Here is a 269,246-nt window from a genome sequence, read left to right as displayed (position 1 = left end):
CACAGAAGATTTCCCCTCTGAAACCCCCCAGACCAGAACTCTCCTGTCCATATTTCTCTCACCATTCTCATCCTCCACATTTTCATTTCATTTATAGTTCCAGAGGGAGAGAGCCTGTCATGGCAGAGAAGGCAAAGCAGCAGTTAGGGAAAGCCCTGCCACAGGAGCAGAGAGCTGGCTGGCCACACTCCCATCCACACACAGGCTGAGAGAGAGCAGGAAGTGGGGCCAGGCTAACAGTGATAATCTTACTCCATCAAGGCTCCATCTTCTGAAGGCTCCACATCAGTGCCAACTCATGCCAGCAACGAAGAACAAAGCGTTCGGATAGATGAACATGTGGAAGATATTTCTCATTTGAGTACCACAGGTATGGTTTCAGTCTTACCCAAACATGGTGTGTAAAACTCCAATCCCTGTTGAGAAGTGTTAAGAAGGTAGAAATTTAAACCTGACTGTGGTGTTTCAAAATGGGGCTTCTAGGAAAAGACTGTGATTAAGTGCATTAAGTGGAGATAGAATCCTGTCGGCTTTATAAGCAGAAGAAAAAAACAGCCTTGTGGAGCTGCACTGTCTTGGGATACTGGAAACGAGAAGCCACCCCCCAATGTCACCTCCATATCTTGTACTTCAGAACTATGTGCGGCCAAATAAATTTTGTTCTCTACTGTTACTCACCCTGAGATATTTCCTTACATCACTATTTTCTGTATATAATACCAAGAAGTATCACATTTTCATCTATTTTTATAATTTAAATTTATGAACCTTTCTTATGCCACGCCACTACAGGGATGAGGGAGGGTAGATGAGGGAGCCAACCTGAGGAGATTGCATTCCTGTCAGCCATCTTGTACTCAAGACCTTTCAAAAGTTTCTGGTGTTTTTCTGTCATCCCCAGAAAGAAACCAATGACTCGCGATATTAGCCACGCCCTTCTTTCCCATGCTCTCATCTTGTTGCGATCCACTCAAGTTTGCGTTTGGTGTAACATTCCTCTCATAATAAACTCTGTGCTGTGTTTTAGCTCCCCCATCCTCTGTCCAACGTGAATTCTTTTACGGTGACCATCTGAACCGCTTGTCACTATGTTCCTTCTGCAAAATGCTTTGGAGCAGCTTTGGTGACAAAGCAAAGAAGATGGGAAAATGAGGTCTTTGGTGCCACAATTCATGGGGGAACCAACCACATCGAGAGCACAGGCCAAAAAGTAGCAATCATTTTAAAAGGCTTTGAATTTTAAGAGTTACTCCTAAGAAAAGGGAACACGTATACACTGGCAGAAAAGTATATATCTAATAAGGGGCTGGGTTTCCATACCATATGAAGAACTCTTAGCTCAACAATAAGAAAAATAATCTAATCAAAAAGTGGTCAACAGATCTAAATAAATATTTCACTAAATAAGATGCAAGAATTTCAAATAATCTTAAGAACATATACATTGGGAACATTCAAGTTCAAGGCATGATTTCTCTTTAAAAACACTTATTTTGGTTTGGGAGTGCATGAGTGTTTCGCCTGCTTGTAGATGTGTGCATTACCTGCCAGCCTCATGCCTGTGGAGGTCAAAAGAGGACATCTGACCCCCGGAGCTGGAGTTACAGGTGGTTGTGAAGCACCATGTGGGGGCTGGGAACTGAACCTGGTCCTCTGCGAGAGCAACAGGGCTCCTAACCACTGAGCCACCTTTCCAGCCTCACTAATTACGTTTTTCATTCCCGCTAGCATGGCTAAAGCCAAAGCCAAAGCGCCCCCCACCCCCAAAAAAAGGCAATAACAAGTGTTGAACCAGAATTGGAAAAATGACCACTTTCAGACCTCATTGGTGGGGATGAAATGGTCAGGTGCTTGGGACACAGCTTGGTAGCTTAAAAACAGAGTAATACACACCCCAGCCCTTCTGAGGCAAGTGGTGGTGGGGTAATGCTAAGCTGCTATGCAAGGACTGGTCTGCCGTGCTCACTGTGGTTCCACTAAGAGCCACCCATGATGCTGACTGAAAGAAGCCAGGTCACATAGAAGGCTTTGAATTCTATTCTATTTACACGTGTGAAGATAGATACTAGAATAGGGATTGCCTGGAGCTAAGGGTCAAATGGAAATTTACTGTCAAAGAAGGGAGGTAATCTTCAGAGATAATGAAAAGTCCTAAAACCAGGCTATGCTGCCTGTTTCATAACCCTGCTATTTATCGAAAGTAATTGAGGTAGCTAGCTGGACTTGGTGTTGCACACCTTTAATCCTAGACCTTGGGAGGCAGAGGCTCGTTTTGTGAGTTCAAGGGTGGCCTAGTCAACATAGGGAGTTCCAAGGTACTCGGCGCTATGTAGTAAGACCCTGTCTTGAAAAATAAAATAAGATAATTGAGGGGCTGGAGAGATGGGTCAGTAGTTAAAGCTGCTTGCTGCTCTTCTAGAGGGCCTGACTTGAGCCCTCAGCACTCACAACTGATCAGTCACAACTGCCTATAACTCCACTTTCAAGGATCTAACACCCTTGTCTAGCATCATCAAGTACCTGCACACACATGTGCATATACACACAGGTACATGTGCATATACATACAAGCACATTTGCATATACACACAGTTACAGATGCATATACACACAGGCACATGTGCATATACACAAGGCACATGTGCATATACACAAAGACACATGTGCATATACACAAGGCACATGTGCATATACACAAAGACACATGTGTATATACACACAGGCACATATTCATATGCACATAGTCACATGTGCATATACACAAGGCACATATGCATATACACATAGACACGTGCATATATACACAGGTACATGTGCATATACACACAGGCACAAGTGCACATACACACAGGTACATGTGCACATACACACAGTCCCATGTGCATATACACACAAGTACATGTGCACATACACACAGGCACCTGTGCATATACACACAAGCACACTTGAATACATATAAGCAAAAATAAATAAACAAATACATATAAACAAAAATAAAAAGATAACTGGACATTTGCATTGGACATATTTTATAGTGTTTAAACATGTTCAAGAACTTTGAAGTCTCACCTGTGCAGAGTATCTGTCTTTACTTATTAACTGATGTTTGAACCTGTGAGCAGACCTTAGTTCACAATGCATCTATTCATTGTGAGCAATCATGGAGGTTGGTGCAGAAACTCGGTCACTGCTGTGTGCCTGACATATTTACCCTCGCTTAACAATGGAGCAACTGAAGCTATGAATAGACTTTGAAGTATATCTTACGTCAGGGCCCAGCTCTAATCTGTCAGCGTTAGGCAATGTCTTCAGGCTCTAATATTTCACAGGCAGATCTGTTTGAAATACTAACTCTTAAACTCAAAAGAATGGCTCCACTTTGTTCGTTCAATTAAAAGATTAAAAGCTAAGTGCTAAGAAGAGGCCACTTAATTTTATTGGGGTCAACCTTTGTCACCAAAGTCTGGGTCTTCTTATATACCTGTCAGAATGGCCTTCTTCCGAGGAAGAGGGCTTTAGCTGACTCTGGTTTCATGTTGGTAGCAGGTCAGGAATGTTTGTCAGATGCCCTAGTGCCATCCAGACATCATGTGGCCTGCTGAGAACTGGGCTATTTTGATAATGAGAATTATCCACCTAGAAAAAGAGCTGGAGTAGACAGAAAGCAAACAAACAACAACAACAACAAAATGAAATCCAAACAATACAAAAGAATACAAAACAAAACAAAAAACCCAAAATAAAGAATAACAACAACACCAAAAAAAAAAAAAAAAAAAAAAAAAACTCAAACCACCACCACCAACAACAAACACAAGTAGTGTCAAACGGATAGTATCTTCTTGCTTGGATTTCAATACTTGGAATGAACTACATCTCATTATCAGCCTATTTACATAATTGTCTTTTCTACACAGGCCTTCCCTGGGCTCTGCACGGCTTACAGGTATGATGAATTTGCCCTAAGTATCAATTCCAGTCTCTCCTTTTCTAAAAAATTGAAGACAGTTATTTTCAGATTCCTTTGACATGGGATTCCAGTTGCAAATTAGATTCTCCCAGCTGACGACAACTGCCTAAGATCTGGAAGTAGAATGCACTTGGGGTCTCTAAGTCTCTAAGTCTAAGTCTATGAAAAACCAGCCCAGCACGCTCCTTCACAACACACATTTTCATTCTGATCTGAGTCTTGTCATTTTTGAGTCCATTACCAGGATGTTGTCACCGTTTGCAATGTCCTTCCTACTTAAAAACTTTCTGGCTTGGCCTTTAAATTTTATTTTGGCAACAAACTACCCTTGAGGGGGAAAATGGACTCCAGGAACTCATGCCTTCCTTAAAACTCTGAGTGCCCCACGTCCCTGCTGCTTCCTCCAATGGAGAGAGGAGTCTCCTGTTGAACGCTCCACTCCCTCATTCTTGCCTCTTCCTCTGTGGGTTGCCACTTTCCTGCCTCTTATCCTTCCATTATTTTCTCCACAGCAAGCTTCTTCCTCCTCTCATGTCCTTTCCTTCCCCAGGGGACCACGGCACTCACTGGATCATGAGGGAAGACACCAGGCTGAGAAGCCGAAAGACAGACAGACAGACTGACAGACAGACAGACAGACGGACGGACAGATAGACAGACAGAGAAGCAAGTCAGATGACTTCTTCATGCCTCATGCCCCTTTCTCTACAAACCTAGTGTTCATCATTCTTTTTAAAGGACTCAGACAATAACCTACAATAGCAAATCCCGTTACATAGACACTGTGTATTTAAAGTAATGTTCTCTGTGTTAACCAACAGGATCACAAATGATAAAGTAAATAACTCTAAAGCTACAATGGTTTCATTTAAAAGCATGAAGTAGTTTCTTAATTACTGAGCCAGAGCAGTGGCCGTGCAATGCAGCCATTTGTAGAACAATATGGCCACAGTAATCCATATTTTTTTTAAAAAAATTAAATGCTATTTGACTGTTACTGGAAAAGAATTTGAAATAATTTAAGTGGCACAGAGAAGTCTTGGATGAGAGACAAGGTCAGATGAATAGGGAAGGAAATTAACTTTTTGTTTGTATACTTCTAAATTGTTTGAATGTCTTAAATCATTTATTTAATAACTTAAACACGACACCCATTTTTGCTACCTTTTAGAAAGAATCTTTTATATACTGGGGTAGTCATTTATTAATAAATTTTAACTACTAAGTAAGTTTTCTTACCTAATAGGCATTATTTCAGTCTCTCTTGAAAATATATCCTTAAATCAGATAGATAGATAGACAGACAGACAGACAGACAGATGGGTAGACAGAATTGTCTTGTTCTTTAAAAAAAAGTGCAAAATAATCTCAGCTTTATATTTTGCTTTCAAAAAACAAGCCTTTCTCCAACTAGCTTCTTCCCATTTCAAACATCTTAATCTCCTAACCATAATTAACATCTTGTCCCATGTCCTAGCAAGTTACAGATTCCAGGGACTTGAGAAGCAATAGAAGTAAACTTTGAGAAGAGGGGATGTAAAGGTGGCTTGGTGGTTAAGAGTATTTGCTGTTCTTTCAAAGGACTCAGGTTCGATTCCTATTAACCACAGGAAACGTTCAACACCTCCTTGGGCACCAGGCATGCATGTGGTGCAAAACACTCTCACATACAATAGTAATAAAATAAATCTGAATAAATAAAATAAAAAGTTAATATTTTTGAGAAGGGAAGGTTTTTTTTTTAAGAGATCTTTTGAGATTCCTTTTCCCTTATTAGATTTAAATCAGAACTGTATATAATTAACTCACTATCTAATGTTCTCAAGTAATGTAACTCAAGTTCTGCTTCATAGACTCTAGCTAGTATAGACTGATTTTAAAAGTCATTTCAACCCTGTTAAATTTGCTGCCAAGAACTTTCAATACACCACCACGAAGGGCCTACTGTGGTGAGGTTTTGTATTCATGTCACCAAATAAAGCCATTTTTGTAAGCATTTTCTCTAAGAGACTTTTATCATTTGGCTTTGTTTGTAGCAAGCTATGTTGTTAGATGGTCCACTTCAGCAGCAGCTGCTATAACATTAAGGGCACACCCATATTAGCTTCACTCACTGCACCCTGCCCACACAACCTGACACAACTTTACGAGGGAACCTTTCCCCTGCCTCCAATGCCCAAGGAGGAAGTTAGTAAAGAAAAAAAAAACAAAAACCTGAGAGTGTTAATTTCCTTCCACTTCCTGCTGCTGTGCAGCCCACTTGAAGACAGCTATCCACAAACCTATTGCCATGTGACTGAGACTCTGCTAATTTTCCTGACAGGACAATGGCTCAGTGCCTCCAAGTTCCTATGTTTGGGGTTAGGGTAGGCATTCTCTTCTGCCCAGATGTGGTGAGTCAATGGAAAAGACATTTCCCATCTGCACATCCCTGGGAGAGGGAGCCATTATTTATCCTACAGGAAGTGTGTTTCCTGGAAACAGCATGGACCTGGAAATGCCCACTTCTCATCGTTTAGAAAGTGATGGTCTACCTACAAGACGTTTTATTTATGTATCTCTAGATTCAGCCCATCTTTCCTCCCGAGAACTCTGCTGCCGCCAGCTCCGTGAAGGTGAAGCCACCTCCGTCTTCTCTTTCTCTGGCCTGCTACATTGTTTCCAGATTGTCTGCTTCTTTCCTTTGGTCCCACGATATCTGAGTTCTCCACATAAATTTAAGGATGTAAATCAGACCCAATCCTAAACTCCCCACTGAGCCTGTTATCTGCCCGCTTTGGACTTCCTCCCCTGCCGCCTAACACCCACACCCTGGCACGGTCATTATACTTCAGCTGCTCCGCCCAAGCTATACTTTTGAGACCACCCATTGCTCGTCCTGTCTTGGCACGTCGCCATGCTGTCTCTCCACCCCCCTGCCTGAGACTTAATTTCTAGGGCTCTTCGCTGGACTCACTTCCTCTGTTTCCTCAAGTTCTCCTTAGAGACGCCTCCTCACCACCCTATGGGGAGGCTCTCTCTGTCATCCTCCAGAGCCTCTTCCTCTTCTCTTCCTTCATAGTTATCAACCCCCCCCCCCATGGTTGCTTACTGCCTGCCTTTCCCAGCATCTCAAAGCTTCCTGTGGAGGCAGGCTTAAGGCTGTCAAGCACCAGCTTAGAAAGCACCCCTATCTCCAGGGCAAGTTATCACACGCCAGCTTTCAATATAAACAGTATTTATTCTGTATTCTAACATACAGAAAGCAGTGGACATTGAGAAAAGAGGAGTGCAGTGAACTGTCCACCAATGTGAGGGGTAGGTGGCCAATTTTTGTGATGGGGAAAGATGCAGATATAGTTTTAGGACAGGATATAGAAAGCTCACTCCTTTCTCCTAAACCACACTGTGAATCACATGTTGATCTTACTACGTTATTTCAGACAGTGAGAATTCCGGGATCACCCAGAAATGAAAAGGCGAGCACTTTCATCGTCATCCATCTACCAGGGAAACAGACATGTTATCTTCTCCTGTGATCACCAGGGTGACCACCCACGCTGGTCCATGTGGCTCTGTCCTCAAGTACATACCGTCTTTATTCCAGAAAAGCCTTCCATCCAAAACCAACCAGGTTGGCTAATCCCTAGTGCTGGGAGAAGAGGAGTTAGCTTCCGCGAAGAACCAGAGGTTGTGTGACAAGACAAGAACAACTGGAAAGCCCAGATAGGCACCTTTCTCTATAATAAAGATGGCGCACAGTGTAAGGCTTTGACCTATAGCAGGTGAGGAAGAAGAAGACACTGACCATGAGGGAAGTCTGACTTTGGGATTCAGGAAAAAAGTCTCACTTTCTGCCAGTAGACCGGCCTAAAATAAAGACAGGATCCGGCCACCGCACATACTTTAATACTGTTCACATTTATCAAAGGAAAGCCAGTCTATCTTCCTGAAGGGAGAAACATGGGAATGATTGTGAGACAAAGAGTGGGCACGAAGGAAAAACCAGGTCAGTGCACCCATGGCTCCTCCCTCACTGAGAAGGACACAGCACGCAGGACGGGGTTGGCCGCAAGGCATTTTATCAGCACATAGTAATTTCTTCTAAATTAAAAAGGTGTTATTATGGCATTTCCATGTGTATACAGGATATTAAGGACAGATGTCAAAGGCCATTAAACTCATGGACTGAGAGGTGTACAGAGGTCTTAAAATAATCACAAAACTTGTAATGGAAATGTCCTTGTGACAAGAAGAAATCAAACTCTCCTTGTCTCATGAGTTAATCCCATAGGCAAATGAACTGCTGTGCCTGCCAGCCAGCTGCTGTGGCAGGGCTCCAACCCAAGGTTCCTGACTGGACCACAGCCTTTCTCTTTCTAGGTGCCTTCTTTTCTAATCTAATTGGAAGAATTTTTCTTAGAAGTTTGTTTGTTTGTTTGTTTTCCCAGAAGTGACTTTAGTGATTGTCTATCATTATACTAGTCAAATTCCCTATAATAAAACACCCAAAGCTGAATACTTAATATAGGAATGAGGTTTCTTGCTGGGCAGTGGTGGCACACGCCTTTAATCACAGCACTTGGGAGGCAGAGGCGGGCGGATTTCTGAGTTCGAGGCCAGCCTGATCTACAGAGTGAGTTCCAGGACAGCTAGGGCTATACAGAGAAACTCTTTCTTGAAAGAAAGAAAGAAAGAAAGAAAGAAAGAAAGAAAGAAAGAAAGAAAGAAAGAAAGAAAGAAAGAGAGAGAGAGAGAGAGAGAGAGAGAGAGAGAGAGAGAGAAGAGAAGAGAAGAGAAGAGAAGAGAAGAGAAGAGAAGAGAAGAGAAGAGAAGAGAAGAGAAGAGAAGAGAAGAGAAGAGAAGAGAAGAGAAGAGAAGAGAAAAGAAAAGAGGTTTGGTTTCAGAATTTGGAAAGTCCGAACAGCTAGCTCTGGTGAGGGCTCCCTTATAGTAGATGGTCTCACATGGATGGGAGAAAAGATGAGAGGAACTATATGGTGAGAACAGAGAGCAAGAAGGACATATAGTTTCTAGAACCAATTTGGGGTATCCGGAGAACTACCATAATCACCCCGATGACGTACATGAGGACCTTCCCTAGACCCTTCTTTTAAAAGTAGGTTCCTAACTTCACCACACTGAGAACCAAGCTTCTGACCCGCAAATGCTTAAATCACAGCCATCTCGAAAGCCAAACTGATTTTTTTTCTAAATTCTTTGTTTATATTCCAAATGCTTTCCCCTTTCCCGGTTCCCCCCTCCTCATATGTCCTATAAGCCCTCTTCTCTCCACCCATTCTCCAATCACCCCCTCCTTTTTCTCTGTCCTGGTACTTCCCTACAATGCTGGATCAAGCCTTTCCAGGATCAGAGCCCTCTCCTTACTTCTTCATGGGAGTCATTTGATATGCTAATTGTGCCTTGGGTATTCAGAGCTTCTAGGCTAATTAATATCCTCTTATCAGTGATTACATTCCATGTGTATTCTTTTGTGATTGGGTTACCTCACTTAGGATGATATTTTTCCAGTTCCAACCATTTTCTTAAAAATTTCATGAATTTGTTGTTTTTAATTGCTGAGTAGTATTCCATTGTGTAAATATACCACATTTTCTGTATCCATTCCTCCATTGAGAGACATCTGGGTTCTTTCCAGCTTCTGGCTATTATAAATAAGGCTGCTATGAACATAGTGGAGCATGTGTCCTTATTGCATGCTGGGGAATCCTCTGAGTATATGCCCAGGAGTGGTATAACAGGGTCCTCCGGAAGTGTCATGTCCAGTTTTCTGAGGAAACTCCAGACTGATTTCCATAGTGGTTGTACCATCTTGCAACCCCATCAGCAGTGGAGGAGTGTTCCTCTTTCTCCACATCCTTGCCAGCACCTGCTGTCTCCTGAGTTTTTTTTTTTTTATGTCAACTTTTTTTTTAAATTTTTTTGATTCGATATAATTTATTTACATTTCAAATGATTTCCCCTTTTCTAGCCCCCCCATTCCCTGAAAGTCCCGTAAGCCCCCTTCTCTTCCCCTGTCCTCCCACCCACCCCTTCCCACTTCCCCATTCTGGTTTTGTCGAATACTGCTTCACTGAGTCTTTCCAGAACCAGGGGCCACTCCTCCTTTCTTCTTGTACCTCATTTGATGTGTGGATTATGTTTTGGGTATTCCAGTTTTCTAGATTAATATCCACTTATTAGTGAGTGCATACCATGATTCACCTTTTGAGTCTGGGTTACCTCACTTAGTATGATGTTCTCTAGCTCCATCCATTTGCCTAAGAATTTCATGAATTCATTGTTTCTAATGGCTGAATAGTACTCCATTGTGTAGATATACCACATTTTTTGCATCCACTCTTCTGTTGAGGGATACCTGGGTTCTTTCCAGCATCTGGCAATTATAAATAGGGCTGCTATGAACATAGTAGAGCATGTATCCTTATTACATGGTGGGGAATCCTCTGGGTATATGCCCAGGAGTGGTATAGCAGGATCTTCTGGAAGTGAGGTGCCCAGTTTTCGGAGGAACCGCCAGACTGATTTCCAGAGTGGTTGTACCAATTTGCAACCCCACCAGCAGTGGAGGAGAGTTCCTCTTTCTCCACACCCTCTCCAACATCTGCTGTCTCCTGAATTTTTAATCTTAGCCATTCTGACTGGTGTCATTCTGACTGGTGTGAGGTGAAATCTCAGGGTTGTTTTGATTTGCATTTCCCTAATGACTAATGATGTTGAGCATTTCTTAAGGTGCTTCTCAGCCATCCGAATTTCTTCAGGTGAAAATTCTTTGTTTAGGTCTGTACCCCATTTTTTAATAGGGTTATTTGGTTCCCTGGGGTCTAATTTCTTTAGTTCTTTGTATATATTGGATATTAGCCCTCTGTCAGATGTAGGGTTTGTGAAGATCTTTTCCCAATTTGTTGGTTGCCGTTTTGTCCTTTTGACAGTGTCCTTTGCCTTACAGAAACTTTGTAATTTTATGAGGTCCCATTTGTCAATTCTTGCTCTTAAAGCATAAACTATTGGTGTTCTGTTCAGGAACTTTTCTCCTGTGCCCATGTCCTCAAGGGTCTTCCCCAGTTCCTTTTCTATTAGTTTCAGTGTGTCTGGTTTTACGTGGAGGTCCTTGATCCACTTGGAGTTGAGCTTAGTACAAGGAGATAAGAATGGATCGATTCACATTCTTTTGCACGCTGACCTCCAATTGAACCAGCACCATTTGTTGAAAAGGCTATCTTTTTTCCACTGGATGTTTTCCACTCCTTTGTCAAAGATCAAGTGACCATAGGTGTGTGAATTCATTTCTGGGTCTTCAATTCTATTCCATTGGTCCACTTACCTGTCACTGTGCCAATACCATGCAGTTTTTCACACTATTGCTCTGTAGTATTGCTTGAGGTCTGGGATACTGATTCCCCCAGAAATTCTTTTACTTTTGAGAATAGTTTTAGCTATCCTGGGTTTTTTGTTATTCCAGATGAATTTGAGAATTGCCTTTTCTAGCTCTATGAAGAACTGAATTGGGATTTTGATGGGGATTGTGTTGAATCTGTATATTGCTTTTGGCAAGATGATCATTTTAACTATATTAATCCTGTCAATCCATGAGCATGAAAGATTTTTCCATTTTCTGAGGTCTTCTTCGATTTCCTTCTTCAGAGACCTGAAGTTCTTGTCATATAGATCTTTCACTTGTTTGGTTAGAGTCACACCAATATACTTTATATTGTTTGTGGCTATTGTGAAGGGTGTCATTTCCCTAACTTCTTTCTCAGCCTGCTTATCCTTTGAGTATAGGAAGGCAACTGATTTGCTTGAGTTGATTTTATAACCAGCCACTTTGCTGAAGTTATCAGCTGTAGGAGTTCTTTGGTGGAGTTTTTGGGTCACTTAAGTAGACTATCATGTCATCTGCAAATAGTGATAATTTGACTTCTTCCTTTCCAATTTGTATCCCTTTGACCTCCTTATGTTGTCTAATTGCTCTAGCTAGAACTTCAAGTACTATATTGAAAAGATACGGAGAGAGAGGGCAGTCTTGTCTAGTCAATGATTTTAGTGGGATTGCTTCAAGTTTCTCTCCATTTAGTTTGATAAAAAAATAGAATGCTTCACGAATTTGTGTGTCATCCTTGCACAGGGGCCATGCTAATCTTCTCTGTATCGTTCCAATTTTAGTATATGTGCTGCCAAAGTGAGCACAGCCCAACTGATTCTTGAGGAAACTAAATCATTTGCTTGGGGCACGGGGAAAAAAGGAACACTCCAATCACAGGACTCATTGCCAAGGCTGGCTCTTTCTTGCTCTCTTGGAATTCCACCACCAGGGATTGTTGGAAACATCTTCAAGTGTCCATGGACACTCTGAGCAGAAGTTCATCTGATTCCGTCATGGAGTCCTCCGAGCACATAGAGGCATTTCTAAGTGGCATTGTGGTGTCTGTCCTCAGAGGCGAAACAATAAGAGGCTCCCTGATCCCTGAACCCCAAGAAAGTATTAGTTTGACCTTTAAGGTAGTGTGTCACCTGAGTTACTAAAAAGGTGACCCTTTGGTGCCAGAGGGCTGGTGAGTTCTGTGATCTTATAGAATATTTTCCAAGTATTTGCATTGTATTTTCCTAGCACTAAAGCATCTCAGTGCTTCTCCACTGTTGTCATTTCCGTGGGGTTAGGGAGGCCACTGATGTAATTTTGATGGAGACAGGGGCTTTTGCCTTAGGAACTGAGACAGTTCCTGAGCTTAAGGAACTGGTCAAATACTGGACTCACTCCCCGTCTCTTTCTCATGGTTTCTTGTTTCCCCTGCTGCTTCTCTGCAATTTCCTCTCTCTACTACCTGGTTGAGGCTGCCTGTTAGAGGTTTCTAAACTTCCTGGATTATGGCTTTGCATAGGTTTCGTTTGTCTTGTGCCCAGCTGTATGTCTCTAAGGATACAGGACAAACCAGACTTTCTCCTACCGTGCTTCCTCGACACAGACCTCTGCTCTAATCAGATGTGTAAGGGCATGGGATGCTGCTATGCAGGCAACCAAGCAATCAGCACTGAGGCAGGCACCAGCTCAGTCCAGACACTGTCTACTGGAACACTCCATCAGACCTTTCACCTGGGGGGCGAAAGCTCAGTCCCATGAGACAGTCCCCATTTTAGATGCCAGTTTTAAACTCTCATGTTGTCAGGACTGTGCTTCCGATTGGCTGTAAGTCAGCATCAGAACTGACTAATGTGCTGTAGGAGCTTAAAGAACCCAGAGTAACATTGACATTCGCCGTTTGAATCATAAAAAGGTACCATGGAGGATGAAGATATGGAGATGCATAGGACAAGGTAGCTGGAAGGAACACTGGGTCCCCAGCCCTCTCTTGGTAACCAGCCTTCAGGAATCTCCACATGTCAGGCTATCTAGAAACTCTAAAATTCAGTCCTTTTTGGTTGGGGTTTTAAGGGAAGCCTTATTATATAGCTTGGCCATTGGTGATCAACTTAGCTGTCAGCTCTCCCTACCCCTCACCCACTAAGTTTGGGCCATGGGGAATGGGAGCTGAGCATCCTGAAGCACCAATCCTATCTTGGTATGATCTATAACTGACTAACCTCCATCTTGAAGCTTGCTAGCAGCTGCTAGCCTATCAGTCATCTCACTACCATACATAAGGCAGCACTTTGAAGATTGCAGGATCGTAGGAGTTGTATACTAGGAAGCAAGGCTGGAGAACAAATGCATATTTCACAATTGTCTTGGGCCCATTCCTTTTTGTTTCCTATTCCAGTCTTTGAAAGACAGGAATCTGATTGGCCTCACTCATTGTTTCCAATAGTTTGTATGTCACAAATACTCTTTGGCTGTCTGTTGGTCAAGTGCACACCAGTCAAAGACGGTTCCCATTACACATTAAGGGTAATGATGAATTACCCTTAGTAGAAATTAAGGGTCTACTGATGAGGTGATTTCTTTAAAAGGAGAGGAGACATTTTACGGCCAAAGCATTTGATTGGTTTGTTTATTTTGTTTAAATCTTCTGGAACTGAATTTCTTAATTGACATTTTTGGGAAAACTTCTCCTGATTTATACAAATATGTTATTCAGAAACTCTTTATTTAACTGTGAGTTCCAGTGACGCTGTTCCCATCTGTGAGGCTGCTGGCACTTTTCCAAGAATCTATATTGGATTCCACCCCCTCCTGCTGAAATTTCAGCATGATTCTAGAAGGAATGGATCCATGTATCCTAGCCTCTGAACTTTGTCCAAGGTCTGGTGACTTCCTACCTGGGCCATCCCTTGATGACATCTTTCCCAGAGGTCTATCAATACTATACAGAACTTCATTCTCACACACAAACCCCATCCTAAGGCCCCCCGAGAGAGGCTCGTTGGCTTAGGATCTCAGAAGGTACAAGGAAGTCGTCATCGAGAAACAGAAGAGGGGTTAGTGCTTGGGAAACGTCTGGTGTGAGAGTCTCCTTGCACAGATGTGGAAGACGATTAGGCTGCAACCTGCAAAGGGTGGGGAGAAAATTGTCTGTCCAACTCCCAACCCTATTCTGTGCATTGACTCTTGAGACTGGGCAGCTGAGAAGAAAGAAAATATTCCAGCCCCGCCCCCTAAATGGCGAGCCTGTCAGGCCAGGATGTAGAGATAGATGAGCGAATTGTGGCTCCCAGTGGGCCAGATTCTCCGTGAGGGCACAGAGAGATCACACACCTGTGGTAGCCAGATTCTTGCACCGTAGAAAGGACAGGCTAAAGTGTCACTGACATGTTTAGAGTCCATCCGGTAGTCACAGAAGGCAAGGCACGAATGACGTCACTGAGGCAGCTGTTTGGATTAAAAGATTAGTCTGCAGACAGGTGTCACATGGGATAGAGTAGGAAACTAAAGATGTTTTAAACATGCAACTCGAGATGACCTTTTTTGGTTAATTTATTTATTTACTTTTAAGCCCAATTGAAGCCCCTACCTCCTCCTCGTCCCCCCTCACCCAGTTCCTCCCCCAGGGCAGGACCCCTGGGTATCACTCCACCCTTGCACATTAAGGCCTAGGTGTGTCTACACACACCGATGCCAGCCAAGGCTGCTCAGCTAGAGGAGTGGGATCAACAGGCAGGCAACAGATTGGGGACAACCCCCACTCCAGCTGAAGACCAAGCTGCACATCTGCTACAGATGTCTGGAGGGCGTGGTCCAGCCCGTGTATATTCTTTAGTTGGTGGTTCAGTCTCTGGGAGCCCTCAAGGGTCCAGGCCAGTTGACTCTGGTGGTCTTGCTGTGGAGTTCCTAACTCTGCCAGGTCCCTCAATCCTCCCCCCAACTCTTCCACAAGACTCCTGAGCTCTGTCCAGTGTTTGGCTTTGGGTCTCTGCATGTTTCAGTGAGCTGATGGGTGCAACCTTCTAGAGGTTCTTTGAATCTCAGAGAACACCTCACACTTGGCTTCATACTCCTGAGCCTGTTCTAAGTCTTTTCAAGTTTCTTCTTCTCTGTAACACTCATGAGCTTGGATTCGTCAATTCTCTGTGTTCAAAACAGAGTTCTGCTGCATAGTACCATCGCCTTGGATCAAGAGAAATGCTGGTAGTCAGAAGCAGCAGTAATGCTTGGCCTCGATCCCAGCACTCGGGAGGTAGAGAGAGGTGCATCTCTGAGTTCAAGGCCAGCTTGGCCTAACAGAGGCGAGTTCCAGGACAGCTAGGGCTACACAGTGAACCCCTGTCTTGAGAGGAAAACAAAACAAAACAAAAACCAACCAGAAATGATGCTTAATTTCTTGTAATAAATCCTGCCAGAAGCTTCTAAAATTGTGATTTGGAACATTTGGTGTGTGTGTGTGTGTGTGTGTGTGTGTGTGTGTACTGGTGAATGTATACATGTGTCCATGGAGACCAGAGGTCATCTAGGGCTCTATATTCCTTAGAATAGGATCCACCTTGTTTTTCTGATGGTCTCTCACCTGGCAATGAAGTTACCAAGCAGGCTGAGTTGACGGCTAGTGAGCCTGTTTCTGTCTCCCCACACCGGGATTACGAGCAAGAGTCCCGACTCTCAGTTTTCTTACATAGGATCTGGGGGATCAAACTCCAGTCCTCCTAGTGCTTGCACGCAAGCACTTTACCTACTGAGTCATTTCCCCAGCCCCCCGAAATTGAGTTTTGATTTTTAAAAACAGAACTACTCTGAAGGGTAGCGAGTACTGAGAAGCCAAGGCTGTGGTCTAAATTTCCCCTGAAAGTCTTAACCGCCAATGCGATCTTGTATCTCTATCAATCACACTATTCCCATCTCGGCTCTCTGTTCCTGTCACTCAAGTGTGAGAAGAGAGATGATTAAGATAAAGAAGAAGTTCTTCCTCGGACTTTACCTTTTACTTCTCCTTTTGCTTTCCAGAGTAAAATGACCAAGGAATTTTTCGATGCTGCAGACATCAGCTATACAACTTGTGGATTTGTGTAGGGATGAACCAGAAAAGCAAATTCAATGTTTCTCCAGTGTATTTCGCAGCTACTGAGGCTGCTCCTGTGGTTTGGGTATGGTACACCAAGAACACAAACAGAACTGGCTTGGAAGCATATATTTCTGTCACTAGAGATTAAGTATGAAGTTTGGAGGGGAGTCCGTCAGCTTTCTTGGTGAGAAGATGAAGGATTTTTAATCTTGAGACCCCCGAGGAGGTCAGTAATTACATAGCTGCAAAGCTAGTAAATCAAAATGGTGACAGACTCCCGCGCCTTTTTGTCATGGGCAAAATTTGGAGCCTTTCTTCCTTGACATATTTAATAAACCCAACTTATAACTTTGACGAAGCCACAGGGGTGGGGTGGGGGTGGAGGGTCTTTTGTGCACAAGTTAACCTCCATCCAATGAAGCAGTAGTAGCACCAAGAGAGAAATGTGAATCAGCTCGTCTTGGTGTGCACGCCACTGTGCTAGAACCCTTTCTTCTTCTTTTCTTCTTCTTCTTCTTCTTCTTCTTCTTCTTCTTCTTCTTCTTCTTCTTCTTCTTCTTCTTCTTCTTCTTCTTCTTCTTCTTCTTCTTCTCCTTCTCCTTCTCCTTCTCCTTCTCCTTCTCCTTCTCCTTCTCCTTCTCCTTCTCCTTCTCCTTCTCCTTCTCCTTCTCCTTCTCCTTCTCCTTCTCCTTCTCCTTCTCCTTCTCCTCCTCCTCCTCCTCCTCCTCCTCCTCCTCCTCCTCCTCCTCCTCCTCCTCCTTCTCCTTCTCCTTCTCCTTCTCCTTCTTCTTCTTCTTCTTCTTCAGTTTGGTTTTGGTTTTTTGGATTTGGTTTTTCGAGACAGGGTTTCTCTGTGTAGCCCTTGCTGTCCTGGAACTCACTCTGTAGACCAGGCTGGCCTCGAACTCAGAAATCCGCCTGCCTCTGCCTCCCAGAGTGCTGGGATTACAGGCATGCACCACCATAGCCCGGTGCTAGAACCCTTTCAAACAAGTTTACTGGCAGTGATACCAAAACCCCAAGTGGAGCAGAGGTGAGTGGTTAAAATATCCAATTCCATTTACAGATTCCGAGGATATATGTTACCCAGAACTTCCTCAGCCCTGCTTTAAAATCAGCTTCTAGCATCCCCAGCGCTCAAAGCCTGAGCCATTAGACTCTATATCCATGGATTTATATAAAGGACATGTGCCCAGGAACTGTGAGGACCTAAATGCTTGACTAGCAAGTCAGAGTGATCTAGTGTTGCATGTGCCTGAGGACCTATTGTTAGTGCCTTAATCCTGATGACTGGAACAACCTGATGATTAAGGTCACCATGTCTTCCTCTTGGCCCTGACATAGCTGGACTTGGTGGAGTGTCGGGTAGGAGTTGTAGGAAATAGTAACAGAGAACAGAACTGTCTTGATCAGAGTAAACTCTGCATTGTGCTAGTGGTGACTGATTCAAACCCAGGGAGGTTCAGGTAGGATCTTGTATATGCATTAGCATGTCTTAGAACTTTAAATCCAGGGCAGACCAGCCATCGAAGAACTAAAGGTTCTTGGTGTTTAAACTCCTTGGGGGGGAAAGTAAGCAGTAGGAAGTTTGAGATTCTTGAGCCAGGAGAGGAGATCTGTGCCAATCTCACAGAAGGAGAAGCCCCCGGGAGCTTGGAATTCTCTCACTAAGGTAATGAAGAGACACCATTTATAGTACCCATACTGACACACTCATTTTCTTTTCATAACAAAGGGTTATCTTTGAGCACAACAAAGAGCTACATCTCTTCCTGGGGAACTTGTAAATTCCTATGTGGTGACTCTGTCAAGGGACTGTAAAATCTCTGGTTACTTGGGGGCTCAGAGAATTCAAGGTTATCTGCAAAAACTGAAATTGTTTGGGATGGGTCCAAGGTCCAAACTTTCTAGTTCTGACAGGGACAAGGCATGCCAGGGATGGAAGGACAATTGGGGACAGCCGTCGTGAATGAAAGCAATTGTTGAGGACTAGAACACTCTAGAAGCAGTAGCAGACAGAGGTGGGCGGGTAGGGCTGGGAGTAGGAGATAGCAAAGGTGATGGAGGAAAGGAAGAGACATGGTTTTCATTACAGAAACAATCCTGTGTAGACTCAGAGCCCAAACGCTTTGTGCCCATCCGCCAAGTTTTGAATATCACTACAGGCTGTGGAGTGCCCCCACACAAGGCTTCCTCTGAATTGACGCTCAAATGTTGGCTCCTATGAAAACACCACCATTTCCACTGGTTTGGGGATGTGAAAGGTTTAGGATAGTGAACTCAAGCACATTAGTCTGGGAACTTTGACAGCTGTTGTGTGTGGTCAGGGGACACGGGCACTGCAAAATGAGCTGTAGAGATCAGAATTGCCCTACCATATAGAGAAATTACCTACATGCCTGCCACAATTACATAACTACAAGAAATATGATTCAATGCTTTCTGATTGTCCCAGAAAATTTGATTGCTGTGGCACATACACTAAGACGGTCTTCTCATCATCCTGTGGTCAGGTAAGGAACCAGAGGGTCCTGTGGTTGCAAATATCTACTTTAGTTACTGCTACACATCTGAGAATAATAAAGTCCTAATTTGGTCAACCAGCTCTCTCATCCCATAGCTTTTGTGCCCTAAGGCCAGTTAAAAGCCAGAACTTAGACAAGGCGCGTCTCTTTCCTGAGAGCCATCTAGTCATTAACAATAACATACTCATCTAGCTTTGGAACAACTTTCCTTTAAAATGATCAAGTTAAGACAACAAGAAACATGTATCTTGTACAGTTTTGTAGGTCAGAAGTTGAGGGGCTTGTGAGTCAAGTTTGCAAACTAAATCAGAACTGGAGAATCTGCTTCCAATATGAGTACTCATGTGCTGTTCAGTATAGTAACTTCATGCTGGCTGTGGCAAGGAGGCCTAGCCACAGGGAATCCTCTACGGGTCAGCAGAAGCATCATGATATCTGGCTACCCCATATCATGGAATACCAAGAGAGAGTAAGGCAGAAGCTTAGATGATTTTTAGTTTCTTATCTCAGAAGCACACGCTGGAATTCCTCGTATAGGTCACAGAGTCAGCACTGTCTGGGGTTAAGGTGGAACTGCCCATAAAAGTGAATGCCAGGAGATGAACGTCATCGCTGAGCATTCTGAAAGGCATCTTCCACAAAGAACTACAATCTGCTGGGAGGTGCGAGGTAAGTTTTCTGTCAATCACTGTACATGTTACAGTGACTGTGGTTTTACCATTTTAGCTTAAGTGAAGAATAAACTCATGGGCTGGATGGTTGGTCCTTAGCTGTTTTGGGAAGTTCTGGAAATTTCAAAGAATGGGACCCAACTGCAGGAAGTAGGTGCTGGGATGGGGTCCTTTGTCCCGCATCTCTTCCAGTCTCTTTCTCTGTAGTAAAGAAAATTCTTTGTCGTGCCCTTCTGTCACCAAATGCTTGGGGCCAAGCAAATATGAAGTGATCCCTTAGAAACCATGAGCCAAAACAATCCTTCATCCCTTATCTGCATCACAAACAGGCCAGGGCAGGAGCAGGGAGTTCTACCAGATTCACCAAGCACACAGAAATCACCCATCTGCATCTCTTAGCTCTCAGTCCGTTTGGTGAAGCCAACTGGTATTTTACCACAACTGGCTAAATGGAAGTGTGGGCACTGTGATCAGAAGGGTCTGGTTTTCTTCCACTCCGTACACATACTATGGCCATGGCTTTTGTACTGAGGATGAAACAATCTTCCCTGCTGTTGTGGGATGCAGGGGGGAGGCTGGTTATGAGTATCAAACCAGGCAGAACATGCAGGTAAGTACCACTGAGTTCAGAGCTTTCCTTCTGAGAAGAGCTGTAGACACAGGATGAGGTTTTTCCTCCTCATCTTGAAGTGTACACTCAGAAAACAAGGGGATAACCAGGCAGTGATGGCGCATGCCTTTCATCCCAGCACTTGGGAGTCAGAGGCAGGCAGATTTCTGAGTTTGAGGCCAGCCTGGTCTACAGAGTGAGTTCCAGGACAGCCAGGGCTATACAGAGAAACCCTGTCTTGAAAAACCCAAACCAAACCAAGCCAAACCAAACAAACAAAAAAATGAGGGGATGTACTAACAGCTCCCGAGGTACCAATGTACCTCTGAGAGGTTCAGAGTTGCCTCAGCTGTCCCTCCGAAATCATGCTACTGAAAATGTTGCATGACGTGAGAAGAGAGAAAAAAGCACATCATTTGCAATTGTGACATGGCTTGTGCTTTGTGTAGCTCTTCCAGGACAGCAATAGGGGTGGGCAACACATCACATGGCTGTGTCTTGTCCATCATCCCTGCAAAGACCACGTGGGGAGCGCTCATTGTGCCATTCATTCACTTTGTTCTCCGAGAAGCTAGGCTCATTCTTTTTCGGAGTTGATAAGGCTGAGATTTGTTACAGCTATTTCATAAGCAAATGAATGATGGATGTTTTCTATAAACAGTGCTTTTATGTATGTACGCAGGGGAAAGAGGGGAGTTGTGTTAGTGTAAAGTGATGTATATGTGTAAATGCCAGGTAGAGGTGATTGCTCCTCCTGTGCAGCCCCCACTGGTGCTCCCACTGCCTTAGAGCAGGTAACAGACCAGAAGAGTAGGCAAGACACAAAGCCCCAGGTATAGGGATCACTGCACTTGCAAATCTGATGCCAGGGTCCATCTAACAATGCACACAGGATGCTGCTCTCCTTCAGAGTCAATCCGCCATCATCCCGTTATGCTGTTCTCCTCGTCTGACTGGAGCAGAAAGGCAGCACTGCACGCTCCAACAGGTTCTTCTTCATCACATCTGCAAGCACCTTCCACCTCCACAGAGCATCTGATGAGATGCAGAGACTTTGGACACCTCCCCCCGCCCCAAGGGACATTAGCCAAACTGTCCCAAGGACCTCCAAGTTCTGGAAATATTTTCTCTTTCTGGGCAAGGAGGCCAAGATGATTCTAGGGTGAAACTTAGTAAGCGTGGATTGAGAAGTGAATGATCACCTTGTTCTACAGAAAGCAGAAGAGGAATTGAAGCAAGGAAACCAAGACTCTTTGTTAGTCCCAGAAGCCCAGCTCTCTTCTTCCTTTTCCATGGCTGCTGCAGTTACAGCCCACGGCTTTACATGGTTTCCTGTGTCTAGTAGAAGACACTCAATTACTCAATGCTCATCCTCTTCAAAGACTACATGGGGAGGTGTTCATTAATTAAAATATAGTACAATTAATTTCTGGCATACCACTTTGCATTTTACATTTGTATGGACTCATGCAACTAAAAACACACTCAGGATGCCTGGCAGTTCTGACCACAAGACAAGGTCATGCTATCCCCATGCTATCTCTCCCAGCCTCTATAATCCAACCTCAGATTGGTCTTGTCTTTTCTGGGAAGTTCCTGGAACAGAATCAAAGAGTGTGCATCTTCTAAGACTGTCTTTCTTTCCCCACTATCATGCCTCTGAGAGGCATACATGAGTTTGTGTTTAACAATAGCTAGCTCCTTTTAACTGTGCAGTAGCGTTCTATGGTCTAATATGTATTTATGATAGCATATCTCAGTATAACACAGACCCCCCATCATGAGTCCTAAGAAGAAATGGTGCGTGAGGTCTCCAAGTGAAGTAGTTGAAGTTTGTTCTTCAAATTCATTGGCTGTTTGTCACAGTAGTGTTGGATGCTCATGTGGGGACGGAAGGGAACGAGCTGGTTTTGTTCAAGAGCAAAAGGTGGACATGAAAGTAGAAAGCCCTGTACTTCAGGCTCCCCACCTCCCCTCTAGTCAGCATCATATAATAACAGCTCCACCTGCAGTGTCTGTGCTTGGATGGTACTCTATAGTAATGGCTCCCTGCTCAGGGTGATATTGGTCTCTTGTTGATTTACGACAATATCTGGAGACACTATTGGCCTCGATTAAGGGATGATATTAACATCCAATCAGTAGAGACCAAGGATGTCTCCACATGACCAACATGCAACATGGTCACTCACAACAAATATTTTTGTAGGCCCAAGTGATAATCCTATCAAAGGACACTTGATAAAGTATTTTGTGTTGAACCTGAAACTCTGCAGAAAATTAAATAAATAAATAAATAAATAAATAAATAGTAGTCTTTCAGTGAAAATCTATTAGCTTTAAATTTTTAAATGACAGCAAGGGGAGGAGAGACAGAAAGATGAATACCTTGATTATTCAAATCTCATGAACTAGCCAAGCCCCTTTCGAACGACTCGCATGTCCCTGATGCTCTCAGGGTTGTGAGAGCCTTTGACTGCTTGCTCAGGGTAAGGACTCATTCCACTTCACCTGCTGGAGCTGAAACAAACCCTTTCTTTCCCAATTTGTTTTAGGTCATGGTACTTTATCACATCAATAGAAACCCTAACTAAGACATTCTCTATCAAGCAAGACAGGACAGGATACAGTAGTTCATACCCCTGCGGTCTACATAGTGGGTTTGGGTGACTAAGAAGACTGCATTTTCTTTTAGGCACAGCCTTGCCTCTCAGCCTCCCCATCTCCTCTCTGCCAATGCCCTTGGTTGGGAGACTCACTGCGCAGCTGTGTACCATTGTCTGTGGTCTTCAGGGCTGACATGGTTACTTAAACTGAATGGGAATCCTGACACACTCTAGGGCTTTGCTGGATGTGGTATGGAAACTGTTGTTCTATAATGAGACTTCAGGGGTTCCAAATTAGTATCTGAGGAAAGATGGGAAGAGATTTGATCTTATGGGTGCCCTGTCCCCCAACCCCAAGAAAGTGTCAGTTGATTCCTGAGACTTTCAGCTGCTAGAAACAGAGGTGTCTCTCCCACGTATAGAAACCAATGAAAAGGAACCTTACAGTGGTAACAGTGGTTTTCATTTTTATTCTTTGTGAAACTACTGGTTGCCAGGAACGCACTTCCACACATTTGCAGGCATGGTGAGCTTCAAGAGCTCTGAGGCCAGGAGCAGGGCAGCCATATGTGGCCACATGCTGCTGCTGCTACCGCCATAGCAGCCGCTGGAACTGAAGGGAGTGAGTCAGGCCAGGAGCTATCTCACTGGCTGGTCTGGCCTTTATTGTTTTAGATGTGTAGTATAATTAAGAGGAAAGGATGAAAGGGATCTTTGTCATTATCATTAAATCACAATATTTGGTCGTGATGATGCTTCTGAAACCATTCTGGACAAGTGTACTGTGGCCCCATGTGTTGTGGGCTTTTCCTTGGGGAGATATGGGCAAAGGTCTACTCATCCCAGATGTAGCGAAGGATTACATGAGCAAGGGTAGGGAGGCACCTACAGGAACATGGCCAGCGTACGGTTGGGCACCACCAAAGACGTACATATGTCAGACACGCAGGGAGAGGCGGGGCCTCTTCAACAGTCTTCTATGCCTCTCGTGGGCCTCTTGGAGGTTTGTCAGCCTACTTTCTCTGTCAGGGGATGTTAGCATGCCTGATTTTGTGTGAAATCACAGGGCTCTAATTTTGAGACAACGATGGGCATGACCAGAGGTCAGCATTCCACGGCACCCACGGCTTGTCATTTTCCAAAGTGCGGTGGGAGATTGTGATCCACCGAGTCGTAGTCAGTGTGGGGCTTCATTTTTCCCATTATCTACCCTCTTCATTAGCTCTGGAGTCACCCTAACTGCGGGTGTACACACTTCACTTCCTGTACGCACTTCATTTCCTGCCAGAGTGTGATTGAATATCCTCAACTCTAAGAACAAGTTGGGTCAGTTTAAAAATGAAAATGCCTCACCATAAAATATAGTACCATTAATCAGGTAGAATATTAATAATGGCAAAAAGCAATCAGATAGTATGAGCTTGGGTGTGCTGAGCATCACGGGAGCTGAGATGACAGGCGTACCCCAGAGAGGGGCACTGAGCCAAGGTCTAAGATTGTTTCAAGGGACCCAAGCATTGGCCGTGGAAATGTCAAACAAGCAGACACATTTTACTGTTTTCCATCTGCCTTTGATGTGACTGCCAGGTAAAAGAAATGCTTGCTAAATATTCTTTGTTGAACAAACTGGGAAAACAAAAATGTACCACAGGTTGTAATAAAAATAGAGGTTAGTGATTCTTGCCTATGTCCCCTTCTGAGAGGTGTAACTCACTTTAAAGGCTGCACAAGATGCTGGGCCCATGAGACTGTTGTTGAGAATAACTTGTCAGCTCCGGGTGGCCTTGATACCTATGTAGACCTGGGACAGCGGAGAGGAAGACGTTTTTCCGGATGTCACTTTTCTCATCTTGACCTTTCCAGTTCTTCTTTTTAATAGGGCTAGGTGAGGGGAAACACAGGACTGAAGCAGACCCTGCATTTCTACTAATTACCTCGGTGACATGGCCTCTTTGTGATGAGTCAGGAGATGAGAACACAGGAAGGCAAAAACCATCACAACACAACCCCAAAGCAAGAGACATTATCAGAATGACGGGAAGACAGAGAGAGGGGAAAGAGGAAATAGAATTCAGGGACAGAAGAACTCAAAGACCTCATTCAACTGACACGGAACAAAAAGCTGGTCTACCTGATCTGCTTCAGACTGCCTTGTTGCAACGAACCCTACGTCTCAAAGACAAGGGAGCTCGCATCACCTGCTGATTTAGAGTCGCCATCATGGAGGGCATTGGCACTGGCAAGATAACAGCATCTCCTCTGGATCCTACCCGCCACAGCTCTACAAAGCTTGCACACAAGAAGATTTCAGTGGAATTAGAAAACTGATAACTTGAAGGTTGTGTCCATAGGTAGACACTGAAACGTTTGGTGAAAACAGATCTTTAAAAGGCTGAGGCAGGAGGATCATGAATGAATGAATCATAGCCACTATGGTCTACACAGCAAGACCCTGACTCAAAATAAATGAAAGACAAATAAATGCATACCGGAGTACTCTCTATATCTGTATATAAGTTTTGCCTCTCTGGGCTACATCTATGGCTCACTGAGTTCACTGCGGTTTCTAGGCAGGTGGCAAAGCCAGGCTGTGGGACATGTGGGGACAGAGTTGTGTCTCTTCTGTTCCTCTGGTAAAATGTCTGGCAGAAGCAGCTTCAGGAAGGAATGGTTTACTCTGGCTCATGGCTTCAGGGGGATTTAAGTCCATCTCAGTGGGGAAGGCACAGTGGGGGGGGGGGCTCTAATCTTCACTCCAGAGAACAGGGAGAGAATAGTTGGGAGCCAGGAACAAGTTAACCTTCAAGGGCCTGGCTCTATGGACCTATGTCTGCCAGACAGGCCACACCTCCTACAGGCTCTACAGCCTTCAAAATTGTGCTACAAGGGGAGGACTGAGCATCCATAGTATGCCTCAGGTCATGCCAGGGGCACTGTAGCTTAGGGCTGCTATCGACCCTGTGAGATACTGATGTCAACTTGTCCCTTTGTCAAGAAAGAATGCAAATCAACCATTCATATCTCCTTGAACAAAGCTCAAGTCCAAGTGGATCAAAGATCTACATATAAAATCAGACACACTGAAGCTTATAGAGGAGAAAGTAGGGACAAACCTTGAACACATGTGCACAGGGGGAAAGTTTCTGAACAGAACACCAATGGCTTATGCTCTAAGAACAAGAATCAACAAATGGGACCTCCTAAAACTGCAAAGCTTCTGTAAGGCAAAGGACATTGCCAATAGGTCAAAATGGCAACGGACAAATTGGGAAAAGATCTTTACTAACCCTACATCCGAAAGAGGGCTAATATCCAACATATACAAAGAACTCAAAAAGTTAGTCTCCAAAGAATCAAATAACTCTATTAAAAAATGGGGTACAGAGCTAAACAGGGGATTCTCAACTGAGGAAACTCAAATGGCTCTAAAGCACCTAAAGAAATGTTCAGCATCCTTAGTTATCAGGGAAATGCAAATCAAAACAACACTGAGATTCCACCTTACACCAGTCAGAATGGCTAAGATGAAAAACTCAGGGGACAGCAGATGCTGGAGAGGATGTGGGGAAAGAGGAACACTTCTCCATTGTTGGTGGGATTACAAGCTGGTAAAACCACTCTGGAAATCAATTTGGCGATTCCTCAGAAAATTAGACATAGTACTACCTGAGGACCCAGCTATACCACTCCTGGGCATATACCCAGAAAGTGCTCCTACATGTAGTAAGGACACATGCTCCACTATGTTCATAGCTGCCTTATTTATAATAGCCAGAAGCTGGAAAGAACCCAGATGTCCCTCAACAGAGGAATGGATACAGAAACTGTGGTATATATACATAATGGAGGATTATTCAGCTATTAAAAAACAATGAATTCATGAAATTCTTAGGCAAATGGATGGAACTAGAAAGTGTCATCCTGGGCGAGGTAACCCAGTCACAAAAGAACGCACATGGTATGCACTCACTAATTAGCGGATGTTAGTTCAAAAGCTCAAAATAAACAATTTACAATTCACCCAGCACAGGAAGCTCAAGAAGAAGGAGGACTTAAGTGAGGGTGCTATGGTTCCTCTGATAAAGGGAACATAATACTCACAGGAGCAATAAGAGAGGCAATGTGTGGAGCAGAGTCTGAAGTAAAGGCCACTCAGAGACTGCCCTACCTGGGGATTCATCCTATAAACAGTCACCAAACAAGAAGCTTGTACCAAAAGGAGCCAGAGGGGCCCTGCCAGAGCCCTACAAATACAGAGGCAGAAACTAGCAATCAACTATTGGACTGGGCTTGGGGTCCCCAATGAAGGAGCTGGAGGGTGGTCCAGAGGAGCTGAAGGGGTTTATAGCCCCATGGGAAGAACAATGACTTTGGACACCCAGACACCCCAAGACTCCCAGGGACTGAACCATCAACCAAGGGGTACACATGGTTCCAGCTAAAAATATGGCAGAGGAAGGCCTTGTTGGGCATCAGTGGGAGGAGACGTCTTTGGTCAGGTAAAGGCTCAATAGAGGCCCCAACAAAGGGAAACGGATGGGGTGGGGGGTGGGGAGATGGGAGTGTGTTGCGTAGAGGGGCATATACAAGGAGGCAGAGGGTGGGAGGAGAGGTTGGGAATCTTTGGGGAGGGGGGCTTTTTGGAGGGGGAAATTGGGATTTTACCAAATTAAGTAAAGTTATAATTTTTAATAATAATAATAATAAAAGAGCTTGGTCAAGCATTGTGACACACACCTATAATCCCTAGCACTGGGCAGGCTAAAGCAGGACCTTCAGTTCAGACTGAGTTATAAAGGAAGACCACCCTACACCCTGAAATGATAGATCTTGTAGAAGTAAGCTTTATTGTATTAAGAGGTCATGAGCCCAAGAAGTCACCTTCTCTTTATAAACAGTGCAGTGGACTTTATATTCTCTCTCTCTCTCTCTCTCTCTCTCTCTCTCTCTCTCTCTCTCTCTCTCTCTCTCTCTCTCTCTCTCTCTCTCTTTCTCTCTCTCTCTCTCATTTAACTCCTAAATACAAAAGCCTACAAAAGGCCTACTTAACATCATACACAAACAAAAATAATTATGGCCTTCAGATTTAACTTCAGATTTCTATTGGATTTGGGGCAGGTAGCCATCAAACATGAGATAGATAGATAGATAGATAGATAGATAGATAGATAGATAGATAGATAGATAGATAGACAGATAGATAGCTATAGATATATAGATAGAGATAGATATATAGATATAGATGGATAGATATAGATATAGATATATAGAGATATAGATATAGAGACTGTGGAGAACGGGGAAAGTCCTGAGGGAGTAAAGTCCCAAGTAGGTGTGTATTGTTTGACATGAACATAGCCATGTCAAAGATCCAAGCCTCACACCCATGGGAAAATGCCAAAGCCTTCCAGGGCCAGGCTAAGTGAATGGCAAAACCTTCCCTCCGGATCTGAGTGCCAGTACTGATAGTGTGTGCAGAAAATGTCCCCCATAGCTGTCCCCAAGACGTGGGAAGCTCGAAGACTGCTCTCCCACAGAGACTGCTCCTTCGGAGATCCGCCTCCCTGTTCAGCTTTAGTTTCCTTTCCGTGTACTGGAGGATTTTGAGAATCCTTATGGCTTTCTCAGGAAGTCCTCTTGAGCAAGTCTTTGTCCCTCTGCTCCTCCCTGGTGTTCTGGTCTCTGGCAGGGATGTGTTTTATTGGAATCCCAACATCCTTAGAATCAGTACTCTGTGAAGACCCAGTATATAACTTTCATGGAATTGAAACGTGACCTCTGAACAATTCTTCGAGTTGGGTCGACCTAAATACACTTAATGCTCTAGTGAGTCATCTAGTGTTTTTGCGTGATAAAGATATTTTCTGCATCTGTAATGTGTGTGGGCACTTTACCCATGCAATCTCAGTATGAATCTGCTCTCTCTGAGCTCCAGAAATGGAAGACATTTTTGAAAACTGGTACCCTAAAACAAAAAGAGACTCTGGGCGCCCTCTGCTGTCTCAGTTAAGTTCTGCTGCTGTAGGCTGGAAAAGAACACAGCATGAATAAAGGTACACACACACACACACACACACACCCCACAGACAGACAGACACACAGGCAATACAGATGTGATTAGAAACATGTTTACCAAAGGTGCTTTCCAACAGCCTGTTTTAAATACCATTGTCTTCCACTCCGTGGTATCCAATCTATGAACTTCAGTTTTTCCTCTGCTATCTCGGCGGTTTTCCTGAAGATTCAATGAGATATATATCCAACTGCTCTGCTGGAGCCTGAGAAACAGTAACCCTTGCTGTGTGTTGGGTCATTTCCTTCTTTTAATCAACTCTGGCATAAGAGGCCCTGCTTCTGCTGAACACCCTGTCTGTCACCTAAGTACCCACAGGTCAGTGGTTCTCAGCTTTCCTAAGGCCTCAACCCTCATGTTGCTGTGACCCCCCAACTATAAAATTATTTTCATTGCTACATCATAACCATACTTTTGCTTGTTATGAATCTTAATGTAAATAACATTGCAACCCGTAACCCACAAGTTGAGAACCAGTGCTATAGATCAAAGAAGTATTCTGTTTTGTTTTGTTTTTTTTAAAAGTAATTAATGGGACTGGAGAGATGTCTCAGTGGTTAAGAGCACTGGCTTCTCTTCCAGAGGACCCAGGTTCAATTCCTAGCACCCACATGGCAGCTCCTGTCTATAACGCCTGTTCCAGGGGATCTGACTCCCTCACACATGCAGTCAAAACACCAATGTACATAAAAAAATAATAACTAATACATTTTAAGGAAGTGCCCACCTCTAGCAGTGTGCATTAGCTACCTTGCTTCTGAGGCTTTAGGACAGGATGGTTCCTGGTTTCCATCAGACCAGCGCTCTCTCTCTCAGGGAAGCAGGGGTAGGAGGGTTGATATTTATTATTCATAAAGTTGTGTTTCTCCCAGTTTTGGTTTTGTTAATGAGTGGTTTGTGGCCTAACAGTGAGCACCACATTTCTTTAACACATTACAGTCATTTACACAAGGTAAGTTGGGGGCAGGAAGCATGGTCTATTCTCTAAGGCTTTGCAGGTAGAGGAACTAACTTTTGCCATTGTTTACAAAACACCAGACATACACAGACACCATTATTTTCTATGAAGACAAGAACTGTTTGTTGTTGTTGCATTGTTTTGTTTTTTAAGGAGGCTGCCTAATGCTTTACAGAACAGAGGCAAACTCCTTCTGGCATCTGAGATGGGCTCCTATGCCTGACCAGAGCAGGAAGAAGGCTTCATGTATTTATGCGATTCCTTGACTAGGAGGGAATACTTGAAGTGCCACCAACTAGATGGCCACAAAGTTAAGGTTTCGTAGCATGAGGCACAGCCCTTACTGAGTGCCAGGAACACTGCCTGCCTGACTGTGAGCTCACTCACTGTCAGCCTGCACTGGCTGTCAGACCCATTTACCAAAAGAGCAAACAGAACCTGCAGCTACCCAGTAAACCTCAGGAGTCCTTAGCATTCTGGAAATATTTTAGGAGGTACTATTTTAGCCTCAGAAGAGGTATCTCTATATCTACCTCTATAATACATATATAGTTTATAAATATTATATATAATACTATATACTGTCTGCCTGTATTATATAAAATACATATTTATACATTAAAATCATTTTATAAAATATAAATATATTATACATAATATTTCACAGTGGGAACGATACCAGAACAGGAATCTTGTGTCCTATTCCAAATTAATTATGCTAGTTTAAGTCATTTCCTCAAACCTAAAGACGAAGGAGTTAAGAGCCTTAGGAAGTTTCTCTAACTCTAAAACTTCTGATTCTATGGACAGTTCTTGTCTGAGAAAACAATAAAGTGAGCAGACTCTGGATACGGCCTCAAGTGCAAGTGTGCCGCACACGTGTCTGCTGCTGAGGGCTTCAACACTGCCTGGGCTCCACGGAACAAGAACACGTAAGATGTAAATGTAAATGATCACACATGCACAATTCATCCAAGGCTGTGTCTCAAACGGTCACAGAAACTGGACGTGCTGTCGAGGAAGTTTTACAATAATTGGTAATAAGGGAACAATAATTGATAATAAAGGAACAATAAAGCACGCCAAGGAGAAGCGCACAGCAGACACGATGACACGGCAGGCACAGTGACACGGCAGACACAGTGACACAGCAGACAAGGTGACACAGCAGACATGATGACACGCAGGTCCAAGCATTCATGACATTAAGTCGAAAACTAGCTGTTCCATGGTTTGTAATTGGCATTTTTGGCTTGCCAATGATAATTGGCAATGTAATAACCATTTTAAACTTAGCATACTCACCAGTTCTGAAGGCTCTAGTTTTGTTTACATGCTGAGAAAAGAAACACACCCCAGGTCTGCGCAGGTACCTTTTATTTCTTATTCTGGAGAAAGTTTAACTTTCAGACCCTTGAATGGAAATGTGAAATCATCCACACACACACAGGCAGCATTATTTCACAGATGGAATCAGAATGGTGGACATGAGGAAGGCCTTGGCCACTTCCAAAGATGGCAGACAAGGTTTCAGACCTCCCGAGCTCATGGTCCTCTCTGCTGTGAAAGGCCAGTCACGGCTGAACAGACCACGAGGCAGTCCTTCTGCAGGTCCGTACTGAGCTCCACTCCACTGGGTTGCATTAGCAGCTACGATTCCTCCTCCGGAGCTTCTGATGCGGGGGCAGCTGCCTTTCTGTGGTGCTCCCTGGCTTGAGCTAGCTCCTCACGTCTCTGGTCAGCACGTCACCACTCAGGGGACTTAGGGAGACCAAGTGTCAGCATAGTGCCACTCAGGCAAGATGCCTGGCTCGGAGAAGCCTGTAACTCACTTGAAGCAGCAGTTCCTCCCGACCAGGGGGATGGAAAACCGTCACTCAGTCAGCAGGGACCAGCTGAGAGGCTGTAAGGTCCGATGGCTGACTGTCCTCTTCTTCAACAGCAGCGTGTTGGATCTCCTGTCCCGCGGGACATGACAGAGCAGAGCATCCAAAGTGTAGGTGGTGACCTGACCGTTGACGTGCAGCTTCCCGTACACCTCATCGAATCTGGCTGTGAGTGTCGGGCTGCCCTTCAGCCTGTTCCTCACCTTGGCCAGCTGGAAAGGAGCAATCGTTACATCACAATGGGGTCTTCCTATGCTCTTAGAAGCAGAGACAGACATGTAGAAATGTACAGCATACACATGAAGATAAACACCAGAGCACACTAACTCTAAGAGCCTGTCCTCAGTAAGCCACACAGCCATATTGGTTTACCTTCTAGATGTAACTCAGATAGCATGTGTTTTACAATGAGACCCACCTGGAGAGGTCAGATGCCAACAGACTCCAGAATACAATAAGAGTGGAGGGCGGGGCAGACAGACTCCAGAGTACAGTAAGAGTGGAGGGCGGGGCAGACAGACTCCAGAGTACACTAAGAGCGGAGGGTGGGGCAGACTACACAGGGCTTCACACATAGCCCGTGGGAAGATGCTTGGACTCTACCCTAAGAGCCAATGGGATGGACGGCAAGGGCTACTGTCTGACGGAGACTCAGGAACAAATGGTGACCGGGACTCGGAAAAGTGCAGGAGAGATGCAGAGGTGACTGCACGTGGGGCACACTGTGGGGTGACAGAGGACTCACTCTAAGGAGCTAAAGGAAGCGGTCAATGTCACCCTCCTAACTTGGGTCTCAGAATTGTGACAATGGACAGAGATTCACTGCCCTGGGGAGGAGAGGGAGATCCAAATCGGGTGGACAATCTGGAGTTCTGATCTGGAGGTGACACATCGGGGTAGACGTGCCAAGGACACCATTGGCAGGTCTACGATGTGGACCAGAGCTCTGTCAGGAGCCTCAGCTCCATCACTAACCCTGCAAAAATGGGTCAGCTCGAAATCAGAAAGCCGACAGGTACGAGTCGCTTTCTTCAGTTTGCATCTATTTCCTCCTGTCAACAGAAGCAAGGGTTGACTGAGAGCAAGGGAGAGGCACAGGATACTTGAGAGAAAACTGAGAAGGCATCAAGTCGATCTTCAGAGGCCAGAAGGGGCCTACAGAATAGCACAGGGGGAAAGCGGCACAGAAGGACTCTGGGCATTCCAGACGCCATGCTATCCCAGGAGGAGAAAGCCATTGCATTAACGCACCCAAGTCTTGAAAGCACAGGAGAGCCTGCTGTGTCTGCCCTCTTGCTGGCCTCGGGTGGTCTGGGGACATGACACCAGGGGAGCACCTGAGCCTGCACCCGGTGCCACCTGCAGCACTGGCACACTTACCACTTCCTCTGAGAATGTATGTCTTCTTACAAACTTTGATAAATTTGTATCAAGAGCGTCCTCTAAGATCTTTATCAGGCTTTCCAACATATTTGACTGGACGTGGATTAAGATCTGAATAAAAAACAGACAAGACTGCGCTGGCATTCACTGTTGAGGGAAGCCCGAGCTGGCAGGCACTCCTTTGATGTGATTCCCTGAGTCATTAGCGTATATATGTCTTCAAGTGCTTGGCACGTGCACTCACCAGCCAAAGCATATTTCCTATAGGTAACGACATGGCTGTAGTGGGGGCCGCTGAGGTGGCTCACACAAGCAGAGGTGCTTGATGCACCAGCCTGAGTTTGATTCCTGAATTACACACACACACACACACACACACACACACACACACACAAAACAGAATAAACACCCCAACTTTAAAACCTGGCTGAAGTCTCAGTGAAGCCTGTTTACACATCGTACCTGTTAAAGACCCTTCAAAGCTAGGTGCCAAACATGTTTTCAAGATGGCACCACTAACAGTTTCCCACAGCCCGGCACACAGCACCTGGAGAAGCAAGGCTCGTTTCCCCTCTAATGATCAGTGCTCACTAGGGCAATGGGACACAGAGAAAAGGTTTAAAAATGAGAGTAGCTGAGAATTCAACAACCAATGTTAATCACTGTTTATAATTTGATATGTTATCTTCAAAATGTATTTTTGGTAAAATTGGATCTTTCCTTTGCCAGCTACTAAATAATGTGTAACGCAAGAAATAATTGGAAAAAACATCATATTGAATGAATGCATAGCAATTAATCATGGAAATACACCATGTTGTATTATATGATTGGTGTGTACACATTAAAATAAAAACCTGGCAAGTTCTTGGACTTGATGGAATTATTAAACCAAAAGGAGTCCACTGCTTTTGAAGCTCTGGTCCCTGCAAGAGACAGTGTTTCTCCTCCACCCTAAACTAGCTACTTTGTTTCACCCACTTCTTTTGTCAAGTCTGTTGGCTGGGATATTTGCATTTTTATGTCATAACAAAACTGATACTTAGGAAAGGAAGAAGCTCATTAATTCACAGTTCTGGAGGCATGGAGCTAGCCTGAGCTCAGCTCAGGAAAGTGCTTGAACCCAGGTGGTACTGGGGCAGATGGTAATGAGAAATCACATGTGGATGCAGGGATCATATCTTAAAGAGGAAAGCAGAGAGCAGACAGCGGGGCCTGGCCAGGCCTCCTCCCTCCTGAGAGCACACCCGTGACCGCAGTGCCACCCTCTAAACAAGCTCACACAACTACATAACGAATCTCGGCCATACCCAGCCTTCCATTCCCTTCTCTTATTCCTGTACCACTCCCTCTGGAACCCTTCTTCTTCCCAACACACCCCTCCTATTTTCTCATCCTTTTAAAAAATATCCTTCCCGAGTTCATTTAGGTGTGCAATGCATGGGTTATTGACTATGTCGCAAGTAGCTTACATCGCTACATTTCCCCAAGCAAACTTCCTCTGTCTCCTCCAAACGTTAACTGCCAACGGCTCCTCCCCTAAGGAGCGAGCCTCATGCAGGCTTAACCTCTTCAAGGTCTCCTAACTCACTCCCACCACAGTAAGGGTCAAGCCTCCAATAAACAGACTCCTGAGAGACAGAAACAAATCTCAAGCCAAGCAGCTCATCAGGATGAGGGGTTATTTTGGTCCCCAAGAACTTCACTGCATTAAGAGCCTGCCCTATCTTAGCACACACGAGGGCAGAGGGCAAGCCAGCCCCTTGTCAGCACCTAGGCAAGGTAAACTGTCTTCCAAATGAGTCTCTAAGGTCATGCTAGCTCTCTGGAGAAATGAGAGGAATCCAAACGCAGTCACAACATGCCCCGCCCTGGCTTCCGCTGCTTTCCACGTATCTGCAGTGGGAACTCATCCTGTGACGTCAAATGGCAGTGTTGGGAAGGCCCGCGGTTCTCTAGAGACTGACAGGGTCGTCAGCATGCGTGTGTCTTGATGAGATCACAGGCTAAGTGAATGCAGCATGTGGCAAGTACCAGCTGGGAAAACAAGGAACCAGGTCCTCTGGGTCACAGACCGAGCAGAAGCAAGTCAGATAGAAAGAAAATTACGTTGGCAGTGGGTGGCTTATGTAAGTCCAAATTCTAATTCACTGCAGCAACAGACTTTAATGTAACACACTGATTTTTAAAATAGACCAAACAAAAGAAAACCCCTGCCTATTTTTGCTGATATTGACTCAGTGTGCTCTCTCGACAACCTTTTGTCAAGCTAACAAACTGTTCACAGATTCTAAGGTGACCTACCACCATGGGAAAGCTAAGGCCCGTATGTCATTCAAGAAAGCATGCTGGAACAAAAGACCCAGGATCTGAAAGCCTCTTCAGGGAATGCCGACTGTCTCTTTCTCATTAGCCCAGAACAAGGAGGCAGGTTTATAATTCAACATGAGGAATTCAGATGGGAAGTTTCCCAAGTGGGATTTCTTAAAGAATAGGAGCATTTTAATCAAGTTTCCTGATAGTAGGTAGTTCCCTGACTGTATTCACACAGAGGATGGAGTTCTATATCAATTCAAGATTCCTCATGTGTGGCTCTTACCACAACAAGCTGATGCTACTCAGGGGTGTGCTGGCTTTCCTCCACATCAGAGGACAGATGCTGTGTTGCATGTGCACAAACTCCTATCCAAGGCTTGACTTTCGTGATGGTTTGTATATGCTCAGCCCAGGCAGTGGCACTATTAGGAGGTATGGCCTTGTTGGAGTAGGTGTGTCACTGTGGGGATGAGCTTTAAGACCCTCATCCTAGATGCCTGGAAGCCAGTATTCTGCTAGCAGCCTTCAGGTGAGGATGTAGACCTCTCAGCTCCTCCTGCTCCATGCCTGCCTGGATGCTACCATGCTCCTGCCTTGATGATACTGGACTGATACTTTGAACCTGTAAGCCAGCCCCAAATATATGTTGTCCTCTGTAAGAGTTGCCTTGGTCATGGTGTCTGTTCACAGCGGTAAAACCCTAAGACAGCATTTCTTCCCCATCTCAGCAGGCTTAAGGTACATTCTTACCAAAACACTGTCTCCTTGTGAAAATGTAATGACTATATTTTTGTCAACAAAACAAGAACAGCGATTGAGAGCCGCAGAATGGGCCACCTGTCGTAGATCATGCTAGCTAGCTTGTGATCTTTTCATGGCTGTCAGGAGGAGTGGGTGAGGTCCAGGTCTGGATCACAGACACAGACTTCCTAGTTTCATAGTCTCACCTTTCTGGAGAGGCAGAAGAATGCTGGGCTTTAGTCTGCCGTCTGTATTAATCCCCTGACTCTGCTGCCTGCTTAACTGTGAGAACCTGGCAACAGGTCAGAAGAGGACAGCAGATTCCCTAGAACTGGAACTGCCCTGTGAGAACTAGGAGTCAACTGTGGGCCCATGACAGAGCTACAAGTGTTTTTCATCGATGAGCCACCTCCATCTCCTCAAGTTCCCAACTCTCACGACCTGTGGTCTTCTAAAACAATCCAGGGGCTAGGCTGAAGAATACACTGGAACAGAAATACGTAAGCACCAGTGTGATATGTGCTAGGTACAACCATGCAGTGGGTGCCTGGAGACGGGCGAGTGCAGAAAGGACACAGGTGGCCTGCAGAGCAAACGATGAGACCCAGGCGCTAAAGAGAGTCAAGGAGACCTGCTGGGGTCAGACAGGCACTGGACATGCACATGACGCACATAGAGATATGTAGGCCAAACTCACACAGAAATAAACAAACAAGAAAAAGCTGGGAGCTTGTCTTGGACTCAAATGGGCTGGCTGTGTGGAGGATGCGCTCTCTTTAATGGCAAAGCAGTCCTTGTTTGCACTGGTTCAAAACGCCTGAGGTGACTGCCTGCTCTAAAAGCAGCGGTAGTGACAGGATTTGCTCTTTCATTTTCAGCTCAAAAGTTTCATGTCTTTGCTGAATGAGTACATCCCCTTACAGACCCACACAGGGCCCCACACAGGTAGCACAGAAACCCAGATAAGCCACGGGCAGATGTCCCTCAGCAGACTGACAGTGTGACAGGAATTAAATAGATAACGTCTCCTCAGTGCCTACTGACTGCACAGCAAGGTCACAGGTTCGCCATGAGTTAGCTACCACAGGTGGGATGCAATTAGCACACAAGCTTCGCCCAAGGCCTGGCAAAGAACCTTGTAGGGCCATGCCTTCTTAATCTACAGCCTTCTCACGTGTGTCTCACATGTTCAACACACACACACACACACACACACACACACACACACCCTTATAAACTCCTGGAAGCCCTGTGGTGAAGTTTGGTAAAGGACTATTCTTCTGACCTGAATGACCACACTGGGCAGTCAGGTCACTGCACACAGACAAACCAGTAAGCATTTTAGCACATTTCAACTTACTTTAAACTATAAGGAAATCACTTACATTTAAGTTAGTACAAGCTATGCTTTCTGGATTCATGATTTGAGAAAAAATGGACATAGCTTTTTCCAACTGGTTCTGGAAAGAAAAACAAAAGTCACTCCAAAGCAAGCACCATCATCCCGTTCTCCTGCGGGTCACTTAGAGAAAGTGGATGCTCCTAAACATGGGGCCTCATGGTTTTAAACTAACAGTGGAATTTTGTGGTAACCAAAATTAAACAAACACTATCTGAAGAACTTTACCCAGCACCATGGCACCCTATATTTTATCAGTTTCTCTGAGCCTTGGTTTTAAGACAGACACATTAAGCTGGCATCCTCCCGTCTCCTACTGGAGCCAGCTCTGAAGAAATGACCCACAATAAGAAACAAAGCAAACCTCATCGCTGGCGTAGTGAGAACAGTGAAGCTTCAGATCCCTGAAGAAGCGGTACACTGTCAGAAGCCTTGGAGATGGCACCCAGCAAGGTTGAGGAAGAAGCAGGCAGGGGCCCTACACAGTACAGAAAGGGACTCCGCACTCTAGTTCCTGCACAACCTAAACTCCATGACTTAAGTGCCTACTCACAGTGACTGGAACTCTGGGACTTGTAAGGGGCAAATCTGGTCCCTAAGGAGGCACAGAAGGGAGGCGGGGCAGACTCGTGGCTAAGCCGTATCTGCAGGAGGCAGCAGAGATGTGGTTGGAGTGTGGGCAGATATCAGCAGAACCACAGGTTACAGTGCGGAGTTGTTATACACAGGAAAGCCTGCCCATCTACACGAGGATTCTGGAGTTTCTGTCCCTCTGACATAAACTTCCTGCCAATGGTTTCTAAAAGAAATTCCTATTTTTGAGTGATGAATAACCAAGAGAGAACCAGTGTAAGAACTGCGTAAAAAAAGAGTTATAAAAGTAAAAGAGGAAAAAGACACAACAAAACAAACAGAGAATAATTAGTGGGGGAGACTCCAGGGTGAGGCTGTGCGCACGGAGACACACAGGGCAAAATGAGGAATAAGAACAAGTTCACGTCTGTCAGCTGGAAAAAAGAAATCAGGCAGACTTCTCCACAGCAGCGGGTGAGATGCATAACAGAAGACCAGGGCTCAAAAACAAACAAAAATCTCAAGAAAAGCAAGGGCCATCTTGAAATGTTAAGCCTGGTAAAACTGCAATAAAACAACTTAAGCCGCCAAGAACTCAGGTACTGTAGTTTGAAGATCTCAGCAGAAGGCAAAGCAGAGAGCACTGGGAGAACAGCATGCCGTGGTAACTAGCACGAGCCAGAAAGGCCCTCAGCTGTCCTATGGCCGGGACCGCAGACCGGTGAGAGCAGAACTACTCACCTGCAAAGGAAGGAATCCCTACAAAAGGAACACAAGGGCACGATTTCAACGCACAGGGTCCGTCTCCTCACCTCCAATTTCTCCTTAAAGCCAATACATGGGGCATATTTACAAGAAAAGCAAACACCACTAAAGGTAGTGTAGCCACTACAGTTCCATGAAGGAGATGAAGAAGGGGAAAACACGCCAACTCCACTATCAGTAGCCGCTGTCACAGGGATTAGATTGAGAAAACTAAGTAACAGTGCTTCCACACAACTGGTCAAAACTCAGGAGAAAGGGGACATTCCCCCAACACAAGGTTTCTCAGGGCCTTAGAGTTAATGAGGCAGAGGAGCGAGTAAGGAAACACGGGGACACGGAGAGCCTGCCCACCAAGTCGCCTCCTGGCTGGCACGCAGTTCTCTACAATCCGAGCGAAGCACCTACAGAAAAGCACTGCCCTCCCCTCCAGAGAAACAGCACAAGGCCCTGTACTTCCTCAAGCACTGTCCATCTGCTGCATTCAGAATTTCCACTTCATTCTACGAGTAACTAGTAGGGTAGTCATAGTACAAAACAATGAAAACCTCATGCCAGAAAACATTTAAGTTATAAAAATATGTGGCATCAAATAAAATTCCACTAAGATCGTGCATGTCATATGAATATAAGCATATTAGGAAAGACTAGTGACTTATTATAAAGCCAAGCTGAAGTTCTGCAACACATAAGAGACACACACCTAACCAAAACGATTCAGAAAGACTTCATATGAAATGACTGAAAGGAATTAGCACACTAGCGCAAATGTGATCAAAATGAACAGAAACGAAAGCAAAGCCAGAGATGCTACCAGAGAAGGCTGAGGTCAGGGTAAAGCGACGACTATGACCTGGAAAGCCCTACACAGCGCTCAACTCAGTCGTGAGGACAGGAGGCTCTCTGAGTTCCCCCTGGGGTGGCTTCTGCTCCCGAAGAGAAAAGAGCTATGAAAGAGAACGTGTGTGTCACACAAGACTTCAATCCCTGTCCCCCAGCCCCCAGGAGAGTAGGAAGACATGAAACAACTTCCCTGGACAGACAGGGATGCTGGTAAGCCAGAAGTAATCACGTCCAGATGGTGCCCCGTAGGAGTGTATCCTCGTAAGCCTTCCCCAGCATTAAGGAAACAATCACCTTTGAGGCCCTAAGTAGCTATTCTAATTAGTCTTAAGTAAGAGCTCCCCCGCCTTACTGGTTAGGGAATAACCTAGCTTGGTTAAAATCTTCTATCATAAGCCTTTCATTTTCCACATAGCAAATGTGCTACTCAGAGGTGGCCTCTTTAAGACAGCAGGTGTCCCAGCGTCCTCCACTGACTGAGATCAATCTCTGGGTTCACTGCCTTTCTGGGCCATGGTTGCTTCGTCTGTCAATGAGGGGATGACCATCTAAGGGAATGAATGTGAAGGCTTCAACTCCATGATAGCAGATGGAGCGGTCTAACTAACAAGGCCTGGCCAGGAGCCCGCGCTCATCTGCTCTTTGGAGAGAACTAACTTAAAATGCTCTCTAAGAACGCTACACAGGAAGCGCTATGTCTTTACTGTAACAAAGATAGTCCTCTTAGACTGCAGCTTCCTTCTTCGATTCTTCTAAGATGCCGGCCCACCCACTCTAAACAGAAATGCATGCTGGGCTTCCGATACAAGTGTAAGCATGATTTACAGACATAGGCTTAGCTGCAGATTGCTGTGGCAAAGAAGGCACTGCTTTCATTATGGGACTTCCTTACAACACAGTTAGGAGGGAAAAAATAAATGAAAAACAAGAACAAAAGAAAGCGATAATGCCCTGCCCACCGCCAATCCACTATGTCTCTTCTGCCCCAGGCCTTACCTGATTCAGAGCTAAAGCCACTGCAAAACAGGATGCTCTCCTGGAGATAATGTCTCCCTTAATTAGGGCTTCTTCTCTTAATGTAGTACAGATTTTAAGCGACTCCGGGGTGTTCTGTGGGAAGATGAGACCTCAGTCAGTACCACGAACCTTCAGGTGCACTGGTGACGGACAGCATTCAGAATCTCAGCTCTCCTGCAGTGACTTCCCAGAGCCTACCTGGAGGCACTTGAAAAATCATGCTCAGAAGACATGACAGTGTGGACTGGGCAAGACTGCAGGCCTCAACCCTACACAAAGAACTACAGCCAATAAGGGATAGACACTCAGAGTGGGAGAAATCGGCTTCCCCAGGGTGGAGCACACCAACTGGTTATCCAATACCAAATAGTCAGCCCTGAAAACAAGCATACAAGTGAGAGACCCCAACTCGAGATTTTAAGACCCCTAGCAATTAGCCTAAACACAGAGCAACTTGTTTTTTCTGCCTCAGCCTGAAAAACTGTTAACCTTAAGATAGAGCTTCCTCCCTGCTCCAAGAACTCCTGTCGCTCCCTCCCTGCTCCAAGGACTAGCAGCTCCAAGGACTAGCTCGAATTCCTGAGACATCTGGCACCTTGCTCAAAGTAACTGTGTTTGCCCAAGATAACCTGTAACCTTCCGCTGAGCCATGAATTACTGCTTGATCTCGCCATTCCTTACGACATAGATCACAGCCTAAACCTCCCCTTTTCTTTGTAGTTTTCTTCTTTAAAGCCCCCCATGGCAGATGCACGGGGTTGAACTCTGCCCTGCGTGGGACAACAAGCTCGGCCCCAGTGCACTGGATAAATAAACCTCGTGTGTTTACATCAAGAACGGTCTCTGGTGAATTTTTTGGGGGTGTTGTGCTATCCTGAGACTTGAGAGTTTCTCAGGATTCGGGAATCTTTCACAAGTAATGCTACACAGACTGAGCAAGTTGTATGGAGGAATATACACGTATACACATACACATATATGAATGTAACAACTGGTGAAAAAAACTACGAATTTGAAAGAGCAAAAAGGGATATATCAGAGAGCTTAATAGGAGGAAAAGGAAGAAGAAATGATATAATTATATTATCCATTTTTAAAGGATGTGTTTATTTTATGTATAGGAATACACAGTAGCTGTCTTCAGACACCAGAAGACGAGGGCATCAGACCCCATTACAGACGGTTGTGAGGCACCATGTGGGTGCTGGGAATGGAACTCAGGACCTCTGGAAGAACAGTTAGTGCTCTTGACCTCGCAGCCATCTCTCCATTATAATTTCAAAAAAGAAAAGAAAAAAGCCATACAGAGGCTGTTTGCAAATAAACGAAGCTGTCTCACGGCAGTCGCTCAACTCTAGTTTCTATCCTTCAGCTTGTCCATTTCCACTGCAGAGCAGTTTCCTCTCATAAACATCCACATCTCTTTGTTTAGCAGTGGGCTAGTTTCTAGGCATAAGCTCCACAATGCAGTCAGTCGACTATTAATTAACTAGCACTATAATGCTCTATAATGTAGGGGACTTTCCTTTGGGGGATTTCCTACTAAAATCTCCAGATAAGCCAAATATTTGAAAGTATTAATACTAATCTAACATAGGTTATAAAGGAATCCCATAAAAATAGAAACTAAAATAAATAAATAAATAAATGAAAGGAGGGAAGAAAGATTGACTGATTGATTGATTGATTGATTCAAGGGGGTTGAAGAGATGGCTCAGCAGTTAGGAACACTTGTTGCTCTTGCAGAGGACCTGGGTTTAGTTCCCAGCATACATATGGTGGCTCACAACTGTCTGTACCTTCAGTTCCAGGGAATCTGATGCCCTCTTCCAACCTCTGCACATAAATGGTGCACATATTACATGCAGGTGAAACACCCACACACATAAAATAGATGCATCCAAAAAAGGAAACCTTATTTTTAAATCAGAGAAAGTGATGTACCATCCATCCTCTCAGTGATGTACAGTCAGTGATGCAAGCCTAGCCCCACCCTCTCAGTAAGGCACCAATCAGGGGACAGTATGTAAATTTAGCCCTACCCTCTCAGTAAGGCACCAATCAGGGGACAGTATGTAAATTTAGCCCTACCCTCTCAGTAAGGCACCAATCAGGGGACAGTATGTAAATTTAGCCCCACCCCTCAGTGGTGCCCCAATCAGCAGGTCAGTGATGCAAACCTAGGCCCAGCCCCTGGGGTACCACACCGGAGATTTTACAATGGCAGCACCAGTCTGTGAGACTCAAGACTCAATCCTCCAAAGTCTGAATTTTATGTGGGGCAGTTGCCAGGGGTGATTGGAAATCTCAGTAGCTCTGTTTCCTAACTTGTCTCCATTTAATGAAATGAGTTCCTCTTGGATGCAACACAGGAAAAACATCCTCTGGCCCCTCTTAAGAAGCAGAACTAAATTCTCTATACTTCACACACCCAGGGAAGCATGCCTGAGCAGGAGCTTACCCGGGACTCACCATTTGGAATGACCCATGCTCTAGTGCGTATGACTAGGAAGGATTACCTCATCCTGGGGTCAGTAAACTGCAGCCTTTGGACCAAGTCTAACCTATAGCTAAGGATGGTTTAAAGGCTTATAAAGGCTTATAAAAACAAATCAAGACTACGTGGGAGCAGGGCTTAGGAGATAGCTAAGTGGCCACACTGACTTGAGGAGGACCGGGGTTCAACTCCCAGCACTCACATGCTGGTTCATACTACCTGCAAGTCTAGTTCCAGGACGTCAGGTAGCCTCTTCTGACTGCCACAGGCACCACAGACATGCACACAGGTGAAACACCCATACATAGACAGCAATGGTAATAACAAAAAGAATACATGACAGCAATCACATGGAGAGGTCACCCCAGAAGGATGGGATGGTCTCCAGAGGGCAGGAGACTGATCTAGTATAGTCTAACCTACCAAGGACTCTGGGGCTCGGCAGGAACTTGTCTCTTGTTTTCAAGATCTCCATGCTTGCCAAGGAAATGCAAAAGATGATTGCTTTTCCCATTTTCCCATGATAAAAATATCTGACAAGGCTAACTTGAATTTTCTAAAAATGGATATTTAAAATTAAAATATTTATGCCAGATGGAAAGTAGACTTTAAAGGAATCAGAAAAAGGAAGGAGAAAGAGAAAGAGAAAGAGCGAGGGAGGGACAGAGAGACAGGAGAGAGAGAGAGAGAGAATAAATCCACTCTCAGATACTCCTCGATGCCCAGTGCCCTGAGGGTTAGGGGAACAGTCTCACCAGTTTGTAGCAGACTGCAAAAGCGAGGACATAGGTGTCTTTGCTGAACCTCACATCTTGGTTTTTCATTTCGATCAACACTTGCAGCGCACCTGCATGAAGAAAAGAGCGGCCAGCAGTTAAAGGCACCCACTGGCCCCAAACTTCTACTCAGTTCAGCACCACCTACCAAAAAGCAGATTTTAGGGTGATGAAAGTCCTTCCTCAGTCAAATAGCACTTACCCAAATGTTAATTCAGATCCCGTAGGAAGAGTGCACAGAAACCTGCTAAGGTTCCAGATAATCTGGGGTGGCTCACTTCAGCCTCCATGTACAACCAGATGTTTTCAAACTTAAAGAGCGAGGTCACAGTGGGGCTCCTCAATAGGAATCTAAGGTCACTTCAACGGCCCTTCCCACCCCAGCAGTTTTTCCACAACATCAGACTGTATGTAATACTTACTTTCATATTTGCCTTTGGTAAATAACATATCCATCAAAATATTGAAGGACGTTGAATCTAGGAAGAAACCTTGTAGATTCTAGAGAAGAGAAACAATGCAGTTTGGTCAAAAGTTAAAACTATTAAGGGGATGCCATTTTTTGAGACCAGGTCTCGGTGGGTAGCACTGGTTGCCTGTAACTTATTATGTAAATCACTGGATAGCCTCAAACTCTGAGATCCACCTACCTCTGCTTCCCTCACACTGGAGTGAAGGCCTGAGCTACTTACTATGCAGGGCCTAGATCCTCTTCCCACATGGTTTATTTTGTAGCTTCCTGAATCCTCTGATATACAAAGCAGTTTTTAAAGCTCAACTGCTGAGCACTGTTATACTTTGGGAATGGATACACGAGACAAGAGGCACGAAAACTCGGTTTCACGAGCAGTGAAGATTCGGGAAGGCGACCGTGATCCTGTACCAACTAGTAGTGTCAAATTGGAGAAGCTTTTATTTTATTTTATTTTGGATTTGTTTTTTTTCGAGACAGAGTTTCTCTGTGTTGCCCTGGCTGTCCTAGAACTCACTCTGTAGACCAGGCTGGCCTCGAACTCAGAAATCTGCCTGCCTCTGCCTCCCAGAGTGCTGAGATTACAGGCATGCACCACCACTGTCCAGCTCAGAGCAGCTTTTAGATTGAAGACAAGGATGTCTCACAGAGCTGCAGTGATCACAAGCGGCTAACACAGTCCCTTTTGAAAATAGTCCACTAAAATGGTGTTCACATCTGTACTGGCTGGTTTTGTGTGTCAAAACAAGCTGGAGTTATCACAGAGAAAGGAGCTTCAGTTGGAGAAGTGCCTCCATGAGATCCAGCTGTAAGATATTTTCTCAACTAGTGATCAGGGGAGGAGGGCCCCTTGTGGGTGGTACCATCTCTGGCTGGTAGTCTTGGGTTCTATAAGAGAGCAGGCTGAGAAAGCCAGGGGAAGCAAGCCAGTAAGGAACATCCCTCCATGGCCTCTGCATCAGCTCCTGCTTCCTGACCTGCTTGAGTTCTAGTCCTGACTTCCTTTGGTGATGAACAGCAACGTGGAAGTGTAAGCTCAATAAACCCTTTCCTCCCCAACTTGCTTCTTGGTCATGATATTTGTACAGGAATAGAAACCCTAAGACAACACATTGTTTTTAACTTTTATTTATCTTAATAACAAAACCACCTCTGTACTTACATTTGGTTTTTAAAAAACACATATCAGAATAGCTAAATCTGGTAACATTTATCTCTTAAGATTTACTTAAGAAACTTAAAATTTGGCCGGGCGGTGGTGGCGCACGCCTGTAATCCCAGCACTCTGGGAGGCAGAGGCAGGCGGATTTCTGAGTTCAGGGCCAGCCTGGTCTACAGAGTGAGTTCCAGGGCAGCCAGGGCTACACAGAGAAACCCTGTCTCAAAAAAACCAAATCTAAAAAAAAAAAAAAAAGAAACTTAAGATTTACTCTCATCATAAGTTTTAATGAATAAATTATGATACTATTACCATTGTGTTTTATAACAGTTCAATTCTCTTATATCACAGCGTTTGCCACAATATTCAAATGTTGTTTCCTTTATTCTTTTGAGAGTCTGCCTTGTAGATCCTTGATGCTGAGACTAAGGAGCATTGAACAAGATAACAAAGTCCGCCCTCTGCTGGCTGGGTTTGGACTAGGAGAGTCTAGGTATGAGCCAGGAGACTGTGAACACTGAGTCAGAGGAGTGAGAAAAATAAAGTCAGAGTCTCAGTCACCATTGGGGCGATGGCAAACAGTGACCAGAACAGGAAACAGGAGAAAGCACTGTCACAGAGGCAGGGTTAGGTGAGGCCTCACTTACCCAGTTCACTCTTTGCTACAGCAGGCCTCTTACACACGGGGTGTCCGTGTTTGAGGCTTAAAAGTTACTTGCATTTTGATTTTACTGTCATTAGCAAACCTTTGACTCAAAACAGTGAAAATTTAAATTTTCTTTTAGTTGTAGCATTAAAATATTTATTTAAAATATTAAAACAATACTAATGAAGTGGAAAGCGTGATCTTAATAATTCTAAGCCTAAAGATATAGTTTACTTTCCAGGTTTTTTGTTTTGTTTTGTTTTTTTTGTTTTGTTTTGTTTTTTTGAGACAGGGTTTCTCTGTGTAGCCCTGGCTGTCCTCGAACTCAGAAATCCACCCACCTCTGCCTCCCAAGTGCTGAGATTAAAGGTGTGTGCCACCACTCCCGGTTACTTTCCAGGTTTTAACACACACATTCTAGCATGTAATCATGTGTATGTGTGGGCATGGGTGCATGCGTGGGCATGGGTGCATGTGTATGCCAGTGTATGTACAGGTCATACATACACTATGGCTATCACTGTTTAGTTAATATTCACAAACTAGCATGTAATCATACGTGTGGGCATGGGTGCACATGTATGCCAGTATATGTACAGGCCAGGGAACAGCCTTGGCTCTCACTGGTCAGTTGCCGTTACTGCTTTTGCCACTCACTGGCTTGGGACACACAAGCAGGCCAGGCTGGTTGGCCAGTGAACCCCGAGAATCCAGGTCTCCTCTTCCCTGGTAAGTACATCCCACCATGCTGGACTTTTCTAAAATGTAGGTTTGGGGAGCAAACCCAAGCACTTTTCCTCTGAATATTTCCCCAGTCCTTGTATGTGTTTTACTCCCTCTCTCTCTCTCTCTCTCTCTGTAGAAAATAGCAAGAGTAAAAATTGAAACTTGCCTTAAACTACCTTTTCTCTTCTTGCTAACACATTATGTCCACCCTCCTAATAGACTGTGTTCTTAAAGAAGGACAACTCTGATGCTAGGTGTGGAGGCACGTTATCTGAGTCACCCCATTCAGGAGGCTGAGGCAGGAGGATTACAAATTAGGGAGCAGCCTGGGTTACCTGTGTCACATAAAAAGCCCAGGGTTCATTCTAACAGTACAGAATACAGTAAGTGAAAAAGAGGAGTGCGTATCGCCAAAGTTCACCCCGGAGTCCCTAAACACGCTAAACTGGACACGGTGCGCACTAGCCCAAGTCAGCAGTGTCTCTGGCCATGGATGTTTCCAATTCAGTCTCACCTTCTGTAAGATCCAAATAATAATCATATCCAATGAGTGGCTGTTCTACAACTACTACTACTACGACTACTACTACTAATAATAATAATAATAATTTTATTATTATATTATCATCATCATCATCATCATCATCATCATCATCATCATCATCATCATTTTTGTGGGAAAGGGCTGATGGTAACCAAAAATGTTAATAACATGTATTTATTACTATTGTGTGCATGTGTGCAAATGGAGGTGCATGGTGCATGCATGGAGGCCAGAGGACAACTGTGGGGACTAGATTCTCCCCTCCGCATTTAATGGGTTTCACAGCTTGAACTCAAGTCCTCAGGCCTACATGGAAAATACCCTTATCCACTGTGCAAAATTTTGTTTTGATTTAGAAAACTGAAAACAATATATAAAAGTATTTGAAAACATGGCCACTTATAAATACAACCCCCCCTTAGTAAAAGAAAATAAAATGAAAAATAAAAAGCCATGAAAACAAGAAAGTGTGCAGCTGCAGGATAGGAAAGCAATGGTTCATCCAACTCCTGAGCCAGGATGCATGTCCTAGGTACCTACAGACCAGGCGATCAGCTTCTGGACCGTGCTATGCCTCTGAAGATACCTGTAAGTCTCCTTGTGAGCTAAATCTAAGGAAGCATTTGAAAAGCAGAGAGCTTATTTATTCAGCCTGAAAGTCTTAGGAAAAAAATATGTAATGAAAAGATGTCTTTTCTAACAACCATGAACATCAGATCACATCAGCAGGGGAAGGAACCGAAAAACAATAACCTTGTCTCTGATGAGCTCCACTGCAGAGTCCTCAAGGTCCAACTCGTAGCACAGCCTCATGAAAACTGGTCCGAACTTATACTCCCCCAAAGTGAAGTTTCTGTTTTCTGCATGGTACCTGGTAATTAAGATTAGTCTATGAGCAAAAAGAGGGGGCACAGCAAAAACTTGGGTTGGGGACACAGGGATGGGCAGATCTCAACTAGCAAGCAGAAACAGCCAAGTCTGGACCTCCAGCACCCACGTAAAAGCTAGGTTCATGCATCTGGAGCTCCAATGTCTGGAATGCACTCAAAACTTACAGGATAGCCAGTGTAGCCAATCACTGGGCTACAGGTTCAGTGAAACCTAGTCGCAAAAGACAAGGTTTAGGGCAACTGAGGAAGATAGGGGATTGTGATCTCTAGGCATGTGTGTACACCCTCACATGAATACATGAACACACACACGATATACATCACACATACCACACACCCCCACAAGGACGGGCACAGACCATAGTGTGCACTCTACTAGATGCTGGGCGCACAGTAAAGAATATGGAATTCCCAATTTGGGAGAAACAGGATTTGAATCAAATCAGGAATTGCAGAGTTTAATATACTGGCCATTGAAACACAGTTTTGTTAGAGGCCAACTCTAAGATACTCTGCGAATTCAAGAAGTAAGATAGACACTGCAATCATCCCCTAGAATACGCAACTCCCTGCTGGTCCAGGAGTGTGGGCAGCAGGGGCTCCTTAGAAAGCACCCCACTACAGAACAAAGCGGGGAGAGCGGGAGCTGTTCTGCTCTCTCAGAGGTCACACAACCAACAGGCACCTGTAACTTACATCACCTCTGCTTATCTAAGTTCAGAGACATGCCTATGTAAGCTATGGCTATTAGGTAAAAAAAAAAACTGACTGCATTTCTGAAAATGTAAATCCTGGGAAGAGGCTAATTTTAAGAGGCAGAGTCATTTTACTGTGTGGCGTAAGTTCTACAGGTGGCCAGTCAGCCGCCGGAGACGGACCAGCACAATCTACTTTCAGTTAGCAGCCACTGCTGCTGTGGGCACCTAAGAGGACAATCTGGTGACCAAGGGAGCACCTCGTGATTACATGCAGGACAGATTTTCAGGATGTAAATGACTTTAACTGACTTGACAAGAAAGCATTTGTCCTTCTGCTGAAACAACAGAGGGAAGCTGGGGCAGCATTGGGGCTGGGTGTTGTAGGCACACACTGCCAAACACAGGCGGCGAATGTGGACCCTGCTTCCCTATTCTGCTTGAGAACTGAGTTCTTAAAGACAGGGGAGGGCAGTGACTAAGGACTTTTGACTCCTTCTGTGTGATGGTTCAAATCCAGCTCTTCTGTTTATAGACTAAGTGACTGTAAGGAAGTCAAATAACCATTTGGAGCTTCAGTTCCTCATCTGTGGAGATAGGAACTCTGAGTAGTTTTGTGAGAACTGGATAAGGTTTGCTCAGCACATGACAACTGCTTCATGTTAGCTATTTGAGGCATCTTCAAAGTCTAGACATATTTCAGTAAATGAGGAACTTGTGCCAGATTAAAAACAGAAAGCAAAAGTTTCCCTGATTTGATGTCCACATTCAAACTGAAGTTAACACCAATATAAGGGAGGCTTTAAAATCTCCCCATAAACTGAGCAGCACTGACACAGGTTATGAGCAGATGAAGTTATGACCCCCCCTGTGGCTCAATACAGATGAGCTTCTGTTTTTAGCTCACGCCCTCCCTTCCCAGCAGCCGTCTGTGTGTCTCAGGAGGACAGTGAACAGTTGGTTAGACCCCCAACCTGCCCAGCTGCTCGCAAAAGAGACAAAGAAAAGCAACTAGGCTGTGTCGTGAGCTCAGAGAAAGATGAAGTCATCTCTGATATGCTGGTGACTATAAAAACAGAACGAATGCTCAGTTTTATCCTGTTTACCCCTTTGTGTTATTCTTACAGGTATCTGCTGGCTTTAGGGTCATAACAAGGAAAATAAGAGAAAAAATAACCAGAGGCTCTCGAATGACAAAGAAAACGAATGTTGCTGACACAATCTGCAGGCTTACTGGTCGTCTGTGTTAGAGTTTGAATTTGGTTTGTTTCCCAGAGGTCTGTGTATTGCAAGTTTGTTGTCCAATGTGGGATTTGTTGTCCAAGTTTAATGGGATATCCTCAGACCAAATAAGAATATTGGTCTCAAAGTGGGTGGGGTATTCTTCATGTGCCCCCCATGTCCTAGAGGAGTTATACAGAAGCCCAAGTCTGTCCCACACAGCTTTATGGTCCCCTATATTGAGATATGGTTTCTTTTTACCAGCACTGACCAGCACAGCGTAAGACAGCCAAGAAACTTCAGGAGAGACAAGCTGATGCCAGTGTCATGCCCTAGACTGTCCAAAACTGTGACTCAAAGATAATCTCCTTTTTCCATATGCAGATTATCTCTGGTGTTTTGTTATAGTAGTGAAAAACTAACCAATATATACTCTTTGGACCAAAACAAAATCGAAAGTACCTAAGTTTTCTAGAGTTATTCACCATGATATTAGTTATGCTGATCTAACAACATGGACCAGTTGATTAAAATATCTAATGTGGTGGAATAATCTAGTGCCACTAAATTATGATTCCTTAACATATAAATAATAAATAAGACTAGCGTATGTTGTATTGATGTAGAGGACACTATCTTTTATACAAAAATAACCAGAGCTAAAAGGAGCTCGGTGTGGTGACCCATGCTTGTGATTTCAGCACTCAGGAAGCCAAGGCAAGAAAACTGTGCATTCAAGGCCAGCCTGGGCTGCAGAGCAAAGCCCTGTTTCAAAAGCCAACAAAATAAAAAAACACTTGAGCTATATAAATGAAAACTCACCAAAATCATAAAGTATTTGCATAAAAATCTGTGAAAATCTGTAACTATTCAGATGAGCTTTGAGGAGATTTTCTGTCATCCCTAGCCCTCTCCACATGTGCCTGCTGTCCCAACCCTCCAGCAGCGCGTCCCGAAATTCCCTACCTCCAACTGTGGTGTGGCCAGACAGATCACCTTAGCCAGGAGATGCTGAGCTGTTGGTGTCGCTGCCCCCAGGCTTGGTGTGGCCTTGTGCTGCTTACACCGTGCTAACAGTGGGGTACTAGAGGGAGAAAGGCGGAGACCACATGGAGAAGCTCAGAAGCAGAGAAATCTAAGGGAAATCTTCCTGGACTGCCTAGTGCTTCCCTCTGAAAAAGGAATCTCTAGTAATACCTAAAAAAAGATGTCATAGGCAGAAGGCAGGAGGAAGGAGGGCGAGGAGGCCACTGGCTGTATCCTATTCAAGTAAAGAGGCTCCAAAAATACCTGTCTGTGTGGCCAGGAGCTGCCAGGGGACACTGGTGTATGCTGAGGAACTAGGGGTGGGTAACTGGAGGGACTGGGCACGGCGCTGGTGGCTTAGGAGGTGCCGTTCTATGCTTGGCCCCTGAGTGTGAGTTCAAACCCTGAGGTGTGAGTTCAACACCCACAGATGAAGGCAGGCGTTAGGGTCGGATCTCTGGAGCCGTGAAGCGCCTCACCTGTAGATGACGGCTTTCGCCAGTTGCACGTCTTCCGAGGACTGGCACAGATGCAGCAGCGTTTTCAACTCTTCCTTCAAGATGAGTTTGTTCTGGGTCAACTTCTCTTCCAAGTTCCTGAAGTAGATTTCTGGAAGAAAATACAGGGAGGTGGCAATCAGGATGGGTGGGATTGTAAGGAGGCTGACCTCAGGGAGAGGAAGCCATAGCTCATTGCAAAGTGGTACCGAGGGCATTTCCTGTCATGGCTTCCCTCTAGAGCAGTGCGTGCTGATGGTGGTCTGTAAGGCACACCATGTCATAGGAAATTCTTGGCCACGCTCCACCCCAGTCTCTGGAAAACACAAACTAAGGGGTAGCAATGCCTCTGGTACTACTTGGGTGATCCTCAGGCAGACTCAACTTTGAACAAGTACTATCTCAGCCCTAATAAATCAAACTATAGATGACTCATGAGAAGATAAAGTGTGGTCAGGGAAATGCAATTTCTCGATGGATTAGCCAGCAGTTAGACCATGTGACTAGGATGTTTCCTGTTCCTGCACTTGATTCAGCTTCTCCCCTTCAACCCTCAGGGCCTGTCTTTACTATACTACAAGAAAGCAACCAGGCAGTCTATACAATGAGCAAGAAAAATTTAAAAAAAAGAAAGAAAGAAAACAAAAACAAAGACAAAATCCATCACAAACAACAACAATAACAACAACCACAACAACGGTTCTGTAAACACCAGCACTCTTTAGCAACAGAATCAATCATTCTCAGGTCACCACTGTCTATGTCATCTTTGCACTGATGGGAATCTCTAAGGTGATGGTTCTATGGGAACACACAGCAAAGGGCACACTGCTTCTGGGGATTACTTTCCTCAGTACTGTTGTGAGACACAGTGCAAGAAGCCAAAAGCAGGGCTACTCTCAGTTCAGGAGTTGCCTAGGATTTGTTACAAGGCCCAGAGCTTTGAAGGGATGTGTTGATGTACACTGACAACATAAGAACAGGAGCGAAGTCACTCCATTCTCGGTGTCTGAGGAAATTCCTATATGGTTAGTGACTGAGGTGGTTAGTGACTGAGGTGGTTAGTGACTGAGGTGGTTAGGGACTGAGGTGGTTAGGGACTGAGGTGGTTAGTGACTGAGGTGGTTAGTGACTGAGGTGGTCAGTGACTGAGGTGGTCAGTGACTGAGGTGGTTAGTGACTGAGGTGGTTAGTGACTGAGGTGGTTAGTGACTGAGGTGGTTAGTGACTGAGGTGGTTAGTGACTGAGGTGGTTAGTGACTGAGGTGGTTAGTGACTGAGGTGGTTAGTGACTGAGGTGGTTAGTGACTGAGGTGGTTAGGGACTGAGGTGGTTAGTGACTGAGGTGGTTAGTGACTGAGGCACTGCATCTTTCAATCTTCTTAGAAGCAGGTGATGGTTTTACAGAGCAAGAACCTGGGCAGACCTAGGTCCTGCCACTTACATGCTCTGGGAAGGTCCTTTTCTGTGAGACACCGTTCCTCACGCATAGAGCCTACACCTCACAGGATTACGTGAGGTATGGACAGAGCATCTGGCAAGAGGCCTAGGCTGAAAAGTCACTGCCAGTAAGTAAAGGCGCTGGCAACCTCATTTCTATCTTGTCCCTGTTTGAACTAAGCAATTCAATTTTAGAGATTTCTAAGCAATTTCTCATCTAGAAGATTCTAAAGCAATGATTTTGCTTGCCTCCTCCACCTCTTAATTGTTAACCCAGTGTATCTAAAAACATTTTTAAAACTTTAAATTAGGGCCTTCAATAATCTGACTTTCAAGTATTTACCACAGGATCACAATCAAGAGCAATGGATGTATCTCTCACACAAAGCTAGGTAAGGTTTCTCACTAAGAGTTTAAAGTTTGCCCAGGAAGTCAGGTTGCTTTGTACAAACAGCACGTGAACAAAACCAATGCAGTAATAAGAGTCACATTTTGGCATCTGTTGTGACTGTGAGCGGGACAGATAATGTCTCTTGGAGTGGAAGAGTATTAGGGAATATGGTGATGGAAAAGTCTGTACAAAGTGTGGTATGTGACTGTAGGTTCCTAGAATGACGGAACAGTCGCAGGATTGTGTAAGTATTCGTCTGACTATTTGTCTGACAGCGCAGGAGACCGGGCTGAAGACCTTGGCAATTAGACGTAACAGACAACAGCAGGGAGTCCATCCTATGCAAACCTCAGAGAGCCCCAAAATACCTAAGACAAAAAGACAAGCCTGGGGGCTGGAGATGGCCGAGCAGTTGAGAGCACTGGCTACTGCTGCAGAGGCTTAAGGGTCAGTGCCCAGGATCTACTCGGCAGCTAACAACTATCTGAGCTCCAGAGGGCTCAGTGCACTCTTCCAGCCTCAGCCCTGCACGCACATAGTACAAACATGGAAGCAAAACACCCACCTACATAAAATAAAAACAAATAAATCTTTAACGAGGCAAGCTGAATAGCCAAGAACGTGAGAGAAAGGTTTGGAAGGGGGAGGTAGGGAGGTGGATGGTCAGAGTGGTCAGTGTGTCATGTCACGTATGGATGTGAAACTGTCTTAGGTCAACAGTGACAAATGAGGTCTTTTAAAAACGAATTAACAAAAGCCAGAGGAAGTCTTAGATCTGCTTATCAGGGAGTCTGGTCTTCTACCTGCAGGGCAGAGGGAATGAATGCAGCAAGACAGCTAAGATGCAACAGGGACTAAGGCCGAAGAGCAGGTGTCCTTATGTTTTTAGTGCTTTTTACATTTTTTAAATATTTTAATTTTATGCAGGCATGCACGTCAGGACACATTTCTGCCTGCAAAGACCAGAAGAGGGCATCAGATGAGTGGAGCATTCTAGGCAGTCGTGAGCGCACCCCCGCCCCCATGGGAGTGCTAGGATCCAAACTCCGGTTCTCTGGAGCAGCAGCAAGCACTTTTAACTCCTGAAGTATCTCTCAAAAGTAAGGGGGGGGGAGGGAGTCTTAACAAGGGCCATGTTTGCTAATTTTGATTCTTCTATGCACCCTAAACACAGTGGGCTTTTCAAAGTAAATCCCTGATTCCAAAGTTTGAAAAATGCCAAATGTACTCTCACACCATGGTCTCACTGACATAAAAGCATATCACAGTCTATGATATACTTAATCAATGCCTGAAAAGCCGGTCACCTGGATTCTTGAACTATATGGTCTTCTATTCAAATCTGCTGCCTTTCCAAGTCTGTCTCTACCGATCTCCCAATTGATGCTGATGCTGGTTCTCAACTCATATTCTGAGTGGCACAGGTCTAGATGACTGGCCACAGGGTTAATGTCACCATTTCCCTGGGGTTCCTGGGGGGGAGGGCTAAAAGAACTGTAGACTTTAAGTATCAGAGTATGAAAGGAAGGGTGGACTAGGAAACTAAGCAAATGGTCACTCTTTTTTTCTCTCTCCGAGATAGGTCTTGAAAGAATGAATAGAGACAAAGAAGAAATATGAATGACAGATGATGAATTAATAAAACAGATAATACCTTTGGTGCCGGAAAGGTTATATGCAATAGCCATCTTCTTATGTTGAAATTCCTTTAATTTCACAACGCTATCTGTGAGTAGGTATCTTTTAGCTAAAAATTAGAAAAAGAAAATAAAGTCATTTTGATGACTTTTTCCCCTTAGCAAACAAGAGCTTGGTTGGCTCTAAATGAGCCAACCAGATAGGGACAAGTATTATAGCATCCCTGGTGGAGAAACAAACATCTCCAGTCAAGTACTGAATGTGAGTCTTGACAAGTCTTACATTTGAAAGGAGATAGGGATTGATGGGAGTGTGAAGACTGGTTGATGAGATATGAAGAACAAATGGGAGTTTGCCATCTAGCTGGGGCTAGCAATGCACAGATAACACACACACACACACACACACACACACACACACACACACACTTCGCTTTGGGAGAAGCATGAAATATTGGGAAAAGCTACATCGTGACTTCCAGTTTTGAAACTTCTGCACTGAAGATAGCCTTTCAGATTTGGACTCAGTAGCCTTAAATCAGAAACCACTGACCACAACTTAGGAAGTCCGCAATGTATCCTTCTTCTACATCGTTGCCTGTGCATGAAGTAAAGACTGATGAACCGAGATCTGATACGATAAACTAGTAACAAAAGCAGTTGTTTATGAAAAGGCAGTACTGTGAAGCTGTCAGACCCCAGTCTTTAGTTCAAATACTGCATCTACCAGCTCCCTGTGACCTTGGGCAAGTGACAACCTTGCTTATTTCCTATTCTGTAGATGAAGAAGGGTACGTCTGTCACTGGATGCTGACTGATATATATATATATACACACATACATATACATACGTATACGTACATATGTATATATGTATGTTTATATATACATACATACACGTGTGTGTACGTTTGCATATATACGTATATATCACACTAGAACGTTAAATAATTTTATTGTTAATAGTAGTCACACGTTTAATATTTTCAGAAAGTCAGTAAGGAATAATCTGGGGAATGAGGACGGCTGCCTCGAGTCTTTTAGAATATAAGGAGCACGCACGGTTTGGGTTCCCATCTTTTAAACTCCGTACCAACACCTGGCAGAAAAGGAAACCCGACGAGTGAGGAATGTTCTCAAAGAGCAACTTGGACCTTGGCGAGCCCAGACCCTTTGCTTTCCAGGCAGCGAGCGGAGGGGTTCACAGCCCCAAGCAAGCCGGGCTGCTCCCGCGTGCAGCTAAAGGGAAAGGGCGCCCCAGCCTTCTCCAAAGAGAGGCCGCTGCGGTCTCACGCCCCTTCTCTCCACCCTCCCTCCTTCCAGGCGTGCGGCCGCGGGTACCTCCGAGAGTGCAGCGGCAGCAGGCGGAGCCTGAGCCTGTCACCCCGGGAAGCAGCGAAGGACGCGGCGCCCGCAGGCGTCCCAGTGGCCGAAACACCGTAGCCATGTTGTTCCCGGCCGGGACGCACCATCTGCGGGACCCGGGCAGGGGGCACCGCCCAACGGGGTCCGTCCACTTCCGGCGGAGGCGGGCTCTGTGCCTGCCCCCCCCCCCGGCCGGCGTTCCACTTGGTACGCTCCAAGATGGCGGCCCCCATGGTGCGGTGTGGGACGCTCCTGGCTCGGAGAATTTCCGCGTCTCGCCTTGCCCCGGCAGGTTGGTGGCTGCTGCCGTGGAGCTGCAGCTCCATTAGGCCTCTCAGCACGCTATTTACTGAATGAAGGGAGCGATGGGCTTCCAGGAAGAGCATAAATGCTTCTGGGATCCGGTTGCTAGTGAAGCCGTTTAGGGTATTGATAGCACGGAAAGGAAAAAATAACTCCTCTCTTTAAAGGCTAGTACCCGCCAATTCAATCTTTTGAAAAGTAGAGGAAGGCTGTGGCATGAGGTTCTTCGTACGTCTTGCAAGTTTAATATGCTAAACGAGTAGACCTTTTGGTGATCATGAAAAACTCGAATATGTTCACTCCGTGGGCTAGAACAGTTTTCTTCCCCCCGAGATTTCTTTGGAAGGTCAGCAGGCAAAGGTGCCTCACTGCCTCGTGCATAATGACCCGAGCCCTTGGTCTTCATCTCCTGAAAGAAGTTTTCAATACTAGCCTCACTTTACATGGTGACCTTGGTCACAACTTCTGCCTGACATTTCTTTTTTGTTACAATTTTGTATGCAAGCAGAGCACTTTGATGTCTTGACTTGAATCTCACAGCACGCAGAGCCTTTTTAATGGACCTAATGGTGAAAAATACGTTTTAAAGTATTTGCAAAAGCCAAGTTTGTAGTGGTTACAACCTCATAATCCTTGAAGATGTGCCAGATTACAGGAGTAAAACGAACTAACCATACTGAGATATTTCCAATGCTGCTTATTTTCAATCAGACTCTTAACACCAATTACAAAAAGAACAGCACTATACACTTGCTCACACTACTAAGTGCACAACCATTTAAAAACTTCATAGTTGGTCTCAAGAGTTTTCTAAAGATAAAGCGTTTGAACTACCTGGCAAGAATGCTACATATCACGCATTTGACGTTTTGATGTGAACAATATTTGGCACTAAAATAACAAGACTCTTGTAGAGCTACTTAGCATATTTCATTTCGATTGATAGTAAACTCGTTGAAGTCTAATAAGCCCCACTCTAGTAGATAAAGGAGAGGAAGTTGGTTGCTTATAATGGCTGGGACAACCATTCTGACAAAGGAATAGAAATTATGTAGAGCCACTTGAGAGAACCTTTACTTTGGCAGTTTGGTTTCAGTTGAAACTGGTAAACTTGCCGTAAGCTATTACAACATGGTAGTTGCTAGTACTCGTAACTATTTAAATATAAGATGAAGATAAATAAGATTAAAAACTAAGTTTCTTAGTGGCAGTTAATGTTTTATGTGCTCAGTGTGATCTGTGTAGCTGGTGGCTTTTGTCCTGGACAACTTACGAATGTAACATTTTCATTTCTAAAGAAAGTGTTTTGGACACTGCATTAGACTGTAGGTGGAGGCTATAGGAAGGTAATATAAGTACATGGGATAGATTTGGGTATGTGTATAAATACCCTGATTCAAGTACTCAGTTTGTACAAATTTATGACAGATCAGACAGTCTATGCAACACTTCGAGACTTCTAAATAGTCTACTGAAAATAGGATGAAAGAGTACAGCTAAAATGATCAAAAAGATGGAAGAAAAATGAACTGAAATAGAGCAACAACAAAAAGACAGGTGTATGGAAAAGAGAGGGGAAGGAAATCTTGCTGGGTCCCATGATTAGTAGACGATGAGACATTAGTGAGCCTTGACTACCATGCTGATAGGTGGTATTCCCTCATTTTGTATATGATGAGATTCAGAGATGTTGTATGATTTGCCCAATTTTCATAGCATTTATTATTGGCAACACAAGGGCTAAAAATTAAGTTGTGCCACTAAAGCTTGTCTGTTTCCACAATCACATTATTTTCTTACTTTAAAAACAAGACATACAGACAAATTGCTTGGAGACATTTGATTAAAGGCCTGAATAGAGCCAGACTTGGTGGTACACACCTTTAATTCCAACACTCAAGAGGCAGAGGTAGGTGGATCTGAGTTCAAGGCCACCCTGGTCTCCAAGGGAATTACAGAATAACAGCCAGAGCTACCCAGAGAAACCCTGTTTCCAGAAAACAAAACAAACAAAAAGGCTGAAGTAATAAAATGTGTAAGGCTATAGAAACAAATGTGTTTTTCACCAAATGTGTGAAGTTGTAGTCCTTCAAAGTAGTACAGAATTCCATGGAGAAACATTTCTTTTTATTTTAGAGAATATTGTTGCTCCAAGGCATATTGTTGCTGGTTGGCTAGAAACTGAATAGAGCAGGTTGGCTTTGAACTTACAGACACTCCAGCCTGGCTAAGCAAATGTTTTGAGTGGCATGTGCAGAGAGGGATTGGAGAGGCTGAGACCTAAGCCTGTGAGTCTGAAGTCTGTCCCTTACTCATTCAGACATGGTTTGAGCACTTTGAATGTTGTTGTCGGGTTACTTGTCAGATAAGCCAGGATCTCTGCACTCAAGGCCTACAGAGAGACTGTCTGCATTTTAATGAGATTCACACCAAAGTTTGGGAGTCTGAGCTAGATCTTCCACTTTGTTTCTGGTCTATCCCCTTTTATCTTTTGCCCCTGGCCATAGAAATTCTTTGGTAGTACCATTATTACACAGAACCTCAGTGTGTGTGTAGTGATAGAAAAACCTCTGATCTTTATGACATGCACAAAGATGAGTGTGATATTTTGTTTTACTTAAAAGAGTTGTGTGTGTGTGTGTGTATGTATCGAGTATGTGTGTTTGTATGCTTGCATGCACATGTTTGTATGAATTCATGTATGTAGAAGCTAGAACAGTCATCTTCACTGATGTAAAACTCAGGTTGTAATCCCTAGGTGGTCTGTTGTGATCACTGGGTATCTGCCTGGTATTTTAGAGTTCCTTCCCTTCTTTTGATCGAGAATTCACATGCTGTGTAACTCACTCACTGAAAGTACACAGTTGTGTGACTTTCAGTGTGTGTAAGCATCTTTCCAACACCTCAGGATATGTGTTATCACACTCTATATCTCTTGTTGCCAGTCACTTTTACTCCCTCAGGCCCCATTCCCAGTTGTAGGTGGGTGACATGTGGCCTACTTCCTCTCTTTAGATTTCCCTGTTCTGATGCGTCATTTAATTGGGACATGATTTGAGGCTGGTATCTTTCACTTAACATAATATTTTCAGGATTCTTATTTTTAAATTACTAAATAGTATTTCATTACAATGATATACCAAGTCTTGGTATATACTTCTCTTTGCCTTATGCAAAATATTGATAAATATGCCAATCTGAGCCAAATGGAAATGTTTTCAGGACTGATAACTGTAACTCATGCAGTTAACGACTTAGCATAGTTTGACAGGCTATTTGGGGTCTAAGAAGGACTTTAGGACTCGGAAGAGCTGGGCTCTGACTTAATAGTATAAATGACATTCAGTTTTAACATTAAAAGATGAGGATGACCTGCGTGTTCTCTTGTAAAGCTGTTGTGGAGCTTCCCAGACCTTTCTGTGTTTTGCTGTGAACTGTGCCATAGTTGTTATAGTATCACATTTGAATTTTAAAAATACATAAGCTGGTAGTTGCAAATACAACAGAAGTAGTGCTCAGTAAAGATCTGTGAAACATTCCTGTTGAACTTGTTGTCTTTCCCTCAGGTAAAAGATGCCTACTTTCCGCAGCGTATGTGGACAGCCACCAGTGGGAAGCGAGAGAGAAGGAGCAATACCATCTGGGTAGGTGTTGCCATATCATGACCTTCGTGGTCAGTCCACATTCCTCACATCATATGCTCACATGATACATATCATATGATTCTTCTATGATGACCTGGCTCACAGAAGTACATTTAAGTCCTTTTTTTTTTTTTTTTTTTTTGAGACAGGGTTTCTCTGTGTAGCCCTGGCTGTCCTGGAACTCACTCTGTAGACCAGGCTGGCCTCAACTCAGAAATCCACCTGCTTCTGCCTCTGCTTTCCAGAGTGCTGGGATTACAGGCATGCGCCACCACAGCCCGGCTCATTTAAGTCTTAAAAAGAGTTACAACCATACACCTTTGCTGCCCTCTGCATTCCTAGAACTGTCTTTGTTGTCCACCTTGATAATGCACTACTGAGGCTGCGCAAACAGTTCCTTCTTGCTTTTTGTTCACTGCACAGTAGTTTGGATGCAGCTTGCCTCTGTTTTACGGTATTGTTGCCAGGCGACAGATTTGGAAGCAAATTTGCAGTCTCACGGAAGCCACAGGAAGAGAGTGAGGAAAGATGGTGAGCATCTTCCCAGCAGCAAGCTCAGAGAACCCTGTTTCCCTTGTTCCTTGTTTCATCACAGATAGCAAGCAGCCTTCCTATATGAATGACCAGGGCCTAAAGGAAGTCCCTGACCCCACAAGCACATTTTCCAAATGTGCAAGCCTGTCCCGACACTGGGGAGTGAATAGATGGGCGAGGGCTGTGAGACTCCAGCGCAGTGCACGTGGATCCCTGTGCTGACCCAACACATCCCACCCCCCACCTCCGTGTGCTCACTCTTCACAGTTCCTCTGTGCTTGTGTTAGATAAGAACAAAGTCTTATCTGTGATGGATTCTCTAGAAGAGCAGGAACGCACCTGATAGTTGTGGCTACCTTTAGGATGCTTCAGAAAGATCATGGTCTCCTTTGAGAATGCGAGTGGCAAAGCTCAGCAGCTCTGGAATGCATGTGTGTACAGCAGCTCTGGAATGCATGTGTGTACAGCAGCTCTGGAATGCATGTGTGTACAGCAGCTCTGGAATGCATGTGTGTACAGCAGCTCTGGAATGCATGTGTGTACAGCAGCTCTGGAATGCATGTGTGTACAGCAGCTCTGGAAAGTGTGTATGTACAGCATCCCTGGAATGTGTGTGTGGCCAGGGCTGGCCAGAGCAGAGCTGGGCAGGTTCTGAAGGTGAGTGGTCAATTCTTCCACAGGGAAGACTGACTCACTTTTAAGGGTTGGCAGCCTTTAAATCCAATACTTTATAGTATCTGGAGATTAAATTCAAAGCTAATATACTTTTCTAAACATAATACTTTAAAACTTATATAGTTACCATGCTATTAAAAAAGAAACAAAAATGAAGTAATGTGGTGTATAGTAGTATTTTGAGATGTAATGAAGTATTCAGGCATCACTGAGGGTTTGGATGTCACTATACGCTTTCATTTTCTGTGTATAGCCACTGACCCACAGGACAATGGCCATGGGCACAGAGATACTATACTGGCAAAATCAGACATCGCAGGTATACCTGAGTGACATTTTTATTGTAAAAAATCACAAGTTTTGGTAAAGGTCTGAGTAACTCAAAGGTCTGTTTTCAGTCAATTTTTATTGAAGAATGCATTAATGAAAAAAATCCAGCTTATTTTTAAGTATGCAAGAACTACTTTGTATTTGTGTGTTAAAATGAAATTAGTTGCATTAATTAGGAACAGGTTTGAAAGCAGTAAAAATGTCTCTCACTAAACTTGGAGATGAGTTGACCACCTACAACCCAAGCAAGCTTCCCACCTGGACTGCAGGGATGGGGTGGCAGGCCTGCACACAGCCATTCTGGGCTGCGGTGTGGGTGCGGGGGGGGGGGGGGGGGGGGGGGGCGCGGGGGGGGGGCTCACACTCAGGCTTTCATGCCTGGGCAGCGGGCGTTCTTACTCGCTGACCCACACGCCAGCCCCGGAAGTAATTTTCAGTTTACAAAAAATTACTGAGTTCCTCTCTACCCTTTTCCCGTATTCATTTTTTGCTTTCATTTTGACATTTTTGTTTTCTCATTCTGCAGTTTGTGTGTGTGTGTGTATGAGAGAGAGAGAGAGAGAGAGAGAGAGAGAGAGAGAGAGAGAGAGAGAGAGAGAGATCTATTGTGTGTGTATGAGAGAGAGAGAGAGAGAGAGAGAGAGAGAGAGAGAGAGATCTATTGTCCTTATCAGAGAGGTACGCACATGCTGTTTGGTTTTTGGTTTCTTTTTTTAATATAGAATAGTTTATTCAGGGCATGGGGAGGGGAGGGGAGGAGAGGAGGTGGGGAGTGGGGAGAGAGGAAAGAGGGCAAGAGGAGAGAGCAAGAGAAAAGCACACGTGTTATTTTTAACTGTCTTAAATTCATCAGTGTGCACACATGTCGTCTATCACAGCACGTTTATTGAGTTCACTCGTTAACACTTTTTTCATATGTTTTTTTGTTACTTGACTTCAAAGAGTCCCTTATCAACTTTTGTCCTCCCCTGATACAGGATGCATTCCAGGTTCACGTTGCCTTTAAATCAGGTCTTCTTACTTTGAAATTATCCCGTATCCTTTTTCATTTCTTATGACTTTCTTACCTTTCGTTATGTCTCAGGGTTTTACTGCTATGAACAGACACCGTGACCAAAGCATGTTGTCTTATAAAGATGACATATAACTGGGGCTGGCTTACAGGTTCACAGGTTCAGCCCATTATCATCAGGACAGGAACATGGCAGCATCTAGGCAGGCATGGTGCAGGAGGAGCTGAGAGTTCTACATCTTCATCAGAAGACTGCTAGTGGAAGACTTCCTTCTAGTCTTAAAAGTCTTAAAGCCCACACCCGCAGTGACGTACCTACTGCAACTCTAATAGTGCCACTCCCTGGGCCAAGCACATACAAACCATCACACTTGGCCATTTGATTGCAGTTGTGCCTCCCCATGCAGACTACTCTGTGATGACGTGACCCTGTCGGTGCATCTGATGCCACAGTTGGTGTCTCTGTGCCTCCACCGTCAGCTCTGATCTCCTAGTCACATGCATCTGACTTCTCAGTTGCAACATTGGCCGGTTTTCTTGACTAGGAGGGAGACCTTTAACATAGCCATGATTTCCTGCTGCTTCTCAAGTTGTTTCCCTCTGTGCTTCTGGCCTGAGTCAGTGTACACTGTAAAGGTCGGAGTGATGCTTCTCCACCTCCCTCAAGCCCTGCTCATTTGCTAGTTGGCACCAGCAGTCCCCTTAGGCAGCAGACCTGGCTTCCTCTTGTGTTTCTTTGTCTTTTGTCTGTGGTCATACATCATGCTGACATTTGGTGATTGGTGGGATTTTCCCCACTGGTTCACTGCTGTCAGTATTTGGAGCCCAGTGTCCCATGCTGCCCGGCTAACATAAGTGCTTCCCAGTTATATTCTGTCTTCTCTTTCTCACCACTTGCTTACTGTCCCACTTAGCAGTGTGTTCTAGGGTTAGTACCTTTCCTCCCAAGCCTGGACTCAGCCCTTCCTTGGGAACTCTCGTTCCTTTTAGTGGGCAGTGAGTGGTATTGGAAACAGGAGCTGGGTGTGGCTATGTTGGTTCTCACCCAGTGCCTCCGATCCCCACTCCTGCACGGGGCTTTCCAGGCCTTGCCGTGCTGTGCTCTCCATTCTATGGGTAGAGCGTGGTTCCCAGCAGAGGCAGGGCTGTGTGGGGAGTCACACCATTGCATGTATACGACTTCTCTGTCTTCTCTCTAGAACATGCCAGCGATCCAGTCATCGTGAAAGTCACAGATAATCTACACATACGTAAAGATGCCTCCGAATTCAGTTATTCTCCCCTTAGAAGCCACATGCTAGGATAATTTCAATGTAGCTTCAAATAGTTATAGAGCAAAGATCACTCATGTGCACATGTGAATTATCCACAGTGCTCTGAAAATATAAAGGAAAGTTTATTATTAAACATTTTCCTAGGTGTGGAGAAAAGATGAGAAAGTGGAGCCAGCCACTGTTGGGTCTTGTTTTAGGTATAGTTAGATCATTTCTACGGACACAAATCTAGCGGTCTTCGTCCTCGTTACATGGATAAACAAGTTGTTTGCCAAAGAAGACGATGACAATCTGTGACACATAAATATCACCGGGGCCAATTGTCTCTTCTCTGTTAAGACCAGTACTTGAGTAAATTATCATTTACTGAACACTTTCAGTCATTGCTGCCCTCTGCCTCCAGTCAACTGTTTTCCTACTCTGTATCTAGCCTGTGCCTTCCCTTGGTAGCATCATGCGGATTCTGTGTCTGGGTTTGTGTCCCAATGCTACCACTTCCAGCTGTCACTGTTCATTTCTATAGCTATAAATCAGAGATGGGTGATGTCTGCCCTAGTTCCTAAACATTCATCCTAGAAAGATGCAGAATGGATGAGTCCCTGGATCCCTTGTGTATGTACATCCCTGTGTATATTTGATGTGAAGTACACTTTGGAATTCAGACTTCCCGGAAGAAAAAGAAGCCTTTGGCAGCTGTACTTTCCCATTGTGTAACAGGAAGTAACTGTTCCCCCCCCTCTGGGTCATAGATGCACATTTTTCTGTATAGCATGACTGATTCTGAGCAGGGAGACTTCTGACTGCTCCAGGTGCTCCTGTGGCTGCATTTCCGAGAATCGGGCAGTAGATGGCAGTGTGATCCTTGCAAGAACCGCCCTTCCAGGAGCGCTGGGGCGTGGGCCTATCCGGGAACGTGCGCTCATGTGGAGCGTCGTGATTGGATATCACGCTGGGAGGGCCGTGAGGTGCTCGGGTCGGGTTCGCTGATTGGAGGAGGAAGGAGGGCCGATATGAGGCTTTTGCTCCTGTGGCCCTCATTGGCGCCGCTGCGGGTGTGGCATCCTTGGCTCTTCCCGCCCTCCCTGGGAAGGCTGCTTCAGGGGTGCCCAGGGTCCTTGAACATTAAAGGTACTTGTTGCATTGCCTTGTGCATTCAAAACGATGCACAGATCTTATGCAGCGAATTACTACAATGTGAGCACACCTGCATAGGAGCTGGAGTCTTCACATTTGGAGGCCCGGTTGTGCCTCGCTGTCTTCAGAGACACCCGAACTCTGATTTGCATCACCAGAGGCTGCTTTGTAAAAGCACGTAGGCACTTTACATGAGAAAGTGTAAAACGGGAAAGTAGACAGAATGCTGCAAAGAAGCCCCAGCGCCCACCATCTGCTCTCAGCTGCTATCAGCTTAGGCTGCTCCTCTTCCTAATCCTTTGTACTGTTTAAACCAGTCCGTGTGTGTGTGTGTGTGTGTGTGTGTGTGTGTGTGTGTGTGTGTTGTATATTTCAAAAAGATAATATGTTTTTAAAGTCATTGTTAGCTATAAAGGAGTCACATAAATATATGAAATAACCAACTTCTGCTCTTTGAGACAAGGTCTCACCTTGTAACCCTGGCTAGTCAGGCGGGCGTTGAGCTCAGAGATCCACCTTCCTCTGCCTCCCAAGTGCCAGGACTGAGTGTGAGCACCGCCATGCCTGACTGGTTTCTGGCATTCTTATAAACATATTTTTAATGCTCTAATTGAACAAGGACCTAACTGAAGCACACAAACAGTTGTACTCTCTCTTGACTCTTTAATTTTTTTTTTTTTTGAATCGTGAGGGTAAACCAGACTCAACAGTTATCACTTCGATTTCATCTATAGCTTGTACTCTTCCTGCTTTTTAAGTAAATCTGTCACCTGGTCATTTTATATGTATTTTGGTATGTATCTCCAAAAGATGGCAATTCTTAAAGACAACTGTAATGCCATCCTTAAACATTGCATGTTCACATTTTGTCATGTCTTAAACATGTTTTCTTCACTTACAGAGGACTTACATGTCACACTTTCTCAGACTCACCTTTTGTAGAACACCTCATACTCTTGATTTGCAGGTTTCATCTTTCTGCTGGTGTTGGATATGTCTGGTTTTCCATCTGTCCCAGTTGTAAAAAAAAAAAATATAAGGTTCAAAGTTTGTTTTGTTTGTTGTTATTGTTTTCTTTTTTCCATGGTTGATGGTCCAGCAGAACTTATTTTTGGTCATTTTGTTTGTGGTTAGTCTTACCCTTTTTTTTCTTTTTCTGTTGCTAATGTTGTTGCTGTTGCTTTTTTTATTTTTGTTGTCATGGGTTGGAAGAGTCAATATTGTTAGGAGGTCCACACACCCCAACTCTGGAGTCAAAACAACCCAGAATCTCATAGTTTTTCCTACAGATCTAAGAAGCCTAAGATGTCACTCGTCCCATGGGCCGACTCTTGTCCTTTTCCATAGTTACTGCAGATTTAGTCCTTGACGAAAGAGCCAACTAGTGGTTTTTGGGCTTGATTTGCTGCTCGTTACCTATGGTGTGGAGCTGAGTGGAGGAGAAGGCCGTAGGGACAAACTCAAGGTCAAGTCTCAGAAAACACGTCCTGCTGTTGAAGGAGGGGTGGAGAGCTCAAGGCCTGGATTCCCTCCCTCCATCCCTGCCTCAGCCTTCTGCCTGTCAGCAACCACAGAAGAAAATTTATAGTGTAGCCATCTCTACCTAAGTGGTCTCTCTGGGCCCTGGGGTGGTAGGACACTGGAGAGTCCATCCAGAAGGCAAACGGACCTTTCCACTCTTAATTCAAAGTGGAATATCACAGGGTGCATTTTTTTCTGGCCTACCTGAGCAAACATTTTTCACAAAACAGCAGCAGGTGGTGATGGGCTGCAGTCTGCAGGCCTCTCTAGGAGTGCTACTTGGAGAGCTAAGTTCCTTTAGATACGGCGAGATCCTTTCTTGAGCAGCGTGTTTCTGTGGTGAGCGCACACTTCTTGCCTAAACAGCGCTGAGTTTACCTAAATCCTCTGCCCGGTGAGTGATTTTGTTGAGTCCCTGCTCCAGCCGCCTATAGGCCCCAGGACGTCCATCTTCTTCCACAGGGAAGGTGTGTTTCTGCAACTGTGGTGAAGCAGTTGATGGTGACGGAAACCTGCGGTGGGGGAAACCTGCTCACTGACATGACACGCAGGAGACTCTCCCACTCCCTTCTCCGCTTCGGCTAGAAGTGGGTGGGGTTATGCACCCCCAACCCCATTCCACTGGTCTGAAAGTTAGAGCCTCTAGTTCCATCTTTTTAAAGATTGTCATCCTACATCCTCTAAGGTAATTATTTAACTTAAATTCTAATGCTCACCACTTTATCCTTTCGGGTAGTGTACACACACACACAGGTAATTCTTACACAGCATATATCCTTGACTGGCTGTGCCATCAGCTGCTGGAATTATTGCTAATAGAGCTGGATGCCCTTGTTTACTGCAGAGCTATAGACCATGACCCTTACTCTGGGCGGCAGGCCTGGAAATTCAAAGTCTTAAACCCCTGGGAGTTTACTCATCATTATAAAAAGTCCTCAGTAAGGCCCTCTTTTGTCCTTAGATCCTCAGTGCTGCTGCTGTCTTCAAACAAGAACGCTTTAATACTATCCTGTGTTTCATCTTCTAATCCCATTTCCACATTGCATAGTTGAAAATTCTGCTAAATGAAGAGTTTGTGGTTCAGATCCATTTCCCCACAGCCTTTGTTGTCCACAGCCGTCAGCTTCAGTGAGTGTGCTTGGGGACCTGAGAGCCCAGCAAAACGACCTCCTTGGCACAGCCCACTGAACAGAACCTGGGCATCTGTTGGCCCTCAGTAAAGCACGAAGTGTGCCTTTGGCTGTGGAGGCCACCATCCAGGAGCCTGTGGTGCTGGCCCTCCGTATGCTGCAGCGGGCCTGCCTTCCCGGCCCTCCCGCCCCTCCCTGGTTTCTGCCTCATTCATCACAGCAGCTCTGGGCTGCAAGGTGATTGGTCACGTAGTGTGTTTGCAGCAAACCTTTCCTATGCACAGTATGTAAATGTTATTCATAAGATGGCGGTTCTGCAGCTGTTGCCTTTTTAGAAGCCCTGGCCAATTCCACTTCACTGAAGACACCTTGGTGTGAAGTCTTCAGATAGAATCTGTTACCATGCTTGGAGGCAATCAGTGAGCTGTCTCAGTCCTGTGATGGGTGAGACACTGTGCATACTCACAAAAAGGACAGGCCAAGGACCCTGCAGGCCATTTTAATTAGGCCAGTAGCTCCTGATCCTGGCTTTTTAAATTTTTAAATTTTTTAAATTATAAATTTTGAATAAAGGGAGGTGATTCTTCATATTGATCATTAACATAAGAGTGGTTATATTATAGACGTGGTAGTAAGAGTGTCTAATTATGAGCAAACGCACTTGTCAGTATTATCGGTCCCTGATAGGAAGGGGTTTTAAGGATCTGTTTGTAGGTTTTACAGATGCTGTAATCACCTGTTTCAATCGGTACTTTTAAAATAGTCATTTTGAAAAGGCTAATTGTATCAAGTCAGGTTTTAGGAATTCTACCAAGCTGTTTTTCCCCAGTTGCTATAAATCATAGGGCCCATTTCCCTGAGGCAAGAAGAGAAAATAGTTAACTGCACAGTAAGAAGTCAGCGGTGAACAGGTGGCACTTGAGTGTGTCCGAAGGTCTCAAGATTTGCTGCTCACTTCTTGAGAAAGCCTGAGCAGTGTTCCGTTTATTCCTTATCCACTCTTCCTTTGCTTCCTGCCTTAGATATCTCCTGAATGCTTTTCACAGAACTGTCCTGTAACTGAGCGTAGGTAGGTCGGTGAATTCAGTTCTTCCCTGGCACTTTGACTGGAAGGGCAGGGGGACCATCTTATATGGGTATTTGTAGTTAGTAGAAAATATTTTGGTTCAGAAAGAGAATAACAGAATCTGAACTGTCTTTAAATGCCTCCCTCAACCTGCTTGCGTGTGAGCATCAGTTATAAGGGCAAGATGAGGACGCATGTGTTTGTGTGCAAGATGCTGTCTGCATGTGCACACCTGTGCATGTGGGGTGTGAGGTGAGGACGTGTGTGTGTGTGTGTGTGCATGATGCTGGCTGCCTGTGCACACCTGTGCATGTGTGGGTGTAGGCCAGAGGCTAACCTCAGGTTTTTTTCACTTTGTGTTTTGAGACAAGGTTGCTCACTGGTCTGGCACTCAGCACGGTAGCTGACTGGCTGGTCAGATAGCCCCAGGGGCCGGCTCAGTTGTGGAATCATAAGCTCATGCCGCCAGGACTGGCTTTTTAAATTTGTGCTGATGATCAGACTTCATGCTTGCTTGGCAAACATTTTAGCAACTGAACTATCCCTTAGACCCTCTAATAGTCATTAAAGCGTGGTCAGGAAGTTAGAGATTAGAAGCCTAGCCATGGAGGTGATGAAATAAATCTGTATATATTCAAATCTGGAGCCTGTAGGTGTTGCTGACCAGTTACTTAGTATGAAAAACAGTGGGATCAAGGATAGCGCCTACTTTGTCAGCCATCCAGCCATCTCTTTACTGAGATGGGGATGCATGTTTAGAGTGAACAGTTGAGAACTTAGGGATGTGCAATTGAAAGGCCTGTTGAACACACAGATGGAGGCATCCCTATACACCTGGAAAGCTGGTCTGGAATTGAAGGCCAGAATTGGGGGTAGATGTCTACATGCAGAGCCAACTGTGAGATTAGAGCGGTGGGAGAGACTGCCATCACATAGCGCCTGAACCCAGGCATGAAGCCACAGCATACTCTACTCCTGAGAGTTGGACATTACAGCATCGAGAGACTGAAAGAAAGACAATCCTCCTGGAGCCGAGAAACAGTGGGGTGGGGACGAGCAGATACGTATTTACTTAAGGCCCTCTCTAGGTAGAGAGCTAGTGCTGGCCTGGCAGATTGGACACATGGATAATGCTCCCTCGATTATCTTGCCATCGGGAAGGGATGGTTATGAGTGACAGTGAAGGGACCTAGAAAGTACTGTCAACTTGAGGAACAGTGACAAGATGTGACATAAACTATTTGCAGTGTGTGTTGCCTGGATCAAGGTGGTTTTAGGGTCTGAGATGAGTGTGAAGTCCCCCATTCCAGGTGCCCTAAGGATGGTCTGTGAGAGGAGCCAACACCTGGGCGGGGGAGGCTACTGATCGGAAGGGGAGGCGGGGCCTTCTCCTTTGTTTAGCAACTATGTGAACCTTTGGAGTGGCTGCCAGTCTGTCACTGGGGTACACGTCTGTGACTGGGGTACACGTCTGTGACTCGGGTACACCTCTGGGGAATGAGAGGGAGTGGCGGCTCTCGGCTTGCCTCTCTCCTGCTTCCTTTTCCCACAGACTGACAAACCTCATGCTTTATGTTTCAGTCCATCTTTAAGAGCTAGATTATTATTTTATATTCTCTAATTCAACAAATTATTTAAAACTGTGACTAAATAGTTGTCCTCAATTTCTGACGAAGAGCAAGAATGAGTATCTGTTCAGACACTGACTTTGGAACGTTCTCGGCCATCTGGCAGGAGTCAGATCTGTCAGATTTTTCTGGAGAAATGTATGTATTTAACAGGGTTCTTTCTCTGTCTTCACAGCTGATCTTGCATCCTTAATGGACAAAGCGTATGAAAGAAAATTGCCTGTTAGTTCTTTAGCAGTATCACGGGTAAGACCATTTTAAACCTACTTTCAAACCTATAGACAGGACTGTGCTGTAGAAATAGTAGTCACATGGGAAATAACTTTCCACAGTGTAGTATGTTTTTATAATTGCCAATAGATATTTTGTGATGTAGTGGCTGAAATGTAAGGAAATAAATATACCAGACTCAAGATAGCAATCACTGATTTATTTATTTTCCTCGGGTTATGTTATTCTGTGTTTTTAAAGTTAACATATCCTTCAGTGTGATAGCAGTGAGCGTATTTTCAGTAGCTAGTAACATCTGAGGAAGGATGGATACTAATGGTGAACAGACTGCTGCTGGGTGGTGGGTAGGAGTCCTGTCAGAGCAGCAGCGGGGAGGAGTGGGAGGAGCCGCCACAGGGCACCTCCGTGGCAGCCACTCTTCTGGTTTCTTGCCTTACATCGTGTGTGCTCATTTCCACGGGAGCCGTGAGATGTGTGTGGTATTTCTAAGGCACAAACGATGAGGTAGCTTTGCAGATGCACACAGCTTGTAGGCAGAAAAGCTGTGTCTTAGTCAGGGTTTCTATTCCTGCACAACATCATGACCAAGAAGCAAGTTGGGGAGGAAAGGGTTTATTCAGCTTACACTTCTGTATTGCTGTTCATCACTAAAGGAAATCAGGACTGGAACTCAAGCAGGTTAGGAAGCAGGAGCTGATGCAGAGGCCATGGAGAGATGTTCCTTACTGGCTTGCTTCCCCTGGCTTGCTTGGCCTGCTCTCTTATAGAACCCAAGAACACCAGCCCAAAGGTAGTGCCACCCACAAGGGGCCCTCCCCACTTGATCACTAATTGAGAAAATGCCCCACAACTGGATCTCATGGAGGCATTTCCCCAACTAAAGCTCCTTTCTCTGTGATAACTCCAGCCTGTGTCAAGTTGACACACCAAACCAGCCAGTACAGGCTGCAACAGCAAAGGCCACCTGAAATCACCATCAAGACAAGACCAGGTTCAGATACTGGGCAGCGGTGGTCTCCAGTTTCCCCATTCCTGGTTTGAGGGTGGTTATATCTCCCTCAGAGGTGATGAGATATTGGAAACTCCTTTTGTAGAAGTGAGCAGGATCCTTCAGTCAGGAGCTGCTAAATCTAGATGAGGGGAAAGAAAGACTCTCTCCTTCCCTCCCTGACCCTTTCTCTGTGCCCTTTTTCCTCTTAGTAGAGAAGCAGTTCAACTGTCACTCCTTAGACTTGGGGACTCATATCCAACAGTGGAGAACATTGGGAGGCCATTGTTTTCAGGGTGACCACGCCTCTGTGGGCTGATTTTCATTTAGACCACACTTGGAACTTTAAAGAGCTTTTGTGTGCGTGTTCCAACCTGCACCTCATGCTCCTCAGGACGGAAGCCCGTAGCAGTTGATGCAGACGGAGCAGCGCAGTCCCAGAGGGCCCGCGCCATCTGTTTGAGCCAGGGCGTGTCCTCAGGAGAGCTGCTTCCAGGCTCGGGCTGGTGTTTGCACCTCATGTTATCTGCCCTTTAATGGATTTCTAAATCAAACCCAAAGGGCCTGGTTATTTTTAGAAAGTCTCCCATTTCTTTCCCTTCTCTCTCTTCAGGAGGCTTTAGGTACACTCCCAGCACACCTAGTCTCTTACTCTGTCTTCCTTCTTGAGTTCTCCTCCCTGCGAGCAGAATCCACCCCTTGGGGAGCGTTTCCTGCTCATTTAGGTCGTAGTTAAGGAACAGACTCAGAGGGTTTCCTTCCACAGGTTGTTTTTCAGGTGTGCACCTGGAGCCTCCTGTGTGTTGGTCGAGCACTCTCTACCAAAAAGCTGCGTCCCCAGCTCCAGTGCTCCGGAGATTTTATAGCTTGAAGGAGCCTCAGTCCTAAAACAGTTGCTTCTTATCAACACTAAAATCATAGTGAAAACAGCTACAAACAGAATCCCTACACTTAGATTTTAATGTTCTGAACACTGTTGTTCCAGAGTTAAAGAACCTCCACCATTTGGGGACTGAAGAGGTGGCTCGGTGGTGAAGATCACTGGCTGCCCTTGCAGGGGGCCTGAGTTCAATTCCCAGTATCTACATGGTGGCTCACACCTATCCGCGACTCCAGTTCCAGGGCTTCTGACACCGTTACACATGCAGTCAAAACATTAATGAACAGAAAATAAAATGAATTCTATTTATTTTAAAAATGAATCTCCGCCATTTCCATCCTGTGTTTCATGTATTTGGAGCATAGGATGGAGAGAAAGACAAAGATAAAGGTGACAATGTCTGTAAACAGGTCCGTGAGAAGCTCTGTCTGTATGAGCGAGGTTTGGGTGTGGCTTTTAGTGGTGCTTTGGTGCTGTTCATTTTGTTTTGGAGCAAATGTAGAAATGCGTAGAAGAGAAGCCAGGGTGTATCTTTTGTTTTTCCCAGTGTGAAGGGTTTTCAGATGGAGCCCTGGCACAGAAGCCTCATTCCAATAAAGAGAGCGCGTGCCTTTTAAAGATCAGGGTGTGGTCTAGACCAAACATGGAGCTTAATTTGTATTCAACCAAGAATTTTTTTCTTCTTTAGTTTGTGGACAACATTTCATCTCGAGAAGATATCGACTCTGCAGAGTACTATCTTTACAAGTAAGCTCTTCACTCACTTCCGGTTCCACACTCACCTTCAACACTTGGGGGGTTGTTTTCTCTTCTTCTTTTGTGGTACTGAGACGTTTGTGTATATGCACACATACAAATGTGTGTGTGTGTGTGTGTGTGTGTGTGTATGTGTGTGTGTGTGTGTGGAGAAGGGGGAGGGGGAACCCAGTTGCATGCAATCCAGAACATAAACAAAAGACTCATGTCTTTGCTGTCTTCTGTTTCCATGTAGACCATGGATAAGACTCTAAATCCAAGCCACTGTGATTAGCTGTAGTTAGAACAAATGCTCTTAAGAGAGCTTTTTAAAAATTCTCTTTTTCACTATCAGAATTAGCTTTTTTGAACCATTTTTATGACATTGTGGGTACCCTTGTGTTTTAGAGTCTGGGTAAGCCATGCAAGGATAGTGATAATGATGTTCTCTCATTGTCTAAATGACTCCCGCCTCCCAGCCTGAGAGGAGACACAAAACATACTACTACCTCAGCAAAGGTCTGTGAAAATGAAAAGCTTCAAGCTTTACTCTTGGAGTTTCTTTTGAGTGACTGAAATGAGGGTTCAGCTGGGACACCAGAGACCTGATCCTCTGGGAAACTTCTGCTAGTTAGGCCTTCTGTGGTTATTGTGGCTGACATCCTTACAGAGTGACTTTTGACCTCAGAGTGACCTTAGAAACACAGGCCTACCATCAAGGAATATCAAGTAACTTCTTCATCTTAGGGAGCCGACAGCTTCTGGCTGTCCTGCCTGGTACTCCCTGAGCAATTCCATCTTCAACCTTTTGGGGGTCATACGACCCTTTCACGGGGGTCGCCTAAGTCTATTTTTAAACACAGATATTTATATTACGATTCATAACAGCAGAATTAAAGTTATGACATAACAATGAAAAGAATTTTATAGTTGGGAGTAACCACAACATGAGGAACTGTATTCGGAAGGTGACCAGTGACTCAGGTAACACTGATTGCTTCTGTGGTCTAGGCGTCCCTCCTTCCCTGTCACAGCCTGTAGCTGCCCCCGTATTTTAACTGGCCAGGAGAAAGCTGATGGACTCTGTGCTGTGGATGTGGCATGGGTAGCAATGCCAAGCTCCAGCAGCTCCTAGGACTTGTGCCACATAGCACCCTCTCATCTCCTCCCAGGAGTGCATGTGAAGTCTCTAGACATCACAGACCGGGATGCATGGGCACGCCAGTATCTCAGGGATCCTTATAGGAAGGCTGCTGTTAAGGCAGCTGAAGGGACAGATATGACGGACATGAACGGAAGGGGGCGAGGGGCTATGCACTGCTCTCTGCAAGCTGGCCACACTGGGGTCCACTCTTTGTGATAGAAAAGGAAACATGAAGGAAAAGAAAAGGTCTAGTTACCACAGTAAACTGCAGCTGTTTAAGGCACTCAGTCCGTGGACAAAAATCTGAAAACTGTGATTCTCTGCATCTGAAGGGAAAACTCAAAAAGTAAGGATAAAGGTGACTCAGTCAGTGGGAAAGTTAAAACAGACTGGGAGTCAGTCAGCAAGCACTTGGAAAACAGGACTTGCTCAGAGCACTGGCTGTGGTTCTTGTAACCGAAGCCTCTGCTGAAGTAAGGCTTTTACCGGAAAAGCTGACCCAGTGGGAGGGACCGAGACCGGCCTTATGCGGTGGGCGTGGCTTGGCTTGGTCTTCAAGGGTAGGATACTGCTCTCTCTGGGAGTGGTGTTCAGGCCCTGAGAAGCCTGGGGCAAGGCTGGAGGGAAAGGTAGACCTGAGAGGAAGAGGTCCAACTGTGCTGCCACAGGCCCTTGGCTTCTGCCACAGAAGCCATGCACCCATCTGCTTTCTGTGTTGGAGTCTGCAGAGAATATTTTCTAGAGATGCAAGTCAGGAAAGCCTAAAAGTCACATTTTAGCATCTCAGCAATGCTTAGCATTTTCTCCTGTTATAACTATAGATGATAGATGCCTGCACTATCTGCAGCATTTGTAGTTTACACCAATTAAAATCATTGATTCTTTTTGTTCACAGCAGCCCCCTTACAGCTGCACTCAGTGGTTAGAGTGCTTCTGCTCTGGTCTGCTGCACTGAGGACTCAGTCCATGCGGCCTCATCCAGGGTCTCATCCTTGTCTTTCGGTGTGACTGGTTTCAGTTGTGAAAAACCAGTTTGGAGACGGGGTGGGTCCACAGGCCCACCTCCAGGGAGCTTAGGGTGTAGAAGGCAGAGCTCCAGGGCCTCCCATGAGCCTGTGAGCAGTAGGCTCTTTGCCTGGGCTTCCTGCTTTCCTTCCATGGCCCTTCCCCCCAAACATTCTGTCTTTGATTTCTTTAATGCAAACACTTTGTTTCCTTATTCTAGCTTGCCCTATGAAGGAGGATGAGTATAGATATTCTGCCTTCTGAATGAAAGGCTAGGTACAGTGAGTCTCCTGGAGCTGAGGTGACTGAAGATTTCTTCAGGCCCCAAGCCACTGTCTGGAGAATAGGGCTGGGGAGGTAGCTGGGGACATTTCTGCTGTATTTTGGCATCATCAGCACCCGGTGTGTGGTGAGGTGAGGCAAGGCAGCTGCAGGTGAAGACTGTGACGTGGGGACAGTCAGCCAACAGCAGCTGACACAAAAGCCGGCCAGCTGTCAGTGTAGAGGGAGGACGTTTGTTTATTGTTTATAAGAACTTTTATACCCTCTGCTAGTTTTTAAAATAACTAAGCTACAAACATTTTCTTTTATTTCTGGGCAGAGGGTTTTTGCTGCCGACGTACTGTTTTGCTACCTTTTGAGAGGGAAGAGGCTTCCTGCTTTACTGTCACCTAGAGGGTTCATAAATAAGGATTAGCTTTGCAGCTCTGTTTGACTGACACAGAGTGGAAGACAGAGATTGCCTAAGCCACCAATGAGCAAGGTGTGTGTGGGCAGGGTGCGCCTGTCCTGAGTGAGCCTCAAGCTCAGGCGGAAGCGGAAGCTGGCCCAGGGGTCGCTGGGGACTGTTGTGAAGGCTTGGGCTGGGTGTGGCTTCTAAGGCAGCTGTGGGAGAGGGATTCAAGAGAGGGTGTGATAAGGGGACCAGAGTGATGGGGAGATTGGGATTACAGATCAGAGGAAGTGCCTGAGTGGGAGGCTGTGGACTACCCTACTGTTTACTGTCCTGTTCTTTGTCTCCTTTGGAGCACTGCCTGCTGGGGTCAGCATTCCGTATGATGACTGTCCGTAAAGTTTCATACAGTGAACCTGCCTTCTCCATTTTGGAGACCACCTTTCCTGGGCCTGCTAGTCAGGTTCCGAGCTGGACGCCCCCGCCCCCATGCTTACCGTTCACACTTAGACAAGTGACCATGGAGGCCCAGTCTGTCTCCATTTCTAGGAGACAGAACTACGTGCCGTAGGAAAGGGCGCCGTCAGTAGAAGCCGCCATCTCAGTGATGATAGTGAGCTTTAACGACGCCTCTGCTAGCGGTTGATGGCTACGCTGACGGCACGCAGCTCTGCCCTCCCTTTAGGTGACCTCTTTCATCAGGATATCTGCCAACTACAGTTTTAAAAGCTTACTTAGGCTTCTGCATCATCTGGGAGACTGTGGTGGTGAAATTCATCTTGTTCCCATTACTCTCGGAGCATTAGTAGTCAGAAGGGGTTATTAATCTGCCCCATGGCCGGCATTCCCAAAGGGTGACAGCAATCTCCAGTTATACAACATATTCCCTACTGAGAATGTACAGTTCTAAAGTGGCCTGTGGTTTCTAGAAAACCAGCATGTCGAATGTTGACTATGTTGTCACCCTGTGGAAAGGCTGCAGAGCTCCAGGAAAGGATCTTTTGCTCAGCCTCGGACCCCCGTGTTGTCACGGAGAGCAGTGTGCCACTCAGTAATGAGAAGAAGGCTGCTGTATCGGGGCCTCAAGCGTCCTTCAGCAGTTGCTTGGCTGACCTGGCAGATAACAGGAGTCCCCTGGTGGAGACGGATGACAGGTCAGGAGCAGCTGGGAAGGGACAGATGGCAGCCTGCATGTCTCCAGGTCCCAGGTTGGCAGCCCGCCGAAGAACCAAAATAGCTTCATTTTTCAGTGAGCGTAAGCACTGTGAAGGCCCCTTGGAAGGTGGTGTGGTGGGGTGTTTGTGCTGCGGGGAGGGGGGAGGGAGAGGGGAGGACTAAGTCAGTTTGCGCAGGAAGAGCCTTTGAGGTCTTAGAGGTTGAGTTCTACAGCTATCTTAAATTGTTCTGATAACATATCGCTTGGACTCTAGGAAACTCCAACTTTTTTGTTTAAGTCTATAGGTCAAGGGGCAGCCAACAGTTCCTAGAGTGTTTTTAGGGACAGTTGGGTCCTCACCGCTCTCAGGATCAGCAGCAGCTGCACACGGCTGCTGTGCGTGTCATGATTTGCTAATCTTCCCCGCAAGCTGGGAGGACACGGACTGTCATCAGTGCTCTGTGCTAGACAAGAGCCAATGGGCCACTTGGTCCGTGCCTCCTCCCCAGAGACCCACAAGGGCTCAGCCATGAGAACGAGAGCATTGGCCTCTCCTGCTCTGGAGTCTGCCCTTCTTCCCGCTGACCTCTTAGCCTGGAGCTAGTAATAAGAATGAAGCTCATACACTTTCCTAGCTATGCCTTACCATTCCCAGAGTGGTCTGAGGTGGTGGCCATTTTTATTACACTGGGAAGATGACTCAGCACACGTAGGGGCTGCTGTTCTAGCAGCCGCAGCAGTCCAGCTAAGAATAGCTGTGTGTCCATCTTGGTATAGTGTCCTTTGTTTCTCTGGGGTAAATTTGTTGTAGAGTGGCTGGAGCATATAGTAGATACATGTTTAACTTTTTTTCAAAAGACTTATTTTAGGTATATGAGTACACAGTCGCTGTCTTCAGACACAGCAGAAGAAGGCATCGGATCCTGTTACAGATGGTTGTGAGCCACCATGTGGTTGCTGGGAATTGAACTCAGGACCTCTGGGAGAGCAGTCAGTGCTCTTACCCACTGAGTCACCTCTCCAGCCCTGATACATGTTTAACTTTTAAAGAACTTGATAGTTGTTTTACAAAGTACTCAGCCCATTTTATAATCGTAGTGGAATCTCATTCCTCTGCACTTCAGCTGACAGATTAAGTTGAACTGATGCATATTGATTTGCAATTGCCTGATGATTCCTCCTTTGACAAAAACGTTTGAATTTTCTGCCCTGTCTTGGTGGTTGTTTTCTTTTTACTAAATTTGAAAACTCTTTTTCTGAGTCTTGTGTTTTCATTAATTCACTGTATTTTTCAAAGTAAGGCTTTACCCTTGATGGAAATCCAGTTCTTCTTAGATTTGTTGTTTTTGGTGTCTTCTAAGACATCTCTGCCAACTAAATACCATAGATAATTTTCCCTAATATTTTACTTGAGAATTTTGTAATTTTAGGTTCTATAATTATATCTATAAGTAATTGAGGGTTTTTGTTTGTTTGCTTGCTTGCTTTATTTTTTAAGGTTTTGTTGTTTTTGCCCAGGATGGAAAGATAAGGCTCAAAGGCTTAGGTTTTTTTAATTTTTGGGTTTTTTTTTGTTTTGTTTTGTTTTTTTTTTCATTAAAACACCTAATTTTATCCAAGCCATTTATTGTAAGCATAACAGCCTTTTCACATTGCCCTGAACCTCTTAGTAATAATTTTCACGTGACTTTTTGTTCTCTTGATCTCCATTTTGCTTTATTTGGTATGCAAATATATTGCTTTGGTGGCTATAGTTTTTAATGTCTTTTAATTAGATAATATGGATATTCTTACCTGGCTCTGCTTTATCTAAGTTCTTTTGTCTAATTAGGTCCTTTTCATTCTATATTTAGCTACATGCATGCACACATTTATATCTCCATGTGGTTTAAGATGTGCTTTGTGTACGAGGGCTTTGCCTGCATGTATGTATGTGCGCCACATGTGTGCCTGGTGCCCACAGAGGCCACAGCAGGGCATCAGATCCCCTTTGTTAGTGTTAGAGGGAACGGTCCCTACACAGTCTGGAGTTACTGATGGTTACGAGCTGCCGCGCTGGGCACTGGGATCCAAACCTTCATCTTCTGCAGGAGTGGCCCACGCTCTAACTGCTGAGCATCCCTCCAGCTCACACATGCATTCTTCCGTTTTGTTTGGTTGCTTTGTTTGTTGAGAGGGCCTTGGCTGGCCTGAAGTGCTGTGTAGTCCAAGCTGGCATCAGAGATCCACCCTCCTGTGCCTCCCTAGTGTGTAATTAAAAGGGTGTGCCAGTGGGTCTGGTATGCCTTCTTACTGTGGAGGAGCTAGGAGCAAGACATCAACAATGTGTACTGAATGTCTAGTGTATATTTAGATAAAGGCAAGGGGTGAGTATAGGGGACATGGAGAGAAAGATTAATTTAGCTGTTCTTGTTCTGTTGAAACAACTGCTCTGACAAGGTTTAAAATGAGAATATGTGAGGACAAATACCAACTACTGTTTCCATAAGACGAATGTGTTCTTTATAAGGGAAATTCTAAAGCCAATAGGAGATAGAAGATCAGTTTTTTAATTCACTAAAGTTGTGGTGTATTCAAAGGAAGGATATGGTATAATCACTACAAATCAAAGATTGTAGTTCTCTTTTTTCTTTTCTTTCTTCTTCTTCTTCTTCTTTTTTTTTTTTTTTTTTTTTTTTTGGTGGTTGTGGTGGTGGTGGTGGTGGTGGTAGTGGTTTTTTCGAGACAAGGTTTCTCTGTATAGCCCTGGCTGTCCTGGAACTCACTCTGTAGACCAGGCTGGCCTTGAACTCAGAAATCCACCTGCCTCTGCCTCCCAGAGTGCTGGGATTACAGGTGTGCGCCACCACCGCCCGGCAAAGATTGTAGTTCTTAAGGATGAGTTTGTATGTGGAGCTGTTCAGAGTCCAGGCAAGTCCCACATATAATAAGTAAGTTCGCTGACCTTATATAACAAGGTTTATATTTTAAAATATGTTTGCGGTAAAAGGAAAGAGGGACTAATGCTGTCATCTACAAAGATGCACTAAAAAGGTAGAGCCTGAGTAGTAAGGCTGAGGTTAGAACTGGCTTTGCGGAGCCTGCTATCAGGGGGGGGGGAGCCTGTGGGGACCACTGAGAGGTAGGGCTGTTAGAGAGAGAGAGAGGAGGGATTGCAGAAATGGGATGAGGAATGACGGCTTAGTGTGTATTTATATCCTGTGTGGTAAGTGACAGAATCATTAGGTAAAGGTCATGGTTTGTGTGGCACGTGTGCATGTTCTGTGACACGTGTGTATATGTACTCTGAGTACATAGGATGTCTTCGAGTGCTAAGCACTGGCAACAGTGGAAGCTGGCAACAGTGCTTTCTTTCAGAAAATACTCCTGAGTAATTTTTCATTGAACTCTGCCTTGGACCTTTTGAATTTTATGTTACAAGTGTGTATTTCTTCGTCAAGAACAACTTTTTTAATGACCCACAAGGTAATTATCATCAGTAGACTCTTGAGAAATGTACTATAACAAAGGTATTCCATGAAGATTGGTAACATTATTTAAATGGTTAAAGATAAGAGGGAAATTAATTTTCCCTGCTTGCAGTGATAAAGATCTGGTGTGTGGTAATCAGGAGTGGAAATGGAGAGAGAAATGGACTAACACGGGAGGGGAAGATAAATCAACAGAGTTAATGAGAAGTTGAAAGCAAAGAGGGTTGGGAAGGAAGCCCTGGCGAATGGGGAAAGGACTGGAACATCGCTCAAGTGCTGCCTCAGAAGTCAGTGAAGAGGCAGGGAGAGGCTGGGCATTTCACCTTTCTGTGGACACATCCGTGCTTCCAAGCTGCTGCTCTCTGCCTACTGATCATACGTCGTCCGTTAGAGGAGCGCTGGCCGCAGAGCTTTGGAGGAAGCACAATTGCCAAAGCATGCCATTAGGTCTTCCTGGCACTGTGGAGCCGCTGGGAGCCTGGGGTCCAGGTGGCCTCTGGCTTGTCAACTTTAGCATCTGAGTTGAAACTGAAATGACATCTATAAAGTCTGTTGTGAGCGAGTCAGGTTCTAGAAGCCATCGATGGAGACCTGACTCAAACCTGGGATCTAGGAAGCAGGTCAGCGTATCTGCCTGTGCCTCGTCTCTTCAGACAGTCTCAGTGGTAACTGGGACAGAGACAGAATGAGTCCTTAAATTATGACAGAGAGACAGTCAGACCTAGAGAAGTCCAACCCTAACCCTAACCCTGACCCTAACCCTAACATAAAGGTATAAAGATCAACAGCGACAGTAGCGTGTTTATTGCAGAGGGTAAGGGCTTACAAGCCTTGATACCAGAATGGTAGAGCCAGTTTAAGCTCGGGGTTGATGTGTGACTTGGAGCCTGTTAAGCTGACTGTAGATTCCAGCTACCCGGAGGGACACCTGGCCTTCCCATTAAGCTCAAAGCCTCAGACCTTGTGAGTCTGAGGGTCTGGTCTGTTCAACCTCAGAAACACTGCTCACTTTAATGGTGCCATCAACTTTTCAGTTAGTTCTGTAAGGATTAACAAAGCAGTAGCTGTGAGACTAGATCACAGAATGGGGCTTCTGATCTGCCGTGGGTTTTGGTCATCAATAGCCGTGGTGATCCCTGCGTACTTTCTAGATAATTTTGGTGTACTATCTTTACATCTCCTATCTCTGAAAGGCTCACGAAGCATATATTCTCTGAGTTGTTTCCTGCAGTACAGTCCTTTGTCGGCAGCTCTGTCTGATGGCTGTTTTCATGACTGTAACACAGTCAGGATCCCTGAAACAAGCCTTCTGCCTGTGGGCCTTTGCTCCTAGGAGCCGATGAGCAGAGGCTTGGGGGAGTTTGTGGGAGGGAGCAGGAGTTGCCGTTGGTTGCATCATGAGTTTTGAGGCCAAGAGCAAATAAATTGTTAAGTATTTCCAGATGTTCTGTGTCTAGGGAAGTGGACACTTAGGACCTTTGTGAATCCTCTTCATTGATCATGACTGCTGTGATTTTCATGACAGAGTTCCCTTTATGTTTGTTTTAACTAGGCAGGGTTTTTTGAGGCCTGTTCTGTTCCTTTAAATATCAACACTTGGTTTTAAGACAGCATCCCCATTTCCTAGGTGAGCTCAGAACTTAAAACTTCATTTTTCAATGCTGAACTAAGCAGCCTGTGAGAGAAATATTCACCACTTCATGGTCCATGCTTGGGGGCAGGAGAAAGGGGGCAGGGTGCCGCCCAGAGGTGATACTCCTCTTCATTGCTAAAGCCTTGGCTGGTTGATAGGACAGGCTTGGGAAGCTTGTTACAATGAGGCTCTGGGGGCTCATAGGTACAGATCACCCCAGGTCTCAACTTGCTGAGTTAATGATATCATATCTGTCATATGTATACAGTGTTCTCAGAGCGCAGCCACAGTGGCCTCCCGTCCCCAGAGCGCCCTGTGCTTTCTGTCTCTGCCTGTTTCCTGTCCTGTGTTTTGCCTCATCCATACTTGCCCTGACTTTTAATGTAATTTCTGACCCTTCCTTAAAATTATATTTCAGCTACTTATTGACTTGTCAGAAATTGATTTTCCTTTACTTGAGAAGCAGTTTTAAAGGTAGGTTCAATCGTGGTCTCTGAGGTCAGTATGCCAGACCTTGAGAGTTGGGTGTGGCATATGCTAACATGGTTAACATATAAATAACATATGTAACACTGTTGCACCCTCCACCCCTCCTTCTTCACTAATAAAATTGGTATTAAAATAGTACTCCTGTCTCAGTAGGTAGGAGGCTTGGAGGAATTGTTTAAAAGCTGCTGCAGGGGTCTTCGAGCAGAGACGATGAATAGTTACTCAGATTTAGCTTAAATATTAGCCAGGCTTTGTCCCTGAAAGATCAAGAACTATTTTTTTCTTCACTTTTCTTTAGGGGAAATTGTGTTTTAAATTCAGATTTGGGTTTTTAAACCCATTATTTCCCAGTCATCTTTGCCAGATTTCACTAAGGGGTATCAACAGTTCAGGCCTCATCAGGATTTAGAAATGGGGAGAGGCAGGTAGGTAGGTGCTTATGAAGAGTGCTAGCCCAGTACCCAGAGGAAAAGGATGTCAGATTTGGGGGGAAGCATCCTGATCCTAAAAAACATCAAGTTGCCCCATAAATAGCTACCAGTTGCAAAGCTTTATGGCAGCCATATCAGGACAAAAGGGGGCAGCAGAGAGTCATCTGCATTCTGTCTGCAGGGAAGGGGTGTGTGAAGTGATTCCCAAGTTAAAAAAAAGCCTGCCCCAAACCCAGCCTTAGCCCTGTGGTGCTGAGTGGGTTATCAAAGCACAGCAGAGATCGACTAGGGGCTCTGGCTGCAGACATCCACGCACACAGCTGAGAGGACCTGTGTGTGTCGTCTGATGACAGAGCAAGCATCAGCTGGGTGGCTGAAGCTGTCAGCTCTTCCCAGCACTCCCCTTCCCTAAGGGAGAAGTTGAGTAACCTGCTTGTGTAGCCCATTGTTACATGGGAGGTTGGTTGATCTGCGGTGGCCTTCAAGAGTAGACATTTTCCATATTTCAAAAATGGAAAAAGATGATTAATGCTTTTAACTTTATAAAGGAAAAAAAATCTGTATTTTACGTTTCCTGGCAATCTTTTTATTATATTTCCATTTGTCTGTTTTAAGTGAATTTATTTAAGTTAATTCAGATTTCACCTATAAAGTTAAAGTAATTTTTGCAGAATTATTTGAGAACCTAAGAAGATAATCCTAAAGTCAAGTGAAAGAATAAATGGCCAAGAATGACTACAACTTAGAAAACTGGTGGAATGACCTGCCAGATGGGCGACAGGGCTTGTTAGGAGGTTAGGATGCTGTGCTGGATGAAACACGAGGTCCTGGCACACAGTCTGATGAAGGCACGGACAGAGCGGAGGGGAACCAGATGTGCATCTACACATAGCAACATGTGCTTTATATGTCCAGGGGAGGGACCAGGTGAGGTCATGAGTGCTGCTTGGATGGTGGGTTATATGAAGAAATGTCCACAGAGGAACGGTTTTCTTTTTAAGGTAGAGCAGTAGTTTAAACGAGAAAAGCACACTATACTTTTATCTGGAAATACAGGAAAGTACTGGAGATATGACCATGTGTTTCGAACATGATGCAAGAAAAGAAAAATGTAACTGATTGAAGGTTGGTAACGTCAATGTGTGACATCTTAAACACTCTACAAAAGAGAATAGTAACACCTGAAAGAGAAGCCAGATCTGCAGTGCACCCTATGTTGCTGACGTGAGATGGCCATGCTTGCGTGGGCAGCACATACACTGAACTTGGACAATGCAGAGATACAACAACCAAATACAAGAGTCCGCAGTGATGCACTTGCACAGGGTTTATTATTCTGTGTGTTGTCAAAGTTAGGCTTGTGCTTTGGGAAGGTAAAGTTGTATCTATTTAATAATCGTATCTGTGATTATATTTGTTTATTTTGCTCATATCTGTTGGTTTTGACAGTCAAGGGTATATAATATTACAAAATATATCAGAGATATTCCCTTCTTTGTTTTCTCGAAGTTTATATAAAACGTATCATTCATTCAGTATTTGGTAGCATTCACCAGTGAAGTCATCTGGACTTGGATTTTTATTTTAAATTACAATTTAGTATTTTTAATAGGTCCATGGCTTATCAATATCTTATTTTGTCTTGCTCAGTGTTAGTGAGATTGGCTTATATTTAGTAATCAATTTTCCTTAATATTCCATTAGTATTCCTATGAACTTTCTTTTACCTTTTCAGAATTTTGCTGGGTTATTGAGGGGGGGTTATTGTTAGTTTTCTAGCTTATTGGGCCCCTTTTAATGATTATGGAATAGCTTTGAATTAAGTGACATTTTCTCATTTCTTTTTGTTTTTATACAAGACTGATATTTTTCAACCCAGTAAACTAACCCCCAATTAATGTATGCTTTTGCTTTTAACATATATGTGTGATTTTTTAAGATGTATATGTGATTCATGTGGAATTACATTAATTACAAGATATAGATTTATACTTACACATAATCTTACATACATAAAGCGTGTGCTCCCAGTCATTCTTAATCTATTTACTGAATAATTTGATCTATGCTGTGCTTTGACATAGAAAACATTTGTCTTAGTCAGGGTTTCTATTCCTACACAAACATCATGACCAAGAAACAAGTTGGGGAGGAAAGGGTTTATTGAGCTTACACTTCCACGTTGCAGTTCATCAGTAAAGGAAGTCAGGACTGGAACTCAAGCAGGTCAGGAAACAGGAGCTGATGCAGAGGCCATGGAGGGATGTTTCTTACTGGCTTGCTTCCCCTGGCTTGCTCAGCCTGCTCTCTTATAGAACCCAAGAGCACCAGCCCAAAGGTGCTACCACCCACAAGGGGCCCTCCCCACTTGATCACTAATTGAGAAAATGCCCCACAGCTGGATCTCATGGGGACACTTCCCCAACTGAAGCTCCTTTCTCTGTGATAACTCCAGCCTGTGTCAAGTTGACACACAAAACCAGCCAGTACAACATTCTACATTCTACCTGTATCACTGTTCAACTTGTATTATGAAGCACATTTACCAGCCTCATTAATTCTCACATGTATTTTCCAAATGCTGCATTTGACTGTGTAGTCCCTGCATCCTTCTCCCAGTGGAGACACTTAGATGGTAGCTGAGCTCCTGAGAGATGTGGCCTGTAGGGCTTTGTGCTGGTGATAATCATAAGCAAATGTCTGTATCCTCATTTCCATCCTCTCACAGAAGAGCCTGCAGATTCCAAGGGGAGGCAGCTTATATCCCCCTCTTTTGTGGATGAAGGATCTAAACAAAGAAACCTTCCCAAGGCCAAACAGCTAGAGACTGACCAAAGACCTTACCCTGATTTTTTTTTTTTTTTTTTTGTTCTTCCTCTAAGCCTGAAGGAACATTTGTTTCCATATCACCCAGTCTCTCATAAACATTGCTTGCGAGCTCCACAAATGTCTGATCAGGTTAGCTTTCCGTCATCTCGGCAGTGTGCTGCTCCTGGAAGCACACTCTGGTATTTCTGGCATGTTTGTGTCACCTTCTGCAGCGGTGTCAAAACACTCCTTCCTATCCGGGAACTCCCGTGGTACAAAGAGAATAGTATCTTTTTAAAGAGAGGCAGAAATAGCCTGGGTTTGTTTTCACATGTCTGTAGAGGTCTGTGAACCTCTGGACTTTTAGAAGATGTTTTGATAGCGGGTGATTTTTTTTCAAGCTAAGATTGTATGCTGATAATAGTGCTGTAAGTTTATCGTATTTATGACTCCTAGATTTTATTTGAAGGAGTTGACTGAAAGACTTCAGAGATGGGCTCTTTCCCTGCTACAATGTAAAGTTAGCTTTCACCTCTGGACAATTGTAGATTTGAAGCCAAGGCTGGCATCTTAGGGCTGGCCTCAATGTCCGTGTTTATTGAGGTGGGAGTGGCTGAGGACGTTCCAATGCCATGTCCTTCACCTCGCCGTCCACCCCCCTTCTCTTGGCTTTCATTTGTTAGTATTACCTTTCTTTGTAGATAATAATCATTTGGGCTCCATGCTCAGATCCTTCTAGCCAAGTATTTTGTGATAGTTCTGAGTTCCCTAGATACTTATTTGGAAAGCGACATTGGAGCACTTTACTTCTCAGAATCTTGATATCATCTTATGGTAAGATAGTACAGAGTCTCTTTTATTTGTTTTGATATCTTCGTTTTTTTGTTTTGAGATCTTTGGCAGCAATCAATCTGACCTTCCCCCGTGGACAGAATGTATTCTACCTCTGGAGAACGGCCAGCTATGGTTCTTGCGTTGAGGATGATTCATCTATCGTAGTGACTTTGTGATCTCTGCACCAGAACATAGCTGATCTTTAGTAAATGTTTATTTGACTGAATGACCAAATGAGATGTATAAGCCAATTAATATTTAAAATTCTGATTGTGTACATGTTTCCCTCTGCTCATACATCGTTTGAACTCGTTTAATGAGCAAATGAGGATAATTTGGGGGTACATTTTCAAATAAATTACATAGTGAAGTATAGAATATCAATCTAGGGCGATGGTGTGGTTAGCAGAAGGCACTGGGCTGGAACCCAAAGATCTGTGTGGTTCCACCAGCATAAACAGTCTGAGTCTTGTCAAGTGCTTTAGCTTTGCTGATCTCAGCTTCTTCATCTTTAAAGTAACTAGAGAAGACTGTAGAATCTACTGTCCCCTGCGTGTGGAAATGCTCCGGGAAGGGGACAGTCTGGTGCAGGTACAGAGGACCTGTGCTCTCTGTGAGGCTGTCTCTAGGGCTCTGAGCTCCACTTGGGGAGACATGGAGACTCCTCAGCCACGAAGCCAGCATGTTTGCTAAGGTGAGAGAAGACTCATGAACCCAACGGGAGCACATTTCTGGTCCTGAGCGTCCGCTCCCTCCCCCAGCTCAGTACAGTTTTCCTTGTCATTTCTGCCTACAGTTATTTATGCAGCTGTAGCTTCATAGCACGGGGGACACACAGGACTATTGGGGATCTGCTTTTCCACTCAGCACGAGCTCAGGGAGTGTCCTCTCACGTCCCTTTTCTCAGTTAGTGCAGTGCAGCCGTGTGCACACCTCATCTTGAGAACTGTAGAAAACACCTGTGCTGGTCCCTCTTCCTCCTGGGCTTAGAGCAGAGCAGATGGAGCGGGTGGGCGTTGGAGGAGGACATAGAGGCAATGGGCACATCTGGCTTTTCCCTGTCTGTTGTCTCTGCCCATGGTGACATATTATCTTAGACCAAACTCCAAACAATTTTCTGATTTTGTTTCTACCCTCTATATTTGTTTTATTTTTAGCACCTTCAAAGATAATAAAAATAAGATCATTAAGCAGCGTCTCAGGGCTGGATGTAGTAATGTACAGTTTTAATCCCAGTGTTCAGAAGACAGAGGAAGGCATCCAAGGACAGTGTGGTCCACAGAGAGCACTGCTGTCCGGTGCTGCAGAGGAAGACCCTGATCGTGTCTCATTAAACAAGGAAGGAGATCTGTTCCAAGTCATAATCTTGATTTTCATAACAGAACCACCCTTCCGTCTCACTTAGGACACAGATATTACAAGTAATACTAATAATTTTCTGGATTTGCAATTCTCAATTGTAGACGGACAGATGGATATCACTGCCCAGCTATTTTACAGCTTTGAGACATCTGTCGACGCCGACTTTGCTTACTGAGGTGACAAACGCGTTCCCTTGTGACTCCTGTGCTCTGTGATCAGCCATCAGCAGGCCCACTGCCACTCAGTGCCCGTCCTCAGGTCCCCAGGCTGGCCTGGTCTTTCTGGAAGAGCATAAACTACCCAACGGTGTCCCAGCCAACTCTTCCAGCAGGTATCTCTGTAATAGAATCCCCACACGTAGGGAATCCTCTCTCCTGGCTCCTCCGTTATCACCCGGCAAGTATTATACTTTCTTTATAAACCGAGCAGTGCTCTGGGAACCGGGATTTGATCCTTTTAAAGTCTGCCAAGTCTTAAATGACCGCCAGGCTGTGGTGCCTTTCCACGTCACTCCAGCCAGCAGTGACCTCCTGGTGGGCATGGCTGCCCCCTTTCACTTCTCCCAGGTACACTGATCACATGGGCCTGGCTGTGTGACAGTATCAAGCTTTGAGGACAGTACTGTTTGGAGAAAACTTCATTGAATTAAACCTCAGAATTTGCAAGTCTTCTATCTTCAAATGCTGGCAGGAAGTAATAAGCATTTGGTGACTGACTGAGTGAGTGACTGACTGACTGACTGATTTAGTATGTGAGTGAGTGAGTGACTGACTGACTGACTGACTGATTGACTGATTTAGTATGTGAGTGACTGACTGACTGACTGACTGACTGACTGACTGACTGACTGACTGACTTAGTATGTGAGTGAGTGACTGGCTGGCTGGCAGGCTGGCTGGCTGGCTGAATTAGAACTGACCACTCTTCTTTTGTGAATTCTGGCTGTTACTGTAAGCTTCAGGTTAGAATAATTGTCTCCGGTTCTTCTCAGGGAAGTGCTCTGACTTTGGTGTCTGTGCTCTCCTTAGACTAGTAGCTTTATGTGCTTCTCACACTTGCCTCTGTGAAGCCTCCTGCCAGTCTTGTGTTTCCATTGTGCATTGCCTAGGGCTGCTAATACAAAGTACCACAGACTGTGTAGCTCAAAACCCAAAGAAATTTATTTTCTTACAGTTTGGACCAAAAGTGTGAACTCAGAGTGTCATGGAGCGGGACTCTGTGTCCACAGTTCCTTCTGGCTTCCTTGGCACTGCGTGAGTTGTAGACACCATTCTGTCTCTGTCACAACCCGACACTCTCCTGTGTGTGTGTATGACTCACTTTTAAGGACACCAGTTGTATTAAATTAGGACACACACTTCTGTAAGCTCATCTAATTTGATTGCCATAGTTCCTAATAAATTCATATTCTTAGGAACTGGAGATTAATATGTCTTTTTAGGGGAGGTATTCAGCCTGTCATTCTGATGAAATATACATAACAGAAAATTCACCGCTTTGAAGTATATCACAATTTTGTGCAATTACTACCTGGACCTAAAATATTTTCATTACTCCAAAGGAAACATTTCATCACTGCTTTGCCCGTGAAGCAGCTAATCCTAGTCACGTCTCAGCCATTTGGCAGACACCATGTGAAGCTGGTGCTTCTCACCACCTCTCCCCTGGCCCTTGGCTGCCTTGACTCTACCTTCTGTTTCTGTGGATTTATCTATTCTATTATTATCTGTTATTACATGTGTCATTTATATCAATATTTTGTTTTCGTTGTTGATCTATAAAAATTATTTTTATATTCTGTATACTAGACCCTTACCAAATACAAAATTTGCAGATGTTATCAACTAAGATTTACTGTATAGGTTTTTCCCCATTTATAATGTCTTTTAATATACAAAAGTTTTAAATTTGGGTAAATTCTAATTAATCTGTTTTTCTTTCATTATCATGTCTAACACTCTATTGCTAAACCACATGCTGAGAAGACTTAATCTGTCTTTTCTTCTGAGGGCTTTATGTTTTGAGACTTGTGATTAGGTCACTGCTGCATTTTGAATTTTTGGTAGTACTGTGCATATTACTAAATGCTGTGTCCTAGTACTGAGAAATACGACCTCCCCCCCGCCCTGCCCCAGTAATCTGCTCTGTTAAAATTTACTTTGTAAATGTAACAGGAAGCCATAGGAGACAGTCAGAAGATGCTTTCTAGAGGAGGCTGCCTTTAGTGCATGAAAGGGTTCATCCAAACACAGCCTTCCTGTAGCTCAGTGTCCTCTGGAGTTCAAGGACAGAAAGTAGGCCAGCAGTTGTACTTCCATCTTAGAGCACTGCTCTGTACTGTACAAGTACTGAGTACTCAGTACTGCAGCCAGAACTAGCGGCGGCCTGGAGTACAGTTCGCTCTCCTTGTCTGCAGGCTGTCGCAGGAAGTGGGTTAGTGGGCAGCTGACCCGGACAGGAAGGAAACGAGGGAAGACGGTACCCAGTTCTTGCCTGCCTTCATGGTATGGACATGGCTTACGGTATTTTGCGTTACATCACCACTTATGAAACTCAAACACTAGACTCTCAACCCTCAACTGCTCATTAGCTCAGTTTTTAGGAACTCCTGTTCTTGAACCAACAGGCTCAGTGGGTAAAAGTGCTTGCCCTAAACCTAAGGACTTGAGTTCAGAGGGGGAGAAAACTGACTTCATGGGTTCCTCATGTTATGGTATGTCTGCATACGTGGCTGCACACGCATATAAATAAATACATGCAGTAAACATGTTTTAAAATACAGTTCTTACCATAATGTCGTACAAACGCAGGCCACCTCCTGGAGCACTCACTTGGTGGTAGGTTTGTTTTAGTGTTTCGGTCCATCTTTGATCAGCCTGATTATCACACCAGTGAAGTGGTTCTCAGGAACATATGCAAGATGCCACTTAAGTGTAGATTATTTAGTTAATTATAGCAGAAAGTAGTGTGAAACTTGGCATTTTGTTGTCCTGGAAACAGCCCAGCATTTCGTGCATATTTGAGTGATGACCTAATTACTTAGAACATTCTGGATGACTGCTTCACCCTCAGTTCAAATGCTTTTACCTGGTAAATTTGTTATTATGTGATGATTTTTACTCTCTTTTTCAAACAGTACTTATTTTATTCAGTGCAGTTTTTAGCACAAAAATAAAAATGGATAAAATAAAATGTCTGGTAGGTGTATCACAGGGGTGGAGCCTCTGCTCTGGTTACAAGCGACGAGCTTTTCTCCTGTTCTGTGTTGTCACCCAGCCTACAGCAGCTAAAAAGTAAATGTGATAATCCTAAAGTTCTGTGTCTGTAATGGGAAGGAAAAAATAAAGCATCAAGGAACCTGGAGGCCGGTGCCTGAAGGGCAGGAAGTGTGGTTCAGGAGGTGGACAGTGGGTTCGGGACTCTGAAGGCAGGCTTGGGTCCTCCACATGGGTTATACATGGACCAAATACTTAGATGTAACAGTGAGATTATCCAGGGTGTGGAAATGCAGCAAGGACACAGTTTCTAGAATCTAGAATCTTGGTCTTTTTTAACATAATGTGAATGTCAAAAATAACCTTACTAAGAACTAGGTCTGTCTTAGGAATTATAAATTCTGGGCAGCAGAGATGGCTCAGCGGTTAAGAGCACTCACTGACTGCTCTTTGGAAGGTCCTGAGTTCAAATCCCAGCAAACACATCGTAATGAGAGCTGACGCCCTCTTCTTGGAGTGTCTGAAGACAGCTACAGTGTACTTCCATATAATAAATAAATAAAAGGAATTATAAATTCAAATGTAACAAAATGACTTACAGCTAGGTCAAATAATAAGAAAAAATGAGAAACTGCTTAATTATAGTATTGGTTTTCCATTAATAATCTTAAGAAATAGTTCTAAACTGTTGATCATAGGAATATAAACATTGCAATGAGGGAAAATAGAAGAGAAAAGGCAATTCTAAAGAAAAGCCAGCAGCTAATAAGTATATGAAGTAGATTCAGCCTTGTCCATGAATATTTAAATAAAGAACATAATGGTAAAGACTTAGCAATTAATAGTTCAGTTCTCATGGAAGTAAATATTCCTCTACCCCAAATACACCCACTGGCTAAAAACTTAAATTGGTAATTTTTAGAAGGAATTTGTCTTATAAAGAAATAGATGCATAACTCAAGAAAATTAACAGTAGTTTTGTCTACATAATAAAAAGTAGGAACCCCATAAATCATTAAATAACTGGTTAAGTGAGCAGTGTACAGCAGCTTTGAACCCACTTAGTTTTTACATCTTTTTTTCCTATAATGATTACATTTACATAAAATTATTAGATTTATGTCAGAAAAGTCTTGCTCCTTGCAGGGCCTGAGCAGAAGGCCACTCCTCACTGTCTCACGGTGCTGTTACTGTTAGTTCGTTGGTGAGGCCCTGCCCTCCTGCCCTGAGCCTCCCGTTAGACCCTGTGACCCTGAAACACTGGGGCATTAAGAGTTGAATTCTACACCAGGCATTGGGAGCTGGATCTCTGAGTTTGAGGCCAGCTGGATCTGCAAATTGAGTTCCAGATTAGCCAGGGCTACAGAGAAACCTATCTCAAACAGACAGACAGATAGACAAGGGGAAAAAAAGAAGAAAAAAAAAAGTACTGAGTTCCAGTTTGAGACTTAGAAGAGAGGAAACCTTTAAACATCCCACCTCAACCAAGACAGTCATTTTTAAAAACTGTTTTCTTCATTTCTGCCTTGCCAGTCCACCCTGGACAAGGAAGCAAAGGCGTACAAATTTAGCTAATTCGTTATTCCCACCTCAGCTTGAAATATGAAATGTTCTGAAGCAGAATTTCCATAAAACCTATGTCTGTGAATCCCTGTGGGAGTAGCAGAGCTATTGTTAGGCAATTAGAGGCCACAGAGGCCACCTACTCAGTGCGAAGAGACAGGTGTGCCACTGTGGACTGAGGGTGGTCCCGGTATTGTAGAGAGAGACTAATCTGTGCATTGGTGGACCTCACAAGGCAGGGCTTTTGTAGAGTCCTAGTCTCCTCGAGGTCAAATAATTTAACCTCATTTCACAGAGCTCAAGCTGTAATGGAGAAGAAAGAAAAGATTTTGTCAAGGATACAAATCTATTTGTAATAAGGCTGATGTATGCAGAGTTATGATTATTCCACTAAAAAACAGTAAAATAATACTAAAAGGTGGAGGTATGCCTCTGAGGCAGAGCACTTGACCCCTGTGCTGGCCCTAGATTTAAGTCTCAGCACTGAAAACAAAATGTGTGCCGGCATCAAAGCCAAGGTGTCTGGCATCTCTGGCACCTGAGTGGCTCATGGCTGTGCATCAGTGCACTTGTTCTGGTATTACCTCCGAAGAAAAGGAACTCTTGCTCTGCATCCTTGCAGAACAATCAAAAGCCATTCTTTATTTCTTTATTCATGCTCATTTATTGGTGCTTGACAATTCCCTGCATGTATCTAATATATGACAGAAAGAGAGTGAAATCGTGTGCTCCATCCCCAAGCCCTGCCTCCATCAAGGTGCCCTCCCTGTTTGAGGTCTTTTCTCCTTACTAGATAACCTGATAACCCGCTAACTTTAATTGCGATGTTTGCTTGCATGTGCATGAGTGGATGTGGCCACACCCCTACCAGCAGCCTGAGTGCCAATAGCTCCGGGCTAAGGGCGGGGCTTCAGGTGCTCCTCACTTACCTTATTTACTCTCCCTTTCCTTTTATTTAGAAAGTCATCCCAGGGACTTTCTTAAATCCCAGCCTTACGAAGAGCAGTGTGTGGCTCATTCTGTTGAGACTGTGGTAAGGATCAAAGAAGAGGTGCACTAGGCTGTGAGAGCCGTGGGCTCTGTTCATCTTATTCTGAAAATCTGATCACAGTCAGCAGAGAGGCTCCAATAAAATGAGAGACTAGCAGGCCCTTTGTCGCAGGCTCACTTGGGCAAATGACTGAAGTCAGATCCCAGTGTCACTTCCTGGCTTTGATGAGTCATCCTGCTGCTTCTGGTCTGGCCCATGTACTTCTGCAGCAAGCTCTCAGTGGCTAATGTGAGGAGTATTTCCCAGGCCTCCTGTTTTCAACCACAGGACGTTGCAGTGAGTCGCCTACAATCTTCCCCTGTCATCCCTTCCTTGGATTTTACTTATCTTTTATTAATACCTATTAGGATTTAAGTTGTGGACTAGCCTCACCTGCTCTTAGTTACATGGTGCTGTTACTCCACTTAATAGCAGTTTCTTTTGTATGACTATATATACAAACCTGTCAGGAAACACAGTACAGTCCTGTAATACACGCAATGCGTTGGGCATGTCCAGTAAGCACATCATGGCATCCTTAGGATGGAGATTCATTATGATATTTGATTGTTACGATGAGTCATCTATATTGTTAAAATGATAATACTATATTCTAGAACTAGAACAAAATAATGCCTTCATTTGTTATCATTCAATCTACTTGATGTTATTTTCAACCTTGGAAATGACAAACATATTCTATAGAAACGTCCCTTTCTAAAGAAAGAATTTAATTAGATATAACCTTAGGATTAACAGGTGACCTGGCTGGGGCATGGAGAAGCCGCAGGTATTAGAACGCTGATGGAAGCGTTCACCATCCTCACCCCACTCCAGTCTCCTGACTTGATTTAGCACCAGGCAAATTCAGGCAAATAAACCAGGATGTGAGCTCCAGACCCTACTCTCTGTGTCTGAACTCTGCCAGTTTTCACACTGACTATATAACCTTGGGAAAGTTTTAGTTTTGATGTTCCTCGTCTGTAAAATGGGCTTATTTATAAAAGGTTGTTTGATAAGTAAATAGTCCTTTAAGAAGAGGTAATTACAGCAATGCGCAAGTTAAAGAACGGTGACTGTTGGTTGTTACTGAACGTAGTGTCTGTGAGTTATTGGTTTGAATGCCTATAAAAAACAGGTTCTTTGTGGCCTGGGCATGAGGCAGTGAGCAGGTGTTATGAGCACCTCATTACAGCAGGTTAACACTGTGTTAAAGGAGTCTCTTAGTTCAGCTGACTGCCTCTTTGTGTTGTGTGTGATGAGCACCCCATTCCAGGAGGTTAACACTGTGTTAAAGGAGTCTCTTAATTCAGCTGACTGCCTCTTTGTGTTGTGCGTTACCCGGCCTGGCCTCAGACTCCTGGGCGCAGGTGACTGCTGTGTCACCCTCCCTCCTCAGCACTGCGACCATAGGCGTGCTCCACTGCCCCTGCGACCATAGGCGTGTTCCACTGCCCCAGTCGTGCTTCAGCCCTTGGTCCATTTCTGCTGTTCTCTCAGAGGCATTTTCTGCTCATTGAATGAATGCCAAAAATGTCACACTTTAGATGTGGCAGGTAAGCACTGAGTAACTAAATCTCGCATTTCACTTCAGTTCAGTGAAGGAAAACGACCTTCATTTGTCTTTCTTGGCAGCAGGCACTTTTCTAAAGAAAAGCACAGTGGTACCCAGAAAGCAAGGGCCACGCTGTCTAACAGCGGACCTTATTCAAATTTGAGAGACCTGAATTCACTAAAGAGGAATTTTTAGTTGAATTGTTACAAAGTAAAAGTACCTAACGTGTACTGTCACATCCCGTGTGGCTTCCCGAGGAAGGAACAATTTAAACAGATTCCTAGAGGAAGCAGGTGCCATTATGTGCCATGCCTTCATGGGAATAAGGACTGTGATTCTTGCTCTCGGTTCTGGTTGCTTCTGAATTCACTGAGCTCTCGAGGTCTGCCCAGTGTCTGCTCTCATCACTCCGGGCTCGGAAGGAATCTCTTCCCGTCAGCCTTGAGGATACTACGTAAGGACAGTTTTACTTCCCTTCCTCTGGCTCCCGTCTGCTTTTTCTCTTTCCCCTCCTGGTCCTTTCTCTCCCACCTGTGAACACCAGGCGCGCGTGTGCACATGCGCGTTTTGTTGGCCCTGTGAAGCCGCGGCATCCCTGATCAGCTTATGCAGCCATGGGGAGAAGGCGCCCACGTGTGTTCTGGGCTTCGGTGTAAGCAGACGGTCCTGCTGTGCTGTTTTCTTAGACTTGTAGGTGTCATTACCCTAGCTTCTTGGACCTTCCAATATAGATAAAACACTTAATATAAATATGGATGTATATATGTACGTATGGGAACAAGTCCTATGAATTTTTCTGAAATTTCACCATTTTAAATTAAGAAATTGTGCTAGGCATTTTAGCTTAAACCTAAAATCTCAGAACGTGGGCTGCTGAACTCGAGGCTACATAGTGAGCATGGAGTCAGCCTGTTACATAGCAACGCTTTAAAAAAGCAAATGGATGAATACATGGTTACAGTATCACATAGTTCTCTATATATCTTAATTATATCTCTGGAAGAGATATATTTTGGAAATAAGTCCAGAGAAAAAGAAAACTCCCTATTGGGTCTCCCCAGCCTGACTCCTCTCTCCTCTTTCACTATTCTGTCATAAATAAACCAGAAACCCAGTGATCGGCCTAAATGGCACACACCTGCGCTGGTTGAGCGAGCCTTTGTGACTGACTAGCTTCTGCCCTGCTCCACCCTCTGGCTCTTCCTTTAAGAGTGCCTTTGAAGGAATGAGGGAGTGCTGATCCTGTCCTCAGTACCCCATGCCATCACGTTGGCTAGTGGCAGACAGGTGCTTTTTGCACATGCGCACTGAGCATGTGCAGATGCGGCTTCAAAGATTCCTAAGACCTCACATTTTATTCGGTGAACAGTTGAATATGGCTATGATGTATGCTCTGCTTGTCTGGGTGTCTGGAAGTGCTTGCAGCAGGTGTCTGGAAGTGCTTGCAGCAGGTGTCTGGAAGTGCTTGCAGCAGGTGTCTGAAAGTGCTTGCAGCAGGCATTATGCCCAGTTTATGTGGGTTGTCTTCATAGTCTTCATTATGAACCCAGAGTTCTACTGTATTAAGTATGTATGGCTTACACCCTCACTTCATAGATTAAGGGCCTGGGTCAGTCTCCTGAACTAGTACGAGCAAACTATATAACGCCATGTCTTATATCTTAACTTCTCTACAACCAAGAGCAGTGTCTTAGTCAGGGTTTCTATTCCTGCACAAACATCATGACCAAGAAGCAAGTTGGGGAGGAAAGGGTTTATTGAGCTTACACTTCCACGTTGCTGCTCATCACTAAAGGAAGTCAGGACTGGAACTCAAGCAGGTCAGGAAGCAGGAGCTGATGCAGAGGCCATGGAGAGATGTTCCTTACTGGCTTGCTTCCCCTGGCTTGCTCAGCCTGCTCTCTTATAGAACCCAAGAATACCAGCCCAGGGATGGCACCACCCACAAGGGGCCCTCCCCACTTGATCACTAATTGAGAAAATGCCCCACAGCTGGATCTCATGGAGGCATTTCTTTAAGGGAGGCTCCTTTCTCTGTGACAACTCCAGCCTGCTTCCAGTTGACATACAAAACCGGCCAGTACAAGCAATTATGGCACACAGTCCTCAGTGCTGTGGTTTGAATGAATGTCTTGCAAGGTTCGTATGTAAAAGTTTGGCCCTCAGGTAGTCTTGGAAGATGCTATGTACCTTTAACAGGTGGGGTCTACCTAACAACAGGTCCTGACACTGGGATGTGCCATCGAAGGGATTGGGAGCTGGAGTGCTAGATCGCATTTGTGAGCCTAGGTTTAAGACTGAGCACCAGTGTAAAAGAAAGCAGTGTAGATGTCCAGGACTCTGTCGTCCCTGCCTTCCTGACTTGGGTGTGAGTGCTGTGCCTGCTCTTTCAAAGCCCCCAGGAGGGAAGGAGCTCATTCTCACAGCTATAGTCAGTGAGGCACATTGCTTCCAAGGTCAAGAAGCTAAGAGTAGGGCCGGAGAGATTGCTCAGCAGTTAAAAGCACTTGCTGAGACCTGCATTTAGTTCCCAGACCTTAAATGGCAGCTTACAATTGTCCGTAATTCCATTTCCAGGGAATTCAGCTCCTCCTCCTGGCCTCCCTAGGCACTAGGCAGGCATAAAGTACTTATTTGCACATGCAATCAAAATAATACACAGAAAATCAAACGAAAATCTAAAACAGGGAGGGGGGTATTGCGACTATACTGCTGCTCAGTCCCTTTTCCCCATAGGTAGTCCTGGATTCCAGCCAGGGAAAGGTGGCACCCACAGTGGATGCGTCTTCCCATCTCAGCACAGTGGAGAGAGTCACTCACAGGTGTGCCCAGAGGCCCGTCTCCCAGGTGATTCCAGATCCTGTTGTCAGGAAACACTAACCATCACACATGTATTCCCACCATAATGGCTGCCTCATCAGAGACTCAAAGCACAGTATGAACTGGATCCTCCAGAGCCATGAACAAAACTAAACCTTCCCTCATTAACAGACTGTGCTGGGTGCACCACTACGGGGACAGGGGCTAGCTGACTGTGCCGGGTGCACCACTGCGGGGACAGGGGCTAGCTGACTGTGCCGGGTGCACCACTGCGGGGACAGGGGCTAGCTGACTGTGCCAGGTGCACCACTGCAGGGACAGGGGCTAGCTGACTGTGCAAGGTGCACCACTGCAGGGACAGGTTGCTAGCTGACTGTGCTGGGTGCACCACTGCAGGGACAGGTTGCTAGCTGACTGTGCTGGGTGCACCACTGCAGGGACAGGTTGCTAGCTGACTGTGCTGGGTGCACCACTGCAGAGACAGGTTGCTAGCTACTGTGCCGGGTGCACCACTGCAGGGACAGGGGCTAGCTGACTGTGCCGGGTGCATCACTGCAGGGACAGGGGCTAGCTGACTGTGCTGGGTGCATCACTGCAGACACAGGTTGCTAGCTGACTGTGCCGGGTGTACTGCAGGGACAGGGGCTAGCTGACTGATGGACTTGGCATTACTAAGGATTTTGATCAGCAGTACCAGACATAAACCATCAGGTACCTGGTCAAGTAGTCGTAAGGCTAGATGTGTACATATTTGTTCTCCTTACACTGGTTCCAGCTGTCAGACACATGCCTAATTCATTTTTTGATTTTCGTAGTAACCCAGTGATGATAGCATTATCACTTTTGCTTTATGAGTGACAAACTAATTCTCAGGAGGAACGACTTAAGCCAGCCAGTAAGTCGGCCTGTTCTCCTCGGACACAGCCGCATCTTGTCAGCAAGCTCCCGGTGGCCATGCCGTGTGCTTATCCCTGAGAGAGGCTGGATCCTCCCACGTGTCTAAGCCAGTGTCAGTGGGGTCTCTTCCCTCTCCTGCCCTCGTCTGGTCTGCTTCTCTATCTAACGGATTTAACTGCAGAGGACACAGTCCAAGGCTTGTAAAGAGTGAAAACTTGCCTGAGGAAGGAGGACCCTGTTTCATTCACATCTCTAATGCCTTAGGAAATAAAAAAAAAAAAGATTCTCAGGAAAAGGAGAGAATAGTTGGGGTTTTATTTCCTTCAGAGGGCTCTGGGCACTAATATATATGTCTACAATATACATGCATATAACTTACATGTCTACAATGTACATGCATATAACTTGCTTTTGATAATCCAGAGGGGAACCTCTACTCAGGCAGGGGCTATGCTTCTTCATCTTTATCAGGCAGTTCCCAGTGAAGCGCTGTGACTGGTGAGCGGTCAAGTCCACAGAGAGAAGACTTGCCCTCACCAAATGCTCCAGTAAACCGCACCAAGTAATTCCAAGTAGGTCCAGAAACTGAATTCTCTCTCGTTTTCCACTCAGGTTTTCCTTAATTAAAATAAAAAATTGTAAAAGGACAGCCCCACCCCACCCCGCTTGGTGCCAGTTCTCACAGCACTTCATTCGTTGTGGCAGACACATACACGTGGCCAACTTTCCTACTGTCCAGCTTGAGCTGCTACTTCACACACACTCCTGCGGACAAGCTCCACCCCTTCCTGCTCAGGGACTTGTCTAGTGTGTGAGCTCCCGTTCTCAGCCCTCACCCGCTCAGTGTGGCTGGCCATGGTCAATAGGCTCTGCATCCTAGGATGTAAGAGATACCCCAGGGTCTGCAGCCCACGGGGCCAAACAACAGACTCTCCTGCAATGGCATTCTGTCCCCAAGTTGCTCTGCTTAAGCTTTGCTGGGATCTATTTAACTATTACCCATCAAAACCATAAGATACAGTAAGAGAGGGGCGGGCACAGAACCAGAGAGGGAAGACTCTTTGCCGAACTGTTCTCCATCCCTGATGACTCATTTCCCACAGCACAGGCCTTGGAAGGCCGCCTGCAGCCTGCAGTGAAGTCACAGGGAAGCAGCGCCCCTGGCACTTTCAGGCACTGTTTGCATTTTCCCAGGCAGTAAAAGATGTTTTTCAGATTGTTCATCCCCTCTTTCTGGGCCAGCTAAGAGCTTTTATTTTGCTCTTGGTGTTTTATGGGAGATTAGCCAAACAGTGAACCCAGGCTTTTGTATTTGGTTTCTCACTAAAGAAACCACTCAGAATTTGCAGTCGGCCTTTCTGGTGGTTGTCAGAAGGAGTTGTATGTTCCCTTCACCCTTCCCATGAGGTTAAGTTTACATTTGTTCTTTCTTTAAAGATTTATTTATTTTATGTATGGGAGTACACTGTATGTGTGTCTTCAGACACAGCAGAAGAGGGCGTCAGATCCCATTACAAATGGTTGTAAGCCACCATGTGACTGCTGGGAATTGAACTTTAGACCTCTGGAAGAGCAGCTAGTGTTCTTAACTACTGAGCCATCTCTCCAGCCCATTTACATTCATTCTTAAGACTGTTCTTAGCATTGTTTGTTTATATTTTTTTAGCTATTTTGTGGTTTAAATGTTTGATTTTGATGTAGAGTTAAACAGAAGACTTGCCTATTAAATGGCCTCATCTAGATCCTGACCATTTGGCAGAGCCAAAGCATTTGGTGAGCTTTCCACTATCATAAAGGATAGACTTGCAAGGAGAAAGGCTACTTTTGGCTTACAGTTATAGAGCTTCAGTCTTCAGTGCGTGTGTGGACCTTTTCATTTAAGCCTCTGGCAGGATTGCTGGTGGTAACATCGGCGAACATGTAGCAGAGAGAAGCCACTCACCCTGTGCCTGGGGTTTAAAAAGAGAGCAAGGAGCTGGGCCGGATCTCACACCACCTTCAGTGGCACCCCTCCTTAAAGTGCCTCCCCGGAAGTGCCTGCAACAGATGTGCCTATGGAGACATGTAAGACCCAGGGTGGGGCTGGAGAGGTAAGTCAGTGGTTAAGAACAGCCGCTGCTTTTCTGGGGACCTAAGTTTGATTCCTAACATACACAGCAGACAGTTCACAGTGGCTGGTGATTCCAGCTCTGGGGGATCTGACAGCCTGTGGGGGGCCTTTGTGGTCACCTATACATACACATGTAGTATATACTTACACAGACATATCAGAATTAAACTGAAAACTTTAAGCTATAAGTTAGCTTTATTTTCCCTGCTTTTATATATAAGCAACAAAGGAATCCTTTTTTTTTAAGTGGCAAATTAAAACTTTTTGAAAACTAATTAGACTGACACGAAAATCTTAGTATGCTAACTAGATTCTTTTTTAAACCAAAGACAGTTGTTACATCCTTTTTGTGGTTCCAGAAATTAGCTGTCAAGTAAGTTCTAGTGTCTTTATGCCCATCTTGAGACCATTTTTAGAGAGCATTGATGCTGTAGGAATTGCCAGATAACAGGAATTTCATACTAAAATAAGTGAAGATGGATGACTGTGACCACCTATCAGCAGGACCTTACAGACAGAGTAAAAACAGTAACAGACCTGAGGCCTGACTCCAACCAGAAAAGGCTATTCTCAGTCTAAAAACTGCCCTCCTTGCAGTGAATGGAGATAAACGCAAAAACCCATGTCTGTACACGATGCTAAAAATAAAGGACAGTTGAAGGCTAGACCTTAGACAGGACGTTTCTGTGGCCCCTTCATGGCTCAGGGAACACTGCAGAAGAGGGCATAGAGAGAGTGTGAGAGCCTCAAGATGGGGAGCGGGGTTGTGAAATTCCGTTTCCTAATCAAGACATGGATATGGGAACCACACACTCAGCACTGTGCATACTGGCAGTGAGTGCACAGCAGTTGGGGAATCCTGACAGTCAGCTGCAGAGGGCGGAGGGCCCCAGGGCCATACCACATACTGCTGTGGGCGCTCTATCTGAGAGGGGGGACACGGGAGTGGACTCCACAGTTGCTATGCACCCACTGAGTTCTGATAGTTCTTAACTCAGGATCAAACAGAGGCTCCTCATGAAACTCTGTGGGACATGGACTAACGCATGGGGGAAAGAAATGTAAAGGGCTATGGAGGGAGCTCGTGTGGGTAGGAGAGAAATGGGAAACAATGGGAAGAGCTACCAAAATACACAGAATATAATTAAAAAATTGGAAAAGTACAAGATTTATTAATAGCTTTGCTAACAGAATAGTCAATTGTTGAAACATTTTATTTCCTACAAACCCTGAGCTTAAATTAAAATGTACTTAGGGGAACTTGGGTTTAACTTTCATGATTGTATGATTTCATTTTAAAGTTTGAGATGCCAGCTTGTAGGCTCTGATGTCCCCGCCATCTCTGCCCGTGGATTAAGGGTGTTCCTGGGGTCAAGCATCTGCCTGGCCGTGCACAGGCTCTCCAGCACCAGCAGTTTTGTCTTGTTGCTGATTTTAGTGGAATAGCTTTGATTTCCTCTCTAGTTAGGTTGATGTTGGCTATGGACTTGCTGTAAATTTCCTTTTTATGTTGAGTTATGTCCCTGTGTCTCTAGTTTCTCCAGGAATTTTATTATGAAGGAGTATTAGATTTTGTCAAAGGCATTTATTTCTTTATCCAATGAGTTGATCCTGTGGTTTTTGTCTTTCAGTTTGTTTATATGGTGGATTACATTTATCAGTTTACATATGTTGAACCATCACTGAGTCTCTGGGATGAAGCCTACTTGATCATGATAGATAGTCTTTCTGATGTGTTCTTGGATTCAATTTGCAAGAATTTATTGACAATTTTTGCTTCTATGTTCATAAGGGAAATTTTTAGTCTTTGTTGAATCTTTGGTGGTTTGAGTATCAGGGTAACTGTAGCTTCATAGAATGAGCTGGGTAATGTTCCGTTGGTTTCTATTTTGTGAAATAATTGGAAGAGTATTGGCGTTAACTCTTCTTTGAAAGTCTTTTGAATTCTGCAGTAACCCTTCTGACCCTAGGCTTTTTACTTAATTACTTATTTGTTTAATTACCACTTTGATTCACGAGGGGTCGTAGGTCTGTCTAAATTACTTATATGATCTTGATTTAATTTTGGCAGGTAGTATATATTGAGAAAATTGTGCATTCCTATTACATCTATCAGTTTGGTAGAGTACAGGTTTTTAATGTGCACCCTGATGATTCTCTGGATTTCTTTCTTGTATCTGTTGTTATGTTCCCTTTTCATTCCTTTCTTCCTTCCTTCCTTTCGTTTTCTTCCTTCCTTTCATTTTCTTCCTTCCTTTTGTTTTCTTTCTTTCTTTCTTTCTTTCTTTCTTTCTTTCTTTCTTTCTTTCTTTCTTTCTTTCTTTCTTGGAATTTGGATATTCTCTCTCCTCTTATTAGTTAATTTGAATAAGAGTTGTCAATTTTATTGATTTTTCTAAAAAAAAAACAAAACCCTCTTTATTTCATTGATTCTTTGTGGTTTTGTTTTGTTTGTTTTTGCTTTATTGATTTCAGCCCTGAGTGTGATTATTTCTCTCCATCTCCTTCTTTTGGGTGTGATTTCTTCTTTTTGTTCCAGAGCTTTCCCTTTTAAAGCATTGTTCAGTGGGAGAGTCTGAGTGGTTTTGATTAAAAGTGTAAACAGGTTCTTTGCGCCCTGTCTTCTGCCAGCATTCCGTTTGGTTCATCCCTGTCGGCACCTCTGTTCCCTAAGGCAGAATCCTGCCACCCTTCCTTCTGTGGACTGCAGAGGAAGCAGTGGGGGAGGAGGTACATAAGGGCGACTTTCCTGTCAGCGTGCTTCCTCTGCCGGGAGGTGGATCTCCCCCTGCTCTGGAGGGAAAGGCAGTGTTTCCTCCTGGCTTCAGCTGTCTATAGGCAGGATGGTACTCAAACCTGCTGTACCAAAAATAGTGGGTGGCCGTTTCCATATACACTGTGCTCACAGATGTCAGCGTGTGTGTGTGTATATATATATATATTTGCATTGGTGAACCCTAGTGGGCCTAGCCACTGTCACTACATCCTCAAGTACCTAACAGTTTGCAGTAAGGTACATGATATGTCTCCTGCTTGCGAGAGAGCCTGAGAACTTAGTGACGGGAATATGGGGGGAAGAGCCTGGGAACTTAGTGTCAGTGAGTGTGAGTGTGTGTGTGTGTGTGTGTGTGTGTGTGTGTGAGAGAGAGAGAGAGAGAGAGAGAGAGAGAGAGAACACGAACCTAAGAGCTCAGTGTGTTGGGGGATCCTAATAGCTCAGTGGAGGGGGTATAGAGGAAGAGCCTAAGAGGTTAGTTGGGGATAGCCTTGGAGCTTAGTGTGTGGGGGGGAACTAAGAGGTTAGTGGGGGAGGGAGCCTAAGAGCTTAGTGGGGGGGGGGGCTAAGAGTTTAGTGGGGGAGGTTGGTAGTTACTGACATAGTCTGACTCTGACTGGATTGTGAGGCCGAAAATGAACCCAGTAGTCTTCCTTTCGAGATAAAGGAAAATCCTCAGGGATTTGGCTCTGTTACACCCTGGGAGAGTCAGTTTGCTGAGAGCTCTGAGAGATGCTTTCCTTCTTTATTTGAGAGGAAAAAGCAGTCTGATTCTTAGGAAATTCAGATTAGTGCTGAGCTTCTCTCCCCTCAGAAATGGCCGAAGACATCTGTAATCCTCAGGTCTGCTCGTGTGGGCGTCTGTGCCTCACCTCCTCCGCGTGGCAGACAGACCCTGTCTGCTTGAGTAAACCGAGTCTCTGGAAGCTCCGACTTCTATCCAGTTGGACTGCTGTCCTATTGACTGTCTCTCCCTGTCTCCTTTCCCCGTCCTCAGAGTTGTTCCAGTGTAGCCATGACTAATCAGTGTGTGGGTTTCCTGCCTCAGTCACAGCTTTCATGACTTTGTAGTGTTGTCTGGAGCCCTTGGCTTTATAAATCTTGTCAGGAAATGTTTGTATCTTTTTAGACCCACTTGCTTCTTGGCTGTAGGATTCATGCTCAAAACTGAAAAACATTCTTTTAGCTTTGCCCAAACCAAGCCAGTTCCCATAACTTGTATGTTTTTATAAAGATTAGTTCCAGGATCCAGTTTTCCTCAGCTTCCTACTTCACCTAATCAGAAACCCTCCCCTTTTAGCACCCCTCAGGCTTCCAGGGTTCTTACAGCTAACCTGTGAGCCTGTGTAACAGCAGTGTGCCAGTGACGGAACAGTCTCCATAGCTGCTCCTTCGTGCAGCGTCAGTTGGCAGCCAAAGAGACAGAAGTGTTTTTTCTTTGGGGACTACCATCAGTAATCACCATATACATTTTTTTTCTCTCCCCATTATACCCCTGGTCTGGGCATGCATGCTGCCTTTTGGAAGCAGATAAACTCAGTATCAAAGAACAATAGCCTTTGTTCTGATTGGCTCTCCCATGAAAGAAGGAGCCAACGTAGCACACAGTCTGTCCACAGTTCATATTTTTCTGTATCAGGGAAAAAGAAAGAGGAAGGTTTCATGTCCAGACTAGAGTTAGAGGGATCATTAGACCCCCAGGGGTGGAATTTGGGTCATTGTAGCTCACACAGGGTGCTATTGATGGAGTCATGCCATGGGTGTGTTATCTGTCTCCTGGATTTAGAAATATAGATCTGGCAATGCAGCAGCCAGCTCTAACAAAAGGGAAACAGAGCAATATAGGCTATAGTGACCCAGGTCCTACGTGCCATCGGAGTCTTCCTTGTGCAGTCGCTTCTGGTCTACCTCACTCAGCCATTGTACTCCCCGAGGAATGCAAGGCTCTGTTAACCATGGGTCTGATAGATTCTGATCGATTTGAGAGCTAAGAAGCCCTTGGTCATGCATGAACTTGACACTGCATATTTTAAGCGTCTGTAACTTTGGTTAGGCTCCTTTCAGGCTGGCCAGCAGGGAGCCGGGAGGGCTAATGGTTAGAGCACACAGAAAGAAAGCCGCCTCCAAGCTGCACTGTCGTTTTCAAGTTCTTTCTGGAAACTGGCAGAATAAAAATGATAGCCAGCCAGCAGATACAAATTGTGGCTTTTGTTTGATTGTTTGTGGCATGGTCTTTCCGTGTAGCTCTGGCTGTCCTGGAACTCTCTGTAGACCAGGCTGGCCTCAGTCTCACAGAGATCCTCCTGCCTCTGCCTCTCCAGTGCTAGGATTAGAAGTGTTTGCCACCGTGCCAGCTGCTGCAGTTTTTATAAATACCTCTGGTTCTGGAAGAGGACCCAAGGACATGACCTATGTAAAAGTCTTAGGATGACCAGAAAGTCCTGCGAGATTTACTGCAAAGGGACCGTCTGGAGTCCTGGGATTCGCTGTGTCTTCATGTGGTGGTAGTCCAGCTGTCATCTGTCAGGCGTGCAGTGGTGATGAAAGACTGGAACTTCAGGCTCTGAGTGTCACAGCTCTGTCAACCCAACTCAGAAAACTACCTAGATATCTAATCCAGGGCAGCTAGTAAATTGTAGGTGTCCAAACCCAGGCTTCGTATTAGCCTTTGGTAATGGAATAGGGGAGCATCTTTTAAAACATGGTGCATTTATTTAATAGAGGTTCAGCATATGTTTATTGAAAGTTAAAAATTAACTGAAACTTCTTTAAGGATAAAATATGGGATCTAGAGCAACAAAGAAATTTTAATCTGTAGTAGTAATATTTTCATTTTGTATTTGTGATCATTGAAAGAATCAAAGATTGTGAATTCTGAAACTAACAATTCTGAAAGCAGAATTTCCTACAGGATGGAAAAGAAAGTAATTCTCTTTCTAATTACCTTTTTAGGATGAGAAGGGGGCAGTGACAATGGCAGCAGCGGGCCAGTCACACAGCACTTTTAGGGGAGGAAGCACTTGACCCTTAGATAATTGCAGACTTGGCTTCATGCGCCAATTCACAGTCCACAGCACAGCCATGGAGCTGGCTGAGTCTTCTCCTTGGCAGCCTTCTCTGCTGCTCCTCCTCCACGGCTGCCTCGCTTAGTGGCCGAGGCTCCCATCTGGAAAGCCTGTTGCCACAGGATACAGAACCTGCCGGGACAGGGAAAGTGTGTATGCTCCGCTCGGCTGGTGGCTCATGGAATCGGGGAAACCATGTGGAAAGCTTGCTCATGCGTGTGCAGAGCCTGTGTGGTAGCTGAGTGCGAGAGCTGCTTCTGTAGGCCTGCCTGCGGCATTTGTACTTGTGAACCTAAAGACCGCAGAGTGGCCACTTGGTCATTCTCCTAGGGAAGGACAGCCGAAGCCCGCTGCTCTGCTGGTTTTGATTACATGATTCAGTTGGTCACAAATAACTGTGAAGCCACTCTCTGGTCGTTTTCCTTTTCCTTTTGTTCTCTTTTACGTGACTTCCCTTACCTTTTAAGAAGTCAGAGGTGACTTAGGCTCTGGATCCATGTCTGTCCGACAAACCATGACTCCACTCTCCGGCCTCCTGGGGCTGCAGCTTGGGTGAGCAGTAAAACAAGTGAACATCTGAGCAGTTCCATTCTCAGCCTGCCTAGGGGAGAGAGGACGCTTCTCAGCTCCTGCTATTGACTTACCGGAGGTTTGGACTTCTAGAAAGCTCTGGCAGCCCCAGTTAGCACTGGGAATAGAGCCGTCTTCTGCCATGGGCGCTAACCTGGGCGCTAACTGTAGAATCAGAGTGAAAGCTGGACCTCACGCTCCTTCCATCCCCTCCTCCAAGAAGTACACCGCCACGGGGCTGAGCTGCAGCCTGAGCACAGCAGTGCCGGCCGGGGCTATTTGAGCTGCATTGTTCATCTTTTCTATACTCATGCAGTTTGCCGGTCCTGGCAGCCTGCTGCTTCATCGGTAATGACGCATCTGATAAGATGTGGCCTCGGCTGATGGCATCAGGTGCAGAGGGGCATCCTGTAGTGGCTGGCTGTAGCCTGCCAGTCTGCTGGGTGGAGCAGAGAACAAAGGCCAGCGTGTTTGCAGCCAGGTTGGAGGTCAGCGTTTGTGTTCTCTCCCTGCCTTCCCTGACTGCCGTGCTGGCCAACCATCCACACAATCATCTAGGCTCTGCCTACTCAGAGGCTAACACACCCCTTCCTGCAGTTCTAGATGATCCACAGCAACCTGCTTGGGACCGTGGCTGAGAACTTTCTCTCGTATCGTTCAAACTTGGTTCCTTTTCTGGTATATTGTGGTGATGCCTTCATGTTCTAGAAGTTGTGCACTAATGGGAAAGACTAGAATTCCACTTTGAGCAGCATACAATATATAAACACACACACACACACATATACACACACACATATATACATACATACATACGTATATATGTATGTATATACACATTATACTACTATTCCTAAAGTGATGTGATGGTGGCTGTTAGTTAAAGTGCCCTAGGCATCTGTGATGCATATGGACTGTGAGACCTGACAGGCCTGAGGTCACTGACCTGACCTAAGAACTGGGTAGCTGCAGTTAAATGAGATATGAGAGGTAGTCATGATTGATGCTTCCCTTAGGTTTCTAAAAGCAGAGTGAAAAAGAAAGACTTTGAGAAAAGACTTCCTTTTTCTTCCAGGTAACCTTAGAATACTAGCAAAGTGCTTGAAATGCAATTTTAATTTAAGCCCTGAAAGTCTGTAGCATGGGTTCCACTGTCAGTTTTCAGGGTCTTACAGTTGCTTGCTGATCCGAAGAGAAAGGGTGCTTGCTTGGCTGTGGTGGTATAAGCACAGAGTGCATCAGAGCCTGTCAGCATCAGCCAGGAAGCTGCCGTCCGTCCAAGACGTGTAAGGCAGGAGATTAGGTTTAAAGAGCTCTTAGGTGAAAGGGAGAGTCAACGTCTTAAATCTGTTTTAAAATGAGAAATAGGGCTGGAGAGATGGCTCAGTGGTTAAGAGCACCGACTGCTCTTCTGAAGGTCCTGAGTTCAAATCCCAGCAACCACATGGTGGCTCACAACCATCTGTAACAAGATCTGACACCCTCTTCTGGTGTGTGTAAAGACAGCTACAGTGTAGTTACATATAATAAATAAATAAATCTTTTTTAAAAAAAAATGAGAAATAAACTACAGCACCAAAGCCACAAACCCTATCTAGCAGTTCCTGTGGGCCATGCCCTCCTTACGTTGTTATAAAAGATTGTGCCCCAGGCAAAGCGGTGCCATTCTTCATATATACATACGTGTTAACCGCACAGTCATGCACAGAAGTATGGAGCAGTTAGTAAATGTCTTGATGGAAGCTCTGCTTTTATGTGCTCAAAGCCTACATGGGCCGGAAGTGCCACACCCTGAGGAATCATGTAGAATAAGTAGGTCCCCATTTCTGAGTAGGATTATGAAGCTCTGCCCTAATGAAAACAGACAAACATTCAGACATTCCCCTGGTATCCGGCCTCCTGCATGCTGTTGATGACAGAGCAGAGCCTTCCCGCCCAGGCCCTGGCCAGTCAGTGTGCGAGCATGGGCCAGAGCAGCATCTCAGGAGCCTTCTTCCCAGTGACTGCTCACTCCAGGGCAGGCCTGTGTACAGACCATGAGGGTTGCCATAGGAACTAGAGGGGACAGGCTGGGGGCTACTGTGGAGCCTCTGCTTGTTTTCGTGACTCAGGACTGCCCCAGGTTCCTGAATATCCAGGAGATACTGCTTCACTTAAAGCTGATTCTCCGCAGAGCTCTGTGCTGGTCTGCTTTTCTTGTGGTTTTCTTTTTGTGTGTGTTTTACTTCATTTCCAGAGTATCAACTTAGCTTCACATATCCCTTCTGATGAGATATATATTTACATGTCATGAATAATAGTTCCATATAAATCACAGCACTTAAAAGGTAGAAGCAGACAGATCTGTGAGTTCTAGGCCAGTCAGGACTACATAGAGAGGCCCTATCTTAAAACAAATAAATAATTATTTTTTATTATTATTATTTTGCTTTTTTCTCTTTCCATTTCAAACTTACAGTTAATAGTTTCAACTTCAAGTTTCTAATTAATTGTCGGCTCTTATGACTTTTGGTCATGTTGACTACATCCAGTAACTATTACAAGAAAAGGACCCGCTAATGGAAGGTGTTTGGGTTTTAACATTTAAGAGATTTAACATTTAAGAGATTAAATATTATCTCATCTTGTGTTTTATTTAGATTTCGACACAGTCCCAACTGCTGGTACCTAAGGGACTGGACCATCCACACCTGGATCAGGCAGTGTCTGAAATATGGAGCCCAGGACAAAGCCTTGTATACTCTTGTTAATAAGGTGAGGGTCCCTGGCAAAGCCTTGCACACCTTTGCTCCTGAGGAGAGTGTTTCCCGTGTGCTTCCCGAGTGGGTGTGATCTGCTGTTTGTACCTGTGACAACGCCACCAGAGCTGCTTTCTTATTAAGTTGTCCCCTCAGATTCCTTCTCCTGCTGTTTTGTGGGCCAGAGCTGGTTATAAACCAACCAACACATAAAAACCTAAAATCTTCTGTAGCCACTTCCTTTTCCAAACATAGAGATCAAGAGAGGACATGAGAGCGTGGAGCATGGTGGGATGCTGCACTGCGGTCACTTCGTCTTCATCCGTAAGCCCTGCCTCCCTGTCTGTTTCCATTGGGTGTGTAGTGGCCATTTTTTGATGGAATATAATCTCCAAGTCATTCAGACTGTCTTACATTTTTTTTTTAGGAAATGTTTTTCCTAAATAATAATTCATCCTTTCTCCTAAGCTCAAGTCTTTCTCCCCAAGCCCCAGAGCCCTAGGATTAAGGTCCTTCCTGGTTATACTCTACCCAGCACTCTGTCTTCCTTGACTTCATGACACAAAAGTATATTCAAATAAGTATGCAAGTTGTAGAGAGTTATTACTATCATCAGAGTCAACTTAAATACTGTTACAAGCCATTAAAGAAGCTTAACAATATTTTTATGAAAATATATGCTGTTCATAGTATCTTCAGACCTTGAAAATTAAAGAGTTCTGACAGAATACTGACTTATCTTTGATTCTTCTCTGTGAAGAATGATTTTCATCCATAACTTAGTCTCACATCAAATCAGCATATGTTGTACACACTCCTAGTGTGAGGTGACGGATCAATCATCAAAGTCAGAACAGAAAGGAGTAGTATCTCAGCCTTACCTTGCAGAGATAAAAGCACTATCCCTTCTCACTGGTAAACCTCACATTAGAGGATTCCAAGTGCCGTACCAGAGGAACTAAAATGGCGGAATCCAGCAGGAAGGAAGGAAGCAGAGCATATGAGTGCTGGTTAAGCTCCAAAAGATATGCATGAAATCTTGCTCTCTTCACTCCAGAAACTACATGCAGAGATGAAGATCTCTGTGGAAACAGATTTAGAAGGGTCTAGAAAAGCAGAGCAAAGGATTTCTTTTCTGTCACTTCCAGGCCTTTAAAAGGAGATGTGACCAGATGAGGGGTCAGACAATGCAGCCTGTAACCACTTAGGTTCTGTCAGTTGCCTGGAATGTCGAGCAAAAACTTCTCTCTGATTCTGTCCTGGTTTTCTCAATTCCAACTTGAGTGGGTGTCAGTGATTTACAACCTGAGCTGCCTACTAGAGTTAACCAAGATTTCTTAAACTTACAGATGCTTAGGGCTAGAGAGATAGCCGAGTTGGTATGCTTACCACATGAGCATGTTTGGGGTCTGGATTCCTAGTACCCATGTAAACAGTTGAGCAGGACAACCCATCCTTGTATGTACACACACACACACACACACACACACACTACTTGTCTTAACCCCTACTGTTCTAATTCAATATGTCTTTTCTGGGCCTAAGCATTTGATATTCAAAGCATCGCTGAGTGGAAAGTGTAGATTCTCACACGCTCCTGTCCCAGCACACACAGCCTTACCTGAGCAGCGTCCCACTCCTGGGATGGGGCATCTGTGGCTGACACAGCATTAGCACCCAGAACCCACAGCGTATGACCATCAGGGTTCAGTCTTGATGTTGTGCATCCTGGGGATTTGGATGGAATGCTAATGACTTATGGTCTAGTAGAAATATTCTCAGTGCTTCTTCACCCGTCCTAGAGTCCTATTAGACTTCACTTGACCCATTATCAAGGTTGGAAATCCATGACTGGCTCATTTCTTTTTCTTTGTTTTGCCAGCTTTACCCTGTACCCCAGATTGAATCTTCCTGTGTAGCCCAAATTACCCTAGAACCCACCTCAGTCCAGCCTCAGCCTTCTGAAGGCTTGAGGGATCACACTTGGCTTGGACCAGTTCATTTCAAAGTTCCTTCCTAGCTCTAATGAATTACTGTTCTAAAGTGTTTTGGCTTTAGCCTGCCTTGGATTCAAGCTGACGGGGCTGAGTTCTCTGAGAATCACAGGCCCCATCCTGAGCCAATGCTCCCTTCTCCTGAGCCTGTGCTCCCTTAGTCAGTTCTGGGATTCACAGTAGAGGCTTAGGAACCTCCCAAGGGAGTAGGTGGGGCAAAAGCAAAGTTCCCCCGTTGTTTTTGGTAGTTGGTGACACTGTGGACCAGAGAGGTTAATCCTAATGAAGTAAGGATTTCGGGTAGAACAGTAACCATGATCTAGGCTCTACAGAATCAGGCTCAAGTGTATATGAAAATCACAGAAGACACTAAAACTTCAAGGTTCCATCCCATTTCTGATGCTGTGGGCTGAGACTCAAATCCGAGTCATGAAAATGCTCCTGCCAAGCCCTGAAGCAGACACTGAAAGCATCCTTGTTTATTCCTAAAATATTCTTAAATTCTTACATCTTAAATATGAAGACGAACAGAATCTTAGGAACTTGGTTTATAGTAAAGCATTACCATATTTCTTGGGCATTTAGAAGTCAGACCACATGCTGTATAATTCACGCTTTTTTCTTACATTTCCTTACATTTCAAATTTCATTCAGACCTTGCAAAAGAGTCACTGGACTCGCTGTTTGTGGAGGAGGGTCTTGGGTTGCTTTCTGTTGTTGTTTTCGCGGGTGTTACAGTTTTCACCTGTCTGTCAGTTGTCTTCTGTCAGTTGTCTTCTTCCAGACACCTGCTCAACTTTCTCCCCCGACTGACCGACATTCCAGTTTCCAAACCTCATGAGTCACAGCTTCAGGCTCGCTGCCACCCATGCTGCAGAGTTGTGTAGTTTAACTCAATGAATGAGAGTTGTGTAGTTTAACTCAGTGTGGCCAAACGCTGTCCTGACTAGTCCAAACGGTTATATGACAGACGGAATTAGAGAAGGTTTCTTTCTGTTTTCACTTTTATTACAGGTTCAGTATGGAATTTTTCCAGATAACTTTACATTCAACTTACTGATGGATTATTTCATAAAGAAAGAAAATTACAAAGGTAAGAAACCAGATCACGATTCAGTTAATACGGGGCTTTCAGCTCCCAAATGGAAGTCTGTGAATGCAGACGGCTTCCTCCTTCCTCGGTTCTTAATTACACCTCTTTATGTTACTCTGTTAGTCAGAAAAGTTTACATGAAGATGATTATCACCTATGATAAAAATTTTAAGTATCACCTTTCTATTGCTGGGATGGGATATGTCAACATACATAAGTAACTGTAGGGAGGTTAATTAGAGGCCAGTCTGATCCCACTTCTCAAGCTGATGAAAACGCAGGGTATAAGGAACGAAGTAAAAGCTGATGCAGTTCTCATGCGCAGCTCTTCTGTAATTGTGAGTGTGTGCAGCGAGCTTCTAGCACATGCGCTTGGTTGAAAGCCTTTGCGTGTGGCACATGAAGGCATTATGTACCTGCAGCCACATTAGCATTTGCTACCTTTACCTCAGAGTCCTGAGGGGAAAAGTTCTTTGAACTTGATGTCTCAGCTTTTGTCTGTGTTGTAGAATATCAAGGAGACGTAGGGGTAATTGGGGCCTGTTTTTTTTTTTTTTATGACCAGCTCATGTAGAAATAAATAACATGTGCTATGTGTTATATTCAGTGGTTTATAATTTATGAAGGGCCTTTCCTTTCCCTTTTCTCAATTCTTCTAAACTGCCCTTTATTATCCCTGTATCCATCTTTGAAATAATACCTAGGCTTTGGGAGTTCTTCTAGCCTTGTCTGATTTTGCCTCAACAGTAAGAAAGCATCCAAATGGAGAGAGAGGCAGGTAGCTACCTCTGCTTGCTTGTCAGGGTGACCTTACAGTGAGGCTCCTCTTCTCCCAGTGCCTAGCTCTCATAGCTGAGGGACAGTAGGGGGCATTTCCACAAGCATTATCTGAAGTAAATCGAGCAAACAGTGCTTGGCCATTATGAAGATGCTACTGACTGTGAGTCAAAGACATGCAGGGTTGGGTCCATGTTTGAAGTCCCTGATGCAGAAGCCCCTGACTCAGTGTGCATGCAGTAGGCATGACTGGCTTGCCAGGGGCCTGCTTCGTAGAAAAACAAGGCCCAGAGCCCATGCTTCCTACAGCTTGATTCTGCTTGGTTTCCAGTGCACGGCACTGTGAACAAGTGTTTACATTTGGTGATTTGATGTTCCCTACATCTGATTTCCCCTCCTTCTCACCTTCATCTCCTTGCCAGATGCTTTATCTGTGGTTTTTGAGATCATGATGCAAGAAGCCTTTGAAGTGCCGTCCACCCAGCTTCTCTCCCTCTATGTTTTATACCGTTGCCTAGCAGAGAAGACGGACCTCACAGTAAGTGAGCTCCCTACCCAGGCCGGGAGCTGGAGGAGACCGAGCAGTGACTGCCGAGGAAGCAGTGGCTGCCCGGTTAAGAAGCCGAGGGCTGGCCGGCCGGGCCCGTGGGGAGCCTTGCTCTTTGAACCTGCAGAGACCCATGTGCTGCAACCAGAAATGAACGCCATTCGTGTGTTGTGTTTTCTGGTCACTAACGGTGGTACTGGGCACTTGCCAAGTGAAAGCCCTAAGGGGCATTTGTCAGGGTGGGAGGGCATTATTGTTTTGTTGTTGGGGGTCAAACTCAGGTCCTCTTGCATGTTGGGACAGCATTTTATCACTGAGCTGCAACCCTAGCCCCGTTTGCACAATGTGAAACTTGACCCAGGTCAGGTGACCTCGGGCAATTCAGAAATGAGTCATGAATAATCACTGAGAGTCAGACATGGCATGCTAAAGGAGCAGGTGGGCGCCAGTTGTGACTGAGCAGGCGTGTGTCAGGGCTCTCCTGCAGTTGCTCCACACCAGTTGTGTGCTAGCATGTATGTGCAGCATATATGTGCTAGCATGTATGTGCAGCATATATGTGCTAGCATGTATGTACAGCATATATGTGCTAGCATGTATGTGCTAACATGTATGTGCAGCATGTATGTACAGCATGACAAGCTTTGGCTGATGGTTGGCTGCTGTCCTGGGAAAACAGTGGTGAGAGCAGCAGTAGCTGATACTCACACAGCACTTCAGCACTTGCTGTCCACCACAGTTCCCGGGCCGGAGACAGACTAATGCCTTTACTCTTCACAGTAACTCTACAGAGACAGGGAGACAGAGGCAGAGCGGTATTACAGAAGAACCATGGCACTAATAGATGATGCCGGTGATTGTGGCCCTGTGATCTGCCCTTAATTCAGTTCCAGGTCTGAAAAACTCAGTTTGGATATGAGCTGAAATGTCATCTAGTCCAGCCTACATCCTGAAAACCTGAGATGATGTGTGACACGGCTTAAGATGCAGCCAGTATATATAGTCACTTAACTGTGATATATTGCGGTTAAGCTACTAATGTATATTGACCCTACTTACTCATTCTGTTGCCAAGTACTACATATTTAGCAGTAATCACATTGTCTACTTACTGTCTAGCACTTTAAAACAGAACAAGATGGCTTCGTGCTTAAAATCACCGGTTGCCCTTGCAGAGGACCTGGGTTAAGAGCCCTGCACCCACGTGGTGGCTCACAACAGTCTAAAGCTCTAGTGTCGGAGGACCAGGCGCCTGCTTTGACCTCCACAGACCCCGGGCATGCACATGGTCCACATGCACACATGTAGGCAAAACAGGCATGCTGCTATGACACATGAAAAGCCTTTAAAGAGTTTTATTTGTATTTTAAACTTAAAATGACTGCAAAGGGGAAATCCCTAAAGAGGTATTTACAAGGTTAATATTTGAAAGGAAAATGTCGTTAGCTAGTTAAAAAGGAAATGCATGTGCAGAAAAGAACATGGTGAGCGAGAAGGTGCTGAAGGAAACTGGGCACATTTCTATAATGCCTGCTCATGGAGACGCTGAGACAGGAGGATTGCTTGAGTTCCCAGCACTGGAGACTTATTACCAGGGCAGCACAGTGAGACCCAGGTAAGTGGGGAGAATAGGCTGGAGGAAGGAAGATGGACCGAGTCACACATACTTGACCTACAGAGGAGATGACCATGATCGTGATGGCCGACGCCCCTACAACGTAGAGAGGGGCTGTGGGGTGTGAGGTAAGATTGAAGCGCATAGGCCATTCGCTGTCATCCTAAAAGTAGTGAGGAATTACCTGAAAGTTTAAATTGGGGGGCACGACTTAAATCCAATTTGTGTCTTGCAGCCATCCTCAGCTGTAAGGTGGGACAGAGATCAGGGTAGGTTAGCTGTGGTCAGAGCAGCTTAGAGATTGCCGTGGAGTGTGAGGGGAGCTGATGATAGTCTAACCGCCTTGGTGAGGTGGAGCTAGAGTCTCCACTGGATATGTGGGAAAGTAGACATCTGCTAAGAAGGGCTAGATAGTCAGAGGGGCGGGGCTCAGCTACCAGATCCTCCATTTCCAGCTCACCTGGACAGAAAGAGCGTTGCATGTTTGCAAAAGGAACTCTGGGGAAAAGAGGGTTTGGTGAGGAAGTGAATGGCTAACATGGCTCTGACCATGTTGTACATATGAATACTCTGAGGCACTCCAAAGATTTCTTAAGCAGGGTAGTTTTGGAGCTGATGTATCCATATGTAATGTGTACAAATGAACCAGAGAGAAAAGCGAGTAGAAAAGTCAGTATTATATACATGTGTCAGCGTACTAGGTCAAATACATCCACACAAATTCATGTCAATCGATAATGAAGGAAAATTAGAATGTATTAGAAGGAAAATTTGGAATGTATTAGACCACACAAACCATGAAAACATGGCCTAGGAAAGAGGGTAAGACAGGGAATAAGGTGGGATCATTAAACTTCAGGACTTCAGAGCATTTTATAGCTGTAGAAAAACAGCTGGAAATCCAGAATAGAATGAATTAATGAGGGATTTAGACGTATACAGAAGAGACTGCAAGTATAGGTGACTCAGGGTGTTGGTATGAGAAGAAGTGGCAGGTAGGGGCAGGGGGACAGAAGATGAAGGCTTGATTTGTGTTGATAGGCAAAGGCATAGTGTAAAATGGGCAAACCTTGGTAAAGTGGCATCTGACCTAGCCCACACTACCAGTACAGTCTCCTTTGAAGTACTTAGGACCAAAAGTGTTTTGGAGCTCAGATTTTTTTAAATTGTGAAATATTTGCACAGTGAGATATGTTGGAGACAGAATCAAATGTAAACACAATGTGGTCCATGTTTTATGTGTACTTCAGACATACCCTAAAGGTGATTGTCATGTATTGTGCTTAATTTGTACATGAAATGTCTCATGTAATGTTGCATTTTCTGCTAGCAGTGTCATGTCAAACAGTTTTAGAACTTGGGACATTTTGGGTTTTCAGATTAGGGTTGTTCACCTGTGTCATCTCAGACCCTGTGAACAATGACTGCTCCTAGCACGCCACAGAGAGCAGTTGCTTGTATATTTGCAGTTCATTCAGATTTTAGGCCCCATGCATCCTGGCACTGTAGCTCAGGTTTTCTCTGAGATGGCTCAGTGGATAGGGTGCTTGCCCTCAAACCTGATGGCCTGAGTTGGAACTCATTGCCTCTCTCTCTCTCTCTCTCTCTCTCTCTCTCTCTCACACACACACACACACACACACACACACACACACACACGTGTACTCACACATATTCTCAGACATACTAAATATATATTTGAAGCCAGCCTGATCTACATGCCAAGTTGCAAGCTAGCCAGAACTGCATAATAAAATTTTTCTTAAAAACGAAATCAAATTGAAAAATAAGTGTAAGAAAAATAAGTCAGATTTCTTATTCATTCTGCACCAGATCCACGTTTCAGGCTGTTGGTGGGAGACGTGGCTGTCCTTAGATTGGAATGCTGGCTTATTCAGATAATAGTTTACTGGTCGGCACATGGACAGGCATAAAGCCAGGGTTTGCTTTCCAGCACATGGATAAAGGCTAGAATGGCTTCTGTCTGAAAAGCAACCAGGTCCTTAATTAGAAGCTCTTCCTCATCCGTGCCGTGGAAGCCCGCATGGAGTTTCCTTTTCCAGCTATCCACTATTTTCCAAGAAGTAGGAAAATCCCAAGTACTGGGACCTGTGCTGCTCTGAGCATGCCCAGGAGATCTGTGCCTTTAATGCTCACTCCCTGGAGCAGCTGCCATTGCAGACCATCCCTAGTTCTTAGGGCCCAGACCGTGGGGAGAGGACTGCAGCTCTTTCCTCTGTATGGATGGCATTAGAGGATTACAGCTCCTGTTGTCTGGGGCCTTTTCAGACCTCCTCTGGGCTCGGTGTTCCAGGCACTGCCCGGCACATTTTACCGGTGTGGCAGACCCAGCAAGGCTTGTGGCTTTGCCCTTTTTTGTTTCTTTTCCTCTCTCCTCAAAAGGCTTCAGTTTTATTGACATACAATTTTACACCCTAGGTTGAAGGACATGGTGACTAAGTGTTTCTGATTACCTGGTTCGTCTTTAAGAGGCACAAATCTATCTAAAAGCAGCTTAATGGCGGTGCTTACTTTAACACTGCGGGGAAGCCTTAACCCTGCCTGCGGTGTGTTAGCGCTCTCTCCCCTGGAGCAGTATAAATGGGACACTGACAGCCCATGGCCTCTGGAGACCGTGCGCGTCCAGAGTACTCTCTTTTCTGACTGTAAAAGGTCTGGCTCGTTACCAAAACATAGAAAATCATGAGAAGCACAAAGGAGAAAACCAAAAGCACTTTATAATTTCACTGCCCAGGAGTCCTTAGTTATATGGAGGGCATTTCTGTTCTGGTGGGTTTTTTTTTTTAATATGAATAGCTTTCATTTGTAGAATCGGAATAACATCTACACAATTTATTATTTTCATAAGCTTGCTTATTACATGCTGTTTGATGCTATTTAAAAGAAATCACATTTTGCATGACGTACCCATAGTTTGAATAGACAGTGACCTGCTGTATTCTGTTGCAGTGGGAAGAAGAAAGAGACTTTGGTGCGTCCCTGTTGCTCCCTGGCCTGAAACAAAGGAACACAGTGGGCTTGAGTTCCCAGCTGTATGGCTGCGCACTTCTCGGTAAGCTCACCGAGCCTTGTTCATACTGTTCTTTGTGGGAAATGTGCCACAGCCTTTAGTCTCAAAAACTCAAAACTTCATTTAAATTCACTAGTGGACTTCCAGTTATAACTGCCATGTATAGACAGCACTCTTAGGGACAGTCACCTGAGGTCCCATGTGATTGTGCAGTCCAGGTGGAATGTTGGCTTTAGTGCCCCACTGCTTTGGAAATGATGCGGTGCAGAGGGTCAGCCTGAGACCCTGGATTGTATGGGACCTGGGCAGAGCACCCGCCTGACTGCAGTGATCTATCAGCTGTGAGTTCCTGGGTTGATGGGACCCGGGCAGAGCACCCGCCTGACTGCAGTGATCTGTCAGCTGTGAGTTCCTGGGTTGATGGGACCCGGGCAGAGCACCTGCCTGACTGCAGTGGTCTGTCAGCTGTGAGTTCTTGAGTTGATGGGACCCGGGCAGAGCACCTGCCTGACTGCAGTGGTCTGTCAGCTGTGAGTTATTTTACTGCTCTCCCTGTTCTCTCAGAAGCCAGACCTCCAGGAAAGTGCCTTTCCCTTGCTCCCTGCTCCTGCCCATCTTTCTGAGGGGTAGCTCTTTGCTATTGAAGCTGATCTTTGCCAACAAAATATGGTTTAGATTCTTGGATGCTGATTCTAATGAGAGTCCTCAGTTTATCTTAGTGTGACAGTTTGTCAGACTGGCTGGCAAACTCACACAGCGCTGTTCAGTCTTCTTGTTGTTTAGTTTGATTTGATGGTTCTGTTCTCATTTTTTTAATTGAGATTTTTGGGATTTTTGGCTGGTTGGTCTGTTGGTTGGTTGAGACAAAGTTTCAGGCATCCCCAACTGGCCTTGAGTTCACTATGTAGTCATGGGAAACTTCTGATCCTCCAGCCTCTGCTTCTTAAGTGCTAGAATTATAGGCATTCCTGTTTTATGTGATGCTGTGAACTGAACCCAGGATCCAGACAAGACACCTGAGCTATATCCCCGGCCTTGGTTTTGGCCTTTGGAGACAAGTGCTGGCTATAGCCCAGGCTAGCCTCTTCCCATCTCTGTTCCCTGGGTACTTTGCTTACAGGTGTATGACACCCCACCTGTGGCTCTTATTTAAAATCACATTTTGCTTATTTGCTCCCTGCATTAGATACTGATTTGCATTTTCCTCCTTTTGTGTTCAGATTAATGTTCAGGACTTCGTATTACACAGATCATTTAGAAAGTTGGTGAGGCCAAGAAAATGTACTTGACTGTTGTTTATGAGTAGAGGCCCTGGTCCCCTATGATAGACAATCATGCCATCAGACACCCCACCTCTGCCCCTGCTCTCACTTTGTCCTGCTCTGCAGCCCCACCCACCTCAGGCTGGCCGCCCAGCATGACCCCTGTCCAGCCCAAGCACCTTACAGATCTAAAATTAGCCATGTCCTGATAAGCTTTGTCTGCTGGCCTCCTTCACAGCCTCCCAATCCTCCTTTCCAGGAAAGATGAGTGGGGGCAGACTTAGAGCGAGCCACTCAAGGTGACTTCCTCATCAGTGCAGAGAGGGCATGCCCTCATGCAGGTGGCCCTGTCCTCCCCATGGCCCTGCTGGCAACCCAGCCCTGTGACCTCGAAGGTAGCTAGGACTCTGATGTAAGAATAGATAACACCCAAGAAAGTGGGGGGGGGGGGTGTCTTTTTTTTTTTTCATAAAGAAAATAGATTAAATGTTTGACACTTCAAAACAAGTCAGACATTTCCTGGCAGGGAAAGTCATCACATAGTCACAGGGTCTCAGAGTCCGAAAGCCATGACATTGCTGTTACTGGCCAAGGTTTTAGCCTTGAAACATTAGTAGTATTATCATTTTTCTCTTGTCTTAAGGGTGGCCTTCTGTAGTAACAACTCTGTCAGACTCTCAAAATTCCTCAGCCCAACTGTTCATGAGCCCTGGTGACTCTACAGCCAGTTGAAATGCATAAAACAAATTCACAAAGCTTCCATCTCAAGTGTTCAGGCGAGAGTCCCTGTCTAGGCTGCTGCCTCCTGGAGCCTTCCAGGCCTCTGGCTGCAGACACAGTGTGGAGACGTGGCTGAGGAGTCTTTGTTGCTCTTTTGGCCACAGGGAAGGTGGAACTGCAGCGTGGGCTGCAGGCTGTGTACCGCGGCATGCCTCTCATGTGGACACCAGGCTACCTTGACAGAGCCCTTCAAGTGATGGAGAGGGTCGCCTCCTCAGCTGAAGATCTCAAGCTGTGTAGAGAAGCGGTATGTTTCCCACCCCTCACGCACTCAAATGGAGGCATGCTGGTTTTGAGTTTGTTTCCTTTGTCTTCTCCTTCCCCTGCTTTCTGTATTTGTACAGACTTGGTATTCATTCAGTAAAAGGATGAAAAGGAACCACAAACGTTTTCAGTGTTGCTGTCAAAAAGGCAATGGAAAATAAGATTATTGTTGATTCATACCTCATTATGTAAGAGGAAAACTTTCCACTCCCTTGTAATTCAAGCTCAGATCAATAAATACCACCCTCTTCACCACCTCCCCCATCCAAAAGGAATTTACGGCAGTGTATTAGAAAGATTGAATAATTTTGGTGGGTTTATCCTCGTGTAGTATGGAGAGACTACATAGCAATTTTCTTTGTTATCCTTGGCTGTTGGGAAAGTGTTTGCCTCACAAGCTTAAGTACCTGTGTTCAGATCCCCAGAACCACTTAAAAAGCCAGGCGCACGAGTGCAGTTACGGTCCAGTAATGGCAGGGTGGGAAGCCGAGAGCCGGGAACCGCGGGAAGCTCACTAGCCAGCTAGCCTAGGCCGTAAAGGGAGTCCACATGCAGACACACACGAACACCTCTCTCTCTCCATCTTGCCACACAGGATCTGGGTACCAGACAAGACACCAGCCTACTCTCTTCCCATTGGACTGTCCTGTAGAACATGGTCTTGCTGAGTCTATGTCACATGGTTCTTCAACATTTAAAGGGTCTTGTTTGCCTGTCTCAAACGTTGTCCTCCCACCTGTGCCAAAGTTCCTTTGTCACCTGAGCCCCTGGGCTGAGCTTAGACTAGACTAGGAAACCCCTCAGGCCTTCCACCCAACACCTAGTCAGAGTTCCCTCTCATGCCGGCCGTTCTGTCCAGAGACAGGCCCAGACATGGTTTCATCAAAATGAGAGGGTGCCTTGGAGCGGCTCTTTTGTGTGGCCTTGTCCCTGAAACACCAAGCCCCCCCCTCAGCTCATTTCTTCATGAGATACTCAGTCCAGAGCCTACCATGGCACATCATGCCAACATCCTCTGATGTCATTAATGCTCTGTCCCTGTCATGACAACCAAGGAACACACACTCCGAAGCTGGCTGTATCCAGTGCTGGTGACTGAAAGACACAAAATGATACATAAATCCTTCGCTAGAAATGCATTCCTTCTTCTTCTTCTTTTTCTTCTTCTTCTTTTTTTGTTTTGTTTTGTTTTTCGAGACAGGGTTTCTCTGTGTAGCCCTGGCTGTCCTGGAACTCACTCTGTAGACCAGGCTGGCCTCAAACTCAGAAATCCGCCTGCCTCTGCCTCCCAAGTGCTGGGATTAAAGGCATGAGCCACCACCGCCCGGCCATTCCTTCTTATTTTAGCCAACTTACATTCTCTCTGTTGTAATGTACAGGAACATGGTTGGCATGTCAGTTAGATTGTACCATATGCCCAGACCGAGTACCGCTCAGAAGCAGTTGGGCCCTGGGCGCTGTAGGTGCTGCATTTACTCTGCTGTGACTCATACTCAGGCAGGTGCTCATGCAGGCCATGCCCCTGTTCCCTTCCCCCTCTGGGGACCAAGCCTGCATGGGTTTAGAGAGCTGTACCACACAGTAGAGGTGGGCAAGTTAGAGACACAAACAAAAAGAACACCCCTATTGGCAGTTGCTTACTATTTAAGTCACACGGACCACCTCATTAAAATGAACTTCCTGTGAGCATCTCCGGCCAGCAGCCTACGGATTAGGCTGCTCCTAGTTCATAGCTGCTCTGGGAGCTGGACTCTCTGGGGGAGGCCTTGCCTCTATGTAGCAGCTTTAGTGTGCCTTCAGAGTAGCCTTTTGTTGTGTGGGCTGTGGTGGTCTTTCTTTGCCTTTGTCCCATTTCCAGACTGACTCCAAAGAAAGACATGAAAGTGGGGGAGGTCCCTCAGTGCCCATCAGATGGAATTCCTGGGGTCCTACCTGGTTACTTAAAAACAAGCTTAGTTTACCATTGTGCTGATTCACTCACCAGGATCCTTGGCTCAGGTTTGCAGCTTCTGTGTTATACTGAAGCTCGTGCTGTCTGAGGGCATTGCTAATGTATAAAAATGTAACCATTACGTTTCCTTCTTTTTCCTTGTGTGCAGCATGAGGACTTGAAGCTAGCACCTCATGCATGAACTGCCATTCCAGTAACCCTAGTCATTACCTCAGTGTCTTCCTCAGCCTTGGGGGCGGGGGCCCCCTTGTTTCTTTGTCTCTGGCCTGCACAAAGTCAAGTCTGTAACAGATGATGTCATCCTGACACTTTTGCGCCCTATAGCTCGATGTGCTGGATGGAGTCCTGAAGGTGGTGACGGCTCCAGATGGCCAGGCTTCAGAGACACAGCCCCAGGAAGGCGAAGACAGCTTGGGCTCCGCAAACCTAGTGGAGCAGCTAGACACGGAGGAACCAGAGCAGTCCAAGCTGCCCCAGTACCTAGAGCGCTTTCAGGTGAGCGGAGTAGAAACTGACCCTTTTCCAGCATCAGTCACACACAAAGGCATTAAAAACTCATATCAACTATTGCAGTTGTAGCTGGGCAGTGGTGGCACACGCCTTTAATCCCAGCACTTGGGAGGCAGAGGCAGGCAGATTTCTGAGTTCAAGGCCAGCCTGGTCTACAGAGTAACAGGATAGCCAGGGCTACACAGAGAAACCCTGCCTTGGGAAAAAAAAAAAAGAATTGCAGTTGTATTGCTTCCAGCAGGCCATGGCCTTTCTAGAAACTGGTGGAATTTTTATGATTTCATGCTTGAGGTGATCAGTGATGGTTCTGTTCACTGGGGCAGCACGGCATCCCCAGTGGTCGCTCATTGGTGCCTGATGGGTAGATAAAGCCTTCTCTTAACAACTGCCTGATTCCCACTCGGTGTGGAAAGGGCCAGTTTCTCTACGGTATGCCAGTTGTGCTGGATCGGAAACCCAGTTAGACAGTAGTCACCCTTTCAGCAGAGTGAGATTTAGGCAGCCCTGTGGCTCTTGCCTGGCAGCTCTGTGGGGCCTTTAGAGCCTCTGCCTGGGGACAGGTTTCCAGAACAGCGCTGAGCACTCAAACGGGCCTTGAGCTCTGTGTCCCAAATGCTCCGCTGTCTTTGTCCGGGAGGAAAACCCAGGAGTCTGCCCTCTGCTGTGTTTCTTGTCTCTTTAATACAAAAAGAAGGAAGTACTTTCAGGTTATGATGTCATTGTAGGAGCAGGAGAATTTCCCACCCACACCAGCTTTTCACAGCAGGTAGGAGAGCTGGGTTTCTCCCCACTACTTCTGTAAGGGAAGTCGTTGCTTAGCTTCTCTCTTGTAATTTGAAACTAAGAATAAAAAGATTAATGTTCCTATCATACCCCAAGAACAAAGCAGAGTAGAGAATTTGTACACAGTCCTTTCTCTTAACTTTGCCTGTCAGTATATAAAACTTAAAGAAAAAACTCACCATGCTCACGCTGCCTGAGGCGGCTGAGCCACTGTCAGCTGTCAGGTTTTGTGTGTGTGTGTGTGTGTGTGTGTGTGTGTGTGTGTACATTTTTGTAGTTTGTACAGTTCTGATTGTTTTTTGACTTTTGGCTGTTTTTTGTCCATCACATCTCAGAAGATGGAAACCTGTGCCTTCACTAACTTCCAGCCCTCAAACTTCCACAGGACACCTTCTGAGCATTCAAGAATGTTTGTAGCCTGCGATCGATCTGTGACCTTAGCTGTGTTAGCAGCTGCAAGCCCCCTCCCCCACTTCCTCATCCTCACTAGGAGGCCAGGGTGGAGAGTTGGGCTTACAGGACAGCACTGAAGTGGGGATGAGGACTCACAGTTGAGATTCCTGACTCTCTCTGTCCTCAGACTACCTGGGGAACTATGTCCGCAAGAAATCGTTTTCAGTTTACCTTTTCTTCCTGATGCCTGGTTGTCCTTAGTCTGAGGTAACCGGTTTGGGCCTGCTCCTTGGTCTCATTGGTCTGGCCCCATTTGCCTCTCTGCCAGCTCCTACCCTGGACACTGAGTCACCTCGGGGTAGGAACACAGTGACTCTCAGCTGCAGCTGGGCCTTGAGTGTTGCTCCCTGGTGATCTGCATCTTGAAGCACTTAAGTCGATTAATGCTTTTAGTACTTATTCCGGAATACTACACCGACCCTGCCGGGCTGCCTTCTCAGATGGAGCTGTAGGCCGGCAGGAGGTAAGGGCTGACCTGCGGGGGTGGGGGAGCACAGCAGGTGGAGGCCTGCCAGGCTCAAGCCCTCCTCAAAGCTGTTTAGCATTAGTGAGAAATCCCTGAAATGATTTCCATCTGGTGAAAGAAACCAGGGAAGTCACTTAAATGAAAAGACAGGGTTTCTAAGTCCCTGCCCGCCATCTTGCTTGCCTCTTCACTCACTGCTCTGTTAGGAGCGGGCATGAGTGGAGACCTTGAGGCTCAAAGAAGAACTGAACAACTGAAGCCGCGTGGAGGGGAGGGCAGCTGCACTCTGGGTGTCAAGCTGGGGTGATCTCGCGTGCTGGGCTGCACTGCTCGCATCTTGGTTTAGCAGCTGAGCCTGGAGGCGAGGCGTGGCCACCTTTTCCTGCAGGCAGCAGATGGCGTGGCTGCTTGCGGAGGACTCAGTTGTGTCTCACCGTCCTCTTTTCTCCTGCCTGCCCCTTACCTTCTCTTCCTCTCAACCTCTGCTTCCGACAGGCCGCTCGGTCTAAACTGGAGGAGCTGAACAGAGTTGAGTCCGAAAGTCTTCTGACTCTGACCACCCAGCTTGTAAGAGAAAAACTCCCCGCCTGTGAGGCCGAGGACCTGGCCACCTACGAGCAGAAACTCCGTGAGTGGCACCTGGAGCAGATGCAGTTGATCCAGAGGGAGCAGGAACAGAGGGAGAAGGCGAAGCAAGAGTACCAGGCGCTGAGTGCGGCCGAGAATGCAGCCTAAAGTGCCCCGGCCACCCCAGCGTCCACCAGGACAGGATGGGCTCGCTCGGCCTCTGCTGCCCAGTTCTTCTCTTACAGGACGCTGTGCATAGCCACGATGAGCTGTATGCCGGCACACTGTCTGCCCATCTAGACGTCAAGGACAAGGAGCTAAGGGAGTGGCCGGGTGGGCTGAAGTCCCCAGCTCAATCTCTCACAGCAGCTGTCAAGGCTGGAGTCCTGGGCCCAGACTGGAAATATGGGGTGCGCATGATGAGAAGCTACGGCTGAAGACTCGGGTCTGCAGCACGGGCGTTTAAATGATTTCCTGTCCCTGCCCGTGGACATGGGTCTGCGGGCTTCATGCCCTGATGTTGGTAAACCGAGATCCACCCACATTCCAGAACCGGGTGCTCCTTTACCCACTTCCAGTGACTCAGCAAGAATGGCCACCATGCTAGCAGCAGTCAGCTGTGACACATCTCCACTGTGAACACTGGCCTCGTTCTCCCTGGGCGTGTGTGCCATATATAAAGAGGCACCTTTGTGGCCTGCCCCTTCCCATCTTGCTCAGAAGTACCCTTGTGCATTCCTGCCTCCCAGTAAACCTTACCCATGTGACCTGTTGTGTGGCGTGATGTGGCACTCCGGTCCTCTCAGGAACCCTTACTCCTGAGACCGTGTGTCCCTAGTCCCCCTCACGAGTGCAAAACAAATATCCTGGTGGCCTGGCCCTGCACGCTCATAGTGCCACCACTTCTTTCCCATCATGCCCTGCCCTCCTCTTTCCCCTGTGGGAGAAGTCCAGCACAGGTCTCCAGACCACATGCTCGCTAGATTCCCGACTACAGGAATCCACAGTGACACGTACAGAATGTAAAGGCTTTGGGGGAGAATCTTGGCCCTGGGTGTGAAACCCTTCTGCCCCGACTTCAGCAAATCAAGATAACTTTCCACACACTGTCAGCTATGTAAATAAGCCTTTGGTATGCGTGTGTGCACACATAGATAACCTTAGAGCAGACATTTCTGTTAAAGAGAAAATGAAGAGGGAATGGTACTAAACCTGAGGATTTCAAGAGAAATACCAGTTCCACAAATTTTGAGCCAAATTTGAAGTAATCTTTAATACTAGCCAAGAGGATGGGCTCTGCCAGAACCATTCCAGATTTCCTAGTCACATTTTGCTGAGGCATATAAAGGCATACCCATAGGGCCACTGCATTTCCCATCAGGTCCAATCAGGGACAAGCATACATCCTGACATACTTCCTGCCCATGTATATTCTGCCCACATGTGATCAAGTACATCCGGTGCACATGGGACAGACAAACATAGAACAAACAGAAACTTCTTAATTGTGACAGAACCATTAACCTGCAAGGTCTATTTTTCTTGTCTTGGTCTCCCATTAACTTGTAAGGTTTGTTGTTCTTATTTCTGTTTTTGGAACAAGTGTGTAGGTGATAGGATTCAATGCAAACTGTCAGAAGATGGGACATTCCTGGAAATCTCTCTGGGAGAGGGTCAGGGGACTCTGGCCTGCCTTGTACTGTTGCCTTTAAGTACCATGGTACATCTTTATTCAAGATTGCATCCTTTTATCAGAACCTGTGGAAAGAAATAATTCCAGAACATTTCTCTTAGGGGAAAAGGAGGGAGAGGGTCTTTCCCTCATTATTTTTACTGTTAGGGGCAGCACACGTTTAGCCCTCTTCTATCAGACTAGGACAAGTAGTAGTGACAATCTTTACTCACGGTCCTCACAGACATGCGGTATGCCAGCATCTTGAGGGAGTGCCATCATCCCATGCTGTAAGAAAGGAGATAAAGCTAGGAACCGCCCCTGAGCTCAGCCACTGCTGCCCCAGCCTGCACCATGCCCGCTGGTATAGTCTCAGCCAGGGTCTTCCAAGCTGGCAGCTTTGATGGGTAGAGGTCATCCCCACAAGTCAGGACTGGCATGCGGATTTATCAAAGGCGGTGTTTTCTCTGTTGGAGATCCGGGATCAATCCAATGACAACCGAGTATCGTTGGAGCATCTTGTTTCTTCTTTGGCTCTTATTTTGCCTTTGTTGTTCTTCCCTTGATACCCTTATCACAGTTCTAATCCTTGCTCAAAGGGACAACATTCCTATCCTGGCAGGAGTTTGTAAACTCCCCCTTCCTAGATTCTTGTGTGACAGCGTCCCCCCTCCCCTTCCTGGGAGCTCTCAACCTTCCGGTCTTATTATCCTGTACCCATGCACCAGTCTCCTAAACCAAGGTGCCACCCTCTTATCTGACAACTGAGGCTTCTGGCTGTAGCTGGCCGCTGACCCTTCCACTGATGTCTCAGCCTGTGAGAATCCGGGGCAGACTATCTGAGGACTTCGAACTGAAATGCCTCTCTGTTTTTATCTCATACCATGACCCCTGTTGAGGCAGCTTATCCCCTGCTCCAACGGGCTACAAGCCCCTCATCTGTACCCTGTCACCCAGACTTGAGCTTCAGATCTGGACCCTTACCTGCTTCCCTACAACCTAGACCCCACGGTCAGCCCAGGAGAACCCCAATGTTCGTACTAGCTTCTAGCTTCTTTTCTTTCTTCCCACTTTATTTGGGCCTATTTAGTTAGCATCCACAGGCCTACATTTGGAACAGTCTTAATCATATCACCTAAAAATGGTCTACTGAGCCATTAGAATCTGGCCTTAGTTGGGAATAAGGTTTTTTTTTTTTTTTTTTTTTAAGATTTATTTATTGTTATATGTAAGTAGCTGTCTTCAGACACTCCAGAAGAGGGAGTCAGATCTTGTTAAGATGGTTGTGAGCCACCATGTGGTTGCTGGGATTTGAACTCGGGACCTTCGAAAGAGCAGTCACTGCTCTTAACCCTGAGCCATCTCACCAACCCGGGAATAAGGTATCAAATTAAAATGGGATTACTAATCCACTAAGACTAGTGCTCTTAAAAAAAAAAAGGTTTATTTATTATTATATGTAAGTGCACTGTAGCTGTCTTCAGACACCCCAGAAGAGGGTGTCATCTCATCATTATGGATGGTTGTGAGCCACCATGTGGTTGCTGGGATTGAACTTAGGACCTTCGGAAGAGCAGTCAAGTGCTCTTAACCGCTGAGCCATCTCTCCAGCCCTAAGACTTATGCTCTTTAGAGAGAGCACTGAGAATGCAGAGACAAAAATCACAGGAGAAAGGAACAGGGTGACTATGGTAAATGGGGCAGCCACAGGCTATGGGAGGCCCGCCCACCTCAGAGGATGGAAGAAGCAACAGAGGAGTTTCTCCTGGAGGCTTCAGACAACTCAGCCCTGCAGTGACTAGACTGCAGACATCAAGCCTCAGAATAGTCTGTCAACTTTTAAGCCCCTCTGTGTTGAGTTCTTTTAACAGTAGCCTTGGGGGTGACTGATGTATTATAATTGGTTTTCTTTTTGTTTGCTTCGGAGTGTGAGTGGTGTCAATGTGCGGAGTAATAATTTGACGCTAACTGAGTCCCTCTTCACAGTTATGGCTGTCTTCTGAACTCATTGGCCACTGTGGTTAGCTACAGACTCATTTGGACCTTAACAGCCTCGCCACTCTAGTGTGAGCCCAAGACCCCTTCACCCTGAGAACTGAGGAGATGCCTCCTGCTTTGTTAGGAAAATGGGGTCACATCACATAGCCAAGCCCTCCCTTCCAGACCCGTCACAGTGTCCTACCTACCCCCTGTGATTGCCGCCATCTCCCCTCTCTCAACTGATAACTTTTTTATCCTTGTCCTCCTTGACAAGGAGGACTCATTTGTGATCTCCATCCACACTTACTGATGATTCTGGGATCACTGAGAATTCAATTTCTCATTTCCTTCTTTCCTTTCTTCCTTCCTTCCTTCCTTCCTTCCTTCCTTCCTTCCTTCCTTCCTTCCTTTCTTGTGTGTGTGTGTGTGTATGTGTGTGTGTATGTGTGTGTGTGTGTGTGTGTGTTTTCCTCCAAAGGAATGCTTTATTGCCAAGTCGCCTGCTAATATTTGTAGGAAGATACATCACTGACCTGCACTCCTGGGCTTCCTCACACAGCTATTGTTTTTTAACCCTGGAAAAGAAGACACCAATAACGTGTTCTTCTTCAGCTCCCCAATTACTTGCTGTACCTTGCTTTGTATGGTACAGTATTCTAAGGGTGTTCAAAGAAACCAGGGGCACTTGATAATCACGATACCTCACACTGTATCAAACCAGAAGCTAAAATGGACATATCCCACCTGACCCTGGGAGTGCAGAGATGTGTACACACAGAAAAAGTCTTTGCCCTGCTAAGAGCCATTGAGGTGCAGTGCTGTCCTCTCTTCAGATCATGACTCTCAACACACAGGGCCCTGGTGGTGAAAGGCTGCCGAAGGAGGCAACTGGAGGCAGCAGGAAGGAACTTAGAAAGAAATCTTTGTAGCTCCTGAGTAAAGATGACAGCAGAGTTCTGGCTGAACCAAAACCTCATCCCCTACCTGACCTGCGAGTTGGTTCTGCTTTTCCTTTATTCTCCATGTAATGAACAGACAGGCAGACTATGGACCAGAGCCCCGCCCCCTGTCAGTAAAGGGACACTGTGCAGGCCACATCCCATTCAGGTGCTAAAGATAAGGCTTTTTTCTTCTCTCAACTCTCCTGACACAATAGCCCTGTGTCAAAGTGGAAAGCTATTCGAAAATGCCACTCCTTAAGAGAATCAAGTTTTGCACACCAGGAAAAAATATTAGAGCAATAAAATGTAATAACCGGTACTGGCAGAGAATGAGATGGGCCAGAATAAAAGTCTACATCATGTCATAACCCATTAAAGAACCTTCATTTATATAGATATATAAAAAGACTATAATCAATGCATAAGGCAATTTAAGGTTTGAGTTTCAACTTGAATTCAAAGATAATGTTCAACAATGACGCTAAGGCTGTCTTGCCTCACTTTTTTTTTTCTATTTAATTTTTGAAAAGTTCATCACATTTAAAAAATAGTAAATCTGCTTCTGCCAAAGCCAGGTTGTTAGTGTAAGAGTGACGTGGTTGCTTTTGTTTCCTTTCTAGGGTCTCAGAAAATAGAGAACTCTCTCAGCCCTCAATCTGTACGCACTCTGACCATGCAGTGTGACCTGGGTGGGTGTATTCCTTCTGAGCTAGGGGAGGAGATCAGGAAGGAGATACTGTTCACTTAATACCCAACACTTCTTCCCTCAAGATTCTGGTGAGACCTTCAAAGGGAGCGTGGGCTCCTGTTCAGTTCTCCTCGGGCCCCTCTACCCCGTCCACCTCCTGTGGCCCTGGAAAGGATAGCACAGTGATCCGCTCATCTGTGAACTTCAGTGTGAGACGTTTATGTACAGACCGTTCTCTAATCCATGCCACGGCAGCCACATCTGCATGAGCGTCCAGCCAGCTCTTCACTGCCCCTGGATGGTCGCTCTGTCATGCAGACTTGCAGCTGCAATGAAGAAGGTGAGCTGCCTCTGTATTCTGTGGCTGGCAAGCGACAGGCTTAGGAAGGCGCATGATCCGGCAATGTCTGGTCACCACTTCCAAGTGAAGAAGGGAGGTTATCACTGCCATTCTGTCTGCCACCCACAACCTTAGACCTTATGGTTCCCACTCGGTCTTCAAATGACTTGAAGGCGGCAGAGTTCCTCATGTCTCCGAGCGTCCTGCTGGTGGCAGAGCCCCTGGTAGACAGGGAAGCTGATGTTTTCTGTCCAGCCTGTGAAAGAATTTCTCAGGTCTTCTTGTAGAGGTCAGACTGTGACACTTTCTCAGTCCACTCTTCAAGTTTCTCAGACGTTTTCACATTGGCAGTAGAGACCTGCGGACCATGCCAGCTCCTGGACAGGTTCCGCTTCAGCTCCCCTAACGTGGAGAGGCCCAGCCTCCTTTTCAGCGCCCCACCGTGCCTCTCTTTGGCTGCCATCACCCAACGCAGAGTGACAATTTCTTCTTCCACCTTAGCAGGCTCAGCCGAAGCTCTTCTTCCTTCACCTCTGTCAGGCCTTCTACAGCTGGAGTCCGGTGGACCACACCCGGGTCAACAGGAGCATCAGTCGTAAAATCAGGCAACACACCTTTGTTAGGAGGATTCAGGTTGATATCTTGGCTAGCGGAGTCGATGTTCAGGTGTCAGCTGAGTGTAGCTGGCGTGGTGCTGGGATTGCAGGTACTCCAAGAGCCCAGTCCCCAGCTGGTAGCTTCATACGCATGCACGAACCAGTCCATTTCCCTCCTCCTCTTCTTCTTCTTCTTCTTCTTCTTCTTCTTCTTCTTCTTCTTCTTCTTCTTCTTCTTCTTCTTCTTCTTCTTCTTCTTCTTCCTCTTCTTCCTCTTCTTCCTCTTCTTCCTCTTCTTCTTCTTCCTCCTCCTCCTCCTCTTCCTGCTCCTCTTCTTCTTCTTCTTCTTCTCCTTCCTTCTCCTTCTCCTTCTCCTTCTCCTTCTCCTTCTCCTTCTCCTTCTCCTTCTCCTTCTCCTTCTCCTTCTCCTTCTCCTTCTCCTTCTCCTTCTCCTTCTCCTTCTCCTTCTCCTTCTCCTTCTCCTTCTCCTTCTCCTTCTTCTTCTTCTTCTTCTTCTTCTTCTTCTTCTTCTTCTTCTTCTTCTTCTTCTTCTTCTTCTTCTTCTTCTTCTTCTTCCTTCTTCTCCTTCTTTTCTCCTCCTTCTCCTTCTTCTCCTTCTCCTTCTTCTCCTTCTCCTCGTCCTCCTCCTTCTCCTTATTCTCCTCCTCCTCTTCCTCCTCCTCTGCCTCCTCTTCCTCCTCCTTCTTCTTTTTCTTCTTCCTTTTTTGTTTTTTTGAGACAGGGTTTCTCTGTGTAACCCTGGCTGTCCTGGAACTCACTCTGTAGATCAGGCTGGCCTCGAACTCAGAAATCTGTCTGCCTCTGCCTCCCAAGTGCTGGATTAAAGGCATGCCCAGCCATTTCCCACTTCTATGTGTCATCATCCCTACTGACTTCATCCGTCTAGCTACACAGTCAGACTCAAATTCCCCTCCATGCCACCATTAACCTAGCTCATCCTTGTGTGAGCAGACAGCTTGAACTTGCTGGTGTCTCATTGACCAGCCCTAGGGAATCTGCCTCTTGGCCTTGTCAGCCCATGACACAACATGGTGTTTCTTCAACTCCAGAAAATTACTCCTTGGTGAGCTGCTCCACTTGGCCCCATCTTCCACCGTCTGATGAACGTGTGGTCTGCCTCACACATACTCTGTACAGTTATTTGTTGAGCATGCCCTGTATTCAGTGCACTATGCTAAATGCTGTGTCACAGGCAGAGGTAAGTAACACGGATGCTACCTTCAAATAACGTAGGTTGGGGCTGGGGGGCTGGAGAGGTGGCTCAGTGCTTAAGAGCACAGGCTGTTCTTCCAGAGAACCATTGTCCAGTTCCCAGCACCTGCATGGTGGTTCACAACCTTCTCTAACTCCCGTTCTAGGGGATTTGGTGCCCTCGTCTGGCCTCTGCGTAATCAGGCACACATGTGGTATACAAACATACATGCAGACAAACACACATTAAGTCAAAATAAACCAAAATTAACAACATACACACACACACACACCCTGCTGGGGTTATAGATGTGGATCTTGTTGAGTGACTTAGATTGTGACTCAGGTCCCCATGCTTGCGCAGCAGGTGCTCTACCCACTGCGCCATCAGGCCAACCCAAGGTCGTAGACTTTATGAGAAATCGCAGCGGCCTTGAAAAATAAATAGATTTTAGCTCCTACTCACCTTGTCTGAAAACCTCCAGCTCTGACTGCCTCCTGGTTTTGCTTTCAATACTGATAACCCAGCGTGCTATTTTTTTTTCAATGCAGCTGTATGCTGCCCTTTGAGGAATCTTTAACTACTGGGTGTAAGGACCATTTTTAGAAGCCTATCCTTTGGGTCACCGAGATGTAGATGTGGTCACAGGTTTAGGTGTAAGCAGGTCTGCCTGAGAAAGAACAAAGGACGTGGAAGAGAACCTGGCCGAGACACACCCTGCCTGCTGCTGTTGTCTGGAGATGCTCAAGTCTTCTTCATCACCGATGATGGTGAGCTGAGGCTGGGACTATCTCCTTAGCCACCACTCAAGTGCCCTCTCCCCGCTTCATTCTGATGACTGTGGGTGCTGTGCTTCCCCTGCCTCTGTGGAGGCCTACGCTCTGCTGGGTCTCCCTGCCTCTCTGGAGGCCTACCCTCTGCTGGGTCTCCCGGCGGCTTCCTGCGACATGTACCGTACTCTAGCAGGCCCATTTTCCTGAGACCGAATCTGCCGTTCCTGACAGACCAGACAGAGCGAGTTAGGCGTTTCAGTTTCACTCTGCATGGCTCTTCCCTGTCTTGGGCTCTTCTGTCTGTTTTGGTTGGTAAGGCAGAGTCTGGCCATGTAGCACAGGCTAGCCTCATGCTTAGCATCATCCACCCTCTGCCCCCTAAATACTGAGATAGCACACATGGGCTCCAGAGAAATGGGTGCCATCAAATGGAGCCACTGAGAAAGAGAGAATATTCATTTTGATTTCCTCCTTACCTGCTCCCCACTGCCGTGGGGCTGCACCCAGGGCACCACCCTTGCTCCTTTAGGTTCTTAGGAAACATCCTCAGGGCGAGTTTGCCACACCCCTTAGAGTGTTAACCCCTCCCCATTTCATTATGAATGAAGTCCCTGAACTCATCACTGGAGGGCTCTTATCTTCTGACGGCTGTACCCAGGGAATAGTCATCACTGAGAGGAGAGCGCTTACAGGTATTTACTGAGGAACATTTCCTCTAAGATTTGAAGGCTGGGGACCTGGCTGTGTCATTCTCCCAAGAAAGCTCCCCACAAGGAAACCTCTGTGGGTGATCCAGACCAAGTGAAATTTGTCAGAGAGGTGTTTTACGGACAGGGAGAGCATATCAGAGTTATCACTGACTCACTTGTGTCCTTATCCGTCTCCAAGCAGACGAGGCAAAGAGGCTAGAAGCCCACACCGCCGTGCCCAGTAAACCTTGTATTTATCGATTGTCCATAGCCAAGTGGCAGATTAAACCCTTTACAAGCATTGCTGTCTGCAGTCCCCAAGATGGTGGCAAAAACTCTTGCAGCTGTGCTTCACATACACAAGAAAAGGAGAGCTTAGAGAAGTGCTGAGGAAGCGCTGATGCCACCTCAGTGGGCTGGAGTCAAGTCGGATCAGATCTGGCAGGACAGGCTTGCACAGACACACGCACGCGTGCACATATTCACACACACACACACACACACACACACACACACACGATAGAAGACAAGGACTCCGCTGAAGCAACCCCAAGAAGGCAGGTGAAGGGAGGAAAGTTCAACAGGGAACTAGGGAAAACCAACTGGGAATGCTCAACTAAGTGGGGGCAGGGCAGGCTCAGTCCCTGAGTCCATGGAAACTGAGGCACACCTCAGCTTTCACCAAGGGGCGTGGCAGTCAAGAACAAGCGTGTGAACCCCATTCCTTCACTGGCTGGTGACAAAGCTGACCTCCTCCTGGCATACTACACAACCAACAAACAGCCCTGGGTGTGAAGCAGGGCCAGTCCATCACCGGTGGCAGCTGTCTACAGGGTAAACCTGCGGCTGTGCATATCCACCGGGGGCACTTTTAATACTGTTTGTCGGTATTTTTGACACTCAGCTGAGGGGCTGCTACTGGGAATCTCCTGAATAGAGGCCAGGAGTGCTGTTAAACATCTCAGAGGGCACAGGAGAGCACGCTGCCACACACCCCAAGAACCTCCTAGTCCAAAATATTAATAGTTCAAAACCCCTGGCTAAGACCTATGACCAGGGTACCCAAGGGAATTCCTGGATCAATAGAGATTAAAAGGGGAGAGCAATATGGGTTCTCTTTGCTGACTGGATATGCATATGAAATACACAACGGCAGGAACGTCATTATTCTTTCTGAGCACGGTTCCTCAGGGAAATGGGCAAACGGTGACTTGTACGAATGTTCCGCCTGAGTATAACTGGGCTAGAAGTCTGGAGTTCTCCAGAGAAGACGCTGTTGCATGACCACAGGAGTGAGGGACGGGATTCTGTGGCACCCGATACCATGCTGGGTGTGGTGAGAGGAGGTAACTCTGGTCTGAAGAGGACTCCGTGAACCACAGCAGCAGAAAGTGTAATGTGACTGTGAACTGAGAATGATAGACCTTGTAAAATCCTACTTCACAAGCGAGGGCCATGGGGAGGGCTTTCCAACAGGGTATTATCTAGAAGCTTGCCTTTGTAGTCTAGCAACTTCTGGGTTCAAAAATAACCTTTCCCCACTCTGATTTGGCCTTCGCTTACAGCCCCAAGATGCTTTTGCCTGTGCAATATTGAGGAACTTAAAAAAAAAAGTAGTGGCACTGCTCCTCAGATCATGCCAATAAAATATGTTTAAATATTTATTTAAAGTAAAGTCACTACTTATGCCTTGTGCTTATTGAGAGTGGGGTACACACATCAGATTCCAGATCTGTCCTTGGCATGTTCAGAAAACAGGGAGTTTATTCTTATCAAACCTATCCGGAAATAAATTTCATTATAAGTTTTAAATGATGAATCAAGGGCTAAGGAGAAAATTCATATATGAATTATAAAAAGAAACTGTCTTTTGTTTACCTAATGTAGAAAGCATTTGCTTCCCCTGGCCCCCTTCATCTCCAGAGTTCAAAATATTAATCCTTAAGACACCCTCAGAGGCCGTCTACCACTTGAAGGTTCTTTCAGTGTGTGGGGTCACTGCTGTGGAGGAGGGTGCCTCCCATGGTGTGCTACACCAGCCATCAAATGTCCACATGATTAGAAAAATTGTTCAGAAGTCCCCTTCTAGTGGGCACAAAGTCCCTCCCCTGAGGAGCTATTGGCATGACTATAAAAGACACCGAAAATAGGTTGCAAAAATCATCTGGGGCCCTCTTGGCTGATCACCCACAGCCAGGGAGCCCACGGTGAACCGCCTGATCCTGAAGCCAAAGATGTCTCAACACGAGTGAACTTTTGCCACTTTGTATTTTATTGTGGAACCGAGTTTGTTTTTTTTTTTTTTTTCCTTTACATCAAATATCCTCGATAGAAGAGGGGATATTGCACACAAATATCATAAAAGCACTACATATTACTTTCACTGGAAACTAATTTCTCTACATTAGATATGACTGGATAGGATGGAAGTGATGCAGGATTATAAGACATAATACCATACACAGCTGCAGACCGACACAAACACCATTCAGAACAAGAGAGAGAGTGAGCTTCTCCACAGCCCGGATTAGGACTTTAGGACTGCACGCTGCCTGCAGGGCGCATGCGGGAAAGCAAGGACCGTCGAGGCGGGCGCGGGCGCAGGCGCGGGCGGCTGAGCAGAGCCTCTTCTCCAGGGCTCCTGTTTCCGGAGCTCCACACGTGTGGAGAAGCCGATTATTAGCTGTTGTCGTTCTCCTTCCTTTGCAGTTTTTGATGCTGCCTTTGAAATGAATTCATAAAGTCTCGGGTTTTTTTGTTTTTGTTTTTGAAATAGTGAATAGTTTTAATACCAGGTGAATCAAACCTAATAGCTACCGAAGCGGTGCTCATCCCTAGGCTGCTTTCGGTGTGTTGTTCAGCTGGTTAAATGATAAAAGCTTACAGTTCCTCTCACATGGAAACAGGATCTTTTTCTCCTAAATCTGAAGTACGAAAGGAAAAAAAGAAGAGAAGGAAAGTCATGATCCTAACTCACAAATGTCATTGCCAAGTAGGAACACCCTGTGACAAATGACAGAGGAGGTGAGAAAAACAGCTCCGGAATTGTAGCGCCACCACTCCAGGAGCTAAGCTTGGTAACAGAAATGGGAGGTGGGAAATTTTCCATTAGCAAATGATTAAATTTATAAAAACGAGTATTAGAAAGCTCCTAAATTTCATAAGCTATTGGAAACACTTAAAACATTCATATACACTGGGGAAACCATTCACTATGATATGTAACGTTAAGAAAAAGAATTTTTTTTCTTTTGAATTCCATGGAAAATGGTGTTTGGGGCTAGGGGTCGGTCACTGTGTCCAGTCCCATCACAAGACTGAGAAAGCATGCAGGGGGCTCGGGGTTTTGGAAAAAACAGGGCAGAATCAGTTAAAATTGAAATGGAGGATTATCTCTAAGATTTAGTCTCTGTAGAATTTTGTTTACAAACACTACCAAAAAGGTCATGATCGGGAGTGCTAGCTCAATAGAAGAATTCCATTATTTAAACAGGGCGGAAACGCCTTCCACTCAAATAGTCAATCTATACAATTGGATTAAGAATTGTATGCACAAATCTTTCTAGAAGTCTGTGTCTGTTTTTAGCTCTCACCACAAGTGTACACAGTCCATTGTGGCGGCTACCTCTAAACCAATTGTGTATACATGGAACTTGCAAGATCAGATCAGCCACACAGGTAGGAGAGGTGCCTGGGAGGCCAGGAGCCACCTGTAAAGCAAATGTACGTCACCCTGGTGTCCTCAGCTCCGTGGCCATCGCTGAGGACAGGGGGTGCAGGAGGGTGCTGCCAGATTGCGTAGGAATCAGAGTCAGTGGATCAGTGACAGGTTTGAAAAGCATTTTCCCCATTAGATTCTGTAGAAATAATAAGAAGTATGGGGTCAAGTGGTTATAACTGAGGGCTGGCTATGGCTCTTTTTAGGTATTTATATAATTTTTAAAACAAAATAATATAAAGGCTAAATAAATTTAAGTTGGAAAACTGGAAAATAACTCCATCTTCTATGAAAGAAATGTCAACCAGAGGTCTGGATTTGGCAAGAAGGCTAGAAACGGTTTCTCTTTGCATGCATTACGTGGGCCAGCCTGACAGCTGCCACGCAATCACTATCTTGTGTGTATTCAGCTTGTCTGAAGGGAAGAGTAAATGAGCTACAGCCAGTGAACTAACTCCGTTTTCATCACAATGACTGTCCCATCAGATAGGACGGTTTTGTACCTTTAATGTGTCACTGTTACGGGTTTGAAAGAAATAGGATAATAAATAAAAGCTGCATTCCTAGAGACGCCTAACAAAAATAGAATATTAATTTTCTTTAAAAAATTAAACATTTGGAAAATGTGATTCACAGCATTAAGTAGACTGCACGGGTCCTCAGTGCGGGAACCCTGGAGAAATATTGTTTAAACCCTCAGAGTAAATAGCAGTGCGAAACATACACTTCACGGACGAAAGTAAACTAAAATGTAAATCTTGAAATAAATAACTAACATAGAAAATAAAATGAGGTCATTGTTCACTACTCCGTAGATCTTAGGAGTCTGCACAGCTGTCACTGAGAAGTCTGCCGCCTCTGAACCCTGGTAAGTGGATCTGCCACTTGAAACTTGGAGAAAGTTGTCCTCGTGATCTGGCGTCCCAAGTCTGTGGTTTGGTGATGACGGCGGTGGACATTATGTCTGAACTCTCTACATGGTGAACATAGAAGCTGAGAATTCATTTGTTTTCAATCTATTATTTCTTCCACTGAATGTTTTCCAGAAGAGAAAACCACGAAGCAAACTGGTGCTAGGTTGCTTCTCAACTTGGAGGAGGGGATAGCACTGGGTGATTCCTGGAACAGGAACCTACCCGCCACCTACCCGCTCTCACACAGCGCGACTCACACTTTCACGCATGCGAGTCAAAGGGCGGGAGGTACCGCCATTTCCGGTAGCGACAGGGAGTATTTAAATAAATATTACGACTTCAATATCAGACTTCACATCTTGCCAGAACCTCAAAAAACTTCAATTTTTTCTTACAAAACACTTAAAATGATAATTAAAAAAAAAGACCATCGCTTCAAATTTTTCTTTGCATTTTTCTGTAAATGAAAACATTGATTAAAAAGTTCATCTATGAAAAAGTTCTCACATAGCTAAAAAAAAAATCTTCTGTACATGTATGTGTTCCCGTGTGTTGAAATTAATGGAAAATTAAAATAGCCAATGCAAGACAAAGGAAGGCAGATACTGTACACTTGCTGAGAACCTCTTCCATCACAAGATTTGCTGTCTTCCTGGTTCTGATCAAAGAAGCCGTTTCAGTCTTGAACTTGAAGCAATAAAGAAGCTACAAAAGGTGCAGTGTATTTGGCTGAGCGGCCCCGGGTACATCAGCAGTGGTGACATTCACCAAGTATGACTCTGCACTACACCGTTGGGCCAATCAGACGAGCTTCCCTCCCAACACGCTCCCTTACCTGGAGTATCTACAGTCCTACGTGGATGTTTTAAAAACTTGCTGTCTCACATTAAAAAATAAGTGCATCGGGTAACTTTGTACATTCAAGTCACTTCCTAAGGCAAAATGTCTCCCTTGTGTACTCCCAACTGCTTTGGTATTTGCTTCAGTTAACTGGGGTGGACTCGGGTGTTGTTGCATGCAGGTTGATTTGGTGTGGACTTGGGTAGACAAATGCTGGGAGCATGCCTTAGATCAACCTACTGATGTGTTTGAAAAGTCTGAGAGTTCTGAATGGGGCTCAAACCACTCGCTCGTCCAGTCTACACTCGCTACATCATGCCGTGAGCAGCCTTTACCACAGCAAAGGCATTGAATTAAGGCGTGAAAAATCTCATGCCCTCCTAACAGGCTTCATTCTGTTCTTAAGAACCATGCTTTAGGAGATTAAGACTCTTTCCGATGACTCTGATGAAAATGGAAAACTCCACCTGTGTAGACCACAGACTAGCTGTGGTCTAAGAAAATGCAGACCTAGTTGCTGGTGTGTCTCTATACCCCATCCTGCCCACTCTTCCTCCCTGGGCATCTCATCAGAACTCTCCGCCTTTGTCTCTTGCTTTCTTTTTTCTTTCTGATTCTTTCTCTCTCACTCTCTCTCTCTCTCCTGCAGTTTCTTTGTCCCTCTCTCCTGCCTCTCTCCCTCCCCTCCCACTGACTCTCTTTCCCTCTCTCTTTCTCTCTCTAAGATAAATGCCAATACCTAGCAGAAGTCAGTTGGGTGCGCGAGTGCATGGCTTCCAAATGTTCAGCAGAGATGAACGGGGGGTAGGTAATTTTGCAATAACTCGAAATCTATTGTGGGAATGTGGTTACTTCCCTTAGCGGTCGGCGAACATTGAGAAATGTCAGTGACTTTCATCACCATGACATAGTAGAACATCTGGCAGGTAATATAGTTCAGTGACTTAATTAGATGAATGGACGCTTTAGAAAAGGTAGTTTCAAATTCAAGAATTTCCGGAAACACAGTTCAAATCCTGTGGTGCGGCCGGCTGCGGTTTCTACAGTTCTATCTTGCATGCGGGGAAGGACTCGTCTTGCATGACCACTGTACTACTGCTTGCTAAGACCATGATGTTGAGGTCCTGCTGCTTCTCGTGGGTCTCCTGGTACCACTCCCTCATCACCTCGGAGTCGTGTGTTGGGATGAGAGTCACCTACAGAAGGGGAGAAAGGGGGGATATTTAAAGAGCAGTAGGGATAAACACCAGGAGTAAAAAAATGAAACAAGGTGTCTGTTGGATCACTAGCAGAAAGGGATAAAAGAAAAAAAAAGTCCTTTTCCCCAAAAATGCAAATGAAGCTCTCAACTAATGTTTTCCAGGAACCACAACCAAGCTGTAAAAATTAGAAGTTTATTTTTAATTCTTATTTATTTATTTTTTGGGGGGGGCGGTCATTGAGGGGAGGAATTAGAGCCTAGAATCTGAATCCCCTAGGAACTTGTAGTTCATCCATGTAAATCTCACTGTTGGTTTTTCAAGGCCGTAGGGATGAGAGCTGTTGGGTTAGGTATCGTCTCTCATGTTTCCATTAGCAGCGGGCAAATGTTGAACAGACTGTACTCCATACTTGATGCAAGAAGTTTTAGATCGAGCAGGGCGGTGGTGGCACACGCCTTTAATTCCAGCACTCGAGAAGCAGAGGCAGGCAGATTTCTGAGTTCGAGGCCAGCCTGCTCTACAGAGTGAGTTCCAGGACAGTCAGGGTTACACAGAGAAACCCTGTCTCGGAAAAACAAAAACAAAAACAAAAGGGAAGTTTTATATTGTAGCTCAAACCCTCAGAAGCCCACCCGTTGCCTGAAAACAGAGACTGTGTGCTATAGGAGTGGAGTACCGATCGGTACTTGTTATGTGAATCAGATAACCAGTGATCAGAGCCCAATAGGAACCTGCAGGCTGGATGGTTCACAGCCAGCCCTAGGGGGCCGGAACTGAACAAGGCCCTGAGAGACAGTGGCACTACTCTGGAATTTCACCTGGAGACTCGATCCCCACGTACCTGGCCCAGTGACCCTGTTCCTAGCTTTAGTCTCCTAGTGAGACACAAATGAGTAGAGACAATTCCTTAGCAGCAGTTCCACAGGCTCAGGACAACTTCACTTCACACATACAACAGCATGCAGGGACAAAGGGACAGCAATTCATTTCAGGTCATTTTACCAGTGCATGGACTCTGCCTTAGGTAAGGTGGTTCTCTGCTACTGCCACTGACAGTGGCAAGTGTCAAGGATGCCACCTTGAGCTATCTTCTGTATGCCAAACTGACCTTTTATTTGACCTTTTGCATGAACTGCAAGTACCTAGCTGATTTCGATTCTAGGCTCCCCTCAATGAAAAACAAAGCCTTTTAATTTTTATAGTTTGGTTGTGGTTCCTGAAAAACATTTGTTGAAAACTTTATTGGCATATTTCACATGCAATACTCAGGAGGTAGGACATGTGGATCTGCAATGACAAAGATGCTAATTTCAAAATGGTTCCTTCTCTTTGCCTCTAGCTCTAGCTCAGAGGCAGCTCAGACGTAGGCCTCATGCTCTTACCTGCATGTTGCTTCCCCACTGAGCCTTCCCTTCCAACAAGGCATCCAGGACAGCCCGGCTGGGCTCCTCGGCGGCAGGGTCGTTCCCACTCACCACGTAGTAAGATGACCTCACTCTCTTGAAAAACTCGACATCAACGTTCTTACTGTTGCTGTGGTTGGGAATATAGCACAGGTCTAAATACACAGGGAGGCCTGGAGGCACGGTGGACGACTTGGCTGTCTTCGTGGTTCCTGATCCTTTGGTAACAAAGACAAAGCAAGGGTCATGGCAGTGTGAAGACACAGACACATCCACGGATCCCCAGCTGGGGTCTCTGGGACATGAGAAGGATGGTAGGAGTCGCAGCTCCCTGGCACCTCGTATAGGACCTCAAACACTAGGGTTCGGAGGAATTATACCATGCCTGTTTGTCATCTCAATAGGAGAAATTGAAAATAAGAGTTTTCTGGACTTTTTTTTTAAAAAAAGAATTAGTGCCAGGTAGTGGTGGCACATGCCTTTAATGCCAGCACTCGGGATGCAGAGGCACATGGATCTCTGTGAGTTCGAGGACAGCCAGGTCTGTTATATAAAGAAACCCTGTTTTGAGAAAACCAAAAATAAAATAAAATTAAATTAAATTAAATTAAATAATTAAATTAAATTAAATAAGAGTGCTCTCCATCCAAAGGATCCACTAGTACTAATGTGTATTTTAGTTTGAAAATCTTTATAAAACAGAGGCTCAACCTATGGATCCTGACATCATATGGAATTGAACAACGAAACATGAATGGACAAATATGGTTTTCAGCAGTAAGAAATTTCTGATTGCCCATTGAAATTAATTTAAATTCAGACGTAATTATGCATGGGTTTCTGGTCGCGTGTGCAGTGTGGCCCACACAGCTGCATGGCAGCCCTGGTTCTAGCCCCACAGTGTGTCCGCGGCAACTGCTGTCCTACTGTGCAATGCGATGGACGGTGTCTGAAACACACTGCTCTTGTAGAAACAGAAGAGTTGAATTATGGGAAGCAAAGATTTCTCCTAGTTTTCTACCACTGCATCATCATGGAAGTATCAAACTAGAGTTTATCTTTGAATTGGCTCATGCTAGAATGATTTAAAAATAAAACGCTGATATTTGAGTAAATAACTTGAGCTTCAGGGGAAAAATGGTTGAGAAATTTGGGGTTGGAACTTGGAAATAATGTCCAATAATTTCCAGAATGGCAAGAGCCTATCTCACAAAACAGAAGGCAAGCCTTAAGCCATCGACAAGGAATGGAGACCGCTGGGTATCAGTGGCAAATGGGGAATCTTCAGACATTTCTTTTTTTGTTTGTTTGTTTGGGGTTTTTTTTGTTTTTTGTTTTTTGTTTATTTTTGGATTTGATTTTTTTCGAGACAGGGTTTCTCTGTATAACCCTGGCTGTCCTGGAACTCACTCTGTAGACCAGGCTGGCCTCGAACTCAGAAATCCACCTGCCTCTGCCTCTCAGAGTGCTGGGATTACGGGCGTGCGCCACCACCGCCTGGCTCGTCAGGCATTTTTACTTAGCTTCTGCTGAGTAGACTTCCTGTCTGAGAAATCACTGTGCTAGCAAGGCGAAGGGTAGGAAGGAGACACCTACCCTTGAAAGTTTTCCTCTTTTTCTACTCGATAGTTATGGGTCAACTGGAATTGCATTGTTCACTAGCAGGTAAGAAAACACAGCACATGTTTCAACGGGCACATATTGCCTAAATGATAGGTTTTTTTTTTTCCCAAATGTGTCAATTTTTATAATTTTACATTTTAAATTTTATAGAACTAAATATCGGGCCTAGCAAAATTGCAGGTCTGCCAGGGAACCTTTGGTCTACCATACACCTTTGGGAGTTCCTGACCTATCACCCTGATGTGATTTTTTAAGGTCAGCCCGCCTGAAGCCTCCCAGAGCAGCCTGAGACACACATCCTTACTTCTGACCGGTTTGTAACAGGCCTGAGGCTGCGTCCAGAATGATATCAACCCAGCAATTCCAGCCCACGGATCCCACCAGCCATATACACTGCTATCTCTAAGCCACACCAGGCCAGGAGGTGAACCTTTAAGCGGAAAAGGAAGGCGGAAGAAAGGTGAAGCATCCGTCTGTGTGCCAGCAAAAAGACAGAGTAGACAGGCTTTCAAGTAACCCCGCCTACCTGCCGCTGCCGTCTTCGCTGACTTGGATGCAGACGCGTTGGCTGCGTTCTTAGTCTCCTTGTCCTTCTCTTCGCCGCGTGTGGCTTTGACCTCAGGAGTGGTGGTGGTCTTCGTAACTTTTTCCATGGACTCTTTCTTCTTGGGAGAAGCCACTCTGGACACCTTGTCAGAGGATTCCTTCAAAGCTCCCGGTTTAGGGGACGCTGCTAAAGGCTTGGACTTCCCATCACCCTTTTTGACAGGTGAAGAGGACTTGGTCTTCGTGCCTGGCTTCTTGGTCTTGGTCTTCTCCTTCAGGTCCTTCTTCAGAGCCTTGCCTAGGTTCTGATCAATAGCCAAGGCCTCTGGGTCCACCATGGACACATCAGGGTGACGAGGAGAAGGGCTTCGGTCTTGCATGGGGGCAGGAGGTGGGTCCATGTGTTTGTATGTGACGGTTTTGTCTGTGGGGATGGTTTCTGACTCGTCTTCGGAGTCAATATTGGCGTCGGCTGTGATGGAGGGACACTCCTCCGTCTCTGGGGGAACATCAGAGTCCGTCTGGGATGGAGCTGACTCACTGACCGAGGTGGGTGGGGTTTCATCGCATTGCCTTCCCTGTGGTTTTCCTCCTGAAGGTGGGGGGGCGCCTCCAGACTGAGTGAGTGGCTTCTCGGATTCTTCAGTGGGCTCTTCACCAGCAAACCACTCGAGAGGATTTGGATTAATGAAGGAAGGCGAGAGCTCAGTCTTGGGATGTTTGAATTCACAGGAGGACACCAGACATAAATCAACATCCTGGCGTGCCTCTGAGGGGGACTTCTTTTCTGTAGTGTAGCATCGGTCTGAGGTCTCATAGGAGTATGTGGATGCCTGTGGGGTCTTGGTGATCTTCTCCATGGTCTCGTAACAGTATGCAGAGGTGTCTGGGCTCCGTGTTGTTTTTGTGGTTGTCTCATAGGAATAGCTTTCAGACTCAGGAAAGCTGGTAATTTTCTCAGTGGTTTCGTAGGAGTAGCTACAGTCGCCAAGTGTGTGGCCGCCATCCTCAGTGTCATCGTAGCCATTGCTAATGTCATCCAGGAGCCTTCTGGACCTCTCAGTCTTTTCGTAGGTGTAGCCACTTACGTCAGGGGTCCGTGTCGTCTTCTCGCTGATCTCATATGAATACCCACCCTCTTCAGGGGTCCGAGTGGTTTTCTCAGTAATTTCACAGGTGTAGCCACCATCTTCTGGGGTCTTGGTGGTCTTCTCAATGGTCTCATAGGAGTATCCACTGTCACATGGGGATTTTATGCTTCTCTCTGTCTTCTCATAGTAGTAACCACCCACATCGTGGGTCCGGATGGTTTTCTCGTGCGAGTCATAGTCGTAATCTTCTTCATCTGGAGATCCGGTGGCATTCTCGGGCTTTTGATAGGCATAGGCGAAGTCACCGGGTGTCTTCCCTCCGCTGTCCTTCTCCACACTAGGTGTAGTCAAATCTTGGTTCAAGGCCAGATGATGTTGCATCGTATCAAATAACGCTGAGGAGCGGAAGCCATAGGGCTCCGCGGTTGCTGCATCTAACGGTGGGGAAGAGGAGGCTTGGCGAGCTCCTGCAGCCTCTTTAGCTGCAGAGGTAGAATCTGAAAAGCCAGGTGAATATAAAGGTGAGGACTCTCGTGGGGTGAGTGGAGAAATATCAGATTTCGGAGAGAGTTTCTCTCCTTCCAGGCTCTGCACTTTTTCGGACGCAAGAGAGGCATATAAGGACATCTCCCTGGGAGGAATGACATCAGAGAGAGTGTCTTCCTGAAGAGGAGAGGCTATCTGAGAAGGGGTGTGAGCAGAAGAGGTGGATGGTGAAGCCTCTACCTGAGACACAGAGAGAAGCTCAGACAGATCGTTATCCTGGGTGTAGGACGGCTCTTCCATTGGCGGGATCTTATGTGACAAACTAGAGTCCTGGATATCAGAGGGACTGTAGTCCACCTCAGTCGGCCCATTTTCAGTGATGTGAAGCACACCAGCACCCATAGTAGGGTGATCCGGAGACTGCCGACTGAAGTCCATAGCAAGAGAATGCTCAGGGGATTCCTGGCCAAACTCAATAGACATCGAAGACTGTTCGGATCGGTGATCTTGAACTGGTGTCCTGGATTTGGCTGTCTTAGGGGAGAAGTCTGGAGGAGAAATTGACATTGGTCTTGGGCACTCTTCTTTCGACGGGGACATTTCTGTTTCCTGGAAAGTGGTAGGTGTTTGCACCACAGAAACTGACAGGGAGTCATCAACCTCTGTGGAATGTGGAGAACCCACTTCAGCATGCAGAGAAGGAGACACGTCATCTGTGGTTGGCTCTGGAAACGAGCTTGTAGCCACAGAGGCAGTGGAGACTGAGGCCACACCCTCCATGTGAGAGTAGGTGTCTTCTGCCACACCCTCATCCACAGGTGTGGCTGACTTGTCTGAGACTGTGCCTTCTGAAATGGACATCTTGGTGTCTTCTTTGAAGGAGCCAAACTGACTGACATCTATTTGTGTTGGAGATACATCTCCTCCCAATTTCCTTTCATCCAAAGCCAGAGCTGATTGAGAACTCATGATTTCGACATCACTGGTTTTCTTTTCTGGACCAAAGTCTTCCTTTATGGGTATGAAGCCTGTGCCTTTCTCTTCTTGTTTGTCTTGGTAAAGACCAGCAGAACTCAGGTCAGAAACTGGGCTTTCTCTGTCTGGGAAGCCTGGCTTTCCATTCTTTCCTTCAAAGGGGCTTTCAGAGCGTCTGCCAAGGGCCTTGCTATCAGCACTCAGGAAGTCTTCATATGCGGACTCAGACCCGATGAGGGGAGGGCTGCGTAAAGGAGACAGAACTTTCTCCACAGGAGACTCCGAGTCAGGCACGGGTTCATCCATGGGGCTTATGGAGGATCTCTCATTCTCATCTTTGGCCTCACTGAATTCAAAGCTCACCGGAACTGCCTGTGGCTTTTCAGTGACTTCTGTAGGTAGGTGACTGGACTTTTCATCGGTAGGAGATTGGTAGTAAGGTGTGTGGCCAGCACTGCCTGTCACGGACTGAGATGGTGACACTACTTCCAGAGTCTTCTCCTCAGGACTGGCACAATGTTCTTCAACTACTGCTTGGGTCACTCCAGGGGACACTGATGTTGCTTCTCCCTCTGCCGACACTTTAATCTCATTGGGTGTCAGAGAGAAATTCACGCAACGTTCACCCAGGGGAGTCTTCTCTATGGGTGATGGTGGAGACGGACTCAAGGATGGACTCTTGGCTGGGCTAAGTCTCTCATCTGAAACATCTCTGATGCCCAACTCGGTACCAGCTTTCACTTCTTTCTCTTCTGAGCAGTAAGCATCTCGAAGAGCAGACTTGCTGAATTTGTCCTCTTCCATGGACGAAGGTGGTGATATGGTGGAGGCGGAGGCGTTGTAATCCTTACCATCCGTGGCATCTGTTTTTGACCCGTCTGACAATCCGTTGAATGAGGCAACGGCCGGTTTGGAGTACTCCTGAGAATACAGTGAAGATTCGTATTTGGTGATGTTTACGAACTCCTGAGACGGGGACTCTGTCTCTTCATTATTGGTCTCGTCACTCATCACGTCACGAGGAGTAGACATCTCATCCATTGGAGTAGGCTCGCTAGATATCTCAATGGTAGACTGAGTGTATCCAGAGGTGGCAGTGAATTCCTCAGGCTGGTCTTCCCGATTCTCCTCATCTGAAGCAGTGGCCTCGCTCTCAGAGCCTCCAGGCAGGGTCTCATCATGAATTGAAGATGCAGGTTCTCGGCTAGGAGACTGGCCTCCGAGTTGCTTGGCTGATGTGCCCAGGAAGCCATACTGCTCCTCGGTGACTCCAGCCTCAGCGGCCTTGTCAGCGACAGCCATCACATAATCTTCAGCCTCCATTTTGTCAGGCTCGTAGTCTTCCTCTCTGGCATCCTCTGTTTTGTCCTCTTCACCCTCCTCCTCAGATTGTTCAGCTTCTCCTTTCTCAAGTACTTCATCCATGTCTTCTTCTGCCCGGTCGTCGCCACTGGCCACAGACTCCCTCTTCTCCTTGATGTGCACGTCCGCCTCAGCCTTGGCACTTTCGTCATCTTCTGTGGGGCTGTGCTTAGAGGCACTCCCGCTCACATTGTCTTCTCCGTCATCTTCCGGCTCCTCGGCCTCCTCAGTTTCTGCCTTCTCTTCATAGTCTCCAGCCTCTGAGGATTCCTCAAAACCAGCTCCTTCATCTTCAAACTTCTCAATGTCATCCACGCCCTGCTTCTCAACTGGCTCCAGCTCCTCAGGGGTCTGCTCACACTCCCCCTCCCCCTCGGTGGTGGTGATCCCCTCATCAGGTGACTCAGCAGAACCTTTGCTGACTTCCGTCTCTTTCTGGATGACGTAGGCTTCTTCCGGCTCTGTTTCCTTTAGTTTCTCTTCATCTTCAATGAGCTCCAGCTGAGGCTTGATGTCCTTGGCCACATCAATCTCCTCAGCCTTCAGCTCCTCAAAGTCCTTGGTCAGATCCTCAGGGGATGACATAAGGGACCTCTCAGCTTCAAGTTCTTTGGCAGGACCACTGGCCGCTATTCCAGCTGCAGCCACTGCGGCAGCTGTGGTGGCAGCGGTGCCAACAGCTGTGGCAGCTGCTTCTGCGGTCTTGCCTTCCTTTTTAATGACTTTGACCTTCCCCTTGTCCTTGAGTTTCCCAGCAGCAATAGGCTCCTTCTTGGTGGACTCTTCTTTCTTTGCTACTTTTGGTTTCAATGCAGCTGGTTTCTTTGTGTCTGACAGAGGAGTCGATTTCTTTATGTCCTTGGAGATCTTCTTGATTTCCTTTTTGGGTTCCTTCTCTTCCTTTTTAACTTCTTTCTTTTCCTCTTTCTTCACCTCCTTCTTGGCATCCTTCAGGGGTGTTTCCTTCTTCACATCTTTCTTCAGTTCTTTTTTCTCTTCTTTTTTGATTTCTTTCTTGATCTCCTTCTTCACCTCTTCCTTTTTTGGCTTCTCGTCTTTCTTGAGGGGCGTTTTGTCTTCCTTTTTAGCCACCTCTTTCTTGGGCTTCTCCTCTTTCTTTTCCTCGGGCTTTGTCTTTATTTCCTTTTTGACCACTTTCTCTTTGGTGACTTTGGGTTTGCTCTCGGGGGTTTGCTTCTCAGCTACCTCAGCTTTCGCGGGGGACTGCTCCTCTTTGCTGGTCACCTCCTTTTCTGTCACCGAAGGTTTACTTTCTGTCTTTACCGGCTTGTCTTTTTTCACTATCACTTTCTCTTTGCTTTCAACTTTGGGTGTTTTCTCCGCTTGACTAGCTTTTGTGACTTCGGGGGTTTCCTCCTTGGACTCCTTCCTCACTGATTTACTAGGGAGTGGTTTTGTGGCTGGCTTCAGACTCTCTCGGCTGTCAGCCCGCTGTTTCAGTTTGACCTGTTTCACTGGGGGGGTGGACACCTGGCCAGTGAGATCTTTCTGCGTGGCCAGTGGCTGCTTTAGGAAGTCTAGATGTTTGAGTTTTTCCAGTCCTTCTAGGATGTTGTACTGGGTGCTGTTTCCAGGAAACAGAACCCGAATGATTTTCTCAGCAGGGTTGGCTGGATGCCACACAATCAGAGATGAGACTGATGTTAAGTAGGAAATCGGGATGTCGACTTCTTGACCATTGGGCAGGATTAGTTCGGCCTTGTCTTTGTTGGTGCCAGTCCACTGTTGCATAAAATACTGCATTTCCTTGCTGCTTTTGACTGGGTTAAGCACGTACATCTCAAGTTTACCCACTCCCATTTTTTGGAACAGGATGACAGGCTCAATGGTATTGCCTACACTTCTAAATAAGGGCTCTGGTTTCATGGACAGTTTGTTTAGATACTGGAGCGTGAAGCAAGCTTCTTCTATGCTTCTCTTCATCTTGATGTTGGGTTCTGGGTTTTTCAGATTTTCAGGTACGTTGAGAAACACAACCCCCAAGTCAGGAGAGATGAGGTTTTTCATCCAGTCACTGTTGCTGGTGGACCCCTGGGAACGCTCCTCTTCCAGCTCTGCAATTTTGCGCTGAAGCATGCTATTGATCCCAGGCAAATTGTCGTCCCCAATGTGGGTGAGCAGGATGGAGTCCACGCGGTCCAAGTGCCGAATGAGCTTCCAGAAGCAAGACTTCCTCTCGGATCCTCCGTTAATGAGCATATTGAATCCGTTCACTGCGAACAGGGCAGAGTCCCCACGGCCCCCTGGGAAAATGTAACAGCAGGGCTTGGAGAGCTTCAGAAATCCGCCCGAGGTCGGGGGCTCCAGGATGTCAAAGGGAGAGGGCACTTCTACAGACTCTGAGAGATACTCGGTGAACTCAGAAAGTCCCTCCATTTCTGGCAAGATAGAAGCCGAGTTGAGCTTAATGTTGATGAAGTCTTGAAGATTGTGTCTGTCAAGGTTGGAGTTCTTCCAGTCTCCCTCCTCGGGGCAGAAGAGGGTGAGGCTGGCTTTGTTGGCAGGGTGGGTGGTGCTCAGGAGCTCCCCAATCTGGGTTTGAAAACAGAAAGAAAGGGAAAAAAAGGGTAAGTGATCTCATTGACTTACCATCATCCTCTCCATTACTGCTAGTTATTATAGGATCTCTGACTTTACATAGGACTTGGGCCCAGCACTCGGGAGGCAAATGCAAGTGGTCCCCTCTGTGAGTTCGAGGCCACCCTGGTCTACAAAGCATGTTCCAGGACAGCCAGGGCTACACAGAGAAACTCAGTCTCGGGAACAAACAAACAAACACAAAATAAAGACAAACAAAAACCTGACCATTACTTGGCCAGGGTCCTGACTAAATTATTGATAAACTTGAAGGTAGACAGCCTCTCTTCTGAGAGGCTCACATGTACCCTGTACTACCTCAAGGCCTCTACTCTAGGACCCTCTCACTGTGTGTCCTTGCCCAGAACCCTGTTCCAGTTCTAAAACTAGGGACCATCCAGGTGACTGGTGATTATGTCACAAGCTATAACATAACTTAAATATTGCCTCTGGGTGTTGGCCATGCAAAGATGCCCTTTAACAAATACTAGACAATCACAGAAGAAAAGCTATCCATCATTTTACCATGGGCTAGAACACTTTCCTTTAGCCCAAGTCAGACAAACAGCCAGCACAGAGAAGAAGTCTCACCACTAGCTAAAGCACTATTGGCAATTGACAGCTGCTAGAAAAGGGATAGTTAGTTCTAAAGGGTGTGGCCCCTTACTAGATAGACCACACCCAGTGGGAGGCCACACATCCAAGAAAATATGGGCAGCACAAACTGGAGAATGTGGGTGTGTTTGTTTGTTTGTTTGTTTGTTTAAATGAAAAAGAGGACACAAGGTTAATTGGTAGGGAAAGGGGACAGATCTGGGAGGAATTATGGGAGGGGGTGAATGTGGTCAAAATACAATGTACAAAATTCTCAAAGAACTAATAAAAAATAAATAAAGCCTTTGCTTCTCTTAATCCATTAATAAATAGTATATGTCTTACTATACTATTCATAGTATAGTAATAGTATATGTCTTGTTTCTTCTTTCAGAACTCAGTAGACACAGGAGAAAAAAGTGTGGTGGTTGGTTTTGTTTTGTTTTTCCCTCTGGTGGGCAGGAAATTATTGATTGCCCCCTACTACTACAAATTACTAGATTCTGGCACCTACACTCACTATACGACTGGCCTAGCAGATCCTCTGCCAAATGCTCCTGATGAAGCCCTGATGACAAAGTGGTTAGGCAGTTGTACAAGCCAGCGGTCACATCATTCCTCCGTGTAAGTTTAACTCTAAGGTGAAAAAAATAAAAATAAATAATTCCAAGGTGAGCCGCTCAGCTTGCGTTCAATGGACTGGGGACAAACTGGCTGTGACTGAATCAGATCTCACTTGTCATAAACATGTTTTTCAATATGCCATTCAGTACTTCCCAAGAAAGTAAATATGGAAAACTGAATCAGGACCAAAACAAGTATGGTTCCTGGGAATAGTTTTCAATATCAAGGCCATGGGTTTTGTATGGGTCTTGACTTAGCAAAGGTAAATCATCAGAAGCCCCAAACTTGTCTCAGCAAATCTCACACATCTGCTCAGAGGTTCAAGTGACAAAGGGTATCCTGATGCAAATGATTCAGGGTCAAAACAAAGGCAATTCCTGAGTCACCTGCTCTGAACTCTTCCTCTTGGCTCCTAGTCTCAGTGAATTCCAGAATACTTCATTCCAGGGCTATGGCTGTGAGGGTATGCATGCAAAGACAACGTGTAGAACCCATACTTTCCTATAGTAGATTGCAAGGGAACAGCCATTTTTGTTTTCCATCGTAAATTGATGTCATACAATACCAAAATAACAATGCTGTGTGCTATTTTCCTCTGACTTCATCACGTTCCATAAACCAGTTAAATGTCAACTCTTGTTTTGAGAACTAGGGAAACTAAAACAGCAAATGGCAAGCATCCTTGGAAGAAAAGGAAATCAATGAAAAAAGTATTTCTTATAACCGCCAGTCATCCTTGGGGAAACTTTCTTCAAATTATTTGCCAAAGCAAAGATGAATAAGGTTTTATTTTTATTGCACTTACTTACTTACCTATTTATTTATTTGTTGGACATGTATATGTCTTGGTGTGTGTGTGGAGAGGTCAGAGAGTAACTTGCTGGAGTTGGTTCTTTATAATGTGTGGGTACTGGGAGGGGAATGAGGTCAAACGCAGGTTGACAAGATTTGGTAGTATCTTTACCCGTCTCATTGAACCTTCAAATGATTTCCTACTACATCTTATTTATTATTTTAAAATATTGTTTCTTGTCCAATAATTGACACAGACCCTCCTCACCACAATTTCAACGTGGGAAGGGCTCTCTCATTTCTAACTTTCACACAGAGCACATGAGAACTATTTATGCTGTGCATTTTAGGGGGCAAACCAAGGATAATCCAAACTGCCAAATCTTTCACAGCAAAAACTAAAAACTAAGTTTGGTTCATTTTAATCTCTGAGATCCAGTCTAGCTGAGCTGAAATAAACTGAAGGTCTAGTCTAGCTGTGTATGTCTGGGGTTATTTAGTCACTAACTTAAAATGGCATTTTTAGATATATTTATTTAGTTTTATGTGTATTAGTGTTTTGCCTGTATGTGCAATTCACATATGCCTGGTGCTTATGAAAGGCAGAAAAGGTGTCAGGGTGGTCATGGACCATCAAGTGGATGCTGGGAACAGAACCCTACTTCTCTGGAAGAGCATACAGTTCTTTTAACTGTCTAGTCAATTCTTCAGCTCCTAACCATTAGCTTTTTAATATGAAATATATCGTCACCTAATTCAAGGAGAAAATAAGAAGACTTGAGAAATATTACCCTACTTTCTACCTCTTAACTCTCTTGAGAGAGTTCCTATGAAATGCAGAAAATGACTCAAAAAATCTGAGTAAGTCAGGAAGCATGGAAGACAACCAGGAGCCATTACTGCATAGAAAACTACAATGTAGGGAGACCAGAAAAAGCACACCTCTGGTACTGCTCAACAAGTCTCTATCCAGACAGGGAAAATCTAATCACGCTGGAAAAACATCAGTTCACTGTACATAATGAGACAGAAGCACCAAGTCAAGAGAGAGCCAGTTAAGGGCACAGATGGGACAGGGCAGGAGACAGGAGGGATATGACAGCATCCGAGGGGCTACCCAACAGAACTAATGCCCTTATGTTTTCCCATAGTGCAGCTCCAGGCCTGTGAGTGACAAGTATCAGGATGAGGACAGGAGTCAAGGGCAACAGGTATCTTAAGATACCCAGACCATGGAGACGCTCAAGCCACACCTCTGCAGTGAATGGTGAGATCAGGAAGGCTTGACAGTGCTGGCAGTAGTAAGGGCATGCCTAGTTCTTTGAGACTGGGGCTGCTTCCAAATGAACTAGGAAGCCATGTTCATAGTAACAGCAGCCACACAGCAAACCCTATTACAGCGAAAGTTTCTATCTTTGTTTCCTCAATGTATAACCAGATGCAGTATACTAGGTTATTCTGCACTAAATTTGATCGATTCAATACATGCTGACTTCCTGCAGCTGTGGCAAGTGCCTGCCGATCGATGCTTATTAAACAGAAGCTGTTACCATGGTTCTTACAAAGATGGATTATGGACATGAGTGGGAGCAATACTGCTTTGGGATAAGATTGTCTCTTGTTAATTACCTTTCCTGATTAAATGCAGGCACACTGAAAGAAGAAGGAAAATACAGGAATAAATGGCTTTACTGGAGATATTAACAAAACAAATTATAATCTCTAAACCACGGAGTTCTAACTACGGTTTCTTTTGTGATTGAAGGACCTGCTTAGCTAAAGAGGAAATACTGTAGACAGTGTGTCTCTGGGCTTTGGCAATACATGTAACAGGGTCTTGGAACTGTGTGATAGCAGAATTACGTGGAATTACAGGCAGAGGTGCTTCTTAGTGTCAACCAGGAGGAAGCTCTGCGGTAGGCTGCTCCAAGTTCACTCCTCTGCTGTTGAGTGTTGACTGACTGAGATGAAAATGGAACAGACTGCTCGTCAAAGCTGTGCATGGCTTCAACACGAGAGGAGAAAGGGGGTGTGGGACGGTAGAGCTAAGGTGTTTAAGGAAGCCTTGGACTTAGGACATAAAGGCAAGGCAACTGTCAACAGGGTGGCATTCTGAAGAGATGGATGTAAGGTTCAACAGCCAGCCAATAAGGACAGGCTTGGAAGACACAGCTTATCAAGAATATCCATGGAAACCTTGGGGATTTTAGTTGACAATGAAATGGATTTGTACGGAGTCCAAGAAGCTTAAACTTCACGGTGCCTTCCTGGCTCTGTCCTCTACCGACGTGCCATACTTAAAGGGTTTATTCATCATGGGTTTTCTTTTTCTCCATATTATGTTAATTTGGAGAATGCTTCAAGGCCTGTATTTCTTCTCCGCTGACACCTAATCATGCTCGGAGAAAATTAGAAGCTTTTAGACTTATTTATTAACTGGACTGAGCACTGCTCAAGTTGCTGATTCTGGTGACACTAATCTTGTCCTATGATTTCTGGAAAATGGGGTCTAGGTTAGGACAGGACATCTAACAAGTTATATTTATTTATTTGTTTGTATTTACTTCTCTCTCTCTCTCTCTCTCTCTCTCTCTCTCTCTCTCTCTCTTTCTGTATATGTTTATGGTGGTTGTCAAAGTCAAGGTCTTGAGAATGCCAGGCAAGTATTCTACCATTGAGCTATATCGTCTCCTACCCTAATTTTGACATTTTAGAGAAACCTGATTAAACAAACAAATATCCAGAAACAAGTCCTGCTTGCTGGGCCATCCTCTTTGACTTCCACCTCCAGAGTTTTTCTTAATACTTTCTCTTGAGAGTAAAGCATTTGTCTTCTGGGCTTTAAATACCCAAACTATGTAAATGGATTACAAATGGGTATCTCTCACCCACTCAAAGTTTCTTAGCTCTAGGTTCAAATATCCACCTGTTTGATAACTCCAAGCTGTCAAAGAATGACAAGTTATGAAAGCTTGGATATCCCCCATACCTACTGTGACAGGGAACACACGGGGCCTTTTTGCATTTTATATATAGCTAAGAAGAAAACGGAAGATACTCACTCTAGGGGATGGGTGGAAAGGATGCTGTATATGCACTTGGGGTTAAAGTCCCTTCTTGAAGATACAATGAAACAGAAAGGAAAGCCTCTTCCGTGGAAAGGCTGAAAAATGTTCTCAGAAATGTTTGTTTTTCTAACATTATGTTTTCTGATTGCTTTTTAGTTGACTAGTATGTTTCAAGGGTTGGACAAATGGAGCAAGATTGAACAGCAAGTGACCTCAAATGAGTCATTCTGCAAGAATGTTGCCTTCCTTCTAAGACAACAACAGGTAATAGTAGGCCCAATCATGAATATCCATCGGTTTACTCTAGTGATTTGTAAACCTTTTTTTTTTTCTTAATTAATTTTGACTGCATATCTGTCTGTCTCTGTAGTAAATGCATCCAGTGCCTTTGGAGTGTAGAGAGACTTATTGAGGTGCCAAGCCACCTGGCGGGAACTTGACATGACCAATGTGAAGTTCCTCTCCAGTCTTTGAGTGGGGCCTCCTGTGTTAGCCATAATCCCCTCCACCTAGGGTGGAGTGCTCAGACCAAGGTGAAGCCTCTTGTTCAAGGACCTGCAGTCTCCTGAGAAACACCAGCCACCTGTGGAGCAACTGAACTGATTCTGCTGAGAAGCTTCCAGCCCTTTGCCCCTGCCAATATATATTGGGAATTCTTCATTAAACTTTGAGACCTTGAATAGTAGGTGTTATCTTGGTCTCTGTCTCTTTTTTGCTGCCTTCCCATACATCTCCAGCTTCCCTTCCAGGTAACCTGTTCCATGTAACTGCGGGCAGTTACATTGGAGGTGAGAAGAAACTGTTGGGTCCCCTGACACTGGAATCACAGAAAGTTATGAGCTACCATGTTGGTGCTAGGAATCAAACCTGGGTCTCTGGAAGAGTAGCTGGTGCTCTTAACCACTGAACCATCTCTCCAGCCCCTTGGTCTAGTAAGTTTCAATCCACTTTAGCGATATTAGCTGTAGTAGCCTTTCTTCAATGTTTAGGTAAAAGAAACACAGGCTGAGGTCCTCTGGTTTGGCAGGGGGGAAAGCATGAATTCCACACTCCGTGCCCCCCCCCACCCTGATACCAATGATCTAGTCTACTGGAGGGAATGGTGGAGAGTCTTTCGCATGCACGAAGCATGCTAGTATGTTTCAAGGGTTGGACAAATGGAGCAAGATTGAACAGCAAGTGACCTCAAAAGGTCACTGGAAAAGGTGGGGTAGGAGAGGAGAGTATGACCGTCCTAGCTTCAGTGGTGGCTGCTGGAGGTAATGGCTAGCAAGCCACTCAGAACCCACATTTACCATTACAGACCCCGGAGAAGCTGCCCCTTCTGCAGAACACGAACTCTTCAGATATGGCTTTCTTTTCCTTCATAAGGAAGGAAGGTAAGTAGTGAAGCTGGCTCACTGTACAAAACCTCCATTGCCAAGACTTTTAAAAGTGATGTAAGTGGCAACTTCATAAAACCATTCCTCGTTCTCAAAGAGGGGATTACTTGGGGCCCAGATGAATGGCATATGATACCTCCTTATATAAAGTCTTGGCGCTGATAAAAATGCTTTCCCTTACACATTTCCCTTGTTTGGTTTCATGGCAAAAAACACAACCTATGATGTAACCAGAAAGAAAACTGCACAGGACTGCAGAAAGGCATCATTGTGCATGCAAACGAACCACAGCTGAGGGCTGAGCTGATTGTACCAGTCATGCCACCGGACCACCCAACATGACATTGGCCACTACAACCCCTCCCGGGGGACAAGACACTGACATGTGAAATGCTAGACAGAAGCCCAAGTACCTGTTATAGCACACGACCTACGAACAGATCTTGAAAAAGAGCTGGTATTATAGTGACTATTCAACAATTTCCCAGCAGTCCCAACAGGGAAAATCATCTCTCTTTCTCTGGCATTTCAGGGTAATTGAGCAATATGACTGTGAAAGAGCAGGGCATTTGGCTCAGCCCTGAGGGAGGAGGAGCACAGCCTGAGAGAAAGATGCAGGCAAAGCTTCTACCTCAAAGTGGGAAGCCAGGCCAGCTGTGAGAGAGCCCAGAGGCCTCCTAGCAAGAAGCCACTTGCCAGCCAGGGATCTTTCTCCCACTCTGGTGAGCTGGTGCCTCCAGGTACAGATGACCTCACACCCACTGAAAGAACTGGAGCTCCACACACTGAATAAAAATATCCCTTTTCACAATGACTTCTGCGCTGTCTCCCTGACCTAGGTGTGGAGAGGGAAAACTGTCGTGTTATCTCTCCAGGGTTTTCCTGAGGCCTCTAGGTGAAACCAAAAGAAGCTGGACACTTTACTCAGAGGCCAAGCCCCAGAGGCCTGTCTGTGAAGTGTGGGGCTGAGGAAGCCTGAATCCTGGGAGCATATGGCCTTTCACAGCACCTGAGACACCAAGGCTACCGCCTCAGGGAGGCAGATCTAAATGGCTGCAGTAACTCCCGAAGGGCATCCGTCAGTTCACTCCAGACCCCACCCCAGCTTCTCATACTGCTTCTGTCTAAACACAGGGTCTGGTCATTAGAAGTAAGAGAAATCAGAAATAATCAGGCCAGGGAAAGTGGCCCAAGGCCTGACAGAGACAGGGCAGAGACATCTTGCTGAAGATCTGTGAAGAGATCTCTGAGAAGACAGGAAAGCTGAGTTTCTCCTGGAGTTTGGTAGGTTCTAGTGTCCCTAGCACTTCTGCCATCTGTAAATGATGATCATTCCAAATGCGTTCTCACGGCCCAGCTCTGCCTCCTCCAGCACAATGGCTGAGTTTCTAATCACCCATCGATTGTAATAGTGATCTAGCCCAGTCCTAAGCAATTTTGGATCATAGTTTTGCTTATTTCAAGGGGGTCCCTCCTACTACTTTCCCCACACATCCAGACGCGCTGCGCGAAACCCACCTCTTGATCGGTGAAAATCTCAATGAAGTTCTGGAAGGAGAACGAGCCAGACTGGAGGATGAGCTCGCCTGTGTTCTCGAAGCACTGTCCAGTAAGCACCAGCAGTTTATGGCGGGCGGCGTCCGTGATCATCAAACGCACCTGAAATACAGCGCAGGCACAGAGTGAGTGAGGGTGTGGAGCCCCACCCCCCGGACCCCAGTCCCAGGCACTACGACCATGCCTGAAGCTTACTACCATCCAAATGAGTTCATCTAAGTGTCTAATGACTTCAGCTGAGAGTGGGGGCAGGGCGTGCTGGACAGAGCCCTGGCTGTAGGAGTTATTCATAAAATTAATCATTGCGGTTATTAGTGTGCCGATGAATACCGTGTTAGAGTTTTGCTTCAACCCCAAACAGCAGTGGTTGCTGACTTTCTCTTCTGACTTTTCTCCTCTCTTCCAAGTGGACTTCACAGCTGGCAAGTGTTTGTTCCACAGTTGTTGTAAAGAATCTGCTAGCAGCCTGCAGCCTGCAGCCTATGGCGCCAATAGAGACTCAAGGATCCACCACCCCCAGGTTCCCCAGCAAGCCTCAGAAAAGATGTTTTCAAGTAGGCTTCGAGCTCGTACTCAGGATTCCTTCCTTCCAATCCTTACTGAGCAAGCACGCTAAGACAAATACAGACTCCAGCGCTTTGCAGCAAGGTGCTTGACACTGAACAAAAGAAGAGGCGGCCCCTGAACGGCAATCCAATTGGGGAAACTGAATTGAAAAAACTCACACTAAAGAACCTTTGCTGAGTTTTCAGTGATCGGGGACAGTTGTCCTACGCAGGAGTACCACCCCTTGAGCCAAGGTTGTGAATCCAGTTCATCAATGTTTAGCACACACTGAAAATTCAAAACTAAACAGGCCATGACCCCTGCCCAAGAACCCCACAGGCCACTCATAGAAAAGCATGCATTCCTAAGTAGTTGTCGCAGGCTCCTGAGGTCCACAGACTAGCTTGGTAATCCCCCTCAAAAAAGTCCCCCCTCCATCCTGTTTCACACCTAGGCAGTCTACTTGGGTACCTGCCATCCAGCTTCTGGGTGACAGAAAGTACCATCCAGGTGTTTTCTGTGACTTCATGCCTAATTGGATTGTCAGAGCTTTCGAATGCAGCCGGTCTGATTGTGATAGCCCCAGACCGAGTGGCAGCAACCAAGAAATGAATAATCAGATGTGGAGAACGTACTAAAAAGGATGCCACATCCTTTTGTGGGTACGGAACCAACGTGCTACAACACGACTAGATCGTGAAGCCACTGAGCCAAGAGCCACCAACGTGGCCACGTGTCGTATGATGCCATTCATATGGAATGTCTAAAACAGAAAAATCCGGAGAGAGAAGAGAGGGGTTGTCAGAAGCTAAGGGGCTGTGGAGTAACTGCTAACGGGTTTAGGAAATTTGGGGGAGTGACAGGCATGTTTTGGAGTTAAACTGCTCAATTTTATAATAATTCCTTCATAAAAACCACCCACAAAATTACATACTTTCAGTGGATGGATATAGTTTATGAATTATATCCAAATTTGAAAACCAGTATGGTCAGAGTCGCGAAAACATGGACAGAAGACACCCAGGCAAGGATGTCGCCAGAGCTTTTGACTACTTTACTGTTCAGGAAGCAATTCTTTATCTCCAAGGAGGTGGGGAGAAGCTCTATCAACACTTGGCCTGAGGGACTAGGAGTTCTCTTGGCTTCCTCCAAATTCTTATGTCAGGGTGGGTCCTGAAATTCCCAATTACTTTCTCTAGTAGTATTCTCACGGGATGCTAATGATAAAGCAGCAAGGGCCAACGTGTACATCTTAGCCACTATGCACCACACTCTGTTCTAAGCCCTGAGCACTTCAGAGAGGGGAAGTAGGAGCATTAAATTGAAGGACTATTATGATCTCCTTTGCATGGAGGGCCAAACAGAAGCAGTAAGATAACTTATCTGAAGCCAGCAGCTTTTAAGTAGCAGACCTTAGAGGATAAAGCCAGGTGATTTGATTTGGGCTAGAGACCATGTTTCTGCTGCTTGTACTGGCCTGCCTTCCAAGGGTAGCTAGTGGTGGCCTGGATCTCTCTGAACAGGGATGCGACTGGAATGCTCGTCTTCTGTGAGTTCCATCCCTGTACGTGCCAGCCTGGGCCGTCTATTTCCTCTGCTACATTCCTGCACCACACCCTGGCAACAACATACCCAGTGCATACCCCCATTGTACACCCCTCTACACACATGCTTCCAGCTGGCACTGTCCACTGTGGCCTTATTTGAAAGAGGCTTCTGGTGAGCTGGTGCTATGATACTAAATGCAGAGAAGCAGGCTCTGGGCATCGAGGAAGCCCAAGACCTGGGACTTCTCCCTGGTACATCTCTCTCCAGCTCGCCCACCCATCTATGCCCCTTTGATCAGGCAAGTCTCCATCCTTCAAGGCTCTAAGACCTCCCAGAACTGAATACTCACCTCGGTGCTGACTGCTTCATCTGAAGGGTTGATCAGAACTACTGTTTCTAAGACGTCACTTCGGTGATGAAGAATCTTTTGTCCTGAAGGCACAAAAAATACACAAAGAAGAGACCTTTAGCTTCCCCAGACGAAAGCGGCTCGCCTACTTCTGGGACAGCAGAGAAATTTCTAAGTCAGATGTGGCCCTGGAAACAGGGGAACACAGAGGATGCTACTGAGCGCAAGGACGTGCACACAGCAGGCTGAAGGAACGGGAGCTGGGGTAGCCTGGGGCCCCCAGGCTCTTACACTGGGTCTTTCATGGTCAATGGCTAGGCAGCCTCCTGACCCAATGGCCGGGTTTTCATCAGAGACCGGGGAGGGCTGCCAGGAAAACTCAACGGGGCTCTTGACATTTCCTTTCTCATGGTAATTGGGGATGTTTCTCCCCAACGTCCTTTCTTCTGGTGAGAACTGCGCGGAGATTAATTAGGAGCCTCATTGTGAAGTGAATGACGGCCAGAAACCGGGCTAACAATTAACCCAGCAGCCAGAATGGCTGTCTGAGGCAGGCTTACGGTCTGTTGGGGTATTCACTAATTAATTCACTTGCTTGTAGGAAAGTGAAGAAACCGTGGGCAAAAGAGAAGTGGAGGGCAACCCTCCCACAGGTTGGGGTGGCCAAACTGCCCTGCAAGACAAAACTGAGGGAGAACTGAAAAAGTCAGGTGTGGTTTGGGATGAGGGAGCCTGCTTAGGGATGCTCTGCAGGGTCCTTGATATCTCCTACTCCTTATAGGACCATTGGCTGGTCAGCCTCAGGCTTAAGTCAGCAGAGACTTAGAGATTGCCTTCTGCAAACATTACCCTGCCTTGACAAGGAGGTGAAAGCCATCTAGTGAATGTGGCCGGAGTCGCTGATGAATGCTTTACCAGCAAACAAGGGACAGAGAGGGGCGTTCCCTCGGAAAAGTGGGAGGAAGTCACGTGGTTGCTAGGGAGGGAGAGCACGCCTGCTGTTTGGAAGTACAATGAAGCTCGCAAGAAACAGAGGCGCCTCTGAGGGAGACACCAACAGAGAAAAACAGAAGGAAAATAGATCTTCGAAACGCAGAATCCTGCATGACGCTGCAATGCAATGGGTTGGTGCAAATTGAAAGCAGAAACTTGAACAAATACTCTTGTGCTCATGTTAATTACAGCATTATTTTAACAGTCAAAAGATGAAATAAACCCAAGTGTCTGGGTTAGATGTGGTCCACCCACAATGGAATACTAGTCAAAATTAGAGAAAAAAAAATTCAAGCTCTGCTAATGTTACAAAGATGAACTAGAACATAGTACATTAAGATTTTAAAAAAAAGCAAGCTGGACACAAATGGATAAATAAAATAGGATTTCATGCCTATGGAATACCCAGAATAGGTAAATTTAAAATAGTAATTACCAGAGGCTAAAGGAGGGGGAATTGGGGAGCTATTGCTTAATGGGTACTATTCCATGTCTGGGATAATGAAAACATTTTGAAAATGTAAGTGATGGTATGTATATACAACCTTGTAGATGTAATGATCACTCCTGAGTTGTAGATTTTATAAAAAAAAGTTAAAATGGTTAAGTTTTCTTTATATGTATTTTATCACAAGAGGAAGAATCAATGTGACAGACAAGTAATCCCTGAAGAAAATACTTCACGTGTGTGCGTGGCATACGTAGACACACTGTTTCAGTAAAGCCATTAGGAAGGAGGCAGTTCCAGTCATGACTCTGCTAAAGATTTCCCCTTTGTATTATCAAGGATCAGAGAAAAGAGAAACAGCTGCGTCGAAACATTCTTGTCACCAGTATCGGATCATTCTCGCTTTTCCTTACAGGGATATTTACCAGTAAACTTGAGGGAGTCAGAGGAGTGGCCCAAACTAAACAATCGTGGTGCCAAGCCCTGTCCTGAGACCTATACAATTTCACTGAATCCCCCAGAGCTCTCCCCGTGGTGCCCTCAGCACGACTACTGAAGACAAAGAGTTGACAGAAGACAGTGAGTACCTCAGGACCCCACAACAAATAAGCGGTCAGGCCAGGGTCTGGTTCCGGGCTGCCCAGCTGTGATGCGTCTGGATTTACCACTTCTGATGATGTTGGTTCTCAGAACTTGGCTTTGGCAAAACAGATCAAACGGATGCTGAAGAAGAGTTAGGGAAAGACTGACAGACTGAAACAGGAGATGGGCTTAAAGAAGTGAGAGGTCAGCAGAAAGCCCCGGGTGGTCAGGCGAGGCACAGCACCTACACACAGCCAAGTAAAATTAAAGAGAGACACGAAAGGTCCCACTGCAAATGATCAGTCAAGAGAAATTCCAGATATGAACAGGGTTGACTGCTTGAGCAGGCAAAGACCTGAGGCTTAGGAAAAACATGCCAAAGCACGGAAAACAGTTCTTTTGCCACGAATGCTATACTTTGTAATTAATTAAAAATTTGCCTTTTGGCTTTTGGTTGTTTTTTCCCCTTTGACAACCATACACCCTTGAAGCTAAAGCAAACCCAAATCCATCCTCGATCGAGTCGTCCTTCTGTCTCTGGCCTCCTTGGAACAAGGACTTTGAGATCTTTGAAGACACGAACGTGAGGCACCACGAAGCTGACATTAGCCAATGCAGGAATGGCTGTTTCTTCCTGATGTATTTGCTGTGAGCACCCGGAGCACCAGATAGCACCAGGCTGGGTGTGATTGTTGTCATTAACTGTGTTCTATAGGAGTGACAAGCAAACCGAAGCAAGGTCCACAGAAGCAGTCCCCTCCCCAAGAGTCCCAAAGGAGTCAGAGTCCTTTCTCTGCAGCTCACAATGCTGTGGACCGCACCCTTCAAAAGCGACAACAGCCATCACAGCCACCACAGCCACCACAGCCACCACAGCCACCAGAGTCACACTGTTGCCTGCACACTCCAGCCCTCCCCAGAGAGGTCTCCAGCTGCTCCCCGCCAGGGGCTTCTTACCAAGTCCACCAGATGCTCTCTTCCCCTTGGCTTCCTCTGTTGCAAAACAGAACAACCGCCAAGTAGCAGCTGATGGTCACCTCCACACTTCCTAAGTCACGTTTCAGAGCAGTCTGCCCAGGGATTCAGCTAATGGTCCCTTGTCCGTCTTTGTAAGGACTCAGCGCGTGGACACAGACAACGCGTGCGCACCAAGATGCCTTTTTGTAGGGTTGATTTGAATGAAGGAGGGGATGTAAAGACAGAGAAAGCTTCCAGCTCTAGTCTTGGCTGGAATGGTGTCCAGATTTAACCACAAGACCTGTAACTGACGGCTGGGCCTCTCCAGCATCTGCCAAGGCGAGTGCCGTGGCTGAGGGACCTGCCAGTTCCCCACACCCAGCATCCCTGGGTGCCTGCTCGCTCTCTGGCAGCAGGCGACTGTCTGCTCAGGCAGCTGGGACACTCACAATGCTGCATATTTGGGGAATGTTTCACACTGGGAAGAGGGCCAGGCATTCTCAGAGAGAAGCCACCACCCTTGTCTGTAAAGGTCCCCATTCAGCTGCTTCAGGAAAGAAGTTCCCAGCCTCTCTCCTCACCCTCTAGTCTGCCCTCGCTTAGATACCTCATAAAGAAACCAAAGGGCACCCTATGAATAGCTAACCCTCCTCAGCCTTGTGGAGGCTGGACACGGAGCGATGGAGTTGTGTCAGTCTGTTTCCATATGTAAAAAAGTCTTTGAAGTCTTCCTCAAAAAATTCCACATGGCTGGGAGGCTCGCCCTGGCGAGGTAGGGGCAACGGAGAAGGCCGCTGTGTGACAAAGGGTCTGCTCCACTTCAGAATCAAAAGAGAATGAGGACCCCTTGACGCAGCAGGGCCGTCAGACAATGGGGCTTTTGTCTTGTGGTCTCCTAGAGCTGTATTTGAAATTCAAACAGTCTATACTTTGCAATTATTGCTGGGATTTTTTTTTCCTTACTATTTTTAAAATCTTATTTAATTGGCTCTACAAGTCTTTTGAAGTTGTGTTGTTTTGCTGGTTTATGTTCACATTATATCTAGGTGATTTCTGAAATCTTTTAAGGTAAAAAAAAATAAAAGGGTGTTTTCATGTTTTCGGGATAGTTATGGTTCTCCTCAGAGAGTTTTAAGATTTTCCTCTCAGCGTGGGCTTGATGCACAAAACATAAGGCACCCTCCTGGGTTTCAGAGGTCGGCTGTGGCTAAATTCAGGCACACTCATCACCGAGGCCACCAGCACAGAAGCTGGGCTAGGGTCTAGCTCAGTAGGTAGAGCGCTTGTCTGGCATACACTAAGGCCTAGGTTTGATCTCCAGCACTGTATACATCGGTCATGGAGGTGCGTGCCTGGAATCTCACCACTTCGGAATTGGATGCTTGAGAATCCGAAGTTCAAGATCATCGAGTTCAAAGCCAGTCTGGACTACACAAGACCCTATCTCGAGAAAAACACAATCTAGACTCTCTTTCTACACGTGGGTAAGACTTCTCTCCACCATGCAGAGCCTATAGTGAGTAACCGGGAGACTGAAGCATCCTCGCTGAGGCCAAAGCAACTCCACAGCATCCTTGGTCCAGACCAAAGCATCAAGGTAGCTGAACAACCTCCTGATGAACACAGACCTGCTCAAAAGCTTCTACGTTGTTCTTATGAGCACGGTGCCCATCTTGAACTCCCTTTCAATGATTACAAGCCTGACCTTTAAACAACTCAGTTCATTAAATTGTATGACAGAGAGAAGGTGAAGCAGGACCTGAATCACAGACAGCCAAAATGGCGGTCAGGGGGATTCCACAAGTCCGTGCTACCCTATCCCTACCCCTTCTCCTGCCAGTTTCCACTGCTGTCACGCCTTTACCTATCCCCTCAATCCAGTCTTTGCTGGATGAACACTAGAGCGACTTTTTGATAAGGCACCTGGTCTTGTGAACCAGCACTAGAATCTAGACTCCATTGTAAAGATTAAAGAACATCCTAGGGTTGGGCTGGGAAGTGCTTGGGTAAAGACACTTAATTAAGAGACTGCTTAATTAAACATAAGGTCTGATCAATCAAGGACTATGACCATCCTGGATGTTAAAGCAGGGAGGAAGGCAGGGAGAATGGGGACAGACCTTTACCCCAACCCCTCCATCACAGTGGGGCTGTGGGAAACCCTCTCCCCTCAAATATTTGTGCTAAAAAAAACCAAAACCAAAACAAAACAAAACAAAAAAACTCTGCCAGTGAAGTTTAGTCAAGTGGATAAGAGGAAGAATCAAGAGCCGTGCTGCACAGCCATGGAAATCACAGCCCCGTGGTTGGTAATTACCTACAGGTCTCTAGGCAGTTTTTAATAACATCTTTTTATTTAAAACCACAACCAGGCCTCCTCACTCTAGGAAGCCACATAATATGCAGGGCAGATGTGTGGTCAGTGTGAAGAGAACCAGAGCTGGCATGGAAGGAATTAACGCTGGGAAGAGAGCAAGTGTTGTCTTAGCAGGAACTGTGGCCAAACTCCCCTCACAGGGGAGAGAGAGGTGATACCAGCAAGAAAGGAATATGTGAAGGGCCCAGGGTGATTGGTCCCCTGTGAGCCTCTGCCCCACCTGTGTTTCTAAACAGGAAAAACAAGTGAGTATGGGTGGATATAGGTTGTCAGGAACAGAGCTTCAGAGGCCACAATCAGCAGATCCCCTCCCCCACCTACCTATCCACCCTCCCACCCACCCCCAATTGAACTCAGGGTTAGAAATGGGAAGAAGCATCTAGAAGAGAGGCTGAAGAAACCTGGGAGCAAATAAAGTCACCTTCATGTTCCCTAGAGCAAAACAAAAACAAAAACAAAAATCACCTCAGCCTAGAGAGACAGGACCACAAGGCAGCAGAGACACGACCAGAAGGCAGCGAAGACACGAAACCCTTCAAGGCTGCTTCTGAGAAGCTTGAGAAAACAAGGGCGCTGGGGGACTGGGTATCTCCTGATTGCTAGGATCCCCACAGACCAGCCTTGGCGTCAGCACAGAAAACAGAAAGCCAACTGTTTATCCAGGAAATGATATGGCTTGCCTCTGGGGAGACAAAGCCTCTCGCCTGTGGGAGTTTGAGTTCTCTAAGGCCCTCTCTCAGCAAGCCAACTTGTTCGTCTCTTCTGACTTACCTGTTTAACCTGAGGCCTGGGAAAGGAACTTCTAGTCTGGTATCTGAGGCAACGGACTACAGATAAAAGTCAGCCCGAGCATAATCCAATGGAAATGCTGACTTCATGGGCATGGTGAGTGAGAGAACCTTCTGTGTGGGAGGCGTCAATTTACTTAGATCTCAAACTAACTCCTGAGAGCCTATCCCAGGAGCACAGCAATCAAATCTTAAGTGTGGAGAGTGACTTAGGATAGCTAAGCATTCGGTCTTGCTGGGGGAGGCTATGTTTAAGTCTTCAACACTCCTAGGGCAGTCCGAGTACAAATATTCTCTCCTCTTCATGGACCACAAACCTGAGGTCTAATGACTTGCTGAGCTTCTCGTGACCAAGGGCCAGGAAGTGATAGTACCCCTTTCACTCCCTCTCCTGGGCCACTCACCCAAAATAAAGGTTGCCCAATTGTAATGCCAACACTTCCCTTTGTGAGAGGTTAATACGTAGTGTGGGCCAGCTGACAGTCATCCAAAGTCTACTGGACGGCGCCATCAACCCCCCCCCCCCCACAGGGTTGTTTCTGCTGAATGGTCAGCCAAGTTCTCCCCCACCGTCCTGCCCACCCCCCCCCCAGTCCCCAGAATTGAGATTTCTTCTCTGTTGAAAATAAATTTTTGTATTAGCTCATTTTTGTATAAATTGATGTTTCAGCTCTGGTGTATGTCCTTGACAGCCACGTTGTTCTTCAAATTCTGACCATTTAGTTTACAAGAGAATTAAAACATCGAATCCCATTGTACACAAATCTGGGGCACATTCTAAATAATCCTTTTCTATGTAAGTGAGCTGATCTGGGCTTGGGAGTAATGTGGCTTGTTTTCATCCCCTTGGTTTTAGAGTTGCAGAAAATTCCATGATTTGAGTCTGTATCTCATTTCCCTACACTCCCATTGTGTTAACTGTTTTTCTTTTTCCCTGTCATTGGCCGTGGTCTCGTTTTCCATGTCTGCTGGGCCTTCTACCCATCCTTTCCTTCCATCCATCCTTCCCTAGGGTGCCCTGCCCTCCTGGACTTCATGAGTTCCCAACCTAGAAACAAATAACTAAAGACCTAACTCCCAAGACTTTCTCTGTCCCAAGCTCGTCCAGGTACGTAGAGACCTTCACCCAGTCTTCAGCTACAGCAGTCTGGCTTTGCCCTGTGGGCCAGAGAGCCCTTGTTTTGTGTTCGGTATTCCCTCGTGTCTCAGCTGAGCACCAGTGGCAGGACTTGCAGGGGTGGGGTGAGAGGTAGTGGCTTCTGTTCTCTTTGCAGAGTTCTTACTCACTTTCTAAATCATCTGCCATGTTTGTCCCCTCCTTAGCCCTTCCTTAGCCTCTTAATTTGCTTTTTAGTGTCATTCTCCCATCATCTCCCCTCCTTCCTTCCTTCCTTCCTTCCTTCCTTCCTTCCTTCCTTCCTTCCTTCCTTCCTATTCTGTGTAATTACATGTCCTCACATATTTAGCACAGGTATGTGGAGGCCTGAAGAGGGCCCTGGCTCCCCTGGAACTAGAGCCATAGGTGGTTGTGAGCTGCCCTGCTTGGGTGCTGGGAACTGAACTCTAGTCCTTTACAAGAAAAGCAAGTGCTCTTTCCCCGCTCAGCCATTTCTCTAGTCCTCTGGTTTCTAGCCCTCAGAGTTTCGCTATCGTAGCTCAAGCTAGCCTCCAACTCATGATCCCGCATCTCATCCTCTTGAATAAAAAAGAGTATTTGCCACCACAGCGAGACCCTCTTCCTTAGGTCGTCAAAGTCTCGAGACAAAATGTCAAGGGTTAGAAGTGGACAGTGGCAGAAGAAAGAAAGAAACCTCAACAAAGCAGATAAAATCGGGCTCCCTGGAGGTCACCTAAAGAACAAACAACACCCACTGTGGGCTTGAGCCTGATAGGATGGTCTGAGGTCCCATCACCAACAACACGTGGACATCACGAGACACATCGGGTACAGATATGTCTGCTCTGCTTGGGTTCATTAGAACCACATTAGACTCATTAAAGCGATCAGCACTGAGGACGCACTGCACCACTCCCAATGTGCTCCTCTGTGTTGGTTCTGTTTAGCCTGGTCCAAGCTCTGAATCTACTTCCCTGGGCTCGGATAAAGTGGGATCTATGAGCTCTCTTTCTTTCTTAAAAAGCCCCCCAAAGCCTCCCAAACCAACCAACCAACCAACCAACCAACCAACCAACCAACCAACCAAGCAATAACAACAAAACCCTCCTAACACAAACGAAAATGGCCTTGCTCCTTATATAGCAGCATGGAGCTCCTTCCTTTGCCCTGAAGATGTAAGGCCCCTTCCCCATGAGTCTCCTGAGGACTGGTCACTCTCATGCTGGGTGGAATCTGAACTTACCTCTCTCACATGGGACACCTGAAGGAACCCTGGTGACAGTGTTTTTCCCTCTCTCCTCATATTGCAGAGAAGGAAACTTCAGAGAAGGTCAGAACTGCATGGCTTTATAGATAGGCCCTAGTTTATACACGCCAAAGGATTTCCTATGGGATGCTGGGGACATTTCTGCTGGGGTTGGGTACCAAACACTAGCACTGCTTTGCATTTGTGATGCACTAGACGGTCATTTTGATGTTTATTTCCATGTTGTCTTTTCTACATACGTATCATAAAAATGTACCATTGTAATCCCTCCTATTTTACAGGCAGAGAAGTTGACGCTGAGGGGCTATCTGTTTAAGAGCTGGCTATCTTAATCACACAGACACAGTGAGCTGTTCACCCAGGAGTTCAATCCAGCCCATCTAGTTCCCCATCCTTACTCCTTTCACCAGCCCATCTGCTTCTCAGAATAATTAAATTAATTTTTTTCTTGTTGTGCTGAGGAATGAACCCAGGGTTCTACTGCTGAGCCACATGCCCACCCTGCAAGGCTTTACTTTAAAAAAAATAGATTTATAGCTGGGTGTACTGCACGCCTTTACTCTTAGCACTTGGGAGGCAGAGGCAGGTAGATCTCTGAGTTCCAGGCCAGCCTGGTCTATAGAGTTAGTTCCAGGACAGTCAGGGCTATACAGAGAAACTCTACCTAGAAAAAGAAATGATACACATAATTAATATATACATATATATTTAGTGAGACAGACAGACAGAGAGAGAGAGAGAGAAAGAGAGAGAGAGAGAAATTGATGTGAGATATGTTTTCTTAGATTGAAGAATAATTCCAATCTCTGATAAATAATATCGGGGTTTTTTATTTGAAAAGTACCAGCTATGTGTCTTTATGATGAGGTAGGTAGAGCCAGAAGATTACCAGTAAAGGCACTTTCATCTTAAAATTACACTTTCTTAGGTTTTTGCAATTAGATGTAACTGTCTCTGCTTTTGTGGTTGTTGATTCTGGGAGCTTTGTTTGTTTGTTTGGTGATGATTAGTACTGAATGAACTAGTGCCTTAAACATGCTAAGCAAGAGCTCTAGCACTGAGCTACACCCCTGGCCCCGTTCAAATTTGTTATTTTGAGAGAAGTTCTCATTAGGGTGACCAAGCAAGCCTTGAGCTCATGGTTCTCTTGTGCCTCAGCCTTTTGAGTAGCTGGGCTTTGAGGCTAAACCTAAACCCAGCTAGACTTTCTTGAGAATAAAGTTTCAGAGAGTTTTTTTTTTTTTTTTTTAAGTCTTTGGGGCCCTACTATCATTGTAAAAAGAAGCATTTCCTATTTGTGGAGATGTCAACTGCCTACAGAGGACAGATTTTCTGGAACTTAATTAGGGAGGATCAGCGGTATCGTCATAAATGAAGCTCTGGGGTTAAAATATGAGTGGACACTGTCACTGTCCTGAAGAAGACAGAAACATCTAACTCTGGAACACTGTCTTATACACAGTAGGAGCTCAATCAATAGCTGATAAAAGGATAAATAATAATGGCTATGATGTATTGAATATCTGCCCTAGGTTGAGATTGACCTACGTTCTTTAGGTCCATCATCTCTATTAATGTGCACTTGAGATCTGCTGGGAAGACATTTTACAGATAAGGATGGGGAACTTGAAGTCCAGGACTGCGACTGTCCCTTGGGGTGAGAGCCAGAGTCAGTGGTCAGTCTATAGAGTCCGGTCAGGTATAGGGACACCATCTTATTTCGTTATTTCAATTGATTTGTTTTTCAAGACTGGTTCTCACTATATATAGCTCAGGCTAGCCTCGAGCTTCTTATTTAAGCCAGTTCATCCACGAACCCTCAATCTTCCTACATGATCAGTCTCCTGAGTGCTTGAGATTATAGCAGAGCCACCAAGCTCAACAACGAGGCACCATAATTAAGGTATTAGATTGGGGAGGAATAAGGAGAGAGTGGGGGGGGGGCAGATAGCAGAGACAGACTGATAACAGTGAGTTCACACAGGTTGTACTGCATTTAACATCTTCACGGACTGCCCAGGTAGCTATGTCCACTAGTAGATAGAAACACGGATTGGAAGCTTGGGTCATGGATTGAGCCAGATCAGGGTCTATTTTTAGTTGATGCTGTTGGAGAATCATGCTTCTCTCTGATTACAGTCTAGAGAACTGCCCATAATTAAAGGGCAAGCAAAGGCAGGAAAAGGCTGATGGAGATGCTGGAGAAAACAAAGGGGACATGAACTCCCAATCCGTTCATTCTGTGTAGTTTCACCCCGCACAAGGTAACCTGTAACTACAGCCTATTCTATCGCTGAATTCTAACCACCTCTGCATAGAATTGAGGCAGAATATTCCAGACACCAAATAACCCAATAAGAACTGATGTTCAAATTCAATCCCGAACTCTATTGGTTTGATCTTCACACACACTATGATATGTTAATAAATAGGCTTGCCAAAATGGGTCAGGCACCAACAGGCTTCATAAAATTCTCTTATCCATAGACAGTGCACCCTTGGACATTCTGATTCAGGAGGTCTGGAGGGCCTGGGGCTCTGTGCTTCTGCAGTCGCCTAGGTGATTCAGATGGCTCTGAGTTTTCTTTAAGAAATAAGACAGTGTGACAATGACTGCTTCGATGATCAGTAAGAACACAGTAAGTGGCCTCACTGACACCATTTCTATATTGTTCTCCTGTGTCACTTACCCAGTGTCTCTACATAATGCTAGAATTATTTCTCTTGGGACAAAAGGCTCAACTAACGTCTCCTACAACCTATTGATTCTCGGAATCCATTAACATGTTTATTGGACATTTAATTTGGCACCCAAAACTCCAACCATTGATTAAATCCAAGGAAAGAGCTGACCTTTTAAAAAATCCTCTTCTGCTCCTCTCAGAACCAAATTAACATGCTATTACTCATCCCCAAAGCTATCTTGCCTACAAAACAAAAACTGTGTTAGTTCTTTTTAGTGTCTGGCTATTGAAGAGGAAAATGGAAAAATACCAATAGCGGACAGAACACACATTAAACATAGAATCAATTAAAACAATTATCCCATCCTTGACCAGTCTTTGGTTCTAAACCAAGGAGAAATAGCATGATCTGGATTTGGTTTTCTTGTTTTTGTTTTGTTTGAGGACAGGATCTAAAGTATGCCATGATAACTTCAAAGTCACTGTGCAGCTGAGTTTTAACTCTTGACCTTCCTGCCTCTACCTTCCGAGTGCTAGGACTACAAGTACGTGCCCTGGAACACTTGTAAATGATTTATACAGTGCTGTAGACCAAACCCTGGGCTCTGTGCATATCAGGCAAGCACTCTACCAAATGACCCATATCACTAGCTTCATGGGCCAGATTTTTTCCTAGGAAAAGTCAAGTGGATAAAACTACCTGCAATGGCAGTGACTGATTCTAATGTCCCATCAGGAAGGGACTTCTTAAGTTCAAGATCTTAACCTAAGAGGATGAGACTCAAAAGATTAGAGACCTTTTCCCAACTGACATAAGGTCCTAGTTGCTAACATCCATAGCAAGTGACATACAGGTGGCTCCTCAGGTCCACCGTGGTTCTCAATCTGTGTGTGGGTCAGGACCCCTTTGGAAGTGTCAAATGACTCTCTCAGAGGGTTGGCTAAGACCACTGAGAAACACAACTGTTTACATTATGCTTCATAACCGTAAGAAAAGGAAAGTTGCAGTTATGAAGTAGCAATAAAAATAATTTTATGGTGATAGGGTCACTACAGGGTCACTAAGGGTTGCAACATTGGGAAGGTTGAGAACTCATGAAATCTGGCCATCTCTACAGACACTTCATACATAGTCTCAGCCTATCTCTAGGGAATTGTAGTTTTAGTTGTTTGGAGGTGGGATGGTTAACTTATCCATGTAGACAAGACCAGCACCTGCTTTTCCACCCAAGTGGTGCCTGCATTCTTAGGTCATGACTGAATGCTTGGCTACCCAGATGAGTACATTCATTCTCCACGACCGTGGCCTTCCCTCTCCTGGAGCTGCTATAACAGTCCCACACCACTGTGCTCTCCAGTTCTTTACACTAAGTTGTCCTTTCTGCCTGGGGAACCAAATGCTAGGCATTGATTACCTTTAGCTTGATTATCAACTTAGCTGAGGTGGGTAAGTGAATCCCAGGTGTTCCTTCCATTTTTTAAATATATGCTCTTTAAATCCAAGGCTGGGAGACAGACGTTCAAGGTCTCCTACTACATCGCATCGGCAGGCTCCACCTTTTCCTGGGCTAAGCTCACATATAAAATGAAAACGCACATTTGCTCACATGTTTTCTTCCTTACCTTTGTCCTCTTCTTTATTCTGAGGAAGTAATGAGTTTTCCTGCTTATACAGTTTATCTTTCTACACGATACATTGTCACAGACAACTGAGAGAAAAGGGGGTACCATTTTTAATAAGACCTGATGAGTTCTATGACCAGGAAGCCTTGGGTGGGTATGGTAGCCATTATCCCTTCATTTGCTTGTTTGTATCATTAAGCACAGTCCTTTTATATAGCCATATTGGTCTGTCCTAAAACTCACTATGAAGAAAGACCAACTTTGTCAAACTCACAGAGACCTGTCTGCCTCTGCCTCCCACATCCTGGCCTAGTGTAGCCCCCTATTAAACAGTGAAGAAGACCACACAACAAACTCACAACTGTTCTTATTGGGTCCTCAAAAAATTCGGACACGGGAAATGCTCAGCCCTGTGTATGAAATCTTTCTTAATGGACACAGAGAGTGTAATCCAATACAACGATTTCTCCAACTAAATCCACCAGCTCCCTTTGCTCAGCTAAATCCAACCTGGTATTTAATAGCCAAATATCTCTGGGTTTTTACCCTAACTTTGCTCATTCTAGGCTTTTAAGTTTTTGCTTTTTAGCTTTTAAATGACTTCGATTCACAAATCTCAAAGGCTGGACCCACTGTCATGAAAGCAACAGCATACAGAGAGGCTGGCGGCCAGGGCTGCACGGAGCTGAGCAGAACAGTGGACGCCATCTTGCAAACTCCTGATCCCCTCTTTCCCTTTGTTCCTCCTCTCTGTGTTCTACACTCTACATTTTGGCATTTCTGCTTTGCTTCTGGTTTTGGAGCTTTCATCCTGAGCTTTTCTTGTGGAAAAAGAAAAAAGGGAAATCTAGCAATTAGCATACATTATGCGGCCGCATCAGTTTGGCAGACTCGCAGGCGTGTCTGCATGGCAGAGCAGAGGCCCTGTTTTGTCTTGTTTCCGGGCCTGCCCCGCCCAGCTCACAGCCTGGCATTTGCCAACTGGAGATGCCCACCCCTTCTCTTCCTCTGCTTTTCAGTGTCTCTGCCAGCCACTACAAGGCCTTCCTTGCTAAGTACTTAATGAGGTTTTAATTCGGTTTTGGGTCTGGAACAGGGCCAGTTACTGCCACCGGGAGCTCAAATTTCCCTTTACACATTATCTGAGAATAGTCATAAAGACAAGCTGGGCCATCGTTGGCTTCCTGGATGGGGGTTGTGTGTGGTGGGGGAGGTAGTTTCTGGGGAAGGACTCTCTCTCTGGGCCTTATGTTATCGCCAGGCCTTGTTGCCTTTAGAGGCTAAAGGCTGAAGGAGGAGGACCCGAGGGAAAGGATGTTTTGTGTTTAGTGAGGCAACTGCTTCAACCTTTCTAAGGTGCACACAGCTCTGGGCATCAGCAGACCCAGAATTGTGAAATGCCTCCTCCTTCTCTTCTTGTCTCCAGGTAGCCAAGCCAGTCTATACACTCCACCCAAAGGATCATTACATATATGAATTAACTTGGGGTCAAGAGGTCAACTTTGCAGCCAGACCTCACAAGTTCAAATTCAAGCTCTAGGTATGGTTGGAAGAGAGAGAAGCACAGTACCTGAAATAAACTTTGGGCCCAAAATCATATGCAGTTTTATAGACACATGCCCGTCATATACCAGGGTTCTGGAATATTCTTCTTGCCCACAACTATCAGAGCTATAGAGGAGTCTGGGTGCTTTTCTTATCTCCCTAGACTGATATAGATGATGAAAAGTTCAGTGAGGTTTAATGTGCTGAGATATAACTTTACATGGTATAGCTTTTCTTATACATGCTCAGCCACGGTTAGGGTGTTATAGTCTAGCTTTTCAGAGCCTGGGATTGCAGCCAGAAAAACCTAAGCTTAAGCTCCCTTTGCCAGCTTCGTGAACTTTGAACCTGGGCCAGCTGTGTGAACTTTGATCCTGAGTCAAATGAAGTAGTGACCATAATAGTGCCTGTTTCGAAGAGCTGGTAGAGAACATCAGAGCTCTGGAAAAGAGTCTCGAAATCTTGGTTTCTTCTGCCCAGGTGCACTGGTGCCCAGTTGAAAAGACAACTAACTCCCTTTATGGCACTTCTCGGCGTGCTCTGACACCTCTTCTTCCTACAGGCTCTGTTGGCAGCATACATCATACATGTGAGTGCAAGGGTTCTTGGAAGACAGAGCGATTGGATCACCCTGAAGCTAGCATTACAGGTGATTGTGAACAATCAAACTCAGGTGCTCTGTAAGAGCAGCATGTGATCCTAACCCCTGAGCCATCACTCCAGCCCCCAGAGATCTCCGTTCTCCATCATTTTCTGTTCGTTTCTTGTCAGGAATAAGGTCTGACTTGGACAAGAGAGTTGCTACTCACATGGCAGTAGCACCAAGAAAATGATCCCCACCCAGCTCATGACCTTTCCAACTGCAGGAAGAGACCCAGAGCGACAAGAAAATTAGTATCATTCAAGATGTCCCAGAGACTCTAATTCACAAGACTCATCCCCGACAGGCACTCTGAATTTGATGATGTCGCTCTTGTCATGACCCCTCCTTTGTTTATCACTGCCTTTCACGTGAATTATGAAATGCCTCCTATGTCTCTTCTTGTCTCCAGGTAGCCAAACCAGTCTATACATTCCACCAAAAGGTTCTTTCTATATGAATTAACTTGGGGTCAAGAGTTCAACTTTGCAACCAGACCATGTAAGTTCAAACTCAAGCTCTAGTGACCTGAAAATGACTCTGTGTAAGAGCACAGAGTGTGCGAGCATGGGGAGCTGAGTTCAGGTACGTAAGTAAAAAGCTAGATGTGCTTGCACATGCCTCCAACTCCAGCTCTCAAGCAGGGTGGGGACAGAAGGACTTCTGGGGACTGCTGACCACCAGTCTAGCTCCAAGTCCAGTGAGAGACCTTGTGTCAAGAAAAATAGGACAGGGGCAGAGGAGATGGCTCGGTGCTTAACGGCATTGGTTGTTCTTCTAGAAGACTAGAGTTCAATTCCCAGCACCGACATGGTGGCTTACAAGCCGATGTAAATCTAGTTCCAGATGTCTTCTTCTGGTGTCAGGCATGCATGTGGTGCACAGAAATGCAGAAAAACACATACACACATAATTTTTTAATTGAAAAAAGGGGAAAATAAAGTAGAGAGTAATAGAACAGGATGTCCCTCTTCTGGCTTCTGCACACTTATGATCACACCCACCCATTCACCTACACACACACACACACACACACACACACACACACACACACATTCCAGCTTAGCTCTAGTTTAACTGAGTTTGTCGACTCCAAGAAAGTTACTTCTTAGTAATTCCATCTCTATGTCCACAAAGTGCTAAGGCTGATAGTACCTACCTTGCACGGTCCTGTACAGAGTAAATGCCTTCTTAGGCAATGCGCAAATAGAATAGAGGAAAAATAGTAGTGTTAGCACAATGTGGGTAGTCAATACAACCTTGACATTTCCTAATGGATTTGTGGTAATTTGAGAGAAAATGGTCCCATAGCCTCATAGAGAGTGGTACTATTAGGACATGCGGCTTTATGGAAGGAAGTGTGTCACTAGAGGCGGGCCTTGAGGTCTCAGATGCTCAAGCCAGGCCCAGAGTGGCGCTCTTTTGCTGATGTCTGCCATCCAGCTACCTCTCCAGCACCATTTTGGCCTGCATCCTGCCATGCTTCCCACCATGAAGATAATGGATGAAACTGCTTAAGTGTAAGCCAGCCCAAATGACATGCTTTCCCTTATAGGAGTTGTCATGGTCACGGTATCTCTTAACAGCAATAAAACCCTAAGACAGACTTCAACATGGTCCTGTGGTTCCTAGACATGCAAGTATTTCTAGTGCCTTCAAGATGCAGCTAAAGTCTTTAATGCTCATGATCTAGCTATGAAACAATCACCCGAAGGAGGAAACAATTGACAGCCCTGAAGTTCCTCTGTCTTTACATGCATTAAATCTAGTGAACTCATGTCTTCCTGTGCACTTGATTGCTTCTTACATGGCCTGCAGATCTTGCAGAGAGCACCTTTCTGGGAGGTTGTTCTTGGAGTACTTGGTGCTTACTCGTAAGTCCACAGATGCCACACTCAGTTCTTCTGCTCTGGGGCTGGAGATCTGATTGCAAGACACTGTCTGGTGCTTCTTTCAAACACAGATGCTTGGTACTTATTTGTTATTCACCAGTGGGGACAGCACTGAGGAAAAGGCTTCCCAGACAAGAATCTGGGTTGAGTTTTCTGAAAGATTACAGCAAACACATGGTAGAGTAGAGTATAAAAAGAGGAAGGGTAGAAAAGAAGCTTTGCAAAGAGGTGCCTAGATAGGACTGATAGTCTAGATAGTCAATAGTGTCTACGTTTTTATTTTATTTTTAACTGTGTGTGTGTGTGTCTGTGTGTGTGCGTGCAGACATGTGAATGGTGGAGCCCACAGAAGCACTAGATCTCCTGGAGCTTGAGTTCCAAGCATCCAAGCGGTTGTGAGTTGTCTGACACAAGCGCTGGGTTCTAAACTCTGGTCCTCTGCAAAAATATTAAACACTCTTAGCCAGTGAGTCATTCCTCCAGCTCCTATCGTCTATGTTGTTAAATAACCACATAAATACATCGCACACAAACGATGGTTTATATGAGCTTCCTGTTTATAAATACCTAGGGATGTTTTTAAACATAGATATCTGGTTTAATTTAGATAGCAAATAAACTGCTAGGTTTTACCTCAATTTTTTTGTTGTTTTTTTGAGACAAGATCTCTCTATGAAGTTTCAGCTGTCCTGGAACTTGCTATGTAGATGAGGCTGACCTCAAACTCACAGGGATCTGCCTACCTCTGCCTCCCGAGGGCTGGGATTAAAGACACATGACATCATACCCAGCAATCTCTAGCGTTTTTAAACTTGACTGGCTGACAGTATTTTATAGTCTAAATGCACTGGCAGACAGATGAAATGGGTTAGACATCTTATGAGGGTGTGAAGTTCCCCTTGTCCAGATGGATATGAAACCCAGACTCAGCAATCCCAGGAAATGTAGCCTGGGTCCCTGCCCTGGACACGGGACTGCCTCTTAATGGCATATTGCTGGATCAGACCTCAACCTTCCCAGTGGGAGTATCTTAGGTATGAGGGGTCTTGGCAAAATGGAGCCTGTGATGTAAAGATTGCCAACGGCCAGCTGGAGAGACGGTGGCCATGAAAACCTGCTGGAGGTTCTTCCAAATCTAAGCTTCAACTTTGTCTAAGTGGACAAAAGATGTAATCTATCAATGTGCTTCTTCAGATGTGTAGCTTGAGACCATTGTAAGACAAAAGTAAAAAGGAAATAGCTCTCCAAAGTGAGAGAAGAAAAGACCTCAGGTCAAGAGAAAACCAGGGAAGATGGGGGGCCAAAATTATATATATAATAAAAAACACAGGGGAAGGAGCACAGGTTAATGTGAGAGGAAATGGATACTTCCCTGTACTTCCTGTCGGGTGTGACACTCAACCCACCAAATTCTGAAAGAGCTGTCCTTCATCTCTAGGGAGTAGGGGCCAGCAGAAAACACAAGAGGGCCACTACCTTCCGGCACATGCACACTCTGGAGGGGACGTGAGGCTTTTAAGGACAGAAGAGAACCACCATGGGAGGAGACTTGGGAAACCTTTCTGAGTAAGATAGCGGTTAGGAAGGGCTTAAGAGATAGAGGATGGTGGGTAAAGGTAAACAAGAGGCAAGTGATGATAAAGCTCAGGGTCCTGGGAAGCATCCTTTGGGTTCAAACAGAATTCCTACATCCTATCACCAAAGAGGTGGGATCTAGATGGACAGATTCTATCTTACAGACTGTAGGCATAATGATTTTGTGCACTGTGTAAAGGTTATCCTTACTCAACCTCTGATCTCTCTGTCTTCACATCTTGTTTCAATCTGGACGTGGCATTGGAATGCTTATACCAAGAATCTCCTGTCTTAAGTTTGTGTAAACAGTTCTCACCATTTATTCTCTACCTTGTCTATAAATATATAATCACCACATGGCTGAGCAGAAGAGAGAATAGGGCCAGGTTTGGGAAAGAGTGGTGGCAGAGTTTCAGATCACCAAAAGGAGAGAGTCTGAGAAGACACCAAGAGAAAAAAATCTGAAACCCAAAGAGTCAGATCAATAAGAATATTGCAAGTATTGTGGGTTTGTGGCTGGGAAGTGGCCAGATTAGCATATGGGGTTATTATAGATCATTTAACTTCCCAGTATGGAGGTACAGCTTGAAATCAATTTTGGTTTTTCTGTGTGATTATTGGGGACTAGCAAAAGTAACAGAATACAACTGCTGGATTAATCTACTCCTTATATTAAAAATAATTCAGTTTACAACAAAGACACTAAGGTTCAGAAAGGCTTGCCCTCCGGTGGCGTACTGTAAGGTAATGGCAGACTGAAGTCAGGCATGTGTATCCAGATCCCCACGGTGTCCAACACAGCCACTGCAGAGGCTAAGGTCACTTCTACATGACCTGGAAACTTTTACCTTCTGTGATGAACACCCCTGCCTTCTGTCACACGGTAATGGGATCATTCGATTAGTGACAGCACCTCCAGCAGCATGAAAGATGTCTTTGATTCTTAATCTAGATAGTTCTCCAATTCCTCCCTGGAAGCCACAGCCGGGCTGCCAGAGAAGTTCAAATTCAACTCTTAGGTTACTGGTTTGGGTCGGGACAGCAGAAACATGGGCTCTTATCCACTTGGCTAAAGCCGCTGGCTTAGAGCTGGTTACTTATCCTTTTGGCAAAGGAACAGCTAGAAAACATAATTGCCTACTTGATAAACTATTGCAAGGAGCTGAAGAGATGGCTCAGCAGCTAAGAGCTCTAACTGCTCTTGCAGGGGAGCAGAACTGGATTCCCAGCAACCACGTCAGGCAGCTCACAACTGTCTGTAACCCCGGTGCCTGCAATCCAACACCCTCTCCTGGCCTCCGAGGGTCCCAAACATGCTTGCGGTGGGTGCACAGACATAGACACAGGCACAACACTGTTTTATACATATAAAATGAAAGTAAATCTTTAAAGGGAGATCGTACTAAGCAACTTTTAGTATCTTCCTGTGACGCTCCATTCTTTGGTTCTAGTTTTCAGAGACTCCTTGTGCTTCAGATGGATGAAAAAAAATCTCACACACCTCACAAGACGGTTTCAAGCTAGGTGATAATTTCCCCTCAGCAATACCTGCTGGGCCATAATTAATATCCTACCCATGCACATTCATAACATGTAAAGGGCCCTAAGTGGAAAGGGAGGGGATTTTTAACGGTGACGAGTTCGTATTTTTACCCAAGTTAGATCACTCACCCTGCAAGGCAGCAGGAAATACTCGAGGCTTGCAGAGGTGAGAGATCCGACGTGATGAAGCAAAAATTCTATCAACAAAATTATATTTCCTTAGATACCCTAGAGTGATGGAGTGATGTGTGTAGCTGTGGGGGACAGGCAGCAAGGTATTTAGAAAGAGCTTTTTTGGTTTGGGTTTGGGGTTAACTTTGGTTTCCAGCATGTCTTTCTCTTAAGTTCATTTTACATTTATCTCTCCTCTGAAAAGTCAGAGAAAGGGGGAGAAAAAAGGGCCATCCACCTGTCTCAGAGTCTTTATTTCAGAGGTTGTTTTCAAGTTAGTTCTTTTAAAAGTAGCTCTGAGGGGATTTTTTTTTTAATGTCTTTAAATTGTTACATTAATTTTCTGCAGGGAAAAATTGCTGCCACTAACTTGGTTGTCCTCCCTCTCCACAGAGCAGTGGGGCTAGGTGGCTTTCAGCATTCCTGATCACAGGCTATGAGCTCTCCAGTGCCACTTGGGGCCTCAGAGGGCGTGGCAAGCCCCCCCCCCCCCAGTGCCTCAGTCCAGAGTCCTCGGCTTGGGAGCGCCAGCCGGTCTCAAGGCTCTGAGCTCCATCTCAACTCTGATTTTTCCAACACCCTTCCTCCATCTTCTCTTACACCGTTAACAGGAACAATTCGAACGGAGGACGTCACATGCCCCCTCCCTGTTCCCTTTCCTGTTCTGTCTGCTGTAGGTAGGTAATATTTCTAAGGGCCATGCCAGCTGCCATTTCCTGACAGTTTATTATTCTCTGTGTATTGTAACGTCAGTTCCACTGGAGTTTCATTGTATCGATGGAGAGAGTGAGGTACCGGGAAATGGAGTGATCGGTAAACCTGCCATTAAAGTGTGGCTTTCCTTGTGGCACACCGAGTACTACTGGGCCAAATGCTTTGGCTGACAAAAGGTTGCCTCTTCTCTTCCCCTGACCTGCGATTCTTAAGTATGGAGTCTCAACACTTTAGGGAAAGCTACAGGTTCCCATACAGGGCCACGGTGTTGCCCAGACCCAAGGGCATCCCTCAACAGTCGTATGATAGAAATAGTGTTTAGTAGGAAACCCAATGGGAACTGTTCTTCCAGTTTTTCTGACTTCAAAAGAAAAACCTCCCATCTCTCTCTGGGCCAAGGCTAGATCCACTTCCCCATTTAGGTGACACTGTGAAGCCCAGGACAAGTGAGCCTTCACTGATTTTCACAGTCAGTCTTTTTTTCTCTTTAAAATGAGAGACGGAGTCTCCCAGGTCATAGCCAGGAGCCCTGACCTTGCAGTAGAAAGGGCGGAGTCCCTCTGCTTGCTCTATTCTCTGCTTTTAGAGGGCTAAGAGTTTTCACAGGTCATTCTGTGGATAAGAAGTACTGACAGGGTCCTGCTGTGGCCTCCACAGACCCTGAATTCACAGCAACCACCCTCCCTTAGCCTTCAGTGCTGGGACTGCAGAAACATCACCACACCCAGCTTCCCAGGTCTTTAAGACTCTATTTATCTCAAGCACTAGGACTGGCCCTATTCACTCTACTAAAGGCTTACAATGATACAGAATAAAATGATTACATCTTTAGACAACTACACTGATACAACGGAGCAATCACAGGGACATTTGCGAACTCTTCCCACCTCAACAGAGTGCACATAAAAATAAAGGTTTATTTCTAAAGAGTGTAATCAGGGAGTCTATTCCCAGCCTACACTCGTTGTTTAGATAATAGTCGTGATTGTCTAAATAACTTCAGCTATTTCTAGCTGGGCAAATAAGTATAGGCTCACGGAAAAATATAACATGCAGTAAAAGATCTAATGCTACCACTGCTCTTGATTAAAGATGTTATTTGCTTTTATGTCTTTTCAAAAATAGCCAGGAAGTGGCTACAGGAAGTGTTTGGGCTAGGGAGGGTTGATTTAGTTCCAACACACGCTGAGAAACTCCCCTTGTGCTCCAAGCCTAATCCACAATAAGAAAATCTTTTCAATCGTTTGAAGATTCCCATTTATGCTGGGACTGGGAATGGAAACAGAGAAGGAGGAATAAAGAAATGACTAAAATGCCTCCCCTTAATCAGTTCAAAGACACATTTTGCTGCCACCTATAAAAATACCCAAACTCGGGGCTGGAGAGGTGGCTCAGAGGTTAAGAGCACTCACCTCTGTTTCTAGAGGTCCTGAGTTCAATTCCCAGCAACCACATGGTGGTTCATGACCATCTATAACGTGATCTGATGCACTCTTCTGTCATGTAGTTATGCATGCAGATAGAGTATTCACATACATAAAATAAATAACTAAGTATTTTTTTAAATCCCCAAACTCTTACTGTTATATTATAAAACACAGGTGAAGGCTAAAGCACCAGTTGGGTTTAATTCTGAAGGAGCCCCACCCCTCCCAGGTGAAACAGTTTCTGGTGGACAGAGGCTCTGTGTGACAGACTCCTTTGCACATCTCAAGTTAAAATCACGAGTAAGTCCCAGATCTCATCTTCCTTAGTGCTGGCAAAGTGATCCCCTTATAATTAGACACCAATGTGAATTTAATACGAAATATTTTAACTCCTGAGGCCCCAAAGTTCCTGTTGAATTTTTACAAAGGTTCCCTTTTTTTTATTCTTATCATCTGATGTGTTGGAAGCTTACTCTAAAATCCACCAATGGCAACTTTTCCTGGCCATTAAGAGAAGGAGAAGGCACTTTTCTCCAGGGCACAAATTAAATCACTGGTGTAATGGAGTTTACAAGCAATATAACACCAGATGGTCAGTGCCAACAGATAATTATACACACACAACCCAGAAAGAAAGATGGCCCGATCCAATGATGTGCTAGTTCACTGGATCCTGAATGGTTTTGTTCTTCTTAGAGTCCAAAAGGGCTTCAAAGAACTCCAAAGAAAAAAGCAGGCATAAATGATCAGCAAACTCTGTTCTGACTAATTCCTAAACTCTCTTGAAAGAAAGTTCACTTTGCTGTGGCCTTTTACTAAGAGCTGATTTACTTTTTTCAGTTCTGATTGTAGAAGGTTCCTAACAGGAGCGAAATCATCTTTGGAGACTGGCTGCTCTCTGCTCATATCTCAGTGATACAGCTTGCTAGCTATGACCTTGGATTATTTCATCATTCTGGCCCTCGGGTTCCGGCATATGGGGGTCTCAGTACAATGGGTTAGCTCCAAAAGCTGTGTAACTAGACCTGTGTGTAATACCCCAATCTCTTTCTCCAGAAATGAGCCCTTCAAATCCCAAATATACATCTTTCTATGACTTCATTGATTAGGGCTGGCAAGATGGCTCAGCAGGTAAAGGTATCTCCTACTAAGTCTGATGACCTGAGTTTGACCACCAAGGCCCACTCAGTAGAAAGAGAAAACTGAATCCCAAAAGTCATCCTCTGGCCTCTTGTACAAGTGTATGCTCATGTATATATACATATACATATACATATACATATACATATATATACATATATATACCCACAATAAATGAGTGGAGATAGATAGATAGATAGATAGATAGATAGATAGATAGATAGATGTTTAAGAAGAACTTCCTTGGACCCCACTCCTGTCTCCTCCTTCAGCAAGGCTCCATCATCACCAGCACACTACACACTAGTTTCCCACCCATGAGCATTTACTTCTAAGCTGGTGCACCAGCCAGAGTGATGGACCAAAATCATCAGCAGCTTCCTGCCTGGGTTGTACCTGCTGTTCATTTCCATCGAGCACCAGTTCATTTGCATCTCCCTTGGCAATCACCAAAATTGTGAGCTGCTCTTATTTTTCTAGTCCACACAGCAGCAGTCCTTTCTGAGCTCATCACCCTCCAAGTCACCATTGAAAACCTTGCTCAATTAGCTATATAGCAGCTTCCATATATATATATATCTGCTGCTGTTGGTTAGGGGATCCAGGCACAATGTCCAAACACTCCTGCTGTACTACAGCGGTTTTAATTGTCTGGATAGTTGGGTATAGCAAGGACTGAAGGCTAAAGCTGATTTCGGTTTGCATCCTTGGGAGACTCTCACCACCCCTTACTAATCCATCCATTACAGGACTGTAACGGCTATGGGCGGAGGAGTGAGGAAGAGCTACTAACTGTTTCCAGTGACCAAGGTAGCGTTAAAGGTGTTTTGCACACGCTATTTCCTTCACTACCGTTCATTCCCCGCTCACCTAGAAGTAGTCACAGGAAGGTGGGAATCACTTTTACAGAACTTATTAGGGGATGGCTATGAATCTTAAAGTGAGGGTGGCTAGTCACCATTCTCCATTCTCAAGGGACCAGGATCAATAATCTCTCTGAGCTCTGCTGCCACCTGCCAGCGAGAGAGCCACTCCCTTGCCTGCTGTGGAAGGCATCCCCACCCTCAGCTGGCTGTCCCCAGCATTCCATTTCCATCTTGTCTCTTGGCTCCCACGCTGCACCCACAGCTACAGCTGCTGACCTGTGTCTTGCTGCTATTTTGCATTCCAAATAAGTGTATTACAAACAACGAGAGCACGATAATAAAATTGGAGATTTGTGTTCACAGCAGCAACAAAGCCTTTGATTAGTCCACAATACGACAGGAAAGCAGCTCAAGGCACCGGGGCTGCAGACTCGGGAAAAGCTGTGGGCGACTGTCTAATCTGGGATTCCCAAACTGAATGAAAACATCTTTGGGTAGGAAAGTGGGTCAAGACAATGAAAAGGAAATGTGTTTATTTGCCTACAGTTTCAGTTAAAGTCAGGCATTCATCCATCCATCCATCTGTTTAATACACATTTTACTAAGTATTGGCTAAGTGCTGGTCCCAACCCATTGGGTTATTTGGGGCGGTGGGGGGCAGTGGAATGGTAGTGAAAAGCCTGAGATCTGACCCACAACATGCCAACTCTGTCTTGTGACTTATGAGGTCTCTCTCATAGATTTTGCTCATAGCTGAAAAAGGGGTGAAGACGATGAGACAGAAGTTTGGGCTGGATGCTCTGAGAGTCCCTCTCATGCCTCAGCAGAAGCTGTGGGGGGTCCTCTGGTCTTGCTCTGTGCTCCTGTGTATGTTAGACAAAGTGCTGCTGCACCTTTACCATGCAATGGAATTCACGGAGTTCAGAACCACACAAGTCCCGCCCTGGTTTCTTTGTATTCAAATGGAGATTGGGTCAGTTCTCATCTAAGTAGATGAGTGAGACAACCTACAAAGTCCCCACTGCATCATACAGATGTGAGCTATCACTAACACCCTGAGCGTTAACAGCCTCTTTGAGATTAACAGTTCGTCTTTCCACTGTCCACAAGCCCCTCTACCAGATTTATGCTTTGTAAGAGAGAAAAAAAGAATGTGTCTTATGTTATGTGGGTTTTTTTTTCTGCATGTATACATGTGTACTACATGTGTGCCTGGTACTCTAGAAATCAGAAGAAGTCTCAAACAGAGTTTGAAATGAAGTTGCAGATGTTATGAGTCACCATGTGGGTGCTGGGAACTAAACCAGGTCCTCGGTAAGGGGGGCCTCCAGTCTTGCTCTGTGCTCGTGTGTGTGTGTGTGTGTGTGTGTGTGTGTATGTGTGTGTGTAAAATACTGCAGACAACATGTGAGGCTCAGATAGCCTTATTTGGGCCTCTCCATATCACAAATCACAAAAACATCAAGTGTTCTTAACCACTGAGTCCTTAACCACTCTGGTTCCCAGGTTTCCCACTAACTGGTTTAAGTGCCATTTAGTGTCCAATGACTCTACTATGAGCCATGCCAATCCATTCACAAGTTACTGTTTTAGAAGACTTCTGTTTGACTTTTGGTTTTGTTTTTTTCCTTTGAGATGATAAGACTTAGAAATGGCCTAACTTCTTCAACTGAGACCTTTTGGAACACAAGCAATGCATCATTGAATAATAATAATAATAATAATAATAATAATAATAATAAAATAATAATAATAATAAATCTGTTCTTTTTCTTTTTCAAGGGAAGGTTGAAAAATGCTTGCACAGGAGCTGAGGCTAAAGAGCAGGTCAGTGTGTGTCACAGGCTAGTGCTGGCGGGCTTCGTGGGACCCTCCTGCTACTGTTAGCATTGTTCAAAGGATGAAGAAACATCAGTGTTTCGGAAACGGAGGAAGGGGAAAGCGAGGGACGAAAATGCTGGGGCCAGAGCCTGATCGAGCCAGATGTGTTGAAGATGAGAACCGTCAACAGCCCCTTGAACACTGCCCATAAACTGCTACTGAAGGCGACGCAAAGGATGTAGGCAAAGCAACTGAAATGCTTTAGAAAATATTTCTAAGCGAGCATTGGATTGTGGGTACATCTGAGCATCACAGCCATTCTAAATGCTGATGTTGGGAATGTGGTGTAGAGAGGTCACATGATATCTGCAGGACACACACACACATAACCTCTATACATATAGAGGAATACTCTGCCCTATTTACAAAGAGATATTTCATCACACACCTGTGTTTTTAGAGTAACTACCATGTACTTTCCCAGGACAGGGAAGCACCAAAGTCACATTCCTTAAGCCAACCCGTTCTCACCACGTCACACTGTCAGTCGCTGCGGTTAAGTCGCACCACATTAGGTGCCTCCAATGGCATTCTAGCTCCCTGGAGGAAATCCAAGCTCCTCAGCATAAACTCTTTCCCGTCTTGGAAGCTCCCAGAAGCAAAATGTAAAAACAAATGAACAAACATGGGGTCGTGACTCTTGAGGAGTTTACCAAGGAAGTCTATGAGGTCAGATGAGATGCATAAACTGTTTAGAAAATAGTATATGCCACTACGCAGCCAAGCACCGAGCCAGTGAAGGGACATACTACAAGGGGGACACAGTGGGGTTACACCTCCAGTCACCAGATGCTCAGGCTTCCTTGTCTTCATGAAAATCTCCAACCCACCTGTTCTACCTACACTGCAGAATGATCTGCTCTCTGCAGTGCACTACACAATGCCCCTGTGTGACGGTCAATGTGAAGTGTGAAGTTGGCAGGGTTAAGGACTAATGGGGGAAACAGGTGTAACCAAGAGTATCCTAAAGAGGATGGCATGTGTGTCACTGAACTGAGCGGGCGGCACCATCCTGTTAGCTGGGGGCCTCCACAGAACTAACCAAAGAAAAGGTGAACTTTTCCTGGTTTGGGATATTCTTCTCCTGCCCTGGTTTTCTAGCTTTTTATTAAAAAAAAATACTTTATTTTATTTTATTTTATTTCATTTTATATGTGTTTTGCCTGAATACATGTCTATACACCAGATGTTTTCCTGGTGCCCACAGAAGGTAGATGGTTTCCAATTTGTGGGTCACAACCCCTTTGGGGGGGTCAAACAACCCTTTCACAGGGGTCATCTAAGACCATCAGAAAACACAGATGTTTACATAATGACTCAGCAGTAGCTAAATTACCGTTATGCAGTAGCATTGAAATAATTTTATGGCTGGGCGTCACCACAACATGAGGAACTGTATTAAAGGGTTACAACATTTAGGAAAGCTAAGAACCCCTGAGGTAGAGGGTGTCAGATCCCCTGACAGTGAAATTCTAGAGGGCTGTGAGATGCTACGCAGAGGCTGGGAATCAAACTCAGATCCTCTAGGAGAACAGCCAGTAATCTTAACCACTGAGCTCTAGGACACCACCAATGAATGACTCCCAGATGATAGACTTTCTGCCTTGGAGTGAGAACTTTATTGATAGATTCTCTAGTTCCGAGGTTAGCCCATAGCCATCCCAGTGTCCCCCAGCTTGCTGTGTAACTACCTACCTATCTTCCACCATCTTGCAAGCCAATTTCCCCAAGTAAATCCCCTCTCAGAGCTCGAGAGTGTGTCCACAAATATATAATCATGTATATCTTCATGTCCCTCCTGATGGGTTCTGTCTTTCTGGGGATACCTGACAAATTCAACTTGGATTTCCCTGACAAAAACTTCCCAAACGAAGGGCACCTGTCAGAAGTGCAGCCTTTGGTGGGAAATTGGTGGCTTGTGAAAGCATAGGGAAGGTTGCACACATTTGAATGAATGAGCCGGCTCAGTTCTAGTGAAGTCCCCAGAGCTAGCAGATCTGGAGACGGAGAGGCCCTGGTGAACATGCAAGAGCGTCATAGCCCAGGCTCGTAGAGTAGCACTGACCACTGAGATCAAGGGTCTCATCCCACTAGCTCTTCACTGTCTGGCTGGAGACCTGCTTGTGTCCTCGGAGAAGACCCAGTTGACAAAGTTCTTGAGCTTAGCTGGGCAGGACGCTGGTGAGCAGAGCGATAGACTCCACTCCTCCAGCACTGTGCGCTCCAACTCTCCCCTGCTCCTGACCATCTGCACTGACCAAATTAACTACAACTTGTGAAATGCCCCTTCTCTTTGTGGAGACACTACCTCTGTGTCTGTTTATAAATAGATGAAGTTGTTAACAGCACACTGGAAAAGGACCAAAACTGAAACACTCAACTGGTCCAAAAACATGTCAGGCTAACATCTCTTGGAGAAATGCCTCTTAGTATTATACGTGGGCCCTGGGACCCATCCCAATTCCCTGGACCTAACTCGTGTTCCCTTTGCTCCTGAGAACACTTCGCATACATAGTTTCAGAAATTTGATGGTGTGTGTTGTACTTGCATGTGACAGCAGGGTGAGGTGAGAGGGGGCTGGGAACAGGAGACAGAAATGCAGTAAATGAATTCCCCAGAGCTAGAAGCAAAATGAAAAGGTAACAAATATTTACACAAACAGGATTTTGTTTTTGCTTTTGTTCAATATTCTAGTGGGTTTTAAGCACATTCATGAACCATATACAAGTTCTAACCTGCAGATTGTGGTTAGAAATGTTTTCATTTTTTAAGTTTTTTTTTTTATTAAGGCGTTATGGGGCATTCATTAGTTATTAAGACAGATCTCACGCTGTAACCCAGGATGAGCCCCGAGGACTGAGCCACCAGACGGTGTTATTTATTACTATTGAAAAAGCACACATTGAAGGTCATCTTGTCAGGGTATGTGGGAGAGGTATTATTATTTCTTTCTGTTGTTTGATTGGGCATCCTAGAGACTAAATAGTGTGAGCAAAGTGTCTCTGGGAAGTGCTGGGATTGAGGACCCAGCTCAGAGTGGTACCATTTCTCTCATTTCTGCCCTTTGCTGCTATTCAGAGCCCAGCAGTCCCCAAACAGAGGGGAAGGGACTCCCTTTATCTCCTTGACCAAAGGCCTACAGAAGTGACCCAGGGAACACAAAGTGGGAAGGAACTCCCTCTGTCACAGCTGCAGCCATCAGCCAGGGAACACTGCTGTGTGTGGTCCCCCCCCCCCCCAGCTCCTTTCCATTGTGTCCTTATAAATAGCCCCTCGTGACTCTGGTCACTTGTGGCTGATTTGCTTTGGGTAAGATTATCACAAAGATTGGTATCCACAGATCCTGAAAAAAAAAAGGCAGTCTCTAATAAACTAGCTGTAAACTTTAGCTAGAGAAAGGACTCACATCTGGGCATGAGTCAGTAAACGATTCTAATCAAATTCAATGTAGTCCCTGAAGATCTGTGACACAGTTTCCTGCAGGGAGGATGACAAGGGCTTGGCAAATCCGTACCCTCACTGCCAAGCTCTCCTGTGAGAACTTTGGTCAGGCAAGCAACACAGCCTGTTGCTAGGTAACAGCACAGCTAGCATGTTACCTCATGTTTGTAAATGGCAAGGGAAAGAAAGACAAATCTGTGTAAAAAAGACCTCAGCAAACACAGAGGGAGAGCAAACAGGAGGCAGCTCGGCGAATCTTTGGCTAGAGTCTGGTCAAACTTCACAGAACCAGACAACAGGCATATGCACAGTGCATATTTCCTGACTAGGTTTTGCTTTCTTACATCCACTCCTGGGGCCTTAGACAAGCTTTCCTCTCAGACTTTAGACGGCCATGGTTTCCTTGTGGTTCCCTTGATGGAACCGTGTTTCCTGCTTCCTGTCCCAGCAAGATCAGAACGTGAGTAACTGGGAGTCACAGTGGAACACTGAGCCCACCCCACCTCCAAGGGCACAGCTGTATGGTGGATGCTGCCTTCACTCAAGATGTTATTTCTTTTTCTTTTCTTTTTCTTTTCTTTCTTTCTTTCTTTCTTTCTTTCTTTCTTTCTTTCTTTCTTTCTTTCTTTCTTTTTATTTATTTTTTTGGTTTTTTTGGATTTTGCTTTTTTCACGACAGGGTTTCTCTGTATAGCCCTGGCTGTCCTGAAACTCACTCTGTAGACCAGGCTGGCCTCGAACTCAGAAATCCACCTGCCTCTGCCTCCCAGAGTGCTGGGATTACAGGCGTGCGCCACCACTGCCCGGCTCAAAATGTTATTTCTACACTAAGGTTAGAAACTCATCCCTCCCAAACCTACTACTGGCCAACATAAGGCTCAAGGGTACGGAAGGAAAGAAACAAGGTCTTGGGTCTGTAGAAGGAAATGGCGTTTCTAGATTCAAGAGAACGCTTGCCTCATTCAGGAGTGGCTCCACTACCAGAGGAAACCACATATTCTTTATGTAGACACACTATGTCTTGATTTTCGTGAACCTTCAAGAGCCATAATCCAAATGCCACGTGGGCCTCTGCAGCGGCCTAAGACAACTTCATGGGCAAAGCTGGAGAAATCCGTACTTTAATAACAGCCTATGAAGGCTGGGTTCTTTAACAAACAGCAGCATGGCGGAGCCAAAAGCAGAGGAGACCGTTGAGAACACTGTCACTACAACTGTTTTTAGGTTTAAAATTACTCAAAAACAAGACTTTAAAATAAAGAGTCCATCTGAAGTGTCAAAGGTGATCAGTTACACAAGCATATTGGTAGGTACTTATTATCTAAATAGCAGCAGCAGCAATAATAATAATAATAATAATACAAAGCAGGAGGGACTTATAAAAACCATGGAGACAGAAGTTGGATCCTGGGCCTACCCACTCAGCACTGCCAGCTTGATATATCATATTTATTTCAGCCTCAGAGCTAAGAAGTTCCCTTTAAACGTTTTCAAACTTCATGTGTGCCCACCGTGGACATTTAAGGTGTCACGGATGAAGCGACAGCTGTAGGGAGTGTGTCCACTTACCCAGGGGCAGTCTTCACGCAGCTTTGAGCAGGCCCGTCACTTCTCCACAAGGGCAGTTTTCACACAGCAGACGTCCACATCTTCCGGGCCTTATTTCTTCTCTTAATTTCTCTGGTAGTGACGTCCCTGCATCAACTCTGCACCTTCTCCACAGTTGCCTCTCTGCTCTACCAGTTCCATTCTGCCACACCTGACCTAACCCAGTGCCAACTGTAACATGGTGAAGACACACAGAGTTATGACGCCACATTCTTGCCACAGAGATAGCTAAAGGGATAAAGCTGACCTGTGACTACTTTCCTCTGGGCTTAAGTTACCTCTCACTGGTAGACAGGCCGGGCACGCCATCCCACGAGGTTTGTGGCCATGTCAGCTGATAGCCAGTTGGTGACACTTAACGTCAAATAGGCATCATCACCAGAGAAGAGGTTAGACCACAGGAAAACAAACTGAAAGTTGTTTTCGGCAATACCGATGTGAAAATATTAAATGATTCTTGCATCAGTAACTAATATATAATGACAACAAAGAGAGGCATGGAGTCTTAGGCAGCCATGATGTTGTCCTACACAAGACAGTCTGTTGACATTGGCATCAAGTCAGCACGCATGCTCAAAACTAAGTGGGAGTATGTCTCAGCTCAAAGTCAGGAGAATAATTGAGAAGCTAATATGCAAAAGATGCAAATGGCCTAGACCCAGTTCTTACTGTGGAAAGAGAGACATGAGACACTGACAGACAGACAGACAGACAGACAGACAGATAGGCAAGCAGACAGACACAGACACACACACCACACCACACACACACATACATCTCACACACACACGGCCAACTCCTGAAGTTCATGAAGTTCCCTTCATGAACTTAATATTTAGAAGGATTAAGTGGTTGCATCAATATTTAGAAAGAAAAGCTAAACTGGAAGAAGAGGTAAGCCTCCAGGGATAAATTTCAGTTTGTGCTTGAAGAAGTTAGACCATAGGAAACCTCGTCGCACTTCTGCTTGGTCTACAGCGTGTACCCATACCTTGCCCCTCCCCCACTCCACATTCTAAGAAGTCCAAACAGTCCCGCAGTCTCCACGGTTCTAAGCAAAGCCCTTAGGAGGTCCCATGTAGCCCCACTGACTCACAGGACCCTACTGTCCGCTCCCTGGAGACATAAGAGCAATCTAGCTGGAAAACCAAGTTCTCCAATCTTAGAGCCCTACACCCGAGTCTCCCTGAAGAGATAACAATCTTGCCAACTAACCACCCACCACTTCCTGTAAAACTCAGGGCTCTCCAGACAGTCATGGAGAGTATGACACAAAAACAAATGATTATTTTGGAAAAGGGTAAAAAGAGATCCGAGATTTTCACATGCTATTCCCCCAAGCTCTCCACAAGCTTAACTCACATCTATTTTTTTTCCAAGAGGGGATAAATTGGTTGGTTAAAAACAAAACATTTCTTTCCAAGTTATTTTTGAAGAAACAGTGATTCTCAGGACTTCAGCCGCTCTCCACACTCCTGACCTTGTAGCTCTGTGAAATCTAGAGAGGACAAAAACAATGCTGGGATTTCCAGAGAATTCAACCAAAAGGTAAAGTGCCACGCACTGTGGCAGACACTGGTACCGAACTAGACACAGCCTCCGCCCCGTCAAGGGTGATGTGACAATCAGATAATCACGTGCAGTATGTAGGAACCTTTAAAAATGCCTGGCAAAAATATCAAGGAAGGTGCACTCCTGGAGATAGAGTTCTTAGGTATGTTAGACTCAGGATAACACCCTCAGGTACCATTTCTAAATGGTCCCATTTGGAGATTGTCAGACGGGTGGACCGGGAGTCCTCTACCTCCTGACTCTGCCTGGGCACACCACACTTTATGTACTGCTTGTCAGAACCTTTTTCTCCATCACCCCACACACACCCTCCTACTTGCTGCCCTTTGGTTTTATTCCTGTGTCATCATCTCACAGGGACATCCCCAGCATCCAAGGTAGCTTGAAGCCACAGTGATGGTTAAGACTTAAGCCAGAAAAGTCAGCTGGCTGTGAATCTGTTACAAATGCAGATTGCTGGCCCCCATGCTGACACAGAAACTCTGTATCCTTACATGCTAACCGCCCCTCTGCCCTGGCAGGAGGCGCTGATACACGCTTGAGCTATCCTAGAAAATTCAAAACTACTGGGGTAACAATGCCTTAGACATCATTAACAAAGCCCTCCCTCCCCATGCAAGCACTCTGTGGGTCCCAGGAGCTTCAAGGCTTGAGGGGCTGTTGCCTAAGCTCTCGGAAGACAGGGAGGAGCAGGAATGCTGTGTAGCCTCAGAGTGAGATGGGAAACTCGATGGGATAAAGTGTGAAGAGTCTTCAGTGAACTAGGTAGCTTTATGAAATATGTATTTGAATGGTTCCCATTGTAAAACCTTCACTTTACTTTAAAGTTCATAGTTAGTTAATGTGGAATCTTTGCTATAAATGGTGTTAACACCTTTTTAGCCAACTGGCCTTGCATTTAGGAAACCTATGGGTCTTTGAATTTGGGTGATTTTTCTCTCCTCTATTGGAAAGAGAGTTTTGGAGACCAAAACTGAACTCTGCTCTGCAGACACCAGTGGAATCTCATACTAACATTTTTTTCCCCTTTCACTCCAGCCCTGCTCACTCCAGCCCCAAACCGCGTCTTCCAGTGCAGCTTTCTCACCAAAAGAAGTACTGGCAGCTTTGGTATGAGCTAGGACACGGGGGGGGGGGGGGGGGATGCTGAGACAGGGACGCAAACTGTGTACAGCCTAGGCTGGCCTTGAACTTATAGCAATCCTCAGAACTGCCTTGGTCTCCCAAAGTTGGGACTGGGATTACAGATGTGAACCACCACATAGAACAGACATCCCCCTATTAAAGACCTTCCCAGAGGGATCTGAGGAGTTTTGGAATTGAGATCTTCAGAGTCTAAACTTCATCTTTGCTACTTCTTAATTGTGGGACCTTGGACCTGCTACTAAAACACTCTGTGCCTTAGGTTCCTCAGGCAAACACGCCCACACCTTCTGAGCACTTGGTGACAGTCATAGAAGTTTTGTTCTCGTTCCTGGCAATCAAAGCCAAGGACACAGTTCAGTCAGAGTACTTGATTAACACAGCCTGGATTTGATACTCAGCCAATCAATTTGATATAGTGGCTCACATCTGTAATCAAGAAATAGAGGTGGTGGTAGGAGGAGGAGGAGGACGAGAAGGAAGAGGAGGAGCAAGAGGAGGAGGAAGAAGAAGAGGAAAAGGAGGAGCAAGAGAAGGAGGAGGAGGAAGAAGAGGAAGAGGAGGAGGAAGAGGAGGAAGAAGAGGAGGAGGAGGAAGAGGAGGAGGAGGATCAGGGAGGAGTTCAAGCCACACACTAAGCTCCAGGCCAGCCTGGGCTACGGGCTGAGGTAGGAAGGAGCACTGGAAGTTACAGGCTACTCTGGGCTGCACATGGAGACAAAGCACACAGAAGACACAGATCTCCAAAGCCTTTCTGAAGGCTGGCAGCTTCACAGAGCAAAGGGAAGACTAAAACTTCACAGCACCAGCACTACCTGAGAAAAGACACACCCTCTCCCCCAGAATGTGATCCTCTCCCAGAAACCCCTAGAAAGATGGCCTGCCTGAAATTATTTTTAGATTTAATGAAAAAGGCAATCTATTTCAAATTAGGTGAACTGGGTAACTGTGTGCTCCAGCCCTGGGGCACTATTCTGATGGATTCCTCACTTGGTTATCATGCTGGGCTGAAAGAAATTGATTTAAATGAGCTAACGAAAAATTCAGTCTCCCTCCTCACAGTTGGCACCCCAAAGCTCCAGTAGCTCAAATGAACATGACTTTCTTGTAAGAGAAAGAAGAGTGTAGACTTAGTGCAGGCAGCAGCTCCTCCCAAGCGCCTCCCTGTGAGGTCCTTGTTTGGAGAGCTCTATTCAAATTTAGGTATCCTCTCCTACACCTCACTTTCAAGGGCTCCCTAGACTCCTGAATGTAGATTAACGGATGTGTTTTGTGGGTCAGTACTGGATCCAGGAGGAACAGGACAATTCCTGTGTAAGAAATTGATGACACTTCTGAAACAACAGGAATGGCTATAACCCAAGATCTAGAACAGGACCCTCTGCAGAGACCCTAGGCATCTCCTAATTAGCAAATGATTCAGGATCAAGCAATTTCCCACAGACACTGCTTACAGCCAGCGCTGGTACTGCCCTGCTCCTCAGAGAGGAGATGCCTGGAGTCGGAATGGAATCCTGTCAGGTGACATGGGGCCACTTCTAAGTTGTGCAACATTTCCCTTCAAAATCTTGCTGATTGTGCAAACACGGAATAATTACACTGATTCCTGTATTATCCTCGGCATTATGCAGAATGACAGCCCATTAGCATTGCCACGTCACTAATGACACCAGCAAGCTCTTAGGGCCACCATCTGTCAAAAGAGAAAAAGATCTCATTCAGCTTCAAGGCAGGTGCATTGACAATGGAAGCAGGGCATTTTGGGGGGGGGGGGGTACGTGGGTGGATGCTGAAGATTAGCTTCATTCTGGATTTAGTACCATGGTCCTTGTGCTCCTCCAACACTTAGTATTTTCTTTCAGCAAAGAAATACAGAAGTTGATACTAGACAGCCCACTCCCTGAGACCTTTCTATAATTGTATATGATTTTAATAAACACTTCCCACTGGGTTTCTATGACTTTCCTTAGAGGCCAGTGTCACCCCTGCAACAGACTGAGAGCTTAGCTTGCACAAAAGTGATTTCTCAAAAAACACTAATAAATTGAACTGAGAAGGGAATTTGTGACAAACAGTGCCCCCCACACCCTACCCACCCCCAGCTGTACCAAGAATGACTTTCACCCAAACAGAATAGAATTCACAGGGAGCACCAGAGATAGGCAGGGACAGACCCTTCAGCACCACGCACAAACATCAACAGTCTCCGGCAGCTCCAATAGCAAGAGAAAAGAGGGATCTGTGTCCTACCCAGAAGAAGGGGTCCATTCTAGCACCTCTCCTACGCAGCCCAGTCAGGGCCCAGAGCTGCCCTCAGAGCATCACAAGGCTCAGATTCTCCCTAGCACCCACAAGCCCTCGATGTGAAAGAACCAAGTCTAATGCCCAGGGTACCAGAAACTCTTTTATCTAGCTGCCTCAGATGCAAGAAACTCAGCTTAAAATTGAGTTATTAAGTGACAGGGTGAAGGCTTGGAGCCGGCCAGTGTAGAACCCATCCAGTCAAAGTATGTCCGCTCAAGGTCTTCATGGCAGGGAGAGCCCTGGTGGCTCAACATTGAGCTCAAGTCAGCATCTTTTCTGTTTTGTCAGTCAGGAGTTCTTAGAAGTTGTTGGATTGGGGGTCTACTGCAGACTCAAGAGAAGGTCATAGAAGGAAAGTGCACTGCATTGACTGGCCTTTCCGCTAAGTCACATCTACCTGGATCTTCAACATGTGACCTCTGCTGAAAGTAGAAGATCGTACAAGACTAGGGGGAGGAGCCTCAAGGCAATGGCCCGGGTGCTAATGTGAAGGAAAGATACAGGACTTGATTAAGTGATTAAGAGAGCTTCTTGCACTTTTCGAGGATCTGAGTTCAGTTCCCAGAACCCACAGAGGGTAGCTTACACCTGCCAATTCCAGCTCTAGGAGTTCTGACATCCTCTTGCAGGCTCCACAGGTGCCCCCATACACATATATAAAATAATAATAACAAGTCTTTAAAAAATAAGAGAGAACTGGCACACACAGGGTGAAGACGGCAGATGGCGTCATAGGCAGACACTAGAGCAGTGTTTCTCAACCTGTGGGTTGTGACCCACGAAAGAGCATCAGAAGACACAGATATTTATGTTATGATTCATAACAGTAGCAAAATTACAGTTATGAAGTAGCAATGAAAATAATTGATGGTTGGGGGTCACCACAAGACCAGGTACTGTATTAAAGGGTCGCAGCATTAGGAAGGCTGACAACAACTTGCACTAGAGGGGACTGTTGTACAACCAAAGAGACGAGACCACCCATCAGATGAGGTCAGGAGCAGTCTCTCTTTGAGCCCTAGAAGGAGTCAGCCTCGCCAACACCTTGTCTTGGACTTTCAGCCTCAAGAACCCAAGACATGAACATCTTGTCCTTGTAAGCCACCTGGTTTGTGACATTCTGTTATGGCAGCTTGAGGACACGTGGAGAAAGTTCAGAAAGAAACTTCTGCAGTGTGGTTCCCAGGGGGAGGCAGGAAGGAGATGTTTTCAGGAGACACATGAATTAAAGAACCAGAGCTGGGATCAATTGGTCTGGTGGCAAGCCAACAAGTCCCTTGGTGATGTAATGACATCACCCGGTGGCCCTAGTAATCATAAAGACAACGAGAGGCTGGCTTCAGTGCAGAGTGGTCCAGCAAGTTCTCCTAAAAAGGAAGTGTGCTTGTTTTTGTCTCACACTTCACTGAACACTCTCATACTTGGCATCTCAACAGGGCAGTGAATTCCATTATTACTAAACTCTTGAGACTAAACTTTCACCTTTTCTTTTTGGAGGGAGGAATCCCAAGTGGGTCATACTGATTATCTATGAAAGATTTCTCTACACTTTACCAATATTAGTATCTTCTTATAGCTACTCAACATACACCCCAAGAACATCACCAAGAATCATCGAAGTCAGACTTAGAATGCTATAAGATGTCCTCAAATCACTTATAACCCCTATACCTCAGTCTCCTTCCCATCTAGTAAGAAAGAAAGGTTGCGGGCTACAGTGGTGCATACTTATAATCCCAGCCCTTCAGGAAGCTGAGGCCAAGTAACGGCCATGAGTTTGAGGCCAGCCTAGGCTACATAAGGGGTCTATGGACAATCTGGATACGCATCTCCACCCAGTCTCAAAACAAAATGAAACAAAACACCCGACCAACCAAACAACCAAACAAAACCACAGCAGAAAAGAGTTTCATGAGCTGTAATCCATATAAGATGGTGAATACCAGTTCTGCATTGGTCTTTGATTCTTCCTCTCCATAGCTTGTACCAAACTCAGTTTACTTTTTATTATAATATTTTTAATTGCATTTAAAATTTTGGGTACTTTTTAAAATATGTATGAGTGCTTTGCCTGGATGTATCTCTGTGTACCACATGCAAGCCTGGTGTCTATGGAGACCAGAAGTGGGCATCAAATCCCCTGGAACTGGCATTATAGGCAGTTATGAGGCACCATGTGGATGCCAGGAATCTAACCCAGGTCCTTTGGAAGATAAGACAGAGCTCCTAACTGCTGGACCTTCACTACAGCCCCCTAGAATAACACTAACACACACACACACACACACACACACACACACACACACACTTGCTAGGAAGGAGTATGACATGTCACATGTGTGGGGGTCAGGTGACAACCCTACATGGGTCCTGGGATTGAACTTAGATCATCAGGCTTTCCCTGTTAAGTCATCTCAATGGCCCCAGTTAATCTTTTTTGTGTTTAAATGCAAACTTCTGTTTGCTGTGTCTTAGAAGGTGGAAGGGTCATGGGGTCATGGAGGCAGAACAGCCCCCTCGTGAGCCCATCACTGCTGCCACCACTCAGCCCCTCCAGACAGTTGCACTGGGCATAGAGCCAAGGCAGGGAGGACCACCAACCAGTCTGTCGCTGGGTAGGGTCTCCTTTGCTTTGCCTTGTCAGCATTTTAGGATTTAGGGCTGGGGGCTGAGCTCCAGAAATAACAAAAGGCAGCCATTACAGAAGTGTGTGGCATGGCAAGGCATCCCGGCCTTGCACGCTCTGTGCAAGGCTGTGCTGGGACACAGTCTGCAGGGCTGTGCTGGTTGGGACACAGTCTGCAGGGCTGTGCTGGTTGGGACACAGTCTGCAGGGCTGTGCTGGGACACAGTCTGCAGGGCTGTGCTGGTTGGGACACAGTCTGCAGGGCTGTGCTGGGACACAGTCTGCAGGGCTGTGCTGGGACACAGTCTGCAGGGCTGTGCTGGTTGGGACACAGTCTGCAGGGTTGTGCTGGGATACAGTCTGCAGGGCTGTGCTGGGACACAGTCTGCAGGGCTGTGCTGGGACACAGTCTGCAGGGCTGTGCTGGTTGGGACACAGTCTGCAGGGCTGTGCTGGTTGGGACACAGTCTGCAGGGCTGTGCTGGGACACAGGCAGGTCTTCACTGAGGGTTCTTGATCCAAAGACACAAGGCACAGAGGAGGGTCGGTCCAAGCAGCAGCAGACAGATGGAAAGCTGCCACCTTGATGCAGAATCAGGGTGGGAGGGACTGGACAGAGTGTGTTCTTCTTTATCTAAGGCTCTTAGTAACAAGGTACCCACTGCCCCCGGCTTTTCTTTCTTCTCTCTCTGTTTAAAGAACGTAATCTTCTGACAAACCAAACATAAAAACAGTCTCAGAACCTCTCCTTATAAGGCATTTCCAAACAGATGGATTCTGAACATTTCTTGGGTTCAGTGGAGGAAGTCCTGGGGCTTGGTCGGACTTGCTGACTGTGACATGGGAATAGATCTGCTGGCGCTCGCAGGACTGTGTCTGGTCTTTCAGAGCCACAACAGGTCAGCAGCAGGAAAGGTTATGCTCTGCTTGTCTCTAGGTAATGATCATGATTTCCAAAGAACTCCTGAGCCCAGAGGCCAGGTGCGACTATTAGAACAGACCCTGCCTGGTGGCTCTGAAGCCTTCTTCTTCTTCTTCTTCTTCTTCTTCTTCTTCTTCTTCTTCTTCTTCTTCTTCTTCTTCTTCTTCTTCTTCTTCTTCCTCCTCCTCCTCCTCCTCCTCCTCCTCCTCCTCCTCCTCCTCCTCCTCCTCCTCCTCCTCCTCCTTCTCCTTGTGGTTTTTTTGAGACAGGGCTTCTCTGTGTAGCCCTGGCTGTCCTGGAACTCACTCTGTAGACCAGGCTGGCCTCGAACTCAGAGATCTGCCTGCCTCTGCCTCCCAAGTGCTGGGATTAAAGGTGTGCACCACTGCCCGGCTGAAGCCTGCTTCTTACTGACCAACAGAAGCCATCACATTCTTGCTGAGGAGTTAAAGAACTCCCAAGTCCTGCTCAAGGACCAATAGCCGCTTCCCGTCTGGAGCCCCAGTGAGTATTGCTTAGCTCCACCAGCCATGCTTAGAGGTGACCAAGGTGTCACCTCAATGAACAGACAGAAGAGAAAGAAAATTGCATCTTTTTTCTATTGAAGTAAGTCAAAATGTGGTGTCACAAAAGACAACTTGTGTAAACCAAACAAAACAAAACCACACAAACAACCACAAGCAGAAAGGAAAGCAAAAAATAACCTAAAAGGACTTGTGTTGAGAGAGCAGACATGAAGGATTGGGGGTAGAGCACTTGCTTAGCATTCATGAAGCCTGGGCTCAAATGCTCAACACCACAAAAAAAAAGATATTTTTATTTTATTTTCAAATAAAAATAATGCTGATATCTCTGAGAGAAGGTGAAATTGTGCTTCTGGAAGCAACCATATACCACCGCCACCACCACCACCGCCACCACCACCACCACCACCACCACCACCACCACAAAGAGGAAGGAAATTGCCATCAACTTTGGCCACCTGGAAAAATAAGATAAAATAAAAGCGAAGATTTGAGAACTTGTGGTTTTGTTCTGAGTGTCTATCTTGGACATTCCTTTTCCACATTGATCCCAGTCCCAGCTTTGGAGTCACTGTGAACACAGGGCGCTGAGTGAGGAGTTTAGCCCCAGGCCTATAGCCTTGGGTGGAGGTGGGGATGCAGCCATTCACTGTTAGGACCTGTGTGGCTGCTCTCAGGAAGCCACTGGGTGAGTGCAGTTGCCCAGCAGCCTACCAAATCCAGAGCCTTTCTGTGACTTCCAGAGCATGGTGCAGGGCGCATAGGGTGCAGGATCTTGTACCCCAGACTCCACTCCTGCTGTGGCCCGTTCTACCCCCATCATGATCTCATCTCACATGTTCATCTGCCAAAGCCGCTTCTTCCCTCCCCCTTTTTTGATTCTCTGCAAAGAAATCTGTAAGTACTATTTAAAGGTTGTCCTCATAGATAGGCTTTGCGGGGTGGGGGTGGTATGGGGGGATGGGATAGGTTGGGGCGGATCTCTCCATCCTCCATCTTTTCCAAAGGATCAATGCCAGTGGTTTTTTAAAAATAAGTACGGCAATACTTTAGCATAGCAGGAACAGAACCAATGGGTCAAAAACTGCAATACGTCTTAACAGGCTAAAATAACATTGACTGCAAATAGCATAATGTATTACAGGTGGCAGAAATAGATGCCGCCAATGTTTAGTTAAACTTTCGCCTCCATTGATGTAAGTATGAGTCATCATGTGATTTGAATATTGGGGCCAAGGGAAAAAGAAGTTTGTAAGACAGTCCTATATAATGTATTTCTGAATGTTGTCATTTTGTTTTGCTTTGCTTTGCTTTGTTTGTTTGTTTTGAGACAGAGTTTCTCTGGGTGTCCTGGAACTTGTTCTATAGACCAGGGTGGGCTTGAAATCAGAGGTCTGCCTGCCTCTGCCTCCAGAGTGCCAGGATTAAAGGCATGTACCACCATGCCTGGCCCATGAATGTTTGTCTTTAAGGTAAAAATAAAAAATCCCCTGGACAGAGCCCTTCTAATGGACCAGCTACAATGGATGAAGATCTGCTATCTATGAAGTCTCAATGTTAAAAACACCTCCACCAGAGATGAGATGCAAATTAGCCTGAGCTCTATAAACCAAGATTCTGTGACTCTGTCTTCATGTTGTGATCAATCCCTAAGAGAGAATTAAATGTCCCTTCCTGCTGTTAACTATGGTCTTTTCAAGGATTGTGTCCCGGTGTCTTATTAATCAAAAATGCCTGGGCATTGAAGGCGTGGTGTCACTAACCTTCAGCCACGGTGGCACTCTGGAGGCAGCACCAGGTGGAGCTCTGTGCATCTGAGGGCAGCCTGATCTACACATCCAGTTCTAGATCTGCCAGAACTACATAGGCTTAAGAGGTGTTGTGTGGGGGGAGGGTGCGGGGGGGGGGGGGAGAAGAGGCACAGAGACAGAGAAAAAGAGATAGAGAGACAGAAAGAGACAGAGACAGAAAGAGAGACACAGAGAGAGGCTGGACTGTATGACCTCAGACACACTGGATCGGAGAGTGCAATAGGGAAGGAAGTTCCCTCTGCCGCCACACTGTCCAGTCATCTTCAGAATCACACCTCACTGTGCAGGGGTAGAAACAGTCCCAGAATGCCAAATTCCAAACAAAAATAATCATCCACTCCTGGGAGTACAGTGTGGTGACACGCCCAACGTCAAGTACAGAACGCCTACACACAGCCAGAGCAGGAACCTGGGCTCCTGGTGCCCGGCCCAGCACCATCTACTTTGATTCAGAGTCAGTAAGGAGGCTGCCCAGCCCCAAGATCTGGGAGCCCGTTTTGTCTCTCATAGCTGTTTTACGAACCTCCTTAACTCAGGCTGACATGGCGGCTTTTGGCGCTATATCATTACATAAGGCTGAGGTTTCTGAGGTTAGGGTCTGAAGAGCTTTCCAAACCTCTGACTCAAATGTGTTCCACTTTCCCCTAGACTCAGAGCTCACACTACTGAATCTCACTTCTATGAGACAAACAAGGTGGGGAGTGACTCACGTCTCAAAAGCTGGGCTTATCATTTTTAGAAATGCTTACAGCCTCTCCTGATTGTAAACTGACACCTGCCTACTGTGCAAAATATACAAAGTACAGAGAAAATAAGGTGCAAATACCTGGATGATAACCCACACTAAAGTCTGGTGTACTTTGCAAAAACAAACGTTGTTTTAATTACTAAGCTGAGACCAAACTGTAAACGACCGTCAGGACCTTTGCCCTTTTCCTCACAGTCACCACGTGTCCAGTGACACATGATTTGTAATGTGGGCGGAGCACTGCATCCTCTTGCTTAGTCATCATAGTAATTCAAAATTTGGATTCTGTAACAAGATAAATGAATAAAGGTGCCTTCAGTATTTATTTTTAATAGAAACATCTCCAAACGAGATTAAAGCCAAATGCTTGCAGGTTCTTAAAGAGAAGCTGGGGGCAAATTCTGGTGAAGATGGGTCTTGCTTCTGAAGATCATAAGAGTTTCGTGGAATTCAGCCAGAAAGTGCAACCTAACTCAGGGCTCACGTAAAACAGTAGCTGTGGCTCATGTTTGCTGTCTCCAGTCTCCTTTGGGAGCAGATCTAGGTGAAGCAGTGTGTTCAAAGATAATGCAGAAACATCAGCTGAATACAGTAACTGGACCAATGGTCACTGATCCGTACTCCGATACACGCAGGTCCATAGCCAAGCACCAGAGCCATCACTGACCTGTCCGGACAGACAGCAATTGAGTAACCACTGTCTTTATAGGAAGCAGCACTTGGAGGGTGTGGTGAGCTGATCTTTGGGGGCTGTGAATTCTTACTCAGGCCCCTGGGAGTTCTGATGTAAACCAGACGCAAGCTATTGCAAGAAGCTGGTCAACTTAGCGCCATGAGCTTAGTGGCGGGGAGGTGGCTCGATCCTCAGGTGGCAGATGCGCACATCTGAACCTTTCTACAACCAGAAATGAGCAAATGCAAATACTCTGAACCAGGTATATAGATTTTATACAACAAAATTAATGCAGGTGCTTGAGAGGGTAGCTCTGGCTCCTGTATGCACAGAGCCCTCAACACTGAAAATAGCTGATTTTGTTTGGTTGGGTTTAGGGGTGTGGAATAACAACTTCCAGACAAGATTTTCCCTGTTGGGATTATTAGCTTGACCTAAATGAGAAAAAAAAAATATTAAGGTCATAGTTTACTTTTTAAAAATGAGCGGGGTCTGGGGATATGTGAGGAACTTTATGTGGTGATGCTCACCTATAGTCCCAGCCCTCAGAAGGTAGAAGCACACCTAGGGAGAGCAAGGCTATCCGGGCAACATGTTATCCCAAAGGCAAAAAAGTAACACCAGAAAAAGAGGCTGAAAACCACGCCTGGCCACACCCTGGCCACACCCTGGCCACACCCTGATCCAGAAGCGCCTGGCCAGCACTGAGCAAATGGAATGGAACTTCAGCCAGGTTGGCTCAGAGCAGGGTCTGGCAGATGGTAACGGTGCAATGATTGTGAAAATAACCAAGTAACCTCTCCCCAGCATCCGGGCAAGGAGGGCCTAGGAGGCAGATTCAACCTGATCCCAGAACCCCAAACCAAGGATGAGTCATGACGGCCGTGCTGAGAGCCCAGAGGGGCCACAAGTGGGGCAATGGGGAAGATGACCCTGATGTCCCTACAGCAACCTGGGAGAAGAGGATGTGGCCGTCTCTAGACAGTAATTTCAGCTCTCTAGAACAAGTAATGACAACCCTTCTGTAACAGCCTTACCATGATGACAAGGTAGGAGAACTATCTGTATTCCAAGTGACCCAAGGAGTACTGGCAGTCCACTGGAGTGGGGCAACATCCTACCAATCAAGAAGAAAGTTTGGAGAAACTGAGAAGAGAGCCCAGGCCCCAAGCCAGATTTGGAGAAGCCCCTGAGTCTACATGGAGCAGAGTCCAGAGTCCAGAGCCAGGACATGGCCGTAGTGTCCCTCTTCTTCCCACTCTACACAGGGGCAATGTGACAGGTGACCTTAACAGTATAGTATTCCTAGAACCCTCAAACGTATCCCAGTGTCCTTCCAGCCACATAGCCACCCCAGAACTGCAATTGAAGACTGTTGGTCAAAACAATAGCGTTCAGAATCTTACCCCTAAGACATCACTCACACAAACAAGGCCCAGCTAGGGAAAAACCCTGAAGAGCAAACAAAATGCTGGGTGTGCTGGTGCACGCCTCTGACCCCAGCACTAGGGAGGCAGACGTATCTCCTTGAGTTCGAGGCCAGCTTGGTCTACAAAGGGAGTTCCAGGACTCCCAGGGCTACACACAGAAACCCTGTTCTGAAAGCCCCACTCCCACCCCCCAGAAAAAAAAAAACAACAAGGGAGGAAAGAGAAGCAGTTCACCAGCCACCTTCCCAGACAGAGCGAGAATAGGATGGAAAGATGAGGCACATGTATGCAGAGTCACTCCTGACAAGAAAATACGCTCTGGACCCAAAGAAACTAAATGCTAAGGAGGGTCTCAGAGGCACAAGTGCACTGCAAAGTGCTTTAAACACTTCAATTTCCATACAAACCAACACACCACACCACACACACACACACACACACACACACACACACACACCACAACCCCCAGCAATTTCAAAGGCCCTCTAATGCAGGTGGCCCTGGATCTCACAGTCCCCGTGTCTTCTCCACAAGGTAAGGGGCTAGACAGGTTGGAATTAGTTTCCTCATCTGATTCTGTAAAAACCTTACAGAAAGGCTTTGTCCTTTAGGGTGGTGTCTTACTCTCAGAACCCTGACCTGTTGTTATCTGAACTGATTTTAGGGAGTGAAAGCGACCTCTGATACTTGCCAGACTTGGCCTGTGAGGTCTAGCTTCAGAGGCTAGTCAGTCAGTGCTATCGCACAGGTGAGCTCTGGGCCCTTGATGAGGTGTCCCGAGTCCACAGCTCAGCCAGGCGGTACTTGGGCCTATGCTTCCAACTCAGAACTCAGATTGCTTCACACATGAAAACAACTCCCCCTGCCCATACAGAAAAGGATTTTCTTATTTTTTAAAGTATTGATTTTATTTCTTTATATCCAAGTCTATGTTTGCATTTGTTGGAAGAAGTGAAAAGGTTGATAAACTCCAATCTGGGCTCAGAAACTCTATGACACCCGGCTTCTGCCTTGGGCCCTGACTTATTTTTCCGTCTGGGATGACAAGAACTCTATCCTGAAACATAACACATCGGACTTGAACATCCTCCATCCACGCCATCATGGAAAAACAAACATTTCAGAGATGGATAGGACCAGCTGCCTGCATCCCCTGGAAACCCAGCAGCCGCCTCGCCTCCGGTTTTTTTTTCCCCCAGAGCCATTTTCTGCAGTAGGGCCCAGGGCCATTGTAGGCTCTGAGAAGAATGAGACGCCTCCGCTTTTGTAAGGCAGGAGGCGATTTCCCAGGCAAGCTTTGTGTCCCTGTGCCTTCGTTAATTGATAGACAGAGCTGCAGCCCCTATCTCTGTTCGTGAGGCCTGTGTGTGTGTGTGTGTGTGTGTGTGTGTGTTCTGTGCTTTTAAGGTTTTTTCCTCCCTTTTTAAAAGCTTCTCCTATGAAGTAAGACAGCAGTTATTGGCAGCAAAATTTATCAGAACCAAATTCTTCTTAGTGGAAAAAAAAAGCCGGTAGAATTTCTCTCCTCATGCTAATCCCCTGTTTGACATGCAATGACATCATCCTATGGGAGGAGGGTGGGTGTGGACAGGAGACAATGTACTGTCTGCTATAATTAAAGGGCTTAAAATGCAGGATCAGGGAGGTGGATGTGAGGCACAGGCAAGCCCTTCTCACCGGGCCTTGTGGGGGTGGGGGAGGGGAATACAATGGCCACAGTAATTCAGTGTGGGGTCTTTTTGTGGCAAAACCAAAAGGAGCAGAAATCAAAGGACGGCACTGGCCAGCCTTCATTTTTCTGATGCAAAAACATCTCCTAGAGACCAATGAAGTAAAACTGCACTTTCCCCTATTGAGCCCCACTGAACTGCAGTGTCTCAAAAGACAACAGACACATAGACAAAAACTCACAAACAAGCACAAACAGAAAAGAGCATTTTTAAAAGCATGGCTACACCATGCACTCACAACACAAAATATCCACACAGTGCCTGGTATACAGATGATGCGTTGATTTATATGAAGGCAACTGATCTCATCAGCATTGTGAATGAATGTTAAATAGCATACATATGTCTCTCCTAAAAATACAGGTTTTAAGGTGCATCAAAAAACGACAAGACAGTGGCTAGCACATTCTCTAACCACGGCATTTACAGAATGCCACCATTAGACATGATTAAGAAAGCCAGTGGGCCGCCACGGAGGCAGACTCTAGCAGTCTAATGTGCCTTGTCCAAATGCATGTATTTTCAAGCAATTCACAAATAGCACCTCCTGGAGTGACACGCAGAGTTGATGAGAGGCTTTGGTAAGTGTCAAGGCTACAGGAAGGGATTGGTTTTTGAACTGAACCATTAGGAAGACAGATGTCAATCATTTTCAAAATGGGAAAGGCCTTGATTAGACAAAGAGAAGTAAAAAACAACAAAGAATAACCAACCAACTAAACAAATAAACAAAACAACAGCAGCAACAACAACAACACAAACCTTGGCTCCAGGGAACTTGGATCTAATACTGTAAGAAAATTAGAAGCTCAGCGGGGCAGTGGTGGCGCATGCCTTTAGTCCCAGCTCTAGGGAGGCAGAGGCAGGTGGATTTCTGAGTTTGAAGCCAGTCTGGTCTACAGAGTGAGTTCCAGGACAGTCAGGACTACACAGAGAAACCCTGTCTTGAAACCCCTCCACCCCCAAAAAAGAAAATTAGAAACTCAACGTAACCCCTTATATGAGTGACAAGACATATCACTGCACAGAGTGGCCAAGGGTACGATCAGTTTCCTAATACTTCTTAGCACTTCCTAATACTCCTCATCACTACAGGTATTTTTCTTAAGAACATGTGTCCAAAAATCTGAAAAACAGAAGATAACATTCTTGGTGAAATATTGATTTATGGTTCAAAATATCTGCATATTACTTAGGGAAAGGACACGATGCCTGAGTACAGTGCGATGTCACAGCACTGGAGAGGTTAAGGGGAGACGATTCCTATGAGCTAAAGTAAGAGTTGCCTCAGAAGAACAAGACAAACAATAAGAAGATGTTCTGCTAATGACCATGGAGCAATCAACCTTACTGGAGTACTTTTAAATACACAAAAATTAATTAAATGAATGAAAATAAGTGCACAACTCCCTCTTGAAAATACGGCCTTTGAATCATCTCAAAGACTGTAACATGGTGACAGCTTTGAATGGCAGATTTCTACAAACAGAGGTTCTATCAGACAATGACTGCTTCAACTTGGGCTGAGTTAAAGAAGTGGGTTGACATGGAGACAGACAAGAATCGGCTCTTTTCCAAATTCATGAGTCTTTGAGGAACTCATGAAAGACATAGAACCATCACTACTAATGACAACAAACATGACCATGGTGATTTAAAGTAAACCAATGCCATGTGAAAAGGCCATACGGTGAGGGGGAGGCCTGACAGGAGAAGACACGCATATGAAGCAGTCGAAGTATACATTTTAACATGTTTCACCCAAGGAGGAAAGCAGCAAACATCATTTAATATGGCCTCACTATTCCTATCCTTCACATAGCTTATAGCCCCTGAATACTCATAAAGCCACCGTGTGTAGAACAGGGTCTTTGGTAAGGAAACTGAGGCACAGAGAACTAGCATATGACACGGAGCTTGTATGTGAACCTGTGTGCTCTGGCCTTAACTGTTCTGTCAGACTCAGGAAGGCTGGAGAGGCTCAAACTCAGCCCTTCACACCTGTCCATAATTCTAGGCTGCAAGATGTACTTCAGGGGAAACTGGTCTCATTTCTTGAGGCTTCCTCTTCTTAAGAACCAAAGAATGCTGAGTATAGAGGAGGCCTCTGCGGGCCACAACCTGGGCTGGATCATAGTTCAGGAAAAGACCCTGTAAGGGGAGGCAGCATTGGGTGAAAAACAAAACAAAACAAAAAACAAACAAACAAAAAACACGCCAGGACTCAGGAATGATCGTGAGATTCCCTAAGGACACTGGCTATGCAACCTTGCCTGTTGACACATGTTGAGCCCGGAAGGACATTTCCAGGTCCAGGGAGAAAACAAACAGAACTCAAAATAGGACCTGAGAGTTGGTGGAAAATTATATCTTTTTTAAAAAAGGCTTTCTTAAAGGAACAAATCGGAGTTCTGGAAAACAATGGTATCCCCAAAAGTAGTTTAGACATATTCCGTATGAAATGACAGTGGGCCATGCAAAGTCAAGCGAGCCACCATGCAAGAAAGCGGCCCCACGGAAAGCAAGCAAGCAAGCGGTGGAGCTAACCAGCCTGGCGGACACTGGAGCATATCTGTTCCTACAAATCCTGTAAGCAAAGGCAGGCAAGAAGATGCTGGGAAGGAAACCCAGGGGGCCTCTCAGAGCACTGTGGTCCATTACAGCAGAACCCCAGGAACAGGTACAACCTAAACCTTCTCGTTCTGATGCCCCTATGTTTGCACTGGTTTCTTTCTCTGGTCCCTGGAGTTTTTGCTGCCACCAACCACTTGTCACTCACTAATCACGTGTCTCTAGGTAGTCAGTGAAAACTCGTGTCAGCCTCTAGTGTTTTTTCTTATATCTCAGCAGAACAGTGGAAAGCCTTATGGGAAATAGTAACATGTTTACAGAGAGATCTTAAATAGTTTCCATTTCCTTATTCTTCTTTCCTAAGCAATAGAGGACTGCAAGCTTTCATTGATCCACACAAAGTCTATAACAAAATCGAACAACAACCCTGCAAACTCTACAACTTAAAGCTAGGCACTGCAAACTGCTAACTCAGGAAATAGAAATAGCAGCCATCATCCATCCTAAGCACAAAAGACTTTTGCTGGATTTCACCCGTGCAGTCCCTTCCTTTGTTATCCTTGGAGGGTCTGTTCCTTTGCCATATGCTAGATGCACGACGCTCTCCTCCTTAGCAGTTTGAGATCCGTACTTGTGTGGCTGATAAGCGCCTCTGCATTGTGATGGACAGTTAGTTCCAACCACAGGAGGTTGTGTGGGAACAGACTATCTATCTATCTATCTATCTATCTATCTATCTATCTATCTATTTATTTTTTATTTATTTATCACATTGTTATTAGTCCTCATATGTGACAGAGCTCCAGACATCCCAGACAAGCAATATGCATCAGGGACAGTGAACAGTTGAGCATACATAGTTACATTTTTTGATTTGTCCCAGCAAGTTCTTCTGTTCTATTCTGAAAGCCAAAGAACTTCATAAAACACATCTTGGCTTGACCCATCGGCTATGTTCATAGTTAACAGTTATGGCTATCTTTGCAAAGCATTTAACCAAATATAGGAGTGACTTATACACACACACACACACACACACACACACAGACACACACACACATATCACTATGGGTTGGTGTTATCAAAAAATAGCATACCATTAAGTGTAAAAGTATCTTAGAGATAAAGTTTAGGGAACACTGAAGTCCAGGAATTCATCCATAAGAGCACACATCTACTTAGCAGAGGTGAGTAAAGCCAAGGTCTCCACCCCAGGCCCACTGGGGAGGGCTCTGCCCATAGAGGGCCCTTGTTTTTGTCAAGTCTCTGAAAGTTGATAGTTTGTACATAAATACCCAACACCTTCATGATCAAAGGAAATCTGTGACAAAGAATCTGTTGACAATCTAAGTAATGACTGCACCTTTTCATTTTCCTAGCATGGCTTATTTTCTACTCTGTAAAGTGTTTCTAGTTTTTTGAGCAGGTGGCTCCTCGAGACTGTCATCTTGACCTTGTCGGCCTAGGTCCTGGCATTACCCTCTAAGGCTCTTTAACTTAGAGCCTCGTTGTCTCTGTGCTTAGGAGATAACCGCATTCTTTCTTTCTCACAAGTTTGTTATTTCTGGGAAAAGAGCAGGATTTGAAAATTAGAATCCTGAAAGGTTTCACTCTGAAATCTGCTCTGAGATTAATTTAAGGTCTTGCTTTTACTTACTCAAAGTATGGTTTTGTTTATTTCCCTTATTGTGTTTTTTTCTTTCTGAATTGTAAATTGGAACTTCTGTTGTTTTTGTTGCTAACTAGTTTCAAATTTGCCAGGAGGCTGTTCACCAGGCATAGGAAATCCATTTGCTGGGTAAAGTTTGCTAGGTTGCCAGCCGCAGAGGGTCTAAGGATAGAATCCTATTTCTAGATGACCCCACGGAGTGAGTTAACTTGATACACCATTTCATTTGTATCTATACACCAGAAAGGTATTCCAAAGGCACAAAATTATCCCTGTTCTATGTATTAAACAAAAAGCAGACTGGACATAATAGCATAACCAACGGTGATGTAAGACTTATTTAAAAAACAAAACACTGACCTCATGCCTAAAAATAGCCCAAACCAACATGATTTGTAGAAAACAAGGTCTGTGATTGGGAGTAGGGAGACATGCTATTTTTAAAAATGAAATAAAAATATAAAAGCAAGAGAGAAGCAGACGACATGGGGGGGGGTTCATGTGAATGAATGATATGAAGGAAGGCCCAATGCACGAACAAGTGACAATCAGAGGAGGGGCTCTGTCACTGTTTACACATAGAACATATTTTTCTCCTAAGTAGGTGGATATTCTAAATCACAATAAGACGTATATTTTAGCAAACACATGGATCGTCAATAGCTGGCTATCATTGTCAACCACGATGTACTGTGCCACATGCTACAAAAGTAACAGTGAAGAGGGGTTTTCATCAACATGGCCGGAAACACGGATGCTACAGAATCCCTTATAAAAAAAGTGTTTGCCAGATCCATTAGGAGCTTATACAACCTTGGTTGCTTATGCTCCTATGATACACAACTATAAAGTGATACACCCTCACACACTTGCACACACACACACACACACTATGAATATAAATGGGAATATAAGTGGCTCCAAAATGTACCCTTAAAAAAATTCATAAAATTTAAAGATATTCTGGGCAACAAGCTTTTAAAAACAATTTCACCTTTTATTCCTTTTAGATCTGAGGTTCTCAACCTGTGGGTCACAATCCCTTTCAGGTCAAACAACCTTCTCACAGGAGTTGCTACCAGATATCCTGCACGTCAGATATTTACACTATGATTTATTTATAACAGTAGCAAAATCACAGTTATGAAGTAGCAATGAAAATAATTTTACAGTTGGGGGTCAGCACAGCAGGAGGAAATGTCTTAAAGGCTCTCAGCATTAGGAAGGCTGAGAGCCACTGCTCTAAATCTTGCCTGGATTTTGTGTTTAGTGGCTTCTTAAAGGATTGTGTGGTGGAGACATCAGCTACACTTTACATTACACCTCCATAGAGAAGACATCCAGGAAGAAGGAGGGTGTGGCTGGGTCTCTATGGTCCCTTCAATGATGCTGCCCACAGGCCCATGCTGCTAATAAATGACAATACTTGCTTAAAGGGTAAACTAAAAAAGAGAAAGCAAAAGACATCTCTCCTCTCTGTTATCTCTAAAGACATCACTCTTGAAAGGGGGAAGAAAGAATATATTTTCAATCCATATTTACTACAAATAGTTTAACTATATCTATATCTTAGGTTGATGCTTAAAACTGATTAAGAGCTGGGCAGTGGTAGTGCACACCTTTAATCCCAGCACTTAGAAGGCAGAGGCAGGTGGATTTCTGAGTTCTAGGACAGCATGGTCTACAGAGTGAGTTCCAGAACAGCCAGGGTTATACAGAGAAACCCTGTTTCAAAAAACCAAGTTGGGGGGGGGGGGACTGATTTAGAGATTCTAAGTGAATTCTGAGATCCCTTAAAAAATGACTATATCACTGAACTGTAAAACTTGGAGAAGAATAACCCCACAAAGAGTTATCAACAGGACCTTTGAGTTACTGACCACCATACTGTCGTCAACACACATTATCACCAATGGTGCGATTATATACATAAATCATTCTTTCACATTTGAGCATGCTCTGTATGGTTTTCTATGAACACACAATAATGTCGTATAGGGCTGAATATGTAAATTAAAATAAGCTTTTTAGAAAAAACAATAATCAGAGTTGGGACAAACTGAGCTATTGCCTTAAAGGCCTCATATGTAAGCCAGGCAACGTGGCACACACAGAGGCAGAGGCAGGCAAATCTCAGAGTTTCAGGCCAACCTGGTCTACAGGGGGAGTTCTAAGACAGTTGGGACAAAACAGGGAAACCCTGTCTCAAAAAAACCAAAATGAATAGATAAGTGAATAGATAGATACATAGATAAATAGCTAGATTTAGATAGATGATAGATAGATATAGATAGATAGATGATAGATTGATAGATAGATAGATAGATAGATAGATAATGAATATGGTCTTGGATGGCAATAGTCAATCTCAAGCTTTTACATTACCATAAAAATCACTTTTCCATCTGGATAACCCTGACTTTCTGGTAATGATCACCTGCATGCACATGGTTGGTAATAATCTGATTTGATCATAGCTCCCCAAGGGTATTTATATCTGCATGTACTGACTTGTTAAATTATTCCATGCTAATTGATGGTTCACATGACAAGATATGCATAACTGATCATGCTCATTAAAATGCAGGCCATTCTCAATTATGTGCAACAAACGATGTGCCTGGGACCTTTAACACACTCAAACTACACTCAATCCCTGAATTCACAGGCTGCAGTCCTTCAGCCTTCTTGCAAACACTTGTGCATAACTACTGAGTCTGAATCAGCACCTAACGCCAACGTGCACGTTCTTGTTTGAATGGGAAAAGACAATAGCATTATTTCCTATTTGGCATTGTGTAGATAAAAACACCCACAGATCTGACTTTTGAATACTTTCCGCACAGGTGTCTGCTGTTGTGCAAATACAATTAAGTTTTGTCTGCCTCACACTTTCTACGGGGGTGAGAGGGGGAATAGGAAGAGGCAAGGGATAAGAGTCCCTACTCTGGGAAGTCAACACTCTGAGCCTCCCAAGGCTGTGTGTGGCTCTGTGCTGATTGGCAGTCCTAGTAGATGGGACAGGCAGGTTCTCTAAATAAAGTTTCTTTCATAGATTTTTTTTAAACCTGATTTTAAAATGTATGAAGGGGCTGAAAAGATGGCTCAGAAGTTAAGGGCATTGGTTGCTCTTCCAAAGGACCCAGGTTCAGTTCCCAGCACTCACATGACAGCTCATAATTGTCTATGTAATGTTCCAGGGAATCTCTCTGTCTCTCTCTCTTTCTCTCTCTCTCTCTCTCTCTCTCTCTCTCTCTCTCTTTCTCTCTCTCTCTCATACACACACACACCCAGGCAAAACACTAATACATATAATAAGTAAATAAAATATTCTTTAAAAAGAAAGAACTGGGCATGATTGCACATACCTTTGATCCCAGCACTTGCGAGGCAGGAGCAGGTGGATCTCTGTGAGTTCAAGGCCAGCCTAGTGTACAAAGTGAGTTCCAGGATAGCCCAGGCTACATGGAGACTTCTGCTCTCAGAAAAACCAAAAATAAAAATATATAAACTAATTAATTAATTTAAAAAATGTATTAAGCTGGGTCAGGCATATGCCTTTAATCCCAGCACTCGGGAGGCAGAGGCAGGTGGATCTCTGTGCATTGGCTTCCAGCCTGGTCTACAGAGCAAGTTCCAGGACAGCCTGGGCTACACAGAGAAACCCTGTCTCGAAAAAACAAAAAGCAACCAAACAACCAAACAAATAAACAAAACAACAACAATAACAAAACATATTAAGCCGAAGGTAGGGCAAGCCTGTCTGCATTTCCCTGAGGGGACTGTGGTGGCACTCACGGTGTTCTGGGTTACAGAACCCGGAAGTGGGCTCAGCAATCGGCTCCACCCTTTTGCAAACTGTGTTCTGCAGAAGCCCGATCCACAGTGGAAGGGACTGGCCAAAATTTATAATCCATCAGTAAAACTGAAGCAGTTTGTGCAGAGTGGCTTATGCTACTACAAAAGTAAGACAGGTGAAGCTCTGGTGGACGTCGCGGTTCGGAAGGGGCTGTCCCTTTCCAACCTGCCCACTCTGGCCTGAGGGCAGTGAACCAGCTATTTCCCATTTAACTCCGCTCTCGCACGATTCCATCTAGTGTCTCCCATTCTATCGCTTCTTCAGCACTCAGAATGAAGACAGGCTGGAAAGGAGGCATCTACATCCAGCCAGAGTTTTCTTCCATCATTTCCGAAGTCATGAATCCTTAAAATAGCTATTTCCATCAATGAACTGAAGGACTGACTTAACTCTACAACAACGTTTCAAACTAGGGAATACTTGGGTCTAGATTCAAGCTTTCCCAGGCCACAAAGAGGTTTCAACATCTATGTATCAAACAGCAAAGATCATATATTTCCGAGCATATTCTATGCACATTAAAAAGAATTTTTTTAGCATGTCTTCAATGAATGAAATTTACAGGTCTCTCTTACAAATTTCTGGTCTGCATACACTGTAAGCTTAGCTGCCTTGCTTCTAAAAATAATCACAGTCAACTCTCAGGCGAGGATTCACCAGCAAGCCGGCTTACGCCAGCAGAGCTCCAAACTGAACTATGCTTGCTGTATATGTTTCAAAGGACAGACTGCTTAACAGTGGCATTGCCTCAAAAGACACACTACACAATGTAAGACGACTGCCTCCTTTCCACTGGATTAGAATAAAACTCTTACACACACACACACACACACACACACACACACACACAATCTTTTCCCACCGAACTGCACCACCAACATTCTCAACTATGCATTGAGAAACTACTTGGAATTCTAGTTGAAGACTAGTCACTCCCTAATCGAAGCAGGCATCCAGTGTAGTTAACTGGCACCCACAGTCTCCCAGCCGAGAGCTTGAACATGCTGTAAAGGTTCCACAAGGTGGCTGTGGAGCTGTTCACTGTGTCGTGTCAGTATCATTTACCTATGTAGCCCATCTTCGATCCTTTCTATCAGTTTTTGTTTGATTTTTGCCAGATGTGGTATTTTGGGCTGAAGGCAACACTGTGAGGCGGGGGCTCGGGGCCAGGTGTGGTGTGCTGACCACTTAGCTACTCCATCCTACACCAGCCTTGGGAGGCTCCCCCAAGACTCTACGCATTTGGGACAGACACTCAACCGTGCCTATTGTCAGGGCTACTCAAGTCCCATTTTATTAAGGAAAGATTGGCTTAAGAGCAAAGAGCAGACGTAGGTAGAGCCTTTCCTTTATGAGAGTAAGAGTGGTTCTTCAGATGCTGGGTTTTATCCCGGTCCTTCCGAATCCTGTGGCAACAGTTAGCAGCAACCGTTTGAATCTTTTAAACTGAAATATGGCGCACTCTGGGCTTTGAGTGCTTTCTTTGAAGCACATACTTCTCCTCTGAAATCCTATACTTGTCTTATTTTCTGTGGGCATCTGTCTCACTACTTTCTAAGCCCTGGAAGAGTTTATTAAAGTCACATTATTTTTGTCTTATTTGTGTTAGCTGCCCAGGCCTCGCGGCTCATTTTTAAGGTGTGTCCCTGGGGGAAGTACTCCTTACTTTCCGTTGTGTCTCCAGGACCAAGGAAATATGACTTCACACAATAGTGATCAGTCTCAGACGGCAGCGGGAAAACAAAACCAGTGAGCCTAGAGTGTGATGTTTGGAGATACTTGACCGTTGCCGCGGTAGCGTTTAATTAGTCTTGGGTTGCTGCTGTGTGTGTGTGGGGGGGAAGGGTTGGAGGGGGGAGTGCTGGTACCTGGGCAACCTTTGTCACCACGGGTTGGAACAATCAAAACATGGGGCTTGTCCGGTTTTTCATTTCACTCCTAGTCTTTAGGAATAGAGTAAAACTCTCTTCAATGTCAGTCTCTGTGTCTGTCTGTCTGACTTTCTGTCTCTCTCTCTCATACACACATACACACACACAATTTGTAAATTAAGGAAGTGTTTCCTTTGTAAAATAACAGTGAGTTTTAAAGGAATGAAGGATGTCTTTGCCCATCTAAATTATGAACAGCAGGCATGTCTTCTCCCACAATTCCCTTCACCTCTCTTTGCTTATTAATAGGTACACAACACCGAGTGCCTGAAATTCAAGAAGCAATCTTTCAGTTGTGTTTCATCTGTCCCTCGTCTGCCAGTCCCTCTAGCACACTGCCACAAATGCCTGGCATGGACCACAACGATCCAAAAGGTGGCCGTAAGCAAGTGTGGCAATGTGTGCCTGGTGGCTCACTACTGTTGTGTGCTTTTAGACCCCGTGTGAAATCACAGGCACACTAGTCCCTGAAAAGGTAAAAAAAAAAAAATGCATGGAGGCCGCCTGTGCTGTCCCCTTGCTGAGTGGTGACAGCAGCTGCTCCGGATTGTACTTAGCTGCACTTAATGGGCGGTTATTGGCTTTCCCTAACCATCCCTGAGCCCAGCGGCCCACTTCCTGCCGCGGTCTTGCCTACGCTGGTCGCTGGTTGGTATGGAACAGTTCCACAGTGCCCATTAGGAACGGCTTGAGAGCCATTACTGTCGGCAGACTGAAACATCCTTTCAATGCAGGTTTAAAAAAAAAAGAAAAGTGAGATGAATCGTTGTTTCTAGGTGGCGTGAACAAGCCCTCATTAACTCCCTGGGGGACGAAGGCACCTGAACACAGCCGTGGACTACGCGGTGTTTTTCCCCTTTATGCTGGCCACACCTGTGTCAAAGGAGGGAACTCGCCTAGTGCGTGAGGATGTGAATATAAGGAGGCCCTGAAATTTCAAAGGTGAGGCGGCAGCAGATCTCGCAGGTATCAAAAGCCTCGTGCCACAGACACCACAGGACTCTCAACAGTGTGACTTTGGGCTGTTTGGACAATGGCAGGCTAGTACTGTGATCTGGACCCCTCAGTCTGAAGGGGACAATAGGACAGGGGCAAGTAGGGCCAAGGGGTAGCAAGCAGGCTGCCCTCCCTGCAGGCAGGCTGGGCAGGCTGGAGGAGGGAGGAGCCGATGGAGGCCAGGGGTTTGTGGTAAAGGAACTCTCTCCCAGGCAGGCACCATTTACCCCAGTGAGTCTGGTTATTCCATGAAAATAAGGCTTGTCATTTTAATGACAGAGTTCCTCCTGTCGCCTTGGACAATGATATAATGACAAAGGATAAAGGAGCCTTGTGGGCATGTTGACAGAGACCCTACCCTGAGTATGTAGTAGGTCAGAGGAAGCAGGACAAAGCTTTGCCTAACCTGTGGCCACAGGTTCCCCGAATGATATATCAGTCCCTTGAATGCAACGGGAAGATGTATTTATGCGCTTTATTCCTTAAAGACTGAGAGCAAGGCTGAAAATATATCCACGACTCTCCACTGTAGAGCAGAGGACATATCCTAAGCATACACAACTAAATCATAATTCTATGTAATGGCTAAATATCCAGGACTGGACACAGAAATATAACAAACAGAGCCCAACTAAGATCATAGTCGATTTTTTTTCCTTACAGCTCTGCAGGCAAATATTAGACATGAGACCTCTACTCACTAAAGTGAAAGGAAGGAAGAGACTCCCCTGACTGAAATGCAAAGGGTGGGTTTTAATTCTCTAACCTCCACCATCTCCGGAAAGGATATTTTTAGTCGTCACTCAGCACAGACCTAAAGATACTCACCTGTGGTTTGTTTATCTTTCATCCTCTACAGGAAAGACACGCGTTCTTAAGCAGAACCGCCCATGTACACATTTCAAAATCAATCACAGACAAAAGAGGGCTTTTGTGGATGTGATCTAGTAGCTAGGAGCGATAAAACTAACGTAAACACGCCAGAGTTGTACTATTTATTCAGCTGACTAGGAAAGGAAGCCACAGGAAATGTGAGTCTCAAAATTGGCAGACACTATAGTCACTTGTGGGTTGAAGGAAGAGGACGCAGTTGTGGATGGAGAGGAGGAGGTTTGGAGGGACTGGGTCATCACAGTAAGAGAAACAGCTAGGGCTATCACCTAGATCACCATCCTTGTTTCCGGAATGGTAGGCTATGTTGCAAATGGTCTAACCTCTGCTCTGGCTTTACTCTCACTGTCTTCATTTTGCCCAAAGAACTGAGAGCAGTGCTGAAAATATATCCATGACAAAGTGGATGATTCTTGCCACCTCTAGACAAAAGAAGAGCTATGTGCCTTCTGAGAATGCCAATGGTATCGGCTTCTGAGGATCATTTTTAATGTAAATTAAAAATTATTACAAGAAGGAAACCAGCCATATATCTGGACTTGGTATTTTCCACAGATAATAATAATCACCACACATACAAGTCACGCAGATTTTCCCTGTGAAGATGAGAGATGGCTCATCTTTATATCATTTATATTTAGTTCCCCAGAGGGTAGGTTGCAATGTGTTCATACACATTAATCAACTGGTCTTCACGACAACATTATGAAGCAGAAGTAAGCATTCTGATTCACAAACTAAGAAACTGAAACACGAAATGTTTGAGTGTCCAAGGTCATTCAGAAACACCCATGACAGGGCTAAGAACAAATGTTGGGGGCCGGCTCCAGAATCTGTAACTGCATTGTAATTGTCATTTACAATCTGTAAATTGTAATCTGTGCTGATGGCAAGGAACTGGGTTATCAAAAATTTTAACCATTTTAAAGAACAGATAAAAATGACAAAGTGAGAAAAAAAGAGAGTATTGAAACTGGTGTTCTTTTTCCTTTGTTTGGGGACTTTCTTTCTTTCTTTCTTTCTTTCTTCCTTTCTTCCTTTCTTTCTGTCTTTGTATGAGAAGACTTCTCCCCAATACAGGGAATTATGGGATACTGTCTATGCTCTCTGAAGATAAGTTCCCCTGTAACTATATGCACCAAGATCTATAGTTAAACCTGGGAAAGAAACAACAGAAATGGAAGCGAGTCGAACACTATGCATCATGGCCGACTTGAGCTTCCATAGAGAGTTTTGTAGATTCTTACTCCTGGAGACCTGCAATAATGACTAAAGCCCAACATCACAGTATAAGTATTGTATAAGGCACAAAAAGTCATATACATGAAGAAAAGCTTTTGGATGGCATGTGGATTCGGAAATAGAAGGGCATATAAGATAGGGCTCGATGTTGCAAAGCCTCCCTCTCTTGAGTGAAAGACAAGGCTGACCACCGTGCCTGTTGGTCCAGCTCTCACGTGGCCAGAAAGCTTCAGTGAGGGGAAATCCCACAGAGAAAGGCCTTGGTACCCAGCAGGAGTCTTCTGAGTGACCTCAAAAGCCAATCCATGCTCAGCTGGTTTGAGATACTGACATAGACTTCAGTGACTGACCAATCTAAAAATCACATAGTCAGGATTTCATGATCTCTGGAACATTTTGAGGAACTCCCCCTGTGCCAACCTACCTACCTACTGCCATGTAGGTTGTACATGGCAACCTACATACCCAGGCCCAAAGGACTATTCAGGGTGATCTTGAGTGAGACCCAATTCGACTCCCAATGAACTCCAAAGCCTCAGTACAAAGTCTAAGCTAGTATGAGAGTTGGTAACTCCACACAACATGATCTGCCCTTTGCAATTTAAGGCAGCCACCAATTCTTCATATATGACCTCTGATTCCTAAAAATAACAAAAGAAATGGCAAGCAACATGAATGTACAGCAGATCTGATTACCACCTAAGCCCATGTCTCCCGAGGCTTGAAGGATGACCAGTATCCTACTGTAATGCTGCTAGCTGTAAACTTACCAAACCAAATCAATCAACCAACCAGGGGAGGAGGGGAGCGGGACCTGTTTGATGCCTTAGGGTGCAGGACTTTACGCCTTCCAGGAGCAGAAGTGCGACAAAGGTCATCCCTGTTCTATTACTCAGCTCATCTCCACAGTGTATGCTAGCTTCCATTTACATAGTTTTAAAGTGACTAAATGGCTTTTTTTGTTTTTATGGACTCCATCACTAGTTTCATTTCTTCTAAGTAGACTTAGATTCTTGAGATAAATGAGGGTGACTCAGCTGGTTCCACCATAAACATCGTGAGAGACGCAATATGGTTTTTACTGAGTTTCAAGCAAGTGGGGAAGAGACCACTAGACTTGAACACACTTAGAATTAGACTAAGATTCTCCAGTGTGTTCAAGAAACTTCACCGAAGGTCTCCTAAGTAAGGATCATCTTACAATCTTCACCCACCCCAATCTCTGTCCTTGCCCTTTAACGTCTTTCCACAGCACACTCAAGACACACATTGAATTGTGCTTTTGTCAATGACAGGTTGAGAGTTTTATTAGCAACAGGCTTTAGATTTTTGATTAAAGATTTTAGATTGGGGGGTTAGAGATGCAAATGTCTCAAACCCCCCAAATCTCCAAAATCCAAGAAATTTCTGGCCTCAAACATTTTAGATAAGGAATACTCAGCCTGTAGCACAGTCTTGTTTAGGAAACTCATGACTTCACAGGGGCACCACTACCTTGGCTCTGCTCAGAGGGAAGCTGGGTCCTGCGCAGGCTGGAGAGGGACAGTCCAAACATTAACCCACTCTGCAGTTGGCCATAATGCTAAGGATGCTGGATGTCCAGACGCCAGTCCCCAAACCAGCACTGAGCACTGCACTGACTTTACTAGATAGGTGACCCACTCTTAAAGCAGGTGACAGCAAGAAGAGGGAGGAACAGGGTATATCAGGCTAACATGGCGATTTAGAGAGATTTCTCTTTCTAGTCTCCAAGAGTAGTCCAAGCTAGGCCTTTAGCCTAGAAAGAGTTAATTCTTCAGCAGTTTTTTTTTTTCAAACTTTGATTTTGAGATACACATTTGGCATCAAAGGAAGGCAATCCAAATATGAATATATACAATGAAAGCCACATGTGTACAAAAGAAAAAAAAGACTCTTACAAAACAGAAAGCCAGAGAAGTGACAGAAACTTGGCCTTTACTTGTTGGAACAGACACACTTGTTGGCAAAGGGCACTTATCTTCCAGGAGACTGTTACAGAAATATGCAAGATGTGAAAATAAAACACAAGAGTGACCAGAGCGAACACCTTAAGCTGTGCCTAACCCTTAGCAAATTAGGTGCTGATGGTCCCTACATAACCTCTCCCCCCCCAAGCCACACCCACCTCATCCACTATCTTCTATACTGTTTTTTATTAACACATTCAGTTCTCTGCTGGAAAGCTACAGTAGAGGGTTACTGGAATAGATGGGTTTTATTCTATTCTCAATGTCAAAAGGAAAAAGCAGGGAGGGGGAGGTTCCAAGCCATATTCCAAGTTAGGAGTGACTCCAGAAGTCATTTACATCCCACACGAGCGGTTTTGAATCTCAGCGTACATTGGGTAATGGAATATGATCTAGTCATGTAAGAGAGACCGATGCTCATGCCTGATGTTCTGTCAACACCAATAAGAACTCAGAGAAGAGACGCATATAGCCTGGAAACTCTTGATTTTTACATAAGATTCAAATGATAGTCAAGAAATAAAATGTAGTATCATTTCAGTGGTAAGCCTTTTGAGAGACACACCTGGGTTTCGAGAGTTCAGGAGCCAGAAACTGCTCTTATCATGTTCAAATGCGCCAGAGAGGAGAAATGTGTAGCTCAGAAAGGAAGAAGAGATGTATTTGCATCACCAACGTCCAGAGATGTGTGCGGGACACATCCTCACGAGGGAACATCTTTACATATGACCAGTGTTTGCACCCTTACCTTTGATTCTCTCATTCTGAAAGAAAGGCTGCTTTCACAGCAGCTTGGAACATCAGGTTCTTCCCCACACCAAGGAACTGAAAACATCTTTTGTATCTGAAACACCATGTGTCCTTTCTCTTTCTAGAGAAGGGAGGTGGAGGATTGTAGGAGTACCCAATCTGTACTCAGAGCTTTGAGTAAAATTAATATTGAAGTAGTCTGTAATCCCTTGAGGTCAGAGTACATTGAAACCCAAAGGGAAATAAGCTGGACTTTAAAACCTCTCATAAGAACCCACACCATAAATAATCCACATGGTGATCACTTAAATTCTATGTTTTCAGGTTGTGGCTACTGGATAAAGTCGTTGTCATAAATACAAAGAACCTTCTAGCAATGAGAGGAAATTCTTCTTTCTTTCCATGCTAGGCAAAGCTCTCCCAGCCGATGGTCACTTCCCTCATCCTGTCAAGAGCTAGGCTAACCCTGAACAGAAAGAAGCCTCACCTGGAACTTCAGGAGAGAATCTTGCAGAGTGTCGAGATACGAAAAGTTTGAGTTCTTGGTCCAAGTTGCACTCAATCAGGTTTGTGTCCCACGATCGGATCCCTGTGGAAGAAAAGGAAGGCAGTTGGCAGGCTTCCTGTGAGTCATCTCAGAGTGGCTTGGAAACCATCCCCATGGATGATTCTCGGGCCTTTTTCTGGAGGATTCTTTGGCGAGGGGTGGATGCCCACAAATGGGAAAGGGAAGGCCCCTCCCGTGGGACACAAGGGAGGGAGAGCTAACTGTGAGCCTGAAGTTCTGCCCCTCATAAATCATACATGCATCAGGGCTGGGGGCTGGAAAGCCAACAGTTATTAGGAAATGGCAGACTCAAGGCAGGCAGGGAGGCACAGAAGGTGACAGTTCTGGCTAAGAGGCTTGGGACTACACCAGCTTCTTCAGACTCCACTAGGTGACCAATGTCAGATGCAGGTGGGATGGGCAGCTGCCATTTAAGCCTGGGTCTCTGTTTTCCAAAGGATGCTCTTGCAGTGCAGGTGTGCGCTTTCTTTTGCTTATTCATTTTTGACCTCTATATCAATCCCAAATTGTGTGATCTTTGATAAGCAGGTGGAACTCAAGGTTTGGACTAGGAGTCCTATCAGTCCTTAATTTTTAGTCAGCTGGTCAGAGAGTGCCTTTTATTCACAATTGTTGAGCTATACTGAATTTTTTTTTAATCCAGGAGAACTTTTTATACTTGATAAAGCTCTGGTAGTTTGGAAGTGGGCATGAACTTCCTTGCATCAGCCTGGGAGGATCAATCATGAGCCCACTGTGAAGAATCAGAAGGATTGTGGCTTCCAGTACTGGCCATACCTCCTAGCTTCCCTCTCCCTCCTCACCCCAAAGGAGATGTCTCAGAGAGAACACAGAGAACATGGAGTTATGAGAACCCTGGACAGAAGCCAGGAGAGCTGTGAGCCGCAGAAGACTAGACACCATCTGTGTATGCGTGTTCACATGTGTGCATGTGTGTGTTCACATGTATGCATGTGTGTGTTCATGTGTATGTCTGGTCATGTGTATACGCTTAGACTTGTCCCAACAGACTGCTTACAATGGAGCCAGGACACTGCACCAGGACTGTACCCTGGTGTGAACATCCTCAACTTCCAGAAACCAATTTCTGAGCCAACAAATACTATCAAACTGCAAAGAGAGAGGCTTGAGCCCTTAGGTGTATATATCTGCAAGTGTGTATCTCTAACCAAAAGGCCAATGATCGATTAGTATTATTGATTGATTGATTAGTATTTGTGCCATCAGCCTAGAGGGTTTACAAGGCTGTGTATGAAACTCACTCTAAATCCTTAATGTGTGCCTCCATTTACCACCATTGTGTTCCTATCTGAGGGATAATCATGTGCATTATACGTATAATAAATATGTATAATACATATCTTAATTATATATAATATCTTGATTAAAGACATATTAGATATAGATCTTTTAAAAGATTGTAGAGCTCAGTTTACCTTACATGAAAAGATATCTTCATCTTTTTTCTCATTTTTAATTTTAATTTAATTTAATTTAATTTAATTTAATTTAATTTTTGAGACAGGGTCTTACTATATGGCCAAATCAACCTACAACTTGCTCTAACTAGTACAGGTAACCTTGAAATTGTAACTCTGATGTCTGAGCTTCCAGATTGGTGGACAAAGACCTTTTCCATCAGAGGAACCTTCTCAAACAGCTGTGTGCCCCCTAGACAGAGGGAGAATTTCTCATAGGAATAGTGGGAAAGAGTCGGATAAGAAAGAGTTAACATTCCTAAGGAGAGGCTAAATTATAAGGGAAAATTTTATGAGTCTCCCTGGAAACATTAAATGGCCTCAGTTTGCATTTGTGCTAATGGAATATTTAAATTTTAACAAGAAAGGCATGTTGAGAGTTTGTGGGTCTTTTTAGTGGAGAAATGATAAATGGCTTCTTTTTGTTCCCTGCAGAGCTTGACAGGTTGAGAGGTCTGCATTCATTAGAATATTTTACTTCAACATATACACTCTATACTAGCCTCTCGCGCAAAGCCATTGAGTTCCTGTCAGAGTGGCTTAATTGGAACCGTTGACGGAGCTCCATTTTGTCTCCTGGCTTGTGAAGCCAGGTCAATAAGTTAATAATGAGACATATGTATTTAAATTAAATTCATACTACTTTTCCATCCCTGTTCTAAGGAACATCTAAAGGGCTGCATTATTTGAATGACGGTGTCTGGGGTTGGGACCCACTTGCTCTTGCGCTGATGTCTGCCATTTCAGTCTCGTGACGACGCCAGTGGTGAATTGTTCATTTTATATTCATTTATGTCTTTTACATTTATAATTTGACAATAGAAAAAATGCTAAACTTAAAAAAATATTCATTGAGTTGATTTTTTTTTTAAATCAAACCAGTAGACAGTTGGTAAAAATAACTTCTGGTGTGTAAACTGCCAATGGGAAAAAAAATCAAGGTTCTCTCTTTCTAAGAGAGTCACTTCCGGTCAAAATGTTTCTTAAGGATGTATAATTGGTGCTGTGGTTTATAAAAAGACTATATAGATTCCCTGGTTACTTTAGCTGGGAATGAACACTTTGGGGCCTTATCAGTTTTAGAAATGACACTTAGTAATGAGTTGATCCCTTATGCTGGATATTGCTAGGAAAAGGAGACATTCTCACTGAAGACTGATCTCCCCTTCATGCTGAACTAGGAGCCAAAGCTGGAGCCCCTGATGTTGATAAGTCCTTTCCACATTCTCCCTCTGGACTCTGGAGCCAGAGAGGGGACACCTGGGTGTTGTTAGGAGGTTCTAAAAGAGGCTCTGAAGCAGGGAAAACATGCTATATATTCCCCACCTCTTTGCCTGAGTATCCTCTTTTTCTAAGGGCAAAGCTCTTCATTGAGGCTTTGATTTTATAGCCATCTAAGACGACTTCATCCTTACCGGATTACTCAGGGGCTAACAACTAGAGAAGCTGGGGGGTAGTAAACCTCTGTGTTTTAAATGCCAGGCTAGGTGCAGGGGCACTCACTGGGCACTGGAGAATGCTCAGGGCTGCTCCAGAATCCTGGCTCTGCCTCAGGAGGCAAGCACTGTCCTGTGTTCTTCCCAGGTGGACAGGAAGCACCAGACTGTCTTTTCTTTTCATTTCTCTCACCCCATGTGGTAGCAATGCACAAAGAAGCAGGTGTGCACGTGCTTTTAACAGAGGGGAAAGAGAAGGGGAAGGGTATTTCAGAGCTAGTCGGGGTGAGGAAGATGCGCGTCATATACTGGGTCTTCCAGCTGGATTCCGCAAAGCTTACCCTGATCTTGTAGGAACGTTTGGCTTAATAAAACCAAAAATCTCCTTTCGTGGATGAAAACTGCATATTTCTAACAGAAGCAGCAGACCAAAGAAAGGAAAAATGAATGGACCACACTGTGCACGCCGATGCTCGAACGTTCCGTGCACGTGACAGCTACTTGGGCCTTTGACAAGTTATTTTCCTCAATGGGCCCAATTTAATTGTTCCCTTTTAGAAGCAGCCTTTTGAGAATTTCTTGTAAATATCTGAATGGTCAGCCTATAATCCTATGATTCTGTTTGGAAAAACGACACTAGAAGGTAACGTGAACCTAGGACAGAAGCATAAATCAGAGAAGCAGCTAAACGGAAAATGCTAAGAGGCTTTTTAGAGAAAAGATTTCCCAGCACTCCTTTGATCTGACCTTTGGTTTGCTTCTCTCTTCCAGTAATCTAACGTTCGTCACATATTGGTGTGTAATGCAAACGACATCTTATACGGACAGCACACCATTTCAGAGCATTGACAAAAAACAGAACAAACAAACAAAAAACCCTCAAGTCTTAGATAACATCTTAGAATAGAAGCAAATAGTTATCTACAAGAATTTATTTCTAAATCTAAAAGTTAGAAATTACTTTTAAAAGCAAGCTCTTAGGGAAGCTTCACAATAAAGCATTGATTTAATGACCTTCCATTTGAGGACTGACTAGCTTGTGTTTCAGCTGGGATCACAGAGCCCTTAGTGCTGTAACACCAATTAGGCAGAACAAGCAAAAATCCTCCATCTGCCTCCTGACTTTGGAAGTGTGAAGACGAATATAATAAATGTAACACATTCTAGCATCTCTTTATCTCCTACCATATATGGTTTTCACTTTTTTTTCCTTTCTTTGCTAGAAGAAAATGAAAATTAAATCCCAAAGCCTTTCTGGGTTCTTCATTTTTTTTGCCTACGATTTTGTATAAAACATTTTCACGAGAGTGGCATCAGACTATTACAATGTAACCAGCTCCACTCACACCTAAAGACCCAAGGCAGTGGACATTATTCTGATTTAGCTTCTCATAAGCACATCTTGCTTATTTCTCATGTCACCTAGAGGGACAGTTGCCTTCTAATGGTAACTGAAAGCATCAGACTGACACTGAACATTCATTAGATGGCTTAGCTTCTTTAGGGAGAACGGTACAAACTAATGAAAACTCATTGCACCACGTTTGAAATTTCAGTTTGATGGTATTGTTGTAAGAGCCTAGATAATAAAATATGCCCAAATGTTAGCAGTTTGCTAAGAATAAGGCTATCAGGTGACCTCCACATTGGGGACAATTAGGGATGGACAAATGAATCAGTTGGTGGTGTCTGCTATAGTATGGAACCAAGTCCTATATAAGTGCATCAGTGTACCTGGACCAGTGCTAGTGAGCACTGTTGTTTGAAGCTCTGGAAAAGAAATGATCAACCCAGCTTTGTGCTTTTGAAGCACAGTGGAGCAAAGAAGAGTGACCACTTTCCTTCCTTGGTCTCAAGAAGCAGTTAGCATCCACACTGGGGTGTTTTTGGCCTGTTGATTTGCTGCATTATCCACCATTCCCTCTGCAGGGGTCTAGGTTTATTATTTGTTTGTTTGCTTGTTTGTTTATTCATTTATTGCCTTTCCAGAGTGCTCTGGGTAATCAATCAGATGGCAAATATGCCAGACTCCAGGGTCTCCAGCTACACAGTGCCTCCGTTTGGATGGGAAAGGAAGAGGAAATAAGAAAGGCTAACAGATGAGAGATGCTCACAATCGGAGCTCGAGCCCCAGGGAGCAGCTTCTTCTTGCTTCACACGACATAGCCTGCAGGCACCAGCAACAATGGCGGCAAGCGGCGCCATAGTGACCTCTGGAGGAGGCCCAGCTGGGCTCTGCCAGCTGAAAAGCAGCAGTGCCCCCTCCCAGGAAAAAGAGCCCACCCGCCCGCCCGCCCTGTTGCTAAGTCATCTCAGACTGTCTGAAAAGCTGGGGAAGCAGGATTTTCACTTATCCTTGAAAACCTGGGCTGCTGTGAGCTGTATCACAGCCCGGGACCCAAAAGAGCACTCTCTAGAGGATCAGCAACATCTGTTACTACCCTGGCGAAATGGCTCTGCTCACACACTTGGTTGATTCTTAATGAGATCGATATAACCATTTCAGAAATCCATGCAAAAAAAGAAAAAAAAAGAAAGAAGAAAAGAAAGAAAAAAGAAAAAGAAAAAACCTGACCAAACCAGGGAATTAAAAATCAGAGAAGCATGGTGATTGTAAAATGAACATTAGGGTTGGTGGGTGGGGTGATTTATTTCTGGGATTCTAGTAAATGGCTGTTTCTTAGCTGGACAAAACAGGTGTCCTCACTTAGTGAAAATTCAGTGAACTGTTCCTCCACACCCTATGCTTTTTCCTTTCTTTCTTCCTTCCTTCCTTCCTTCCTTCCTTCCTTCCTTCCTTCCTTCCTTCCTTCCTTCCTTCCTTCCTTTCTTTCTTTCCTTCCTTCCGTCCTTCCTTCCTTCCTTCTTTCCTTCCTTCCTTCCTCTTCCTCCTCCTCCTTCCTTCCTTTCTAGTATTAAGAAAAATCTGGATTTTTAGAGCTAACTGCGAGTAAAGCCAGGACAGACAGCACAGAATTCTTTGGCTGCATCTATTTTCTCCTCCAAGTAAAGAGGCTTGAATAAACCCTGCAATGGAACACGTAAGGAATGATCGAACCCAGTAACAAAGCAGGAAGATAAATGTGGTGGCAAGGTGATGGCTGAGCCTCCTTCCTGCACCCAGAGGTGCCACAAGTCAACGACTTGTCCAGAGACAAGGACGAAAAACTGCCTGCTGAATCTGTGATGTTAGCCTGCCAGCACTCCCATCTAGACCGGGTCAAGTAGTGACACTGCGGTACCCGTCCCCTGTCACTGCTTTGCTCCGTGACCTTGAGTCTGTCCCTCACTCTTCCTCCCTGTGTCCATCCGCAAGCTCTAAAAATGGGCGTGATGATTCCTCTCCTGGCACCACAATGAGTGATTCTGGAGATGAAAAAGCACTTCTTAATGGATTATTTCCCAGAAATATTAAGTAAAAAATAATTTTAAAACACCTAGCCATTAATTCCCACAAGAGCCACACCCAAAGTCAGTACTTGTGAGTTTTTTCAAGGAGAAAAATGTATAAACGTATACACGAAGTCTGAGAAACAAATCAAAAGCCCATAGTCTGCAAATGAAGGATTACTGAGACGTTCAGAAAAAGCATTCCACGTCTGAAATCTCTTATTCTTGATCTTCCCCTCAAGCCCCAGATGAAAAATCGCGACAGGCTTTCTGCTCACTTTTTTTTTCCTTTTAAGCTGAAAGGGAAAATCCGTGCTTTAAAGTTAAACAAAAGAACCGGGTCTGCAACTCCAATCCCCACCCTGAAGCCTTTTGTTCTGAGGACAAGTGGCCATTTCCAAATGCAGAGGCAGGTGACAAGCTTTTGTTTATTTATTTATTCATCTAAACCAAAATCTTTTCATCCATCTTTTATTGGCGTGTTAGGGAGAAGGAAAGGAGAGCTGCGTAAACGCCCTTTGTCCGCCTCAGGCTGCCGTAGAGACCGCAGTGCGGACTGCACCACGCCCACCAGCCGGTGTCTCCTGGCAGAAACGGTTCAGCACCACCCCAAGAGAATAGAGCGCTCAGGCTGGAGCTGCACCCGGACCCGAGGACTTCTGCCAGGGATGAAGTGAAGGGAGGGATGTCGAGGGTGGGGCGGAATAGGGCAGAGGCTAGAGCTACCCACGGGGGCGGGGAGCGCAACAAAACCGTTCACAGCCAAAGGTGGGCGCAAGGCCCCCCGACAACACGAGGCTTGGGCAGAGCGAGCACCGTGCCAGCCAGGGGCGCCGCAGTGCGGGGGCAGGTGCGGCTGCCCAGCGCGGGCACTGCGGCAGGCCGGGTGGGGCTGAAGGGCGGGCCGATCGTTGCCCGCCCAAGGCTGTGCCCTCCCGGACCCTCCCAGCCCCGCCCAGGGTTCCCTGGGAACCGCTATTCTGCTACGGCAGAGCTCTTTCCTGATGCGCGCAGCAGCCGAGAAGCTGGCCCTACCCTGCCACCGCCCCCCTCCCATTCAAGCTATGGCTCCTGAAGCTGAGACTTTTCAAAGAAGCCCACCCCCACACCCCGCAACCTGGGGCCCCATTGTCCTTTCTGAAAGCTGCAGCCAGGACCTCAAGGGCAGGAGCGAGGCCGGGCTTCGTCTAGAAACAGAGCGCAGAAGGGTTCCAAGCCTGTATCCTCGGGGGCTTGGGGGAGGGGGAGACCGGGCGTGGCCCTAAGACTAGCCTAGTCATTCCCAGGAAAGAAAGGATAGGGAAGTTTTAAGACAGAAATGGCATTCTCCGTTCTCAGAGGTGTGTGTGTGTGTGTGTGTGTGTGTGTCTGTCGGGGGCGGGGAGTACGAGGTGACTGTGATAAAGATGATTCCCATGCGGTCCTTGGCACATGGTGTTTTGACCCCAGGTTTTCGTGTAAGGGTAGGTGGGTCCCAGCCTGTGGCTAGGGCGAGAGCGGAGCTGAAAGAAGAGGTTTTGTTAGGTTCACCCCACCCTTTCTCCCCGCCTGCGGTTGCGGTTTTATTATGGCCTCCGCTCCGCTGACACCTGCATTTCACTGAGCACGAGAGGAGGTAGCCAAGTCGGCGGTGGCCACGGACCCAGCCAGGTGACCCATCCCTCTCTCTATTATATATTATATATGGGCTATTATAAAGATCCTCTCCTTGGGTCTCAAATAAAATAATTTAGAAATTAGCCCAGAAAAAGAGTCCAGAAATGGAGTGTGGGAAGTGGCCTGGAGAGACGTGGGTGCGGGGCGTGCGGGAGACAAGGTGGCCGTGGCGCCCTGGGTGGGGTCGTGTTGGCGCGTCTCCCCACTCACGCCCCTGGGGGGCCTCGGGACCGCTTACCCAGCTCGATGTTGCCGATGGCACGCCTCAGGTGCTCTTCGGTCACCGTCTCGCCGACCACCACCAGCAAGTAGAACTTGCTGTCTAGGAAGCGGTGCGACAGGCTGGGCGAGGTAGACGCCGCCGGGTTGCCGATGCTGCCCGATGGCTCCGGCTCGGTGGCTTCCACCACCACGGTCGCCATCCTGCCGGCTCTGCTGAAGCCTGGGAGAAGTGTTCCTCTCCCGCCGCTCCTCTGCTCTGCGGCAGGAGAAAGGATTATCTCCGAAGGTGCTGTCTCCGCTCCGCCCCCTGCGTCCCCCCTCCTCCCGGCGCGCGTCGCCTCCCTCCCCCCCCTCCGCCCTCTCCCTGCGCGGAAGAGAGGAGCGGGGAGTGAGAGGCCGGGGAGGCGGTGCCGTTTATATGGAGACTAGGCTAGGAGCCTGGGAGGAAGAGGAGGAGGAAGGGACCACCCGGCACGTCCTCGTGGTGGCTGCCTCCACTCCTCCAGCCCTTAGCCCAGGGCTGATGTCATCTGCAGCAAATCATTTCGCCGGCGGCCCGGAAGCTGGAAGGACGAGGTGTGTGGACAATGGTCTGGGCAGGGCCAGGAGCCAGGCTCTGGGGGACCCAAAGAACTCTGCTGCAGCCCCGAGGTGCTTCTGCTCCATCACCCCTACATACACACACCTTCCTTGCCCCAAACCATCAACCTGGCTGTACCGGGGAGTGGGCATGACTTCCTGTTTCAGAGCCCGGGGAATATGTATTGAGTCAGATTGCACATCTTCAGGCCTGTGCCTGTGTCCCATCCACGTGAAGTCAGAATTTGAGCTGCTGCGGCAGTCACAGTGGGCGCTGGGTTGAGGGTACCCCGCCCAAGAACACAAACCTGTCTTTTTGACCTTGTAGATATAGAAAGGCATATTTGTTAAACAACAGGAATATTTATCACCTTCGCTTAAAAGAGACTTTCCAAAATCTAAGCCTAATTTGTTCAGACTTTGGAGTCTTGTCTGGAAGGACTAATGCTGAAAAAGAACTGGCCTTTGGTGCTCATGGGAAATGAATGAGAAGATGCAGACATATTATGCTCGATACAGATTTCTTTTAATATGCTGAACAGATAGCATCAGGCATAACAAAGAATAGAGAAGATACTGTCTCTGCCCAGCAGGATTACAGCAACTATAATGTGCTTTTCAGTTCCTTAGGGGATACACAGGCAAAAATTATTTTATGTGACAATGATGTCTTTTAAGATACATGTAGCTTTGGGAGTTTTTATTGCCTTTGTCTATATTTAGAAGAACTCATAATAATGTTTCTAAAGGCCATGGTAAACATTCATTTCTCACAAATCTAAAAAATACATTTCTGTGTTAGGGCAGAAGAAGAGGGCAAACACCCCATCATCATAAAAACTGGGGATCATTTTAGGGGAGAAAAATAGATGGCAACTAGATGGAATAGGAAAAATACCCTTATATTTTCATCTAATATAACTAATATTAGAGTATATACTAGGTTTATACAAATTTATACTAAATATAACATACTAAATAATAGTTCTGTATATGCCTTTAACACTGGAGTATATTCTGTTTTAAAACACCAACTGGAGAGGCTGTAGCTCAGCTGGACTTCATGTAGATTTCATTCCCATAAGCACTGGGCACTATAGTCCCAGCACTCAGGCCTGCAGACAAGGAGGATCAGAAGTTCAAGGTCATTCTTAGCTGATGAGTTCAAGGTCAGCCTGAATACACACACACACACACACACACACACACACACACACGACTCTGTTTTCTGTTTTAAAACAAAACACAACACAAAAAATAAACAGAACCTATTGTGAGACTTCCATAATAGCCCAGGGTCTTAGGTTGACTCCGTAATTTACTTGTCTTCGGCCTTTCTGCTTCGTTTCTTTCATGAAGCCTGGATAGATGATACTCAGTGAACAACCAAAGCCTACGCTAGTCTGATCAGCGGTGACTAAAGAGAAGGTCTGACCTATGACACTAGAGCTCCGCCGTAAGCTTGCTGCAGAGACTTGGTCACAGCTGAGCAAGGTTAAATAGAACATCCGGTTACTCTTAGGACGGGGCAGCGGGATGATCCCTGGTGGAGGTGAGGAGGAGGAGAAGAACATCTTTCTGGAGGTCAGCCGTCAGAATGGCTTCATCGAGTGAGTTTTCCTCCATTTCTCTGAACCGCCATTACTCCTACGCATATACAGGCGTTTGTGTTGCTTTATGTCACAAATTCCTGTGAGAGATCATTTGGGGTTGGGAAGAGTGATTTCTGCTCACAGCTTCCTAAGTTTCAGACCATGGTCTGTTGCTGCCATTTCTTTGGGCCTGAGGTAGGAAGAACATTGTGGTGGAGGGACGGTGCAGTGGAAGGGCTGCTCACCTCCTTGCAGCCAGGAAGCAAAGATATTTCTCCTTCATTCTCTCTGGGCTCAGCCTACGAGGTGCTGCTGCCCTCATCCAGGGTGGGTCTTATCCCATTAGCGGATCCTCTCTGGAAACACCTCAACAGATGTGCCCAGAGCTGTGCTTTCAACTCTCAACCCAGTCAAGTTAATGATCAAGTTGACATCAGTGTTCCTTTACCTTGTTAAATGTACCTTGTTAAAAGTTCACGTTTCTGTATTCATGGAAACACATATCACAGATAAATAAGAGGTAGGTAGCCCTGAGAATGTACAGAATGAAAATCAGATAATAATTAAATTTCTGCTAAATATTGTTACTGTATGATCAAGACTGAGCCTGAGGATAGCCTACTATCTAGGGTAAAAAGAGACGTGTTGAAATTTCCTAACACCTAACTGAATTGTTCCATAGCTTGCAATAGATTGTTGAATAAAAGATGCAAGAAGCCAATGAGACGACTCAGTAGGGAAAGGTACTTGCTGCCAAGCTTGGGGACCTACTAAGTGCAGTCCCAGGACCCACACAATAAGAGGAGAGAACAGACCGCCATAAATTGTCCTGTGACCTCCACACACGTTAATTACTTTTTAAAAATGCAATGGAAGAAAGAGCTTTTTCTCGGTGCTCTGTCCAAGAAAACCATGACCAGGGTCCACCCCATTCTTTGCAATCCAGAGACATAATGGCAGAACACAGACCGGCAGTGGGACTTTACACGGAGTCAACTAACTTGGCTCCTTTTTATGTTCAGTGCCTTCGTTGCAGCAGTGGGAAGAGTTGGATCTTTGTGATGGTGTGCGGAAAAAGTAAAGGCTAGAGACTTCAGAAGCACTTAACCCAGTGTAGGGGTCAACCTAAGCAATGGAGGCATGGCTGATTAAATGACACCCCACCTCCGTTTCCTTAGACAGCAGAGTAGCCTTGCAAAATATACAGGGGTGATTCCTCTATCAACACCCTTGGGAGAAAAACAAAAATGAAACCCAACAGGGTCAGCCACTCTTCTAAATTAGAAAAGTTCCCACTCCCAAGATAAAGGAGATAGTCGTAAAGAAAAATAAAATGTACCCATAAGGAAGCCTGCCTGTGTCACCGCCTATTCAGTGACTATACCTGAGTGTCCCAAAGGCTCTGCAAACCGGATAGGCTCCACGCGTGATCATCTTTACCCTCTAGAGCTGATCTCGCACATCTGTTCCAATGAACAGTAGTGGCATCTCTCCCACACTGCAAGGTGGAAACCGCACAGACTTCTGGGACCCTTCCTGCCCTGGTCCTGGCTTCAAGTGCAGTCAGCACCACACGGAGTCTGGTGAGTTTCAGTTTCACCTTGTAGATGCCTCCTCAACCATCCACTCCTCCCCATTATCACAGCCCTAGTCCTCGCCTTTATGAGAGGTACTATATATAGGTTAAAAAAAAAAGAGTTCTGGAGTAAAAGTCCCTCATCCAGACATGTTGGCAATGAACTGGGGGCCTATAATATACTGACACCTAGACCCTGAGGTCATAATTTATTAACTGTGTGACTTTGGCCAGGGTTTTTTGTTGTTGTTGTTGTTGTTTTGTTTTATTTTATTTTTTCTTTTTCTTCCTTTTCTTTTTTTAATTTTTTTCTACATTTTTTTAAATTTATTGATATATTTATTTACATTTCAAATGATTTCCCCTTTTCTGGACCCCCACTCCCTGAAAGTCCCATCAGTCCCCTTCCCTCCCCCTGATTTCCCACCCAACCCTTCCCACTTCCCTGTTCTGATTTTGTTCTATACTGCTTCACTGAGTCTTTCCAGAACAAGGGGCCACTCCTCCTTTCTTCTTGTATCTCATTTGATGTGTGGATTATGTTTTGGGTATTCCAGTTTTCTAGGTTAATATCCACTTATTAGTGAGTGCATACCATGATTCACCTTTTGAGTCTGGGTTACCTCACTTAGTATGATGTTCTCCAGCTCCATCCATTTGCCTAAGAATTTCATGAATTCATTGTTTCTAATGGCTGAATAGTACTCCATTGTGTAGATATACCACATTTTTTGCATCCACTCTTCTGTTGAGGGATACCTGGGTTCTTTCCAGCTTCTGGCTATTATAAATAGGGCTGCTATGAACATAGTGGAACATGTATCCTTATTACATTCTGGGGAATCTTTTGGGTATATGCCCAGGAGTGGTATAGCAGGATCTTCTGGAAGTGAGGTGCCCAGTTTTCGGAGGAACCGCCAGACTGATTTCCAGAGTGGTTGTACCAATTTGCAACCCCACCAGCAGTGGAGGAGTGTTCCTCTTTCTCCACAACCTCGCCAACACCTGCTGTCTCCTGAATTTTTTGTTTTTTGGTTTTTTTTTTTTTTGTTTGTTTGTTTGTTTGTTTTTGAGGCAGGGTTTCTCTGTATAGCCCTGGCTGTCCTGGAACTCACTCGGTAGACCAGGCTGCCCTCGAACTCAGAAATCTGCCTGCCTCTGCCTCCCAGAGTGCTGGGATCACAGGCGTGCGCCACCACTGCCCGGCTTGTCTCCTGAATTTTTAATCTTAGCCATTCTGACCAGTGTAAGATGAAATCTCAGGGTTGTTTTGATTTGCATTTCCCTAATGACTAATGAAGTTGAGCATTTTTTAAGATGTTTCTCCGCCATCCGAAGTTCTTCAGGTGAGAATTCTTTGTTTAACTCTGTACCCCATTTTTTAATAGGGTTGTTTGGTTTTCTGGAGTCTAACTTCTTGAGTTCTTTATATATATTGGCTATTAGCCCTCTATCTGATGTAGGATTGGTGAAGATTTTTTCCCAATTTGTTGGTTGCCAATTTGTCCTTTTGATGGTGTCCTTTTTGGCCAGGGTTTTTAAGCACTCTGTCCTGGTTTCTTCTTGTATGCATTGGCAGTGAGTACCAGCCTCCTGGACATGGGGCTAGAGAGAGGTGTGGGTTATTTGTTGTTGCCGTGATGGGGGTGAAACCCAGGGCTGTGCATGTGGTAGGCAGGCACTCTTGGCGCTTGTTTAGGTCCCGCCCCTACCTGATGCTTAAACAAATGCTTAAAAGTATCTTCTAATATATAGTACATAGTTGATATAGATTAATTTATGCTTTATTGTTACTTACTATTCAGTAAAGACAATTTCAAACATGCATGAATTAGATAAGTTAAAATGAGATTATAATTATTAGAAATGATGTTTTTAATACTTTACTTGTTTAAGTCAAGGTCAAAATAAGTTCTATATATTTAAACCAGCCAATTGTTTGTTATGTTTGTTTGTTTGTTTGTTTGTTTTGAGACAGAGTCTCTTTACATAGCCCTAGCTGTCCTAGAATTCATCGTGTAGACCTGGGTTGGCCTTGAACTCACAGAGATCTGATTGCATCTGCTTCCAGAGTGCTGGGATTAAAATATTTTGCCACCACAATCTGTTGCAGTTGTTATCTTTGCTCTGTGTTCCTCAACTCTTCTTGCTTTCCTTATAATGTTTTTTTGTTTACGCATTTGTCTTTGAGAGTTTCACAAAATCTGAATTTTGCTGGGTGTGTGAAGGTTTTGTTACTGAATACCTCTCTGTCTCTGGAGATTTTTGTTTCTTACTGGGGAGATCTGAGCTGTCTGTCAGAGGCTTGAGGCAGCCTACTTGGTAGAGTGCTCCCCTACCATAAACAAGGCCCTGGATTCGATCCTAGCTCTTGGAAGGTAGGAGGAAAAGAAATCCAGGGTCATCCTCAGCTAGGCATTAAGTGGGAGGCCAGTCTAAGCCATACGAGACACTTGTCTCTAAGTCCATTAATTAATTTAAAAATTGACCAGCTTTGGTTGTTTGGGGGTTTTTTGCAACTATATTTCATAAATGATAGTAGTTTCATTTTATGACTTTCATTAGGTCATTACCTAAATCACTATTTATTAAGAATTTGAAAACTCTGCCAAGCGGTGGAGGCGCATATCTTTAGTTCCAGCACTCAGGAGGTAGAGGCAGCCAGTCTGGTCTACAAAGTGAGTTCCACAACAGCCAGGGTTACATAGAGAAACCCTATCTCAGATAACAAAAACAAAACAAAACAAAATGGAGTATCAAAATTCTAATATAATATTTTATTATTTATTTGACAGCACGAAGACGTTAATTAGGAGAATCCTTACCTTGTCAGTTGGTTTGCTTAAGATACAGTTTATACAGGAAAACAGGACAAAGGACAAACGCATGGCTCTTTAGTTACTAATTTTCAGCACTGTTCATTCTATACCATTTTCCCAAAGCTATTGATATTTCTCTATCATTAAGATCTACCTTAGTTAGAATCCTGGGGAGGATGCCTCCTGTGACCAGGCAGGAACCCCAGTGGATCCACAGGACACCAACCCACCCACAAAACTGTTATGCTTGCAGACAGGAGTCTAGCTTGGCTGTCCTCTGGGAGGCCCCACCCACTAACTGACTCAGACTGAGGCATACCCCACAGCCAGAGGGTGGAGCTTGGGGACTCTTAGGAAAGAATAGAAGGATTGCAGCTCCATCGGAAGACCAACAGCATCCGTCAACTAACCTGGACCCTTGGGGCTCTCCAGGACTGAACCACCAAAGACCACACACAGGCTGGACCTAGGCCTCCTGCACATATGTAACAGATGTGCAGCTTGGTCTTCATGTGGGTCCTGAACAACTGGAGCAGGGACTACTCCAAAAGCTGTTGCCTGAGTGTAGGATATGTTCTTCTAGCTGGGCTGCCTTGTCTGGCCTCACTGGGAGAGGAAGTGCCCTCAAGTCGAAGAGACTTGAAGTGCCAGGGTGGGGGTATATCCAGGGGGTGCCCACTGGCTCAGAGAACAAGGGGAATTGGGAGAGGGGAATGGGAAAGGATTGTGACAGGGGGTGACTGGGAGGGAGGGGGCAGTGAACAGGTGGTAAAGCAAATAAGTAAAAAATTAATTAATTAATTAAAATCTACCATAGAAGCCGGGCAGTGGTGGTGCACGCCTGTAATCCCAGCACTTGGGAGGCAGAGGCAGGTGGATTTCTGAGTTTGAGTCCAGCCTGGTCTACAGAGTGAGTTCTAGGACAGATGGCGCTGCATGGAGAAACCCTGCCTTGAAAAACCAAAAGAAAGAAAGAAAGAAAGAAAGAAAGAAAGAAAGAAAGAAAGAAAGAAAGAAAGAAAGAAAGAAAGAAAGAAAGAAAGAAAGAAAGAAAGAAAGAAAGAAAGAAAGAAAGAAAGAAAGAAAGAGAGAGAGAGAGAGAGAGAGAGAGAAAGAAAGAGAAAGAAAAAGAAAGAAAGAAAAAGAAAGAGAAAGAAAGAAAGAAAGGAAGGAAGAAAGAAAGAAAGAAAGAAAGAAAGAAAGAAAGAAAGAAAGAAAGAGACAAAAAAAAAAAAAACAAAAGAGAAATCTACCATAGAGCTATTGTTCTTACTGATATTCATTTCCCCCTCTTGGCCAGCAGTCTACAGAATACTCTCCCTTACCTTGTATTATCCTCAGAACCTGGGTTTATCTGACTCTCTAAGGAGCCCACACTGCTTAATTAAAAATAGGACTCAGATGATAATCTTGACCATCTTGGCTTCAATAAACATATATAAGGGATTTTTTTTTTTTAAAGATGAAAGACACTAAAGGTTGACACTTACACAGATCAAATTCACTGTCTTTCATCTTTGTCCTACCCCTGGACTTCCCGTTCTCAAAGACAACAAAAACAGGATTAGATCAGAGAGCACCTCCTTTTCTCTGCCTTATACTCACAGTAGCTATAGACTTAAAGATGCAACACTTTTGGCAGCCAAATGGTTAAGAAAAGACCATTTGAATATTTCACAGTTGTTTTTGTTCTTAGCACGTATCACAGGAGAAAACCAAAGCCCTCGCCTGTCGGACACTGGAATGTTCAGCCCTTCCTGCTTTCTACCACTGTGAACCCCCCCGCACTGTCGGGACAGTAGCAAGGCACCAATATCAACGGGATTACCGAAAGTGGCTCGCAATTTCTTCTGGCAATTTCTTCTTTCAATATCTATTTCCCCAAGGCATACAGCTTTATGTAGTCTAATTAATTAATTCCTTTTTATAGGATGATGCCATTAACTCAATACATAGATTCATTGGTTTCATTTGCAGTATTTCTGAGCTGGATTTTAAATTTAATTTTGCTTTATAATTATGAATGTATGGTTTCAAGGTCAAATTTATAAGACAATTTGTATGTATCCAGATGGTTTCAGTCTCTCCTTATATCCCCTCTACCATGCTCCCTGACTTTCCTGTCTACCCACCCACCCTGACACCCCACCCACCCTCACCCACCCCACCCTGGTTGCCTGGCCTTATTTAGTCTTTCCTTTTAAAAATACAAATACAGGGCTGAGAGCTCCTTGTCAGAACACAAACTTAGCTTGCACCAGGCCCTCAATCCCTAGAGCCAAAACAAACAAACAAACCAGCAATAAGCCAGTAAATGCATGCTACCTAACAGCATATCTTGGTGTGAATGATCTATCTATCTATCCATCTATCTATCTATCTATCTATCTATCTATCTACCTACCTATCTATCTATCTGAATGTTATGAATGATATATATTCATATTCATGTACATATATATCAACGATATATATATATATATATGAGGTATACGTATATCTCTCTCTTTTCTTTTTTTTTACTTTTATTTTATTTTTAATATATATTTTTATTTTCTATATTCTTTGTTTACAATCCAAAAGCTTTCCTTTTTCCCAGTTCCCCCCTCCCCATATGTCCCATAAGTCCTCTTCTCTCCATCCATTCTCCTATCTTTCCCCCTCCCTTTTCTCTGTCCTGGTACTCCCCTACATTGCTGGATCAAGCCTTTCCAGGATTAGGGCCCTCTTCTTCCTTCTTCATGGGAATCATTTGATATTCTAATTGTATCTTCAGTATTCAGAGCTTCAGGGCTAATTAATATCCACTTATTGATGATTGCATTCCATGTGTATTCTTTTGTGATTGCGTTAACTCGCTTAGGATGATATTTTCCAGTTCCATCCATTTGCCTAAAAAATTCATGAATTCATTGTTTTTAATTGCTGAATAGTACTCCATTGTGTATATATACCACATTTTCTGTATCCATTCCTCCACTGAGGGACATCTGGGTTCTTTCCAGCTTCTGGCTATTATAAATAAGGCTGCTATGAACATAGTGGAGCATGTGTCCTTATTGCATGCTGGGGAATCCTCTGGGTATATTCCCAGGAGTGGTATAGCAGGGTCCTCCGGAAGTGTCATGTCCAGTTTTCTGAGGAACCTCCAGACTGATTTCCAGAGTGGTTGTACCATCTTACAATCCCACCAGCAGTGGAGGAGTGTTCCTCTTTCTCCACATCCTCTCCAACACCTGCTGTCTCCTGTGTTTTTAACCTTAGCCATTCTGACTGGTGTGAGGTGAAACTCTCTCTCTTTTCTATTGCTACATACTAACCCATTAGGTTTATATATAACTTACTGATGGTGGTGGTTACTGATTTGAGCTATCTCTAACTTGATTTATTTTATAAACAATCTTTGTATTAGTTACTTTTCTTCTTCTTTCAACAAGAGCAACTTGAGGAAGGAAGGACTTCATTTTGGCTCACTGTTTGAGGGTACAATCCCTCCTTCTGGGAGCGGGAGAAAGATCAGTCCAGCTGTTGTGGCAAGAGTCTGAGACTGCTAGCTGGCCCTGTGTGTCCACAGGGAGGAAGGAGAGAGAAGGGATTGCTTACACTCTGGTCAGCTTCTTCTGATTTTCCTTTTCTTCATTCTAGGACCTGGCTGTGTTCAATATGGGTCTTTTCTGTTCAGTTCAACCTCAGCGAAAATGTCCAAACAGACACACCCAACCAAAGATGGCTTTCGAAGGGATTCTCTGTCCTGTCAGGCTAACAGAGAAGATAATCATCACAGTAATTATTAGCATTGTCTCCTCCCTTTGTAACATCAGGGTCACCTGGCTGGCTCTCACAGGTTTACTCTGACCCTCAGCAGGTCTGTGAGCCACACAGCACAAGAAGAATGATCTTACCTGATTGGTCATTTTACTCCACTCCTCTTGAAGTCTCACATTGTCTTTAGAATAAAGATCAAACTACTACTCTCCCTCTCCCTCTCCCTCTTCCTCTTCCTCCTCCTGCTCTTCTTCTCCTCTTCTCTTGTTCTAGTTTGTTGGTTTTGTTTGTCTTGAGACAGAATCTCACTATGTAACCTTGGTGTAGACCAGGCTGACCTCAGACTCAGAGCCCTGCCTGCCTCCTCCTCCCGAGTGCTAAGATTAAAGGCCTGTGTCACCACCACGCCTAACCAAGACCAAACTTCTCAGCATGGCCTTCAAGGACCCCCAGACAATTCCAGCCCCTGCTTACTTCCTGTGGGCAGCCTGGAATCCAGCTGCTATCTAATCTTTAACCTCAGCCACCCTGGCCCCTGCTTAGCTCTCTCCTCCACCTGTGTAGACCTCTTTGCCTGGCACCGGCTAGTTCACCTCTCCTAGTTAATATGGCTTAATCCTACAGACGGCACCTCCGCCATCACTTCTGGGGGAGGCCTCTCCAGCTCACCTTTTCATATGAACTTGGATCCCCAGGCCTCGGTTATCTGCAGTACTTAATTTATCACCTATGTAAGCCATTTCTAAAATCTGTCTTCTCCAGAGACTGTGTGTGTTTTCTAGGGTGGGCGAAGTCCATGTCTTTACTTCTGGAGGGCTCCCTTGGAACACACACACACACACACACACACACACACACACACACACACACGCAGGCACTCAGGCACGCACACACGTAACAGCTCACTTCAGTGTTCCTAGTGCTCCAAGTAGGGTCTATATACATTTAGTGGCTAAAAACCTTCTCTGATGACAAAAAACGGTGGCATCTGTGGGTTGTGTCACTTTGCTAAGGTTGACTGCATAGCCACCTTGAGTTAATTGCCACCAACATGCTAAGCACTTGATAATGTGGGTTTTGTTGTTTTGTATTTTTTATTTTTTTGGTTTGTTTGTTTGATTTTTGTTTTGTTTTGTTTTGTTTTTTTGAGACAGGGTTTTTGTGTATAGTCCTGGCTGTCCTGGAACTCACTCTGTAGGCCAGGCTGGCCTTGAACTCAGAAATCCACCTGCCTCTGCCTCCCAAGTGCTGGGATTAAAGGCATGTGCCACCACTGGGCGGCCGACATTGTTTTGAGTTTTTAAGAAAGGAAGAATACAGAGCTGGGTGGTAGAAAGGTAAGGGAGGAGTTGGGAAGAGTTGGAAGAAGGAAAGGAAGATCATTGAAATAGGATGGAAAAATGCTTCAAGAATAAATAAAAACATTATTTAAATTCGGAACGATTCTAGAATGTAACTCAAGGCCGCGTTTAGCTATAAGGACACAGCTGGCGTTTGCTCAGCATTAATTTGCCTTGCCCTCCCAAACTCTCAGCTAGCTATAGAAAACAGTAATGTTTGGGAAGAAACAAGAATTAGGGAAATGATTTATAATATATGAGCTGTTAGAGACAATGTTAATAGTATAATGTGCTGCATCATCGACAGGGCTGCTGTTCTCTGCGGGCCATTTGCATTATTTCTAGAGGGCATTTCTGTAAATCCAGTGCTCATAGCCTCAGCTACAGAGAAGTGTCTTGCACTCACTTATACTTAATTATGCTTGCCTGGGAAATTGCCTCTTCTTTTGGTAAAATGCAGAGAGGGGAGGGGACATCGCCTCAAGAGGCAACTGTGTAGAATCCCATTTAGCTACATGAACTGACCAGGCTCCTTCAATAGCAAGTGAGTGGTCAACAACATAAAACCCCACAACTGGATAGAGCGCTGTTTGTGTGTGTATGTTTAAGCATATACATGTAAACACATGTGTTTACACACATATATACATGTATATATGTATATACACATATGTGTGTGTATAGACCTGTGCACACACATATGCACATTTATACACACATATAGACATAGCTCCTCCCCCAAGTCAATAATATTTTACATGTGGTTCTTTAATAGCGTTTCTTCTTTGAAGCTCTCTTCAGATATGTGAAGATCGACCTCATTTTTGAAACTCCTGCCCAGGCAGCCACAGTCTGCTTTGTCTGCCGTTCATTTGCCCTTCCCCATCTGCAGACCTGCAGCAGATCTCTGCTCTCTTCTAGGTGATGGGGCAGTGGCCATGTGTCTCTGCGTGTTCAGCTCTCTGGGCACAGATGGCTGGAGTAGAGCAGAGAGGCTAAACGTGCTACCTCCTTTTACCGTGGGCTGCCTCCTCCTGTCCAGAGCCTCTCAAGGGAAGTCAGCATCCATCCGAGCTCCCGCCACATCACCGCCTCTTCTCCCAAACCACGGGTATGAGTGTCCAAGGGGTTTCCTTGTCACAGATAAATACACTTATCAAAAAATCGAGTTTTTATTTGCCCCCACCCATCACATTTCTTCCATTTTATCAATTAAACACGTGCTCTTAAATATGTCTCTCTCTCTTTTTTCTTTTGGATTTGCTAGCTTCTTGTTTTGCTATTGTCTTGGTTTTGATAAATTCTTAAACCTCACGTGTGTGTGTGTGTGTGTACGTATATAACTAGGAGAAGGGGGTGAGGATACCATGATACACACTTTCAAGAGGTGGTTTTTTCCTTCTACCCTGTGGGTGCTGGGTACTGAACCCAGGTTATCAGGTTTGGCAGTATGGGCTTCTACCTGCTGAGTCATCTGGCTGGCCTGTTTTGTTTTTGGTTTTGAGATAGGATTTGATATAACCCAGGCTGGCATAGCACTCACTATGTAGCAGAAGATGCTTGATTGAACTATTGGTTTGATTGCGGGGTCCCACTACATCTGGAAAAATAAACTGGAAGAGGAGGTGCACGGTTTTAGATTGGGACTCATTAAGACAGCACGATGCAGTAAGATTCACACACACACAGGAACTCTACACGTGTTGCAAATGTTTCCTCTCCGTGTTGGGTTTTGTGTTTTGGCCCATTTCTGACCAGTTTGACCTTCCCAGTTCGACCAACCTTATAAGGAAGAAAGTTATTGATGAGTTATTAGGATGTATTTTTTTCCCAAAGCTTTAGCATTCTAATAATTTTACAGACATGTTCAATTAAGAGGGTATCAGGTAGAAGTTTAAAATTTCCCTAGATTAATGATCTGGGTTCTTTTTTGTTTGTTTGTTTTTGTTTTGGGTTTGTTGTTGTTGTTGTTTTTTGTTTTTTTAACAGGTATAGAGAGGGGACAGCCTCATGAAGGGACAGAATGGGCAAAACCTGCCAGCAGGACCACACTGAACTCACCCCTGAAAATAGCTGGTGGTTCCTTCCTTTCTTTTATATAGGAAGGAATGGCGGTGAGCTGAACAACCTGTCCTCTGCTTGCTGGGGTGATTCTCCACACACCTTCATCCTCATCATGAAGGGCAGGCATCCCTGTTGCCTTTCACCAATCATAGCATTCCTTTGTGTGTAAATCTTACTGCCTCGTGGCTGTCTTGATGACTTCCAATCTAAAATAGCAGCACTGTAGTTACAATGCAAACAACACTGCAGCCCACGGCACTCCTCTCTGCAGGGGGAAATGCTTCAGAAATTGCTGAGTCAAGGGAGGCACATTTGTAATATTGAAAGATGTTGAAAACTTGCCTCCTTTACATTTTGTGTCAGTGTGTACTCTACCAGTACCGGACAACTGGGCTGCTTCTCAGCATGCAAGAAGTTTTAAACCTTATTTGTTCCAGTGTTATAGATAATAAATAGTATCTGTATGATTTTAGTTGCAGTGTGTGTGTGTGTGTGTGTGTGTGTGTGTGGTGTGTATCTGCTGTAGGTGCACATGTGCTTGCAGATGCACATGCAGATGTGCATGGAGGTGTACAGGGTCTGTGGGTGACTCCTTGTGTTTTTCTTTGATTACTTTCCTCTTCAGTTTTTGAGACAGAGTCACTGATCCTGAAGTCCATCCACTTGCTAGACTGGCTGAGGCTTCAAAAATTCACTTGTCTAACCCCTTACTGCCCCAATGGGGGTCATAGGCATACACCACCATACCAGGCTTCTTACCCATGTGTTCTTAGGATCTGACCTCAGGTCTCTGTCATCCACAGCCATCTCTCCAGCCTAGCTGAGTGGGTTTTTCTGTGTTTTCAGGGAGCTGTATACTTTGTCCTTCACCTACATTTTGATGAATGATTTGTGCTTTTCTTATTGATTTGTGTATGCTTTTTCTATATGAAGGGAATTAGCCATTTTTATGCTGTGACTTGAAAATATTATTTCCTCAGGCTGGCATCTGTCCTTCTAGCTGTTTTGCAGATCTTGCCCTGGGGAATATCATTATGCAGCTGTTTCAGTTCTGTCTTTTGCCTCCTCTTTTGTACCTGGACCTTAAAATGGTCTTGCATTTATTAGATTATACAGGAAGATTTTCCTTGGGTTTTGTCCAGTGCTTTGAAGACTTAAATATTTAATATTTTGGATTTATCCAGATGTAGACTGAGTTCTATTACTTATCAGTTCCTAAGTTCCTTAGCACTTTGCTGATGCAAGAGTTTACAGCATGATGTAATGGTTCGGTACCTGATCCTTCTCAATTGATTTTAGGATCTATGAGAGTGGGTTCTTTGGTTTTATGCTTTTATCCCCGCACTTGTCTTCTGCCCACTTCAACCCCAGCCCAAGAGTCTTCAGGTGTCAGCAACCTGGCAGCTCCAACTTGGCTGCTGTCCACTGCCTGGGGGTGGGGTGGGGTGGGGGTGGAGGTGGGGTGAGGGAGTTGGGGGTGGAGTTGGGATGAGGCCTGAGAGGGAGAGGTCTTAAATGAGGTTGGGAAGTTCTCATCCAGTGCCTTTTCATTAAGCTCTGGCTCTCACCGAGTCCAAATGCCAAGTGAGTCATTGTGACACACCAGAGAACCACATGCCAAAAGAAAGAATTACGCTGGAAGTAGCTAGGCCTGCTTGAAGATGGCTTTCTCGGCTGACAATGCAGGCCAGCAGCCACCCAGCCCACAGCAGAGCAATAGCCAGCCAGCTTGCAGCTCAAGTGCAAAGCCAAGCTGCAGGTACAAATGTAGGCTCCCTTCCCAGGTTACCAGTGGCCACTGGGGACAGTCTTCCTAGCTCACAATTAGGATGGCTATCTCTGGCTAACCGGGGAATCCTGAATGAGGTAAAAGTTGTGCCTTGGGATTCTAGGGTCAACATGCAGGTGGCACTAGGCCAGGCTAATGTCACCTGACACACACTAACACAGCAACAGCACCTGTAATCCATGCTCTTGTTTCTAGTGCCTGCTTGGTAGGAGTGCGGGAACATAGTTGGGTCTGACTTTCTCAAAGTAACAGACACCGAAACATGGTGTCAGGCCCCCCAAAAGGAGCCAGATTCATAGGGCAAAAGAGAAGCAGCTACATCCAGCTGAGGAGACCAGGAAAGTTCAGAAGGAAGGGACACAGCTGTCACCAGAACCGGGGGTCAGAAGGTCAGTTTCAAAAGCTGTTTGGAACAGTGCAGATGGAGTCTGAGAGAGAATATAGACAGAATAATGCCTCTGCCCTAATCCCTGTGTCTGTACATGTCATTTTCAAGCAGTGGTTCTCAATCTTCCCAATACTGTGACCCTTTAATACAGAGTTCCTCTTGTTGTGGTGATGCCCAGCCATAAAATTATTTTCATTACTGCTTTATAAGTATAATTTTGCTACTGTTATAAATTGTAATGTAAACATTTTTGGAGAAAGAGGTTTGTCAAAAGGGTCGCGACCCACAGGTTGAGAACCACTGTTTGAATAGTAAGGACCTTTGCAGATGTGATTGAATGGCGGATTCTGCGGTATGATGGTCTGGTCGCAAGGATCCGTGTAAGAGAGACTTTGTCAGAGTCAGAGAAGATGTGACCATGGAAGAGGGGACAGAAGGATGGGGGAGGGGAGGGGGCAGAGGAGGGAAAGATTGAGATCTGAACATAGGGGAGTAATACAAATATAGGTAGCTTCTGGATTCTGGGCAAGCTGGGAAATGGATTCTCCCCCTGTGACCCCAGAGGGCACAAAACCATGCTGACACTCAGATGCAGGCCTCCAGGCCTCCAGGCCTCCAGGCCTCCAGGCCTCCAGGCCTCCAGGCCTCCAGGCCTCCAGGCCTCCGGGACTGTTTAAGAATAGGTATTTTACATCACCACGTTTGCTGTAATCTGTTACACAGCAGCAGGACACTAGTGTAATGAGTTAGACACGTAGACCACTCTTTACATGAGTGTGTCTGAAATGTGCTCATGAGGTCGGGATTTTGGCCCGCTCTGCTAAGCCTGCCTGCCCTGCAGGCCGGGTCACGGGCAGTGTACGGTTGGAGCTTCCTGTGAGACCTCTGGCTTGCCATTTCTCATCCTTAGCTCCCTGCATGAGCAGTCAGGGAACTGTCCACCCCCCCTCTGTACAGTATGAGGTTCAGTAAGAGTTCCTGAGAATGCTGTGAACAGTGATTCAGACGATGGTGTCCAGCTGAAGACTGGGTGGCAGGGCTCAAATCCATGGTCACTAAGAATTTGATTTCCCATTAGATGCTGTTCTGTAAGCCTTGTTGTTTGTGGGTTAGCTACTTCCTAGATGGACTGTGTGTGTGGTGGTGGTGCTGAGTAGATGTGTGTCGGGGGGGGGGGCGGGGGGAGGGAGATATTTATTTTTAAAAAAGGATGACAAAACAAGAAACCATATTCAGATAGCTGGATGAAAGAAAGTTTTCTGGTTGTAATAGTAGGGAAAAAGAATCATTAGTCTGACCACTCACACATTTTTTTTTTTTTTTGAGACAGGGTTTCTCTGTGTAGCTCTGGTAGACCAGGCTGGCCTTGAACTCAGAAATCCCCCTGCCTCTGCCTTCCAGAGTGCTGGGATTATAGGCGTGCGCCATCACTGCCCAGCGCCACTCACACATTCTTGAGTCAACATCTTTAATAAGCATCTACCATGTGCCAGATACTGTGTGTGTTCTAGGAGAGATGAGGGGGGAAAACAGATTTGAACCGATGCCCATCAAGCAGGTATAGGAAACAGGAAAAAAACAAAGAAATGGGTATTTTAACCATTCTTCTCTCTCCCAATGTTGAGGCCAAGTTGACAAATACATATTTAGTGTGCATAATGTGGTAGTTTGATTTATGCAGCATAAAATTATTATTACCATCAGATAACAACATAGGCAACACCACACAAATTATATCATGTAGGGAGCTTTCACACATACACATGTTCGTTTATGTGTGTGTGTGTACATGCTTGCATGCATGCATGCCTGTATGTATATGTCTGTGTATATGTATGTGCATGCATGCATGTATATGTTCATGCATGGGCGTGTGCTGTGTGTGAAGCTTTAAACATTGTGATGCTACAGAGTTCATGTGGAAGATGGCAACATCTCGTGTCCCCATGACACACTGTTCTTCTGTGCACACTAGGCAGCAAGAATAGCACCACCATGGTGGACATAGTATAAGAAAGATCTCCTGGCAGTGGAGCCCAAAGGATCTGCATAGTCAAGGGAATATGGGATTGCGACTGGGCTCCTTGAAGCCCTGGGTGCCAGGTTGCTGGACTGCATTCTTAGCATCTCTGAAAACCAACCCTCAATTCCCAGGATATAAAACAAGCACCGTGGGTCACCAGCACCGTTGACAACAGGTAGCATTCCATCTCCAGGAATCAGGACGAGATTGTCATTGTTCAACCTTTTAAACAATATGCTCTCCTGGCAGATAGAAAAAAAAATGCCTACTTGTTAACTATATCCAACTTCAAAAGATGACTGATAAGCAGCATGGCTGTAAACAAATAAAACCAAGCAAAATAAAGAACAATTTCATCTTGTTTCAGCTTTATTGAAACAGGGTTTCTCTATGGCTCTTTTCAAACTCACTATGTAGACCAGGCTGGCTTCAAACTCACAGAGATCCTCCTGCCTCTGCCTTCCAAGTGCTGGGATTAAAGATATGCAGGACCAGGACCAGCCTCAGTAAAGACTAATTGTAAAGAAAGACTTGGCTCTGACTGGGAACAGTACATGGCTTCAATAGTAACGGCAGGTGGAAGACTAAACCCCTCAAAAGTGACTGAGCTCAGGGTTACTGTGTATAACCTGGGCCATACATGCTCTCTTCTGAGCATTTATCCGTTCCTTCCCACTATCACCAAGCAGGGCATACTGGGAAGGCATTGATGAAATTAGACCAATATTTATATATCTGACTTTTTACCACCCTGTAGAATAAGCTTTAAATATTCAATCAGTATTTTGGCAGGAAAAAATATCACCCTCCCTCCATCTAAATAATTCCCAAAGATGTCCTAGCAGATGTTACAGCAAGGCGCAATGGCTCGTCAGTTGCAGGGTAAGGTTATCAGGCCGGCTCCTCATTTCCTAGTCCAGTCTCATCTCCTGTTAGTGGCAGGACAGTCTCCCTTAGCGCTGTGTCAGCCTCCTCACCTAAACAACAAAGAAATGACGTCATCTCTCTGAACACAATTCAATCACTCATTCATTAAGCACCTGCTGTATACTCTTGGGGTGTCAGACATGAGGACAGTTGCTGAGGACACAGTGTATTTAACTACCCAGTGGATTATTTGTTTATTTATTTATCTATTAATTTAATCTTTTACAAAACCTACTGTAAAATAAATGTGATGGCTGGGTGTGGGTGGTACACTCCCGTAATCCCAGCACTCTGGGAGGCAGAGGCAGGCAGATTTCTGAGTTTGAGGCCAGCCTGGTCTACAGAGTGAGTTCCAGGACAGCCAGCACTATACAGAGAAACCCTGTCTTGAAAAAACCAAATCCAAAAAACCAAGAAAAAAAAAGATATATGTGATGATGTCCACAGCTCCAGCGGAATGTTAGTTATAAGGTAGTTTTTATTTGCTCTGATGTTGGCTGTTTTATTTCTGGTTTTGGCAAATGCCTTAAAATAAATGATATTTTACATTTTAGTTACCTATTGTTTTTTGTTTTCATAGTTCTCAGGAGCCATTAAAGACGCAACAGATGATGTAGAAGACAGAGTAGCCAAACACCCCATATGTAGACGTTCAACTTAGCAGGTGACAAGCCTGAGCAGTGATCTCTGTAGAGCCTTACAAAAGCCTTCTTCAAGTCAAATAGAAACCATTTCCAACTCTTTCCCCTTATCGGTACTATACACACTTAAGACCAGGGTCAGCTCCCAACCCTTAATATTCATATGTGCCTATTCATTGAACTGTTTATGCAGTCAGTACAACCTAATTCACCACAAACTTTTCCCCTGCAAATAACCGGTACTCATAATTAAGCTGTGGGTTTTCCTCTGGACCCTTGGTGTCCTAACTTTTCCGTTCAGCATGCCATCTGTGCTGGCCGGTCTCACGTCGTCACCTGGATACAAACTAGAGTTATCTGAAAGCATGAAACATCAGTCGAGAAATGTCTCCATAAGATCTTGAGGTGAGACATTTTCTTAATTAGTGATTGAAGGGGGAGGGCCCAGCCCGTTATGGGTGGCGCCATTGCTGGGCTGGTGGTTCTGTGTTTTATAAGAAAGCAGGTTGAGCAAGCCAGGGGAAGCAAGCCCAGGCCTCCTCAGCTTTTGTGCAGGTGTGCCTGCTTGAAAATCACTGACCTTCTTATTTCTGCCTTCTGGCCTCTCTGTGGAGTGACTGAAAAGGTATATAATAGTTGCTTACCCACCTATATTCAACCATTCACAGGCTATGTGCTACCAGGATGGGACAACCACACATAGTCACACATATGATCTCTGGGAGCCAAGGAAATCCCAAGACAGTGTGACTTTGATGGTACCTCACAAAGCCTTCTTCTTCTGGAAGATGAGCTATAAACAACGCATAGCCCCATGATTTCATCCCTGTCTGAGAGGCAGGTACTAGTTCAAGCTTACATCATGTATACCCCCACCCCCATTCTCTGCTGTCCATTTCCTAACACACCAAGCCTGGTCTCACCCCAGCCTCACCTGGAAGACCCTCTATGGTGTGGCTGTCTCCTACTCCTCATATGGGCCTTACCTGAAATGGGCTCTGTCATGATTACCCACCTACCTGGTACTTGGCACCCTGACTGGGGGAAAGATGGCTAAAATTCTGGTTTTAGTTTTCTTTTCTCCCTCCACTTGGTTCAGACACTGAGATAAGCAGCTCATGTCAGCAGGTGACCTGTTAGCCACTGTGTCCTCTTACCCTCCCTCCCCATGTGAGGCTGCTTCAGAACAGCAGAGGGCCACCTTTGTATCTCTGCCCCCCACAGTGCTACCCTTAGAGCTTTCCCCGGGACCCATCTCCCTTTTTGAGACAGTGTTTCACCACATAGAGTGGGGAAGAAAGTTCAAAGCAATTTTTCTTATAGATGGAATTTAGGTTTTCTGCTCACTTCTCATCTCCCTTCCTGTGATGTGCTTAGTGTTTCCAAGGACATATTTAGGGGATGAACTACCTACCACAGCAATTAGTCTTGATAGAAGATTGCATTACTACTTTCGGTGGTTGGAATAAAAATCACACACACACACACACACACACACACACACACACACACACACACTGCCATAGGCCCATAGAGAGTGGCACTATTAGGAGGCGTGGCCTGGTTGGAGTGGGTGTGGCCTTGTTGAGTGGGTGTGGCCTTGTTGAGTGGGTGTGGCCTGGTTGGAGTGGGTGTGGCCTTGTTGGAAGGGTGTGGCCTTGTTGGAGGAAGTGTGTCACTGGGGGGGCAGGCCTTGAGGTTTCAGATGCTCAAGCCAGGACCAGTGTTTCACTTTCTTCCTGCTGATCCAGATGTAGAACTCTCAACTGCTCTCCAGCACAACATCAGGCTACAAACTGCCATTCTTTCCAACATGACAATGGACTAAACCTCTGAACTGTAAGCCAGCCACAATCGTTCTTAAGAGTTGCTGAGGTCCCTTATTTATAATAGCCAGAAACTGGCGAGAACTCAGATGTCCCTCAACAGAGGAATGGATACAGAAATGTGGTACATTTACACAATGGAATACTACTCAGCTATTAAAAACAATGAATTCATGAAATTCTTAAGCAAATGGATGGAACTAGAAAATATCATCCTGAGTAAGGTAATCACAAAAGAACACACATGGTATGCACTCACTGATAAGTGGATATTAGCCCAGAATACCTGATACAATTCACAGGCCAAATGAAGCTCAAGAAGAAGGAAGAACAAAGTATGGATACTCTGGTCCTTCTTAGAAGGGGGAACAAAATACCCATGGCAGGAGATACAGAGACAAAGTATGGAGCAGAGACTGAGGGAAAGACCCTCCAGAGACTGCCCCTCCTAGGGATCCATCCCATATACAGTTACAAAACCCAGACACTATTGTGGATGCCAACAAGTGCTTGCTGACAGGAGCCTGATATAGCTGCCACCTGGGAGGCTCTGCCCATGCATGACAAATAGAGAGGGGGAAACTCTCAGCCAACCATTGAACTAAGCACAGGGTCCCTAATGGACAAGCTAGAGAAAGACTCAAGGAGCTGAAGGAGTTTGCAGTGCCGTAGGAGGAACAACAATATGAATCACCCAGTACCCCCAGAGCTCCTAAAGACTAAACCACCAACCAAAGAGTACACATGGAGGGACCCATGACTCCAGATGCATATGCAGCAGAGGATGACCTTGCTGGACATCAAAGGGAGGAGAGGCCCTTGACCCCCGAGAAGGCTGGATGGCCCAGTGTAGGGGAATGCCAAGGCAGGGAGGGGGGAGGGGTGGGTTGGTGGGGAGAATAGGTTAGGGGATTTTCGGGGAGACCAGGAAAGGGGACAACATTTGAAATGTAAATAAAGAATATATCTAATAAAAAAAAAGAAAAAAAAAAGAGTTGCTGAGGTTATAGTGTCTCCTCACAGCAACAGAAACCCTAACTAAGATACTAGCCATTTTATCTAAATCCCAGCTCCTCCCAGTGACATGGCTTTGTGTAACGATCCCATTCTCCGGGGAGCAGGAGATGGAACAGACTAAAGTGTCTGCCTCATAGAAGGCAGGCAGTGTGGTACCCCGAGAAACCCAGCCCCAGTCTTGGCTGCAGCATCCATCTCTCTTGGGCACTAGGTATGCTGGGCCCTTCCTCCCTGTGCCTCCTACATCCAGGGGCCACCCTCTGCAGGCTCTTCCCACAGATATTTCTTCCTTGTTCTGGTTGTGAGCACATATTTTCTCAACATCACCCAGTGGTTCATGATTCCACGGATTCCACACATCACCTCTCCAGTGAGCCTCTCCTGGATCCTAGTGACCTGGGAATGGGCTTTGCCTATGTTTGAATCCTGTCTCTGGCTCCCAAATATTCCTTTTCTGGGAGTGTTTTTATCCTCATATTATTGTCATTAAAGCTTCTTCCTGGCTCCAGCCTCAGTAATGTTGACTCTTTCAGAGGGTGGATGAACCAAGACTTGCCTCTCCAAACTCTATGGCAACCTAACAAGAGAGGAAATCTCTTAGTAGACTGAAGACCATAGACAAGAAGTTCCTCTGGGCCCCAGGGTGGAATCTATAATCTTCCGAAGGTACCTGTCACCCCTGGCATCCAAGGTTACAAACGGAGGTTCCTTGTGCACTCTGCTTGGAGTCAGCAGCTGAAGAGTTGTACTTGCGTGTGCTGTAGTTTTCAGTTCTCTAAGATGGAGTTAGAAGGCGGTGCTTGATCAAATAACCATTGAAAGGCACAAAACAAACAAACAAAAGCCAACAACAACTAAGGTGCTTAGAACAGTGAGTCACAGGAGCACAACTACATCCTCTAGTGACGCTGGGAGGTCTTCCCCTTGGGTTGGTGCCTCCTGGGTGGGTCTGGTGCCCAGTGTGTGTGTCTCCAGCATCACTTTAAGACAGGGCCATCTCAGAATGTCCGTCCAGGCGTCCTTGGAGTTTCTCCAGCACTGATTGGCCCTCAGAAGCTGTCTGCAGGTTGAGATTATAGAAAGAGTATGCAAAGAACCATCCCCCGCCCCCGGCCCCGCCCCACCCCACCCCAGCTCTGCAGCTTGGCCAGCCTCTGTGCTGTCTCAGTTCATAGGAGCCTGACCCACGCGATCAATTTGAAACCACCTTCAATTTCTTGTAACTTCCATATGTGGTGCTTTCATTAAATGCACTGTTCCCAGTAACCACAGATTTTACCCTTGAAATGACCCTCATTTTTCTCCTGCTCGATTTTGCTCCATCCCCATTTTTTTTTTTAACCAACAGTGTTTTTTCCTTGGTTTGGGGGCAAGCTGTTCAATGGGACAGAAATTTGATCCAAAGGATTTGCTATTTTTTAGTACACTATCCCCATTTTTTTTTTTAACCAACAGTGGTTTTTCTTGGTATGGGGGCAAGCTTTTCAACGGGACAGAAATTTGATCCAAAGGATTTGCTATTTTTTAGTATAGTTTCCACCCCTAAAAGCAAACAGTATCCTCCATGCCTATGGCTTACTTGTATTTTAAATAAAACCAGATTTTAAAATATGATCTGATGAAGCCTCTTTTTTTTTTTTTTTTTTTTGTCTGTAAAAAATAAGCTGATTGCCGGGCGGTGGTGGCGCACGCCTGTAATCCCAGCACTCTGGGAGGCAGAGCCAGGCGGATTTCTGAGTTCGAGGCCAGCCTGGTCTACAGAGTGAGTTCCAGGACAGCCAGGGCTATACAGAGAAACCCTGTCTCGGAAAAAAAAAACAAATCCAAAAAACAAACAAACAAACAAACAAACAAAAAGCTGATCAATTACTAATTATTATGTGTGACTGAAAACAAGTCAAATGGCTGTTGGAACCCTATATACTTAGGAGACTCAGATAGGATCAGGAGTTCAAGGCTAGCCTGGGCTAACTATCAAGATGTTGTTTGAAACAAAACAAAAATTAAAGGTCTGAGGTCTGCTTGTCCTATGAGTTTGTAAGTTTAAGAAGCCAGTGGGTCCCACAACAGTATCTATTTGACTCTTTTTTTGTCTCTACTATTTGTGTGCAGTTTGAGTCATGATGTTTATTGAATGAATATGTAAAGTTTTATTTTTTATCATTATTATTAATAATAATTTTTATTTTTTATGTTTTTTATTTTTTTAATTTTTTTAAATTTAAAAAATTTTTTTTATTTATTTAATTTTTTTGGTTTTTCAAGATGAGGTTTCTCTGTGTAGCCCTTGCTATCCTGAATTCACTCTGTGGACCAGGCTGACCTCCAACTCAGAAATCTGCCTGCCTCTGCCTCCCAAGTGCTGGGATTCTTTAATCCCAGTGTGCCACCACTGCCCAGCATATGCAAAGTTTTTGTTTTTGTTTTTTATTTGGCTTTTCGAGACAGGGTTTCTCTGTGTAGCCCTGGCTGTCCTGGAACTCACTCTGTGGACCAGGCTGGCCTCGAACTCAGAAATCCGCCTGCCTCTGCCTCCCAAGTGCTGGGATTACAGGTGTGTGCCACTACTGCCCAGATTGTAAAGTTTTAAAGCTAGTCCTTTACTAAAAACAAACAAACAAGCAAAAACAAACAAAACAAAACAAAAACTCTTAACCAACCAAACAAGCAAAAACACCCTGCCAGGCACACATCTTTATTCCCAGATTGAGGCAAGGCTGTTAGATCTCTGAGTTCGAGGCCAGCCTAGTCTATAGAGTGAGTTCCAGGACAGCCAGGACTACACAGAAAAACCCTGTTTTGATAAACAAAAAACAAAACAAAAAAATAATAAAATAAATTCCTGCACTCCGATATGTTGCATTATTTAGGGCTCTGGGGACCCAGTTACCTAATACTGGACAACAAACATTTATAATGAGGTAAAGAAGAGCAGTGACTTCCAGGCACTCGGTTGGCCAGAGCTATTCTTCCTCCTGTCAGGACTTCTAGCCCATCTGATTTGTTGAATTTCAGATACGTACTCACTAGGGAAATAATTCACTGCAGAAATGTTCGAAGCTATAAATACACAGACACTAATCAAACCCAGAGGAATAAAACCTAACAGGCTAAGCAGAGCCCCCCCCCCCCTTGGAAAGCCAATCAGTTCATTAGAAACATTTATAAGATGGTAGAAAAGATGATTAAATCTGAGCTAATCACAGCCTTGGCATTTTTATAGAAATAGTCTGTGTACACTGCAAAGGAGTTCACCGGTTTTATTAACCTCATTACTCAGTGAGTTGAATTTATGAAAATCCAGAAAGTCGATAACAGTAATTAAGCTTGGGAATTGACAAACCTGTGAATGTCTGATGTCCGTGAGCCTGCAGGCCCTGGGCCAGAGGCTTTAAACACCTGGCAGGGGCCGGTTTCTGAAAAAGAAAATAGAAAGTAACAGGAAGGGGGTGGGGCAAGGACAGAAAGGGAATGATTTGATTTCCTTCCAGTCTTGGAGTTACCCCACTCTGTCCTCACGTTCTTATCCGCAGCCTGCTGCTTCAGTGCTGGGGATTATTTGATTATAGTGAAACATCTCAGTTGCCATTTCCTGGGCTCTGTGACAGGCCAGATGGACAGGAACTGCCCTGCCCTTCGGCTCTCTCCTCCAAAGCCCGCCAGGTTCCTCCCATCAGAAAGCAAAAAACAAACAAACAAACAAAGAAAAAACCCTAAGAATGTGGGCATGGGGGAAACCACCTTGGGGCTTGGTCCCCACTCTTCTGTTGTCCAATGGGTCCTCACAAAAGGAAGATTTCCCTCATTGATGTCCAGAGTGCGGAGGATGCTGTTGGTACCTCTTAGGACACAGAGAGCCCTTCTGTGTGAGGAGAAAAGACGATGCCTCTCCCGGGGTAGAGCTAAAGTGCGGGAGGATCCCCAGATGTCCTAGTTTTCTTGGAATTCCTTTTAAGTAGCTCTGCTTTATCACAACGTACTGCAATTCATCATTATGTGAGCACCGCCACCACACGGGTCTGTGGCAGCTACTATAGAAGTAGAAAGACAAGAAGATGTACCCCCAACTCCAGAGAGGCTAGGAGCCTGTGCGAAGGAGCAGATTTGTGGGTCGCGGTGGCAAAAGCAGCTTGTAACAAATACACGACGAAGGCTCTGAGCTAGCAAGAGTGTGTTTGAAAACACACTTCCTGGAAGACGCGGGACTGACAAGGCTCTGAGCCGAGGAGCTCAAAGAGGTCCCCGAAAGCACTCGGGAACTTGCAAACAAGTGGTCCCGGGGCCCTGGATACAGGGACGGTGGAGGAGAGTAAGGGGACCCCAGGCAGGTAGGCTGACGGTCAGAGACCTCGATGCTTCCTGCCCACACTGAGAAAACTGGCCGAATCCTGCATACAGTGGGTAGCCATGAAGGTTTTAGAGTCCGAAATGGTTTCAGTGGCAGGCATATTCTAAGTGACCACTCTGGCTGGCATGTGGTGGGATACAGAAAGGGAAGGCGGAGAGGCCAAGTAATATCTTAACAGAACTCACAGGAAGATGTGAGGGGTCTACCTTCAGGGCAGTTGAGGACATTGACAGATCACCAGCAACTCCTCTGGACAAGGTCCAACTTGGTTAGCATGAGTGTCGATTATTGTTCTCATCAGTGGGACTCTTCCTGTTGTGAAAGAGCAGGAAGCAGAGAGCCTGGACCAGAAACCCAGCTGGCCCATTAGCATTCAAGCCCCTCACCCGCCCTGTGTCTGCCAGCCAGGCCCATCCCCAAAAGGTTCTACAACCTCCTCAAATACCTCCACCCACGGGGGCCGACTGTCCTCATGATTCTAGGAGGGACATTTCACATCCAACCCATAGCGGCATGACTCAAGAGGCCTCCATCCACCCCCTGTCCCTCCACTGGCTCTAAGTCTCCAGCCTTCTCCCGCAGCCTCTGTGCACTCCAGGTCTTTGCGCATGCTCCCCAGGTCATTGCGCACGCTCCTCCCCTTAGCGTTTGCTCTCATCACGAGGAAGGTGACAGGTGACGGTGATCTTGTGATGATGGCCGACTCATGGAGTCCAGTCGTGAGCCTGTCCCTGTTGCAAGTGCTTGTTCTTTCTCTTTTCCTGAAGACACTTCAAGGTCAGAAGTGGTGCTGAGCCTTTGCTCGCCCTCCCTGAGAGCCCAGGACTACAGTCATCGAGTACGGAGCTAAGAGTTGGAGCACAGGGCTTCTGGGCCATGCTGGTGTTCTTGAGGCACGCACTCAGTTGTAACTGAACTTCATTGCAAAGCTCCAACATTGCTCTTTTCTATTTTGGATGCATGCTTTTATATCTGTGCCATTAGGAAAACTAAAACTATACTAACAATGACTAGGAAATGACTTCAGCATATTGTGGATTCAGAAATACAGCAGGATTTGGTTCACCTCTGGCTGTAGCCAGGGCATATGAAACAATTTCCCCGGCACATAGGAGAACATGATATACGTGTGTTTAGTGACTCAGTGGACACAGGAGTTAATGGAAAGCCCATGGAAGAATACTGTTTCCCAAGCCAACCTCTTCGTGCTCGCCTCTGCCCTTTCTCTTCACATAATCAAACCTACCAAGATGACAACAATTTCTCTCTCACAGGGTGGCCTTTTCTGCTGCGATTGATCTTCATGACAGGTCACGGAGGACGCGGTGAGATCAGAGAAATGAGTCTAAATGTCACTGCATCCTCGGCCAGCTGGTTGCGTCCAGTGACGGGTCAGATGTCACAGAGGAGAGAGCTCCAGAGCGAGGCCACCACAGACGAGAAAGACAGTGCTTTCCTGTCTTCCCTTCTTGCTGGTGAAAGTGATTCCAAAAATCTAGGAGTGCGCCGAAGAGTCCAACTCAAGAGGCGCCACGCCCGCCATGGAAGCACCACGCCCTCCGCGGAGGCGCCACGCCCGCCACGGTTTTCTCCAAGTGTGTCTAGCTCTGGAGTCTTTTCAATCTGAGGATTTTCAGATTCCATCTTTTTGCAGGTGCTAGTTAGAAGCAGGAAGCAAGCGTGACTAAAAGTACTTGGCTTAAAGGCAGAGTACAGCTATGGCGAGGCAGCATGAATCGGATTTAGAAATGGAACCAAGGCACAGAGATAACAGTCACCCGCTCGCCTGTTTTATCAACAAGAAGAGACACTGATACCCATCCTGTAGGGAATACAGAGCCTGTCAGTCAGGGAACCAGCTTCACTCACAGATTATCTTCCCAAAGTTAAGAGTTAAAATAACACAGGGAATTCAGAGAACAATCCGTGATAAACAGGAAGAAATAAGGCAGTGCTCAAATAGAAGTAAAAAAAAAAAAGGAAAAAAGTAGTAACTTAAAATGGGTATTTTTTTACCCATGGGGGAAAAAAATCTAAATTTTGTTACAGCACAAATAGATGCTTTTAGTAAAATAGAAAATGGAGATCATCACTTCTCGGCCTTTTGGCTAAGATCAAGTGTAGAAAATGGAAATCAGAAAAAAAGCCACTCTGAGAAAACCAGTTTTACATTTTAAACCATATCTGCCCTGACTTGTATGTGTAGAACACATATTTGTTTTCCTAGTTTTGAAAATGAAGTCATACTTATGTGCTGTTTCAGGCCCAGAGTGGATATAAATTTTGTGACTCTAAAGCTTTAAACACGGGGAGGCTTTAAGAAAATATTTTGAGGTTCTGAATGCAAACACACTGGGGAGAAGGGCTTTGCAAGGGTGGGGGGAATTCTGGAATTTAAGCTCCAGTATTATGACGAAGAGCATACAGTACCCAGTAAATTCTTTTACCACGTCCCAGTTGGGTTAATTTATTTATTTGTTTGTTTTCCCTTTTGAGTATTAATACAGAATAGACATCCATTTACAGTACACCCAAGCTCCTTTCCCCTCTCAACTTCCTAAGATGTCTTCAGAGATGATTAAACTCAGTAAGCGCACATTGGGCACCCAGTGGCTGGGTACCCAGAGCTGGCTGAGGCAGTTGAAAGAACCAGGTCAAGTCCTCATCCTAACAGGAATACAGCAAATAGGCGAGGCCGCGAAACCCCGGGAAACCGGGAAACCAGAAGGAAGAAAGCCTCCAGCTTCCTCGCTTTATCACCTGCTTTCCTTGCGGATTTCAGAGGCGCTCCAGCTAATCCGCATGCTTTATTAGTTCTGCTACCCAGAATACCTACGCTGTATGGTTACTATGGAAACGAGGGCTGGTCCTCGGAAACCTGAAGGTCTTCTTCTCTATCTTAAACCACCTCCTCTCTCTCTCTCTCTCTCTCTCTCTCTCTCTCTCTCTCTCTCTCTCTCTCTCTTTCTTTCTCTCTCTTTCTCTCTCCCTTCATTTATTTACTTTGCCTTTCAGGGAGTCTGCTACTGTTCCTTCCCACCCTCAGATCGTGCTGACACCTCTTATAATCTGAGCATATGCCCTCTGATGACCTGCGGAGTTTGCACAAGCCCAGGCCTCTGATTACTTCAGTGTATCCCAGAGACCATTGTTTTCTACACTTGAGAACACCCTCTTTTTATTCCATAGATACCTTTAAATCCTAACCTCCAAGATCTAGATTTGGGAGTCTGGGCTTTTTGCTTCCTTGAGGTTGGTGACCCCTGAATAAACTAGAACTGTTCCATTTTTGCAATCTCCCCCGTTCAAAGGCTGGCACACAGTATAGCATGGAAGGAGCCCTATTGGTAACAGAAAGTAGGCCAAGGGCTGGCATCTCGCAGTGGCCTGTGGATTCACAGGGTAGAGAAGGGACCCCAAGAGCATCATGTTCAGTTGGCTCAGCAGAGGACTGCCTAGAAGCTTCACCCGGGAGACCAGCTCTCCAGCGAGTAGCTGTGCCGCCTGCCCCCAACTTGCTGTATTCAAACCTCTTCTTTTACCCACTAAAGCGCATGCTCCAAGAGCCTCTCTCTTCTAACAGTATGGCTGACGGAACTGAGTCCTGAGCGCTATCAAAAATAGATGTCATTATGACAATGATATGAATAATATAGTTCCAAAAATGGGGAGAACGGATTTGAGGATTAGAATTAAATATAGCTTGAATGTTCTTTAAGGTTAATCGCCAACACTCCGCGTTAGAGGAATTTAATCATTTTTAGTGCATTGTGTATAAGGCCAAGGGAACTGTACCCTGGGAAATTCAGTGGCAGCACAGGGCGATGACAGTGTATTTTCTGTTTTAATGCATTTGCTCGCTGCTTTATAAACAATACCAGCACAATTCCATTTAAGCACATGTAGATACACACTTAAGCAATGATAAAATGCTAATTATTAAAGTTTGCATGCTTTTAAAAAAAATTCTGTAAAGTGACAAAATTCTTTTTTAGCAACTTCCTAGTGCCTTGTGTGGGTGAAAGATTCTGGAGACCCAGTTCTCAGATGATAGGATCATGGTTCAAAAAGAACCTTCTGGAACCCTGTCTCCAAGCATATTAGTTACTTTTCTATTTTGGTGGTAACAAACAAACAAACATAATGACTAAGAGAGTTATGGAAGAAAGAGTTTATTTGGCCTTACAGTTCCAGATTAGGCTCCATATTGGTTGGGACAGACAGCATGGCAGCAGATACAGTGAGAGGAAGCTGAGAGCTGAGAAGTCACACCTCAAAACAGAAATGGTGGTGTTTTTAAACTCTCAAAGCACAGTGTGTTGGCAAGCATTCTCTAAAGGAACTGAACTGACAGGAGTTTATTGGAGTAGCTGACAGGCTGGAGTAGCTGACAGGCTGGAGTAGCTGACAGGCTAGAGTAGCTGACAGGCTGGAGTAGCTGACAGGCTAGAGTAGCTGACCACCTGGGGTCTGAGGTGTCCACCAGTGTCTGTCTCCTAATGGAAAGGCCAAGGATTCAGTAGTTTAGTCTCTGAGCTTACATGTCTCAGCAGTCCCAGTCAGGTGTGGGAGTTCTAGGGAAGCCCTAGAGAGTTGCCAGTTTTCACTCCACAATGGAGTCCTCAAGAAATAGCTTCTAATACCACGGAAGGCATGCCTCAGAAACAGGATAGATGAACTCGCCATTGAGACTGAAGGCAAGCAGGCAAAACACAAAAGCTTCCTCCTTCCATGCCCTGTTTTTGTGGCTGCCACCAGAAGGCATGGCACAGACTTATAGCGAGTCTTCCAATCTCAGATGAACTGATCAAGAAAAATGCCTCACAATTATTATGCCCCGACACTTGGGTGTTAGGTAACTCTAGATGTAGTCAAACTGAAAATCAAAAATTGGCTATCATACTCACCTCCGCTGACAAACTTCCTTTACTAGGACCGCACCCCCTAAATCTACTCACACAGTGCCACCAACTGGGACAAAGCATTAGATACCCCAGACCTTGGGGGACACTTCTCATTCAAACTGAGGTGTTTATTAAAGTACTATGTATAGGGAACCTATATTTATTTATTTTTTTAAATCTCAACTGATCTCTGTGCTCAGACCAGATTTACATAACCAAACACAAGAAGTTATTGTTTAACATTAGAAGAGAGCATTTTTGTTTAAAAAAAAAAAGAGCAATAGTCCATTTACACACTAGAATACTATATGACAGCAAACCGAGAAGACTTTTCTACATCCAAACATCTCCAAGATATGATGTGAAATGATAAGGACCAAAATGATGGACCTGGTATGCTGTAAGTTATGTGGGAAGTGGCAAAACTGTTGACTTTCACGAAGGGACACACCAGAGGGACAGTAGCCTGGACGAGGGGAGGATGGGAAACTGTGCTGTGGATCTTGATGTCCCTTTGTCCCCAGCCTGGTATTGAACCAGGGGCCACGTGTGTGCTAGGCAAGTGCTCGACAGCTGAGCTCCACCCCAGCCCTCTGTTTATTTGCAGCAGGGTCTCCATAAGTATTCATGCCAGTCTTGAGTTCACTCATAAGCCCAGGAGGGCTTTGAATTTCTGATCCCTCTGCCTTCACCGGGCCAGGCTCTTTATGGAATATTGATTCAGGTTACTGTATTCTCTTACTCTAAAAATAAATAACAACCCAAAGTATAAATTAATTGCCGCCCAATGAAGCATTGCCATTTCTTGAACACAATTTGAACCTGATTCCTAGCCTAGAAGTCAGATGTTTCCACATGCTCTCTCAGCTTGGCCTAGGAAAAATAAACCGTGGGCAGGGTTCCATCTCGGCTTCCCCTGAAAACATGTCCTCATGTTGCACAATTAACAGGAAGCAAAACTTCAAGGTATTGGTATCTTGATCCTTGAAAAGGAGACTTTTGCTTCCTGGATCACTCCCTTAGCTCTCTCACAAGAGGTTCCAGCAAGGGAAAGCCAGTTGGATTCCAAGTCAGCCTTCTGAACTGTGTGGTGATTAGTGCCTCCCTCCCTACCCCCACCCATCTACCCCCACTTTATGATAGCAGGGGTTAGAGCTGAACTCTGGAAGTGACTCTTGGCCATCCTCCTGCCTGGGTGGAGGTGCGATGAGGCACCTCACGATGCGATGAGGATGCGCTTACAGCTGTTTAGTCCTCCAGGGTGAGAAGCCTGTGCCTTGAGGAAGAGGGACATACTACACAGGGAGTCTCTCAACATCACCTTTCAGATCCTTAAACCATGGCTGGCTTCTCCTTGCTTCTGCTACGTGATTTCTTAGGAGAAGTCGCCCAGGGGAAGAGGCAGAGCATTTTTCCTTCTCCTCTTGGGTGTTGTGGAGGTGAAGCTGTGGTTCTTACAATATCATATGTGCCTAAAATAAATAGCAAAAGGTGAGTGTCAGTGGACAAGAAAAGACTTTTCAGCTCATCAATAACTGGACAGGGTTATAAATAGGCACCGAGGAGCCACGGCAGAAAGGGTTCTCAAAGTTCCAGGCTGTGGGAGGAAATGGATTCGCTGGCTGATAGCTAAAAACAACTCAGAGACATTTTGTGCTTCAAAGAGGCCCCCTAAGACCTCGGTCTCTTCTAAATGCCCTTGCATTTCAGTGACTGTCAGCAATATTGCACCCAGAACCAAGAAACGATGCATTTCTTGCATGGTAGAGCCTCTTCCCAACACCCCTCATTGCTGCTGCTGACAAAGATGGCTGATCCCCAGATGATAGCACCAAGCTGAAGTTCAAGTGAGCTGTCAGGATTTTCTCCACAAGAATACAAACACCAGCTCTCCAAAAGCTGAGGGTGGTGGGCCTGAAGACCGAAGCAGTTTAACCTTGGGGATTAAAAGAAATCGAGGAAGGAAAAAAAAAACCACTCTGTGTGTGCTTGGCACAGTGCTAATGAACCTCAACTTGTACCCTACTTACCTACCTACCTACCTACTTACTTACCTACCTACCTACCTACTTACCTACCTACATACCTACCTACCTACCTACCTACTTACCTACTTACCTACCTACCTACCGACCTACCTACCTACCTACCTAGCAAGTCATCCAATCTCCGGTTCTCAGACTTTTCATTTGAAAGGCATAGACTGACAGCTCACCTGACAGGGCTCTTGGGAGGATGGAATGAGGTAGTGAGGCTCACGGCCCCATGAGTGCAAAAAAGGATCTGCTAAGGTCAGGGAAGCAGAATTGCCTTGGGAGATGGTGGCGGTGGGGTCAGCCTGAGTTGTTCTTGCTTTGTTTCATTCCAACCTCAGGCTGGTCCCTTCCTGCTGGGACTTGGGAAGATTATCCCCAACCCTGCTGCAGGCTGTCACTCCAGTGTGAGGCCCCAATCCCTGGGCATCTAATCATTCAGCTGTCCCTGTTTATCAGAGGCTCCTACCACACTGTCAAGCAGGCTATCCCAGAGCTGATTTGTGTCCAACAAGGCTGTAATCGACACAGTTATCATATCATAAAACCAAGGTCACGGGAAGGTGACAGTGGGTAAAGAATCTATTAGGTTCAATGAAATAATATGAATAAATCATCTTGATTTAAAAAAAAAACATGACTACAGGAAAACGCATAAACCTAAACAACACTTCACATTTTTATGGGATTTTATGACTTGCTTCTTGCCCTTTGAACCTCGCTGCCTTTCCAGCCCCTCGATTTTCAGCTAGTCTGAGGAGGAGTCATTTATTATCTGTCACAGCAATTCTATGGAGAACGGTTCCCAGAAAATACTTAAAGAGCTATATA

General features: G+C 45.3%; 3 protein-coding genes, 1 non-coding gene and 2 pseudogenes across 4 annotated transcripts; 2 read left to right on the top strand and 4 right to left on the bottom strand.

Moving 5' to 3' along the window:
* Window positions 1-12,050: 12,050 nt before the first annotated feature.
* Window positions 12,051-12,157, bottom strand: LOC127667191 (U6 spliceosomal RNA). Its single transcript, XR_007973831.1, has one exon. It is a non-coding gene; the product is annotated as a U6 spliceosomal RNA (small nuclear RNA).
* A 19,044-nt stretch (window positions 12,158-31,201) lies between these two features.
* Ptcd2 (pentatricopeptide repeat domain 2) lies at window positions 31,202-56,915 on the bottom strand (the record flags this gene model as incomplete). The annotated part of the gene is made up of 10 exons (XM_052159645.1): window positions 31,202-31,939; window positions 33,108-33,221; window positions 37,553-37,627; window positions 40,741-40,854; window positions 44,014-44,105; window positions 44,457-44,535; window positions 48,335-48,452; window positions 51,893-52,022; window positions 55,396-55,488; window positions 56,720-56,915. Coding segments are annotated over 10 exons (1,236 nt in total), but the record flags the coding sequence as incomplete, so codon positions are not given.
* Window positions 56,916-56,951: 36 nt separating this feature from the next.
* On the top strand, window positions 56,952-128,032 carry Mrps27 (mitochondrial ribosomal protein S27). Its single transcript, XM_052159845.1, has 11 exons — window positions 56,952-57,035; window positions 60,613-60,690; window positions 71,170-71,240; window positions 73,782-73,840; window positions 111,074-111,188; window positions 114,181-114,259; window positions 115,459-115,574; window positions 120,169-120,271; window positions 122,376-122,518; window positions 124,811-124,981; window positions 127,194-128,032. Exons 1-11 carry the CDS (start codon window positions 56,963-56,965, stop codon window positions 127,431-127,433), a joined length of 1,248 nt encoding a protein of 415 aa, XP_052015805.1. The 5' UTR covers window positions 56,952-56,962; the 3' UTR covers window positions 127,434-128,032.
* Window positions 128,033-132,896: 4,864 nt separating this feature from the next.
* Window positions 132,897-133,555, bottom strand: LOC127666680 (tumor protein D54-like; annotated as a pseudogene).
* Window positions 133,556-140,709: 7,154 nt separating this feature from the next.
* Map1b (microtubule associated protein 1B) lies at window positions 140,710-235,024 on the bottom strand. Its single transcript, XM_052159878.1, has 7 exons — window positions 234,801-235,024; window positions 226,522-226,623; window positions 163,376-163,458; window positions 160,894-161,034; window positions 146,384-152,870; window positions 144,214-144,452; window positions 140,710-142,825 (listed from the first exon to the last, which is right to left on the bottom strand). Exons 1-7 carry the CDS (start codon window positions 234,982-234,984, stop codon window positions 142,670-142,672), a joined length of 7,392 nt encoding a protein of 2,463 aa, XP_052015838.1. The 5' UTR covers window positions 234,985-235,024; the 3' UTR covers window positions 140,710-142,669.
* A 28,542-nt stretch (window positions 235,025-263,566) lies between these two features.
* Window positions 263,567-263,729, top strand: LOC127667181 (uncharacterized; annotated as a pseudogene).
* The last annotated feature ends 5,517 nt before the right edge of the window (window positions 263,730-269,246 follow it).

This window comes from Apodemus sylvaticus, chromosome 16, assembly GCF_947179515.1.
Source record: "Apodemus sylvaticus chromosome 16, mApoSyl1.1, whole genome shotgun sequence".
Taxonomy (NCBI): Eukaryota; Metazoa; Chordata; class Mammalia; order Rodentia; family Muridae; genus Apodemus; species Apodemus sylvaticus.
This window is presented reverse-complemented; position numbering and strand designations above follow the sequence as displayed.

Excerpts from the sequence above, each read along its gene's own strand:
- Map1b (XM_052159878.1), bottom strand. The coding sequence starts at position 234,984 with ATGGCGACCGTGGTGGTGGAAGCCACCGAGCCGGAGCCATCGGGCAGC. Across the intron at positions 226,624-234,800 it reads CATCGGCAACATCGAGCTGG|GGATCCGATCGTGGGACACA; the intron begins GTAAGCGGTCCC and ends TTTCTTCCACAG. Across the intron at positions 152,871-160,893 it reads AGATTTTCACCGATCAAGAG|ATTGGGGAGCTCCTGAGCAC; the intron begins GTGGGTTTCGCG and ends TTTCAAACCCAG.
- Mrps27 (XM_052159845.1), top strand. The coding sequence starts at position 56,963 with ATGGCGGCCCCCATGGTGCGGTGTGGGACGCTCCTGGCTCGGAGAATT. Across the intron at positions 60,691-71,169 it reads GAAGGAGCAATACCATCTGG|CTGATCTTGCATCCTTAATG; the intron begins GTAGGTGTTGCC and ends CTGTCTTCACAG. Across the intron at positions 73,841-111,073 it reads GCAGAGTACTATCTTTACAA|ATTTCGACACAGTCCCAACT; the intron begins GTAAGCTCTTCA and ends TGTTTTATTTAG.